General features: G+C 42.1%; 1 protein-coding gene and 1 pseudogene across 2 annotated transcripts; both read left to right on the top strand.

Annotated features, from left to right (window-relative positions):
- Window positions 1-88,718: 88,718 nt before the first annotated feature.
- On the top strand, window positions 88,719-257,077 carry LOC126253118 (membrane-bound alkaline phosphatase-like). 2 transcript variants are annotated; one of them, XM_049954239.1, is made up of 11 exons: window positions 88,719-88,848; window positions 124,760-124,831; window positions 143,338-143,558; window positions 160,691-160,864; window positions 188,618-188,815; window positions 205,521-205,719; window positions 207,966-208,097; window positions 225,824-226,015; window positions 230,480-230,584; window positions 237,816-238,090; window positions 256,938-257,077. In XM_049954239.1, the coding sequence occupies exons 1-10, from the start codon at window positions 88,779-88,781 to the stop codon at window positions 238,082-238,084; spliced, it is 1,632 nt and encodes a 543-aa protein (XP_049810196.1). In that variant the 5' UTR covers window positions 88,719-88,778; the 3' UTR covers window positions 238,085-238,090; window positions 256,938-257,077. The 2 variants fall into 2 exon arrangements, with proteins under 2 accessions (XP_049810196.1, XP_049810198.1); XM_049954241.1 differs by lacking the exon at window positions 256,938-257,077 and adding an exon at window positions 242,621-242,823.
- LOC126253997 (5S ribosomal RNA) lies at window positions 98,515-98,632 on the top strand (annotated as a pseudogene).
- Window positions 257,078-288,358: the final 31,281 nt, after the last annotated feature.

The following is a 288,358-nucleotide window of genomic DNA, read 5'->3' as shown; positions in this document are numbered from 1 at the left end:
TTCGTAGAAAGGATACTGTTCTAATAACTGAAGCAGTTTCAACTTCGGGAATTCTTTTTGATAGTTTGGCAAACACTTTTCGTTCAGAAGTTCTACAAACTGAATTTGGGATAAAGTCTTTAAATCTTCTTTCCATCTGAACAATTTGCAAATCCATTATCTCGTAAGTTAATGCCCTGAGAGGTGTCTTTTGACTGTAACAGGATGGTAAGTTGCCATTCAAACACAAGCTGCATTTAATGCATTCATCAACGAATGTTTCCGTTCTTAATTGTCACAAGTTTCTCAAAACAGTTCTCATTTCATCGTGGCAAGCAACTATACTGACAGATTTTGAATGAAGAACATTAAAGAGATGATCGACATAAACAAAGCATCCTTGGTAGAAGCAAAACAAGTAGACAAACGTAGGATCATCCATTCGTCGTTTCGTTCCCGCAGCACAGCTCAAAGATTCTGGGTCCCACTGAGAGTCAGTATCATCAATTATACAATTAAAAGTACCATATAACTGTGAGAAATGACTAGATATTGTTGAAACTGCCCTGGAACGAAAGTTTCAGTGAGTGTTGCTCGCGCATGGCAGTTTAAATCCATTCTCAGTTAGAAATACTGTTTGTTTTGATGATTTGCTGAAAAACGAATGGAATGTAGTACTATTACTTACAAACATGCGTACTTGCCACATGATTTTGGAGGCATGTACCAGTACCAAATTCAGGTGGTGTCCGTAACAATGAATAAACAGCGCATGGAGACAGAACTGCTTCACCAATTGTTGTAGTCCTCTTTCTTTGCCCTCCATTACTGAAGCGCCATCATCTGTTTCACTAACCACTTTTCCTTCCACATTCCATTCTTTCAATACTGCAGAATAATGTTTGAAATACCTTCAGCAGTTTTATCTCCAGAAACATCGTAAAATCCAACGAATCTTTCCTCAATTTTGTCTGCAATACAGTACCTGAATATTATAATCATTTGACTCTTGCAAGACGTGTCTAATGTTTGTTTCATCAGCCTGAATCGAAATGAAATTGCAGTTCTGAATTTCAGATTCTATTTTCTCATTAACTGCCAATGTTATCATTTCTATTACATCATTCTGTATATCTGGAGAATTTCCTTTAAAGGTTGAAGATGATGACAGGTGGTCTCGGACTAACTGCTCTCCTTGAGCTAGTAAATCCAACAATTCCAGATAGTTACCGTAGTTGCTAGAGGATTCGTCTTCTCGATGGACGCAAAAGGCTAGTTCTTGTTTACATATAAATACAACTGCCTGAATAAGACGAGCCAATATACTCTCCTGTTGGATGCAACTTGTTCATTTTATTTGGTTGCCGCCAGACGAGCGGCTTGAGAAAGGGCGTGCTCAATTCTAGTTTTGCCCAATAACTGAAATGAATCTTTGTTGTTGATGTGACGTTTTGATATCTGATGCTTTTGTGCTTTCCTGTCAAAGTTCTGTATTGTACAAATGCCGTCACTGCACCATTCCTGTTCACCACCGAACAGAAGACATATATAACAATATAATCTGTTATTAACTGCAGTCGCAGTCATCCAAGTACACTTTTTGTACCAGGCTGTCTGAAAAGTGCGTTTTTGTTTGGATTCACTTAAAACTACACTGAATATAGGAATAGGTCGTTTGTGCTTCAATTCGAACTTGTTTCGTTCGTTAATGTAGAAAAAGGCGTTTTTAATAAAAAATTCTGTAAGGTGTTCAGTTGCTGGCTCACTCATGTTGGCGATACAACGAAAATATACGCTAAAATCACACAAGAATGACTATGAACACAAACCGCGCAACTGTTCACTTCCGCGTTAAAAGCCAGCTTAGAAGCGGCAGAGACTAGTCTCGATACCTGCTAGCAAGTGCAGCGCACCGGCCTTCGTGGAAGAGGGGAAGTGGAGGGGGCGCAGGCGCACACAGCTAGGTAAGGGAAGGGAGGCAGAGACTGAGAGCAGCCGAGTCTCAAGCAGGCAGATACACCAATACTCAGGGTGCGGCGGCGCGGGCTACAAAGCTGGTGTCTTCGCACATTTAGTGCTCTCAGTAGAAAGTTGGTTATATTTTTGTTGTGAATTACTATTGCATCTTTAAGCAGGAATAGAGGGGAGACTAAGTATCAAAGTCTCCCCTCACGCTACGCCACTGGTAAAGGGCGTTATAAATTAAAACGAACTATATGCATCACACACACAAAATATTGCACAATATTTATCTGTAATAACCTTTGACTGCAGCCTCACTGGATTTAGATAACACATCTGGTAATGCGGGTACTGAAGGCTAGAAGATTGATGTGCCAGGTCTCAGATTTTCTTTATCGGTGATTACCGTCAAGTAATAAAATTTTATACATACCGTCGGGAAATGCATCTGATTGACTTTTTTCCGCAGTTATCTTTGTGTTAACACTAGATTTCAATGTCTCCCCCCATCATATGTCGGAACAAAGCTAAATTAGGTATCGACCAAAATGTACGTATTTCGGGAGTTACTGTTGTGACTGTCTTCTCCGTCTCCTTTGCTTCACCATTCGTCTGATCAGCAATAATTGTGGAGTAGGGGGTTAACTACGATTTTTTTTAATTTTTTTTTATGAACAGCGTCTCTGTCCTTTTCTTCTTGGTATTTCTCCATTTAGTGTACCTTCGTTGCTCCGGCACCAGATCTCAGGAGCACGTAGTTTTGATTCCCGCAATCTTAGACGTTCAAGTTTCTTACCCATACAAACAAGCCATTGTTATTTAGTTCTTTAGGAGCAATGTGCTACTAACCTTGAAACTTCCTGGCAGATTAAAACTGTGTGCCCGACCGAGACTCGAACTCGGGACCTTTGCCTTTCGCGGGCAAGTGCTCTACCATCTGAGCTACCGAAGCACGACTCACGCCCGGTCCTCACAGCTTCACTTCTGCCAGTATCTCGTCTCCTACCTTCCAAACTTTACAGAAGCTCCCCTGCGAAGTGAAGCTGTGAGGACCGGGCGTGAGTCGTGCTTCGGTAGCTCAGATGGTAGAGCACTTGCCCACGAAAGGCAAAGGTCCCGAGTTCGAGTCTCGGTCGGGCAAACAGTTTTAATCTGCCAGGAAGTTTCATATCAGCGCACACTCCGCTGCAGAGTGAAAATATCATTCTGGAAACATCCCCCAGGCTGTGGCTAAGCCATGTCTCCGCAGTATCCTTTCTTTCAGGAGTGCTAGTTCTGCAAGGTTCGCAGGAGAGCTTCTGTAATGTTTGGAAGGTAGGAGACGAGACACTGGCAGAAGTGAATCTGTGAGGACCGGGCGTGAGTCGTGCTTTGGTGGCTCAGATGGTAGAGCACTTGCCCGCGAAAGGCAAAGGTCCCGAGTTCGAGTCTCGGTCGGGCACACAGTTTTAATCTGCCAGGAAGTTTCATATCAGCGCACACTCCGCTGCAGAGTGAAAATCTCATTCTGCTACTAACCTTGTAAAAAATGCTGTTGCACTGTTCCCGCGTAGTGAAGCACCGGCACGCCGGTCGGGAACATTACAGAAGAGAGGGCTGTGAAGAACGCATCAGCCAGCTGCACACAGACTGGTCCCTCTCTAGAACGACAACCTGACGGCAGCGACCTCGGTACGAAGTGGACAGAAGTGCCGCGCCGCCTGCCTACTGCCCAGTTGAAGACCAGCAGTTCAACGACTTACAGAGCGGCATCAACAATAGGCACTTGTATAGCAGCGACTTAGGAACTGTGTTACTTCTCTTGTATTACGAACTGTATATACTGAAGAGACTTCTTATTCGTCTGCCGCCATTTGCCTGCGACACATAACTGAAAAATTCTCGAAGTTAGTTCTTGTAGCCGGCCGGTGTGGCCGTGCGGTTCTAGGCGCTTCAGTCTGTAATCGCGCGACTGCTACGGGCGCAGGTTCGAATCCTGCCTCGGGCATGGATGTGTGTGATGTCCTTAGTTTAGTTAGGTTTAAGTAGTTCTAAGTTCTAGGGTACTGATGACCACAGATGTTAAGTCCCTTAGTGCTCAGGGCCATTTCAACCATTTAGTTATTGTTATTTATTTTCTGTAAATAAAATTCATTAATCGGATTTGCTTGAATTGTTGTCTAGCCATCCGAGAAGCAGGTTTCCTAGGCACTCCATATCTGACGAGTGGGCAGGACACAACATTGGCGATGAGGTGAGCAACGAGCCCAGAGACGACAGCCACCACTGATTCTCTGCTTTGAGTTTTCGTGGGCTATTATGTTTTGCTGGCCCCTTAATACTACCTTGTCTTTTCTACGCAGGGGTGTGTTTACTTGCTTTGACAGCATGTCTTATCGTGTCTTTGCTAGTCAGTATTTTCAGATGGACGTTGCAGAAATTATCTTCGCTTTTGTATTTATTTTTACTGCTTTCCTTGTCTGTTTATCGCATTTGCTTCTCCCATGATAAGCAACCAACCTCCCCCACAACCGCTCACTTGCCATAGCTGCAGGCGTTAGATGAAAAGCAGCTAATGCAGATGTTTCAGTTTGAGAGTCAACAAATTTGAACCCTGCTACATACGGTGCAGCAGCTACTGGCCAACGCTGCTGGCCCAACAAAATAATCACCTATAGTAGCGCCAAGTCATATATCGCCTTTTCGCTAGATTCGTGAACAACAAGAGGAATTGGTTCAAATGGCTCTGAGCACTATGGGACTTAACTTCTAAGGTCATCAGTCCCCTAGAACTTAGAACTACTCAAACCTCACTAACCTAAGGACATCATACACATCCATGCCCGAGGCAGGATTCGAAGCTGCGACCGTAGCTGTCACGCGGTTCCAGATTGTAGCGCCTAGAACCGCACGGCCACCCCGGCCGGCATCACGAGGAATGGTTCGAGTGTTTTCAACAGTTTGCAGGCCACGTAATTGCTCACAATGTACCAGGTACTGTGAAATTTCCTTATTTATAGTCAACGGTAGGAAGTGCAGTGTTCAGACTGATGCACAAATTGTTCCCTAGCGCCACTGCGAGTGAACTTTCCTATGATCAGGTTATAGATTCGCTCACTGACTATTATGACCAACAAGTGAATGTGGTAGCAACTAGGTATCACCAATTCTGTAATTGCAAGAAACGGTCAGCACAAACTCATCAGCCGGCCGAAGTGGCCGTGCGGTTAAAGGCGCTGCAGTCTGGAACCGCAAGGCCGCTACGGTCGCAGGTTCGAATCCTGCCTCGGGCATGGATGTTTGTGATGTCCTTAGGTTAGTTAGGTTTAACTAGTTCTAAGTTCTAGGGGACTAATGACCTCAGCAGTTGAGTCCCATAGTGCTCAGAGCCAACAAACTCATCGCGAGTGGGTGACAGATTTGCGGGATATGACGAGGAAATGCCAATTCCAATGTGCTTGTGGTGCTTTATATTCAGATGTTATGTTGCGTGATGCGATCATGTACAATGTAACTGATGTCAAACTAAGAGAACAGATTCTGAAATAGTCCGATCCATGTAGTGCAAATAAGAGATCGGTACGATTCCGTTGCCTTGTTGGCCGATAAATCTGAGCAGCCAACGATTTGTCAGGTCGAGTTGATCACGACCAGCGCATTAGGCAGCGGCAGCTTGCGTGCGCTACGCCGTGTAAACAGTTCTCTAGCGCCAAACCGCATACATGCAGGCGGCTACATAGGCGATCAAAAAATGACTCTGAGCACTATGGGACTTTACATCTGAGGTCATCAGTCCCCTAGAACGTAGAACTACTTAAACCTAACTAACCTAATGACATCACACACATCCATGCCCGGTGTAGGATTCGAACCTGCTCCCATAGCGGTCGCGCGGTTCCAGACTGAAGCGCCTAGAACCGCTCGGTCACACCGGTTGGCACAGGCGAACAGAATTAAGTCATGTCCTCGGTGCTACTCATGGCACAAACGCCAAGTCTGCCCATCCAGACAAGCACAGTGTCACGCCTGTGGAAAGAAAGGATATGTACAATCCGCATGTTTGCAACGGAACAAACATAAGAACTCTGTCCACTCACAAAAATGTAGTCACAAGGCCCATGTGATTAATGCAGTGTATTCCAAGCCTGCTGCATGCAATAGCCAAACTATCAAGGGGAGAATTTCTTCAGTGCCGCGCCAGTCCAACAAACTTTTTGTTCATTTGCATATTGGTGGACAACTGGTGAAATTTCAGTTGGACACCGGTGCCTCTGTTACATTGCTAAAATGTTACACCTATGGATTGTTGGGCTCCTCACGCATTTCAAAAACTAGAACACACGTGACAGCTTATAATGGCCAAGACATTCCTGTTCTCGGAAAATGTACTTTGCGTGCCAAGCAGCGCTCACACACGCAAACTGTGACTTTCACTGTGCTACAATCACGCAACCGTGGGAACATATTTGGTCTTGATTCTTTTGATTTGTTTGGCTTTAAAATTCAGGACAATGTGTTGTCATTGACGGCATTCAATGCTCAAGGCAGCATTCAATGCTAGCTGAAAGAATTCCCTGAACTCTTTTCTGAACTTTTAGGCGAGGCTAACAATTTTGTTGCACATATTACTATGAAAGACAATGCTCCGCAGAAATTTTTCACGGCCAGAACTGTTCCCACTGCATCATGGGACAAAGTCATTGATCAAGTTAAGAATTTCAAGACAGCGGAGCTATTGAGCTCATACAAGCTAGTAAATGGGCAAGTCCACTGGTTTTGCTCCCCAAACCATCATGTCGCATTCGCCCCTGCGTTGACTGTCTATCGTCAACCCACACACTGTGATTGATACTTATCCATTGCCACACGCAGAGTTTCTCATGGAACTGATCGTTACTTTTCTAAAACTGATTTGCGGGATGCACATAATGAAATACCGCTAGATGAAGAATCTCAAAAAGTGTGAGTTGTGAATGCTCATTTGGGCTTCTTTAAATATTTGCGTTTGCCTTTTGGCAGTGCTTCCGCACCCGCCATTTTCCAAAGGTATTTGGAACAGCTGACTACTCTAGTACCAAACTTCAAAATATTTAGACGATACTGTCGTAGCACGTCACACGCCTGAAGAACACATTGCAAATCTCCGTACTTTTTTTCGTGTGTTGTCTTATGCAGGACTAAAATGTAGACTGGACAAGTGTCATTCTTTTGTACCTGAATTGCGGTATCTTGGGCATGTCATAAACAGTCATAGTGTACATCCTCTTCAGTCACATTTTTGAGCCATGGAGGACTCGCCAGTTCCTCGCAGTGACAAAAAATTGCAGTCAGTTTTAGGGAAAATGAACTATTATATTCAGTTCATACCGAATGCTGCACAAATCGCTGCTCCATTGCTTCGCCTGCGTCGCAAGAATGTCCCCTTCGTTTGGACAGATGAGCGCCAAGCAGCTTTTCAAAACCTTTGAAGTGCACTGATCAGTGATCGCTGCTTGGTTCACTTTGATCCTAACAAACCGGTTGTGTTTCAAGTTGACCCTTCTTATCGGAATCTGTGCAGCGCTTTCGCACAGAATTGGTGATTAAGGCAAAAATGTTCAAATGTGTGCGAAATCTTATGGGACTTAATTGCTAACGTCATCAGTCCCTAAGCTTACACACTGCTTAACCTAAATTATACTAAGGACAAGCACACACACCCATGCCCGAGGGAGGACTCGAAACTCCGCCGGGAGCAGCCACACAGTCCATGACTGCAGCGCCTGAGACCGCTCGGCTAATCCCGCGCGGCTGTGATAAAGACAGACCTATTGTTTTCGCATCTAAAGTGTTGTCCACAGCTTATTGTAACTATTCACAAATAGAGAATGCTGTCATAAAATTCAATCACTATTTGCATGGCAGAAAATTCCACTTAGTAACGGATGACAACCATTGCAGTCCTTGTTTCATCCGACGAAGCCGGTTCCTGCACGAACTGCACAAAAATTGCGAAGAAGGGTTTTGTTGTTGTCTCAATATCAACACGAAATTGTGTAACGTCCTACTGCTAATCATGGCAATGCGGACGCACTTTCACGTCTTCCGAATGGCCCTGATACAGACTTAGACGCTTCTGCTGCATCTTGTTGTCACATCGATGCTCAAGATTCTGAATTGTTTCAATCCTTTCCTCTGAACTATAGGAAAATTGCGCAGGCCACGGCAGCTGATTCAGATTTGAACATATTGCTAAAATGCATTTGCACGTCTTGACTTCGATCATTGCACAGCATAAAGAACGCTGTATTACGCTGCACATCGGCATAGCATCGCTGTACAGAAAGGAGTGATCCTTGTTCAAAATGGCAGTGGACGGTCACATGTGTACAGAATGAAATCTTCACTCTGCAGCGGAGTGTGCACTGATATGAGACTTCCTGGCAGATTAAAACTGCGTGCCGGACCGAGACTCGAACTCCGGACCTTCTTCTTTTACGCTCTACCTTTTTTCTTTTTAGAAAGGGAACAAAACCTACTACATGATATGAGCAACAAGTTGCAGGTAATGAGAAAACAAATAGAAACCTCTAGTGTATGAAAATAAAAGACGACGTTCTTCATAAAATAATATTCCTTGAAAACCTAAAATATAAGTAGGTAGGCTATATTTTCGCTACATCCATTTTTTTTTAAACGGATATGAGTGTACAGTCTCATCAGCAGCAGCAACCCAACTTTATTTTATTTTATTTTTACGGGGGAGTACAGAAGAAGGAAAGCAAATAGGCTGCAGATAGAGAGCTTGCGTGAAAAAAATAAACATGTGTAAGGAAAAAAAAAACTTAGAAGAGGAGGAGAAAAGAGAAGTGAAAGAAAGTAGGAATACTTTTCGCGCCATGCTCCACTTTGGGGCACCATCAGAGCAACGTGCATTCTGTCATTGACCATTAGAAGGGGAACGTGGGATCGTCCAGTCCTGGCTGGCACGTTTCGCTCTGAGGCGGGTTGGCGAAAATCCTATGTAAATAGTTCGCGAAAGTGGCCGATAGTGTCGACGTCGGCGAAAGGTGTGGTAATGTACTTGGAGGCGTGTCCAAAAGTCCGCCGAATCGATGTCGTTCCAGAATAGTTGATAGACATGCCACTGATCCATGTGATGGCATGCCACTTAGACGATGGAAAGCAGGTCGTGTCGAGATATATCATCATGGTAGGAAAATCAATAATGTGGTGGTACTCGGAGGTATAAAGCCACAACCTTCTGTACGAGGGTCCAGACAGCTGCTGCTGGCCCACACTGAGAACGATGTAAATTTGTATCTTCGACATTGTACTTGAGGCACAGGGGTGAGCGCGATGCGATGCAGTTTCTGTCTTTTAGTATACTTCCCGTTGACGAGAAAGTACCACGTCGCGGTGGTGTCAGTGGTATGATATGGTTGGGGGTTCGTTTTCCAAACTGTAGGCCATGAAACCTGGGGGTGACGTGTTTCGACGGGGTTTCGGGGTGGGGACTTTCGGAGTAGGCGGTAGATGTCGTGGGTGGTAGTCTTCCTGTTCCTGGGGAGTTCGGTGCATATGTATCTGAATTCCAAAAAGAAACGGCCGATATGCGACATCGGCGGTGGAGTGTGTGCCAGAGACGTCGGTGGGCGTCTAGAAACAGGTGCGAGCTCGGTGGTCAACACTCCAGTAAAACTAGCATTTTGGCTTTTCCACAACCGGAGCATAATATTGGTGTAAAGTGCCGTAGTCCTGGCTCTCACATTAACCAGATCGAGTTCATCATCCCGCTTCGCTAAGGTGAGAGTATAATACTGGAATTTGAAGATGTGTCCAGAACATATAAAATACCCGAAAGCCGCCTGTAATCTGGCTGCCATTATCGCACCATCTAAGCTACTCAAGCACGACTCACAGCACGTCCTCACAGCTTCAATTCTGCCAGTATCACGTCTCCTACCTTCCAAACTTCACAGAAGCTCTCCTGCGAACCTTGCAGAACTAGCACTCCTGGAAGAAAGAATACTGCGAAGACATGGCTTAGCCACAGCCTGGGGCGATGTTTCCAGAATGAAATTTTCACTCTGCAGCGGATTGTTCGCTAATATGAAATTTCCTGGCAGATTAAAACTGCGTGCCGGACCGAGACTGGAACTTGAGACCTTCGCCTTTCGCGGGTAAGTGCAAAGGCACTTTCCCGCGAAAGGCAAAGGAACCAAGTTCAAGTCTCAGCCCGGTAAGCAGTTTTAAACTGCCAGAAAGTTTCAGTCACATGTGTTGACCCTCAAAGCTTTGCAAGAAGAAACTAGAGGGATTGTTCAGATGAAAAAGTTAGCGCGTTGACACTGTACTTGGCAGGGTATGGACATCTAAATAGACCATATGACTTCACAGTATCTCGCATGTGTGGAAAATCAGTCCGCTCCGTCACAAAATTCTCTGCTTGGCCTAAATTGCAATCACCATGGCAACATGTGCACATAGAGGTTGCGGGACCCTTTTGGAACACTGGTTGGTTGATTGTGCTTGACTCTTATAGCAAGTTCCCCTATACTGTGCCAATTAACTCGACAATGTCACGTAGCACAATTCAGGTGTTTTCCTCTGGTTTCTTTTTTTTTTTTTTTTTTTTTTTTTTTTGCTTCAAGTGATAGTGTAGGACAAAGGACCTCAGTTCACATCAAATTATTCTGAAACATTCTGTAAATGCAATGGCATACAGTATCTAAGTAGTGCACCTTTCCATCCACAGTCAAACGGCGAAGCGAAACGTTTTTTCAGAACCTTCAAGCAGCATGTGGCCTAACTTCGCTCCGCCCGCAACAGGGATCTGTTTCTCTCCTCCTATCATTACCATTCACGAGATGGACCATCGCCGGAGGTATTGCTTCACGGACGCCGCCATCGGACACTGCTCCATCTACTCCACCCTCCTCAGCATCCAGCGCCGAAGGAAGGCCGCAAGTATAGCTTCGCGCAACGGGATATTGCGTTTTACAGGGTTTTTAGCGGCAGCAGACAGCGGGCACGAGGCAAGATCCTTCGCCATCTTGGCGCTTGCATGTATCTCATTTCAGGCCCAGACGGATTGCAGGGCCGACATCACAATCAAATTCACCGCTGTCATGTGCACGGTGATCCTTCTGTGTCTCTCCTACCAGATTCACAGATCCCGAGGACAGTGCGGCAATAGTAGCTCCCAGAGCGTGTCATCGCGACACCTCGGGACGACGCCATGGAGACGGAGCCTTCGCCTCTTCCGCCTCCTCTCGTCCTACCGAAGGAGCTGGAGCCGTCCACGCCGCAGCAGCCGACGCTTTCTACATCTCTCTATGGGTTTCAGGAGGTGGACGCATACCCTTCTGGTTGTTTACCGGGGGACGTTCCCGCCAGACCGAGGGCCGGACGAGGGGGTACGACCGGAAGCCTGACGTCCCCTACAGCCACTGCTTCTGGTCCAGCGCAGCGTCCACGATCCTGCCTCCACTCCCGTAGTCGAGCGCCCTATACGACGACAGTCCGTCGCTTCGGACAGGAGAATTGTTCCCGCATATAGTGAAGCGTCGGCACGCTGATCGGGAACGTTAGAGCAGAGAGGACTGTGAAGAAGACGTCAGCGAATTGCACGCGGACCGACCCCTCTCTAGGACGACAACCCGACGGCAGCGCCCTCGACACAAAGAAGACATGAGCACCGCGCAGCCTGGCCGCGGCCCAGTTGAAGGCTAGCTTTTCTACGACTTCCAGGCCGGCATCAAGAATTGGCACTAGTATAGAAGTGACTTAGGAACTGTGTTAGTTCTCTCGTATTACGAACTGTATATACTGAAGGGACTTCTTACTGTCTGTCGCCATTTGCTTGCGACACATCACTGTAAATTCTCGAAGTTAGGTATTGTTATTTACGATGGGTCACTCCAAAAGAAATGCACACTATTTTTGTAAAAATACAGTTCTCATTATGCATGTGTGAAAATTTTACAGTGTGTAGATACATCCTTCCCGCTTGTTTTCAAACTTAGTTCAGCCTGTTCCCATGAGTGGCGCCGTCACAACATGTCTTCAAGATGGCTGCTATACTTGACGTTCGTCAGAAGCAACGTGCTGTCATAGAATTCCTGTGCTGTGAAAACGAGACAGTGGGAAACATCCACAAGAGGTTGATAAAGGTGTGTGGAGGTGCTGCTGTCGATCGCAGAACAGTTAGTCAGTGGGCAAGCAGGTTACGAGATGAAAGCGGGCACGGCAATATTGAGGATTGTCCTCGCAGCGTCAGGCCTCGTACTGCACACACTCCAGACAATGTGCAGAGAGTTAACGAATTGGTGACTGCTGACAGACGCATCGCAGTGAAGGAAATGTGACGCTACGTTGGGACAGGGGAAGGAAGTGTTTGTAGAATACTGGAAGTGTTGGCATTAAAAACGGTTTGTGCCAGATGGGTTCCCAGGATGTTGACTGTGGCTCACAAAGTAACAAGAAAAACGAAATGCAGCGAACTTTTGGAACAGTACGAGAATGGTGGAGATGAATGTCTTTGAAGAATTGTGACAGATGATGAAACCCGGCTCCATCATTTTTCACCAGAGACGAAGAGTCAATCAATGGAGTGGAATCATGCAAATTCACCCAAGGAAAAAGAAATTCAAAACCACACCTTCTGGTGGAAAAGTTACGGCTACAGTGTTTTGCGATTCCGAAGGACTCTTGCTTGTGGACATCATGCCAAGTGGAACCACCATAAATTTTTATGCATATGTGACGATACTGAAGAAACTTCAAGCTCGACTGCGTCATGTTCGATCATATCGGCAAAAGCAGGATGTTTTGCTGTTGCACGAAAATACATGGCCATATGTCAGTCAAGAAACCATGGAAGCGATCACAAAACTCGGTTTGACAACACCGAAACACCTGCCTTGCAGTCATGACCTGGCTCCATGTGACTATCATCTCTTTGGGAAATTTAAAGTCTCTCTTCCTAGAACAAGGTTTGAAGATGATGACTCCCTTGTGCACGCTGCCAAACAGTGGCTCCAACAGGTTGGTCCAGAATTTTACCGTGCGGGTATACAGGCGCTGGTTCCAATATGGCGTAAGGCAGTTGAGAGGGAGGGAAATTGTGTGGAGAAATGAAAATATTGTTCTTAAAGGATGTATCTACACACTGTAAAACTTTCAAACATGTAGAATAAAACATGGATTTTTAAAAAAATAGTGTGCATTTCGTTTGGAGTGACCCTCGTATTTTCTGTAAATAAAATTCATTAGTTGGATCTGCTTGAATTGTTGCCTAGCGATCCGAGAAGCACGTCTCCTGGGCACCCCATATTAGACGAGTGGGCAGGGCACAACATGCACCAAATGCATAAAGACTTTAATAACGAATACATTCTCTGCTAATATAGTTATGAAAATTAATTTAGTTTTCGGCCGTCGGGCAGCTGAATCGGTAGCAGGGTTCATATCCAGTGGTCGTATTCGCTTCTAGCAATGTCCTTGTGTCCTTAAGGTATACGGCAGCGCTTAATGTCGCTGTTACGATCAAATACTGTACATCAGTAGAGTTTTAATGTTAGTAGTTAAGTGGCTCCCTCTCATGATCCCTACGGATTCGAAATTATCTCAGCGTGGTGCCCTGCTCTGTATGAACATTAGTTCTTCCTCGCCTTTTTATGCTGGGGCGGCGCTGGGGGGTAACGCGCCCAAAACCCCTATTCATTCTTTCCTCTACTAATTCCTGTTCAGCCCTCCACTACTTTTGAACCCACACTGGATATGCTTGAGAATATATGGTCCAAACCCTCCCAAAATAATATCGAACTCCAAACAGGCGTACTGCAGACAAGTATGACTGGAGGATCAAAATGTTGTACTAAGTGTCAGTCTGCCCACGTATTTTTTGTTTTGTTTTCTTTTTACTTTCTTTCCTTTTTCGAGCTGGAAGAGCTAAAATTCGACTAAACAACAAAATAAATAATATGAAAATAGCAACAAATATTGAACAACACTTTCTATGCTGCAGCAAGCAATATTCGCACCGTGAAACTGGAAGAACATCAAGCCTGTTTGGAACAAGAATTTTTGCAGCATATCGAATAGAACACCTCAAAGGCGAAGCGACTACTATCTTCAAGTCGGGCACCCACTGCTTGGAAATAACTTGAATGCATATTTGCTTATTTTCGGATTAACTTTGGTAATTCACAACAGGAGGAAATACCTTATCACCAAGACGATGTGCATATCAGATTGATTTATGTGGTCCTTGAATTCTGAGAGCAGGCTCCAAACAATTTGCGGCTACACACCTATTTCCAAACAAATCGATGAAGGGCTACGGTTGAGTCGGCGTAAGCTGATCGCTGACAGTTGCTGTGGGCGGGGCGTGGCGGCTCCATAGGGATACCTCAACCAATAACGTAACGCGATTTTGTCAACGTCTCGATGGCAACCTGTCAGTGTTGAGACAGCTCTGTAGACGGCTACTGTATTCGCCTGCAGCCGGCAGTTAGCGCTTGGCAGCTGTAAACTACCAACAATGCTGCGACCTCTCAAAGTTCTTCTCACACTGTTTTCACTGGAGAACAAGTCTATGAATGAAGGTCCGACAACAGCAAAAAATTCACAAATCGCGACATTCTCCTCAATACGTAGCTCAGACATGTCTGTCACACATCATTTCAATACAGAAAGGGACCATGGGGTAGCTAGAGCCAGGGGCTATATTACCACTCTCGTCGAAAAAAAACGTAAGATGAAAAAGAAAATTCGACCTCCGACAAAAGAACTCAAAGAGAAAAGTAAGGAGCTTAAGCAATGCTTGGACAAAAAAAAGTCTACGAACATAAAAGTTAACAGAAATGAATCTGGGTGAAATTCCAACAGAAATGACCGTCAGTAAAGAAAGTCAGTTCACTCCAAAAAGGTAAGAAAACCAAATTCAGTCTCTAAACAGAACAGCATGCGGATGGAGGGAGAAAAAATGACAAACTCACAAAAATATCGAGATCTCAAAAAACATGAATACGGCAGTCAGGAGAGATCAGAGAATGTAAACCACGCCACTGATCGAGGAAATTATCACACAGTGCGAACAAGCGAGTCCTTCGTTCCAGTCAATCAAAGGGCTAGCTGATCATCCACCAAAATTATAAACTGTTGTCGATAAGTTGTTACTGAAAGGAAAAAAAAATTGTAACAACAATCGAGGACTTTTGTCGGAAGCTGTACAGTCAGTCACTGACAAGCAGAGCCAGTATGATGAATCATGGTGCCCTATTACGAATGTAGGATTGTAGGAAATGGAACCTATCGATAAAAATGAAATGGAAACAGATCTGAAACAACTAAAGAGTTATAAGGCATCAGTAGCAGATCTGATCATCAGCGAGATGCTTCAAATTGGAGGAGCCGCACTTGAAGGAGCATAATTCTATTAAACATATCTCTTAAGGAAGGAAAAATTCCAGTTATGAAAAATGCAGAAGTTAGTCTCCTCGTCAAATAAAGTTGACAACACGAATATCGAGAATTACATGTCCATTAGTCTGTATTTATTTTTTACAAGCAGGTAACAAGAATCAACATGAACCGCCTGAGTAAGGAATTTTACCATCACCAGACAGCATAACAGGCGAGATTCAGAAGAGGTTTCAGTTTAACTGATCATATTCTGGCAGTACGGACGTTGCTAGAGAATTGTAGGGTATAACATCCTACTTCACGTGATCTTCATAGACTGCCACAAAGCGTTCGGCAGAATCTAAAGCCGTGCCGTATGGAGGGCAATGAAAACTGTTATCACTGACTAAAGATACATTTAAGACAATGTGTCACTACATGTGAAATTAAGGGAAATATTGGTCACTGGAAAGGCCACTCTACATATGAGAATAAGTGAAGACTGGATAACTGGAAAGGTTCACAGAAGAAATCAGTATAGGTGACATAACCTCATCAAAATTATTCACCTTGGCTCTGGAGAATGTTTTCAGACATCTGTTCTGGGGAAAGAAAGGTATCAGCACAGATGGAAAGCGTCTTAACCATCTTGGTTTCGCAGGTATTATAATCCTCTTTAGCAGCGTCACAAATGGCCAACAACGATACGAGAACTCAAAGAGGGTGCCCAAGCCGCAGGCCTCAGAACAAATCTTCGGAAGATTACATTCAAGAGTCATTCATTATCACGGCCTCCATCTAAAACCATATCGTACTTGCAAAAGATAACCTGACGGCGGAGGTATTACCCACAAATCGGCCACACTTTGATGGCATTCGGTAAATTTGATTACATTATCCGCAGATTGACTATCACTATTTGACTAAAGCAACCTGGCAGTAAGAACGTAAGGGCTCGAAACAATGACACTTACAAGAAGCAGCGAAAATCGGTTACGGGTCTGTCAAAGGACAATAGAGAGAGCAGTGATTGGAGTCATTGTTTGAGACAGGATGAGCAACAAATAGGTAAGTACATGAACTGGTGCCTGTGACTTTGTCTAATGGATTGCGAGACTAAAGTGGCTTTCGGCAGGACACGTGTCCTGGAACAGTTTCAAATGGGCCAAAACACTGAAAAAGCGGCGCAAGAGAGAATCAAAGAGATGTATCGGACGTCCTCTGACCAGATGGAGAGATGATATCCACTGACGTGCAGACTGCCAAACAGAGATCGTGGAAATCTTTGAAAGAGACCAATGACCAGGAGTTAATATTTAGTGGCTAAAGAAGAATGAAAGTTGCAATGTGTAGGAGTGTTTCCTCTGCTTGCGCTGCTCTTACTTTCGTACTTGTTGTAGCTTTGTAGTCCACTACGATACAGATTCCACAGGTACTAGAGCATGACCACATGTCAGCTTCCCAGCTTCACAGAGAACACCTGCATTCCATTTATCATGTCTTTCGAAACTCTTGGTTTTCTTTTCATCTCGTCCTTCGTACTGCTTTTCTCTTCATATAGTGAAGCACCTTCTGCAGCTCAGCTTCGTTTATGCCCCTTACAGCTATGAAATCTGCAAAATGTATCGCTCTGAACCATTCCCCATTAACTGTTAATTTATGAGAACAGTTAGTAGCACTTTTAATGTGCAAACCGAATGGCGTTAGACTGAAATAATTTCCTTGCCTGACTCCTTATGACGTCCTTCTCTGCGGTCCTCATCCATCTATGATGATGCTATGGTTCTTGAAGGACTGCAGAATTGCTCTTCAATTCCCGTTTGTCAGAACAGTTTTAACTTTTTATTCCAGTTAGTATTGCTGGTTTTTCTGTTTATATGCAATTAAAAATGAGTTCCTTAGCCTCAGTGATATTTCCCTGATTATAAATTGAATATCGCCTCTCGTATTCCACGGTGGCTCTGAAATCCCTGCTGCTCACTCTATAGAATTTCATCTGCTTTTCCTTTACATACGACGATAATACTGGTTAGTTCATATAAGGCTTGGTATTGATTATTCACACTTGTTAGCATGATAGCCCTCCGATTCTTGTGATAGTGCACAAGTAGCCCTCGGTTCCTATGTACAGTCGTGCTCAAAACTATCCGAACGACCTGAATTGCATTTCGCCTAATTCGCATGCAACCCACATAACGCAGCTATCTAGCAGGTCCTCTAATCGCGCCTTGGTACACTCGTTTGACTAATGAAAATTGTTCCAACAAGTCACCACTAGAAAACACTACTCTGTATCGCAATAACTCAACATGTAAAGTAACACTACGATACTACAAATATCAGGGAACACCTTATCACAGGTAAGACTGTCCTTAAGGTTTGTAAGCTCACATTTATTACAAGAAATGACATACCTGAAATGTTACCACTCTCATTATTACGTCAGGTAGGTAATGCACGTAGTAAGTTCGTCGTATTCATGATTTCCTCTTCAAAGTAACATACCGTACTTATTATTTAACACAAAATGACATTAAAAATTTAAGTTATTCACGAGCAGCTAGTTGAGAATATGTATGAACTTCAAATGACACGACGAACCGTCTCGTTCTGTATATGGATTCAAATCGAGGTCATGCAGACTAAGCAAAGATTTCGTGACTGAACTGAAACTAACAGTTATTCCTGATTAGGCATACAGAGAGTTATATACCTCGATTTTTAGACAGTATCAGTTAACAAATATCAACATTAAATTACATAACGCAAACATTTTTAACGGACGCGAATTGCTACCCAGCACCTATTGCCCCTGTTAACGAACTACGAGAGATGTTAAATATTGCTTCTTAACAAGTAACTTATTTCAAATACCGTGAGGTAAAACTTTGTGTTGGACAGGTATTCGAACCCAGAACCTAATCGGATAGATATCGAAGCACAATCAACTGTGACATATCGGATTTTCTCGGCAGTAGCTGGATGTTTTAACTGAAATGACGAGACGAAACATTAATTTTTTCCTTCCCAGGACTCCAACTCGGGACCAATCACTGATATATTCTAGAGAAAATGAACTTTAAATATGGGTTTGTTGCACCACCAGCGAAATGTGAGTATGTTTGAACTAGAAATAATATGACGAAGAGTTCAGTGCTGACTGGGAATAGAGCTCCACACATATCGTTGTTGATACACACAAAGAGACGTCAGCTACCGAATTTTTCTCCACCAGCAGCTCGGAAAAACATCTTGAACTTACAGTGATCTCGCAAATAGTTCTGTGTCTCACTGGGAGTCAAAAACGTCAAATATCGTTAGTGTTGACAACGAATGAAAATACATTGAACATCGAAATTATAATCCACCAGCAGATAGGTGTTCGCATGGTAGAGCGTGATAATACATAATGGAATCTTTAGTGCCGGGCCAGGATTCGAACCCATTCACTCGCAATATGTGGAGATGTTGAGGAATCTGCAGGTTTGAACAGCGGAGCTGTATTGTCACGAAGGGAACAGATTCCGCGTTAAGGGCGGTCTGAGTTGCATTCCCAGTTCAGAACCAATTTAATCGACGTACAGAAGCTCAGATAAAAGATGGAATAAGTGTCCTGTGAGCCTACATAGCGTTTGTTTCGTCACTAGAAATAAATAACTAGCATAAGAAAGGCTACTGGTGACAGAGTGTCTACATGTTGCCACTCCAGACTTCCTTGCGGCTCAACCTAACGTCTACTTGGTAGACAGGAAATATCATTTGTAATGTGAATTTCAGACCACAATGTCATTATATCTTCTTCACTTCGGGTAGCCAGAAGAGAATGGAATCTGTCTCACCCTACCTAAATTACTGACCAAAGTTGGAATCGAATACAGACCATAGATATATGAACCTATCATCACCCCAACAGACCACCAAATCCTCTTTTCAGTTGCTCATTTTTCTATCACAATGCCGTTGTGCCACATTGGCTAAGAATTTTGACACACAATCTCCCTGTATCAATTTGCAGCATGTTCAGTAAATTTATTTACTTGGTTGACCGAATCAACATGAACTAGCTGCCTCGGCAACCCAGTGCTTACATTCAAGTTTATTGTGTAATCACCGAAATAAAATCACGTAACTGACACCTACACAGAACTGCCAACGGTGTAGGATGAAGAAATTTAAATAGGAAGTGTTCCTTTCGACTTGAGCTACTCTATTGTGCTATCTGTTTGTTGAAAACATCGTGCAGTGCAAAAGAAAAGGTGTAACTGTTTGTCTCTCAGAATTCTAGACCCGGCTACATCCATCATCTCACAGCGCTTTGGAACGCAGAAGTTCTGGAGGAATTGTTTTTGAGTTCTCGAGCTGTTGTACCTATGTGTCAGCTGGTAGCGTAATGGTAAGTGTCGTGACCCGTAGAAAAGATGTCGTCATTTCGCGTACATTCATTGCTATATTTTTTTAACGCTATTCTACTGTCTGTTAAAGTTATCAGTCTAATGGAACTTGTAACATAATTCCCTTCACTTCTCAACCCAAAATAGTCGTATGTGGAAAAAGGGCTAACATAGAGACATTTTATTCTTTCCAGGTTAAATAGACAACCAGGCAGCAGACGTATCTCGAAACTTTTGTATTATGTATGGGTAGAGCACATCGTGCCAAAATACGTCGGAAAAGTATTTTCTACATGAGCTGTCGTCTGGTAGTGGCATGCTATTCTTCTTCAGACCTTGTTTGACAGCTTTAACGCAGAACAAGTTTTCTACATGCATGTAATCAATAAACTGCGTGTGAATTTTCAGACTGTTATAGATACCATCAGGGAATTCGCATATATCGTTGATGATTAATTTCTCTCTCATGTTTACTATTGTTTTAACAACACTCAAGGAAACCTTACGAAAATTGTGAGCAGTATTATAAGAAATGTAATAAAACTACCCACAATAACCTTACGACGAAAGTCTGTTTTAATAAAACTGATATCTGTACACAAGCGTGCCTCTATCGTCACGAATTGGTAAAATACTACTCACTTAGATTTTGAGTGGGTCTGTGTTTAAATGGTATGCTGTGTCATACTCAAGAGGTATGCAAATGTGGCATTTCATAAATAAAGTTATGTATTCCTAGAAACCCAAAATTTGCTTGTCAGCAGCGGCAAGAGGCGTTACCTGTTGTGCAGCATTGTAAGTGTTTCACCATTCCACTATGAGCCGAGAGTATTTTCTTGCGATTTCCTTATCGATATTTGATCTGACTGTTTGTAGCGTTTTCACAGAAGGGATAAAAACTCTACGCTCAGTGAGACTGGAACTCCGAACCATAACAACCGCTTTTTCAGAGGTCAGCACGTTACCACAGAGCTGGCGTAGAAGTATGTGTGTTAGCTTCCTCTTACGAGACCAATAGCGCCTAGAACTCGTAAACCGCTATTTGTAGGGCGAGATTAGTTGCAATTTCCACGTGCAACGACTTTCCTGGGCTGAAAACCGTAAATTTACAGTCTTTTGTTACACCTCAAGCGATAATAACTCAGATTATTCAATGGAAATGACAGGTAAAATCAAGTGAACATTGAGGCTTATTTCCGTGCACACCAGGAAGTAATTCGTCGATCACAGAATTGCCAAACATATATTGCCTTTTTGCCAAATCTCAGTTACAATACCAGCAGGAAGAAGACGAACCGATGTGATCTTACAGCGGGCTGGGAAGTGACCATAGCTGGTGTCTCCAAGTCGCGGCTGCAACGGCTTGAAATACGTAATGCGTCTGATTCGCATTTCTGTAACTAGGTTTAGGGACTGGAGCGTAGTTACTAATAATACTCAGAACTGACTGCAAACTAAGCATCATAAATCAGTAACTCTCATAGTTGTTTTTATATTTCTTTCGTAAGTGTACTCAAAACTAAGAAACTCATTCACAGATGTTTGCGTGCCTCGCCGATAGTCGAGCACGACAAACAAATAAAAATAAAAAAAGAATGTGTATGTGTGTGTGTGTGTGTGTGTGTGTGTGTGTGTGTGAGAGAGAGAGAGAGAGAGAGAGAGAGAGAGAGAGAGAGAGAGAGAGAGAATCAAAAAGAATGTGAGATAGAGAAAAAAAAAAAACGTTGTAAAGAAATTGAATCATGGTACGTAAAGAAATCTTTCGTTAAAATGACACGTTCCACATCATTACGAAATATCGTATTCATGATCTATGAAACAAGAATTAATCTAATGTAACTTAATCATATCATATCATATTGATGACTAGCCATGAAGTGTCATGAATTACTGAAATTTTTGCTAATACCAGTAACCAAATCTAAACTTGTAAATAAAAGACGACAGTTTTTGTAATAAACCGGGACTTCTATCAAGAGCTGTCGCCCCTGTTAACTACCCACGAAAGATGTCTTATATACCTCTATTCTGAAGTAACAAAGTGTGCATGCATTTAAAGATGAAGTGCATGATGTGTAGTTCTGTGACGGAGATACGAACCCAACAGATAATCGGATTTTTAACTAAGTAAACTCAAATGTTTCGTATCGGTTTTTTGTTTGAATCTAAAATAAGGATACAAACTTTTGTGCCTAAGCGACAATCGAACTGCACACCTACCGTGCATCCACGAATATAGCTTAAGTACCAGTTGCTTACTCACTAATAGTAAGATGTGTGCGTGTTTGACCATAAATAACACCTATTGCGATTGTTGGCAACACATGAACATACATTAAAGATGTACGTTAATTTTGCACTAACAGGACGGTGTGCACGTGATAGGGCTTTAAATGAAATTATGAATATTTTTGGACTGGATCAGGATTCGGACCCACATACTTACCTTTGGAGGAGACTTAGAGAAGACAACGGGCTTGAGAAAAGGAACGAAATGATTGAACTATACTGTTCCGAGAGATTCAGATCCTCGAAAGAGGAGATACGAATTCGAATCACAGTCCAGCACCAAAGTTTTTAACCTCTCTAGTTCAATCAAGTACAAGTAAAGTAAGAGCCCTACTTCTTTAAATGGCTATCGGTTCATCAAATAAAATAAAATTTTCTAATATAAGTAAGTTTACTGGCGACTGTAAACCGGCTCTGCCCAGTCGGTAGTGAAGGAACCTGATGTTAAATGCGGATTCTGGATTATAACGTCTTTCTCGTGATGTCACCAGGGGTAAAGTAAATCTGTTTGTGCCTCTTAAATGTAAGTGCCTGAACCCACGCATTGCACCTGTGATAGTTCGTTCCGCCAGACCATTGTGGCCACATTTCCCAGCCCCAGGAGTGTGCTGTAACAGATGATGTGTTTAGCTTACAAAATTAGTCACGGTGGAAAAAACTTGAGTCTATTAAATGGTTAAGTAGAAGCAAGCTTCTGAAGCGGAGATTATGCTATTCTCATGTCAGGAAGATGTAAAGACTCTTCTAGGCATCATAGGCTCGATGTGAAGCCATTTTGAAATTTTCGCAAATTCAGCAAATTTCTTAGTTCGAGAAATTCCACTGGGAAGTGTGAAGTTACCGGCTAATTCGATTATTATCGTCATTATTAGTATCATTTTCCTCATACCGCTGCTGGAACACTGTACTTGAAGATCATTTGATGCCTTTTGGTCACTATAGAAGTAGTTTCCCAAGAACAGGTTCTTTCCCTATTTTATGAATCCTTTTCATGTTAATATGAAACATCAGTAATTACTCGTAGATTGCATTAAGACTAAAGTAATTGATGAAGACGTTACTTGATAACAAAAACGCGCTGCCTTTCTTCATTTACTTGCGCCTAGAAATGGCTATGGAGTACTGCCAAACCAAAAGGCAAGAGATCTTAGTGCCTTCCGATATACGTCGCTGTCAGTTCTTCCATATGATTTGGTCGACATGACCTGTTTCAAGTTGTGTATGACAGACAATGTTTTAGAAAATCAATTGTCTTCCTTTGTAATAAACAGAAAGATTTTCATTCTAAGCTATCCAAATACAAAATTTTCGCAATATTAGTTCAAATTTAATATTCGCTTCTATAACGTAGGACAGTATTTCACAGTTGCAAAAGTCGCATCCGACTCATTGACCTTACGCTTAGTCGCTGACCATAAATTCTAGCTCAGAGTGACACCAGGTTAAGTAACCTAATGCAGCGAAGACTCTATAATGTTACTTAAAATCCGTCTTGATTGCAAATTTTTTTATTCATATGACCGGTTTCGGTTCATTCAGAACTGTGTCACACTACGCAGCATGCGAAAGTTGCTGGATTTGGACGGGTTACTCCTGCAACTGAAATATCAGATCTGAAGATGGTTCTGAATGAACCGAAACCGGTCATATGAATAAAAAAATTTGAAATCGTGACGGATTTTAAGTAACATTATAAAATCACTGATTGCTGTTATCCCATAAGACATTATGTCTGTTTTTGCAGTGAAGACTGTTTGACAGTGCTCTTTCTCACTGGAAAATACGCAATTCACTCATTGGGCTCCATAAGTACACTGTAACAGTAATTTCTGTGTGTATGCAATGCAGACGGATTAGAATTTAGTGGTTCTCTCTCTTCCACTTCTGTATACAATATGCCTGACCTAAACGGGCCCTTTATCGTTACAGGCCTTGGGCAGTGCGACATCTTACTGACAGCAGTAATGTGCTTATACTGACAACCTGACTGTTCGTTTTACCTGATTTTGTAATCATTTAAATAAAACAACATGACCTTCCAGTGGGAGACATTTCGTCCCCCTTTTCTTTCTGTGAAATTTGTCAGTAAGCTTTTTGCCTTCCAGCCAGCGAAATGCGGCAGAGTACGGCCGGTAAATGATTCACAAACCACGATTTAGTGCCGTTAAGACGATTTATTTAAACGTCACAAGACTGCACATAGGTCCAATCGATTTCGAGGTGCAAAGTTTTTGTTATCTCACTTTTGTGACAGGTGGGCATAAGCGATTTCCAAAGACTTTTTATTGTACTGAAATAATGCTTTGTCACAAGGTAAGTGTTTTATTCGTATATATTTTGTAGGAAACTGTAATCGTGATGGTAAGATTATAGACCTTGAAACGTCCCCTTAGAAAAATTGTACATGACTGTGCTTAAACTGACACACAGTATTTTTTTTAGCGCAACGCAATCTGACTTTCAATAATCCCTACAAAAGAATGGCCCTGACTAACATTAACCTATACCTTTCACAAATCACTTACCTCACAAAAATCTTCGTTAATCAAGCTACTGCAATACAGCGAGCGCCACTACTGCCAGCTAAATAAAAGATTCAAACTACGGAAGGCACTAACTACTGATAGGTATAGTTAGCAAATGAAAGATTTTAATAGAGAACAACAAATGTACTTACCTTAATAGTCATTAATATATAGCAGTTCATGACATCCATTCTTACAAATCTACTGTTTCTGATGGACACACCTCCAGATTATCCATTCTAAAAAATCCGCCATCTCAGTTCCCCACATCCACCACTGCTGGCGGCTCACCTCCAACTGCGCAACGCTACGCGCTGTTAACATCCAGCTGCCCAACGCTACAATGGCAGACAACAATGCAAACTATCCACGGAATGCACACAGCACAGCCAGTGATTTTCATACAGGGCGCTACGTGGCGTTACCAATAAGAAGACCTAAATAGCCTACTTACAACCTGAATGTTTGACATAACTGGTAGGAGAAAACGCTGCATATTAACCAAACCCTGCGCCTCCTCTACATACCCTCCTATGACACGAGCACAGGATTCTCCTCGCATACGGCTACAGGGCTGTTCGTAGCACAGCTGAGAATTGGCAACATCGCCACAAACGTTAGGCAACACTGTGAAAGTGCAATCACATCCGCGTACGGTACTGAACTGACTCGCTAAATTCACTTGATATTCCCTTTCCATTTGAATGACTCATGCTATATAATCCTAATGTAGACTAAGACACTGAGACAGAAAATTCAATATTTTGCCTAAAGAAATGCTATTCTTCACATAAGTGACAACTTTTATTACCTTTCACGATGCGTTATGAGGCTGAGCGACAAATACCATGATGAGAGTGGTGTACACGCAGCAGTGTGTCTGTAGCCTCGGTCTCGGGTTTCGGTTCAGAACTGCTCAATCAGTCGTCAATTCTAACCGTGGTAGGGGCCGGCATATGCGAGCTTTTTTTCTGATATATTTTATGGAGCCGCGAACTTCCAGAAAAAATTCTGTATTGAAATCGGAAGAAAACCTTTACACACCAAATCCTCTTGGTAGCTCGACTCAGTAAGTTGTGTTAATGGTCACAGATCTTGGCTTTCTGACTGCCAAGCTGCTTCGCAATACTAGCATCTCTGAAGAGATTCGAACTGACCATCAGCGATACGAATTTCAATATTGTTCTTTACGTAAGACTCACATGCCAGGGTGATAAGTATGAAGGTTCAAGTGGCTCTGAGCACTATGCGACTTAACTTCTGAGGTCATCAGTCGCCTAGAACTTAGAACTAATTAAACCTAACTAACCTAAGGACATCCCACACGTCCATGCCTGAGGCAGGATTCGGACCTGCGACCGTAGCGGGCGTTCGACTCCAGACTGTAGCGCCTAGAACAGCACGGGCACTCTGAAGTATGAAGGAAATGAACCTCTAGATTACTATAGGGCCTCTACGCTAAATTTCCACAGTAGCAATTAGGAACTCCGCGCAGACATTTTTTAACAGCGGCTCTAGCAACTTACTTTTTCTATGGGTAGCTTCAAATATGAGCAATTTTGTCGCCTTAAATCCAATTGAATATTTTAAATATCACTTGTGAACAGTGTTCACTTCTCCATTAATTTAAGTATAGACCTCAAAACAAGCAATTTTCCTGAGTAGCTATAGATCAGGTTCTGATAGGTATTGACACAATCTTTTGCATCCATTTACCATAGAGAATCAAAGAAAGAAATCAAACACATTACATTGCATTTACTCTCTGTGCCTTGACTAACAGATATGAATCCATGACAATAATAAATTATTTGAGGAACCTCCCGTGAAAGGAAAAAGAACAGAATGTGATGCTTTAACTGTAGTTTACTGGATCAGAAACAATGAAATTAATTCTGTTCCACATTGATGTATTGCATTCTAGTGTAATAAAATAATCATCAAATGAAAACGGTTTTGTGCCTCCTTTGCTATCAAGAGTGAAACACAAATCGTAGACAGATTTTATGGGTCACAACTCAATAACATTAAAGCATTTTACATCGTAGAGAGAGCGTTGTCGGCAGAAGGCGAGGCAGCGCAGTGCCTCAGTCCCCGCCGGTAGGCACTAAACGGGTCCCAGAGAACTCAGACGCATGCGGTGTTCAGAGGCAGATGGTCGGCAAAGAAATCTTTCGCTAAAACATTGTTGGACCAAACTGTTATTACCAGTGTGACAGAAAGCAAAATCTATTCTAGATTTGCTTGACTTACACTCATAGCTTCAGCACCGAGAGGAAAGGGGCGATAAAAACTTTGTCGACGTGTGCTTTTAATTACCAGACGTCGTATTAGCTAGTCTCGCGTTTTACCTCAAGACTACGGTCATAGTGAAGAATAAAGTACTAAGACTGAAGTCAAGACTTCCTCTGCAAAGTGCCGCAGTCTACAATGTTACCCGATCGAGCATATTGCCGGACATAGGATTCTGAGAGGAGCACGACTGTATTGCCCACCTTACGTGAACGACTCGGCGGTCAATTTTTTGCTCTAAGACTGTATCAACAACACATATTGCACGCTGAAGATCCAGAAGAATTAAAAAACAAAAGTAGTTTATGTGAGCAACGTTAACTATAGCGTTCGAAGTATTCATAGTATTGTATACATGTGTGTAAACGCCTTCCAATGCCCACTCAAGGAAGACAAGGATACACAGTCTAGCTTCAATATTATAAATTCGTCTCAGTTTGCGGATAAACTCAGACTTAGGTTGATAATCATTTTGAATATTTAGCAGTACTGACCGATTGGTGTTAAACTCGTTTTCAACCAATGATTCCCACAGCTACAGGAACACTACTTGTGATACCTCATAGACAAAATACTTACGCAGTGCTATCAGACCAAAAGATCAACCTGACACAAACCTTGGGAGGTTTGTTTTACAACCTTCGTACCTGGATAATGAGCTTTCTCCTATATGAGATGTCTGTGAACATTGCTGCTTGAGACGATTTAAGACGAAACTAAATGCCTTCAGCTACGACAATGTTTAAAGAAATCGTCTTAACGGCACTAAATCGTGGTTTGTGAATCGTTTACCGGCCGTACTCTGTCGCATTTCGCTGGCTGGAAGGGAAAAAGCTTACTGACAAATTTCACAGAAGGAAAAGAGGGACAAAATGTATCCCACTGGGAAGTCATGTTGTTTTACTTAAATGATTACAAAATCGGGTAAAACGATCAGTCAGGTTGTCAGTATAAGCACATTACTGTTGTCAGTATGATGTTGCACTGCCCAGGATGCGAGTTTTGCAACTGTGAAATACTTTCCTATATTATAGAAGCGAATATTAAGTTTGAACTAATATTGGTAAAAATTTTGTACTTGGATAGCTTAGAATGAAAATCTTTCTGTTTATTGCAAAGGAAAACAATTGATCTTCTAAAACATTGTCTGTCATACACAACTTGAAACAGGTCATGTCGACCAAATCATATGGAAGAACTGACAGCGACGTATATCGGAAGGCTGTAAGATCTCTTGCCTTTTGCTTTGGCAGTACTAGCTAGCCATTTCTAGGCGCAATTAAATGAAGAAAGGCAGCGCGTTTTTGTTATCAAGTAACGTCTTCATCAATTACTTTAGTTTTAATGTAATCTAAGAGTAATTGCTGATGTTTGATATTACCATGAAAAGGATTCCGTAGACAGGGCAAGAACCGTATTGGGTTCGTATCTCTGTCGCAGAACTTCACATCATGCACTTCATTTTTGAATGCATGAACACTTTGTTACTTCAAAATAGAGATATATCATACATCTTTGGTCGTTACTTAACAGCCCGCATCTCGTGGTCGTGCGGTAGCGTTCTCGCTTCCCACGCTCGGTTTCCCGGGTTCGATTCCCGGCGGGGTCAGGGATTTTCTCTGCCTCGTGATGGCTGGGTGTTGTGTGATGTCCTTAGGTTAGTTAGGTTTAAGTAATTCTAAGTTCTAGGGGACTGATGACCATAGCTGTTAAGTCCCATAGTGCTCAGAGCCATTTGAACCGTTAATTAACAGGGACGAAAGGGTCTAGACAGAAGTCCCGGTTTACTACAAAAATTGTCGTCTTTTATTTACAAGTTTAGATTTGGTTACTGGTATTGGTAAAAACGTCGGTAATTCATGACTCTTCATGGCTAGTCAGCAATATGATATGATATGATTAGATTACATTAGATTAATTGTTGTTGCATAGATCATCAATACGTTATTTCGTAATGATGTGGAAAGTGTCATTTTAATGAAAGATTTTTTTACATACCATGATTCAATTTCTTTACAACGTTTCTCTCTCTCTCTCTCTCTCTCTCTCTCTCTCCCTCTCTCTCACTCATTCTTTTTGATTTCTCTCTCTCTCACACACACACATTCTTTTTTTGTTTTTATTTGTTTGTTGTGCTCGACTATAGGCGAGGCACGAAAATATCTGTGAATGAGTTCCTTAGTTTTGAGTACACTTACGAAAAAAATATAAAAACAATCATGAGAGTTACTGATTTATTATGCTTAGTTTGTAGTCAGTTCTGAGTATTGCTAGTAACTACGCTCCAGTCCCTAAACCTAGTTACAGAAATGCGAATCAGACGCATTACATATTTCAAGCCGTTGCAGCCACGACTTGGAGACACCAGCTATGGTCACTTCCCAGCCCGCTGTAAGATCACATCGGTTCGTCTTCTTCCTGCTGGTATTGTAACTGAGATTTGGCAACAAGGCAATATATGTTTGGTAACTCTGTGATCGACGAATTACTTCCTGGTGTGCACGGAATTAAGCCTCAATGTTCACTTGATTTTACCTGTCATTTCCATTGAATAATCTGAGTTATTATCGCTTGAGGTGTAACAAAAGACTGTAAATTTACGGTTTTCAGCCCAGGAAAGTCGTTGCACGTGGAAATCGCAACTAATCTCGCCCTACAAATAGCGGTTTACGAGTTCTAGCCGCTATTGGTCTCGTAAGAGGAAGCTAACACACATACTTCTACGCCAGCTCTGTGGTAACGTGCTGACCTGTGAAAAAGCGACTGTTATGGATCGTAGTTCCAGTCTCACTGAGTATAGCGTTTTTATCCGTTCTGTGAAAAAGCTACAAACAGTCAGATCAAACATCGATAAGGAAATCGCAAGAAAATTCTCTCGGCTCATAGTGGAATGGTGAAACACTTACAATGCTGCACAACAGGTAATGCCTCTTCCCGCTGCTGACAAGCGAATTTTGGGTGTCTGGGAATACATAACTTTATTTAAGAAATGCCACATTTGCATACCACTTGAGTATGACACAGCATACCATTTAAACACAGACCCACTCAGAATCTAAGTGAGTAGTATTTTTCCAATTCGTGACGATAGAGGCACGCTTGTGTACAGATACTCATTTTCATTAAAACAGACTTTCGTCGTAAGGTTATTGTGGGTAGTTTTATTACATTTCTTATAATACTGCTCACAATTTTCGTAAGGTTTCCTTGAGTGTTGTTAAAACAATAGTAAACATGAGAGAGAAATTAATCATCAACGATATATGCGAATTCTCTAATGTTATCTATGGTCTGTGTTCGATTCCAACTTTGGTCAGTAATTTAGGTAGGGTGAGACAGATTCCATTCCCTTCTGGCTACACGAAGTGAAGAAGATATAATGACATTGTGGTCTGAAATTCACATTAAAAATGATATTCCTTCTCTACCAAGTAGACGTTAGGTTGAGCCGCAAGGAAGTCTGGAGTACCGACATGTAGAAACTCTATCACCAGTAACCTTTCTTATGCTAGTTATTTATTTCTAGTGACGAAACAAACGCTATGTAGGCTCACAGGACACTTATTCCATGTTTTATCTGAGCTTCTGCATGTCGATTAAATTGGTTCTGAACTGGGAATGCAACTCAGACCGCCCTTAACGCGGAATTTGTTCCCTTCGTGACAATACAGCTCCGCTGTTCAAACCTGCAGATTCCTCAACATCTCCACATATTGCGAGTGAATGGGTTCGAATCCTGGCCCGGTACTAAAGATTCCATTATATATAATCACGCTCTACCACGAGAACACCTATCTGCTGGTGTATAATAATTTCGATGTTTAATGTATTTTCATTCGTTGTCAACACTAACGATATTTGACGTTTTTGACTCCCAGTGAGACGAAGAACTATTTTAGAGGTCACTGTAAGTTCAAGATGTTTTTCCGAGCTGCTGGTGGAGAAAAATTCGGTAGCTGACGTCTCTTTGTGTGTAGTCAACAACGATATGTGTGGAGCTCTATTCCCAGTCAGCACTGAACGCTTCGTCATATTATTTCTAGTTCAAACATACTCACATGTCGCTGCTGGTGCAACAAACCCATATTTAAAGTTCGTTTTCTCTAGAATATAGCAGCGATATGTCCCGAGTTGGAGTCCTGGGAAGGAAAAAATTAATGTTTCGTCTCGTCATTTCAGTTAAAACATCCAGCTACTGCCGAGAAAATCCGATATGTCACAGTTGATTGTGCTGCGATATCTATCTTATTAGGTTCCGTGTTCGAATCCCTGTCCAACACAAAGCTTTACCTCACGGCATTTCAAGTAAGTTATTTGTTAAGAAGCAATATTTAACATCTCTCGTAGTTCGTTATCAGGGACAATAGGTGCTGGGTAGGAATTCGCGTCCGTTAAAAATGTTTGCGTTATGTAATTTAAAGTTGGTATTTGCTAATTGATGCTATTTAAAATCTAGGTACATCACTCACTGTATGCCTAATCAGGAATGACTGTTAGTTTCAGTTCAGTCACGAAATCTTTGCTTAGTCTGCATGACCTGGGTTTGAGTCCATATGCAGAACGAGACGGTTCGTAGTGTCTTTTGAAGTTCACATATATTCTCAACTAGCTGCTCGTGAATAATATAAAATTTTAATGTCATTTTGTGTTAAATAATACTTACTACGTGCATTACCTATCTGTCGTAATAATGAGAGTGGTAACATTTCAGGTATGTCATTTCTTGTAATAAATGTGAGCTTACAAGCCTTGAGGACAGTCTTACCTGTGATAAGGTGTTCCTTGATATTTGTAGTATCGTAGTGTTACTTTACATCTTGAGTTATTGCGATACAGAGTAGTGTTTTCCAGTGGTGACTTGTTGGAACCATTTTCAATAGTCAAACGACTGTACCAAGGAGCGATTAGAGGACCTGCTAGACAGCTGCGTTATGTGGGTTGCAAGCGAATCAGGCGAAATGCAATTCAGGTCGTTCGGATACTTTTGAGCATGACTGTACCTCACGAATCTCCATAATTGGTCCAATTTTGTATTACTTAATGATTTCTCTATTTCCATGAAGGTGATCAAACTCTAATTTGTAAGCCACAGCCAAGTGGTCCAGAGGCAAACAGCTTTCGACTGCGACCGAAAGAGATTGCAGTCCTAGGAGGCAGATTTCCGTCTGTTGCTGGTGTAGCTAGAGGCAGCGGCCGCAACCATCATGATTCTCATAAGTTGCTGAGGAGAGCCTAGGACCCTATAGGTAAAACTGCACTACAGATAGAACCCGTCATCTGAGTATAGAGTAGTTGTATAGTAGTCGACACGTCCTGAGTAATCGTTTTCAACTTAGACATTGTTAAATTTGGAATAAAAATTATCACCAATGGCATCCGTGGACCTGCTCTACCTGCAGCCTGGTCAAAAGATGGTGCAGTAGCGGAATGAGGTTCAGGGCACTCAGTTGCCCTTTTTATGGGAAACTGCTCCTGATAGGCGAAAGAATCATCACAGTTCAAAGACATGATGAAGCAGAAGGCAATCGAAACCACTGCTTTAACGGCACATAATGTGTATCCACATAACATATGGCCTTTAAATGGAAAAGTGCCTTGGTGATCTCTCCAACGGCGAGGGACTACTGATTAGTCCACCTTTCGGATCTCTGGGACTGGACGACCAAAGAGGACGTTACGAAGAGATAAAGATGGAATAATCAAACGAACTGGTAATGTTCTACGAGTAGGATCATGGAATGCCACGAGTCTGAACATACTAGGTTCAAATGGCTTTGAGCACTATGGGACTTAACATCTATGGTCATCAGTCCCCTAGAACTTAGAACTACTTAAACCTAACTAACCTAAGGACATCACACAACACCAAGTCATCACGAGGCAGAGAAAATCCCTGACCACGCCGGGAATCGAACCCGGGCGTGGGAAGCGAGAACGCTACCGCACGACCACGCGCTGCGGACGAACATACTAGGGAAGCAAGAAAATATGAGAAGTAAATGCTCAGGCTCAATATAGATACAGTGGGAGCAGTGAAGTGAAATGGAAAGAAGAAGTCAACAATTTCTGGTCCTACTCAAATAGGTAATATCAAAAGTGGAAAAAAATTATATAACTGATGTAAGAGGAGAATGTTTCTGAAATAAATCGGTTTTAGCTGTATATGAACGTTTAGAGGAAAGCGACCGGTTTCGTGATATCGTTTCACATCTTCAGATGTATATCTACAAGACAGGAAACGTATAGTCGTCAATACGATAAGAAACAGATAGATATCCTAATAATCTATGATCATGAAGACCAGTATAAATAACCGCACTTCAGTAAAACATTTAAGCGCTGATGTGGGAAGGAGGCCGATTCAACCTTCTCACTGAGTGAGATGACGCAGTGGTTAGCAGACTGGACCCGCGTTCGGGAGGACAACAGTTCGATCCCACGTCCGGCCATCCTGATTTAGGTTTTCTATGATGATCTCTAAATCGCTACAGGCAAATGTCGGCATGGTTCCTTTGAAAGGGCACGGCTGACTTTCTTCCCTAATCTGATGAGACCGATGACCTCCTGTTTGGTGTCCTCCCCCCTCCCCCCTAAACAAACCAACCCAACCCAATCTTCTCAAAATAAAATACTGTTACCCGCAGCAAGCAGGGCGTCACAGTTTCAAGCTGATCAGTTGAGAAACTGACATGTTAAAAGCGCTCTAACCTACAACGAAAAAGAGCAAAATAAGAAAAAAAGAAAATGTAAAAGCACCAGCTAGCAATACTGAAAGCCCGTTGTTAAGAGAACTCACTGCACACCAGGAAGCGGCTGACAGCAACCCTCCAACCCCATCATCGTTGAAAGCTACACTTATAGTCAATGTTCTCGTCTGTTCACGGAGGGCACTAGCGCCACGATGCACATAGTGGGGAAACTTAAAAACATATATATATATACGGAGATGGTATCTGTTCTTTCGGTCATCACCATCGGTGACCAAGCAGCTCGGTAGAATGAAATTTTAATGAAATTAATACCCTTAGATGCATGCAGGAGTTGATATAAGGAGACGGGACAGTTGAAAATGTGTGCCCCGACGGGGACTCGAAACCGGGCTCTCCTGCTTACATGGCAGACACTCTATCCATCTGAGCCACCAAGGACACAGAGGCGAGTGCACGTTATTATCTCTGGCACGCCTTTCGTCGCCGGCACGGTAGCTCAGCGTGTTCGTTCAGAGGCCGGGCGTGTCTCTGTAATAAAAAAACTGAGTGCAAAGATCAACAACGTACTTCAATGGATGGCATGTGACGTTCGCGTCGACCAAATACAACGAACAAAGTGAAAAAAAAAAAAAACCACGGATAGAGCGTCTGCCATGTAAGCAGGAGATCCCGGGTTCGAGTTCCGGTCCGGTCACACATTTTCAGCTGTCCCTGTTGACTTATATCAACGCCCATATGCAGCTAAGGGTAATCATTTCATTGTAATTTTAAACTTAAAAACATTTGACATCTTTGCACATATCCAGTCATGGGAATGATTAAGGGCCCCCTTACTCAGCATAACCATATAAAAATACTTCAGCATAAAAGTAGTAAAAACCAAGTACGCCAGACGGAATAGCATGTACCAGTAACAAGAACCTCAGGATCAATAACCAACATTGTGTTTTTGAAAGGAAGTCAGGGTTCGACTACATACTGTAATATAAAACTTTCTCGCCATTCTTATCCCGTCAATGAAATTCTCGATCACATACCTAATTCGAAAATGGTGTACTGTGAAGGCGATACAACATTTATCTAAAAGCTGGCATCTTGTACTCAGGGGTGTGATTAGAACTGCAGCGTATAACAGCATCCGTCGTTGTAGCTTTCTAAAAATATCACACACAATCCTTGTATCCTCTAAGCTAATTTTTTTACATCTAACTGAGGTAGCCATCCTCCCTCTCTACTTTCTGTGGTAAACTGAACGTTTTCCTGCGCAAAATCACAGTATTCCACCATATAACCATTTTTGAGAAAAAATATATTTTCAACGTATCTGGACTTTAGTACCATTTAGTTAGCATAGGTGGGAATCAGAGCACCAGTGTCACTTTCAAACTTACTTATAAATTTATTAGCAAAGGAGTGTGACAATGGAGAGCCAATGGTCAGGCCGTGCATCTGAATGTAGGTATTATCTCCAAACGTGAAGGAATTGTAGGTGAACACAGTACTGAGGAACTTGAGGGTATCGTCAATCTCATCTGCAGAGTGTCCACTATAAATCCTCAAGTTATGACCAATCATGTCCTGCATAGCGTCGTTTGGAATGCTGATGTACATGATTTTAACATGTAATGACTTAAAATGCGTGCCCTGCGGAATGTTCAGATCTGATAACTTACTAATTAACTGCTATCAGTTACGAATATTAAAGCTACTTATGTGGGAATAATGCTCTTTTAGATATTTTTCCAGTGCTTTCTCAGTCTGATACTCAAATGTCTCTCCCCCTACCCCCGCCACACTTCTTGCATTAACCATATGTCTCACAGGAACCCCACACTTACGAGACTTAATAGTGGCTCTCAGCCTAGGTTGTTAAGGGGTCATGGAAATTAATTTCTTAATTTTTAATTTCCCAGGTAAGACCTTAGTTTCCTTAAAGATCTTTTTTAATATATCAACATATTTAGCGGTAGTATCGCTAACACACTCTTCAGTCTGACTGTTCCTGTCTTTCTGCACATACCGACACTCTTCTGAAATGTCTTTGCTCTTATCAACCGGTACAATTACTGCTTGATTTTCTGTCAACTTATTAATTTTCCTGACAGTTCTCTCCTCAACTTATCCACAATACGTTACCCTGTCCAGCCCTTGACCATTCCTACGTACGTCCTCGATACGACTGTGGACTCCGACGGCGACTGCACTGCGTTCTGCAGTGCTGAGTTTTACACCATTCAAAACCGCGACTGTGTGTGCGATCAACTTTGTTACAAACTGCTGCGTACTGGCGCTATGTGCATTGCGAGCCGGCTCCTTTTTCAGCACAATATTTTCCTTGTCACTAAACACAATGTTTCCGTAGTTACGCATCCGAGGACAAAATTAAAGTGACATATTATACCCAAAAATTTCTCATACATCTTATCCAGAGCATTCATTCTATAGAGATTATTGAAGTGCTTCTTACGAATCCTACAGTTAAATATGTTGATGTATGAAGAACGACCATAAACGAAACTGCACTACTGGCTATTAAAATTGCTACATCACGAAAATGACATGCTAAAGACGCGAAATTTAACCGACAGGAAGAAGATACTGTGATACGCAAATGATTAGCTTCTCGGAGCATTCACACAAGGTTGGCGCCGGTGGCGACAGCTACAACGTGCTGACATGAGGAAAGTTTTCAACCGATTTGTCATACACAAACAGCAGTTGACCGGCGTTGCCTGGTGAAACGTGGTTGTGATGCCTCATGTAAGGAGGTGAAATGCGTACCATCATGTTTCCGACTTTGATAAAGGTCGAATTGTAGCCTATCGCGATTGCGGTTTATCGTATCGCGACATTGCTGCTCGCGTTGGTCGAGATCCAATGACTGTTGGCAGAATATGGAATCGGTGGATTCAGGAGAGTAATACGGAACGCCGTGCTGGATCCCAACGGCCTCGTATCACTAGCAGTCGAGATGACAGGCATATTATCAGCATAGCTGTAACGGATCGTGCAGCCACGTCTCGGTCCCTGAGTCAACAGATGGGGACGTTTGCAAGAAAACAACCATCTGCACGAACAGTTCGACGACGTTTGCAGCAGCATGGACCATCAGCTCGGAGACCATGGCTTCGGTTACCCTTGACGCTGCATCACAGACAGGAGCGCCTGCGATTGTGTACTCAACGTTGAACCTGGGTGCACGAATGGCAAAACGTCATTTTTTCGGATGAATCCAGGTTCTATTTACAGCATCATGATGGTCGCATCCGTGTTTGGCGACATACTGGCGTATCACCCGGCGTGATGGTATGGGATGCCATTGGTTACACGTCTCGGTCACCACTTGTTCGCATTGACGCCACTTTCAAGAGTGGACGCTACATTTCAGATGTGTTACGGCCCGTGGTTCTACCCTTCATTCGATCCCTGCGAAACCCTACACTTCAGAAGGATAATGACGGGCCTTTCTGGATACAGGAGTCCAGCACATTCTCCAGATTTCTCACCAATTGAAAACGTCTGGTCAATGGTGGCCGAGCAAGTGGCTCGTCACAATACGCCAGTCACTACTCTTGATGAACTGTGGATTCGTGTTGAAGCTGCATGGGCAGCTGTACCTGTACACGCCATCCAAGATCTGGTTCACTCAATGCCCAGGCCTATCAGTGCCGTTATTACGGCCAGAGGTGGTTGTTCTGGGTACTGATTTCTCAAGATCTATGCACCCAAATAATGTGAAAATGTAATCACATATCAGTTCTAGTATAATATATTTGTCCAATGAATACCTGTTTGTCATCTGCATTTCTTCTTGGTGTAAAAATTTTAATGGCCAGTAGTGTAAGTCTTACCTGTGAAGTTTAAAAGTAAGTTTACATGAACCCTAAACGACCTAGGCAGACGCCCATGGTGAAGGCACGTAAGGATGGAGCGTCTATGAGACCTATTTTTAATGTAAGAGTGGTTAATGGTGGGGGGAGGGGAGGGGGGGAATCGCACTGTGAAAGCGCTGGCAAAATATCAAAATGAGCGTTATTCCCACCCAAGTAACTTCAGAATTCGTAACAGAGGATGGTTTATTAGTTAGTATCAGATCTGAATATTCCGCAGGGCACACATATGACATCATTAGATATAAGAAACATGTACACCGGCGTTCTGGTCGATACTGTGCAGGACATGATTGGCCACAACTCAGTGTGTATTATTAAATGTATTTGTTATAATGCCGACCAACGAATCGTCGCCAATGTGAATGACTGGAGGCCAATACTAAATAGAAACATACAAATTTCTTCTTTGCATATACAGCAGGTTTGTCAGTGAAGTCGATAAGGGGCTGGGTGCATGGTCTGGGCCTACAACGACTAAAATAATTATAAGTCTTTCATCATCATCATCATCATCATTTAAGACTGATTATGCCTTTCACCGTTCAGGTTCAAATGGCTCTGAGCACTATGGGACTCAACTGCTGAGGTCATTAGTCCCCTAGAACTTAGAACTAGTTAAACCAACTAACCTAAGGACATCACAAACATCCATGCCCGAGGCAGGATTCGAACCTGCGACCGTAGTGGTCTTGCGGTTCCAGACTGCAGCGCCTTTAACCACACGGCCACTTCGGCCGGCTCAGCGTTCAGTCTGGAGCATAGTCCTCCTTATGAAATTCCTCCATGATCCCCTATTCAGTGCTAACATTGGTGCCTCTTCTGATGTTAAGCCTATTACTTCAAAATTATTCTGAACCGAATCCAGGTACCTTCTCCTTGGTCTGCCCCGACTCCTCCTACCTTCTACTGCTGAACCCATGAGTCTCTTTTGTAACCTTGCTTCTCCCATGCGTGTAACATGACCCCACCATCTAAGCCTGTTCGCCCTGACTGCTACATCTATAGAGTTCATTCCCAGTTTTTCTTTGATTTCCTCATTGTGGACACCCTCCTGCCATTGTTCCCATCTACTAGTACCTGCAATCATCCTAGCTACTTTCTTATCCGTAACCTCAACCTTGTTGATAAGGTAACCTGAATCCACCCAGCTTTCGCTCCCATACAACAAAGTTGGTCGAAAGATTGAACGGTGCACAGATAACTTAGTCTTGGTACTGACTTCCTTCTTGCAGAAGAGAGTAGATCGTAGGTGAGCGCTCACTGCATTAGCTTTGCTACACCTCGCTTCCAGTTCTATCACTATGTTGCCATCCTGTGAGAATTTGCATCCTAAGTACTTGAAACCGTCCACCTGTTCTTTGTTCCTCCTATCTGGCACTCAATCCATTTATATCTCTTTCTCACTGACGCACTGACAATACTTTCGTTTTGGAGATGCTAATCTTCATACCATAGTCCTTACATTTCTGATCTAGCTCTGAAATATTACTTTGCAAACTTTCAATCGAATCTGCCATCACAACTAAGTCATCGGCATATGCAAGACTGCTTATTTTGTGTTCACATATCTTAATCTCACCCAGCCAGTCTATGTTTTCAACATATGATACATAAATAATATGAACAACAGTGGAGACAGGTTGCAGCCTTGTCTTACCCCTGAAACTACTCTGAACCATGAACTCAATTTTCCGTCAACTCTAATTGCTGCCTGACTATCCATGTAAAGACCTTTAATTGGTTGCAAAAGTTTGTCTCCTATTCCATAATCTCGTAGAACAGACAATAATTTCCTCCTAGGAACCTGGTCATATGCCTTTTCTATATCTATAAAGCATAGATACAATTCCTGTTCCACTCATAACACTTCTCCATTACTTGCCGTAAGCTAAAGATCTGGTCCTGACAACCTCTAAGAGGCCTAAACCCACACTGATTTTCATCCAATTGGTCCTCAACTAATACTCGCACTTTCCTTTCAACAATACCTGAGAAGATTTTGCCCACAACTCTGATTAAAGAGATACCTCTGTAGTTGTTACAATCTTTTCTGTTTCCATGTTTAAAGATTGATGTGATTACTGCTTTTGTCCAGTCTGATGGAACCTGTCCCAACTCCCATGCCATTTCAATTATCCTGTGTAGCCATTTAAGACCTGACATTCCACTATATTTGATGAGTTCTGACTTAATTTCATCCACCCCAGCTGCTTTATTGCACTGCAATCTATTGACCATTTTCTCCACTTCCTCAAATGTGATCCTATTTCCATCATCATTCCTACCCCATTGTACCTCGAAATCTGAAACATTACTGATCGTATTTTCACCTACATTGAGCAATTCTTCAAAATATTCCCTCCATCTGCCCAAGGAATCCACAGGATTCACAAGCAGTTTTCCTGACCTGTCCAAAATACTTGTCATTTCCTTCTTACCTCCCTTTCGAAGACTGCTAATTACACTCCAGAATGGTTTTCCAGCAGCTTGACCCAAAGTCTCCAACCTGTTTCCAAAGTCTTCCCAAGATTTCTTCTTGGATGCTGCAATTATCTGTTTGGCTTTGTTTCTTTCTTCAACATAACTTTTTATGTCTACCTGAGTTCTAGTATGTACCCATTTTTGATACGCCTTCTTTTTCCTTTTACAGCCTGCCTTGACTGTGTCATTCCACCAAGTTGTTTTCTTCATCCTACCTTTACACACTACTGTTCCAAGACATTCTTTAGCCACTTCTAGTACTGTGTCCCTGTACCTTGTCCATTCCTTTTCCAATGACTGTAATTGACTACATTCAACTAACTGGTACCTTTCTGAGATCACTGTTATGTACTTGTGCCTGATTTCCTTATCCTGAAGTTTCTCCACTCGTATCCTCCTACATATGGACCTGACCTCCTGCACTTTCGGCCTCACAATCCCAATTTCACTGCAGATTAAATAATGATCAGTGTCATCAAAGAATCCCCTAAATACACGTGTGTCCCTCACAGCCTTCCTGAATTCCTGATCTGTTTTTATATAGTCAATGACAGATCTGGTTCCCCTGCCTTCCCAAGTATACCGGTGAATGTTCTTATGTTTAAAAAAGGAGTTTGTGATTACTAAGCCCATACTGCCACAGAAATCCAAGAGTTGTTTCCCGTTCCTGTTGGCCTCCAAATCCTCTCCAAATTTACCCATAACCTTTTCATAGCCTTCTGTTCGATTTCCAATCCTGGCATTAAAATCACCCATGAGCAGAACACTGTCCTTGTCCTTTACTCTAACAACTACATCACTGAGTGCCTCATAAAAACTATCCATTGTACTTAACTGGTGGTACGGGAGTCTTCATAGACAGGAGGGATATAACTACAAACAGAGAGCTGTAGGCGCATCACATAGGCCATACTTTAACTAAGCGCCGTGTCAGAGGTTGCTTACTATCAGCTAAGGGCTATACTACTTTCCTACTTGACGTCTCGAGCAAGAGTGGCCGAGCGTACACTAGAGACTTGTTGCAAGCCGCGGAGCGGCTCTAGTCTCGACTCGCGGGTCCAGTATTACTGGTACGGACTGCGGTCGATAACTGCAACCCCTGACAAGTGTGGTATCGAACGTTGATACCACAGTATTCTTGCTCTTTTCATTGGGTAAACGCGCATTCAGCATGTCAGTTTCTCACCTACTCAATTTGAAACTGACACCCTGCTTGTTGCGGGTAATAGTATTTTATTGTGAGAAGGCTGAGTCGCCCTTTCACGTATCAGGACTTAAACGTTTTATTGGCGTGTGAGTGTTTCGTAATGGTTGTCAGGAACTTACATTTTTATGATAGATATCTGTTTTTCATAACAATGATGATTGTACGTTTCATATCTTGATCTGAAATCACGAAACCGGTCGTATTCCTGTAAAAGCTGTTATACAGCTGGAAGAGTTTTATTTTAGAAACATGGATCATTTCAGCTGTGGTTGCTCTTGACAGATAGCTATTTATAACGGGAGTGGATTCGTTATGAATAGGAAGGTAGGGCAAAGAGTGAGTTACTGTGAACAGTTCAGTGATAGGTTTGCTATCAAAATCGACAGCAGACTAACGCCGGCGAAGGTAGCTCAGCCATGCATGTTGACATCACAAGCAGAAGATGAACAGAGAGAGTGTATGAGGACACTGAGCGTGTAATTCAGTACTTAAAGAGAAATGAGGGGACTTAAATGCGGTTTTAGTGAAAGGAATAGAAGGGAGTATTACGGGAGAATATGGTAAGGCAGCAGCAATGAGACGAGAAAGTAGTAATTGAGTTCTGCAGTAAATTTCATGTAGTAATAGCTAACAATATGTTCGAAAATCACAAATGGAGGAATTTAAGAACTTTCAGCTTTGCAGCGCGTCAGCAATCGTAAGTATCGAAATAATTATGAAAAATCCGCCTCGATTGCAAAAAACTACCTGGTGTTTACCTAGGCTTCAGCGTGGGTAACCACGCCTTCTCCAGAACAAATATAAAACAGTTTGCCTAAATAGGCATGGTCAAAGGCAAAAATCAACATCTACAGCGGCAAGGCACCATAAAAAATATACCGTGTATTTGTAAAAAATTTTTATGGTGCCTTGCCGCTGTAGGTGTTGATTTTTGCCTTTGTCTATGCCTATTTAGGCAAACTGTTTTACGTTTGTTCTGAAGAAGGCGTGGCTACCCACGCTGAAACCTAGGTAAACGCCAGGTAGTTTTTGCAATCGAGGCGGATTTTTCATAGTTATTACAAATGGAGGAGGTATTTGTGGAAAAGGCCCGGAGACACAGGTAAACTGCAGTTTCGGTTCATCACGGGCATACAGAGATTCCTAAAGCAGTTATTAGATTGTAAGGTGTACGCAGGAACACATGGAGACTCAGATCATAATTTAGTAACGATGTAGAATACACGAAGTTTAAGAGAATCATCTGGAGGAATCAGGTGGAAGGAAGTGGGATACTTAGGTATGGTACTGTGGAAGTGTAAGACGAGATTAAAGTTCCTTAATGATGTAAATATTGCGATGAGGTATACCTCAGCACACAGTTTAGTTTTAGAATGGTACTCTAAAAGGAGCAATGGCGGATTTTCGATAGACATCTGCGAGAACACCTTGGCTGACAGAGGAAATACCTCAACTGATCGACTAAAGAAAGAAAGAGACAGACGTTGTAGCATTATGTGATTGCCTTGCCATTTTAAATCATTCACTAACCAAGCAGACGCTCGTCAACAGCTACAGTTAGCAAATAACGTCCTTATTTATTTATTTATCGTATGATGTGTACATTGATTTACATTTATATACAATATTTTCAGGACTAAAATGTACAATCACAAGTTCGTACAATTTTACAGCTCTATGTCTAGTTCTTCAATCCACTTGACTGCTTCATCCGATGTACGATGAATGTCCATTAAAGTTCCTCTGAAAGTACGATGAGGGCAGTCAGCAACAATGTGATGAATCGTCTGTGAGGGGGCACCACAGTCACAATTTGCAGAGCCAACCCATCCCCATTTGTGCAGTAGATAGCCACATCTGCCTTGTCCAGTTCGAATGCGGTTAATGATCCTCCACTGACGCCTTGGAAGATCAAATCCTTGCGTCTGCTTGGAAGGGTCCTCGACTAGATGTTTATTGGCTACTGAAGACTGATCCCACTGGAGTTTCCATGAACTGTTAATGTTGAAAGCAGATCCTTCAAGGTCGAGTGCTGTGCGCCATGGTGGTTTCCTCGATTTCAAGCGTTGGTGTGTTCCTTGTACAATATCTTGATGGATGGGGAGCTGGGGGTTCTGCTGAATGTTTTTCCACGTCTTTAGGAGAGCTTCTGATCTTCTTAGGGCTGGAGGTGGGATATTGCTTAGAACCGGCAGCCACAGCGTGTTTGTGCTCCGAATACATCCTGTGATTAATCGCATTGCCTGATTGAGTTGCACGTCTATCTTCTTAGTGTGAACACTGTTGATCCAGGTTGGGCAGCAATATTCAGCAACAGAATATGACAGAGCTAATGCTGTAGATCTCAGGACGTTAGTATTGGCTCCCCATGATGTACCAACAAGCTTCTGAAGAATATTATTTCTAGTTTTAACTTTAGCAGCCACATTTGATAAATGCTGCTTGAAAGACAGAGTTCTATCTAGTGTTAATCCCAGGTACTTTGGTGTACTACAGTATGGCAACACTTGGTCTCTGAATACAACTTCTGGTTTGTAATTTGACTGTCTGTTACGTAGGTGGAATGCAGATATAACTGTTTTCTGAGGATTTAGGTGGAGGCACCATTTCTTGAAATATTTGTCTAAGGCTTCCAGATCAGTGGATAGAATAGTTTCAGCATCAGCAAAGTTGGAGCACTGAGTCACCAGACAAATATCATCAGCATATATGAATTTCCTTGAAGATGTTTCTGGTAAGTCGTGTGTATACAAATTGAAAAGGAGGGGAGCCAGAACAGACCCTTGAGGTAAGCCGTCATTTAGTTTAAACATTCTGCTCCTATCATTATCTGAGTAGATCTGAAAGTACCTATTGCTTAGCAGATTGTTGAGTAAGGCCGTGAGTTTACGACATGGGATAACACTCACAAATTTTAAAAGGAGTCCTTCTCGCCAGACAGTGTCATAGGCAGCAGATAGATCCAAAAAGGCAGCCACACTTACTGATTTCTTCTCATACCCATTTTCAATGTGCGTAGTGAGAGATAGTACCTGATCGTTACAACTTCTCCCAGGTCTAAATCCTGCTTGCTCGATAGGAATATGATGGTTGATTGTTTCACAGATTCTGTTGTAGATCAGACGCTCAAGGAGTTTATAAGTGATACTTAAGAGTGCTATTGGACGATAGTTTTCCACTTTTGTGGGATCTTTATTTGGTTTCAGTATGGCTAATATTTTTGATTTCTTCATCAGATGTGGGATGTTTCCAGTTTGCAGGATGTTTGAAAGGAAGTTGGTCAACCATTTTACTGTAGCTGGTCCACAGTGAGCCAGGAATTCTGGGTATATTCCATCATATCCAGCTGCTTTTCCAAGTTTCATACTTTTGATTGCAGCTTTAGTTTCCTCTTCTTGAAATGGAGTAGAGAATTCGGAAGACTGTAGGGCTGCTCTTTTCTTGGTGTTCAACTGTAGTTTGATATCCCTTTTGGCTTGCTTGTCCTTTATATTCTTTGTAACTGACACAAGGTGTTTAGCATAGTCATTCAAATTGATGGCATTTTTTGATCTTTTTGTTGTAGGGTTTGAAGAGTCTAATTTCCTGATGATAGACCAGGCTTTTCTGCTAGAATGGGTGTAATCTAGAGACCCCACAGTTTCATGCCAGATCTTTCTTCGATTATCATCCAGGGACTGGAGGAGGCTTGTTGCATTGTCAGAGTTAGGATGGTCTTCATATTCTTTTAGTAACTCCTCACTCTCGGAACTCCAACCAGGGATATACTCTTTACGGTACCCTCTAGGAGTACATCGTCTGGCTGCACCTTTGATAACCCCAACAAATCTGCTGTAGTTGTTGTACGTTGGTTTGATCCATCTGATATTGGAATCTGTTTGCTTTGCAAATTCAGTCCAGTTGGCTTTCTTGAAGTTCCACCTCGGTTTAGGATGTGATCGTACAACAGGTATAGACATCCCCACCTTCAATATAACAGGTCTGTGTTGACTATGTGGGAATTCCTTGAGCACAGTTCGTCGTACTTGATTTAGGGAATTATGAGACTGAGTTGTGAAGCACAGATCTGGGGTATAGCCTTGGGACCAGCGAGCTGAGTGGAAGGTAGGCAGATCTTTAGCATCGTAAATTAAATTCAGGTTTTCAGTTTCCATCCAGTCCTCAAGCGCTTCACCGTTGAGGTCATTCTCCATATATCCCCACAGGTGATGATGACTGTTGAAATCACCGAGGTATATAGTTGGATGTTGCAGAGACGGTAGAACGGGATTAGGCCAATTAGTCCCTGGGGGTTTGTACACGTTAACTATCGTTAGGTTTTCAATTTTAACAGCAGTTGTAAAAATGTTATTTTCAGAATTTTCTGACAGCAGCTGGTAGTTTGTTATGTGATTCTTGACGTAAGTTGCAAGGCCATAATTTTGATGGTGATTAGAGGCTATCAGTTTAAAGCCCGGTATTTTCCCCCTACTCTGTAGCTGTGGTTCGTCAGCTGTGTGCGTTTCTTGAAGTGCGATGATATCAACTGCATATTTCTGTGTGAGCCTGGAAAGATACTCACATTTTGCTCGACTTATCCCTTCGATATTCAGTTGACAGATGCGCAGAGATGGTCCAATTCTACGAGCTTGTGGGTCCTGAATAGGACCGCACGTGTCCTTCGTCATTCTTTGACCGAGAGGTCTTTTCAGACAGTTCGGTCTCATCTTATCGTTGTTGCTTTCTTAGCACCACCCAGGGGTCACGTGTAGGGTATTTAAAGGTTATACCTACGGACGTGAAGCAACGCAGACCCCCAAATAACGTCCTGTGACGTGTCGTGTTTATTGTGGAAGCGCCGTCAGAGGTACAGTGAGCTATTGATTTTGAAAGCCGCTGCGCGAAAGGCGGACAAAAGAAGAACATTTTTACACATTCTTTTGATGTACGAGATGTTCTCGATGAACAATTACTCATTCTTCTGTCTCTCGTAATTTGTGTCGGACACGCATGTCTTGCCACCGTATTATTATTGTTTAAGGAATATTATTTTAGTGTAATGTGAAAGTGCCATACTGCATAGCAGTAGATTAATGTGAGAAGCTATACTGTGCGACGTGTATCTGGAAATGTTAAAAGAAGTAAGTTCGTTATATATCGACAGCCATAAATTCAAAGTTAAATGGAACTTGTGTATGGACTAATTATTTAGTGTAGAACCTATGTCTCACTTCTTCATGATCATACGTATTTATTTTTCTTTTGTGTTTCTGAAAATTTTGATGGTTCACAGTCACAAATTGCTTCGATGAAATCGGACGGAAGTTGCATACGGCGAAATAATTTCTCAGCACCTTATCCTACTGGTAAATGCATGATAAACTTTGGTCCCTTAGGAAATTCATGTTGAGCTATCCAAAAACAATTATATGTTCACTAGACATTTAGCCCTGACACGTAAAGGTATTCAAAACCACTAAAATAACTAGTTATGTCTATTGGCCTAAAGTACAATATGTATTATTACGAGCTTTTCAAATATATTTCCACCGCCGACTTTAGCTGTATGTTAACGCACAAAAGTAAATATATTGTTATAAAGTTCACAGAAAGGCACGTATATAGTAATTTAAATCAATTAGGAATGAAATAAATGGGAGGTGTAGGAAAGCCAGAAAATGACTGCCGAAATAATACGGAGAAATAGAATAAAAAATTATTGTCAGAAGGACTGACTCAGCACATAGAAGAATGAAAACAATCTTCGGTGAAATTAAAAGCAAGGGCGTCAACATTGAGAGTGCACTACGAATTCCACTGTTGGTCGCAGATGAGAGAGCGCGTACATGGAAGGAGTACACTGGAGGCCTCTGTGATGGTTATGATAAAGTGACGGAAGAATAAATTGAGTCGATATGAAATAGATAGGTGATCCAGTTTTAGAATCAGAAATTAAAAAAAAAATCTTTGGTATACTTACGATAAAAAACAACCAGAAGGACAGATAAGGTACCATCAAAATTTCGAAAATCGTTGGGTGAAGTGACAACCAAATAGCAATTCAAGATGGTGTGTAGAATTTATGAGACTGGCGATATACGATTAGATTTTCGGGAAAAACTCATCCACACAATTCAAAAGATAGAAAGAGCCAACAAGTCATACAATTACCATACAATCAGCTTAACGGCTCCTGCGTCGAAGCTGCTAACAAAAATAATGTACAGAAGAATGGGGAAGGAAATTGAGGACCTGTTAGGTGACGATCAGCTTGACTTCAGAAAAGGTAAACTCACCAGAGAGGCAATTCAGACATTCCGGTTCATAGTGAAAGAGAGACTGAACGGTAACCAAGAAACTTTCAGAGGATTTGTCGACCTGGAAAAGCTATTAGATAAAAATGGTGTAAGATGTTCGAAATTCAGGAAGAAGCTGCAGCGTAAGACGATTGAAGAACGGTATGTAGAAGAAGCAATAGCGAACTATGAAAACCAAGAACAAAGTGCTCGGATTCAAAAGGTTTTAAGACAGAGATGCAGTCTTTCACACCTATTGTCCGGTCTATACGTCAATGAAGCGACGACGGAGATAAAAGAAAGAGTCAAGGATATATTAAAAATTAATGGTAATAGATTATATGTTATAATATTGGCTAACGACATTGCTGTCGCCAATAAAATTAAGAAGAGTTACATGATTTTTGAATGGAATAAACAGTGTACTGATTGATAGTAAACCGGAAAAAGGAAAAGTAATGAGAAGTAGGAGTAGTGACAACAGCGAGAAGCTCAACATCAAAATTAGTGATAGCAAATTAAAAGAAGCTAACAAGGGAAACTTCCCATCGCACGCCCCTCACATTTAGTGTTATCTGAGCCCATTGGACGGCCCGCCAAAAACTGAACACAGGTCAAGCATGAAACCAGGAAGAAGGTCTGCTGAACTGTGAAATAAAAGAAAAACAGAAACAGTGAACACTCCAAGACCAAGAAGTTCAATATAGAGTAGCATGAAAGAGCAGCGGCGTAGTGTTTAAATTCCTCTTCGAGCGCTGACCGGTAGGTTCTTGTTTATTCCACTTGCCGCAGCGTCGGTTGTGTGAAGTTGTCCTCAAATGGTTCAAATGGCTCTGAGCACTATGGGACTTAACATCTGAGGTCATCAGTCCCCTAAAACTTAAAACTACTTAAACCTAACTAACCTAAGGACATGACACACATCCATGCCCGAGGCAGCATTCGAACCTGGCACCGTAGCGGTCACGCGGTTCCAGACTGAAGCGCCTAGAATCGCTCGGCCACCACGGACGGCGAAGTTTTCTCGTTAGTGATGTTCTGTCCGCCGAGTGAGTTGTAGCGCCTCCTCTCCGCCGTAGTGTCTGTGCTTATCTAATTTCAGCGGCGTCGGCCGCTCCACTATGGCTACCATCGTTTTCACGTGCATTCCACGAAAAGGTAATCTGAGCTTCACTTTCGATAAAACAACGCGACACGTGCAGCCCGGGTCTCTAGAAATCCACGATTGGTTTGCCGATACAATTCATGTGAACTCTGATCAGGTGCACACCACTAATTTCGACGCAGACGAGTACATGTTTTACGTGAAATTAATGGATCCCCTTCACGTTGAAAGATTATTGTCACCACATGGTTCTCAATTCCGTTATTATGGTGTCACTCGCAGATGCTGAAATTGACTATACCAATGTTCAAGTGTTTCTAAACGATATATTGACTCCTTGTGGTAACGTGAAAAACGTCCGTCATGAACGTTGGTCTACTCAACACAGATCACAGTGTTATAGTGGAATTCGTTCCGTGGAAATGCAAGTCAAACGCAGTATTCCATTATATTTACTAGTGTGTGGTTATCGCTTTCGTGTCGTGTATACCGGTCAAGAGGGAACCTGCTTCCTATGTAATGAAAGTGGACACGTTCGGTCAACTGCCCGCGGAAGGTTTTTGTATTACAGCTGTCATTAATGCAGCGTCACAAATTAGCGGTTGCTGATCTTGTTTCTTTCACTGCCAACGTCGGACCTACTTCTGCTTCAGATCATAATGAACAAAAAGTCACTTCTGATAATCGTGTAACTGAATTTTCACTTTTACCTCCGCGACCGGTTCAGAATCCTATTGTCCCCAGGATACAACCTGTGGCAGTGGCAAACAAGCGACGTCGCACTCAAGATGGTGATGGTGAGGATTTGGCTGTGCTTTCTGCCCCATCCTCCCCCGCATCGATTGTATCCCCTGCTACTCTCGATGCTACGATACCTCCCCTCCCTCCTGCTCGCGAAGTGGCTCCTGCTGAGCTTCCTGTGTGCGGAGAGGGAGCGGAGTCCCCCACTTCGTCTTTGTGTCCTCCGTTACATTCTGAGACAACGCAATGTCCTCCTGCTCCTTCGTCTTCGGACGCCGACGGTTTCCCGAATTTGCCGCCTACAACCACTCCTGACTAGAATAAAATTAGCGACCAAATAGTGTATTAGTAGTTCCACAGAATGCTTCCGCCTTAGTGACGGGACCTGCAATACATGACACTTGTTCTGAAGGGCAGGAGGCTGTGCCTTACCGCCCCCACGGCTTCTCCTACAGAGGCCACCGTGCCACATAGCCAACAGAAACAGCATATACAAACTGACCGTGTGGTGGCAGGTAACAAATCTAAAAAAAAAAGGTTATGACGATGGGGGTACTGGTCCCCCGATGTCTGATTCATCTGTGGACTCCGCAATGGACCTTGACGCTCAGCTGTCTATGTAATTCTGCTCAATACGTTCCGTACATCCCTGTATAACTGTGATCAATGATCCAAGCCTAAACTTTCCTTTCCTTAAATGTTAATAGTGTGGAATCAAAACTGCGATTGGCTTTGCTGCGTCAGTTCATTTATGATTCATGTGTGGTCATCGTCTTCCTACAGGAGGTGTTATTTAGTAATTTCTCCTTAGCTGGTTTTCATATGATCTTTAATGTAGCACCAGAATATTCTACGTGGACCGCCTTTATCTTTCGCGAAGATATTCCTATTGCTGAGGTGAACATATTGGATTCAGGCAAGGGCATAGGTTGTCAACTTTTTAATCTTACCTTGGTTCTTTTATATGCCCGTTCTGGCACTGGTCGCACAGTGGATCATTCGTGTTTTTATAAATAGGATATTGTTTATCTGTTGCGCAAGAGTCCTCCGTATATTCTGTTGGGTGGTGATTTTTACTGTGTATTGCGTAGTGCAGATCAATCTCCAAATTTTAATTTCTCTCATGCATTACATGAATTGGTCCGCTTCTTACGCCTAAAAGCCGTCTGGATATGTAAATCCCCGACGTTAAAGTACTGCGACTTCTAGTAGCAGTTAAGATAGGTTTTACTTATCAGAATGCCTAAGCGATAGTATTCTTAAGGTTGAAGCCATCCCAGCTTCCTTTACGGATCACCGTGCTGTGACCACAGCTTTCACTCTCCATGGATGTGAAACGTCACTCACCTAGCTGACCCCTCTCTCGATGGCGTGATGCTAGTCGTGTCTGAGCGCACTCTACGGTCCAGCGGGAAATACACTTCCACCCATGACGGGTGGACACAGGTAGCAAAACCGAGGCTCAGGCAAACTTTGATACTTTTCTGTGCTGCCAAAGCGAAAGACATTCGGAGAACTTGTGAATGTTACTATTCCATCCTGCGTGAACTTCATGCTGCTTCGGATAACGCTCCTCTGCGAATTGTGGATGTTAGGCATGTAAAGGCAAAATTGTTGACCTTGAAGAAAATACAAATGAAATATTTGAAAATCTGATCGAAGCCGCGTTCATTAGCGAAGGAAGAACTGACTTCCTTACACCACTTGCTTCGGCATTAGACGCGTCGCCGACGCGCTTGTATTCATTCTCTCACGACGAATGATGCACGTATCGCAAAGGCACAAGCTGATACAGTGCGTATCTTACACCAGTACTACGTAGACATCTAAGACGTCGATGAGTCCAATGAAACCTTTTACAAGCCAGTTGTCATCATCTCGGATACGACTATTACACCTGAACGTAATGTGACGTTAGGTTAGCCTGAGGAAGTTCACAAACGTATTGTGGGATCGCGTTCTCAAAAGTCCCCAGGTCCAGATGGACTTCCCAAGGAATTTTACCTGCGCTTTTGGCCGTTGTTGGTTGCAACCTTTGCCTCCCTTTTGAATGAAGCGTTACAGGGTAGAGGTAGTGCCGACCTCGTTCAAACTGGGAAAAATGGTTTTAATCCCGAAACGCACTGGACGGGCTGCCCTGATAGCTTTCGCCCACTTACACTGTTGAACTTTGATTACAAGACTGTGCCAAGGACAGTTAATAGTAGGATGTCGGATCTGATGGAGACGATTGTTCCAAAACATCCAAGCTGCGTACCTGGTCGCGCCATTCTTACCCCTGTAGTCGAGTGTCGTGACGTGGTTTCGGTTGCTGCTGTAACGTTCGTTCCTTGTGCCCTTGCTTTTCAATACTTCGATAAGGCATTTCATCGTGTTAACCACTACTTCTTGCTTCGGATTCGGAAGGCACTTGGTTTCACTTTTGACACACGGCAGGTGCTCTCAAATTTGTTTACAGGATTTTCGGCTTGGGTGGTTTTTAATGGCCAACTGACGGCCCCAACTAATATCCGTGGGGGAGTGCTTCAAGGAAGCCCGCTGTCAATGACTTTGTTCCTGTTGTCTCTGGGGGCCCTACTTCGGATGGTAGTATCTCAGCTGACAGGTTGGACGCTTTCCGGCGGGACTATAGCTTTTCGAGCATACGCGGATGACGTGAAGGTTCTACTTCGCAATCCTGCTGAGATACCTCGACTGAAGAATTTAATCGATGATTTTTGTGGGCGTTCGGGTGCAAAACTTAATGAAGGTAAATGCAAGCTTCTTCCCTTGCGAGGTTCAGATGACGCCGTTGTTCCATGGGCTACTGCGGTGCATCGGCATACGTCTCTCGGTGTCATCAATGATTGTTGAACACTCAAAATGGTGGCGCTCAACTGGAAGTCCGTTACGAAAAAAATTCAGGGAGCGATACTAGACCACGAAAGACGTTCTCTTACTCTGCTCCAGACAGTCCGAATAATGGATACATATATTTAATGCAAAGCTTATTACGTGGCTCAAGTTTATCCACTTCCCTCGGTGATGTCGGTAGAAACTACAGCAACTGTCTGGTCGTTTCTTATGGAAAAGACATATCTTTCGCTTACGGTATGAGGTGAAGCCTCGTTTCTTCGGGGGGCTGGGCCTGTCTGACATATCAAGGAAGACGCAGATGCTCTATGTGCGACGTACTGTTTTGATGATAACTCAAAAAACTGACACACTCACGTCTCGTTTATTTCTCTGTGTCTGTCCTGCTAGTCTTGAACCCCCTATTGATGCTGGTCGCATAAATTATAAGTTAAAGCGTATTCGCGACTTCTATCTTGCGGTGAGCTATTTAGGGGCTGACATCTTATGGAGACCTGTCCTCACCATGAAATTCCTAAAGACCCGTTGGGAAGCAGTCCCTTGCCCGAAGCTAGTTGAAAGAGAATAGCCGCAAACACCCTGAACGGCACTTTGGTTAAATATTAGCCTTCCGATTTTGCCAATACGGGTAGCGTCCTCAATAAAAAAAAAAAATAAAAAAAAATGTGTGTGAAATCTTATGGGACTTAACTGCTAAGGTCATCAGTCCGTAAGCTTGCACACAACTTAAATTATCCTAAGGACAAACACACACTCCGGCTGGAGTGGCCGAGCGGTTCTAGCTACAGTCTGGAACTGCGCGACCGCTACGGTCGCAGGTTCGAATCCTGCCTCAGGCATGGATGTGTGTGATGTTCTTAGGTTAGTTAGGTTTAAGTAGTTCTAAGTTCTAGGGGACTGATGACCTCAGAAGTTAAGTACCATAGTGCTCAGAGACATTTTTAACAAACACACACACCCATGCCCGAGGGAGGACTCGAACCTCCGCCGGGACTAGCCGCACAGTCCATGACAGCAGCGCCCTAGACCGCTCGGCTAATCTCACGTGGCTGGTAGCGTTCTCGTGGTAAAAAAATTAATGTCGTTTGACTAGGGCCTCTCGTCGGGTTGACCGTTCGCCGGGTGCAAGTCTTTCGATTTGACGCCACTTCGGCGACTTGCGCGTCGATGGGGATGAGATGATGATGATGATTATGACACCACAACATCCAGTCCCTGAGCGGAGAAAGTCTCCGACCCAGCCGGGAATCGAACCCGGGCCGTTACGATTGACATTCTGTGACGCTGACCACTCAGCTACCGGGGGCGGACGTCCTCGTGGTATAAGGAAGTAAATAACTTGATTCCTAACATCGAGTGACTATTCCGTATCGGGCTTAGTGACACGGATTTTGTAGTCGTTGTACGCCTCCAGATACGACACGACATCGCTTTACTTGTGCAGGTCATATGGCAAACTGGTCTTGGATCAGGACACAACTGGCCTACCTTACTCGATCTTCTCAGACTGCATTCACTACGGACACCATATTGCGCCCAGATTCTTCTTTCTTTCCACGGTCGAAAGCCCATAGCGATATGTGGTTTATGGGACATTTCATTCATTACGATGTAGACGGCGAGGAGGATCACATGAACTTCATGCAGTGCTTGATCACTGCCTATTGGATATGCTTGCGAATGCCTCAATATCGAGGCCTCATCGCCAACATGCTGAATCTTGTTTTCCATCAGCAAGCTGTTGGTTAATTTAATTGGTTTTCTTTGTTATGTATGTTCCCATTTGATTTGCTTCAGCTTGTTCTCTCCTGGTTTCCCGGTTCGTTTTGTTTTGTGTTTTGACGCAGCATCGCTCCAGTTCTATTGTAAAAGGTGTATAGATGAAGTATAGATACAAATCTGCGTCTACAGTCCTTACAATCAAATTGTGATTTTTCTTGGTTTGCTATTTAGAATGCAATCTCGCTTCGTTTTCGTTCTACTTTTAGATTCTATTACAAAGTATAAAAATATATAAAAAACACAAAACAAAAAAATTAAAAAATTCTAAAAAGCATATAAAATTATTGTTTATATATATATATATATATATATATATATATATATATATATATATATATATATATATATATATATATATATATATATATATCATACCTCAAACAATTTACAATAAATTGAGATATTATAGGATAATTTGTCCTCTACAAAATTTACAATATTACAATTCTAATTTATAAAGTAAAGTACATGGAACGTTATATTATGCAGTATAATAAAATATTATACAGTCTTTGCTTCATATCTTATTCTTCCAGAAGTCCACATATGACCCGCTTTTTCGCTGCACGCCATCAGGTCTTGGGCTGTGCACGCTCTTGGATGGTTTACTAGAGGACATTGAAGCAGGTGGTTCATGGTCTGGATGTTCCCACACGGACAAAAATTACTTTCACTAATTCCCCACTTGTGCAGACTTTTGTTACATCTGCCCAATCATGAACGCAGCGCGTTCAGGTTTCTCCATCTCTCCCGCTCAAGTTGCGCACCTGGTGGCAGCACTTCCTCCGAATCGTGGGCAGATTCTTGCTGTTCCTGCCACAGTCTTTTTCTAGGTGGATCTGCGAGGGGTTCGGTTGAGTGGAGAAAACTACTTCTTGACTTAAGGCGTTTTGGTACCATTTGGTGCCCATGTAGCGGATGACATGGATCTTGAACCTATTTTGTTCGTTCAATTCTACTCTGTATTGAGCGTCGGAGCAATTCCTGATATGGAGTATAGGTGTTCTACTCTTGTTGGCTTAAGACATCCAGTAATATGTCTACACGTCTGGTTCAGGACAGTGTCCAGTTTGTGTGCCATGACCGCTCCCAGACAGGCCTTGCAAACTCAGCAGCAGAGTAACAGAGTGCCATTGCGGCGGTGCGTAAAGCTTTTGGATTAGCTCCCCATTTTGAAGTTGTTAGCTTGCCAAGTAACTTATTCCGTGATTGGACTTTTGCCCTGGTCTTCTCAATGTGCCGCTTAAATGACACTGTCCTGTCAGGAGTAACTCGCACGTACACTGGGAAAGGGCAGTGTGTTAATCTTGTGTCATTCCACCAAACATTCAGTTCTCGCTTCGCCTCTGTTATTAAGCTGAAATAGGCAAGTCTGGGTGTTACTTGGGTGGATTTCAGCTGATATTTCTTGTAGTAGTTGGTGAAATTTTCCAGGCTCTCAGCTAGTATTTCCTGAATATCCTTGTAGTTTGATGCCTGAACTCCTATTGCCCTATCATCAGCATAAATGAAAGCTCTTGACCGGGGACTAATAGACTGCTCATTTGCATAGATATTGAATAACACGGGGGAAAGAGCACTGCCCTGGGGAGGCCCATTTTTTTATGGTCGCCATCTGCTCTTGTTACCCTGGAACTCAACAAAATATCTTCTGTTAAATAGAACTGATTTGAGTACAGCAGTGAGTTGAGGGCTTTTTGTTGTTTTTCGCACTTTCGCAATGAGATTTCTGAGGTTGATGGTATCATATACTGCCGTCAAATCTATAAACACTACCCCTGTAGCTAGGTTTTTCTCAAACCCATCTTCAATATACTGGCTTAGACTGAGAGCTTGAGACAAGATTTGCCAGGCCGAAATCGTGCTAACTCTTTTATTAGGATGACCTCGATCAGCAGTTTGAATCTGTTTAGTATCAGTCTTTCAAACAGTTTGTATGTTGTACCAGAGAGATCGGCCGATAACTCTTAGGATCTTCTGGGTCCTTACCAGGCTTAAGAATTGCAAATATTTTTGCCTGCCTCCAGATTTTAGGGATTCGTCCAGTTTGCCCAACAGCAGCTCATAAACTCCAACAGCCACAATTAAAGAGCGAACACCAAGATGTATGAGCTGTTCATTTTTAATATCACCTACGCCTGCGGCCTTCCCAATCTTTAAACTTTTGATCTGTTCGTTCAGTTCTGAGAATGTAAATGTGTGATCGAGTGTTTCATTATTTTCTTCCTGGGGAGCATTTAATTTTCTCGTATGCCCTTTCTTCAGTCTGTGTTCCGCTTTACCGTTTTTCAGCAACTGAGAGGCTATTTGATTTGCTGTAAAGCCAACAATGCCTGGTGTAACAAATCATTGATGATAGATATCATATGAACTTTGTGGTGCTTTGTCGGATACGTTCTCAGTTTTTTTTTTCTTTCTCCTTTTATTTATTATTCTGTTATCATAATAAATTTTTGTCCCATTTGCAGCTTATATTACATGATGATTTGACTATGGTCTTGTGAAGTGTCATGATAGTACCAACTCATTCTGATGAATAAGAAAAAATAGGTCACAGTGTTGGATTTCCAAGCGGGCGATTAGCATTCAAACCTCCTTCATGTCATTTCTAATTCCGCTGTTTGTAGTATTGAATTTTGTGTCTGTGTCATTGTGTAACGTCCGTTTGCAGCATTGAGGTGTCAGGAAACGACCTATTATGCCAACAACTGTATTAGCAGCAGAAAGGGAGTGACTCTTGAATGTGAACCGCAAACATTTGATAACAAGGCGACAAGTCTACCGAATCCTCCACCGGAGAACATGTTTGGTGTGTCATGCAGGGGGGGATTAGTGACAGTAAGTGTGTCATATCGACACACCTAATTTGTACGCCTGGTAAGTGAGCGATATATGTCTCCCTACCCGATTTAGGTGTTCCAAAAAATGGTTCTGAGCACTATGGGACTTAACATCTCTGGTCATCAGTCCCCTAGAATTTAGAACTGCGTAAACCTAACTAACCTAAGGACATCACACACATCCATTCCCGAGGCAGGATTCGAACCTGCGACCGTAGCAGTCGCGCGGTTCCGGACTGCGCGCCTAGAAACGCTAGATTTAGGTGTTCATATTAACGTGAGTGTGATCACTTCCAAGGAAATAATGAAAAGAAATAGTTTGTCGCATAAGCTGCAACAAATGAACACAGTTCCTCTGTGCTGTGTCAAAACATGTGCTTTAAGGTTTTTGAAGCTGCGTTCGGTTCTGAGTGTTTTTACTGTTTAATTCGCATTGTTGTGATATGGTCCAACCCATTTATTTGTTGTTTTCACTTCTGTGAGACTTCTGGGTGATATCTCGCTTGCTCTCACTATTCATCACGTTTTCTCGCAACAGTAACATATTATTTTGTTGTTTTCATTTCTGTGAGACTTCTGGGTGATATCTCGCTTGCTCTCACTATTCATCCCGTTTTCTCCCAACAGCAACGTATTCGTTTGTTATTTTCATTTCTGTGAGACTTCTGGGTGATATCTCGCTTGCTCTCACTATTCATCACGTTCTCTCGCAACAGTAACGTATTCTTACATGACTCATATTTTACAACCAATGTATATTATGATGACGGGCAAGACCACAGAAAGAGAACGAACATTTCAATGACCGGATGGACAGTTCACAATGCTGTTAAAAAAATAATTCATGAAAATAAATGGCACGAGGGAGTCTCAGACAGGGTAGCCGCGACGCTGCAACAGTTGAGCTTTGCTCAATATTGAACCGTTCGCTGTTTTTATTTTGCTTTCTTTCGCAGTTCATTTCACCATCTTCTTATTTTAATGCTTGATGTGTGTTTAATTTTTGATGGGCAACCCACTGGGACATCTGATCATAAAATCTGATGGAGGGGGGGGGGGGGGGTGCGATGGGGAGTTTACCTAGTAAGTAATGCCGGAGCCTTCAAAACAAAGTAACCTGCGCCATACGAAGTGAGGAGGACGTAAAAAAGAAACCATCACAGGCAAAGAAGCCATTACTGAGTAAGGGAAGTCTGCTGGTATCAAACATAATTATTAATTTCAGGAAGACATTTCTGACAATGTACATTTGGAGCCCAGAGCTGTATGTAGTTAATCAGGCACTGAGGGAAAACCGGGACAGAAGAAAATCCAGGTATCTGAGATGGCGCCTGAATCTTAGATAGGCTGATAAGGTACTGAATAAGCTGGCTCTCTAAAGTATCGGAGAAGAAAGTAACGTTTTGAAAGTAAGAAAGGAATCTTGAATGTGTCGGTATTTCATGCTGGGATGGGTATGAGGACAAAGTACCGTAATGCTTAGTCACGCAGAGCTCATTGCACGAAGTTAAGACCGAAAGAAATGTGAACATATTAAGTTACGAGGCATATACGAATATAAGTGTTTTTACAACCACTGCAGGACTACTTTTTCAGTGTGCGGAGTGTTCACTGCATGCCATTTTAGCTTCAGAGAGAGTTGTTGTTGTTGTGGTCTTCAGTCCAGAGACTGGTTTGATGCAGCTTTCAATACTACCCTATCCTAAGCAAGCTGCTTCATCTCCCAGTACCCACTGCAACCTATATCCTTCTGAATCTGTTAAGTGTATTCATCTCTTGGTCTCCCTCTACGATTTTTACCCTCCACGCTGCCCTCCAATACTAAATTGGTGATCCCTTGATGCCTCAGAATATGTCCTACCAAGCGATCCCTTTTGCCAGTCGAGTTGTGCCACAAATTTCTCTTCTCCCCAATTCTATTCAATACCTCTCCATTAGTTATGTGATCTACCCATCTAATCTTCAGCATTCTTCTGTAGCACCACATTTCGAAAGCTTCTATTTTCTTCTCGTCCTAACTATTTATCGTCCTTGTTCCACTTCCATACATGGCTACACTCCATACAAATACTTTCAGAAACGACTTCCTGACACTTAACTCTATACTCGATATTAACAAATTTCCTTCTTCAGAAACGCTTTCCTTGCCATAGCCTGTCTACATTTTATATTCTCTCTACTTCAACCATCAGGTGTTATTTTGCTCCCAAAGTAACAAAACTCATTGACTACTTAAAGCGTCTCATTTGCTAATCTAATTCCCTCATCAACAAACGATTTAATTCGACTACATTTCATTATCCTCGTTTTGCTTTTGTCGCTGTCCATCTTATATCCTCCTTTCAAGGCACTGTCCATTCCGATCAACTGCTCTTCCAAGTCCTTTGCTGTCTCTGATAGAATTACAATGTCATCGGCGAACCTCAAAGTTTTTATTTCTTCTCCATGGATTTTAATTTCTTTACTGCTTGCTCAATATACAGATTGAAAAACATCGGGGATAGGCTACAACCCTGTCTCACTCCCTTCCCAACCACTGCTTCCCTTTCATGCCCCTCGACTCTTATAACTACCATCTGGTTTATGTACAAATTGTAAACAGCCTTTCGCTCCCTGTGTTTTACCCCTGCCACCTTCACAATTTGAAAGAGAGTATTCCGATCAACATTGTCAAAAGTTTTCTCTAAGTCTACAAATGCTGGAAACGTGGGTTTGCCTTTCCTTAATCTATTTTCTAAGATAAGTTCTAGGGTCAGTATTGCCTCACGTGTTCCAACATTTCTACGGAATCCAACGAGGTTGGCTTCTACCAGTTTTTCCATTCGTCTGTATAGAATTCGTGTTAGTATTTTGCAGCCGTGGTTTATTAAACTAATAGTTAGGTAATTTTCACATCTGTCAACACCTGCTTTGTTTGGGATTGAAATTATTATATTCTTCTTGAAATCTGAGGGTATTTCGCCTGTCTCATACATCTGAGAGAGAGTAATAATAACAAACTTTAATGGTTTTTAAATTTAAAAAAATTTATCCTTAATCCTGTTCAAGTGTTAGGTGACTACACTTTATTTCATCGTAATGAGGTGACTTCGCGTTTCTAAAATTTAAATACTGCCACTGCGTCCTGAATCTAAAGCTGTACACCCAACTTCAATTACAGTAAATGGTTTTCTAGAATTGTAAAAAAATTAGATATCTTTGACACAAGGTACAAAATCCATTCGGGACACATTTCTCATGTGTGACTGATTAGCAGCTAACAACTAGCGGACTTGAGCATATACTAAAGCCAACCACAGAGAAAATGCAATAAATAGCGATTCTCGGCCTCTCATATTTCTAGCGACCAACTCTTAGGGAACGCATGAAAGTAGATTGGTCTTACGAATACGCCCCGTTAAGAAGAACGTGTACATTACTATACGCTCTGAAGTACTAAATCCAACCTCGTTGTTCGTCCAATATTCCGTGAGCTCCTATTTTGGTGATTAGTCACCTGTGGAGAAGACCATAAAATATCTCCCGGAAGTCACGATATACCTCATCCTGGGTGTCTCTCTATATTCCCTTCTACATCTCATACGGTGAGATCTCCGCTTCACAGCATTGCTGTGTGCCGAATCTACGTTGAATCCTGTAGATGAAATTTTTCGGAATATCTAGTTTCCCAGTCTAACGAGCTACTGAGAAATGGTTATGTCTTGCCTACGTGCCGTTATAAAATCACGGGGAATCACACTGTATTCGCAGAAGAATGTTTTGGTCTGTCAGCGATAAAGAGAATTCATTGTCACTCATTTCTGTGGTATTTTCATAATTATCTTGTTTGTTGAGTAGCGGTGACAGTGTGACAAACTGATTGCACCTTAAGCTGTGTACGACTTCACTCAATACAAAATTAATTTTCATTCGTGACAAATATTCATTAACATAAACAGGAAGGTAAACAATTTATGTAAATATATAATGATTCACATGTTATCTGCAAGCTGTGATGTAGCTCCTCTCTAAATACCTCGCAGGCATATGATACTTTTGTACGTGGGATAGTCTAAAGTTAATACGCAGAACAGCCCGTACAACACGTTACGTTCCCTTATCATTGCTCTGCTGTGTTAGTCTGCTTACCTGAGCTTCAAAATATCTGCAACAGTAATCCCTGTAACTACTCTCTCGCCGCCACATTTTCTGTGATCAAACAACAGTCAAATGTAACTATAAATTACTCATTTACAACATGATATGTTTTTACCTTTTGCCGTGCATTAGGTCGTGAGAAGTCAGCATTTTGTTCGCAGCACATTACACATCGCCTTTCTCTCTGGACGAAGACACTTAGTTTTGCCTTGTTTGATCGCAAGTCATCAACAATTTGTTAAAAACCGGCTCTAATACTGGATTCCTTATGTCTTTAGTTAGTTTTCCTTGCAGACGCCCTCAACGTACTCTTTTCATCTTTCTGCTGTCTCATCTGCCTTTAAAAGTGTAATTCATTTTCCAGTCTTAATGCTAATGCCATACTGGTAACCGGCCGTGGTGGCCGAGCGGTTCTAGACGCTTCAGTCTGGAACCGCGTGACCGCTACGATCGCAGGTTCGAATCCTGCCTCGGGCATGGATGTGTGTGATGTCCTTAGGTTAGTTAGGTTTAGATAGTTCTAAGTTCTCGGGGACTGATGACCTCAGATGTTAAGTACCATAGTGCTCAGAGCCATTTGAACCATACTGTTAATTTCACCGAAAGCTTTCTGTATCTCGAATCTGTTCTACCAACGACCTCCTTTTCTTCTTTTTTTTAGATTTCTTCGTACTTCCCTGCATCAATTTCGCGTTAGATTCCCTGCACTTCCCACTGATCTCATACCTAAGCGACGTATATATCACTGCAGTCTTATTTTCATGAACATGATTTCCTTCTTTCGTCGATGAACTGAAGTATTTCTTCTGTTAACCAAGGCTTCCTAGTAGTTGTCTCCCATTATAGGTACATTAATGTGTCCCAATTCCGTGACTGCAAAAAGTGTTACTTAGCAATACAACAGTGTTCAGATGTATTAGACTAACAGCTAATATTAACTAAGCCCATCGGACACTAAAATATAAACTGACCAATGTAGTGAGCTTGTTTGCGTTCTGGACTTGGGTGAATTGAACGTAAAAATAACACCCAGTGATAACGTTTCAGGTTTTCTGGTCTTTCCCTGAACCATTTCAGATTAATATCAATTCACGTTAACTGGCCCCACACCCCGTCCCCGATTAGTCATGGGTTTTTAATACTAGCACAGAACAACGTTTTTCAGTTCTGAGTTTCGTTCCGAAGATTGCATTAGGCAAACGGCGTAATACATAAATGTATTAAGCGCTATAGACAGTTTAATCCACATAATTTTCACAGTTGTTTTCGGACTCTTCCAAGAAATTTAATTCCTATTTTTATAAGAACTTCGATCCCTTGCCATTCGTTGACAACTCAGATCGCGTTCTCTGCCTTTAATGACCTAGTCATCGACCGCCCACTAAGCTATATATTTCATTGTTTCACATTCGCCAGCTAGAGCCAGTAACAGTGTGCACTTAGTAACAAAAGACAAGGCGACTTTTCAGTACAGTTTATCACGGGAGTGATTGATATCTATGGCTATAATTTCAATATTGGCCCAGAATACTTTTCCACCAGTATTAAAGGTGTGGAGGGATTGACTGAGCTTGGTTCATATGCTTTCTAAAATACGTTTATTGACACTTTTATTACATTTAACATCAACCAACTTCAACATACAAAAGCCTACTCGCATGATCACAGAGCTCAAGGCAATATGAATTTAAGAACAATCCAGAACTACTTAAAAGATAAAAATTCACGAATATGAACCAGCTAAGGAAATATCTCATGAAGGTAGCTTAAGCCAAAATGTCTTTCTCCGAAGAAGGAATTAGTGTTTGAGGTATTAACAAGCTGACAAGTAACACTTGACTGTGTCCTTGAGGAATGTTATACTTTAGTTAAGACAGGTCGGCAAGTGCGGCTTAATTGTAAAAGATTAAATTGAAACCCCGGCAATACCCACATACAACCATACCTGCCAAAGGAAACTACGGATCATATTGTTATCTTCAGCATATTATTACGCAAAAATAGGAATGAATGTGGTTAGAGACTGTTACAGCAATCATTAGGAAAACTATCTTCAGCACATCCGACTAACATTAGAAAACGCTTTCATAACAGATAGAGTAAATTCATGATAATACAAACCACGTTAACTTCCTTTGTTCACTGCGTGCTGCAACGGCGTCGCTCTCCTTCCTACATGCGGCAGACATTTAGTGCATCGATTCTTTCAAGTAATAATTCCAATTGGAATCAAACCTGCTAAAGACTATAGTTACTAGCCAGTAGTCACTGTTTTTAACATCAAGGCAGTTCAACAGTTCTTCCATCCACTTAAACTGCTGGCCCGTGTAAAAATCGGTACAGATCTCAGCAACTAGTAGTTCATCACGTGAGCGGAAGTCGGATTCAGAAAATAGCAAGCAGCAATGGCAGCGTCCAAAGCAACATTCCGTGTGTTTCTACATTTCACTGCCTTCGAAGACGTAACTCAGCAAATATGACTGCACCTTTTAGCACGAAGAGTAAGCGTAGCCCAGGTTCGCTACAGACACCACAAATATATACTGGTACCCTTCCATAGTAGAGACCCATGTACAGTCTTTCAAAGGATAGGTATACGGAGACACGCAAATCCAGCTTCTAAGTTCTGTGTACGAGGAAAGTCCTCACAACTGTCCTCTTTCTCCTCTCACTCCGTACTGTCACTCTGCGCTTCCTCCTTGTAGGCTCACAGATAAACCCTCTCTCGTAGCGGTCTCGTCGGTCGCAGTGGGTGGAACTATTATCAACTTAGGTCATACGCTGGAACAGTGCCATCTACGGTACATACTACCCCGCCTTGGTTTCGGCGATCAGCCGAAGAAACCCACTTAACCTTTAACACCTGGTTTAATTTGAGTCAGGTAAGGTTTGTTCGTTACTCGTTCGTAAGTCACTTAATAGCACCATATTTGAAACTGGGTAAAAATTCCCTAGTAACTTCAGAGGCTTTACTGGCACTCTAAAAGTTGTCAATGTAGATCTCGCATCCAACTTGTTAAGAACTTGGCTGGTGGTCTTTATGATATCGCATTGTTTGCTTCCTTTGAGCCTCTGTAATACTTTTCATTCCTAATTTCCACTCAGCAATCACGTGATCCGTATCCTGGCCTTCAGGAAAAATGTCCTCTATTGATTATAAATTGCAAAGTGGACTGGTCACCTGATACGAAACGGGTAACTATGCCGGCGTCGATTGATGAGTCTTATGGCAAGCGCTGTTTAAAGCCATGGTCAACCAGGGAAGCGAACAGTCCAAGCCATCCTGCTCCTTATTGTGATAAGAAATTACGGCTAATTTGTTCGGCATAGAAGGGATTGAGGTAATACGGGGCACTTAAAGGAAGTACTTGCACGGTTGCGAAAGGCCGGCTTCACAGCAAGTCCCCAAAAACTTACCTTTGCCTTCACCTCAATCAAGGTGGGCAGCAACCATACGAACCTAGTGAATGTATCGACACTAACTAAAATGTACTTCCATGTCTGCGTCGTGTCATTTCAGACATGTACGATAGAACAGACACCAAGCATTCATGTAACTGATTCGCCTCGATGGACAATGAATCGCAATCTTCAGTATAGTTGCAATTTTCATTCCACCTCCAGCGGGAATCTAAAATTAGTGAGCGTGGAAGACATTGAACTGGACTGCAGATACGTACCGCTAGGTGGAAATATGAATCGGACGACGAGCGTGCCGAGATTGTGCACGCACTTTACGATAAACGTTCTATCCGGATGGCGCAGTGGTTAATGCAAGTGCCTCGTGAGTAGGACATCCCTGATTCGAGTCACGGTCCAGAACACATTTTCTCCTGTCGCCGCTGATTCCGCATAAAGCCCCGATGCCGCTGACGTCATAATTCTTTCCCTTTCCTTTCCTTTCCTTTCTCCCTCTTCCACTCAATAAAATATATTCGTTGCCTGCTTTTGATCCTGGCAATGGAATTACAGAGTAATGATACATACCTTAGAACGGTCTATCGACAGTACCATATGCTGCCATTCTGAGCAGGTTTGCTAATAGCACAAACCTCAAGCTCTTGCGAATTTCAGTATCCTTTTTTGGCCATGAAAATTGTTTTAGGATTTTCCTGCGAGCCTCGCAGACACCCAAATGGCCTCGCACAGGAGACTCGTGCAAATACCGAAATGGCAATGGGGTAAGTCGATCTGATGTTACTATCTCAGGCTGCTCCCGCTCACGTGGTACACAGGGCACCACTTAATCTGTTAAAATATATGGTAATACCACTTCACCTTTCTGAAGTCACTGTTTGATGTTAACGCTTTGGTCACGATTTTAGAACTCTCTAAGATTTCGGAACAAACATATTCTCCCATTAATGAATTCTCAGTCTCTCGTCATTCTGCTCGAACATGCGGCTTTAGCCATCCTGTAGCAGATTTTGAGAGCCCCTACAGTTCAATATGACAAACTGTAAAGTAAGAATCCTTGTTGCCCACTTAGCAATGCTCTCTGTTTTCTCGGGGCTTTATTATTAGTTTGGGGTGGAAAAGTAGACTGCCTCCAAGTGGTACACCCCGGGCAATGCCGAAAGGTAGCTAAAAGGCTACCTACTATCGTGGTGCTGCACTATGAGTGTGAACTCATCTCACGGCTTAAAAGTGCAAATGGAATCAAACAATAAAATGAATGGGTCTTCTCAAAACCCAATGACAAGAGACCTCGGCCCATCAGTCCGAGTACTGCAAATTAACGTAGAATGTATAAGTAAGACTAAATGTGATATCCTCTCAAGACTAGCACGGTATAATAATATAAATGTCATACTGGTACAAGAAACACATGTAAACCACGAGGCAGATCTCATGAAAAAGATCTCATAAGTGGATACACCATTGCTGGAGCTATTCACCATGAAAACTATGAATCTGCTACATACGTGCGTAGTGACATTGATAACTGGGCTCCAATAAAAATAAGTTCTTCGGATAACATATTTTTAATAGAAACACTAGTAAGCAACCTCACAATAGTCAATGTATATAAGCCTCCTAACATCCAATGGCCAAAAGAAGCACTCCCTGAAACAAAATACCCTACCCTCTTAATGGGCGATTTCAATAGCCACCACAGTTTATGGGGCTTTAGTGAAAACGACGATAATGGTCAAGCCCTACATGAGTGGGCAGATATTGAAGACCTGCAACTAATATATGATGCTAAAGAGAGACACACCTTCTGGTCAGCTAGATGGCAACGCGGTTTCAACCCAGATCTGTGCTTTGTTAGTAGAGACCACAAGGGTAAAGATTACCCATCAAGCAGGAAAGTATTAACTAACTTCCCACACAGCCAGAATAGACCTGTCATTGACCACATTGGAATACAAGTCCCTCTTATAAAATCAGCTCCAAAAACAAGACGGAATTTTGAAAAGGTTGATTGGGAGTCATACGCAAAACGTGTCGATGCCACTGTACGGTGGATAAAGCCAATCATTAATAACTATGAACGATTTAGCAAAGCTCTTATTGCATCAGCTAAGAAAACTATACCACGCGGTTTCAGGAAAGAATATGCACCTGCCTGGAATGAAACAACTGAACGCCTCTATAACGAGTTCAAAGAATCGGGAGACAGGGAAGTGGCAGAGGAACTTATCGAGTCACTTGACAGCGCCCGAAGAGAAAAGTGGAAAAAAAAAAACGTGGAACGTATAGAGTTCAGAAAGTCCAGTCGAAAAGCGTGGACCCTACTCAGGAAACTAGGATCTGGTGCATACAATCCCTGTGAAAGACCAAAAACCACTCCCAATGCAATTGCAGGCCGTATAACCAATATGTCCAGGGCACCTCTTGACAAAGAAACCGCCAGAAACATTAAGAAACTAACTAACTAACTAACGGTAGAGACAAGCTACTGAAAGATCACATCCAGCAGCACCTTTTACAGTGGAAGAACTGAAAACGGCTATCTCGAACATCAAAACTAGGAAGGCAGCTGGGCCAGATGAGTTATACCCAGAATTCATTAAGTATAATGGGAAAAATGTTATCAACTGGCTCGTGAATTACTATAATAACATCCTTGAAGAAGGCAGAGTGACTAAGATATTCAAAAGATCTAAAGTATTGCCAATATTAAAACCTGGGAAAACACCCGGCAAGCCTGAACATTTTAGACCAATCTCTCTCCTGAGCACCTGCTTCAAACTCTTGGAGAGACGTATAATCGTATTGGGACGACTTTGAATGAAAGAATCCCCATCGAGCAGGCTGGTTTTCGATCACAACGTAACTGTTGCGACCACGTACTGGCTTTAACAACACGTATTGAGAGCGGTTATGAACGGAAACCTAAAACAGCTGTTGCATTTGTAGATTTAACCGCTGCATACGATACTGTGTGGAGGCATGGTCTTCTTAGCAAGATACTTGAGATTATCCCTTGCCAGACCTTGTACAAATTACTAAGTGATATGCTCAGCAATAGAACCCTTGAAGTTCGTCTAGAAGGAAAGAAGAGTCGAACCATTGTTTCAAACAACGGCTTACCACAAGGTTCTGTATTGGCACCATTACTTTTCAATGTGTACATAAGCGACATACCAACAACAAATGCGTGGAAGTTCTGTTACGCAGATGACGTGGCCCTGGCTGTGCAACGTGGAAGTTTTGAACAGTGTGAAAACTCCCTTAACCAAGACCGGAGTAATGGGTAAATATTTCAGATCTTGGAGATTAATTCCTAACCCAATAAAGTAGAAGTTACAGTGTTTCATTTAAACAACCAACAGGCAACCCGATCCCTTGACGTTACCTTTGCTGGTGGAAAGTTAAAGCATAGCACAAACCCAAAATATCTTGGTATTAAATTGGATGGATCGCTTACATTCAAACCACGCCTAATAGATACTGCTGCTAAGATACGTACAAGAAATAATATTATTCAAAAGCTCGCCAATACTAGCTGGGGAGCTGATGTACACACTCTGAAGATTTCTTCTGTAGCGCTGGTATACTCTGTTGCGGAATATTGCAGCCCTGTTTGGCTTAACAGCAGCCACACGTCTAAACTGGATACTCAACTAAACAATACCATGAGAACCATAACTGGGACTATTAAATCCACCCCACTACCTTGGCTTCCTGTTCTCTGCAGTATAGCTCCACCACATCTTAGGCGGCAAACCGCCTTAGTTAGTGAATGGCGTAAAATCTCCTCCAATATCAACCTTCCAATCCATCAGGATATTGCTCCAAATCTTTCCCGACTAAGATCTAGAAGACCACCATGGAGAACAGCTCAAAACCTTATGGCTACATTTTACGATGCTATGGAGTCATGGAAAAATGAATGGTCTCAGACTGGACTATCCAAGAACTGCAATGAAATATCACCTGGTGGAAACCTACCTGGTACAGACCTGCCAAGAAGAACTTGGGTTACACTCAATAGACTTAGAACTGGTCATGGCAGAAGTGGCGAGATGCTCTGTAGATAGGGCACACGAGACTCACCACAGTGCGATTGTGGACATCCAGAGCAAACGATCCAGCACATCATTCAGGAATGCCCTAAACGTGCGTTTAAAGGATCCATTCGAGAACTTTATGCAGCCTCCCCTGCAGCCGTCGAGTGGATGGAAAACCTAGACATAGAACCTTAAAGAGACTCTATAGATTCCATATTTGTGATTGCTGAATGACCTTATAGCAACAATTTCTATATGATAATTTTATCTTATCTATGACAAGATACCTTATTGTAACAACCTGTGTATGCCTACTTTATCCTTAATTGAATGTCCATAAGACGAGACATTATTTATATGTTATAATGTATGTTGATTTTATCTTTATCTGTCTGTATGTATTTAAACATGAAACCATTTGTACTTGAAAACCACATGGGCTAAATAAATAATAATTATCAGTTTCTAAATTAAACTTTCTGTATTGAGTATAATACCTGAACTTTTTCATTCCAAAAAATACATGAAAAGCTACTTGCAAAGTGAAATATTACCTCTCCAATTCATTCAACCCTCTGGAGCTGTAGCCAATGCCCTTCCTATTGCCCTCTTTCAATACAACCGCTCCTGTTCCTTGGGATGATGCGTCCGTTTGACGGATAAGCTCATTGTAGACATAACACATGGCTATCCCTGGCGCTGACTACAGTGTTCGTTAAACTACCTGAAGCGCAGCTTTCTTAGAAGGACCCCAACTGAATTTGCATCGTTTATGGCGTAGTTGGTTGAGCTCCTCGATGAATTTTCTAAACAAAAATTTCCATGCTTACGAAATTGTCAGTCTGAAATTACGTGATTGTGGAAGCGGGTTAATACCCTCAATTCTATTAGGATCAATGCAGATTCATTCCGCAGAGACTTTGTCCTAACAGTTTCATTGAGGTGAAGGCAAAGATAAGTTTTTGGGGACCTACTGTGAAGCCAGCCTTTCGAGACCGGTCAGTACTTCCTTTAAGTGCAACAGATACTCGTCAATAGAACTGTAAGACGTGTATATTTCTATTGTCTACTGTCAAACCACAATTTATGAAAGATATTTATATTTTATTAATAGGATTGAGTAGGAATAATTAACATTTGTCATGTTGGAAATAACTGTGGTAGCAGGGAATGTCTTCACCAAAGGATTGTTGGCAGGAGAGACCGCTTATTATTAAAAAGGGCGGGAGAGACAGCGTATGGATACATTTTAATAAAAGAGCGGGAAAGACCTCGCATTGATACATTTTGTAATGGTAGCAGGGACTGTCTGCACCAGAAAGCATTATTGGCAGCAAAGACCGCACTTTAGCCTTCGTAGGAAGTCAGTAGTAACCGAGATGTGAAGCGAGTCGGTAGCAGGTCTGAAGCGAGAGGTTGAGAGGAGCGGTGTGCCTGCCAGCCACTAGCTATGATTTACAAGAGATTATAAACGGATGTACAGAGACATCAGCTAACTAATATCATAAGGGCAACTAATATTATTCAATAAATTTTTTTTGGGAAACTCAAGACTACTGAGGGTATGTTTGCGCATTGCTAGTTGTAAGATTATTGTAAAAAGTAAGTCCCGTTTGAACGTTTGTAAAATCATTTCATTCAGAATATAATTAATTTTGTGCCAGAAATAATGCATTACTGATTATAATCCATCTCAAAAACCGTCAACGTAAAACTTTGCAAAATTTTATTGTTCTCAAGAAAAAGTTTAACTATGAATTACGTAACTTCAGTCAAATTAATTAAAGAATAACGTCAGCTTAGCTATTAAAGAATACCGTCAGCTTTAGTAATAAATACAGCCAATTATTATGACAGCCCACCAGCAGCTAATAGAGTATAGTAAAACAGAGTAAGTACGAGGGTTATCCACAAAGTACATTAGGTTTTGGAATAAAAAATAAATAAAGTATTGGAAACATTTTTTATTATATACAGATGAAAGCCACACTTAAATATTAGTTTTCTACATAGTTGCCATTTAAATTAAGGCACTTATCGTAGCGATGGACGAGCTTGGAAATTCCTTCGTCGTAAAATTCGGCCGCCTGCGCCTCCAACCACGTGGTTACCTCTTCTTGAAGCTGTGCGTCGTCATCAAAACGCTGCATAGCCAACCACTTCTTCATTGCTGGGAATAAGTGGAAGTCGCTCGGTGCCAGGTCGGGACTGTACGGCGGATGAGGAAACAACTCCCACTTAAAAGATTCGAGAACTTCACGAGTGGCATTTGCTGTGTGGGCCCGGGCGTTGTCGTGAATCAGCAGGATCTTTGAACCCAACTTTCCCCTGCGCTTGTTTTGTATTGCTCTTCTGAGGTTGTGCAGAGTTTGGCAATACCTTTGAGAGTTTATTGTAGTGCCTCATTCTAGGAAATACAGAAAAATCACACCTTTTCTGTCCCAAAAGACAGTCGCCATCACCTTCCTTGCTGACATTGTCTGCATGCATTTCTTGGGTTTTGGGGGGGAATTTGTGTGCCCCCAATGCATTGACTGCAATTTTGTCTCGCAGTTCACATGATTAACCCATGCTTCATCACCAGTAACGATGCGATCGAGTAATGAGTCGCCATCTTTCTCGTAAGCGTCCAAAACCGTTAACGCTGCAGCCATTCGCAGATTTTTGCGAATCTCTGTCAAGATTTTTGGTATCCATCTTGCACAAAACTTGTGGTAACCAAGCTTTTCGGTAATGATTTCGTGCAACAAACTTCGTGAAATTTGTGGAAAACTCATAGAGAGTTCCGCTATTGTGATATTACGGTTTTCACGGACCGCGGCATCGACTTTTTCGACAAGTTCGGCAGTCACTATGCTGGGTCTTCCACTTCGCTCTTCGTCGTGAACGTTAGTTCGGCCATTTTTAAATTTTATGACCCATTAACGCACTCCACCTTGAGTGATTATGTTGTCCCCATACACTTCACAAAGCTGCCGATAGATTTCTATCGGTGTACCGTTTTTACAGTCAGAAACCTTATTACAGCACGCACTTCTCACTTCCCGGCATTTTCAAGTAACGCTGACATTTCAAACTGTCACAGTAACTCAACGGAGTACAGCACGAACCTCTCACTAGAACGGCAGGATGACGACTGAGCGGCGGAACGCCATGACACCAAGATGGCCGCGCTAGCCCCGCCCCCAAAGGACACAAACGGAAACGTAATGTACTTTGTGGATAGCCCCCGTATATTCATGTTGCAGTTCGATGTAGCAGTCAGATGGCGATCCAGCAACAGTAAAAAAGGTAAGGAACTGTTTTCGGTTATTGCAGGTAACGACTGAGGGCCACGTCGACGACACATTCTATGTTTCGTCGAAATAATCAGAAAATCACTTTTAATAAGCAGGAATTAAATTTGTATGCGAAGATAGAGAAAGAGAATAAATTTCAAAGGGAAGATTTCATTTGTTATTATTAAGCAAGAGATAGAAATCCTAAGAAATGGTTACATAGTTTGTTGTATAAGGGAAGGTTATCAATAATACAAGAGGTAAAGAGGAGACGGGAAGGTTTCAGAACTGCTACATATTGCGAAATAATCGAAGTAATCATAAACAGATCTAAACACTGCATAGGTAAATACTGCAGTCATCAACTGGCACAAAACTGCATCAACTGTTGGTAGCTCAAAGGAAACCTTGTTCAATTCAAATAAATTTTAATCAGCAGCAAAAATGCGGTGACCCTCCGCTAATGTTATTTGGTTATAAGCCTGATTAAGGTACAAGGTGGTAAACACTGACACTCGTCTAAAAACCGAAATGTATGTCCCGCTCTGGCACTAGTCTTAACACAACCTTCTCATTCAGCTCGCGGTAATCCACTACTACCAACTGAAAACACAAAGAATGCTTGTTTTGATGTATTCAGAAACACAGTAGTTTTAGCAGCCTGTCGTCGCGTGCGCTGTACGCCACCTTCTTCTACAACAACCGCCACAGGAAAACGAGAAGTTCTTGCAGAGAAGCCACGAGGCGGCGCCATGGAGATCCCACTCCTGATGAGTTCTCGACTGTTGACTTTTTTATTAATAGTAACTGTTTCGTAAATTATCTTACACTTACAGTATTGGTTTAGTTGATTTGTCAAGCTGGAAGGTTTTGATTTATAGGTGTGATTTTACTTTTAAACTCTTACACAATTGTGTGTTTCACTTCGCCAAGCTACGAGCTTCCCATTGTTAGTATCTGCACCTTTAATGTGGATTTTAAATGTGCATCTAATTCCACATATTGTATGTCACTACATGTTTTGTTATCAGACGCTCATTTTTCCATGTGATGCAGTTCTAATTACTGATTCCGCGTACTGCATTTTAACTATTAAATTTACGATAATTGTTACTCATGTACCCTAGCTACAGTGCCCTCTGCCGGTCTTGGTTATTTGTATAAATACCACACGCATCCACGTTATCGCCAGCACTTACTATGTACCTACATGTATAATTTTTACTTTGATACCTACACCAGAACATTTTTTTTTTTTTTTTTTTGCTTCTCTTGTGTATCACCAGGCCTCTTATAGAGTTTGCTTCAGCTAATTGAACTTAGTTGGTTAGAACACTGTTTCGGTTTCTAACAGATCTGAAGAAGGCAGTAATGAACTGTAAAAATTGGTTTGATCAAGACGGACCTTTACGCACAAATCCACAACTAGATGAATATCAGAGCCGCGTAAGGTGATTTCAACTGTCGAATATCCCCTTGTTCTAACATTTTTTTCTGTTTTCCCATAATACCTTCATTGTGGGTGGGGATTACATGTATGGTACCTCCTTAACACACTCCAAAGTATGAGTAACCTCATGTTTCTTATGGAAGACATCAGGAAACACTGCGCAGAGGACCTCAACCTTATTCTTCACAAATGTATCGAATTGCGCTAATTGATGATCTAACGTACTTCACTTCCTCTCCCTTTATACCCTTTCGTATGGTTCACGCTACGTACCTCCATGAAACCTTCTCGCCTATGATGACAAAACCTAAACAACGTTTGCGTCTTAAATTTAATCTTCCATGAAAAACTGCTCAACGTCGCCTTCACTGGGAAGCTCTAGTTTACAATCAATCTAGATTTGTCTACAGTCATTTTCCATCAGAAACCTTTCTCATTTACAAATTCCCTGATCTTTCAAAAACCGATTATGATCAATAGCCGAATTGCTACTACCTAAATCGACATTCTGTGGAGCACAGACAAAAGGTAATTGCATATTTGATCCATCCTTAATGCCACTGATGAGTTTGTCCTGTCCTTGTAATAACTGTCGTAACGTACGTTCAGTCTTCATGTGTCCCTTTTTTTTTTTTGCCAAACTCCGACACCTCAGTTTTGAGACTCCTTTTGCCAGCTGGCCTCACTTCTCACCACTTCCTGACTGCGTCACTTCGTCTTTTTATTATTCGCGGCTAAATTTCTGATCTCGTGGCTCTCCGTGTGGTAACTGAGAAGTTCTCTTTGATGAACTTGTCTTATTACTTCATCCATCTGCGTATGTATCGTGGTACCTAAGAAATGTAGCTTTTCTACTTTCCGGATTCAGTCCTTCCAATAAATGGGTTATTAATTGTTCTTAAGTATAATTAATTATTAGTACTACTATTCCATTTTTAATTCGTGTTACATACTCCACCAAAGGTTCCACGAGACCTTGCTCCTTTTCGCTTTGATAAAAAAATGGAATGAGCCTATACATCATAACCCTACGTATCTGCCATCTATCCTTTTGCTGAATAGCCTACAAAATTTCTTTCCGGGGCTTGTTCACTGTTACCACAATGAAGGCTCTACTTACCGGCCCGATATTTGTCCATGTTCGTAGAAGCCACGCAGTTTTTATTGTGTTCAGAACTTTATATCTTGGAAAATATCGAACATACAAGTACAAAATTAAAACTGTTTCAAACCCAATTTGTCTTTATTAATATGCAACTATGAACAAAGTTCTGTCTGTGCAACGTGGAAAAATTATATTATCATATATGAAATTGTTTTCGTAAAATTATTGTAAAAAAAGTCACCCATTCGTATAAATATAGTAGATGAGCTCATAAGTATATAATGATGAGTGCTGAATATAGTATTTAAATAGTATTTCACTTTCTACGTGGATTTACTCTACATTTTCGTGTGAAATACTGTAAAACAGGGTTCCATAGACAACGCCACACAGCACAGTTGACACTAACAACGTGTTTCTTTCGGAGATGTTTCCCACTTTCTTTCTCTGATTTTGAAGAGCAAACATACCATACACGGGAGGCACCAGCCACGGTGGCCGAGCGGTTCTAGGCGCTTCAGTCCGGAACCACGCGACTGCTACGGTCACAGGTTCGAATCTTGCCTCGGGCATGGATGTGTGTGATGTCCTTAGGTTAGTTAGGTTTAAGTAGTTCTAAGTTCTAGGGGACTGATGACCTCAGAAGTTAAGTCCCATAGTGCTCAGAGCCATTTGAACACGGGAGGCATATTTATCGCTTATGGGTGATAAGTGTGGCAGGAAATGTATCCGTGTCAGTCAACCTACAGGTCCGTTTTGGTTATTTGTAGCTGTTGGCAATATTGGTAATGAAATCAGTTATTGCTATTTTCTTGGTCTGAAATTAACTGTGACAGCAAACAGCGTACGATACTTCTAGCAAGAGCAAATATACCATTTTACAGTTCTGAGCTTGAACGGATTTATAGCAGTCGCCTTCAAAGACATCTGTGTTGTCCAAATCGTCTTCACTATCTAGAGCATGGACAGTGAAATTCTGCAAATCGGAAATATCTCCACCAGTTACAACTACGGCACTGTTACACAGAATACCAATAATGTTTCCTACCCGCAGGCGAAAACAAAGACTCATAATGAATGAAATACAGCGAAACAAGACGGGCATTCCCGCCATCTATCCACGCAAGTAATGCGTAACGGTGTAAACACCGTAAATAGTCAAAGGTGTGAAAACAACTCGTAGAGCTTTTTTTCAACAAAATACGCTGGTCCGTAGAATCAATGGGTTTGGCGCTGAGAAAGTTAACTTCAATGCGTCTGAATCAGATATTCCTATGATGTGAGCTCTTTCTTGAAATTCTGCAGCAAAATACGAAAGTTCACTATATGATCCACTGAATCTAATGAAATTCTAAAACACTGATTCAGAATTTCTTGTAGAAGATTATGTAACTTGGGAAATTTGATATACAGAACTGTTCGCTTTCCACAGCGATTTTGCGTTATCAAATTACTTTCAGTGGACGACGCCAGTAATCTATCACTGTTCTAAGGGTGCTCACTAATGGATTACTATAATCCTGTTGCTTATCGACACCGACCAAGTGGATTGCTCGTAAGACGGACCGCAGAGGATGTGGTTGTCTGTAATAAAATAGCAACGCCAGAAGACAGGACGAATTTGCAGAATGACCTGCAGAGGACTGATGAATGGTTAGGCTTTGGCAGCTGTCCTAGAACATGAATGAATGTAACATACTGCGCACACATAGACAAAGAAATCCACTACTGTACAACAATGTTATTGGTGAGAAACTGCTGGAAACAGTACCTACTGTAAAATTTTAGGAGCAACTGCCAGAGAGAGCTTAAGTGGAATTACCACCACTACCACCACCGCCACAAGTGGCAGACAGAGTTGTTCAGCAGTATGGGATACTTACCAAGTAGGACTGACAGAAGAAATGGAGAAGTTCCAAAGAAGAGCGGCGCGTTTCCTCACAGGATTGTTTAGTCAGCGTGACAGCATTAGAGAGATGTTCAACAAACTGCAGTGGCAGATTTTACAAGAGAGGCATTGTGCGTCACGGAGAGCTTGATTAATGAAATTTCGATGAGTCGGGGAGTATATTACTACGTTTCACATACACGTAGCGAAATGATCGCGACTTCAAAATTCGAGAAAGTCTAGCTGATACAGAGGCTCACCGACAATCAGTTCAAAATGGTTCAAATGGCTCTGAGCACTATGGGACTTAACATCTATGGTCATCAGTCCCCTAGAACTTAGAACTACTTAAACCTAACTAACCTAAGGACATCACACACATCCATGCCCGAGGCAGGATTCGAACCAGCGACCGTAGCGGTCACGCGGTTCCAGACTGAAGCGCCTAGAACCGCACGGCCACTCCGGCCGGCCGACAATCAGTCTTCGCTCGTGCCATTCGCGAGTGGAACAGAGTAGGGGGGGGGGGGTCACTTAGTGGCAACAGAAGTACCCTCCACCACACATCGCTAGTTGGCTTGAGGAGTATGATGTAGATGTAGACGTTCCTTGTATTCCTACTTTGACTAGATATGCACGAAAATAGAATGTGTGGAACAGATGTAGAACGGTAACTAACTTATGACCAACTAAATCACTTTAACAGTTCATTGTAAATCGTAGAGACACATGTGTTCTTAAGCCCCAAATAAATCTCAGTAGCCATGACAGTAGATCATGTGTCCTTGTCACCGAGGTAGTGCAGTCTATATCTTATTATTTTGATGAAATTGATAAGGAAATGTCAGCATTCCTTCACAGTGATTAGCACGTTGAGATTAAATGCGTGATTTTATTCACTTATCACACATATCTTCTTACAAATGTTCCAGGAAGACACGTTGATCTGCATCACAGTATCTGACTGATGAGCTATTTTTCGTTATTCACTCGTATACCACTTCGTAAATTGCGAACCACATGTATTACACATAATCTTTAATTTTGTAACAACTAATAATTGAAGGATATGTATTTATTTGTTTTTCCTAGTACGTATATGTTTCGGTTTTTAAATATCTATATTGTTTTGTAATAGATTATGTTACCTTCCTTGGAATTAACTTTTCCTTGCTGTAAGTAAACCACGTATCATACAGAGGAATGGAAATTTAAGTGCGATAATCAACAATTATTTTTATAAAGTGTGTTATAGTATGTAAAGTATGCTTACAAATAACTTACACCTAAGCCTAGGCTACTATGTAGACAGCCGTTAATACCTGAGCCTCAATTCCATGATGATCATTTAGACTTAGTACGGTTAAGTGCGACAAGAAATATTGTAGCGTTAACTATCACGATACACCATGTATTTACTCGTCTGCGACACTATTTATGTGAAATTGGGCCGTTTCATGGCAGAACGGCAGTTTCAAAGCTGTTTTGAGTTACGTGCACGGATACGCAATAACGTGTCCAGGTGGGGTGACAAAGATATTTTCTGAGCAGTTCTTCGTAAAATTGAGAGTTGCTTTCTGAGGTTCCCCACATTCATCAGTAGAGCAGTGGCCATGGTTTACACTTCAAGGAAGCACCAAAAACGTAGCTTTCGCAAGACATTCTGTTCAGTAACAATGGTGTCAGTCAGCATAATAAAAATAGAAGGCATGAAAATAATCTAACAAATCCGTTAAGATGAAGGGATTAAAAATGTTGGAAGTATTCTACACTGCATCAATGTTGTGTAAAAGATGTTTTAAAGTTCTTAATTCTACATTATGAGAGCATAATTGATAAGTGGCATATTGCGTTCATCGGTTTTGTTGATATCCAGGAATACTTTCTGTGTCATTTTAAACTTTTTTCGATTTTCGAGTACTTTCAGTCCATTCTACCATTATGTGAATAAAAATGTTTTTTTGCGAGTATTTTCTAGCTTTATTAGCTTGCGTTATATATTTGATTTAACTGTATGAGGATGTACTTCCAGAAATACTGGCATCGATAAACATGTTAATATACTCTCAGAATGTCGTACTTCGTGTGTTTTAATAAAATAGGCTTAGTTCTTAAGTATCAAAGAATTTCGCGTGAATTACTATCAGTCGTTAAGCATGCAGAAAGTTTAGGACTCAGAGACTGTAGTGTAGTTCTTCTCGAAGTTAAATGTGAAACATCGACATCCCTTCAAATTCTTCGTGTGAGCCGTATAGAATGGAAATTTTATAATTTGCCCTCTCGCAGACAAATTTCTTTGGGGACCAATGCTGGCAGAAGGCACAGTGTGACATAACTTTTGTATATCTTCTTGTGTGAAAGTACTCTTCATATATGATTGGTTTCAAGGTAACATTATCATTTAACAAAAGTAAGGTTAATAAAATTGTGTTTGTTTCGGAACTGGTGTGATAACTGTGAAGTTTGATAGCATCGATGAAAATAGCATAAAAAACTGATTCATAATAAGATGCTGTATTAATCAGGAGAATATCCTTTAGATATATAATATGTGCAGGTGTTGCTAGACAGGTTTGATGGAGGATGAAATCCGCACCGTACAGTACACCACTGAGATACTTTATTGTTATTACAGACGATCGATTTTGGTGATCAGTTTCACTATTTTCAGATTTTCAGTACGAAAGGAAAATAACAAAACAATATGTGTATGCAATTATTATCCAAAGTACCTTGTGACACATTATTCTCATCGATACAAAAATTACGTGCAAAATGTCACATACGTCACCACATTGTACTTACAAGAAGGTATAACTATACATCACACAAATTCAGTGTCCACTGAAACTTTTAAAATGTTCTTTCTCAGGTCAGCTGCCTAAGAGGGACAGTAATGTCTTATACAACTGGACCTGTCGTAATCTCTTACCTGATCTGTGTTGCCCAAAGAACTTGCGACAGAGCCTCAAGATAATCCATAGATACAGGGCTATCGATGGATTCACTCTACCATCTTGTCAAAGCAAGCCATCTGGTACATTGTATGAACTGGGCACTACATCGTTGATTTCTTCATTATTGAGCATTGTGCAATGAGGTGGTTGTATTAAAAATGTGACACGTACTTTGAAGGACTCTGGCATCTTCGTTTGGCATACAGTGTGCTTGAATGACTTTGAGGCATTTGTTAGCCTATAGCTACACGTCTTTGGTTTCAGCACAGTACATGTTAACTCGCTTTATGTCAAACCCGTAAAAATGGTGTGACACTCTTTGATTATATACTGCTATGCTTTTGACGTCTTTTGACTGTGTGGGGGTGCAGACACAGTCTCTTTATTTTAGCCTGCTTCAAAAAGGTAAATTTGAAAAAGTGGTAATTTTGGAATTTTAATTGTTTTATTACATGTAAGTGTATGCCCACAGGAATATTTGGATGTGTGGGTGACGATGGAAAAATAGCTCAAAGCATTAGACCTAGAACTACGTAAACCTAACTAACCTAAGGCCATCACACACATCCATGCCCGAGACAGGATTCGAACCTGCGGCCGTAGCAGCAGCACGGTTCCGGACTGAAACGCCTAGAAATGATCGGCCACAGCGGCCGGCGGGTGAGGATGGACAGAGAATCTCTTTACACTGAACTGTTTAATGCGAGCAGATCAAATACTGACATGTTTGAAGCATTTCTTTGACTGTAAATGAAGCATGTCGGTGTTCATACACACCCAATTTATTTTAACTCCTTAACAATGTAGTTACCCAATGTGATAAAACACTTAGGTGCATTTTTCACTTGTAATGGTTTGAAAGTCAGTGACAGAACTTAAAAAAAAAGAAATGTAGGAAAGTTTATGTGATAAATACATTAGCATTTTTTGGTATCAGACTTCGGCAGAATTTGTGATTGAACACTGAGATTAATTAGGTGACTTGTAATGATGAGACACTAAATTCAGTACAGTATATGTGCACCCACTTTATTTTACATTTGTAGGAATGGAGCTACGCAGCAGCACTAAATTCGTTGGTACATTTGTTATAAGATGACTGCGTGGAGGAACATACAGTTTATTTATTTTAAACTGCTTAAGAAAAAGTAAATTTGGGGTAAAGAGTAACAAACGTCTTGATCTTATTTGGCTTCAGAGGTAGGCATAAAGTGTTATTAAATGTTTTAACACATTTGTTAGCCTGTAATTGTGCAACATTGCCTTCAGTATACTTGATTTTAACTCATTAGCAATGTAGGTATTTATACAGTGTTGTTATATACCTTGATGCAACACTTATCCTCAAACTGCAGAACATAGATTTCATTCTGTACAAAGTTATGATGTTTAGCATACGAAATTTTAATGATACAGGCCATACTGTAACAACTTTTGTGTTTCTTGTTTTTCGACAGCAACTTATTATTCAACTTCAGTCAGCACTTTGTAGTTTGGCAATAAGGTGAAAGTGGCTTTTGTAATCCACATGTCTCTCCACATGGTCTTCTTAATATTTTGACTTCATTGGTGTGTGTTATTATTAATGGTCGGTATTCACACTTGAAAAGTTTAAATATTTTTCTTGATTGTAATGCAATAGGTTAATTACTACATAACCAAAAAAAAAGTTTATCACAACGTCTTTGACATGTTGGTAGGCTGAATCCAACGATTACCATATACCTGTGGAGTGTCTTGAGTCTATGTGACAAACGTTTTGGACCTCAGTTCGGAACAAGATAATAGGGTAAGCACACTAGTGTTTTATGTTTGTAAGACATCACTGTAACAGATACTCAACTGATACAAGAAAGGGATGTTCGAATAGCTTGACTGGACATGGAATGAGTGGACTGCATAGCTGAATAACCTTTTGTAAGTATTACATAGTAGAAGTATGTAACACTTCGCGTGCAATGTTTGTACACATGAAAAATATTGATTCGTAATGCACTCCATACAGTAATTGCGTACGCCTGTCATTTTAATATTCTCGTTTGGTGAAGAGGACACTAAGATTGTGAGATTCGTGATCGAAATATATAATTCTTAATAATAATTCATTCGTAATATAGACAATAATACAATGCAATTTAGATGCTTCTTCTTTGTTTGTGTAGTTTCAGTATACTGATGGATTTACCTTTTTGTGATAGAAACAGATGCAATAGGTAGCAAATCGACTGGAAGTTTTCACTACAATATATCATACTTAATAATAATTCATTGGTAGTGAAATCCATTATGCAATGCAATTTAGATGGTTCATCTTTGTCTGTGTAGTTTCGGTATACTTATGGATTTACCATTTTTGTGATAGAAATAGATGCAATAGGTAGCGAACCGACTGGAAGATTTCACTACAACAGGAACGAAAAGATGTAAAATCTGTTGCAGTATTCTGAACGTAATGGCTGTCTAAATTTAAATAATTATTTTTGTGCAAACTTCTACACTGGTCAGTTGAAGCGAGTCAGTAAGGGGTAGGAAGCGTGCATACCGCAACGCTGCACCGTTCACATTTTGCAGTCTGCATTGACGCTTGGTGGAGCTGGAAATTATCTGAGACAGGCAGTAGGATGTTTTCGTGCAGGTCGTTCTGCAGTTCAAATTGGAAATTTTTGCGAGTAATCGCTTCTTGAACTATGAAATTTCAGGAAGTGGTCTTTATGAATGCTACGTTGTAGAACGTTGTGCTCGATGTTGTATGTAAAAGGGTTACTCATTCACATTCACAGATAGTGCACGAATAATGAACTTCACGTCTTGCGATATTTAAACATCTCCCAAGGCCTTCTGACTTTCCCGTTAACGTTGGTATGGCTTGTTAGATGCTAGCAGACTTTCCCGTTAACGTTGGTATGGCTTGTTAGATGCTAGCAAGCTGTACTATGTGCACGCTTGTGTGGGTAAACTTGTACGACACAGTACAGTAACATAGTATATGGCTAAACAAGAAACTTTATGCAGTTCTATAAAAATCTATGTTTCCTATGTTTTTCACAATCAGGTTTTGCAGTCGAACTTACTATACTCCTGCCAAACTTCTATTACAGAACTTGTAGCTGGATGCAATCAATAACTTTTACTTGGTATCCACTTTTGGAAAATGCAGACCCAATGAATCAATTACATTACACAGTCAAATGTTTTACGCTTGCCGTCTGGACTTAAAAGTTGTACTCAACTGATATAGTGAAAAAAATACGTTAATTTGCAGACTGATCATATCAAATGCCAAGAAGAGGGATAATGACATCAGTGACAATCACTCGCTATTTGATTAAATAGCCAACTCGAAACTAAACTCTTCAGAAACCTGTTAACAAACGAACAAACCATTTTCCGTTAAACAATTATTTCATAATTTACAAAAGAATATGCCTGAAACCAAAACTATTTCAGATCAGAGCCCAGCTCTTAGCCAGCTTATTGCTAAGGTAAAATAATATCTCATAACTATCGTGAGGAGCTCCACTTACATTCTAAAACACCAAGGTAATGAATATGAAATAACTTAAAGAGCGAACTAGTAACCAATACAAGAAACTTTCTAAAATGCACATAAAGCTTTATATCACAGTCCCTGGCCGCCATTACAGTCCAGAACGTTATATCAGTTTAATACAGCAAGTACCAGAGTAAAACTTATCTCAAGGTACCTTCTTGCTGTTGAGTCGTACAAAATTTACGCCCAAAAACCCATTGGTAACAACTTCATAACGTAAGCCCCAATGCGCAGCTAGATCAGTCAGTAAAAGCGACTAGCAAACCGGAGATTACACGACCAAGCTCTGAGCAGATTCCCTTAAGACGAAACACACGAGTTGGCAAACGATAACTCACAGCAGCCAGTAAAAAACACTAGATTTTGGAGACGTTGAGGTCGAATAGAATTAAAAAGTCTCTTTATTTAACAGGAGAAACGTACCCTTACATTTCACATTTCTTGGAATGCCTAATTTCCAATCACAAAAGTTGCCGTTATCCTGAAAGTTAAACTGTACTCGTATAATATCCCAAGGCGCCATAGAGAATTAAAATTTATATAGTGCTTGGCGCTACTCTGGATTCCAGTGCAAATGCTGCCCAACAACACCATCCAGAAAAGTTGGCCAAGAGCCAAACTAATCAGACGGAAAACTACCGGTGGCTCCGCCAGCTAACCGCGGCCGGCAGATTACAAATACTCCGGTATGTTCCTGGTCATAAGCCCGCAACAGAATCACCGACCTCTCAGCGCCCGGTAATTTTCACAGGAACCGCTCTCAAACTGTGCCACCGCATGGGGTCAAAGATACACATGACAACTAGAATGTGTCGCCAAACGGCACTCTACATTAATTATAAAAATAATATCTATATTGAATTCATCACTTTTCTTCTCAAGGACAAGGAGGATGAAGACGAGGAGGAGGAAGAGAAGAAAGAGGCGAAAGTGAGACAGTATTAGACAGATCTTTGATTTTAATGGTGATAAATCGTTCACAACATGTGTACCTTGAATATTATGTTTTGTTAAGGAGAATGTTTGGATTTAGTTCCGATGCTAATTAAACTTTGCCGGCCGGAGAGGCTGAGCGGTTCTAGGCGCTTCAGTCTGGAACCGCGCGACCGCTACGGTCGCAGGATCGAATCCTGTCTCGGGCATGGGTGTGTATGATGTCCTTAGGTTAGTTAGGTTTAAGTAGTTCTAAGTTCTAGGGGACTGATGACCTCAGCAGTTAAGTCCCATGATGCTCAGAGCCATTTGAACCATAAACTTTGATCACCAGCAGAAAAAATCTCAAATGATTTCTCTCTAAATCTTTAATACAATAAGTGCTGAATGTTGTTTCTTCAAAAAATAAAGCTTAAGTTCACCTTGTGTAGAAGAAACTTTTACACCCCAATAAAGCAGCTGATTTCTATAGGATGACGATGATACCAAAAGCCAGCTAACGGTAAGTTACTGCGACTTGAAACTTCAAGAAAAACATTCGCAACATGAAAGACCGAGAAAAAGAAAGAATAATAATAATGACGGGGTAGGAGAAGAGACCGGAAGAAGCTCAGCCGGAATTTCTGCGAAGAACCTTACGATGTTACGAAAGGATATCCTAAACGCGGTTGGCGGTGGTGTGTTTGTTGCTGTTAGAAGTAGTTTATTTTGTTCCAAAATTGAAGTGGATAGTTCCTGTGAGATATTTTGGGCAGAGGGCATTGTTCGCAACAGGAATAAAATAATAAGTGGATCCTTTTACCAACCTCCCAATTCAGATGGTACAGAACCAAAGAAAACTTGAGTTTTGTTTCAAACATGTACCCGACTCACACGATTATAGTTGGTGGTGACATTAAATTACCAACGGTATGTTGGCGAAAATACATGTTTAATACCGGAGGTACGCATCAAACATCATCCGAAATTATCCTAACGCATTCTCTGAAAATTATTTCGAGCAGTTAGTTTATCAGCCCACGCGAATAGTAAACGGTTGTGAAAACACACTTGACATCTTAGCAACAAAATATCCTGAGTTAATAAGGAGCATCAGAACCGATATAGGGATACGGGACCACAGGGTTGTCATAGCGATATTGAATATTGTAACCTCAAAGTCCTCCAAAAATAAACGAAAAATATACCTATTCAAAAAAGCAGATAAAAATTCACTTGAAGCCTTCCTGAGAGACGATCTCCACTCCTTCCACATTTATGATATAATTGTAGACCGTATGTGGCTTGAATTCAGAAAAATAGTATCGGCAACAATTGAGAGATTTATACCAAATAAATTAACAAACGACGCAGCTGATCCTCCTTGGTACACAAAACGGGTCACAACACTGTTGCAGAAACAACGAAACAAACACGCCAAATTTAAACAGACGCAAAATTCCCAAGACTGGCGATCATTTACAGAAGCTCGAAATTTAGCGCGGACTTAAATGCGAGTGCTTATAACAGTTTGCACAACGAAACATTGTCTCGAAACTTGGCAGAAAGTCCAAAGATATTCTAGTCGTATGTGAAGTATGTTAACGGAAAGAAACAATCAATGCCTTCTCTGTGCGATAGCAATGGAGTACTATCGAAGACAGTGCTGCCAAAGCAGAGTTACTGAACAAAGCCTTCCGAAATGCCATCAGAAAAGAAGACGAAGTAAATATTCCATAATTCGAATAAAGAACAGCAGCCAACATGAGTAACGTAGAAGTAAATATCCTCGGAGTAGTGAAGCAACTTAAATCATTTAATAACAGCAAGTCTTCTGGTGCAGAATATATACCACTTAGGTTCCTTTCAGAGTATGCTGATGCATTAGTTCCATGCTTGACAATCATATACAGACGTTCGCTCGACGAAAGATCCGTACCCAAAGACTGGAAATTTGCACCGGTCTCACCAGTATCCAAGAAAGGTAATCGGAGTAATCCACTAAATTACAGGCACATATCGTTAACGTCGATATGCAAGAGGATTCTTGTACATACGAGTATATTGTGTTCGAACATTATGAATTACCTCGAAGAAAACGGTCTACTGACACGCAGTCAACATGGGTTTAGGACACGTCGTTCTTGTGAAGCACAACTAGCTCTTTATTCGCATGAAGTGTAGAGTGCTATTGACAAGGGATTTCACATCGATTCTGTATTTCTGGATTTCCAGAAGGCTTTTAACACTGTACCGCACAAGAGGCTTATAGTGAAATTGCTTGCTGATGGAATATCGTCACAGTTATGTGACTGGATTTGTGTCTTCCTGTCAGAGAGGTCATAGTTCGTAGTATCTAACGGAAAGTCATCGAGTAAAACGGAAGTGATTTCTGGCGTTCCCCAAGGTAGTGCTATAGGATCTTTGCTGTTTCTTATCTGTATAAACGATTTGGGAGACAATCTGAACAGCCGTGTTAGGTTGTTTGCAGATAACACTGTCGTTTATCGACCAATAAAGTCATCAGAACATCAAAACAGATTTCAAATAGATTTAGAAAGATATCTGAATGGTGCGAAAATTGACAATTGACCCTAAATAACGAGAAGTGTGAGGTCATCCATTTGAGTGCTAAAAGGAATGCGTTAAACTTACGAACTACTTAAATTGGAAAGAACACACAGAAAATGTTGTGCGGAAGCTAACCAAGGACTGCGTTTCATTGGCAGGACAATTAGAAAATGTAACTGATCTACTAAGGAGACTTTCTACACTGCGCTTGTCCGTCCTCTTTTAGAATACTGCAGCAGATAGGACTGAAGAAGTACATTGATAAAGTTCAGAGAAGGGAAGCACCTTTTGTATCATCGCGAAATATAGGAGAGATTGTCACATAAGTGACACAGGATTTGGGCTGGACATCATTAAAAGAAAGGCATTTTTCGTTGCGACGGAATATTCTTACGGAATTCCAATCACCAACTTTCTCCTTCGAATGCGAAAATATTTCGTTGACAGCGACCTACATAGGGAGAAACGGTCACCACGATAAAATAAGGAAAATCAGAGCTCGTACGGAAAGATATAGGTGTTCGTTTCGTCCGCGCGCTGTAAGAGATTGGAATAATCGGGAATTGTGAAGGTGGTTCGATGAACCCTCTGCCAGGCACTTAAATGTGATTATCTGAGTATCCGTGTAGATGTAGAAGAAGTAGTGACGTCACTGCATTGACAGTCGGAAACCTGAAAGCTTAGTATTTAAAAAACAATGCTAATGAAACGAATAAAGAAAATAACTTGACAGGGAAGAAGTATTACATTGTTTACAGCATCATATTAAATCTGAGAAGTGGTTGAATGATTGTGAATTTAGCAGCACATATTGAGGGAGGCGATTTCATAACATGTGTAAGATATCGCAGGGAAATTACATAACCTATTCTCTCAAATTAAATCTACAGAGAAGTAACACATTTTCTTCACAATTACGCCAAAGTTGCCACTGTGAAAGAAACGCTTGTTAACAAATACTAGGTACTGCTCCTATAAGCCTATAAATCATAATACAAGGTGACACATTACCCATGTCATACAACAGTTCTTTATAATACTATAGTCTCATTGTACGAAACCATCATCACAGCAGGCTCATGGTTGGGGCAAAAGGGGAAGTAAGGATACTGCAGTGGGGATAACGACGATAGTGATGACAGCGACGGCAACAATGAAGAAACAATTAGCAGTGAAATACATGGTAATGAGCGAAGAAATAACAAGAATCAGTGAATGTTCATTACATGCAATGAAGAAATACAGGTGTGCTGGTCCCTCTATTAGTTGCCCTGCTCACCTCAAAGTCAGCTGACAAGTCTCGCTACAGTGAAATTATCTCTGATCGAGAAGAGCTTCCATATACTGATGTTACTGTTGTTGCTTATTGTGTCACAGATATTGTCAGTATAAACACATATTCTATTGTTAAACCAGATTCTCTCTTTTTCTCGTGTTTTATGTTGATCCTATCCAGGACTACCTATGGAAATTATTATATAAATTTTTTCTTCTTCACAACGCCCACTTATGGTATGGTTTGTTCTAGTTGAACCTGTCATGTTAATAAACCTACACTGACGCAATCTCAGAATAGCCGTATTTGAAGGTCTACACTCTTCATAGAGTTCTTACTGCTCAAGGGCGCCCATACCCGATAGCAATTATTGGGGAGGTGGGGAGGGGTCGCCCTCTGCCCTTGATCTCAGGGGAAAGAAAAATATGGTGCAATTAGGTGTTTTTCTTTCAGTGAAAAATTTAAAAGTCGCTATTACGCTCATTTTTACGGTACATTTTTATGGCTACTTGCTAGTTGTCATTAGTCTTTCAAAATATTATAAATACTCCATACCCTCAGATCCAGGCACCCCCCACCCTCCACCCCCCACCTCTCTATCGTATGAGAGCCCTTGCCTATTGCTTAACACGAAAACTGCGGAGAAGTACAAGAATGAATTCCGTAGCGCTTGTAGAAAGCAATTTACACGAAATGATCAAGAGGATACATATGGGAAATTCCCATAGGTGACGTTGCCGCTAGAAAACTAAACATCTGTAGTTTGTCACTGCATATCTTGGCAGGAGAACAGGGTAGTTGAAACACGAAAGAACGGGACATTTATGATTCTTAATGTCATGGTTCTGCATAACTCAGATGGTGAGCACCTATTGGAGGATGTGGATGATACGGTGACAATGGCGTATATTTTTGTTGACACTTGCGCATTTCTACTTAGATGTACGGAAACAATGGAAAAATGTAATATACACGCGCTTTGTATGTTGTTAAATGGGCGGTTGCCGTAATTGTATAAATTTCCTCACTTCTTGAACGCCTAACCTTCTTAATTACATTGGGCTTTGCATTTCCCGACTAGAAAAGTATTTAGATATAGTTGCTGAAGAATTCACTTGAATGCTGCAAAAATGGATCTTCATTACTTTTCACCTCGTCAGACTATTTTTGGATGCTTTCTTTTGCGTATAATAGCCTTCTTCGAAAACATGTACTTAGTAAATAACACTTTAAAATTTTCAAATAGCGTTCGTTATCTGGCACCACGCTAACGAGTTTGTGAAGCACCAATGGGAAACTTTACTGAGGCAGACAAAGCAAGACGGTTTCAAAGCTGTAAAGTTGTCAGTCGCAGATAATGATCGTTTCTTATCTTCGCATGTGATGACCGTCAGAGACTGCGGAGGCGTAGGGACAAGAGGTTTTTGATGGATATATAGGAAGGCGAGCATCCATCTGCAAAAGTTGTGTGTCAGAGAAGGTGCGATCGAGCGGCTCCAACATGAGGAGGGCTTTCGTCTGCCTGGCTGTCTCGCTACTGACGGCTCCGCTAATCGCCGTCCAAGCTATCGGTACGTAACGTCCAGCCTACCTACACAGCAGCAGCTCTTAGATCGTAGGGCTGAGGACCGAAGTCTTATAACAAATAGTACCGAAAGAAATAGACTTGCGTAGATGGAAGAAATCCTGCAACTTGAGTGTGATTGCGCTTCCGTGGAGGAAGTGATGCTGTTAATGATTCTTCACATCACGCTGCATCCCTAGCAGCGCTATTTGCATTAAAGTTGAAGTAAAACACTTATCCGCTCCAGTCACTCCTTTTTTTCATCCCACGACTCGTTTCGAGAGTTTACATTCTCACCTTCAGGTGCATCAATGACATTGCGTTACAAATTTGCTCGCAGGACGCTGCCAGTTGTTTTTTTGCTGTTTCATTTTGAATCTGTTCCATTGCTCACATCCCACGATTCGTCATAAATATAAATTTGTAACTTAATTTTTCTCACAGAATGCGAACCAGTAACATTATGTTCGTGTGTATTTACGATGAACCGCAGTGTTCCGTGCACTGGAACAGATTCAGAATGAAACTACAACAAACAACTGGATGCATACAGCTAATAAATACATAACACAATATCACTGTTCCACCCGAAGATGAGAGTGTGAACCCTCGTAACGCGTCGTGGGATGAAATAAAAAGAATGACTGACGCATATAACTATTGTATTTGAACTTCTTTTATCACAAACAGTCGCATTTCTTTACAATAGTCCAACATGGACGACGTGAGGTTGTAATTCGCATCACCTATATTAAATGTGATGCACGCTAGTGTCCAAAATTAAAGCAACAAACGGAAATTTTGTAAGGTTGAGTTTATTTTGCCACAAAACAGGATGAACAGATGAGAGTAAAGTAGAAACAATGTAAAGAATACTAATCGTGAACAACTGCAGCATGTGTAACGGTAGACAAAAAGTCCTTCGATGTTTCCAGTTTAACGGATTTGCACACACATTCAGACAACTGGTTAATGTGTTCAGTACGGTGTGTGGCCACCTCTGGCAGCAATACAGGGCTGACAATGACTGGACATGCTAGGACTGATGTAACCAGTAACCAATCTCATGTCGAGGCAATAACGCCAATTATTCCTACAGAGCTGCTCGCAGTCTTGGAAAGCGTTTGCTGGATGCCGACGTAATGGAAGCCTACTGCATTCCAGGAATCCTCTACGAGATTCAAATCGGGAGACCGAGCAGGCCACGCCATCTGTGCCGTATTTTCCGTTTTTAGGGAAAAAAAAACCACCCGTGCTCTATGAAGTCGAGCATCTTCCATAAATACGAAGTCTGGGCCGACAGAACCTCGAAATAACCGCAAATGAGGTCCGAAGATCTCTTCACGATACTTGACAGCAGTTAAACCTTACCGATTCACCCATACAATTTCATGAAGCGTTGTTAGAGGCCATTGCTTTTCACAATATATATGAATGACCTAGTAGATAGTGTCGGAAGTTCCATGCGGCTTTTCTCGGATGATGCTGTAGTATACAGAGAAGATGCAGCATTAGAAAATTATAGTGAAATGCAGGAAGATCTGCAGCGGATGCGCACTTGGTGCAGGGAGTGGCAACTGACACTTAACATAGACAAATGTAATGTATTGCGAATACATAGAAAGAAAGATCCTTTATTGTATGATTATACGATAGCGGAACAAACACTGGTAGCAGTTACTTCTGTAAAATATCTGGGAGTATGCGTGGGGAACGATTTGAAGTGGAATGATCATATAAAATTAATTGTTGGTAAGGCGGGTACCAGGTTGAGATTCATTGGGAGAGTCCTTAGAAAATGTAGTCCATCAACAAAGGAGGTGGCTTACAAAACACTCGTTCGACCTATACTTGAGTACTGCTCAACAGTGTGGGATCCGTACCAGATCGGGTTGACGGAGGAGACAGAGAAGATCCTAAGAAGGGCGGCGCGTTTCGTCACAGGGTTATTTGGTAACCGTGATAGCGTTACGGAGATGTTTAATAAACTCAAGTGGCAGACTCTGCAAGAGAGGCACTCTGCATCGCGGTGTAGCTTGCTCGCCAGGTTTCGAGAGGGTGCGTTTCTGGATGAGGTGTCGAATATATTGCTTCCCCCTAGTTATACCTCCCGAGGAGATCACGAATGTAAAATTAGAGAGATTAGAGAGCGCACGGAGGCTTTCAGACAGTCGTTCTTCCCGCGAACCATACGCGACTGGAACAGGAAAGGGAGGTAATGACAGTGGCACGTAAGGTGCCCTCCGCCACACACCGTTGGGTGGCTTGCGGAGTATAAATGTAGATGTAACCTGTGAGTAGCTCCTCAGCTGGGATCTCCATGCTGATTGCTCCCCACAGCAATCTTCCTACCAATGAATAATCGCTGGCAGTACCAGGAATCAACCCTGGTTATCCGCACTGCAGTGAGCCCCGCTGATCATTCATCTAAGGAGACGAACATTTTTGTATAGTATCCGAACTAAAATATTACTGACGAAATAAATCTCGGGTGAACAGCCTCGTATGAGTGTGCATAGGACACAATATTTCGGCAATCGACCACGTTGCCATCACCAGGTGCGCTGATGTACTGACCGGCGCCGGCCTACCGCCGGTCAGTACATCAGCGCACCTGATGATGGCAACGTGGTCGATTGCAGAAATATTGTGTCGTATGCACACTCATACCAGGCCATCCCGAGATTTATTTCGTCATAAAATACTCCTGGAGAAATTGAAGGGTCACATAAAACATTACTTACTTTTATTGATACCTCGTTAAGTTGTTACCTGTCGGAAACTACAGTATCACCATATATTCAAGCCGCAACACACCCTCTACTGTTCTGTTGGTCATACCACGAAACAGAGCTACTCAGTTGTTGCTTATAACTAAGACCTGACAATCAAAGCCCCCGACAAAATTCTGGAGTATAACATGAACAATTTCTCCTTCTGAATGATTCCCTTTCCCAAGAATTTACATTCTCATACCTACACTGAACTGCAACAGATGCGTTCATCTTACACTACAGACACACAAAAGGAGCTAGATCAGAGCTGTAGGTTTCATGTTTGTCCTTACATAACCCAAAGCTCATATGAATTCAATCCGGAAACTTTACTATACAGAAAATACCTCTTCTGTTTCTACCTGATTTAGGCCGACAACCATATCTGAATTAGAAATGCTGCAGCTGCTTTAATGAATAAGAAACAGTGATATGTGGTGATGTGAACTTACACAAACAAAATGAACTGAGGAATCGGTGAGTCAATGAGCAAACAACAGCCTGTTCCAGTGCTCAAGCCGTATTATTTGGAACTTCTCAGGTCACAAATAATCTCTAATACTTTCGCACATTGGGAAATCTACAGACGTACCTTCCATGGCCATTCATTATCTCGTGAGAAACGTCTCGGTGTGGTATGTTATCTAATCACCTGATCTGTACCTTATAATTAATTAGATGATTATCAGTACGCTAGGATGAAGGTACAGCGTCCATTGTTTAAGTAATCCTACATACATACTATCAGAAAGACAATGGGCCGGGTTGCACCTATAAATGAAATGGCATTTATTAAAATGTGTTTGTTTATGACGAAATATTTTAGAATTTATTTCTTATTCATTTTTATTTGATTTTGTTCGGTAAGTGGGAAAGGTTAAAGCAGAACAACTAATATAACCTAAAACGGAACTGTAACGGTGAAAATGTCTCGCAACTAATTTCGCATTTTAGATCTAGATATGTATTGGCACTTTATTTCTCCTACTGTAAAATGCTACAAGCAAGCAAATTATTAAAATCTGTCAGTCACGTTTTTTCAGTTTTTCGGAACCTACAATTAATTTTAAGGTATTGTATAGAAATGGTTTCTGTTGTTCATCTGTCTCGGGTTCCACGCTATGATGTAGGTGACTGCTGATGTTCCTATAGCTGAAACGATTTTTTGTAGAAGAGCTTGCAGATGAACTGGCAATATGTTTGCACAATTTCCCCACTACCTTGGCACTATCAGGTTCGTCCAAAATGAGATCGACTGCGCTTCATGCACTAGTTATTCATTACGTTGCTTATCTTGCAGAGGAACGCCAGTTTTCTCAGCTTAGAGCTTTGGCGGGTTGGTCCATTTCATCCAACAGTCATATGCTTTGGAATATAAGAAAAATATCTTATGAGAACACAGTGGTCGTGCTATACATTACAACTTTTTTATGTCATCTCGTAAACTGATTATTTACGGTAGGGGCTAAGCAAATATATTATACAAAAATGTAAGAAAGTACGATTGTGTTGCTATGTAAAAAACGTAAAGAAAGTGAAAACTTCCAAGCTTTGAGTTCTGAAGCCCCAGACTGTGTCAGAACCGACTCTTGACTGAGACCACTTTGGGTATCAAATTACAAGTAACCACTGTAATTCCATTTTCTAATCGCTCAGTACTTATGTACACATGATAATTCAAGTTTAGCAGTGCTGACGATACCAGTAATTTGAACGCGTCCTCATATGGGATGATGTAAGGAGCACATAATTTAATAAACATCGAAAAATTTCTATAAATATGAGTCACTGCATACATTTCCCTTTTTCCTGCCGGATTAACAATGATATTTTTCTGCATATTTCGATGACTGCAGCAGTCGTTCAGATATTGTTCAATTAAAACTACAATCGCTAGCTTATCTAGGCACAATATTCACAACCAGCGACTTCATGTTAATCTCGGGGATTTGCTTTTACATGCGCCACAGCAACCTGTCTTGTTATGACATTTATAAAGTAGTTTTTATAGTTTTATGACAGCAGCTACTGAAAACCCATAAACACATGTACAGGTGGTAGTTTTATTGCTATAAGTCTACTTATTAACAATATCTATACACTAATTGGTATAACACTGATTTTGACAATGTATACTGAACTATCACGACGTGTTTATCTTAGTACGTATATCAAACAGTGGTCTTCTCTTGAATTACAATCACAAAAGAATGTTGTTGAAAATGAATGCTTCATTTACACAAAGGAATGAGACTTCTCAGAAGTAATTAATGTTTTCGATATTTCCAGAAACTCCTTCCTAAAACATACATATCTTTATCTGTTCCCGCTTACTTCATACTTCAGTTGCGGCGATAACATAAATTTTTGTCATTCTCACTATATAATGAGTCCCACGAAACGCCCTGTGTGCTACTTTGTGTAAAAATTTTCTACTTTTCCCTTGCTAGACAAAATCACTGATAAACTTGAAAGAAGAAGACAAAATTCTGCAATAACGATTGCAAATCCGATTAAAAGCAGTTCATTTGTAGTACTGAATCTTCACAATTAATGATACTGCGAGTAAGTATGATATTAGCCTGTTCGGTTAGCCGATCGGTCTAACGCACAGCTTTCCGGAGTGGGAAGGAGCGCGTGGTTCCCGGCACGAATCCACCCGGCAGCCTTGTGTCGAAGTCCGGTGAGCTGGTAAGTCTGTGGATGGTTTTTAGGCGGTTTTCCATCTGCCTCGGCGAATGCAGGCTGGTTCCCCTTATTCTGCCACAGCTACACTATGTCGGCGATTTGCTGCGCAAACAAGTTCTCCAGTACGCGTACACCACCATTACTCTACCATGCAAACATAGGGGTTACACTCCTCTGGTCTGAGACGTTCCCTGGGTGGGGGAGGGGGTGAGGGGGGGCAGGGGGGGCACCTCGGCCCGAACCACACAATAACCCTGGTTTCGGTGTGGGGCGGCGGAGGGGTGAAGTGGACTGCGGTATGCGGCAGTGGCGGGGACGGAGCCTCTCCGACGTTCCTACGTCGCCGGTTAACATACAATACAAAATACGATATTTGGTGAGAGAAACGAAAACCTAAGACCCTAAGAACGGCTGAAATCAGCTGGAAAATATAGAAAGAGTATAGTCCAAAATCAAAAAATACGAGGAATAACTTACCTAGAGACGTTACGTCGATTGCTGCTGCCAAGACGTAAGCAGAATGTAAAGGTTAGTAATTCTAAAATTGACATTCAGCTCTAGGACATGGTGAGAAGTGTTTGGAAAAACTATAATGTTGCATTAACAGTTATCGTCTTACGAAAATGTCACACGAAAAACAGCTGTAATTTTCCACTGGTAATATTCTTCTAAGCGTGGAAGTACTTATCCATTCTACTAACACGCTAAGTTTTAGGCTCTACAGTACTAAACTCTGTAGTACTAGTGTAGCACTTCTATAGTATTAGTTTCTTTTAAGACAACAGTGCACTACCCACAGTTCACAAGAACAGTGCTACTGGATGCACACGTCAGAATAAACATGACAATCTATTAGGCACATACAAACGACATGCATGGAGTTTAGGAAAACTTTCCCCCAACTACACACGGCTCTGTGCAGCATATACCATCATTTTAACGTTTTCATTGCCTCGTGCCTCAAGACTGGAGCCTTGAAGTTATCACGTTCATTGTTACATCTTTCTGCATATGTTCAGCGCTCATAGAAACAAATGAAATAAATACCCTGTCGTTGTTAAAACTATTCTCCAAGCAAAGACTTGGATTCTTCAAAACGCATTTCCGCAGACAACCGAATATTTTTCAGGCCATCCATAATTAAGCACCTAGAAGGGCCGGAAACATCACAGCTAAATTGATTTGGGAGATAAGACGTTGTACAAAGATCACATGAGTTTTCCCGCCATTGCTGGCTATAACTGCTACTGCATACCACGGCATTGAATCAAAGACGTCTGGATGTGTTGTTGGGATATAGGACTCCACGCTGCCTCCACATATTGCCAAAGTTGATTTTGTGTAGCAGCCGGTGGTGTACCGCGGGTCAGTCATTCCGCAGTCATCTACCAGACGATTTCAATCAGAAGAGGAATGCCAAGGCAGCAATACAATCCGATGGCGACGAAGAAGGCTTGAACATTGCGTGCCATGTGTGATCATGGATTATCCTGTTCCAAAGTGGTCATCGGCAAGCTCCTAAGGTATGGGAGGACAACAGGCTCAAACACTTCATAGATGTACCTCTGACTGGTCAGTGTACCAGTGGTGCCTACTGGAAGGGTGCGGGAGTGGAATCCAAAACCACTCCGAATCACAATACAGCGTGCAGAACCAGTATGGTGATGGATCATTCAACAACCAGCAGTCCCTGACCACGATGACTCCGGACTCTATTCCGACCACCGCGATGGTGCAGGCAGAATCGGGATTCGTCGGTAAAAACAATGTCGTTCCATCAGTTATCCCATGTCATTCGTTCATCGCACCATTGCCGGCCCAAACGCCTGTGTTAAACGCACCATTGAATGCCTCGCGGCCAGTCCACTCTGCTGCAAACGACGTCGAATGTTACGCACGGATATTACTTGTTGCGCAACAGACCGAATTTTTTGTGAGATGATTCGTCATGTGGCAGAGTGATCCACTGCCACTCACACAATATGCCTGTCATCACGTGTGGTGGCGCAACGAGGTGGGTGGAGTCGGTCCCGTAGGTCCGACGTTCCCTCTTGCATCCGTCGCTTACGGATCCGCATCGCAGTTGCCCGGTTCCGTCCAACAAAATGGTTCAAATGGCTCTGAGCACTATGGGACTGAACATCTGAGGTCATCAGTCCCCTACAACTTAGAACTACTTAAACCTAACTAACCTAAGGACGTCACACACATCCATGCCCGAGGCAGGGTTCGAACCTGCGACCGTAGCGGTCGCGCGGTTCCAGACTGTAGCGCGTAGAACCGCTCGGCCATTCTGGCCGGCCTCCGTCCAGCACGACGACCGATCTGCTGAAGGACAATTCCTGTAGACAACTATCCTTCCTTGGCCGAACTACAAAACGTGCTCATAAGCCGCTGGCTGTCGTCTAACAGGCATCCTAAAGCAAAAAAACCGCACGATAGAACAATTCCATTAGATCCGTACGACTGTGTGTTCCCACTTCATATAGCGCTTCCAGGTGGCGTTACTGGTGCCTGAGATGAGCGCCTGCGCTGAGATACCAATCATGTGAATCTCTCGTCGCCGCAAATGCATGCTACAAATTTCAAGTGGGTTGAATGCTTCTTTATGGTGTTGAATTTTGGGTGTCGGAATGCCGACACCAGGAGTTTGCTACAGACAAAGCTATTGACAACAAATATAGTGTACTTAGTGTTACTTGCGCTTTGTTGATAAATCTGAGTCAGCTATCTTCAGCAAGTACACGTACATGACTTCTCGGCAATTTACAATGAAGTGCGTGACACAGAGTTCATCGAACCAAATCCAAGATATTTCTCTACCGTTCCACTCTCGGACAGCGCGTGGGAAAAGCGAACACTTAAATCTTTTCGTGCGAGTTCTGATTTCTCTTATTTTTTTATGAGGACTTGCAGAAAAGTAATGGCTCCGATTTTTTATGCGAAAACTCTTAAAGCTTTTTAAATAAAACAAACTTTATTGACATTCTGCATCTTTATTCTTCAAGTGTACATGTTTATTTCTCAACATATTGTCACTAGCGACGAACACATTTATCCCAACGGCAGACTGATTTGTCTGATACCGACACATTAGAATTTTTGTCTTCGTTGACAGTGCCATCACCCCACTGTTGGTAGAACCGCTTCATCACGATCAAATTGAGTTTCTCGAACGTGTTCTTCAAGTTTAAGAAGAAGATGAAAATCGGATAGGGACAAGTCGTGACTGTTTGGAGAACGATCGATGACAGTGATCGGAAGGCGTCGGATCGTTGCAGAGGTCACAGCGCTGGCGTGTGGTGTGGTCCGGCGTTGTCATGCTGAAGGAGAGCATACTCCATGTGCGAACAAACTCTTCGAATTCGGAACTCGTTTACAGGACGCTGTTGTCACGTACTGATACAGTTATGTTACACAACGCCATGTTACACGTTACAATTCGGAGTCCTGTAGGGCGAGACGGCTGCAGATACGAGTAATTACATATGAAGAACAAAAAACTGAAATACAGTAGAGCGTCGATTATTCGAACGTCGGTCAACCGAACGACCGCTTAACCGAACTACTCGCTCGCACCTGTTACTCTCCCACCCTACCTTCCATCATTCCCCTTACTCCCAAACCAAGTTTCCCACAGTAGTCGCCGGACTGGGCCACCGCTGGCGGAACATTGCTTCTAATTGGGCCTCTCGGCTTGGCACTGGCAGTAGAAGTTGCGGCAGTATCAAAGCTTTTCACAGCAACAGCTGCGCCAGCTTAGAATTGAGGCGTGCCGCTCTGCGCAGTTTGAAGGATTGCGCGCCCCCAAGAAGAGCTTCTCACGGTGCAGTCACCTTCTGTTCTCTGATACGACCGCTTGTGCGCTGCTGCGTGAAGAAGTGAAATTGACGATACAAAATGTTTAACGTAAACGTGATGTCCTTTCTATGAGGGACAAGTACCAGATTATTACTATATATTCCTACTGAAGTTGCCTTTGTATGTTACTTTGTAATACTAAAAGAGATGCCTGTTTTTATGAATAAATTTGCGGTACAGTACTTCTTTTTGGCAAATAAACATGTACAGTTCGATTATCCGAACAAACCAGTTTTCCGAACACCCGTGTCCCCCAATTACTTCGGATAATCGACGCTCTACTGTATTAACAACGTTTGTATTATTTACAAAGTTTAATGAATTTTCAGACAAAAATATTCTGAGGCATGGGCAACGGCCTTGCCGCAGTGGATATACCGGTTCCCGTCAGATCACCGAAGTTCAGCGCTGTCGGGCGTGGGCGGCACTTGTATGGGTGACCATCTGGGCCGCCATGTGCTGTTGCCATTTTTCGGTGTGCACTCAGCCTCGTTATGCCAATTGAGGAGCTACTAGACCGAATAGTAGCGGCTCCGGTCAAAGAAATCCATCGCAACGACCGGGAGAGCGGTGTGCTGACCACACGCCCCTCCTATCCGCATCCTCAGCTGAGGATGACACGGCGGTCGGATGGTCCCGATGGACTACTTGTGGCCTGATGACGTAGTGCAATTCTCCCTATGTAGATGGGTGTCAACAAAATACTTTCGCGTTCTGACGAAAAAGTTAGAGATTAAAATTGCATAAAAACATGCTGCCGCACCGAAAAACGCCTTTGTTTTAATGATCGCCTCCGCCAATCCTGTCTGATGCAGAGCCCATGCCGCACAGCAATATTCCAGATGAGCACGGGAAAGCATAGTGTAGGCAGTCTCTTCCGTAGACTTGTTGCGTCTTCTAAGTGATTTGGCAATAAAACGCAATCTTTAGTTAGAGTTCCCCATATTATTATATATGTGATGGTTTCGATTTAAGTTATTCGTAATTATAATTCCTAAGTAATTAGTTGCATTAATAACCATTAGATGTGTGTGATTTATCGTGTAATCGACGATTAGCAGATTCTTCCTGGCTTAATTATTTAGCTTCAATTGCCACTTTTCGCAACGTTCTGTTATCTTGCCTAAATCATTTCGCAATTTTTCATGTTCTGATTACTTTACTCGACGTAATATGACACTACCATCTGAAAAGTCTGTCCAACGCTACATGCGATGGGATGGTCTTTCCATCCATTTCTTACCCAATTTCACCCCTTCTTTTGATGCTTCGACGATGGTGGCCAGAACCGCCCAGCATTGAAATCAGGCGTTTTTCTTATGGGTTGCGGAGGAAAACATTTCAGAGACATTTCCGCTCAAAGTCTATACGAAAAGATCTCAGAGAGTGGCATAAATGGTGTTAATGACATCACCTCTTTTCTTGTAGCCCTGCTTCCCACACAGTTCGCGACTGAAAACGACAGTTCGCAGTGCGGTATGCAACACCACGACGTTTGGGACATCCTTTGACACTGCTGACACCTCGTCGACGATGCCTCACTTCTCTAATGACGTCGTGGGGCTGGCATCGCATTGAGCGTCATCTGCTCCTTTGCAGTACATCGCGATCGGAATTTTTGCTCTGGTAATTAGCGTGGAACTATTAGATACCATTCAAACCCATTTGAAGAAATGTAAATACGATACGAAGCTGCACAGGGAGTTTGTGATTTTTCAGCCCTTTGTCTCGTGCCCTTCTGTAACATGATAGTGTAAGGGTGCAACGTTGATAAGTGTGAGAATAAAGCGGCAAATGGTCCTAAGGCATCCACTAATTGTGAAATGCATTCGGTGCCACCCGTGTAACTTTGCTCAGCACTTTAAAAATGTGTATCTACAAAGACACCCATTCAGTTGATTGAGGCTCTGCCGCTGCCCTAGCGCCTGATCTGCGGATAGGCGGAAACTAACTGGTGTCGAAACGGCAAAGTCCCCTCAGGCACTAGAGCAACAGCGGGGTGCTACTTAAATGAATGGGTGTCAATGTCTCTGTAGATGCACATTTTTAAACTGCTCAACAGACATGCACCGATGGAAAGAGAGTGTTGTCAAACTGGTAGTGGTGGTGGTTGAGAGCCACTCTTTGTCGTTTGATTCACGCACTTGTCAATGTCACACCTTACATTTATCACGCCACAGGTGTGTTAAACAGAAGGATTGAAAATACACAAAAACGATTTACTGTTTCGGATCACTTACCAATTTCATCGAATCTTTATGGATGGTCCTTAACGGTTCCACTTGTACACCAGAGCAAAAACAGTGATCGCGCAAGGCTCTATAGGGGTCAGATCAGGGTCAATACTGTGGCCGCCTTATCAAGTTCAATTTTGTGGCAGCCCTACGATGTACTTAGAGAAGGGTGGAATCACCTGCGGGTTGGCGGCAGTGTCGATGGTTCCCACGAACGTCGTTTTCATACACAGTGCACTACGAACTGTTGGTTTCGAGACGCGAAATATGTGACAGTCAAAGCATTAAGAGAAGGGCTGGTTACATTGACGACCCTTACGCAATCCCCTAACGGCTTTCCGTTCCCATCCTGAGTGTTAGTGCGACTCAAACGGTATCCTCGTCAACCCGTAACAAAACTGTGTGAGTTCAATGCTGGACTTCGCGGTTCTGACCTCTTACCGCAGAGGCATCGAAAGAAGCTGCAAATGGGGGTAAGTCGGGTGTGACGACGTTCCCACTGGGTGACACGACCATGGTGGTGTTAAAATTTGGCGCCAGAGTGATATCGTTAAACCCATCTTATAGGCCTCATAAACTTTTGAGCTCTGGACTTGTTTTGGAACGTGCCAACACCTTGCTTTTTGAAATGTCGCCGAGACCGACGCTGACTTCGCAGGGCGCCACGCGTTTGTTCTATAGCAGGGGAAATTTGTCGGCACCTTTGCGCCAAATTTTAAACATCTGCGTCATAATGGGAAACAACTTCATGGTCTCAAGGATCTGATCCTTTAACTGTTTTGTGTAGTATAGATTCGCAACAGCACAGGGCCTATACAACTTCCTTTGGGAAATGCAGATAGCCCTTCTGTTTTACTTACTACGAATTGTCATCTTTCTGATAGGAAATCAAGGGTCCAGTTGTCCGAGTGAGACGATAATCCATATGTGCCGGCTGATTAGAAGACACTTGAGAGCAAGAGTGTCAGAAGTCTTCTGGAAATCAAGAAATATGGAAGCAATTGGTCGATAGCACTCTTAATTTCGTATGAATAAACAGCTGGGTGTGTTCCAAAAAAACGATATTTTCTGAATCTATGCTGGCTTTTTGTCAATAGATAGTTTCGTTCCTGGTAATTCGTAACATTCTAACACAGTATGTGGTCCAGAATCCTACTGAAAATCGTAGTTAATGATGTGGCCTGTAATTCAGCGGATTACTCCTATTTCCTCTCTACAATATTGGTGTGCCTTGTTCAACTTTCCTCTCTTTAGGTATGGATCTTTTTTCGAGAGAGTTGATTTAAGCTGCTTCGCTAGACCGAGGATATCTACTTCTAAGTTACTAACGTTGGCAGCTGTTCTTGAATCGAAATTTAGAACATTTATTTCGTCGGTTGTAGTTGCTGTAATATCAGCCTGCTCTGAAAGGAATTTAACTGGTTTAAACTCTGTACCTCAGGACTGGCCTTTATCAATTGATTTAAGCTGCTTCGATAGACCGAGGATATCTACTTCTAAGTTACTAATGTTGGCAGCTGTTCTTGAATCGAATTCTAGAACATTTACTACGTCACTAAAGTGACGAAATTACGAAAAACTGTGTTTCGTAAGTACTCTTTAGTAGCACTTCCATCGTAATATTATCACTGATATCCAGCAGTGAAGGTACTGATTGTGTGTTGCTGCTGGCACACTTTAGATGCGGCCAGAATCTCTACGCGTTTTCAGTCATAATTCGAGACGTAGTTTCGTTGTGGACTACATTAAAAGCATCTTGCTTAGAAGTTCGCACCAAATTTCGAGCTTCAGTAAAGTACCGCCAATCCAGTTTGCATGACGTTTTCGCTGTTTATGCGTCACTGTTCCGACCTGTTTGGTGAGACATGTTGGGTCAGTACCATCTATTACTATTTTATCTGGTATATATCTTTCAACTGACGTCGATACTACTTCTTTGAATTGAAGCCACATCTGCTCGCTTCTATAGTGCCGAAGGAGTGTAGACTATGTCTTAGGAGAGAGTGAAGCGAATTTCTAATTGCTTTTTAAAATAGAAATATTTTGCGCTTGTATTCGTCGCTAACTTCCAAGTTCCAATTAGTGTTGAGGTGGAGCTAAGGTAAGTCGCAAAAAATACAGAAACACTTCCTCATATTGAATTCCAGTATCAGCGGAATTTATCAGTAATTTGATGCGAAGGAGAAACTCGTTTGAGTTGAAAAGGTTTGCACAGGAGACGAATTCGTGACGGGCAGCAACAAACCTGTCAAAAGACTGATAGGCAAAAAAAGAAGTCCGGTTCTGAATGATTGGTTGTCCCGAGGTCAAGGATAATTTATATCAAGATATAAAATAACCCAGATACATCTCCGAAATTTTGTGGTACTGTTCGGGATCACCCTGTGCAAAGTGTCTTAATCAAATCCATACTTGGGGTTACAGACCATGGAATGACGGGTGGAGCAAAACCAGTCTCAGAAGCGTTGATATAATTCTTCAGTTAATATCTCTAGATTTTTCACTCAGATTTATCATGGGCGGCGTAGCTATATAATCTGCCAGTGCTGATCTTGGTGCTGCAACAGTCGTCTGTCGTACATTAATGGAGTGGCGGTAGTCTTGAAGAGAGACTTAAGAGCGCTAAAATCGAAGTATGTCACAATGTGGCAACTAATGATATAAATAATGGGCAGCTGCATTGAGTTGGATTCCTGTCTACATGAAGTCATTAATAAAGAAACACTTCTCAAATCGGTCCAGCTTCCGGATCAGCTGTTCAGGGAGATGTACCCTTATCAATTGCACTTTGTCCGACCAGTCGTCGCCTTTTCAAGTGGTTGGAGTGTGATAAACTGGCCAAGGTGCCTGCACTCCAGGACATATGGAAGCCACGTGTTTGGTATTGCGAAATGGCCGGTCTCATTGCTGAGATAGCCGATTTCGTTATATTCAGGTTTGCGCTACTTCCTTGACGAAATTCTCAATTCACAATTTAGTTCTTTTGATTTCTTCTTCACTAGTAAGGATGATCCCGGTGTGTTTCCTTCTTTCAGAGCTAGCTTCAGGCGAACTAAAGCGATATGCGAACGTCTTAGATGTTCCACAATACACTCGGTGTCTTCGGGATCGTGATCGCAATTGTTGTAATGAATAAACAAACACCGTCTCGTTCACATTTAATTTCATTAACGATTATACACTCCTGGAAATGAAAAAAAGAACACATTGACACCGGTGTGTCAGACCCACCATACTTGCTCCGGACACTGCGAGAGGGCTGTACAAGCAACGATCACACGCACGGCACAGCGGACACACCAGGAACCGCGGTGTTGGCCGTCGAATGGCGCTAGCTGCGCAGCATTTGTCCACCGCCGCCGTCAGTGTCAGCCAGTTTGCCGTGGCATACGGAGCTCCATCGCAGTCTTTAACACTGGTAGCATGCCGCGACAGCGTGGACGTGAACCGTATGTGCAGTTGACGGACTTTGAGCGAGGGCGTATAGTGGGCATGCGGGAGGCCGGGTGGACGTACCGCCGAATTGCTCAACACGTGGGGCGTGAGGTCTCCACAGTACATCGATGTTGTCGCCAGTGGTCGGCGGAAGGTGCACGTGCCCGTCGACCTGGGACCGGACCGCAGCGACGCACGGATGCACGCCAAGACCGTAGGATCCTACGCAGTGCCGTAGGGGACCGCACCGCCACTTCCCAGCAAATTAGGGACACTGTTGCTCCTGGGGTATCGGCGAGGACCATTCGCAACCGTCTCCATGAAGCTGGGCTACGGTCCCGCACACCGTTAGGCCGTCTTCCGCTCACACCCCAACATCGTGCAGCCCGCCTCCAGTGGTGTCGCGACAGGCGTGAATGGAGGGACGAATGGAGACGTGTCGTCTTCAGCGATGAGAGTCGCTTCTGCCTTGGTGCCAATGATGGTCGTATGCGTGTTTGGCGCCGTGCAGGTGAGCGCCACAATCAGGACTGCATACGACCGAGGCACACAGGGCCAACACCCGTCATCATGGTGTGGGGTGCGATCTCCTACACTGGCCGTACACCACTGGTGATCGTCGAGGGGACACTGAATAGTGCACGGTACATCCAAACCGTCATCGAACCCATCGTTCTACCATTCCTAGACCGGCAAGGGAACTTGCTGTTCCAACAGGACAATGCACGTCCGCATGTATCCCGTGCCACCCAACGTGCTCTAGAAGGTGTAAGTCAACTACCCTGGCCAGCAAGATCTCCGGATCTGTCCCCCATTGAGCATGCTTGGGACTGGATGAAGCGTCGTCTCACGCGGTCTGCACGTCCAGCACGAACGCTGGTCCAACTGAGGCGCCAGGTGGAAATGGCATGGCAAGCCGTTCCACAGGACTACATCCAGCATCTCTACGATCGTCTCCATGGGAGAATAGCAGCCTGCATTGCTGCGAAAGGTGGATATACACTGTACTAGTGCCGACATTGTGTATGCTCTGTTGCCTGTGTCTATGTGCCTGTGGTTCTGTCAGTGTGATCATGTGATGTATCTGACCCCAGGAATGTGTCAATAAAGTTTCACCTTCCTGGAACAATGAATTCACGGTGTTCTTATTTCAATTTCCAGGAGTGTATTTCTCGTTACGTCCAGCAGAGGAGCTTCAGATCTGGCGCTGTAAGGAGGCGTTCGCAACAGTGATACGTTATTCATACCGATGTTGAGAATGTGCAGTTTGCAGTGGCAAATCCGAAGCTGATCTGCTGCTTTAATCGAAATCTGTTATCATGACTGAAAGAAATACCAATACAAACGGTGTTAATTCAAAGAAATGGTTCAAATGGCTGTAAGCACTATGCGACTTAACTTCTGAGGTCATCACTCGCCTAGAACTTAGAACTAATTAAACCTAACTAACCTAAGGACACCACACACATCCATGGCCGAGGCAGGATTCGAACCTGCGACCGTAGCGGTCGCTCGGCTCCAGACTGTAGCGCCTAGAACCGCACGGCCACTCCGGCAGGTGGTGTTCATTCACTCATTATTGTCTCTGATGTTGCTCTTGCGCAGTAGTGTACAACATTTGTGACGAGCCGCCTCACATTGTTCAAGTGTTTAAGAAATATTATGAAACGCGTTGTAATCTAAATCTGTAAGCCTCAAACCACTTTACGGTGTAGGACGGAAGTAACTTTTGTACCATTGTCACGTCCTCTTTCTTCTGCTGCAGTTCCGAACGGTTTGGGGGAAGAAAGATTGCTGCTAAATCTCTGTTTGGCTCGAATCTCTCTCATTTTATCATCGGGGCACTCTTGAGACATGTCTGACTCTTCTAGTAGTTTCGTTGTGGACTACATTAAAAGCATCTTGCTTAGAAGTTCGCACCAAATTTCGAGCCTCAGTAAAGTACCGCCAATCCAGTTTGCATGATGTTTTCGCTGTTTATGCGTCAATGTTGCGACCTATTTGGGGAGACATGTTGGATCAGTACCATCTATTACTATTTTATCTGGTATATATCTCTCAACTGACGTCGATACTACTTCTTTGAATTGAAGCCACATCTGCTCGCTTCTATAGTGCCGAAGGAGTGTAGACTATGTCTTAGGAGAGAGTGAAGCGAATTTCTAATTGCTTTTTAAAATAGAATATTTTGCGCTTGGATTACTTTCATTTACATGTTACGTAATGCAGTCTTGCTACAACGACGTTGTGGTCATCAATCCCTGTATCTGTCATGATTCCTCCTATTTGCTTAGGATGGCTTGTTGCTAAGAGAACAAGTATGTTTTCGCAGCCACCTACATTTCGAGTGGCGTCCTGAAACAATAGTTCACACTATTTCCAGGCAAGGCACTCAGTACGATTTCGGAAGGCGTTTTACGCATACCGCCGTCTTTAAACATGTGTTTTCGCCAAAACGTCAAGTGTAGATTAAAATCACCACCAACTGTAATTGTGTGAGTGGAATACCTATTTGAACTGAAACTCAAGTTTTCTTCGAACTGTTCAGCAACTGTATCGTCTGGGTATGGGCTCAGTAACATTTATCAGTTTCTTCCCTTTGTCAAGTATAGCCTCTACCCACGTTACAGGAACTCTGTTTGAATTACAGAGTATGCTGTACATCCCCGAACGTAAGTGGTCAGCGCAACTGACAAACATCTGGGGGAGCCAGGTTAGATTCCCGGTATTGGTGGTGTTTTTCCTTCGTATGAGAATTTTTGTTGGGTGCACTCAGCCTATTGGGACCGACTGAGGCGGTACTCGATCGATTAGTAGCGGGTCCAGAGTCAAGGAAGCCGACAGCGATTTTCATTGTGCTCACCACAGATCCCTCCATGTCGCATCCGATGACGGCATTGGCAGCGCGTGACAAAGCTGTCCGTAAGGGCCGAATGGCTCTTACGTGGAACTTTATTTACTTTTCAACTACAATTTAAACTACCTCTAACAGTAATAAGCACTCCACCACCAACCAGATTTAATTTTTGCTTTCTAATCACCATTACATGCTTTGTAAAATTTCGGCAGAACTAATCTCCAGCTTTAGCCAGTGTCCAGTACCTTTACCGATTTCAGCTTCATGGCTTTCTATTACCGCTTGAAACTCAGGTTCTTTCCCAACACAGTCATGTCAGTTTACAACTACAATACCAATTGTTGCCAGGCCTGCTCTCGTCCTGCATATCCCCTGCACTCTTAGAGACTGAAAGCCTTTCTGCAATTTCACAAACCCCGTAACTTAAAAGAGCGTGCAGTCCACTTCACATAGCCCCCGCTACCCGTGTAGTCATTACTTGTGAGTAATGGACTTATAACCAACTAAGCAGAACCCAAAAAATAACCACACAATGTCGCAAGTCCAGAAATGGGGCAACTTTTTTTTTTTTTTTTTTTATGCGACCCACCGTGTTTTCCGAACCTGTGTCAACCTCTCGAACTCAGAGTAGCACATGCAACCTACATCCTCAATTATTTGACGCATATATTCCAATATCTGCGTTCCTCTACAGTTCTGCCCTCTTCAGCTCCCTCTAGTACCACTGAAGTCATCCCCCGATGCCATAACAGATGTCCTGTCATCCCCTCCTTTCTTCTTGTTAGTGTTTTCCACATTCTCCTTTCCTCCCAGATTTTGCGCAAAATCTCCAAATTCCTTACCTTATCAGTCCACCTTATTTTCAATATTCGTCTATAGCACCACATCTCAAGTGCTTCGTTTATCTTCTACTCTGCTTTTCCCATAGTCCATATTTCACTACCATACAGTGCTATGCTCCAAACGTACATTCTCAAAAATTTCTTCCCCAAATTGGGATCTATGTTTGATACTAGTAGACTTATCTTGGTCAGGAATGCTCTTTTTGTCAGTGCTTTTCTGCTTTTAATGTCTTTGTTGTTCCGTCCGTCACTGATTATTTTGCTGCATAGGTAGCAGTATTCCTTAACTTCACCTACTTCGTGACCATCAACCCTGATGTGAAGTTTCTCTCTGTTTTCATTTCTGCTACTTCTCATTACTTTCGTCATTCTTTGACTTGCTCTCAATCCATATCTGTTCTCATTAAACTGTCCATTTCGTTCAGCAGATCATGTAATTCTTCTTCACTTTCATTCAGGACAGCAGTTACATAAACGAATCGTATAACTGATATTCTTTCACTTGAATTTTAGTTCCCCTCCTGAACCATTCTTTTATATCCATCATTGCTTCTTCGATGTGCAGATTGAACAGTAGGGGGCGAAAGACTACATACCTGACTTACAGGCTTTTAAATTCCAGCACTTCGTTCTTCGTCGTCCACTCCTAGTACTCCCTCTAGTTTGTTGCACTTATTGTAAATTACCCGTCTCTCCCTATAGCTTACGGCTATTCTCAGAATTTTGAACATCTTGCAGCATTTTACATTGTCGAAATCTTTCTTCAGGTTGACAGATCCATTGAACGTGTTTCGTTTTTCTTTAGTGTTGCTTCCATCATCAAACCCAGCGACAGAATTGCTTCTCTGGTGCTTTACCCCCTCCTAAAGCCAAGCAGATCGTCATCTAACAAATCGTCAGCTTTCTTTTCCATTGTTCTGTATATTATTCTTGTCAACAACTAGGATGCACGAGCTTTTAAACTGATAGTGCGATAATTCTCGCACTAGTCAGCTCTTGCAATCTTCTGAATAGTCTGGATGATATTTTTTCGAAAGTCAGACGGTATGTCGCCAGACTCACACATTCTACACACCAACATGAATAGCGGTTTTGTTGCCACTTCCACCAATGATTTTACAAATTCTTATGGAATGTTTTCTATCCTTTCTGCGTTATTTGATCACAGGTCCTCCAAACCTCTCTTAAATTCTGATTCTAGTACTGGTTTCTATATCTCTTCTAAATCGATTCATTTTTCTTCTTCTATCATATCAGACAAATATTCTCCCTCATAGAGGTCGTCAATGTACTCTTTCCACCTGTCATCTCTCTCCTCTCTATTTAATAGTGGAATTCCCGTCGTTGTTACCATCCTCGCTTTTAATTTCACCGAATGTTGTTTTGACTTTCCTATCTGCTGAGTCAGTCCTTCCGCCAATCATTTCTTTTTCGATTTCTTCACGTTTCTCATGCAGCCATTTCGTCTTAGCTTATCTGCACATCCTATTTATTTCATTCCTCAGCGACTTATATTTCTGTATTCCTGAATTACCCGGAACATTTTTGTACTTACTTCTTTCATCGATATACTGAAGTATCTATGGTTTCTTCCCAACTACCTTCTTTGTACCTCTGGTTTTCTATCCAACTTCTGTAGTTGCCCTTTCTAGAGATTTCCGCCGTGCCTATTGAGCTGTTCCTTATTGCTGTATCTTTGGAGGCCTTCAAGCGTATGTAGTCATTCCTTAGTAATTCCGTATCCCACTTCTTTACGTATTGACTCTTCTTGACTATGCTCTAAACTTCAGCCCACGCTTCATCACTACTGCATTGTGATCTAAATCTATATATGCTCCTGGGTACGCCTTACAACCCTGTATCTAATTTCAGAATCTCTACGGCACCATGATTTAATCTAACTGAAATCTTTCCGTATCACCCAGCCTCGTCGAAGTATACTTCCAACTTGTGATTCTTGAACAGGGTATTCGCTGTTACTAAGTGAAATTTATTACAGAACTCAAATACTCCTTCTCCTCTCTCAATCCTTGTCCCAAGCCCATGTTCTCCAGCAGTCTTTTCTTCTGCTCCTTTCCCTACAACTGCATTCCAGTGGCGCATGCATATAAGATTTTCATCTTCCTTTACGTACTGCATTACCGTTTCAATATCCTCATATTCTTTCTCTATGTCTTCATCTTCAGCTTGCGACATCGGCATTTATACCCGGACTATCGTTGTTTGTTGTTTGCCATCGATTCTGATAAAAAAAAAGCTGTCACTGAACTGTTCATAGTAACACATTCTCTGTCCTTTCTTCCCATTCATAACGAATCCTATTCCCGCCATACCATTTTTTTTAAGCTGTTGATATTACCCAATGCTCATCTGACCAAAAATCCTTGTCTTCTTTCCACTTCACTTCACTTCACTGACCACTACTATATCTAGATTGAGGCTTTGCATTTGCATTTTCTGGTTATCTAGTTTCCCTACCACGTTCAAGCTCCTTACATTCCACGCCCCGACTCGTAGAACGTTATCCTTCCGCTGATTATTCAATCTTTTTCTCATGGTTACCTCCCGCTTGGCGTTCCCCTCCCGGAGATCCGACTGTGGGACTATTTTGGAATCTTTTGCCAATGGAGAGATCAACATGACGCTTTTCGAATACAGTTCACAAGTCCTGTGGATACAAGTTATGTGTATTTAATGTAGTCGTTTCCATCGCCTTCTGCATCCTCATGCCGTTGATCATTGTTGATTCTTCCGATTCTTCAGCCTTTAGGGACAGTTTCCCACCCGTAGGACAACAGAGTTCCCTGAACCTCTGTTCGTTCCCCCGCCCTCTTTGACAAAGCCGTAGGCAGAATGAAGGTAACTTCTCATGCAGGAATTTCGGTCGCCAATGCTTATTATTGATCAAAATGTAAGCGGTGGTGAGTTTCGAACCCAGGACAAAGAACTTTTTGAATACTAATCAAAGACGCTAGCCCTAGACCTCGGATAAATCGACGTGGCCATAAAACCATATGATCCTCTACTTGAGACCCTCCAACCGACTATGTATCAAAGGTCCCATCTACGATGCTGCAGATGGTGAGCTATACCTCCAAATCACAAGCAAGTCTAAACAGGACGCTAATCTGATGTGATAAAAAAAGCCAATAGTTCCGCTGTTGCAAAGTAATAAGTGCCCCATGACAGAGAAAAGAAGTAATAATCATTATCGTAAAATGTAGGACCATACTGAACTCTTACTAGATTCGTCGCTAACTTCCAAGTTCCACTTAGTGTTGAGGTGGAGCTAAGGTAAGTCGCAAAAAATACAGAAACACTTCCTGATATTGAATTCCAGTATCAGAGGAATTTATCAGTAATTTGATGCGAAGGAGAAACTTGTTTGAGTTGAAAAGGTTTGCACGGGCAACAACAAACCTGTCAAAAGACTGATAGGCAAAAAAAGAAGTCCGGTTCTGAATGATTGGTTGTCCCGAGGTCAAGGATAATTTATATCAAAACATAAAATAACCCAGATACATCTCCGAAATTTTGTGGTACTGTTCGGGATCACCCTGTACTAAGCGTCTTAATCAAATCCATACTTGGGGTTGCAGACCATGGAATGATGGGTGGAGCAAAACCAGTCTCAGAAGCGTTGATATAATCCTTCAGTTAATATCTCTAGATTTTTCACTCAGATTTATCATGGGCGGCGTAGCTATATAATCTACCAGTGCTGATCTTGGTGCTGCAACAGTCGTCTGTCGTACATTAATGGAGTGGCGGTAGTCTTGAAGAGGGCCTTAAGAGCGCTAAAAATCGAAGTATGTCACAATGTGGCAACTAATGATATAAATGATGGGCAGCTGCAGTGAGTTGGATTCCTGTCTACATGAAGTCATTAATAAAGAAACACTTCTCAAATCGGTCCAGCTTCCGGATCAGCTGTTCAGGGAGATGTACCCTTATCAATTGCACTTTGTCCGACCAGTCGTCGCCTTTTCAAGTGGTTGGAGTGTGATAAACAGGCCAAGGTGCCTGCACTCCAGGACATATGGAAGCCACGTGTTTGGTATTGCGAAATGGCCGGTCTCATTGCTGAGATAGCCGATTTCGTTATATTCAGGTTTGCGCTACTTCCTTGACGAAATTCTCAATTCACAGTTTAGTTGTTTTGATTTCTTCTTCACTAGTAAGGATGATCCCGGTGTGTTTCCTTCTTCTTTCAGAGCTAGCTTCAGGCGAACTAAAGCGATATGCGAACGTCTTAGATGTTCCATAATACACTCGGTGTCTTCGGGATCGTGATCGCAATTGTTGTAATGAATAAACAAACACCGTCTCGTTCACATTTTCTTTCATTGACGATTATATTTCTCGTTACGTCCAGCAGAGGAGGTTCAGACCTGGCGCTGTAAGGAGGTGTTCGCGATAGTGATATGTTATTCATACCGATGTTGAGAATCTGCAGTTTGCAGTGCCAAATCCGAAGCTGATCTGCTGCTTTAATCGAAATCTGTTATCATCACTGAAAGAAATACTAATCCAAACGGTGTTCATTCAAAAAAAATGGTTCAAATGGCTCTAAGCACTATGCGACTAAACTTCTGAAGTCATCAGTCGCCTAGAACTTAGAACTAATTAAACCTAACTAACCTAAGGACACCACACACATCCATGGCCGAGGCAGGATTCGAACCTGCGACCGTAGCGGTCGCTCGGCTCCAGACTGTAGCGCCTAGAACCGCACGGCCACTCGGGCAGGTGGTGTTCATTCACTCATTATTGTCTCTGATGTTGCTCTTACGCAGTAGCGTACAACATTTGTGACGAGCCGCCTCACACTGTTCAAGCGTTTATGAAATATTATGAAACGCGTTGTAATCTACATCTGTAAGCCTCAAACCACATTACGGTGTAGGACGGAAGTAACTTTTGTACCGTTGTCACGTCCTCTTTCTTCTGCTGCAGTTCCGAACGGTTTGGGGGAAGAAAGATTGCTGCTAAATCTCTGTTTGGCTCGAATCTCTCTCATTTTATCATCGGGGCACTTTTGAGACATGTCTGACTCTTCTAGTAACGTACGTTCTCTGGACTTAACTGTAAACCACACCGCGATGCAGAACGCCTTTCTTGCAGTGGCTGCCACTTAAGTGGGCTGAACATCTCGATGACGCTTTCGTGCTTCCTGATTGAATCTGTAACGATACGTGCTTCTCTGTTTCCTCTATCAACCATACCTGGTACGCCTCTTGGACTGAAGAGCAATATTTACGTACTTGTAGGGTAGACTTCCTCTTTTGCTGACAGACTACATTTTCGAAGGATTCTTCCATTGAATCTCAGTCTGGCATCTGCATTACCACAATGAATCGTTCCATACGCATACGCCAAGACATTTAATTGTAGTAACTGCTTGCAGTGTTTGTTTCTTAATCGTGTAATCATACAGTACCTAGTCTTTCTGTCTAAGTATACGCAATACATTACACATGTCTAAATTGAGGGTCAGTTTGCACTCGATGCTCCTCTCGTCGATACCCTGCAGGTCCTAATGCATTTTCTCGGGCTGCGTTTTCTCTGTATGCAAAATCATCATCCGTGAAAAACCTCATGGAATTTTGAACGTTGTCTTGTATGTAATTTGCTCATATTTTGAGAAGTGTTTGTCTTGTAACACTCCCCTGGGGCACGCCCGAAGCTATTTTTATATGTAAGGACTTCTCGTCGTTCATAATTAAGTGCTGTGTTCTGTTTGCTGGAAACTCTTCAGTTCAATCATGATATGTGTTCGGCAAGCTCCTATATTGTTCATTAGGTGGCAGTGCGGAACTGTATCGAATGCGTTCTGGATGTCAGCGAACACGGCATCCGTACGAGCACATGTGATTATTGCTTTCTGCGTCTCATGGGTGAACAGAGCGAGATGGGTTTCACACAGTCCTTGCTTTCGGAACACGTATTGATTCCTCCACAGAGGAGAAATGAAGTAATCCGCGAGCACAAAGTATGTTCCAAAATTCTACAACAGGCCGACGTCAGAGATATTGACCTATAGTTCCATGTGTCTGTTCCTTCTTGGAAACAGGGATGGCCTGTGCGTTTTTCTAGCAATTAGGAAAGCGTCACTCCTCCAGAGACCTAAGATACATTGCTGAAGCAAGAAGATCAAGTTCTTTTGCGTATTCTATGTAGATTTGCCATTGGTATCATTTCACATTCATTTACCTTTCTTCTCATGAGCAGTTCCAGTTGCTTTTTTATCCCAAGGTCACTTATTTCGATACCCGTCATTATGTGGTTCGTGTGACGATTTATATGCTGAAGAGTCAAAGAAACTGATACACCTAACTAATACAGTGTAGGGCCCCCGCGAGCACGCAGAAGTGCGGCAAAACCACGTGGCGTGGACTCCACTAACGTCTGAAGGAGTGCTGGAGGGAACTGACACCATGAATCCTGCAGGGCTGTCCATACATCCGTAATAGTACGAGGAGATGGAGACTCTTCTGATCAGCATGTTGTAAGGCATCCCAGCTATGCTCATTAATGTTCATGTCTGGGGAGTTTGGTGGCCAGCGGAAGTGTGTTGCTGGAGCTACTGTGTAGCAATTCTGGACGTGTTGGGTGTGGCATTGTCCTGCTGGAATTAACCAAGTCCGTCGGAATGGACAATGGACATAAATGGATGTAGCTCATCAGACAGGTTGTTTACGTACGTGTCACCTGTCACATGCATCAGTGGTGTCATATCATTCCAACTCCAGACGCCCCACACCATTAAAGAGCCTCCTCCAGCTTGAACAGTCTCCTACTGACATTCAGGGTCCATGGATTCATGAGGTTATCTCCATACCCGTACTAGTCCATCAGCTCCATATAACGAGAATCATCTAACGAGGCAACATGTTTCCGGTAATCAATAGTCCAACGTTCCTGTTGACGGGCCCAGACGAAGCATAAGGCTTTGTGTCGTGCAGTCGTCAACGGTACACTAGTGGGCCTTCTTTTCTGAAAGCCCATATCGATGTTGTTCCGTCGAATGGTACGCACGCTGACACTTGTTGACGACCTAGCATTGAAATCTGCACCAAGTTGCGGAAGGATTGCATTCTGTCACATTGAGCGATTCTCTTCAGTTGTCATTGGTCCCGTTCTTACAGGATATCTTTCCGGCCGCAGAGACGTCGGAGATTTGATGTTTTACCGGATTCCTGATATTCACGGCACACTCATGAAATGGTAGTACGGGAAAATCCCCACTTCATCACTACGTCGAAGTTGCTGTGTCCCATCGCTCGTGCACCGTCTATAACTCCACGTTCAAACGCGCTTAAATCTTGATAAACTGCCATTGTAGGAGCAGTAACCGATCTAACAACTGCGCCAGACATTTGTTGCCTTATATAGGCGCTTCCGAACGTAGCGCCGTATTTTGACTGTTTACATATCTCTGTATTTGAGTACGCATGCATATACTAGTTTCTTTGGCGCTTCAGTGTAGGAGGAAATTCAGTACGGTCTCCGCTCACTTCGCTCGTCGGTATCAGTACAGCGCAAGTGATAAATGAAAATATTACTTCTGCTACAGAAATTTTAATAGTGGACAACTTTGTCATAATGGTCTTAAGAGAGGTAGACTAGTAGTAAAAGTTTTATCAAATTTAATACTAGTGCTACAGAGCTATCTCCATCGTACTGGTGTGTCTTTTTTACATGCTTTAATATAAGAAAATAAAATATTCACGGAGGAAGGTTGCATCACATTGACGATAACATGGGAATAACGAAAATAAATACAATCATAAACTTTAGAATTAATAAACAGAAAGCATCGAAAATTCTTCTGCTGTGTGTATCACTTTCAGTTAATTAAATATCTGTTCTCTTTGGAAGCTTAATTACGAGGCTCAGAAGTCATTGCTGGAAAGTGAGAAGCTTGGTAACACAGAATAGTATTCATAGATATCAATGCAAATAAATAATTTACACGATAATGGTAATAACTATTGGACTTTGTTGAAAACGTGGATTACGAGCTTGATTTGTAAATCTTTATACGTGAATACAATTGTGTGCTAATGGCGGGAGCTCTCCGTCACCAAACCGATCACTTACAACCAGTTTAGCAGGCTGCTACATACCAAAAATACACTCCTGGAAATGGAAAAAAGAACACCTTGACACCGGTGTGTCAGACCCACCATACTTGCTCCGGACACTGCGAGAGGGATGTACAAGCAATGATCACACGCACGGCACAGCGGACACACCAGGAACCGCGGTGTTGGCTGTCGAATGGCGCTAGCTGCGCAGCATTTGTGCACCGCCGCCGTCAGTGTCAGCCAGTTTGCCGTGGCATACGGAGCTCCATCGCAGTCTTTAACACTGGTAGCATGCCGCGACAGCGTGGACGTGAACCGAATGTGCGGTTGACGGACTTTGAGCGAGGGCGTATAGTGGGCATGCGGGAGGCCGGATGGACGTACCGCCGAATTGCTCAACACGTGGGGCGTGAGGTCTCCACAGTACATCGATGTTGTCGCCAGTGGTCGGCGGAAGGTGCACGTGCCCGTCGACCTGGGACCGGACTGCAGCGACGCACGGATGCACGCCAAGACCGTAGGATCCTACGCAGTGCCGTAGGGGACCGCACCGCCACTTCCCAGCAAATTAGGGACACTGTTGCTCCTGGGGTTTAGAATCAGAATTTGCAAGATCTCTGAAATACTTCAGATCAAACGAGACGGATTGGAGACATAACATTCCATCGAAATTTCTAAAACCATGGGAGGGAGTTCTATGGCAACGGCTATTATAGATGGTGTCTAGAATTTATAAGACTATATACGAACGATCAGACTATCGGAAAAATATCATCAACGAAATTTCGATGACAGCAAGGGCAGGTAAGTGCGCACAATGAGCTTAACATCACATGCATTCAACATGATGACAAGAATAATGTACAGCATAATGGGAAAAAATGAGGATTTGACAAATGAGCGAGTTGGTTGTAGAGAGGTAAAGGCAGCAGAGAGGCAGTTGAGATAATGCGCTTGATAATGACAGCATGCCTGAAGAAAAATCAGGATACATTCATAGGATCTATCGACCTAGAAAAAGCATTCGACAAAGGAAAACGTTGCCAAAAAATTAGAAGTAAACTACAGGGATAAGCAAATAATTTGCGAGAACCAAGAAGAAAACTGAGATTTGAACACCAAGAACGAGGTGCTCGGATTAAAAAGAGCATAAGACAGATATGCTGTTTGTCGTCGCTAGTGTTCTATCTGAACTTGGAAGCAGCAATGAGGGGAATGAAAGAAAGGTTGAAAAATGGGATTCGCTCATGACACTGCTATCCTCATTGAAAGTGAAGAACAATTACACAATCTCCTAACTGGAACGAGCACCCTATTTAGTACAGTATAGGGATTAATAGCAACCGGGGAAAGAGAAAAGTAATGAGAAGTAGTAGAAATGAGAATAGTGAGAAACCGAACACCAAAAAAAAGTAGACGTACTTAAGGATTCTGCTTCCTTGGAATCAAAGTAACGCATGACGGACGAAGCAAAGAGAACATAAAAAAGCAAACTAGCACAGGCGAAGAGAGCATTACTGGCCAAGATAAGTCTACTGGTATCAAACATAGGCCTCAGAATGAAGAAGAAGTTTCTGAGAACGTAAGTTTGGAGCGTTGCGTTGTATGGTAATGAGACGTGGATAATAGGAAAACCGGAACAGAAGAGAATCCAACCATTTAAGATATAATGCTACAGAACAATGATGAAAATTAGTTAATCTGATATGATAAGCAATCAGGTCAGCCGCAGAATCGACGTAGAAAGAAATATACGAGAAACACTGGCAAGAAGACGGGACAGCATGATAGGACGTGTCTTCAGACGTCAGGGAAATATCCACTATATTTGAGGGGACTGTAAAGCGTAAAAACTCCGGAGGAAGATAGAGACTGAAGTGTTGTTCTTGTGGCGGTCTTCAGTCCAAAAACTGGTTTGGTGCAGCTCTCCATACTCCTCTGGCCTGTGCAAGCCTCTTCACCTACGAGTAACTACTGGAGCCTAAATCCTTCTGAATCTGCTTACTTAATTCCTATCTTGGTCTCCCTCAACGTTTTTTATCGGCCCAATTCTATTCGTTACCTCCTTTCTTGTTATGTGATCTACCCATCTAATCTTCGGCATTCTTCTGTAGCACCACATTTCGAAAGCTTCTATTCCCTTCCTGTCTAAACTCATTATCGTCCATGTTTCACTTCTATACATGGCTACACTCCATACAAATACTTCCAGCAAATATTTCTTACACTTAAATCTACATTCGATGTTAACAAATTTCTCTTCTTCAGAAACATTTTCCTTGCCATTGCCATCTTTATTTTATATCCTCTCTACTTCGACCGTCATCAGTTATTTTGCTGCCCAATTATCAAAACTCATCTACTACTTTACGTGTCTCATTTCCTAACCTAATTATCTCAGGATTGCCTGGTTTAATTCGGCTACATTCCACTATCCTCGATTTGCTTTTGTTGTTGTTCACCTTATATACTCTTTTCAATACACTGTCCACTCCATTCAATTTACTGCCTGTGACAGAATTACTGTGTCATCGGCAAACCTCAGAGATTTTATTCCTTCTCCCTGGACATTAATTCCTACTCCTAATTTTTCGTTGTTTCCATTACTGCTTGCACAATATACAAACAACTTTAATAGCGTCGGGGATAGTCTCACTCCCTTCTCCATCCGTGCCACTCGACTCTATACCAATTGTAAATAACCTTTCGCTTATTGTATTTTACCCCTGTCAACGTTATCAGAAGCTTCCTCAAAAACTACAAATCCTAGGAACTTCGGTTTGTCTTTTCTTAACCTATCGTCTATGAGTAGTCGTATGGTCAGTATTGCTTCACTTGTTCCTACATTTCTCCAGAATCCATCCTGCTCTTCCCCGAGGTCGGCTTCTGCAGGTTTTTCCATTCTACTGTAAAGAATTCGTGTTAGTATTTTGTAACCGTGACTTATTAAACTGACAGTTCGGTATTTTCACACCCGTCAGCACCTAATTTCTTTGGAATTCGAATTATTATATTCTTTTTGACGTATGCGGATATTTCGGCTGTCTCGTGCATCTTGTTCACCAAATGGAAGGGTTTTGTCATGGCTGGCCCTCCCAAGTCTATCAGTAGCTCTAAGGGAACGTTGCCTACACCTGGGGCCTTGTTTTGACTTAGGTCTTTCAGCGATGTTTCAAATTCTTCAAGTGATATCATATCTCCCATCTCATCTTCATCCACGTCTTCTTTCATTTCCATAATATTTCCCTCAAGTAGATCTCCCTTGTATAGACCCTCTAAATACTGTTTCCACCTTTCTGATTTCCCTTCTTTGCTGAAGATGGTTTCCCATCTGAGCTCTTGATATTCATGTAGGTAGTTCTCCTTTCTCCAAAAGTCTCATTAATTTTCCTGTAGGCGGCATCTACCTTACCCGTACTGATATATGTTTCTACATAGTTATAGTTGTCGTCTAGCCATTACTACTTGGCCGTTTTGATCTCATATTTTAGTCGTTTGTATTACGCTTCACCTGTTCCATTTATTGCAGTTTTATATTTTTTTCCATTCATCAATGAAATTCAGTATCTCTTGTATTACCCAAGGATTTCCAGCAGCGCTCGTGTTTTTACCTGCTTGATGCTCTGCTGCTCGTCGGAGGTTCCAATCCCCCATCAAGCATGGGTGTGTGTGTTGTCCTTAGCGTAAGTTAGTTTAAGGTAGTGTGTAAGCCTAGGGACAGATGATCTCAGCAGTTTTTCCCCATAGTCCTTACCACAATTTTCTAATTTTCTCTGCTGCTTTCTCTATTTCACCTCTGAAAGCTACCCATTCTTCTTCTACTGTATTCCTTTCTCCTGTTCTTCTCAAACATTCATTAATTCTCTCTCTAAAATTCTAAAATTCTCTGGAACCCATCGTTGTTTCAGTTTATCCAGGTTCCATATCCTTAAATTGCCACCTTTTAACAGTTTCTTCCGTTTTGATCTACTGTTAATGGCCGATAAATTGTGATCAGACTTCACATCTGACCTTGGAAATTTCTTAAAATTTAAAACCTGGTTCCGAAATCTCTGTCTTACCATCAATCTCAAACCTTCCGGTGTCTCCAGGTCTCTTCCACGTAAACAGCCTTCTTTTAAGGTTCTTGAATCAAGTGTTAGCGATACTTAAATTATGCTTTGTGGAAAAATTCTACCAGGTGGCTTCCTCTTTCATCCCTTTCCCCTAAGTCAATATACACCTACTACTTTTCCGTTTCTTCCTTTTCCTGCTATGGAATTCCAGTCCCCAATGACTATTAAGTTTTCGTCTCCCTTAACTATCTGATTAATTTCCTTTATCTCATCATACAGTGCTTCAATCTCTTCATCATCTGTGAAGCTAGTGATCTGTACTGGAATACATGAAAGAAATATGGATGTAGGGAGCAGGTGATACTCTGACATAAAGAAGTTAACGCCGGAGGAGAATTCGTAACGAGCCGCATCAAACGAGTCAGTGATAACGAAAAAAAAGAAAGACGTACGCTAGCCTGGAAAAACCGTTCTCAGAGTCAAAGGCGTAATGAACAGTTTGATGTTTGCTACACAACCATAACTACTCATTATTAGGGCAAGTCTGACAGCGTACAGCAGCAAACAAGAATAACTAAAAGCACAGTAACTTGACACGTGTCATGAAACAACTTTCTGAACAATAAACTACTGTCTTGTCTACTCCACATGTTCGGTCACGGAACATTAACAATAAACCTTAATAGGCAATGTAACACTGTGCAAAACGAGGATACGTAATGTCTCATCTATAAGCAGCTCTATCATTAATAATCGACAGTTAACAAAATTCTTTTAAAAGCCAAATGATAGACATATGGAGTTAGTTGCACTACTCTTCTGTAACACTGATGAGAATGTTAAAATCCTCCATATTTAATTGTTATTTCAGTGAGCGTGAAATGATCAAACTTCAGAAAGAGTAACCATACCTGTTCCTTTCAGCTTATTTTCTTTCAGTCATAATTTTTTGTCCTTCCTTTTACATTTCAGCTACTCGCAGTATTTAGTTTCAAACGTACGCTGAAAAAACTTCATCTTACTATCAAAAACAACAGATAGTTCAATTTCCTTGGTGCATTAAAAAAAGAAAAAAGTTTCTTCTCTACTAATATTTATTACGACTCCTCAAAGTATGTTCTTGATAAAAGATTTTCGTTTCCTTTCATTGTTAAACCACTGTTGCACATTAGATACGTCTAACCACTAATCCTTCAGCGAAATCATGCACATACAATTCAGAGTTCACATCTCTCACAGAAAACTGGATCTCCAATCTCTAAAAACATCTTAAAGTATCTTGAAACTTCTTCGAGCAAATGCAGTGTGTTTTCTCCTCGAAAAACCTGAGTCCCTAGTTCTTTATACTCTGTTGGACCCGCAAGCTTGTTCTACAGGCGACCTTCCCATGAAATTATGGAGAACAAATTGTCTTTGAAGTTCTACCGCTCGTAATATATATTCCTCCAGAAGGAATAAAATTTACAAATGTACAGACATATTATAATACATGATTTACAGATTAAACGTACGAAATTAACATCTTTAAAAAGTCGATCCTGAGATATAACATCACTAGATCGAAAACATTTGCAGCTACTAGCACCCCATGACTATCACCAATGAATCAAGCGTATTCGTTGTGCTACACAAAGAAGAGATGGCGTCCGGCGTCCATGTATACCTCTTGTCAGTAGCAACTCACAGATGCAGACGAGATACATTGATACGTTATGAGTCCTTCCAACGATAACTTATTTTTCGAAATTTTTACAGTTTTCCTGCACCCATTTCGCCTTGGCTTCTCTGTAGGTCCCATTTATTTCATTCCTGAGTGATATGTATTGCTGTTTTCCTGTCTTTTCCTTAAAATAACTGCACTTCCTTCTTTCGTCGATCAATTGAAGAAATTCTTCTGTCAACCAAGACTTCTTCCTTGTACTTGTTTGTATCTTATTGGACAACTTCTTATGATAGCCCTTTTTAGCGGTTCATTCTTCATCAACTAAACTGCCAAACCTAAGAGAACTTAACACCTTTCTCGTCGTTAGTTAGTACTTCAATATTCCACTTCCTTCCACAATGGTCCTTCCGAACTGTTCTCTTAAACTTCAGTCTACTCTTCATCATTACTAAATTGTTATCTGAATCGATATATGGTCCATGGTACATCTTACGGTTTAATACCTGTTTTGGGAAATCACTGTCTGACCATGATTCAATATAGAAGACACTGGAATCTTTTCCATCTATATCTCCTCCTCTGCTGATTTTAGAACATCGTATTTGCTGTTATTAACTGAAACGTATTGTAAATCTCGATTAGTTTTTCTCCCCTTTATTTCTACTACCAAGCTCAAATTATCCCATAACTCGGTCACTGCCGCTTCTCCTACTACTGCATTCCAATCACCCGTGATTTTTAGACTTTCATGATCGTTTACATACTCAATTACCCATTCAGTACATATATATATATATATATATATATATATATATATATATATATATATATATATATATACTCTCTACCTCTTCCTCTTCTGCTTGTGATGTGACCTGTATAACGATGTAAATACTGTCTCTATCTTTTCCTTTCCTGCTTGTGATGTCGACCTGTATACCGTAACTATTGTTGTTGGTTTTCTGTCTATTCCGATGAGAACAACCTTTTCACTATTCACATCGGCTCACTCTCCACCCTACCGTCCTATCCGTAACGCATTTTGCTTCCTTTATACCAATTTCTGCTGCTACTGCTATTAATCTCATCAGAAATCCTTACCTTCTTTCCATTACCCTTCACTGATTCTCACTATAACTCGAGTGAATCTTTCCAATCTTTATCTTCTTTCCATTATACTTCACGGATTCTCACTATAACTCGTGTGAACCCACGCATTACTTATTTCATATTTTCTAGCTTACCAGCCTTGTACAAATTAATAACATTCCACGCTACGACTTGTAGAGTGTGAAACCTTCCCGTCTCCTCTATACCTCTTTTGTTACGCAACCTTCACTTCTACAATAACCTATGAAACCTTCCCTTAGGATTCCTATCTCTTGCTTAATATCAAATGAAATTTTCCCTTTGAAATTCTCTTTCTCAATCTTCGCATACAAATTTAAATGCTGCTTATTAAAAGTCATTTTCTGATTATTTCGACGAAACATACAGTGTGTCGTCATCGTGGCACTCAGTCGTTACCTGCAATAACCCAAAACTGTTTCTAACCTTTTTTACTGTTACTAAATCGCCATCTGACTGCTACATCGAACTGAGACATGAATATACTTACTCTGTTTTACTATACTCTATTAGCTGCTGGTGGACTGTCATAATAAGTGGCTGTATTTATTACCAAAGCTGACGTTATTCTTTAATAGCAAAGCTGACGTTATTATTTTATTAATTTGACTGAAGTTAGGTAATTCATAGTTAAACTCCTTCTTGACAACAATAAAATTTTGCAAAGTTTCACATTGATGGTTTTTGGGATGGATTATGATCAGTAATGCAATATTGCTGGCAAAAATCAATTATATTCTGAATGAAACGACTTTACAAACGTTCACAGGGGATTTACTTTTTTACAATTATCTTACAACTAGCATTGCGCCAACATACCTACAGTAGCCTTGCGTTTCTCAAAAAAAAAAAAAAAAAAAAAAAAAAATTCAATAATATTAGTTCCTCTTATGATAATAGTTAGCTGATGTCTCTGTACATCCGTTTATAATCTCTTGTAAATCATAGCTGGTGACTGGCAGGCACACCGCTCCTCTCAACCACTCGCTTCAGACCTACTACCGACTCGCTTCACATCTCGCTTACTACTGACTTCCTACTAACGCTATAAAGTGCGGTCTCTCCCGCCAACAATGTTTTCTGGTGCTGACAATCCCAGCTACCATTAAAAAATGTATCAATGCGAGGTCTTTCGCGCTCTTTTCTTAAAATGTATCCATACGCGGTAAGTCCCGCCCTTTAAAAAATTGTATCAATGTGCGGTCTCTCCTGCCAACAATACTTTGGTGCAGACATTCCCTGCTGCCACAATTATTTCCAACATGACAAATATTAATTATTCCTACTTAATCCTATTAATAAAATATAAACATCTTTCATAAATTGTGATTTGACAATAGAAATATACACATCTTACAAGTGTTACCTTTTCATTGGTGATTCAATTTTTCTTCACACTCACCTCCGCGTTGGCAGTCTCGTCCCGTATCTCTGAAAGAGTAATTAATCCGAAATATTTTGTAAATATAGAGACGATACTGAGACTTGTTTGAATTACATACCAACGTGTAGATACACATTGTGTGTCTTTAATGCAGTGGCTTCCATTGCCTCTGTGACTCGTGGGGTTAACAGCTGCTGATTCTTGTGCCTTTTAGGGAAAATCAACAATCCATAGGGCGAACGTTGCCCAGAAACTTCGTCCGCTCATCCGCCTTCTTTGGCTAGGTTGTTGGCAGCATAAGCGTTACTCCTTGTAGCGTAATCCATCAGCCCCATTGCTGTCGGCCTTACTTAAAAATTTAACTAGTGGCAGTGTTCGATCCCGCGAACACGAATGTTTTGATTACTAGTCAGAGGCGCTATCATAAGTGTAAAATGTCTCCACAGAAACGTCAATTTATCCTATTTTCCAATCGTAGTCGTTTCATTTAATGTGCGCTTCAATTTTAACCATGAAACCTCTGTCACTGGACGCCGTAACATTCTTTCTAGCCAACGTGATAAAACTCTACGCTGGTCTTAGAATTTTTTTGTCACCTCTCTCGATCCAGTCTCTAGAGTTCATCAACTTTAACATGTAAGAATCGCCCAGAAAAGAGTTTTTTAGGCCGCTCTTACGTTGATTTCCTTAAGATTCTTGCATTGAATCTCAGTCAGGGACCTACTTTCTTACAACTAGCCTTATGTGCTCGTTCCATTTTCGGTTTCTCTTGACGGATACTGGAACATAATTTTTGCACCATCAGTTGTGTGAAAGCGGATATCGTTTTCTAGACATTAAGGAAAGAACTGAAAATTTGTGTAAGAGCATGATTTACGTAATATGACTTTGTGTTTTCACGTTACAGATGAGCTGCATCCTCGTCACCCATCGCCTTCATCGCGATACCGAATTGGAACCGTGGATGAGGACGAAAAAGGTGAGCACGCATCACTCTTAAGTTCAGTTCTCAAACAATATTAAGATCGTATAGACGTAGTTGCTGAGAGTTAGTAACTAACGGGTCTCCAGCAAATGCCGAAGTGGAGTGGTCAATTAATTCCATGCCTTATTTTACGTATTAATGGGAATGAAAGCAAGAGACGAGGAGGACCTCAATGTTCCGTCCTCTTGTGAATACTCGAGACGCATCCAACACGTTGATAGTCTAGGGCAACAGTAAACGATGACCGAGACTGCAACAGTTTGACTGTATAATAACAATCTTGAATCTGACAGGTTTAGATTACGCCATTGGCATTATGGCTGGAGATCGCTCTAAATATCTCAGGGGAATTATAGACAGGTATTATTCAGTTTCTTTCACCAAGCCCGACACAGATTTGTATAGCTGCAGAGGACACTATAATATCCATTACACAGTTGTGACAGATCATAATATGGCTGTGGAAAATTAGCTAAAACTATAAATCGGTGGAAGTGTAATGTGTGAGAGAAAAGCTATCGAAAGAGTAATACGTCCGGAACAGAGAAAGCCTTGGCTGATGTATATGCTGAGGTGACAAAAGGCCTAGGATAGCGATATGGACAGTTACAGATGGCGTCAGTATCGCGTATACAAGCTATAAAAGGACAACGCGTTGGCGCAGCTGTCAATTGTCCTCAGGTGATTCATGTGAAAAGGTTCTGCGACGCGATTGTGGCTGCTAGACGGGAAATAACAGGCTTTGAACGCTGAATGGTAGTTGAAGCTAGCACATTGGGCATTCCATTTCGTAAATACTTAGGGAATTCAGTATTACGTGATCCACAGTGTGAAGAATGAGTCGAGAACAGCACATTTCAGGCATTACCGCTCATCACGGAAAACGCAGTGGCCGACAGCCTTCACTGAACGACCGAGGGCAGCGGCTTTTGCGTAGGGTTGTCAGAGCTAAGAGGCAAGCAACACCGTGAGAAATAACTGCAGCTATCGAATTGGGACGTACGACGAACGTAACCGTTAGAATTGTGTGGCGAAATTAGGCGTTACTGGGCTATGGTGGCATACAACCTAAGCAAATGCCTTTGCACACAGCACAACGTCCCTTACAGCGCCTCTCCTGGGCCCGTGACCACATCGGTTGGCCCATACACGACTGGAAAACCGTGGCCTGGTAAGATGAGTCGCAATTTCAGTTGGTAAGGGCTGATGGTAGGGTTCGAGTGTGGCGCAGACTCCACGAAGCCACGAACAAAAGTTGTCAACAAGCCACTGTGCAAGCAGGTGGTGGCTACGTTTACATGAAATGGACGGGGTAATCTGACGCTACTGAACTAATCACTGACTGGAAATGGTTATGCAGCTATATGGAGACAATTTCCTTACATTCATGGACTTCATGTTCCCAAACGATGATGGGATTTTTATGGATGACAATGCACCATCTCACCGGGTCACTAGTGTGGTCTGAAGACCATTCTGGACAGTTCGAGCGAATGATTTTGCCATCCATCGAACATTTATGGGACGTAACCGGGAGAGCAGTTCGTGCACAAAGTCTTGCAATTTTTGAAGTTATGGGTGTAGAGGTTTCATGGCTCAGTGTTTCTGTATGCGACTTCCAAAGACTCTTTGGGTCAATGCCACGTCGAGTTTCTGCACTAAACCGGACAGAAGAAGGTCCGACACGATATTATGAGGTATCCCGTGGCCTTTGTTATTTGTTGATGTGGTGAGGAGGCGTCTTCGTGATCATTATATAGGTTCCGCAACATGGTGAGACGAGTCCCAGCGTGGTCGGTCGGACTCCACCACTCATGCCATGTGGATGTCTCTCAGCTGGAAGCAATCGCAGTTTAGTGTGGCCAAAAATGGTTCAAATGGCTCTGAGCACTATGGGACTTAACTGCTGAGATCATCAGTCCCCTAGAACTTAGAACAACTGAAACCTAACTACCCTAAGGACAGCACACACATCCAAGCCCGAGGCAGGATTCGAACCTCCGACCGTAGCGGTCGTGCGGTTCCAGACTGTAGATGGTGTGGCCAGTAACGGGGCACAGGTATGACTTAGATGGTAGACACTATCCAAGTTAATGAGGCAAGTTGTGCTCAGCTTCTAAACATACATCTTTCTGTCCCAGATAAACGTAAATGGCCTGCTGCAAGAAGTGTTGCTGAACGCAGTGTTGTCTGCCTGACTTAAAATAGTTCATACTCACACTGCAAGCTGAAGACACCACACGTCTGCAGTTCCACTAAATCCTTATTTCAGGCAACTATATCCCTAATCTTCTGCGTGGTAGTAGACTTTCTCTAACATCATACACTCCTGGAAATTGAAATAAGAACACCGTGAATTCATTGTCCCAGGAAGGGGAAACTTTATTGACACATTCCTGGGGTCAGATACATCACATGATCACACTGATAGAACCACAGGCACATAGACACAGGCAACAGAGCATGCACAATGTCGGCACTAGTACAGTGTATATCCACCTTTCGCAGCAATGCAGGCTGCTATTCTCCCATGGAGACGATCGTAGAGATGCTGGATGTAGTCCTGTGGAACGGCTTGCCATGCCATTTCCACCTGGCGCCTCAGTTGGACCAGCGTTCGTGCTGGACGTGCAGACCGCGTGAGACGACGCTTCATCCAGTCCCAAACATGCTCAATGGGGGACAGATCCGGAGATCTTGCTGGCCAGGGTAGTTGACTTACACCTTCTAGAGCACGTTGGGTGGCACGGGATACATGCGGACGTGCATTGTCCTGTTGGAACAGCAAGTTCCCTTGCCGGTCTAGGAATGGTAGAACGATGGGGTCGATGACGGTTTGGATGTACCGTGCACTATTCAGTGTCCCCTCGACGATCACCAGTGGTGTACGGCCAGTGTAGGAGATCGCTCCCCACACCATGATGCCGGGTGTTGGCCCTGTGTGCCTCGGTCGTATGCAGTCCTGATTGTGGCGCTCACCTGCACGGCGCCAAACACGCATACGACCATCATTGGCACCAAGGCAGAAGCGACTCTCATCGCTGAAGACGACACGCCTCCATTCGTCCCTCCATTCACGCCTGTCGCGACACCACTGGAGGCGGGCTGCACGATGTTGGGGCGTGAGCGGAAGACGGCCTAACGGTGTGCGGGACCGTAGCCCAGCTTCATGGAGACGGTTGCGAATGGTCCTCGCCGATACCCCAGGAGCAACAGTGTCCCTAATTTGCTGGGAAGTGGCGGTGCGGTCCCCTACGGCACTGTGTAGGATCCTACGGTCTTGGCGTGCATCCGTGCGTCGCTGCGGTCCGGTCCCAGGTCGACGGGCACGTGCACCTTCCGCCGACCACTGGCGACAACATCGATGTACTGTGGAGACCTCCCGCCCCACGTGTTGAGCAATTCGGCGGTACGTCCACCCGGCCTCCCGCATGCCCACTATACGCCCTCGCTCAAAGTCCGTCAGCTGCACATACGGTTCACGTCCACGCTGTCACGGCATGCTACCAGTGTTAAAGACTGCGATGGAGCTCCGTATGCCACGGCAAACTGGCTGACACTGACGGCGGCGGTGCACAAATGCTGCGCAGCTAGCGCCATTCGACGGCCAACACCGCGGTTCCTGGTGTGTCCGCTGTGCCGTGCGTGTGATCGTTGCTTGTACAGCCCTCTCGCAGTGTCCGGAGCAAGTATGGTGGGTCTGACACACCGGTGTCAATGTGTTCTTTTTTCCATTTCCAGGAGTGTATTTCTTAAGGATCATTGCAACTTTAACAATTAGTAGTCGTAACTATGTCAGAAACGGATAACCAAGACACTGTCTCGACACTTCGCTGGAAGATGAAAGGAATGATACTTAATCCAATATCACACGATTTATACAAATTAAATGCGCATGTAATCCATATGTTAGTTCAACTCGGCAACAAAGACAACGAAGTCTTACTTGGAATGTTTTGTGTTATTAATGTGAACTTCTGGAGGTACAAAAGATAAATCCTCTGAGGTACGTATTACTTCTGCATTCACCTCAAAGTTGTGTTCGACATCTGCTGCTGAGAAGAGTCCAATGCACATAATTAATGGAAAGCATATATTGTACATATTTTTCCGTCATATCCATGTATCGGAGAAAATTCTAGACATCCTTAGTAAATGTCAAATCGTAATTTGTCCTCTAAACTGGGAAAGACCCGTTTACGAAAGTAGAAAGCATAACCCCCACTATGTATGGAAGTGAAACATGGACGATAAATAGTTTGGACAAGAAGAGAATAGAAGCTTTCGAAATGTGGTGCTACAGAAGAATGCTGAAGATTAGATGGGTAGATCACATAACTAATGAGGAGGTATTGAATAGAATTGGGGGGAAGAGGAGTTTGTGGGACAACTTGACAAGAAGAAGGGACCGGTTGGTAGGACATGTTCTGAGGCATCAAGGGATCACAAATTTAGCATTGGAGAGCAGCGTGGAGGGTAAAAATCCTAGAGGGAGACCAAGAGTTGAATACACTAAGCAGATTCAGAAGGATGTCGGTTGCAGAAAGTACTGTGAGATGAAGAAGCTTGCACAGGATAGAGTAGCATGGAGAGCTGCATCAAACCAGTCTCAGGACTGAAGACCACAACAACAACAATAAGAGTTGTAAGAGCTAGGAAAAGGATGTTAAAATGCGCTGAAGGGTTTGTAACGATAATGGAATTGTCGCAACAGTAATCCAGCTGGTACATTATGACGGCCATGTTAATCATGCTACGGAGGGTTAAGGAAACATGTGGAGTTAAGAAAACTAGCATACATGTCTAGAAGTTTAGTAAATTATATAAGCAAGCCAAGGTGTCATTTTTCTCACTAGTTATAAGCATCTACTTCATTCGAGGGTAATGCAGCGATAAGGAAAAGAAATTAACAGACAAAAAGGGAGACTTTAGCGTACTGGAATAATTAGTACCTCAGAGAAGTCATTTCGGTTGAACCACTCGAATAGCGGCTAACGATAGCGAGTAAGTTTCGGGATTCAGGGTGGTGCGCCGGTCGCGGATGGAATCGGCACCGCGGATGCATGTGAGTTTTAGACGGTTTTCCGCACCCGAATCCGTGAATACTAGGCTTGTACCCCAACATTCCGTCCTCACAAATGACCTCGATGAGGAAGAGATGTTAAACTCCCAATTTACGTTAATTACTTTCCCAAGTCCCGACTCAGTTACACGATGCATAAACACTTCGAAAAGGCTCTCAGACTGTCACAAGAACAACTGTAGACCCAGACAGATGGGGTACACAATTTTCGTCGCAGAAAGGACGAAAAGGGTTTTGGGTCGCCCAATACCTCCAACAATGCCAAATCCAGAACAATATGACTACTCCTCGTTACTCTACAGGGTGACAGTTATTGAATTACATGAAAAAAACGGAAATTACTTACAAACATGTAAACGTCAAAAATGTTTCAAAAGGCTCTGAGCACTATGGGACTTAACAATCTTAGGTCATCAGTAGACCGCGGATTTTAGGTGAAAACCTATTTTGTTCCTGAGTTCCTATTTGCATAAAAATTTGTACTTATGCGTTTCATGACTATTTACACTTAATAGCGTTAATTCTATAGGACCTAGAAAAGCCTATTTCGACGTTAGTGCCTATTATTGCCTATTTCGGCTTCAATATCCTAAAAAGTGCCTATTTCATCATATAAGACAGTGGCTCCAAGTTTTTCCGCACTATACGACAGATGGAAAAAAATATTTCCTGCCCAGCGTGCAGCAAGGTGGCTAGTTGATATGCGCTCATGATTCGTATTTGCCTACACTTCGGTCTTTTTTTTTATTTTTTTATATCGCTATCCCTATTAATACCAAATACTCTTTATAGGTGTTTTGTTATTCATATGTAAAAAATAGATCACGGATCTTTAGGTTAAAACCTATTTTTTTCCTAAGCTCCAATTTGCATGTAAGTTGGTACTTTTGCGTTTCATGACTAACTAAACTGAGTACCGTTAGTTCTATAGGACCTAAAATTGCGTATTTCGACGTTGACGCCTAATTTTGCCTATTTTGGCATCAAAATCCTAAAAAGTACGTACCAATTTCGTTAATCTGACATAGAGTTCTTGTGTTTTCAATGATTAGAAAAAGGAAGTAAACTTAGGGCTTTACGTCTCGTCGAAGGCGAAGGCCGTTAGAGACTATTTACACTTCCTTTGCTTGCCTTACTACCAACAGCACTCGGCACGGTTGAATGGTCATCCATCCAAGTACGCGCCGAGCGCGACATTGCTTAACTTCGGTCAGCGAATGGGAACCGGTCAAAGATTTGAGTTACACCTTAGAATCGAACGTGGGACTACTAAATGTTATATTTGAAAACATTTCGTTCGTAGGATTCTGGCCAGCTGTGTATTTTCGCAAAGAAACGGTTTCATAGGCCTTAAGCTGAGCACGGATTAAAAAATCACCATGTTAATCGTAGACACCCTCTATAGCTAAATTACTGCCCTTCGCGCATTTTCTCGCTGCTGTCTACAGGCAGTTCTATCAGACTACTCTGTTTAGTGAAAGGTATTATACGTGAATTTTCCGGTTCGAAAAATAATTTGCCAGTAGTGAGATGTTTTCATCTGAAGCACCGGTAGATTCCATTCGCTTGTTCAGAAGGGGCGGTCATCTTCAGGTGCCACATGTCCAGCAACGAGTACGGTACTTCCCCTACGCTGCCATGCACCGCAGTAAAAAAAAAGAAACTAAAATCGTTCACTTTTTCCGAACGAAAAAAAATCAGTACATTGTGTAGCGACCGACGTGTTAAGTGTTACTGACGTTCTAAGTGCAAAATAAATTCTAGTTTCTGTGAGAATACTACGCCATGCCGAAAGCAGCTAGTTCAAAGTCTACTCAAATAAGGCAGTGGCTGCAAGATTTTCCGCATAATACAACAGATGCGAAAATTATTTTCTGCCAAGCAAGCAAAAAGGAGGTTAGTTGCTGTTTTTCTTAGACTTCTTATTTTCCTGTCACTTAGTATTCTTTTTTATCGCTATCCTTTAGTAATACGAAATACTCTTTATATGCGATTCTAAACTGCATTTCCCTTTTCTCTCGTATTAGATTTCGAGTCTTAAGAAATCTCACTTAACTCAGCATGCAGATGGAATCGCACAAAAAGCTAATGTTGAACGAAAGTAAAAATTGAAGCAAACTCTTTTAACCAATAAATCTGGTGAATCCTCCGAAAAAAACAAGTTCTGCAGTGATTTGTGTCATGCACTTGTCGCAGCAAACATCCCCTTACGGAAACCAGAAAACCCTATTTTCAGAGGTTTTCTTGAGAAGTACTGCCATCAGTCAATTCCTACAGAGTCAACTTTACGTAAGAATTATGTGGATTCAGCTTACAATGCTGCATTGCACAGAATCCGAAAAGATGTTGGAGAATCTTGTATATGGATTTCTGTGGACGAAACTACTGACAGTCTTAGCCGTTACATTGCAAACCTGATTATTGCCAAGGTAGATCCAGATGCTCCATCCAGGGCTCATTTGATTTACTCAAAACAGCTTGCAAAAACGAACCCACAAACAATAGCACAGTTTGTGAACAATGGGCTTAAGGTGCTATACCCAAACGGATTGGATGAGAATAAGGTGCTTCTGGCCGTCACTGATGCTGCTGCATATATGATAGCAGCGTTTCAACTATTAAAAGTATTCTACCCATTGATGCTGCACGTAATTTGTGTAGTGCATGGGATCAACCGCATAGCAGAGCAAGTAAGGCTACAATTTCCTAAGGTAAATAAAGTAATATCTATGGTGAAGAAAATTTTTGTTAAGGCACCATCAAGAATACAGGCATTCAAAGAACAGCTTCCAGATGTCCCATTGGAGCCAGAGCATGTTGTCACCCGCTGGGGCACGTGGCTGACAGCAACAGAATACTATAGTACGCATCTCTCAGCTGTCCAGAAGGTGGTTGAAAATATACCGGAGGTAACAGCAGCAATGGAGTTACTCAAAGATTCTTCTTTAAAACGGGACTTACCTTACATTAGGGCCCACTTCTCATTTATGGCAAGAATAATTTCACAATTAGAAGGCTCAGGGAAACCTATCTACGACAATATTTCTTTGCTTGAAGAAGTCAAAATGAAAATTAATGAAGAGTCAGGTGAAGTAGGGGGAAAAGTACGGGCAAAAATGCAAACGGTTTTGCAGAAGAACACTGGCCTGAAGAAGTTGTGTGCAGCTGACGACATACTTAGTGGAAAATCCAGCACTCCTGACTGCAGCATTCCTGTCCAACATGTACCGTAAATGAAGTACGCCCCTGTCACATCTGTTGATGTAGAACATTCTTTTTCAGCGTATAATTTGATTATGACTGACAAGCGCCACAGTTTTTCACTAGAAAACCCAGAAAAGATTTTGGTTATTTATTGTGAAGCCAACTATGGTCAGAATATGTGAAACTACGAATGTATTAATTAAACGATTGCCACACCTTTTTTTACGGAGATCTTTTTCTTGCAGGAACTCAAAAATATTTGGAGTTATGTTCAACATTAATGTTGTAGATTGCTGTGCTCTGTAACTGTGTAGATATTCATTCTCCTTGTTTTAATGACTAATAAGATGTTCATATTGTCAACACTGTGTATTTTAATTTATTTCTATTTTCTCTGCATCATTTTTATTAGAGCCTATTTTAGGTTTTATATAGCCTAAATGAACTACTGAAGGAGCCTATTTTAGGTGCCTAAAACACAATTTTTTACGACCTAAAAATCCGTGGTCTAGTCATCAGTCCCCTAGAACTTAGAACTACTTAAACCTAACTAACCTAAGGACATCACACACATCCATGCCCGAGGCAGGATTCGAACCTGCGACCGTAGCGGTCGTGCGGTTCCAGACTAAAGCGCCTAGAACCGCTCGGCCACACCGGCCGCCATGTAAATGTCAACACTCATATTCGTTATTAGGTTATGACATGTTCGATTTTCGTGTCATCATTGGTGATGGTGTGGTACAGACGAATAGCGAAATTGTGCATGACCCGCTGAAGTGTCACTACATCGATGCTGTCGATGACCTCCTGCATGGCTGTTTTCTACTCAGCACTTGGTTTTGCGGTTATTGCTGTACTCATTGTCTTTAATACAGGCCCACAAAAGAGTCCCATGCGTTCAGGTCAAGAGAATACAGCGGCCAATCGATGCCTGTGCCAGTGGCGTCTGGGCACTCCAGAGCCAGTATACGGTGCCTAAAATGCTCTTCCAGGACATCAAACACTCTCCTGCTTCGAACGGGTCTAGCTCCGTATTGCTTAAACCACATCTTGTCGAAATCGGGGTCACTTTGGATTATGGGGATGAAGTAATCTTTCAAAACATTCAAGTAGCGTTCGGTAGTCACCGTGCCATCAAAGAATATGGCACCGATTATTCCGAGACTGGACATTGCACTACACACAATCACCCGTTGAGGTTAAAGGGACATCTCGATCGCGACATGCAGATTCTCAATCACCGAAATGCGCCAGTCTTGCTTATTGGCGAACCCATCCGAATGAAAGTGAGCCATGTCGCTAAACTAAACCATGCATAAACATACTAATTACCATCATGCCCCGAGGTCAACCGTGTAGTCTGAACAAGCTAACTCAAACCCTTCAGAAGTTAAGACGATTTTGTTTCATATAGTTCAATAACTGTCATCCTGTAGGATAAATCTCAAAGAAAAAGAAGTTATATGTGTTGGTAATTTCGATGTTGACTCGGGAACGCACTGAAGCGATATTCCTTTGATTACGTATATCATGTGGATTAGTGGTAATATTGGAAGGAAAAAGGAAGGAACATTGGGCTTTAACGTCCTGTCGACATCGCGATCATTACAGATGCAAGCGCTGATGGTGCCAAGGATGGGGAAAAAATCGAAAGTGCCCTTTCAAAGGAAACACCCCGGCATTTCCCTAAAGCTATGTAGGGAAATCACGCAAAATTTAAGTCTGGATAGCCGCATGTGGGTTAACAGCCGTCGTCTCGAATGCGAGTCTAGTGTGCTAACCACTGCGCCACCCTCGCTCGCTTGCAGAACTGGCGTTCTCGTAGTTTTTCCGCTAGTAAAGACACTTTCTACAAGAATTTTTTAATCGATAAGAATTGTACAAAAATTCAGTTACGTCTCGCCAAATATGCACCCACTGCAAATGTCTCAACCCGGCACTTTTAATACAGAATTGGAAAGCTCAGCACTTGATGAAATGTAAAAAAGCAGCAACCCTTCCTCGCAATAGGAGATAGATAAGTTATTCTGTTCTAGAGCCAAACTTCTCTAAACCGTCCCTGTTTCCGAGAAGATATACGTTTGCATTTTCGTGCCCTTAACATTTTTAGCACCTATTTAATTTTTTAAATTTTTGTAAGTTTCAAAATCTAAATTTTATAAATCAATTTATTGCTAAACACAAAGACATATATTTCATATTGTTATGTACCTGATGTCACCTGTTATGAAATAGGCCTTGGTAGCTGCGCAGTTTCCTTGGACCACCACCTGAAAGTTCTGTTGTAGGATTTTTCCTTAAAATGAATTTTAAGTTTATAAATATTTAATTACGTCCTCAAGAACCTAACTATTAGTGTTTGAACACAGTTTGTTAGTACAGACATTTGTGTAAGTTCGTAGTTAGCTCTGCAGAATTAAAAGAACATACAGAATAGAGGAAGTGATCATAATTAGTTTGAACCGCAATTAACAAGAAAACAAAGTCACAGGACTGTTACTATACAGGTAGTCACAAGTATTATTACACTAAAGCAAAACACTTATTTTGGTGTCTGTTTCTCATGAATATAAAATTTGTTTTCTTATCTTGAATTAACCGAACGCAGAGGCAACACAAATGGATCCCGAGGCTGGACTAAAGTACAAGATTGAAGTTGTACCACATGAAGACTAGGAGCACAATGAACAGAATAGAATGAACAGACTGACTGAAATTACGCCGGGTTTGGCCTTATAAAGACTCGCTCCAGGATATCCTTCAATTTTTTAAATTTGTAATAGTTTATAAACTCCATAGGAATGAATTTTTGCCTTTCTTTGGCTGACAAGATTGTTATTATATTTTGTTTATATATTATTTGGTATGACCGGCAGCTAATAAAGGAAGTAGCACTAATCTGTGCCCGCGTCTCGTGGTCGTGCGGTAGCGTTCTCGCTTCTCACGCCCGGGTTCCCGGGTTCGATTCCCGGCGGGGTCAGGGATTTTCTCTGCCTCGTGATGGCTGGGTGTTGTGTGATGTCCTTAGGTTAGTTAGGTTTAAGTAGTTCTAAGTTCTAGGGGACTGATGACCATAGATGTTAAGTCCCATAGTGCTCAGAGCCATTTGAACCATTTGAACTAATCTGTGACTATGCAACACGAATACCAGATTTAAGAAATGGAATCCATTCCGGAATGCTAAAATTTAATTATGGAAATTGTAGTAATTTTTAATTAGGGTCTTGTGCTCATCAAATTGAGTGTCAATGAATTTATAAAAATCAGCCAATCGCAATTATGTCAAAACATCCCGGAAATTTACTGTGGTTTGGCTATAATTGGCACTGAATGTTTGAACCATGTGAAATCTTTAATCAACAATACCTTCTGAACTATTTAAGTTTGGTTTAAGGTAAACATGGTGCTGATAAGAGGAAAAGCAGCTCTTTAATTTGAAAGTGGTCTTTACTTCCGAATTCTCCTATTAGCTCATCAGACTTCCCTATGGCCCGATGTACGAAATTTTATAAGTGCAATAATTGTTGATTACCATAATTCCTGAAGAAAGTAATTAGCTCGTTGCAACCAGAACAACAAGCTTAATGACCTGAGTAACAAACTTTTATGGAGGGAATTTCTTCCAAACATTTCCAGTAGTTGCATACTATGAGCCTGATGCGGGAAATTTAAAATGAGAATTTTGAAAAGAAAGTTAGCATAAATTTCATATATACCGTAATACATGAAGCAGGGGTGCATACAAAATAAGACAGTGGGAACCAATCGGCTTTGTCACATGGTCCTGCAGATCCATCCTTGGATGCACCGATTTCAGTTCGTGCCAATATGATCACAACGTCTTCCCTCCTATTTACGCATAGCTTCGTAAATAACAGAATCATGCATTTATAAAATAACTGATCTTCCTACTACCATATCACTCCTGTATTTTTATCTCTTGTTCTAGTTACGTCTTTAGTAGTCAACTAGGTGAGTTATTTTTTTGCTCTAAGTTTCATTTACATTCAGTTAGAAGCGCTTTAAAATACCGGAAAATTAGTGACTACACCTCTGAAATTAGTTCATCTCAAAATATTGCACTTCCGTTATAAAGAATGCACATATTAATGTAGCATTCACCCACTGTTGGAATATTGTAATCTGCGGAGTTGTTAGTACAAAAATCAAATATATACAAGAATGCTGATCTGAGACGTGTAATTTGACTAGTTTAAATGTGCATTTTCCGCGAATTTCAAGTCCCATACTGCTCAGAGCCATTGGAACCATTTGAAGACATGCAAATGAAATTCCCCTTATTCTCTACACTTATGACCGAATCATATTCTTATATAATATTCTATTTGAGACACAAGAAGCTTTGTCAAAAAATAAAACGCCTACAGCCATCCTTATGATTTTACATATTATGTTGCTACCAGTTACGGCACTTCGGTGTGCCATCATCAGGCTTTAGTTGATGCTGGATGGGTTGTTACGATCCCTGTATACATGGCATCGGTGGTCAGCATAACTGGATACGCCAATACTCTAAAAATTTAGGTGTCAATACTCTAACCACCTAATGCAGTGGGCAGTTGATTGCTGCAACAAAATAAATGAAATCTTAAAGATGGCTGTAGGCGTTTTATTTTCTGACAAAAGCAAACGGCTTCGTCCCTAGCAACTCCTGCCGAAAGTATGGACATACAGAAAGAAGAAGTTTAATTTGGTTTAACGTTCAGATCGTTGAAAAAACTGTTTAGTGTTCAGTTACAATGATTTCCTGTTCAGCGCCAAAAAACCGCAGTATTCGTATTACAGAAGCCAAAATATAGAAATTTAGACCATACTACATGAATAGAAAAGATTGTGTCCTGATTTGAGCCATATGGGGAAGCGTCTGTCACATAAAGAAGTAGTGAAATCCACTAGGTGAAACAATGTCTCGAGCGCCTTTAACAACGTCCAAAAACGTGTCCTGTCACGGTCGCCATTTTAACGAGAATAATAAGTTGTCGTCTCTTCCACTATGAATAGATGATGAATGCAGCTAGCCGCTAACTTTGTGTAATGTCTTGTCTGTATAGACGTGTATCTGTTGCCTTTAAGACCCTTTCACCTTCACACATAAATCTATACAGTAATGTAAGGGCCTCCCATGTCTTGGCTGATCCGTCATAAGACAGGCGAAAAGTTAGACTAATGGAGGATTATTAGTATTATCTCTATTTTCATTCGCTCTTTCTCTTTCTCTCCTTTATCTATGTACAGTTTTTAATATAATATTTCATTACGTGAAATCAGCCAAATAGGATCTTTGGTGGAGTCCTTCATCTTGGTAATCAGCGGCTGGCTTGCTGTAAGAGATCTTTACATTTATTATTACTGTTAAACACTGTATTCAGTCGGGAGAATCAATCGTGTGGACAATTTGTTCCTTTTACGAAAGATTGCAAATTCCAGATGTGTAGGAAGCCTTTTTGGACGATTTAACACTGACTCAGTGATTGCAGGCTCTCTTCGACACAGCTGAAACTTCCCCACTAATTACAGGGCCAGCGTGATCATCAAATGGTTCAGAAAAAAACTCATTCGTTCATTCACTCCGGAACAAAAAGTCACAAACCTTATTTATGAAGGAAATTGTGTATTAAATCCATCTCCATTACATGTCCAGATCTCCGGTGATTCCACGTCTTAATTATTTTTCTTTTACAGTCTCTCTCTCTTCAAACAAACCGCTAGTGGCACAAATGTTAAGTGGCTCGATTTAGCGAGAAGAAAATCAGAATATGTATCTCTCAGAAACACGTCAATCCCTCAATCCATACTCTAGAAGCTGTCCTCGTTACCTCTCTAACAACCATGGAGAATGCATATATGCATCTCTGTTATTTCAAAGAATAAACGTACTAGAAAATACTTTGGCGTCGACGAGCTGTCGCCGCATATATTACGAGAAAATCAGATCAGATACTTTTCCAAAGTGATTGAATGTGGATGGTTTGATTGACAATGATTAATTGGTGCGTGGTAGAGGGTATCTTCTGTGGGGACATTACACGCCACTGAGTCAAAGCAGTTTTGTTACATTACTCACTATTGCAACTGCAGCCGAGTTGCAATGTAATGTATGGGTTTACCCTCTTTTCACCGTAAATTAAACCACTCATTTACATCTTTCATCTACATCATACTCCGCAAGTCATTTAATGGTGTGTGGTGGAAGGTACTTTCGGGACCACTATCTGATCCCTCCAACCCTGTTCCACTCGCGAATAGTGCGTGGGAAGAATGATTGTCGGTAAGCCTCTGTATTGGCTCTAATTCCTCGAATTTTCTCCTCGTGGTCAACACGCGAGATATATGTGGGAGGAAGTAATATGTTGTCTGACTCCTCCTGGAAAGTGCTTTCCCGAAATTTCAATAGTAAATCTCTACGATATGCGCAACGTCTCTCTTGTAACATCTGCCAGTGGAGGTTATTTAGCATCTCCGTAACATTCTCTCGCTAGCTGAACTATCCCGTGAGAAAAAGCGCCGCTCTTCGTTGGCTCTACTCAGTTTCCTCTATCAGTTCTACCTGATATTCATCCCAGACAGATGAACAATACTCAGGAATCGGGCAAACAAGCGCCTTCTAAGCCACTTCTTTCGTGGATGAGTTGCATTTCCTTAAGATTCTTCCGCTGAATCTTAGTCTTCTGTCTCCTTTTCCCACTATCTGTTTTATATGGTCATTCCACTCAAGGTCACTCTGGATAGTTATACCTAGTTATTTTACGGCAGACGCTGTCTCCAGACTTTTGCCATCAATAGTGTAGCTGTACAGTAGTGTATTGCTTTTCCTATGCATGCACAATATGTTACACTTATTTACGTTCAGGGTCAACTGCCAGAGTCTGCACCATTCATCACATCTCTGCAGGTCGTTCTGCAAATTCTTACTATCTTCTGGCGTTGCTACTTTGGTATAAACATCTGCATCATCTTCGAACATCCTTAAAAAGCATCCGACGCTTTTCACTATATCATTTATATATTTAGTGAATAGCAACGGTCCTATCACACTTCTCTGGGACTCCGGATATTACCTTTACATCTGTCGATTTAGTTCTGTTAAGAGCGACATGTTGAGTTCTGCCTGCGAGAAAGTCTTGAATCCAATCGCAGGTCTGCTCCGATACTCCGTAAGCTCGCATTCTTTTCATTAAACGGCAATGTGGAACGGTGTCAAATGCCTTATACTGAAGTCAAGGAACACAGCATCAACCTGAGCGCCGTTGTCCACTGCGCTGTGGATCTCATAGAAGAGCTGTTTATCTTCCAAAAACGTCATAATTCTTAGGCATACAACATGCTCCATAATTGTACAACAGGTTATCTCAATATCTGCCATTTCGACGTTCGTACGACGATTGAAAGGAGTGACAATGTTAGATCTTTCGCGGTGAAACAACTTCGGAAGACAGAATTCAGTATTTCGGCCGTCTCTCTGTTGTCTTCCGTTTCGGTGCCGGTATGATCGCTGGGAGAATGAATACATGATTTTGACCCACTAACTGATTTTACATACGACCAGAATCCGTTAGGGTTTCTACTCAGGTCGGTTGACAATGTCTTACTTTCGAAATCGTTGAATGCTTCTCTCATTGCTCTCCTTGCGCTCTTTTTCGCTTCGTTCAACTTTTGTTTGACAGCTAGGTTTTTACTTCTCTTGAATCTGAGATGAAGTGCTCTTTGTTTACGTAGCGCTTTTCTAACACTGCTATTAAACCGTGGTGGATCTTTCCCATCCCTTAAAACCATACTCGGAAACATATTTGTCTAGGGCACATTGAACGATGCCTTCGAATTTTTTTTCATTTGTTCTCCGCATCTTCGTCCTCATCACCGAATATTTGATGCTGACTACTGAGATATTCTGAACTTTGTATCTTGTCACCACTGCTGAGCAAATATATCTTCCTACCTTTCTTAACATTCCTTGGAGGCCGAGCCGGCCGGTGTGGCCGAGTCGTTCTAGGCGCTTCACTCTGGAGCCGCGCGACTGCAACGGTCGCAGGTTCGAATCCTGCCTCGGGCATGGATGTGTGTGATGTCCTTAGGTTAGTTAGGTTTAAGTAGTTCTAAGTTTTAGTGGACTGATGACCTCAGATATTAAGTCCCATAGTGCTCAGAGCCATTCTTTTTAACCTTCTAGGTCCCATCGTCATAGATGCTGCCACAGCCTTGTGATCACTGATACCTCCCTTACGATAACTGATTCGATAAATTCAGGTCTGTCTGTGGCCAAGAGGTCTAAGCGTTACCTTCACCAGTTGGTTGTCTATCTGCTTAAGGTAATTTTCGGACGAGACATCCAGAACAATGCCGCATGATTCGCTGTCTCTGGCACCAGTTTTGATGGCATAACACTTCCAAACTATACCTGTCTAGTTGTAATCACCCCCCGTTACAACGGCATGATCAGGAAAATTACTAATGATATCCTGCAAGCTCTGTCTGAAGCGCTCTACGACTTCAGATCCTGACCCAGGTTGTGTATAAAAGCATCCTATCACAATTTTTAACCGTTCATTGATACCCAGTTTCACCCAGATTAATTCACATTCGGAATCCGTGCTAACCTCGCTAGATTTTATCGAATTTCTTACTGCAATAAACACGCCGCCACCATCGGCGACTAACCTGAAAATGGTTCAGGTGGGTCTGAGCACTATGGGACTTAACATCTAAGATCATGTGTCCCCTAGAACGTAGAACTACTTAAACCTAACTAACCTGAGGACATCACACACATCAATGCCCGAGGCAGGATTCGAACCTGCGACCGTAGCGGTCTTGCGGTTCCAGACTGTAGCCCGTAGCCGGCCGGAGTGACCGAGCGGTTTTAGGCGCTACAGTCTGGAGCCGCGAGACCGCTACAGTCGCAAGTTCGAATCCTGCCTCGGGCATGGATGCGTGTGATGTCCTTAGGTTAGTTAGGTTTAGGTAGTTCTAAGTCCCTTAGTGCTCAGAGCCATTCTTTTTTTACAAATAGGCAGCTTAGCCTGCACACCGTGTACGTTGCTTGTTACCTACCCCAAATCAGCCAGCCGCCGAAAGGATCCGAGGATGACCTGAGAACCCAAGCGGCAGGCGTCATTCGATCCGACATGTGCGAGTACATGCAGCCGATTGCACTCAGTGCGCTCGATAGCCGCCAGCACGGCCTTTTCCACATCACGGATAAGACCTCCCGGCAAACATACCGAATCCAGACTGGAATTCTTTCTCGCCTTGCCTGCTGTCTCCCTGAGGGGCTCCATCACCGACCTAACATTGGAGCTCCAAACGATTAGCATACACACAGTCGGTACTTGCTCGTTCTGAGCAGAAAAACTCGACTGCTGGCCCAACAGGAGAGGCATCCCGTGGTGGCTCAGAGTTATCATGAACAGAGGGAAGCACATCGCACCTCTTCCTAAGGCGTAGGGAGCCAGCCGCACGGCCTGCTCCGTCTTTCGCCTTCCGCCCAGTGACACACGAACCCACCAACTGTCTATCACCCACCCTGGAGTGAGGACGGACCGGTCAGATGTTGCGTATCGGAAGCCGCAGTGACGTTCAGGCCACAAGGGGGTTCCAGCGACACCAAAGGTGTCGCAGGTCTCATCACTGGCGCCCCGACGTCATCGCAACTATGAGCATTAGCTAGAAGCTTGTCGACGGCAGCCAACACAGTTTCCAGGTATTTACGGATAGCAGACAACGCTCCTTGTGTCTGCTCACAATAAGCACAGTCCCTTGTCATATCGTACTTTGTATAAAATAGATATAAGGTCTGAAATAGCGATACTGAGTTTGAAAATATATCAAAGGAGGATAAAGTAAGTTGGTGTGCAGATTTGTCACTGAAATCTGAGACCGCAAGCTGTTAAACAGAAATAATGTTCTCTACAAGGAAAACTAACAACAGGAAGCCGCGCTACACAAGGATGTTCATAAGACTCACGCAAAAACAAAAACTACGATTAATTTCTAACCACTAGTCTACACAGTAAAATACACACGTACAGTTCACTTCTTTGCAGAAGCACGTGAACGAAAATGAAAGCTAAGTTGATTTACGGTTTATCACACAAGTGCTGCTAATGCTCTGCTGCGCGTCCTTTCGGCTCGGCGGCTACCGCTATACTTAAGTAATGAGACTTCTGTACATTTCGGTATTACTGTCTTATAGATGCGGCCCATTGGCACAACCAAGCGCAGGCGACGCTTTTAGACACACTGCGCCAGCAGCGGCTTACGGGGCACGCCAAGAACGTCATCATGTTCCTGGGCGACGGCATGTCCATCCCCACTATGACTGCGGCGAGGATCCTGCTGGGACAGCGCTCCAACACCACAGGGGAGCAGGCACAGCTCAGCTTCGAGAAGTTCCCCTACACCGGACTATCAAAGGTGAGCAGGGCCAAGTAACGGAGCGCTGTCAGTTACCACTCGATTCATCTCGGTAGTAGATTGCATGATGAAGATCACTTGCTGTTGTGCCAAATCACATGTGAATTTTCTGATAACGGACTCTGGCAACGGTTAAGATACAGATGGTTTTTTTACACGGTTTTTAATTAATTGCCCTCTTTTGTTTAATCGCGTCCACAGTCTATAGAAAATGACTGCAATTCCTGATAGAATTATTTTGTACTTATTATGCAAATATTACCTTCAACGTTCATGGGAGCATAGTGTTTCCACCTCACGTCATATGAAGTTCGTCCAGTATTGTCGAACACGATCGTTGTGCTCGTCGAGGCGTTATGGTGTGGTCAAATATTATGCTGGATGGGCACAGCGGACGCATTGCTCCACCTTATAGTGACACCATACTCCTTTGCCTTGTGCCGCTTTCCAGGAGTGAATTCGGCCCTGATTTCATTTTCATGGAAGACAGTGCGCGACCGCATCGAACAGCGCAGGTGGAGTACGTCTTGGAACGAGAGGATACAGAGCAAATTGACTGGTCTGCTTTCTCCCGACCGAAATCCCATCGAGCACCTGTGTAATGCATTGGGGAAGGTACCGCGGTACGTCTACTTGCATCAGTGACCATAAGCAGCTGTGAACCGCGCTAGTGAAAAAATGGTCAGCCCTGCCACAACAACGCCTTACCAACCTTGCGGCCAGCATGCGAGCACGTTCCAGAGAACTGCTGCGTAGACTGGGACGAATGTTGTTGTTGTTGTGGTCTTCAGTCCTGAGACTGGTTTGATGCAGCTCTCCATGCTACCCTATCCTGTGCAAGCTTCTTCATCTCCCAGTACTTACTGCAACCTACATCCTTCTGAATCTGCTTGGTGTATTCATCTCTTGGTCTCCCTCTACGATTTTTACCCTCTATCCTGCCCTCCAATGCTAAATTTGTGAACCCTTGATGCCTCAGAACATGTCCTACTAACCGGTCCCTTCTTTTTGTCAAGTTGTGCCACATACTCCTCTTCTCCCCAATTCTATTCAATACTTCATCATTAGTTATGTGATCTACCCATCTAATCTTCAGCATTCTTCTGTAGCACCACATTTCGAAAGCTTCTATTCTCTTCTTGTCCAAACTACTTATCGTCCATATTTCACTTCCATACATGGCTACACTCCATACAAATACTTTCAGAAACGACTTCCTGACACTTAAATCTATACTCGATGTTACCAAATTTCTCTTCCTCAGAAACGCTTTCCTTGCCATTGCCAGTCTACATTTTATATCCTCTCTACTTCGATCATCATCAGTTATTTTGCTCCCCAAATAGCAAAACTCCTTTACTATTTTAAGTGTCTCATTTCCTAATCTAATTCCCTCAGCATCACCCGACTTAATTCGACTACATTCCATTATCCTCGTTTTGCTTTTCTTGATGTTCCTCTTATATCCTCCTTTCAGGACACTGTCCATTCCGATCAACTGCTCTTCTAAGTCCTTTGCTGTCTCTGAAAGAATTACAAAGTCATCGGCGAACCTCAAAGTTTTTATTTCTTCTCCATGGATTTTAATACCTACTCTGAATTTTTCTTTTGTTTCCTTTACTGCTTGCTCAATATACAGATTGAATAACATCGGGGAGCGGCTACAACCCTGTCTCACTCCCTTCCCTACCACTGCTTCCCTTTCATGCCCCTCAAATCTTATAACTGCCATCTGGTTTCTGTACAAATTGTAAATAGCCTTTCGCTCCCTGTATTTTACCCCTGCCACCTTTAGAATTTGAAAGATAGTATTCCAGTCAAAATTGTCAAAAGCTTTCTCTAAGTCTACAAATGCTAGAAACGTAGGTTTGCCTTTCCTTAATCTTTCTTCTAAGATAAGTCGTAGGGTCAGTATTGCCTCACGTGTTCCAATATTTCTACGGAATCCAAACTGATCTTTCCCGAGGTCGGCTTCTACCAGTTTTTCCATTCGTCTGTAAAGAATTTGCGTTAGTATTTTGCAGCTGTGACTTATTAAACCGATTGTTCGGTAATTTTCACATCTGTCAACACCTGCTTTCTTTGGGATTGGAATTATTATATTCTTCTTGAAGTCTGAGGGTATTTCCCCTGTCTGATACATCATGCTCACCAGATGGTAGAGTTTTGTCAGGACTGGCTCTCCCAAGGCCATCAGTAGTTCTAATGGAATGTTGTCTACTCCCGGGGCCTTGTTTCGACTCACGTCTTTCAGTGCTCTGTCAAACTCTTCACGCAGTATCGTATCTCCCATTTCATCTTCATCTACATCCTCTTCCATTTCCATAATATTGTCCTCAAGTACATCGCCCCTGTATAGACCCTCTATATACTCCTTCCATCTTTCTGCTTTCCCTTCTTTGCTTGGAACTGGGTTTCCATCTGAGCACTTGATATTCATCGAAGTGGTTCTCTTTTCCCCAAAGGTCTCTTTAATTTTCCTGTAGGCAGTATACATCTTACCCCTAGTGAGATAAGCATCCCTGCTTAGCCATTTTGCACTTCCTGTCGATCTCCTTTTTGAGACGTCTGTATTCCCTTTTGCCTGCTTCATTTACTGCATTTTTATACACTCCTGGAAATGGAAAAAAGAACACATTGACACCGGTGTGTCAGACCCACCATACTTGCTCCGGACACTGCGAGAGGGCTGTACAAGCAATGATCACACGCACGGCACAGCGGACACACCAGGACCCGCGGTGTTGGCCGTCGAATGGCGCTAGCTGCGCAGCATTTGTGCACCGCCGCCGTCAGTGTCAGCCAGTTTGCCGTGGCATACGGAGCTCCATCGCAGTCTTTAACACTGGTAGCATGCCGCGACAGCGTGGACGTGAACCGTATGTGCAGTTGACGGACTTTGAGCGAGGGCGTATAGTGGGCATGCGGGAGGCCGGGTGGACGTACCGCCGAATTGCTCAACACGTGGGGCGTGAGGTCTCCACAGTACATCGATGTTGTCGCCAGTGGTCGGCGGAAGGTGCACGTGCCCGTCGACCTGGGACCGGACCGCAGCGACGCACGGATGCACGCCAAGACCGTAGGATCCTACGCAGTGCCGTAGGGGACCGCACCGCCACTTCCCAGCAAATTAGGGACACTGTTGCTCCTGGGGTATCGGCGAGGACCATTCGCAACCGTCTCCATGAAACTGGGCTACGGTCCCGCACACCGTTAGGCCGTCTTCCGCTCACGCCCCAACATCGTGCAGCCCGCCTCCAGTGGTGTCGCGACAGGCGTGAATGGAGGGACGAATGGAGACGTGTCGTCTTCAGCGATGAGAGTCGCTTCTGCCTTGGTGCCAATGATGGTCGTATGCGTGTTTGGCGCCGTGCAGGTGAGCGCCATAATCAGGACTGCATACGACCGAGGCACACAGGGCCAACACCCGGCATCATGGTGTGGGGAGCGATCTCCTACACTGGCCGTACACCACTGGTGATCGTCGAGGGGACACTGAATAGTGCACGGTACATCCAAACCGTCATCGAACCCATCGTTCTACCGTTCCTAGACCGGCAAGGGAACTTGCTGTTCCAACAGGACAATGCACGTCCGCATGTATCCCGTGCCACCCAACGTGCTCTAGAAGGTGTAAGTCAACTACCCTGGCCAGCAAGATCTCCGGATCTGTCCCCCATTGAGCATGTTTGGGACTGGATGAAGCGTCGTCTCACGCGGTCTGCACGTCCAGCACGAACGCTGGTCCAACTGAGGCGCCAGGTGGAAATGGCATGGCAAGCCGTTCCACAGGACTACATCCAGCATCTCTACGATCGTCTCCATGGGAGAATAGCAGCCTGCATTGCTGCGAAAGGTGGATATACACTGTACTAGTGCCGACATTGTGCATGCTCTGTTGCCTGTGTCTATGTGCCTGTGGTTCTGTCAGTGTGATCATGTGATGTATCTGACCCCAGGAATGTGTCAATAAAGTTTCCCCTTCCTGGGACAATGAATTCACGGTGTTCTTATTTCAATTTCCAGGAGTGTATTTTCTCCTTTCGTCAATTAAGTTCAATATTTCTTCTGTTACCCAAGGAGTTCTACTAGCCTTCGTCTTTCTACCTACTTGATCCTCTGCTGCCTTCACTACTTCATCCCTCAGAGCTATCCATTGTTCTTCTACTGTACTTCATTCCACCATTCCTGTCAATTGTTCCCTTATGCTCTCCCTGAAACTCTGTACAACCTCTGGTTTAGTCAGTTTATCCAGGTCCCATTTTCTTAAATTCCCACCTTTTTGCAGTTTCTTCAGTTTTAATATAATCTGGGACGAAATTAAATGTAAATTATCCAAGGATTAAATCAAATCACTGAGGATTGTGATAACGAAGGGGACAGCCATAGTTCTAGTGAAACTCTCACAAGATGCGACTCTAAATGATTGCTGAGAAAAATAAATATACGTGTACAAGGGATTAACCAGGATTAACAGTGCTACAGGTTGCTCACAAGTGTTCTGTATACCTTGCCAAAACGAAATGCGACTGAAGCTAACCCAAAAATGACGAGACAGGTTTGTTAAGAGACTGAGAAAACGATGACCATCGGATAAACGATACGGTGTAGAAGAAGATAGACAGTAACTTTGGATAAATAAGAGTGTATACTTTATCATATAGGGCACATAAATGGCAAGACCATTTGAAAAATCTGTACAGTGAGAAACAGCAGTTCAGAATTTTGATATAGCAGAGGAGGACACTGTAGCGAAATAAATAGGTGCTGCATTATTTCACAATAGAAAAATGAAACTAATAATAATCGTTAAGTCTCGCGTTGGACGTAATACAGAGGTTGGACATAAATATAGAAACCCGGCGACAAGATAACAGAACGCAGCATGTCATTCTCAATAGAGAGAAGTCTTCCGAAGTAAGGGTGATTTCAGGTGTGCCGCTGGGGAGTGTCGTAGGACCTTTGCTATATATATATATATATATATATATATATATATATATATATATGACCTTGTGGATAAGAACACACTGAGGGTATTTGCGGATGATGCTGTAGTATATCGAGAGGTTGTAACAATGGAAAATTGTACTGAAATGGACGAGGATCTGCAACGAATTGACGCATGGTGCAGGGAATGGCAATTGAATCTCAGTGTAAACAAGTGTAATGTGCTGCGAATACATAGAAAGACAGATACTTTATTATTTAGCTAGAATATAGCAGGTCAGCAACTGGAAGCAGCTAATTCCATAAATTATCTGGCAGTAGGCATTAGGAATGATTTAAAATGGAATGACCATATAAAATTAATCGTCAGTAAAGCAGATGCCAGACTGAGATTCATTGGAAGAATCCTAGGGAAATGCAGTCCGGAAACAAAGGAAGTAGGTTACAGTACACTTGTTCGCACAGTGCTTGAGTACTGCTCACCGGTGTGGGATCCGTACCAGATAGGGTTGATCGAAGAGATGGAGAAGATCCAACGTAGAGCAGCGCGCTTCGTTAAAGGATCATTTAGTAATCGCGAAAGCGTTACGGAGATGATAGATAAACTCCAGTGGAAGACTCTGCAAGAGAGACGCTCAGTAGCTCGGTACGGGCTTTTGTTGAAGTTTCGAGAACATACCTTCACCTAGGACTCAAGCAGTATATTGCTCCCTCCTACGTATACCTCGCAAAGAGACCCTGAGGATAAAATCAGAGAGATTAGAGCCCATACAGAGGCATACCGATAATCTTTCTTTCCACGAACAATACGAGACTGGAATAAAAGGGAAAACCTATAGAGGTACTCAAGGTACCCTCCGCCACACACCGTCAGGTGGCTTGTGGAGTATGGATGTAGATGTAGATGTAGACAAGAGCATGCATGAACATAAATTCAGACGCTAGCCAGTGCTGCCATTCGCACTATTGTATTTCACCATGAACGGCACCTGTACATCGTCCTCAACATGTTGCAAGTGTTACTCGTGGTCATAACTGTGTTCTGTTTAGTTGTGAGTGCATCATGTCGAAGCGAAGTGAAATCGAACATGAGAAAATTGCTGGTGCTCGTGTGATGGGTAATTCCTTAACCAAATTATCCGAGGTTCTAAGTGGTTCAAGAGGCATAGACAAGAAAAACGGGGAATCATCACGCTCTAAGTCACAATGCCGATGGAAGTGTGTGTTGTGTGACTGTGAGGCACTGTCAGTGAAGAGGATTGAGACTAGAAGTGAGAGTTCGACACGTGAAAACATTAGTGCTGAACTTACCTCTGTCAGCACAAAGTACAATACGAATCGAGCTGCATAAAGAAGAAATTGCAGAGCGAGTTTGAATTCCGGAACCACTCATCAGTGATGCAAATGCACGTAACACGAGAACTTGGTGCCGGAGCCCTAAAATCTGGACTGTGGAGCAATTGAAGAAAGTGATTTGATCGGATGTGTCTTATTTCACACTGTTTAAAACTTCTGATGGAGTTTGCGACCCAAGAGTGAAATATGGCGAGACTTCGGTGACGATCTGGGCAGCCATATCGAGATAATCCATAGGCGCCAAGGTTACTCTGCAAGGTCGTATTACTACCAAAGATTATTTGGTCATATAGGCTAATCAGGTCCATTCAGTGGTGGAATGTTTGTCCCAGAATGGTGATGCTGTGTTTGAAGACGACAGAACACCTGTTCGCACAGCTTTTGCCGTCCGCAGTTGGTTTTGTAAGCATGAGGATGAATAGGTCGCATCTTCCCTGACCATCATGGTCACCTGATCGCAACATTATTCAGCCTTTGTTGTCTTCTTTGGACAGAAGGCTGCGTGATGGCTGTTCACCTCTTCATCGTTACGGGTACTTGTGACTATTTTGCAGATATCCTAGAAAACCATAGAGGACCTGCATTTATCCATTCCACGATGACTGGAAGCTATTTTGAATCCCAACAGTTTTCCTACACCATATTAGGCAAAGTAATGTGTTGTGTTTTTGGTATTTCCAAATTTTTAACACCATCTTACTTCGACCTGAAACTAACTAAGTCTTCGAACTAGGGAGCACATTTGTCAAAGAGTTTTAATCGTTAACGTAGATGCGATGAGATAAGGATGAATGGCGAAGCAGTATTTGCATTCAAAGATTTTTCCTTTTGATGAAGTAAATGCAGAGAATTGTATGGGGAAAAATGGAGAAAATATTTGCTGATGGTATGTTAATACCAAGCTTTGCTGAAAAATGGAAAATAAAAGTCTTGTCTGTCCCGAATAAGGTGGAAAGTCACCATTAATTAGTAAACAAAGCTTGGGAAGAGTTTCTCATTTGTTAACATCTATTCTTAATTCTCTTCCTCCTGAATTTAGGGCCCCATCTCTAATCTGAAAACGGACTTTCACGATAGCTGAAGATCCTCTCTGAAAAGAGTAACGTTATCGGTGATTGTTATGATAAGGGCAGTTAGCGTTATTTCAAAGCTTCCTGGGTAATTAAAATTTTGTGCCGAACTGAGACTCGAATCAGGAGCCTTTACCTGAGGCGGCAAAGTGCTCTACCGACTGAGCCATTCACGCGCGATGCACGATTCACCCACACACCTTTGCTTGCACCAGTACCTTACCCATGACCTTCCAAACTTCAGATAATTTTTCCTGCATAGCTTGCAAGATGAGCACTCTTGGAAGAAATATGAGGTTATACTGTAGCATGGCGAACAGTTTATCTACATTTACATGGGTACTCTCCGTATCAAACGTAAGTGACTGGCAGAGGCTTCATCGAACCACCATCATAATAAATCTCTATTATTCCACTCTGGAAGAGCGCACGGAAAAACTGAGAACATACGGCCGCAAGAAACGCCTTTATTTCAATATTGTCCATCCCAAATCCCGTCTCATCTCCGTAACATACTTTACCCTATTTCTCGATAGTAAAACCGCGCAGTCCTTCTATCAGTTTTCTCGATGTGCTCCGTTATCCCTATCTGGAAACGTTCCCAGACTGCGCAGCCGTGCATAGTGTAGTCAGTCTCTTCAGTAGATCTGTGGCATCTTCTAAGTGTTCTGCCTCAATAAAACGCAGTCTTCGGTTCGCCTTCCCCACAACATTTTAAATCGTTCGTAATTGTAAATCCCATATATTTAGTTGACTAAGGCCTTTAGATTAGACTGATTTGTCGCATAACTGAAGTTTAATGGATTCCTTTTAGCACTCATGTGGATGACCTCACACTTTTCATTATTTAGGGTCAACTGCCAATTTTCATACCATACCGATATATATTCTGAATTGTTTGATCTTCTAATGACTTTTCAAGGCGATAAACGACAGCACCGTCCGCAAACAAACCTAAGACTACAGCTCAGATTTTGTCCTAAACCGTTTATATAGACACGAAGCAGCAGAGGATCTATAGCACTATGTTGGGAAACAATTGAAATCAATTACGTTTCACTCGATGACTTTCCATCAATTGCTACGAACTGTGACCTATCTGACGGGAAATCTCGAATCCAGTCAAATAACTGAGACGATATTCATTAAGCAACAATCCGAGTACAAGCCACTTGTAAGGTACGGTGTCAAGATAACTCTAGAAATGGAGACATACGGAATCAGTTCGAAATCCATTGTCGACAGCACCCAACACTTAGTGCGAGTAATGGCCGAGCGGTTCTAGGCGCTTCAGTCCGGTTCAGTCAGGTTCGAATCCTGCCTCGGGCATGGATGTGTGTGATGTCCTTAGGTTAGTTAGGTTCAAGTAGTTCCAAGTCTAAGGGACTGGTAACCTCAGTGCTCAGAGCCATTTGAACCATTTTTAGGGTGAGTAAAGGCCTAGTTTTGTTTCACAAGGATGATGTTTTTTAAATCCGTTTTGACTGTGTGTCAATAGACCGTTCTCTACGAGGTAATTGACAATGTTCAAACACAATGTATTTTCAATAATCCCGCTGCATGTCGACGTTAACGATATGTGTAATTTAGTGGATTACTCCTATTGGCTTTGTTGAATATTGGTGTGGCATGTGCAACTTTCCAGTCTTCGGGTCAGCGACTTACGTAGAGCGAGCGGTTGTATATGATTGTTAAGTATGGAGCTGCTGCATCCGCATACTCTGAATGGAACGCAACTGGTATACAGTCTGTACCGGAAAACTTGCTTCTGTTAAGTGAAATAAGTTGCTTCACTTCTCCGAAAACATTTACTTCTACGTTACTCAGGTTGACAGCTGTTATTGATATGAATTGTAGAATAATTCCTTCGTCTTCTTTTGTGAAGGAATTTGGGAAGGCTTTGTTTTGTAACTCTGCTCTAGCACCATTTCCATCAAAAGTATTTTCATTTATATCGTGTAGAGAAGGTATTTATTGTGTCTTGCAACTGGCATAGTTTTCTGCCAGGTTTCGAGACAAAGTATCGTTGTGGAAATTATTATAAGCATCTCGCATTGAAGTCCGCGCTAAATTTCTGTAAAAGATCGCCAATCTAGGAGATTTTGCGTGCGTTTAAATTTGGCACGTTTTTTTCGTTGTTTGTGCAACAGTGTTCCGACCCCTTTTGTGTACCCCGCTACCCGTGGGTTGCCTCAGTACCAGAGGTTCGCAATCGGTTCCGTCGATTATGCTTCAAATGGCGAGCTGTGCTTTCATCTCACAAAGAAGACAGGCAGCCGTTATAACTTCTGATAGCAGCTCGAAAGCAGAGAGACTCTCTTCCGACACCAAGCGACACACATCATTCGTACCGACGTGAGCCACCCCCTATATCCTGTGTTCTTCGTTGCACCCTGAAGGAACCGTTATGGTGTGACTCCACCCGGTGTGCACACGGAGTGCGTTCCTCCCTTCCTTGGCAGTCGTGTCCTTAAGGGGCAACGTAACGCATGAACTACCAATAATTCCACCCCTTGTGAACCGAGCGAGGTGGCGCAGTGGTTAGACACTGGACTCGCATTCGGGAGGACGACGGTTCAATCCCGCGTCCGGCCATCCTGATTTAGGTTTTCCGTGATTTCCCTACATCACTCCAGGCACATGCCGGGATGGTTCCTCTGAAAGGGCACGGCCGACTTCCTTCCCCATCCTTCCCTAATCCGATGAGACCGATGACCACGCTGTCTGGTCTCCTTCCCCAAGCAACCAACCAACCACCCCTTGTGACTGTCCGGATCTTTCCCTGTTCTGCTTGCAAACCCTGCAAGAGGTAAATGATAGTCTGTGTGCATCTGTAAACACTATAATTTTCCTTACTTGTCCATTACCGTCCTTAAATGAGACAAACGTTGGAGAACTGGAATCGTTCTTCAGTCTGTCGTTAATGCAGGGTCACTAAATGTCCCCGTTAGTGTTTCGGTGAAAGATTGTCTTCTTTCCTCCATGAACTGGAGTTTAAACATACGGTGCACTTCAGTAATAATACTGTGTTGATCGAAAGGATCGGTAAAAAAAACCGAGCAGCATTCCTGTGAATTTCTATTATGTGTTGCTTCATTCTGACTTTACGTGGGGCTACAGGTGTTCTAAAGCGCCCCAGAGTTTTCCCTGTGGCTGATCGCACTCACTCCCTCCATTTCACGTCGTTTTGCAGGATCTGAAAGAACGTTCCTGGATGTCCAATTCCTAAAGCATGTAATCTCGAAACCGTGACGACCGAGACAGCAACAAAGTTGCTGCTTATCGTAAAGATCTTCCAATTGCGAAGTCGTAGGCTATTTTAATTAAATTCTTTATTCATTATGAAATGCAAATTTTAATGAGACTGTATTGAATAATTTCCTTTAGTAAAATAGATCTATGTATTTTAATTAATAATCGCATACAGTTAAGTAAAATATTGTGTAGATATGCGATATGACTTACTGATAAACAGAAAAATTTTGTACATTGATAATACTGTTCAATGTCTAGAACAGTGTTTCTAGACCATTACCCTGAGTGCAAACAGACATTAGCTAGTATCCTCCTCCCCCCACTCCCCACTCGCCAACCGTCGCTCTCCTCCACCACCTTATCACCAACTTCAGCACCTAACTAACATGCAAAATGAAAGACTTTTCTTGAAGCACTTTTCTTTTTAAAATGATTAAGGATAAATGATGTTTAGTTTATTTGTGTGTGTGTGTGTGTGTGTGTCTGTGTGTGCGAATCGGTTAGAATGAATGATGATGGAATTCGAGGTGCATCACAAGTGCTACCCACAACTCCTCAGAAAAGAAAGCCAAGTAACCACAGTTGTTACAAAACATGCTTCCCCTGCATAACTCCTCGCCATTGTGGCACTTATTTTAACTGCACTCTGCAGCCCCATTTACAATCAAACAAGTTCAGATGTGTGCACTGTACTTACTGTTCATATATCACTTCAATTCTGTACTCCTTACTTCTGAACTGGCAGAAATAGGATAACTTCCGGCTTTTAATACTTTGTGGCTCACCGCCCTTACAGTAATAATAGCAATAACAAATCTGTGTACAACGCTGTAGTAGCCCTTATGTACTTACTGCTGTGTTTTGCTGTCAATTAATTCATTTATCTGTTTCGAAGCGAGTAATAAAGATATTTCTGGATTGCTGCAAGGTATCATCTACAGCTTGGACAAGTAATTTTCTTGAGATATTTAACATTTGTTACGTACATATCTCACTTTTATCATCAGCGATGTACGAGACAAAGGACAACACACTTGTGTAGCGGGTGGACTACGTAAGGAACTCCTACGTCCACTGCATTGATTCTACTAACTGAGAAAAAGTAATTATAGATAACGTATATAACCAATATTAGAGTCTCACAAAACTATGATGACTGTAATTATCTTTTGTAGATTATTTAGTTTCTGGACTGATACAATCGAATCGTTTAGTTTTTACTCCACAGAAGATTTCATTTTTCCTCTGAGGGCGTAATTACGTCCTGGTTTGAAACCACTGCTATGCAAATATAAAAGTTTTCATATTCTATTTCATTTTTAGAATTTCTTACAAAGTATTGTTGTATTCTGAATACTCATAGTTTCATGCAATTAGTAATTAGATAAAAAGAAGTTATTGTTTTGACAAAATTTGGGTTCAGTATTTCTTAAAAATCAGTTCCATTTGAAAATAAATAAATAATTTGAATAAAAAGTTCCAACCAACGATAATCGGACCAGTGACATTACGGTTACTTATACTTGCATGCTACACACTTTATTAAAGGTAGCTTTAGGTAACAAGCTATATGTATTTTTCAAGACTTAAATTTCGATATTAAAATTATTCACCTTCGTTCCATTGACCATTTAAATGATAGTGTAAGAAAAATACTTTTAGCACTTGTGAACAGTGTCACAGTGAGGATTATGAATTTAGGAAGTTACTGATTTCAGTAACTACACAACATATTGAATGAGTATCTGTGGGAAATACAAAAGCTAAACATATAAAACACGGCCACATTCCATTAAAACAGGTATTTTCAGTCTGATAGTGGTAGCAAAGTTGTTATTATCTTTCTGATTACTAATAAAAATCCATCACACTAATGTGATAGAAGCTGGTAAGGCTCAGTTGCCTATTAATTACTTAGCACCAACTGAATCCTTCATCCAATCAACAAAGATTTTTTTATTCTTCTTGAGAACTAAAAACTAACTCAACACAATAAATGCCTTAATGAAATCCGAGTTTCTCAAATATGTCACATAAGACTCCACCGATTCCTGCTAAGTCATGAACGAGATTTATATACTTCTTTGAAGTACTCGAAATGATAACCTGTCTTTTTGACGCACTTCTCAAAACACACATCTGTTAGGAATATTGTTGTCGAAGATACTCGGATCTCAGCTACCAGAGACATTGCCAATACACACTAAATGCTTGTACTTAACAGAACAGGAAAATTTAGAAATTTTTTTCGTTTTGGTATTGCGTCGTATTGTTAGGACACTAATGTCGGGGCACCGCCCATGTAATCCAATAGGTATGGAGAAAACCTTAGGGGGCAGAGCAGTCTTTAATTAATATCCGTGACTCAGTTCCTAATACTGTATACGAATGTTTCTTCTGCTTGTCCGCATTAACTTACATTTTTTATCCACAATTACAGCAAGATGTTGTCCATCATACCGAACTGACAGTCTGCCCCAAGAATGACACGAAATTCAATTGACATATAGATCCTTATCACGTATCTGTATGTCTTTTATTCTCCAAGAGAATCTGTCCGTTTCCCAACAGATGCTTCTTTATCACTTTAGACCATTGTTCCCAAACTTTTTTCCTCTGGTCCCCCTCCCCTTTTCACGAAAAAAATAGTATCAGCCCTCCAGCCCATATTATTAATGAAATAACCTGATTTTATATTTTGATTGCCTGATGCTCTGGTTTACGAACGTGAATTTAGATGGACTTCTACTCAATAGAAATCAAGATTGAATGAGTTATTATAGAGATAATACGGAAAGTTCATTATATTTATCTTATGTTCATTTATTCATAAGGTCTGAGATGAACGACAGGTACAGTTCAGAAAACAAGGATTACAAGGGCATTAAAATTTTATATTACAAAGTTCATTGTGATGAATGAGACTGCTTTTGAGAAGAAAGTTTCTATGGACGTGGTGTAACAGTAGAAATAGCCACTAGAAATTCTTTCCTTACATTTAGGTTTGTACGATAATTTGGCTTTGCAACTTTCACATCTATGAAATCTGTCTCTGAAAGCTATGTTGTTGCAAAAGGATTCAGGATCTTCACTGCATTTTGGCTCAGTGATAGAAATTGTTGATAATAAGTCGCCAAAAATTTAAAAAAAAATAAAAAAAATCGTTACATTTATTCTTCAGTGAAGTGTCACAAGTAATATTAACTAACTTTTATTGCTGTTTTGTATTTCGACATGACAGTCTAGCCGCAAAGTTGAATTAATTTTTAATAAAATTCAGTTCATAAAATCCGATGCTTAAATATATTTCGAAGTGAACTTTAGGTCTTAAAGGATTAAGAAGAAGGCAGACTTTTATCTCCATTGGTAGTATCGGAATAGCTTTTACCTCTGACTTTGACACTAGGATAGGGAATAAATCTAGCATGTCACTTTCCATTCCGTTTCGCAACAGCTCTGATTTCTATAAGGACACCTTCACTTTTTTTATTTAAAGATAGTTCAGTTGCCTGGTTATCTTGAAGTGTTAAGACTACTTCATTTGTCAAAACTGACGATGAGATGAGCCATTTTCAATAGAAAATTTCCGTTGCTGAAACAATCTGCCAGAGTGTGACTTTTCTCCTTTAAGAAACAGAATACCTTATTTCTCAGATCGAACTTTCGTTTCAGTACTTCAGCCTTTTAAAGCCATCGAGTATTACTAAGAAAAGAGAAGTTGAGTGTGATAAGAACCCATCTCCTCACATAGCACTTGAAAAAACCTTGAATTTACGAATTTTTAGATTAATAATATTAACTGTTTCTTTAACTTTTGCAATACTTCGTGAACAAATGGGCTAAGTTATTTTAGCTGTCAGAGCCTCTCGGTGTACCATACAGTAAGTCCATACTGTATCAGTTTCTTCATCTTTAATAAGAGACTCTAAAAGCCTAAGCGCCCAAAGTACAGACAAGAAGTTTTCAGAAAAACAGTTGAAACTTACTGGCAGATTAAAACCGTGTGCCGAACTGAGACTCGAACTCGGAACCTTTGCCTTTAGCGGGCAAGTTCTCAAGAGCAAAGGTCCCGAGTTCGAGTCTCTGTCCGGCAAACAGTTTTAATCTGCCAGGAAGTTTCCTATCAGCGCACACTCCCTTGCAGAGTGAAAGTTTCGTTCTAGAAAAACAGTCTCATAGGTCTGACTTGTTTCTTTTTAGCCAAGTCGGAGCATCCTCTTTATTTCTTATAAAAATTATGAAATTTTAATTAACATTCTCGATTATTTTTATGACGCTAATCCAAAAATTCTCATATATAGTCTAGTTGCAAAATGGTATTTTGACTGTTGTGTAGCTTATAAATAATGCGAAACAATAAACAGAACTTAAAGAACACATACTAAATGCAACATACCCATAATTATGACCTATTCCAACACTTCATGTTCCTCGTTATCATCGTCTATATTAAGCAAATTATCAGGCTTGAGATTCAGATAAAACCGTTTGTTCACTTCGGGCATGATATTTAAGAGTTTTGTTAAGTCTGCGTGTTTCAAGCTTGTTTTTCTAAACCAAAGGTCAAGTTTTTCTAAGCCTCCATGTTTCAAGGTTGATTTTTGCCAGCTCTTATGAATAAACCGGATTCAGTGCAGCCAGTGAGCGTTCCTTTAGCAATGAAAATTTATACTTTGGGCCCATGTGTAAGTTGATGCAATTTATAGGTTAACTGCTAGAGTAAATTGTCAGATCTGCATAAAGTTGTTCTACCCGATGTATCAGGAGAGATAAGAATCCTTTTCAATTGTGGAGCAAATGAGTCATCAGACATTGTTGATTCTGTATTCATCGCTGATGCTAAAACCTGAATTTCTGCAAGCGTGTGTGGTTTCTGGCATTTAGCAGTCCTATGCGAACTCTGGTAAGAGGCTGAACGGCCACAGAAGTCACATTGGTCGATTCACAAAACTCTTCTAGGTACAGTACACAATAAATTATTTCGTTTCCCTATATAAAAATTCCTTCTGTTTTCTCATTACTTGAAAACATTCCATTTGTAGTTGTATCTTTAACATCTTAGGCTTCAACCAGCAAGTAAAACGGTTAAATAGCTTACACACTGCAGACATTCTACACCATTGATTTAGTTTTCACGAAGCCTAGCTATAAGTAGTTCTCGTCGTATCTTCTCGTTTTCGCCTTTGACGTATCTTCCTGCCCTCCGCCAGCCGATGTACCTCGGGTGTCTTAATGTCTGTCACCTCCCAGGAATCGTTCCGTACTGCAGTCAAGTCTTAATAGCGAAGTCTGACAGACTGTACGGAGGCGTCGAGATAGAGGAGGCAAAGCTTGCTCTGAGCGCGATACTGTTAGAGATACGGTCACAGCGCAGTTGATAACGGGGGATTCCATCGACGGCCGACATCGCTCACATCGTTTCAAACAATGCTAAAAATATGACCGTGGTTTCTTTCATTGTTTTTAACATACCTAGCCCACCTTGCACGCTACTCACCTTCCAAACCCCCCCCCCCCCACCCACCCTACAACTCTCAGTCCTGTGGTCGGAACCACAACTGAAGAACCACTGTTTTACAACAGAAACTGATATGCTTTATGCATGATGTTAGGAATAACTCGGCTCACAGCTGGAAAAAACTGTCCTAGGCATATCCATCGCTCCTAGTCTAAAATTACTATTGAGAGTATATCGTCAATACTATGACGAGCGAAAGGTAAAGAAGTGCCCCATTCTTTAAAATTTGCCTGCATCATGACAAAAGGGCAGCTCAGTGCATGGCAAGGCCAAAGCGGCCCGTACGAACGACAGATAAAAAACAACTTTACGGGCTGTGAGCGGAGTTCTTCTTTATTATGCCTTTCAACGTAAGCCGTTGCTCGGAATATAAAATACATTGTGATATGCTAGCGTTCCAGTCCGAATAGGTGTAAACACTGCACACGTAACTCCTGTAGAACACAATAAAAGGTATCATGGAGCTACGAAGGGCTTATGTGTCAAATTTCATGCGAAGAGTTTCTGCGTTTCACTAGGCCTTCTCCAGGGCCCCAACCAACGTATAGGAGGAATCGAACCTCGTGTATAGTCGAAATATCTGCCAGCATTAAGTAACTGGTATCCGTAGTCTCCTAGTTTCGACAAAACGTGATCCCTTCGTTCATCAAATGAAGACTGCTTGCAGAAACTGTCGCATAAATAAATAACACTCAAAATACATGCGGCTGAGGTGTTCCTAATGTTACAGTTTATATAGGTCTAGATCCACACTTACGCCCGCATCTGAGATCGATTCCGTCACCACTCGATTAAGAGCAACACGATTTGGCGAATGTGGCTAGCAGTGGCACATATATATATATATATATATATATATATATATATATATATATATATATAACATAATCATTCCGCCTAATTGATATAGTAAGGCAACCAATGACGTATGGTAAGTGAACTCGGAATCCCAGTGTAACAACAGTTCTGTTGTCTGTGCACAGACGTACTGCGTCGATGCTCAGACGGCTGACTCGGCGTGCACAGCGACCGCCTACCTGGGCGGAGTGAAGACCAACATGGGTGCCATCGGCGTGTCGGCGGCCGTCCCAGTCGGAGACTGCTTAGCGCAGAACAACACGGAGTACCACACCACCTCCATCGCCCGCTGGGCCCAGGTGAGCTTAGCGACGAGCACACCGTGTAACACCGTCTTTTCTTCTTATTATTATTTTTAATCGCATTTAGTATTAAATCACACCATGCGCATTATCAGTGGCACAATAAAACTACGCTCAATGTATGGCTGCCAACCCTGAGCCACATACCACCCTCAGAAATGCGGTGAAAAATCGCTCTTCTCAGTGAATTCAACAAGATAACTACGCTCATGCTCCTAAATTAAAGATAATTGCAGCATGTGGTGCCACACAACGTAGCACTACACAAAACTGGAGCAAATAGCATAGGCACATAGGGAACACACACGACGCAGATCATTAAGTCCACGGTATTGGTGATAAGTTGAGAAAACCGTCCAGAAACACGCCACTGTTTCCTGCGCATGTACCCCGACATCAATATGGGATATGATCACCATGCACACGCACGCAGGCCGCAAAACGAGTTGGCATACTCTGGATCAGGTGGTGGAGCAGCTGCTCGGGTATAGCATCCCATTTTTGCACCAGTGCCTGTCGGAGCTCCTGAAGTGTCGTAGGAGTTTGAAGACGTGCGGCGATACATCGACCGAGAGCATCCCAGACGTGCCGTTGGGGTTTAGGTCTGGAGAACAGGCAGGCCACTCCTTTCGCCTGATATCTTCTGTTTCAATGTACTCCTCCACGATGGCAGCTCGGTGGGGCCAGGTGTTATCATCCATCAGGAGGAAGGTGGGACACACTGAACCCATGAAAAGGCGGACATACTGGTGCAAAATGACATCCCGATACACCTGATCTGTTACAGTTCCTCGGTCAAAGACATGCAGGGATGTACGTACATCAATCATAATCCCACCCAACACCATCAAACCACGACCCCCACACAGGTCGCTTTCAAGGACATTAAGGGGTTGGTATCTGGTTCCTGGTTAACGCCAGATGAAAACCCGGCGAGAATCACAGTTCAGACTATACCTGGTCTCGTCCGAGAACATAACCTGGGACCACTGTTCCAACGACCATTTATTGTGTTCTTGACACAAGGCTTTACGGGCTCTCCTGTGACTAGGGGTCAGTGCAATTCACCTTGCAGGTCTCCGGGTGAACAATCCATGTCTGTTCAGTCGTCTGTAGACTGTGTGTCAGGGGACAACCGTTCCAGTGTCTGGTATGATTTTTTTTTAGTAATTTAATTGAAAGCTTTGTTGCTTTGGTAAAAATAAAATTGGTTCTTTTTGTCGTGACAGAATAAATTACTATTAATCACACAAGATTTGTCGGAGAACAGCAGCAACATGTGTAATTGATCCAGCGTTAAGAAATTCTATTACCTTTTAGCGGAAAATTCGTGCGGTACTCTCCGACGTTAAAAAAGTCGTGGTGTTCCGTTCGGAGCAGGAGGCGGCTGTCTTTTCTCATTCGCGATATCGAAAATTACTAAAAAAAATGAACAGAAATTTTTTTTCGGAGGAAGATCGCGCGGAGAGAACAGACGGAAGTTATATGAAAGAAACCTAAGGGACCAACTAATTGGATTTGTACGAACATATAAACGGAACTGAAAGAACGTGGAATAAATACTATAACGATGTCGTCACGACAGCCTCCTATTCCGACAGAACACACGCTGGATCATAAGCTGCATAAATCTTTTAAACAGGAAAGATTATCACAAGTATAATTAATGAAAATAAGGTTGAGAGATTTTTTGTGAAATTAAATAAACTTCAAGAAAACGGAAACTTACATTAACATGGCCACCCATTGTGGCGGTGGAGCGAATTTTCATGATATACATTCTCACTTGTTTGTGGCTACATATATTTTTAATCACTTAAACTCTTAAATTTACAATAAAATGATTATATCAGTATGGAGCACAATACTTTTGCGTCCGACTCGCAACACATTCACAGAACGGCTAGAGAGCGGCGCGGCTCCCTGCAGAAGTAAAAAAAATTGGCAATTGTTATTTTTAAACATAGGTGCATCTTTTTTTTTTTTTTTTTTTTTTACTGATCGATAGCAGCGTATAACAGTTTATAGCTATCGTGATATTCTGCGCTTTTCAGGAGCGCGGCAAAGATATCTGGTTACAACATTCATTGGTATATGTTAAAAGTTCGCACATACTGACGCGAATACAGAAAAAAAACTTTTACATGTTAAAAATCGCAGTGATAAAGGCTGTAATGTCACAATGCCTCCCATGTGAGGCATGATGATTCCGGAAGGATCATCAGGACTCACATGTAGTTTGAAGACATTACTGTGTTTTATCATCTGTTTACTTTCGTTCTAACATAAAATTGGAATGAGTTTGTCATCTAGTTATTTTATGCTTCCAGTACAGTTATGAAAACAAATAGTCTTTCAGTCTCTTTTGTGCACTTTGGCACTTCTCTCAGTTCATTGTAAGGTGTCCTTGCACTGTTATCTTAATTGCTGTTACTGTGAAACAAAATATGACAAAAAACAATCTCAAGTCTAACACACACAGAGATAAATGAATAATACTCTATATAGAAAACAAAACATGTCAGTAGACAAACATGCACAGATACATTGAAATAATTACTTAAACAGTCCTCTAAAATTGTCTGTGACCTGTTTGGTCTCGTAATGTTTTTTATCCGTTTCATTAGATTCTTTTAGAATGTCGTTGTTAATCAGGACGTTTCACTTGACACTACACTGTACACTTTTATTTGTCACGCGCTCACTTAAGCGGAGTCTGCAACGTCTATTCTCGTTCGGTGAGAGGCGTCGTCCGAGAGGTCACGACCCTGGGTAGCGTCTTTTTTGTGTTCGCTCGTGTTTCCTCTCTAGTGTCTCGCATCAAGCGTCATGTCGTTTACATGCAAATAAACAGAAAGAAACCTGTGTTAGGTTCGTGCTATAATGTAGACTTACAGGTAAAGGTTTTATAGGATTCTGGACAGGATTGATAACCTTCCCTTACAGTTAACGTTTCAGTGCTCAGTAATGCCTTGTCTTTATTTAACTATCTATCGCAAAATATCCGACGTGACTGATTAAATGGAAATTAATTTGAAGCTAAGACTTCTCTTTTTACAGAATAAATAAAGTTCATAATTAAGTTTCACTGTGATAGCTTTAGCAATGTCTCTTGCGTAGTTGTGAGACGGAAAACATTCTAAGGTCAATGACACGCCTCCACAGCGCGCGCGTCGGTTGTGTTTCAAATGTTAATTGTTGAGTCCAATTGCAAGCAGCTGCGCGCTGTTGCCGGTTACTAGTCCAGTGCAACACGCCCTCGTGTATGCTCGTATGAAGTTTAACGTGTCACTCGCGCTCTGCTAAAATGAGAACACGCGGAAAACACACGTCTAGTGTCCTTTCTCCATCGTCGATCGGCGTATCGAAAACTTGGGTAGAAAATACCACCGTCTGTTTCGAGGATTTCACACGACAGTCCCTGCGACCTGCCATGCTGCTCACACACAGGTAAGTGAAGCCAACGTTTTACATATAGTTTGCAAAGTGCTTTGCTGTGATCGCTGTCACTACCTGCACTTGCGTGTACACATGTCACTGCACACGTATTTTGTACACTTTACGACTCGCATTTTGTTTAGAACGTCTTAGAGTGTCTGCAAATTCACATCTCCCATCTCACATTGTGATTTCAAAGTTCACAGTTCAAGTTACTCACAGGTAAATACATTACAAGATTAAACAATGTCCATAAATTACATACATACATACATACATTTCTTAAGTTTGCTTACAGTCACAAAATTCTGTTAACCTTTTCAGTCACGCCACGCCGGATTAGCGTATTGAATACCACTACTTGTGCATCAAGGCACGATTATTTCGGTTATTCTCTCTCCCTTTTACAAAGGTAATTTTTTTAAAAACAAATCTTTTAAGCAGCTTGTTATTTCGTTTCTCTTCAAAATTTAATGTCACTGTTTATGTAGAGCACATATTGAACAAATTCTGTCTCTACTGGTCGAGCATACTCATGCATTTCTCTCCGGAAGATTCATGCTTCATAAAGTTACTGGCTGCAAGTACTACTCGCGGAATGTATTATAATCTCTCAACATTGCTACTCGCGATACGCGATTAGAACAAAACTTTCGCTAACGGATCTCTCCCACAAATTTCGTTTCCACTTCAACCGTCTAAAGAGCACTCAGATGAGCCTGTCAAATTCTAATCCTCACTTTTTTTTAATGGGATAGGATGGGGAAGTGGAAGAGGAGAGGATCAAATATGAACATAAATACACTATATACATATACAAATTCTAGCACAACTACACTAGGATATTTTTTGTGACCTTAGATGCATGACATGCGTCACGTGTGCCTTCAAGTGGCTATTCTTTAATCTAATATCAGATCTTAGTTTTATTATTATAATGTAAGTCATATCTGGTGACAGCTTTCTAGTTTCTCACGCTTCCTTCTGGGCGATTGTCGGGCTTGGCTGTGAAATAGGTAATTACTTTAGTGCATCTTACATGTTTAAAGAAGAAACGTTTACCATCAGGAATACTTCAGACTTGTCAGTACGACGTATATGTTTCCATGTAGTGGCACTCTCGACTACATGACCTAACAGCTGTTCTAAAACAATAAAGGAAATGCTTTGCTGCTTAGCTATTAAATCTTTATGAGGCTTACTGTTCGTAGATGATACTTTGAATCTGAGATTGAATCTCCTGAAAACTATCAAATACTACGTGATACTCTCTCTCTCTGTTATTAACTGCTTTTGACAGTTCAAACACTTGGCTACACAAATCTGTTTAATTCTGAAGATCGCGCTAACAAAAGGTATAGTTCATGGCGGTGTTACAATAACGCACAGTTTACACGCAATAGGCTGTACTCTGTACACTTAAAGACTAACATTCCATCTTGAGGGCTGAAAAAGAAATTGCTTAACCTAATATTTAACATACATATATATTCATTGGAGTTGGAAGGTGGCAATCTGCTACTTCCTTCCGTATCTCCTTTCACCAATAACGGCATTTCTCAATGCCAACAGCCAACTTGGACTGCTTACACCTATGACTAACTTAAAACTAACTGAGAATCTGTCCTCTCAAATGGAATGTGCTTTCTTTTTCGTACGCCATAATAAATCGAATCTTCAATTACCTCCATAGTTTTTCGCCAAAGTGTGAGTACTCGTATTGGTGTGTTTGAATACCGAAGTGTTTCACAGGTTAAACCTTAGGCTAATTTTCCTTTGCTTGTTACTTTGCCTCGTTATACTTCTTGAGATCCTGGTGGTGATACAATCCTTTAATTCTGCCAGATGCTGGATCCGCTATTAAATAACATCCTGTATGTGGTTTTCTAATTACTACAAATGGTCCGTCGTACAATAGCCTCCATTTCCGATTTCTTTTCAACAACTTCGATGGCTTAAAATGTGTCCGTAAAAGCACCTTTTCATTAATATCATATGTAAGAGCTTTAGATACTTTCTTGTCATAAGACTTCTTGTGTAGATTCGCCTGTACAGCTAAGGATACCAATGCTTGCCTAAGTTTTGCATCTAAATCTAATTCTGGTTCTACAATTTTAGGTATGGGATCTAACCATTCATTTCTTTCCCGATGACTCGTCATTAATTCCGCAGGTGTAAATCCAGTTGAAAAGTGTGGAAAATTGTTGACAATCTGCTCGAATGAAGATACAAAGTCAATCCAACGGGTTTGTCGATTAGGTATGTAGGTTCGAATGAATCTATTGAACTCTTTGAAGATACGTTCGGTGGGATTAGATTGCGGTCTGAAACGAGATATAAGTATTTGTTTGATGCCATGTCTGGCAAGAAAATTGCGCCATTGTCTGCCAGTGAAATTCGATGCATTATCTGATAGAATGGCCTCCGGCTTGCCAAATCGAGGAAAATAGTCTTGTTCGATTCGACGGATGATCGGAAGTGCACTGGATGATTTCACTGCATAAAGTCTCACATGTTTTGTGAAAAGATCCATCAATGCGAATAGGTATTTCACCCCTCCCCTCCCTTGCGGCAGGGGGCCGGCGAGATCAAGGGCCAGAACTTGATTTGGTCTCTCAGTAATAATTGGATTCAGAGGAATTAGGTTCGAATGGTTGAAGGATTTTGCCTTCTGGCAGATAAGACATGTACTTAACAACTTGTGGATTCGATGATGCAAGTTTGGTACATAACAATACGCAGAAATCTTTCGTTTGCATTTTTCAGGTCCATAATGACCCCAGGAAAGATGTGTGTACCAGATAAGGTGTTCAACGTATGCGTGTGGTATACACACACACCATCTACCAGAGAGGAGAGAAGTTCGATGGAATAAAACATCGTTGTGTAGTTTATAAAATTTGGACAAGTGGTGATCGGGTTTTGTTAGAAGAAGTTGTTTGACCTTACGCCATTTGGAATCTGTTTCTTGGAGTATACGCATCTGCTTGCAGAGCTGAAGGAAATACTTTCTATGTAGTGGGTCTTCCATTAGAAGAATTCGGTAGTTAGACATCTGCTCGATAAGTTCACTGGACTCGGGAAGTCCTTGCGGCATGCGTGACAAAGCATCCGCGATAATGTTGTTTTTACCCTTGATGTATACTGTTTCGAAATCATACTCTTGCAAGAAGAGACTCCATCGTGTAAGACGAGGATGAAGAAGTTTACACGAGAGCAAGAAACTAAGAGCTTGGTGATCAGAAAAGACCTTAATTTTCCGACCATGGATGTAGTAATTGAACCTTTTAAACGACCATACAATGGCCAGAGCCTCCAACTCTGTCACCGAGTATGACCTCTCACATTCTGTGAGAACCATACTTGCAAAGCTGATAACTCTTATCTCTTCTTTTCCATCAATTACTTCTATTTGAAACAAACAAGAACCAAGCCCCTGAAATGAAGCATCTGACGAAATACAGAATTCTTTATCCATGTCTGGATGGAACAAAATATTGCTGTTACGAAGTGCTTGTTTAGTGCGATCAAAATCTGCCTGACACTCTGGCGTCCAATGCCAGTGAGTATTTTTCTTTAGAAGATCATGCAAGGCTTGACTGTTCATCGACTGGTCCGAAATAAACTTTCTGAAAAAGGAAGTCATTCCAAGGAAGCCTTTCAACCGGCGTTTAGAAGAGGGCACAGGAAAGTTTTTAATAGCTGCTAGTTTGTCTGGATCTGGGGTAATTCCCTGTGATGATACAAGATGTCCTAAAAATTTAATCTCGCTTTTACCAAATTTAGACTTATGTAGATTAGCTGTGACTCCATAGTCAACAAACCTCTGGAAAACTTTGCTTATTATGTCTAAATGTTCTTCCCAAGATTTCGTAGCAATCAGTAAGTCATCAACATACACTGTTACTCGATCCAACAGTTCAGGTCCTAATACATGATCAAGAGCAGCTATGAATACGCCTGAACTCACATTCAAACCAAATGGAACTACTTTGAATTGGTATGATCTACCTGCAAATGTAAACGCTGTATATTTTCGAGACTGTGATGTCATCTTGACCTGCCAGTAGCTCGATCTCAAGTCTACCGATGTGAGGAATTTTACTCCATGAAACCTTTGTAATTGTTCATCCATAGCCTCAGGTCGAGTTCTTACTGGAATAATTATTTTATTTATGTTTCTTGCATCCAAAACTATACGTACACTACCATCCTGCTTCAAAACTGGCAATAATGGACTACTGTAAGGTGAGTCTGACGGTTCAATGATCTCCCACTTAAGCATTTTACATATTTCATTTTTCACAGCCTCGCGCCTTGCATACGGGACAGAGTACGTTGTCTTCCAAAAAGTAGAATGGGGAGCGACCTTCATGTCATATTCGTAGTCACGTATTACTCCAGGTTTCGAAGAAAAGACATGAAGATACCTCATAAGTAAGTGCAGTAAATCTTGCCTTTGTATGTAATCAAGTTCACTTGATTCACTTACTTTATTCAAAATCTCTTCTCTAGTCGGAAGTCCGTCATCAGTATCAAAATCCGTCCAACTGTTACCCTGTCTTGTCATGTGTGCTTAGTTCAAAAACATTCGCTGTACCAGTCTGCGTACCTTAACTATGTGCCCAGTGTTGACTCTTTTGACCTTGCCGCGCAACAGTTGCAGCGTTACCTCCTGTTCACCTACTCTGATTGTACAGATACCCTTTTCTATATCAATCACAGCCTTATTCTTCCTCAGGAACTCCATTCCTAATAAGCATGACACTGACATTCTTAACTACTAGAAATACGCACATGAAAGAAGTAGAATTAATCCTTATCGGTACCTGAGCTTGCAAATTGACTCGCTGTGATAAAGATCCTACCGCTCCTGTTACTTAACAACCTTGTACTGGTAACGTTAAAATTTTCATCCCTGCAGAAACTTTCTTAAACATACATAGTGATAAAGCATTTACGTTTGCACCAGTATCAATAATAGCATCTATTGGTGTATTGGCTATGTAAATTTTAGTCATTGCTTGTACTTCGTCTTCCCATACGTCATTCAAGTCTGTCTCAATATTTTCCTGCAACAAATCGTCTCTCAAGTCAGTGTCGCGATCATAACGTATTACGTTAAGTCGTTCAAGGTCGAGTTTGCCCCCATTATGTCCCGCAGCATCCCCAAGGAGGCGAAAAGGTGCTGCCTTTAGTTTTCCGCTTTCTTGTGATGCGACTGATTTGATTCTTCTGTCACATCACTTGACCATTCTCGCTGGTTTTTTACCCATTGTGTGTTGATTTGTATCAAACCCTTGTTGGTACTGCACTTGGTTACCAGGCTGAAAAATCGGTACATTACTTGCCTGCGTAAAATATATCGGTGGATTGTATTGTTTTCTTGGTTTGTTGTTATTGTATCTAAAGTCCTGTTGTGGTGGCGTGTACTGTTGTTGTTGCATGAATGGTTGTTGCTGAGGCGTGTATTGCTGTTGTTGCTGGTGTTGTGGCTGCCCATAGGGTTGTGGTGGAGGTAGCTGACCTCCGCAATTTTGATTGTTGCAACGTTTACCCTTGTATTTGTTCCCATTCTGGTAGAAGTTACTACCGTTATTGTTTGATTGGTATGGGGCATTCCCGTAATACTGTTGTTGCATGTTGTATATTGGATTGTACCGTTGGTTGCCGTAATGCTTGTTTTTGTGTTAACCATTACGGTAACCATTGTTTCGGCCTCTATTGCGGTTATTGTTCTGTTTGTTTCCGTATTGTGTTTCGTGTGAACCATTTCCATGACTACCGTTTCCATTCGAATACGTGCCTGCGTTGTTGTTCTTACGGTTAGCATTCGCACGCGCGTCTTCGTGTATAAGATCGAGAGAATCAAGGACGGATAAAAATGCGTCCTGATCTTCCTCTGACACGTTCACTAATTTTTCGCGTATGGAAATGGGTAGTTTTGACTTAAGAATCATAATAACATCTTTTGTCGTTATGGGAGTGTCCCAATATTGTATCTTTCTCAAGTACTTTTCAAAGTACCGGCGAAGTCCGCCACTGTTCGAATGGAAACGTTCGGCGTTGGAGACCTCTTTGCGTAGGCGTTGCTGAACACCTGCGCTCCAAAATTTGCTTAAAAAGTTCTTCTCAAACTTGCTAAATGTTTTGCACTTATCAACCATCTCGGTTCCCCATATAGCACTTTCTCCTTGTATGTATCCGGTAATGATTTGTATTCTCTGTTTGTCATTCCAGGCAGCTGGAAAGACTCCTGAAAAGTTCTTTAGGGAAACGACTGGATGAATATTTCGCTTTTCCGGTTGGAATGGTTGAAAAACTCTGTGTTTCAATACACTCTCCTCTTTCATGAGGGTTGTGAGTGTCAATTGTTCAGTGTTGTTGTTGTGTGAATCGTTAAATTCATTTTTCGGTCGCGGAATGTACTGTGGTGTGTTGTGTTGTCTGGTATTGATGTTCATCTGGCTCAGAAGGTAGTGAGTGTTTCCCGTCACTCTGGTTATCATACTGTAGTGTTTGAATTTGCTGTTTCAGGTCGGATATCTCATCTGTTACTTGCTTCCGCCATTCCGGCAAATCCCGGGTAAACACTCGTCTAATTTGGCCTAGTTCAGTACAAACAGTGTCTCCTGAACTGCCGGGTGCAGATAATATGTCTAAGGCTGCGAATTTAACAACATCTTTCAAGTCACGTGTAACCTTCTCCTCAACAAGCTTCTCTTGTACATCAATCCATTCTTTGTAATGTTCGGTAAGTGCTTTAGTGTGCGAAGCAACACTACTGTTAACTCTTTCCTCAATAGTTCGGTCCGAAATGTCATTCGCCATTGCACTTACTTTTGATTCTACAGTGGCTACCGCTGTCGCTAACTCGTCTACCTGTCGTGCAACTGTTTTATACGCAAGTTTTACCGAATCGGTTTCTTTGCGACACGCTTCGATTTGAGTTGTGAGATTCTGACCAATGTTATCAATTTTGTTATTCAGAGTGCTTATCTGTGTTGTCAAAGTGGTTACTTGCGCCGTGACGTCACCCTTAACCGAATCTATCTGTGCTGTGAGAGAGCCTACTTGCGTAGTGAGGGTACCTACTTTCGCATCAATGGTGGTATTTACGTCATTCCTAACTGAGTCAATCTGTGTTGTCATATCCGTTTTCAACTCTGATAAAAACTTGTCTCTGTCTTTCTCACGTTGTTCGCGATCACGTTCGCGCTGTTCCCTCTCCTGTCTGTCTAGTATCAATTCCTGTAACATTTTGACAATGTCAATTGATACCGTTATCGGGGAGGTGGGTGTTTCCTGCTGAGTGTCGTCCACGTTAACTACCTCTTGTCTGTCGTCTGTCCTGGCCGTCGTTCCGCGTGAGCGGAGTCGGTAATGTTTGTTAATAGTGCCGTCGCTTTCGTCTGCAGAGTTCGCGCTCGATTGTCCGTCCGCCATAATGAAATTCAACTATTGCCAACTTAAAATGGGTACTGCCAACTGAAATTCTGATTGTCAATTATTCTTGCCGCGCAATTTAAAGTCGCGGCGCGTTCGTCAAATGTCTAATGTTACGTAGGTAATAACTGACACACGTCTGTAGCAAAAAGACAAGATGGAGTCAACGCCGTTGAAACAATTGATTGCCAACGCTATTACACAGAGAAGACTGAAATGGCATCCATCTTGAACTTACACGAGAATACTAACTACAGTATAAAACAAATAGTCAAGCAAAAGATTACAGAAAATGTTTAAATATTTACGTAGAAAAAAAAGTGGTTTTTTACGTTAAGCTACAGAAAGGATAGAGTGAGGTCGAATTTGAAGGTCAAATGAGCTGCTCTTTAGACAGAACTATGGCAAACGAAAATTTGGTACTCACTCGGCGTTGTCTTCAAAACTGCAAATCTGCGTCTTATTAAATCCCAAGATATTTGTGTAAATACCGCGTCCTTCAATATTGCGTATATTTACTGCTCATCCGTAATTTTATGCAGCATTGGGTTCCAAAGAGCGATACATGAAATAAGACAATCATATATTAGTACCGTGACACTTTCAATATTTTAGTCAGGTCCCTGTTCGGGCGCCAGATCTGGTATGATTTTTTTTTTAGTAATTTAATTGAAAGCTTTGTGGCTTTGGTAAAAATAAAATTGGTTCTTTTTGTCGTGACAGAATAAATTACTATTAATCACACAAGATTTGTCGGAGAACAGCAGCAACATGTGTAATTGATCCAGCTTTAAGAAATTCTATTACCTTTTAGCGGAAAATTCGTGCGGTACTCTCCGATGTTAGAAAAGTCGTGGTGTTCCGTTCGGAGCAGGAGGCGGCTGTCTTTTCTCATTCGCGATATCGAAAATTACTAAAAAAAATGAACAGAAATTTTTTGTCGGAGGAAGATCGCGCGGAGAAAACAGACGGAAGTTACATGAAAGAAATCTAAGGGACCAACTAATTGGATTTGTACGAACATATAAACGGAACTGAAAGAACGTGGAATAAATACTATAACGATGTCGTAACGACAGCCTCCTATTCCGACAGAACACACGCTGGATCATAAGCTGCATAAATCTTTTAAACAGGAAAGATTATCACAAGTATAATTAATGAAAATAAGGTTGAGAGATTTTTTGTGAAATTAAATAAACTTCAAGGCTTCAAGTATTATATTATGAAACGGAAACTTACATTAACATGGCCACCCATTGTGGCGGTGGAGCGAATTTTCATGATATACATTCTCACTTGTTTGTGGCTACATATATTTTTAACCTCTTAAACTCTTAAATTTACAATAAAATGATTATATCAGTATGGAGCACAATACTTTTGCGTCCGATTTGCAACACATTCACAGAATAGCTAGAGAGCGTAGCGGCTCCCTGCAGAAGTAAAAAAAATTGGCAACTGTTATTTTTAAACATAGGTGCATGGTTTTTTTTTTTTTTTTTTTTTTTTTTTTTTTTTTTTTTTTTTTACTGATCGATAGCAGCGTATAACAGTTTATATCTATCGTGATATTCTGCGCTTTTCAGGAGCGCGGCAAAGATATCTGGTTACAACATTCATTGGTATATGTTAAAAGTTCGCACATACTGACGCGAATACAGAAAAAAAACTTTTACATGTTAAAAATCGCAGTGATAAAGGCTGTAATGTCACAAGTGGCTGCGGTAAGGTCTCGAGCAAGGCTACCTTCAGTATTCCGTGGCCGTCTGCGGCCACTGATAGTGAGATATCGGTCTTCTTGTGGTATTGTTCACTGTCGACGTCCAGTACTGTAGCGCCTGGACACGTTTCCTGTCTGTTGGAATCGTTGCCATACTCTTGAGATCACACTTTGTGGCACACGGAGGGCCCGTGATACGACCTGCTGTGTTTGACCAGCCTTCAGTCCATCTAATATTCTACCCCTCATAACGTCATCAATATGTGTTCTTTGAGCCATTTTCAACACACAGTCACCATTAGCACGTCCGGAAACGTCTGCACACTTACTCGCTGCACCGTACTCTGACATACACGAACACACTTTTGCGTGTGTCGACTGCTGAAAGCGCCAGCGTGCGACGAAAGCAGGACAAATGCACCGCATGGTCATACCCTGAGGTGATTTAAACCCGCAAACCGCCCACTAGAGCGTTGTTTCACCATGTATTAACATTATCTTTAATTTATGATCATGAGTGTAATAACCCACAGCTGTCCATACTTGGAGTGCAGAAGACTTAAATCGAATACCAGCATTACTCTCTGCTAAAGAGATGACGAACTCCAACTTTGATGTCGACTATCTGTGGAAACAACACTGGCAAGAACACTGTCCACCAAAATGCTAAAGTGACATGACATCTGAGAAACCGCCTGGGTCCAACCAGTCACGCAAAGTGTGGACAACTCTAAACCGCATGCGTACTAGCCACGGAAGATGTGCTGACGCCCTCTACAAATGGGGAACGAAACCAACACCAAATTGCGATTGAAAAACAAACAGTCCAACACATAGTGGTTCGAGCCTACAAGGGAACCTTCAACGATTTCCTCGCTGCAACAGAGGAGGTAACCGATTGCATTAAATGTCTAGATGTCGATCTGCAATCATTCTATGTATAAAATGTGTAGGGATTGTGATGTATGCCATACGATAAACAAAATAAATAAATTTTAATCGCATTCGCAATGGAAGAAAGTGATCCACGCACGCTATATTTCGCTATGTTTTAGACATCTTTAAATATAATTACAATCATTAATAGTATCAAATGTATGACTGCAAATTTCGGAATCTACCAGGTATTTGGGGCATTTGCCACTTCGTTTTCGTCTTTCACTCGTGATACTTGTATCTGAATGAGGACTTTTTCATCTGTTGGGTCATAGGGCTGTCTTTCATTAATCAAGCTTACTTTAACAGAAACTACTATATCACTTATTACTTAGTAGAACAAAGCAGGGTACATAAGACGTGCTTGGGACAAGTATATTGCATCAGTGTTTAGAAAGTAAGAAACGATTTCTAAAAGTATGCTAAGGAATTGTCAGCTTAAGTCAGTATGGAAAATGGCCTCTTCGGAACACTGCCCGATACAAGGAGTTTTTAATTAGTAGTTATTTGCCATCTTCACTTCATATTGAAGATAATTACATCACCTTCCACGCTCTAGAAACTTACGGAAATTTCACTCATAGAAGATACGTTTTGGGTAGTTATAATTAAAGTACAACTACTCACAGAGATCTAGTGCAGGCTGTGATTATGGCATGGCAGAAGAACTTGGTGGATGTTCTAATTCGTTAACACAGAACTGATTTACGCTGGAAAAAAATTAGTTACGATTTTGACCACCAGGTTCATATGTGGCTTTGTGAATGCAAGAGAGACGTTTGTAAATTTTTCCATATGTAATGGATTAGGAAAAGGACATTGGAGAAAAAGTAAAAAAGTGAGAAACGCATTGTGTCTGCTATATTATTAACGACGGCTTACACAGTTCGTTCAATATGGGCACCGAAGACGTCGAAGAGTCGATGTACAGTGCCAGATTTGTTCCCGGTGGACGAAATAGGAAACAACTATCTTCCAGCGCAGATCGTTTCTTCATTAACGCGTTAGCGTATCTACAACCTTTCTCTGTCACTAGGTAATTAATAGCCACACTGGACCTCCGTGAATAGCTACGCTTTAATTATAAGCACCCAGTAAGAGGGCGGCTCAACGAGTAATGAAACACTTTCTTAAGTAGTTCTAAGTTCTAGGGGACTGAGACCATAGCAGTTAAGTCCCATAGTGCTCAGAGCCATTTGAACCATTTTCAAACACTTTCTTTTCTGAATGCATGTTGATTTTATTCAGAACGCCCCACTTTTGGCTACAAACCCTGTCTTTCAACATAATATCCATTCAGTTCGCTCTCATTACGTCGTCTTACTGGGAGAGCCTGTCTGCGCGCATGGTACCACTCTACTGGTCGAAGCCGGAGCAAACGTCTTGATGCATCAGTTCAAATGGCTCTCAGCACTATGGGACTTAATTTCTTAGGTCATCAGTCCCCTAGAACTTAGAACTACTTAAACCTAACTAATCTAAGGACATCACACACATCCATGCCCGAGGCAGGATTCGAACCTGCGACTGTAGCGGTCGCGCAGTTCCAGACTGTAACGCCTAGAACCGTTCGGCCACACCGGACGGTGATGCATCAGTAACTTCATAATCATCCACATACTGGCTCCCGCAAAGTGCATCCTTCATTTGGCCAAACAGATGGAAGTCGGATGGTGCGAGATCCAATCTGCTGAGTGATTGGGAAGAGTAGTCCAATGAAGATTTGTGAGGTCCTCCAGGGAGCGCGGACATGTGTGAAGCCTTGCGTTGTCATGCTGAAGTTAGTTCGCATTTTTGTTGCTACCAACACACTGAAGTCGTTTCTTAAATTTACTGAGGGTAGGACAATATGCTTCAGAGTTCATCATTGGGCCAAGAGGGAGGACACCAAACAGACTAATCACTCAGTCCTTACCGACTGAGGATATGGCTTTGATCTTTTTCTTCGGAGGAGATTTGTTGTGGTTCCACTACATGGATTGCTGTTTTGTTTCCGGTTCGAAGTGATGAACCCATGTTTCACCACCAACAGAGACTTCCAGTTGAGATGTCAGATGTTTGACTGAGATCCGCAGGTTCCAGGATTGAAAGAGTCACAGCAGTTTGTAGCCAGCTGGCACGAGGGAGATCGGACAGGTTTGCGCGACCTTGTTGCGATGATGACAGACGTCTCGCCCAAAAATTCATCGTGCTCTTGTTCACTACCCCGTCCGTAGACATTCTGCAAGCGTCTACAAATATCTTCGATGGTCTCGTTTTCCGCTCTGCTTGCAACTACCCCAGTTCCAGACTCCATTTTGAAGTCTGCGTACAGCGCCGATACCTATAGGAACGTCATGAAACTACAGGGGCTAAAGAAGGGATATCCAGTGACGTCCTTCAAGAAATTTCACTTTTTTTTCAACGATAAGTGGCCGAGGAAGAAAGCGTCGTATTAATTATTGAACGCTCCTCTTACGTTCCTTGTCAAAAAAGTGGAAAACCAGAAAGGACTGGAGAAAACGAATCTAAATTTCATGGTCTGGTAGGGTATATGGTGTCGTTTCAGTGATTAACGTACCGAGTCAAATTTACAAAGAATTTGGCAATATGGCCCCACTTTAAGCACAAAGTAGCACTCGCTGTGGCCTGGATTCAGGAACTAATTCAGTTGGGATGTGTCACATAAAGCTTTCGCATCCTCTCGTGAGGCAAAATCCGAAGAGAAGACAATTTATACCATCCGAAATAATAATATATAGATTATTATGATATATTGGAGGCGTTCAATTTCACTTTTGATATCCAGAAGTCTTGTCTCCCAACTGTTGCAACTAGTTCTTGATATTGTGGGTACTTTCACTGGGACGAGGTAGACATCAGAGTTGATCGCACACATGTTCTATCGGGAACAGATCTGGGGGCTTGCGTGCCACAGAAGTACCTAAGCTTCACGCACGGAACTAATAAAGACATGTGCCACTTGGGATAAGCATTATCCTATTGAAAAACGGCACCGCAACGCTGTCAGTTGAGAGGTAACACGATGCAGAGCGTTCGGAAGCACAGTTATGCCGTCAGAGAACTCTCAACCATCACCAATTGTGACATGAAGTCATATTCGATTATACCACTCACCATGCCGCCCGGAGAAGCACTGCTATGCTTCTCCAGAACAGTGGAACAACGGGACCTCTCTCCAAGCTACCCCCGTGCTCGCCGAGGACGGCTCTCCGAGGTAACGCACAACCACGATTCATCGCTGAACACAGTACGACGCCATTCATCAGCCATCCATACATCAAAGTCATGACATCACTTAAAACGCAGCCATATGCGTGTTTTAGTGTTAACAACAACCTACACGCGGGGTGGTAAGTCTATAGTCCAGCTGCTGCTGGTCTCAGACCGATGGTGCGGGATGGCACAGAATGTTTCAGGCATTCCACTACTTGTTCTCGGATGGGAGGCGCGGATGTGAAGAGCCTACGATGCGCTACAACGATCCTACTTAGCGGTGGTCAGACGTGAGAGACCGGAACCTTAACGAGAAATGCCTGTCCTCACGTTCTTATGCAGTAAAACATCCTGCCACTGTCACATCCAACTGCACAAAAAATCTGGATATTGCACAATTCGTCCAACATGCCTACATGCAGATCCACAATGAGGCCACTTTCACACACCACTTAATATCCTACGATGCCTGATAACATTAAACACGAACAATAGTAGTGCAATCAGGTGGCCGTTCTATCTGTCCTGAGAACCGTAACTGTAATAATTTGTAGACCTGCCAATGGTACGTACATCTACAAAGTTTCATTGACATCCGACCATTTCGTTTGGATGTCTCTCTTTTTCGTTAGTAAATGTGTATGTCACAGGCAGATGTTCTGTATAAATTGTTTCATAAAATACAATTTTATCGTAATATGGGAAGTGATACGTTAACCCAGTAAATATCGAATTTAGCTACACGGCTTTAGATTCAAGTATAATTATTAGAATTTACTTTTATACTTAAGTGTGAAACCTTTTGAAACGTAAAAGCTTAGATCCATGTTGATTTCAGTGTAGTTCATACATCACAATATATGTGATGTTATCAATTAGCACAGTTCCTTTTAGGTTAAATGAGGCTTGGACCCTAAACTTTTCGGTTCATCTCCAGTTCTAATTGTTTTTTACCCTTCTAAAACCGGGCGTAATAAAAAGAATTGTTAGGTATAGGTGGTGTTTGTTCTTTCGGACATGTGCGAAAGAACAGACACAGCCTATATATAATAGAGGCGAGAACGGCCGGTGATCTCTTCAATGCGAATGCACACAAGGCCAGATCGAACTCTGATTGGAATCGGCGAAATGGCGCGAGTAATGACAATAATGGGCAAGGAGCACTAAATTCGTAGTGTTTGACAGAATGAGCATTTGTGTCTGACAGGAGGTGTGCCAGGGTAGTCCGTGCAGCTACGATGCCTACTGCTTCCGGATAGCGCAGTGGTCAGCGCATTCTCCTAATGAGCAGGAGAACTGGGTTCGAATCTGGTCCGGCACAAGTCTTCAACATTTCCCGTTGATTTAAATCAATACCCACTTACAGCGAATGCCTGTAATTCCTTTGTGTCACAACTGCTGGAGATAGAAATAAATATTCAAAAATTTTGTTAGGATACGAATTACAGGCACTAAACGTGGGTGAGAACCACACAGCAGCGACGTATTTTACCCAGAGATGTTATTCCGGCTGCTGCGTCCAGTTGTTTCTAAATCAACAAGATGAAAATGCACCAGAAGACGCATTTCGGAGCATTACCCAGTGGCTTCAAAGATGACAGGTTATTCGATCACCTGCTGAACTTACATTTCTGTGCACAATTTTTCGTGAGTTTCCTGTGAAATGAAATAACCAAAGATAGGTACGGTGTTTGGACCGTCAATTCATTTTAAAAATATCATTGTGCTTACTTCCTATTTTGAAGTTGGTTTTGACTCACCTTCCTGTAGTGCTCCCACTGTGTCACATATGGACATACTACCAACTTACTAAGATATCGATAAAAATCTATACAGTTTCTTACACATCCAGTGAACTAAACACAATTCGCATACAAATTCTTAGTAATAAAATTAATTACAACTTAATCATAAGCTTAAGTCTTAATATAAATGAACCACAGAATTCTCAGAAATATTAATTGTCAATATTAATAGCAATACATACCGCGACGTTTAATTCTTGGCATGCACTATCACTAGCCACACGGATTCTAATGTAACTTTCTATTAGATTCTATGCATCACTGAAGCAGCCCAGCTACCGTAAGTAAATTTTAAATGCGATTTGTAAAGTACTCTGTTCATTACATCTTTATCTACAGCTCCTTTAACAACTATTGAATTACGATCGTTACTTCTGCTGCACTGTCTAGGAAATTTAATATAGTACCTTCACTGTCTAGACACTTGGACAATTATAGAGTGATCAAAGATTTGAATCGCTGCTTCAGACGCTTTGCAGGAGCTACACGGAAGATTTTTTTCACCAGTCTTCTGACTGGTTTGAAGTGGCCCGCCACGGATTCCTCTCCTGCTCCAGCTTCTTCATCTCAGAGCAGCACTTGCAAACTACGTCCTCCATTATTTGCTGGACGTATTCCAATCTGTGTCTTCCCCTACAGTTTTTGTATCGTACAGCTCTCTCTAGTACAATGGGAGCTATTCCCTGATGTGTCAGCAGACGTCCTACCATCGTGTCCCTTTCTCTGTTCATTATTTTCCATATATTGCTTTCGTCGCCTATTCTGCGCAGAACCTCGTCATTTCGTACCTGAACAGTCCACCTAACTTTCAACATGCATCTACAGCACCACAACTCAATTTTTTTGATTCTCTTCTGTTCAGGTTTACCCACAGTCCATGTTTCACTACCATAAAATGCGGATTGGAATCAAGTTTATTTCCTTTACCAGTAAGCTGCATTACGCTCCCTAGAGAGTTTTGACAAAAATATGTGTTTTGAGGGGCGTGAACTGAAACACTGAGAAATTTTCTATGTCTTCTATTACACTAGACATAACTACAGTTCTGAATCAGATACTGATACGTTCTGTAATGAATAATAACTTCTTCTTGAAATGAAATTTAAACTCACATGCTCACTGCTGATTATCGACTCATCTATCGGTTTCCATAAAACGTAACACGTCCTTTCGTACGTATCTACATCTGCTCCCATTTCTCAACTCACCTTCAGTTAGGGCTGTGGCACTAATGCCAGCAAACATCGCCTGAAATTAGTGTGATGTGAGCTTCTAATGTGATGCGTAAGGAAACATTAAATTCCATACTTCACTAACCCATGCCTCAAAATCTCGAAACGTATTTCAAACTTTGATATTTAATAACTGAAGTAAAAAGGAAAGGCATGCAGTCAGTTTCAATACTTCGAAAATGATAAACTCCATACCGGTACTTGAATAATGGACATGACTATTAAGGATAACTAACGTAGCCGAACTCTATATTCTGGATAAAACTGATATATTCAACGCGTGTTGCATACAGTTTAGACACATAAATTTTTCAAGAAGCTTTTCATATAGAACATGAATCATATATACATATGTTAGCTACGCAAACCTGATGCCACCTGGGGGGGGGGGGGGGGGGGTAGGGATGCATATTTAGTTACTGACATATAGCGCCAGTGTTACAGTAACATTAATTTCCAGCGACTCCCACATGTGCAACACGACTGTACGAAGAGTGAGGGAAACACCATCTACTGATCATGGAACACAAAAACTCGGCTATCAGGAACTCCCTTCACCCTAAATACAATTCGGAGCAGATACTGACAGCATTCATATATTACGGAGGTGGAAGACCATGCCCATGGATTCTTGGCATAGGCCACACGAACCCACACAAAGAAACTCATAAAGAAACTCCAACTTCATATATCATCGTATATCGTAAAATCATTCGACCACTGACTATAAAATTGGTAGCACATATAAAATCTCGAGAGAGCTCGAAACATAATTAGCACGTGAGGCTTAGAGGGAAAATCACATTTATAGTTGGCTTATACTTTTACTATTATAAGCTATATTTAAAACAATGTACATGAGCTTTCCTTACCGAAAAACGTATAAAACTGAACTTGAAACTCATCTTCGGTTCAAGTAAAGCAACTTTGGCACAATCACACCACATCATGATGATCTGCGTTCCCTGCGTACCAGCTGAACCAGGCGGCGTCACGTGTACAAATTATGAACTGGAGTTTTAAACGTGCTAAGGACCGAAAGTAATATTTTGAGATATAACAAAAAACAATACTGTATGACATGCAAAACAAGCACGTATGTTTTTAAACTACTAAACATTTACTGTCCTCCAGGAATTATATATTATACAGGAAGTTCCAAGAAAATTGAGCACAGTTGTCCAGAAAAAGGAAATTAAAATCGAGAGAGCAGAACGTGTATTGCACGTTAACTTATCTGGGCTAATTGGACGAAGTCCAACGAAGATATCATGCTACAACTACTGACAAAACGCGACCTAATATAAATGGCTTAAAACTTGTGCACAATACGAAACAATAATCGTCAGTGGGCAGTATCATTACTCATTAGGAAAAACTGATGATGATAATGTTGTATAAAGGGTACTATAGAAAGCAATTCCCATTTTTAGCGTACTATCGTGGAATATTTTCTACTACTGCAATCTGTATGTGAATTAAATCATCAACAGTTTCGCCTTTCTTTAGGATGTTTACACCTTCCCATCGTTCCGTGTCACTGAATGTCCCTTTGATGCCGACTATTCCAGGTGACGTAATTTTAATTTGTGCAGCAGAACTGATGTATAGTTTTGTTGTGGTGATGACTTCATCAGCAGCAGCCCGGAAGTCAATAAATTCCTTTTCCTTCATTCTGTTGAATGGTAAAGGAGGACGTGTTCGAGTAATTTCTTCTTGTAAATCATCATGTACCCAGCGCTTGATTACCTTCTTGCACTTTTCTATTAAGACAAAATGTCAAATCACAAGATAAAAAACTGTGACCTGAAATCAGATACTTACGACCTGTACAATTAAACAGGCCACAAGACATTACGACCGTGTACGTATATAAAAGTACACGGTTTTTGTTTTGTGCACAAAAGCTGTCAAACCCAACCATAAGTTTACTTTTGCTGCTAGCTACATTAAAAGTACTCTATGTGCAATTCAGGACATGGAATAGGCATGAAGCAATATTACTAGCTCCATGAAATCCTTCACCCTCACGTTAGAAACAGATTACTGCATCAGTGCTGTCATAAGAGTGAACACAAAAATCGTAAATGAAAGCTGGCGTATGTAGACCACGCCAAATGTGTAAGTGATGAAAGAAACAATGCATGTAGCATTGCAACCTTAAGCTTCGGAGGCCACTGTCACAGTCATAAAAATTTTTTTCGGTCTGCTAATGTACAGGTGTTGTTTCCAGGCATAGCTGAAGAGGTCGTATCATTCTTTATGTTTTTCGTTGCACTTTCTTGTTTCCTGTGATGCAGTTACAGTGTTTTTATGACCTTTTCTGTTGTCTGGTGCGTGTCCTTTCACCTCAAGGTGCAAAGACTCACATTTCTTACAAGTATCTGATTTTGATCTTTCAAATGACAGATTTAAGAAGAATTTAAAAACTATCATTCTATACTGAATTTCTTTAACTATGGTCTGTGGAAATTATACGTAAATTGTTTTGAATAAGCGACAAATATTAAGTACACAGCTGAGGTATTCTGTAGAAGACTTACTTCTACTGTAATGACTCTCTTCCCTTGGTGCAGGCATTATAAGTTGCGATGCCAGTAGAATATAGTCCTCAGAATTTCTGCAGTTGTTTGAAACACCTCTATTATCATGGCACGGCACTTGACACACCTTCGGTTTATTGATTAATGTTAGAATTTTCTTTCCTTGAAACACAAAATACGTTTATCAATGTCTGTGGAATGACTACCACTTCCATCAGGAATCATATATTACACCTGACTGACGAAGGCTGTCCTCAGGTTCGTCATATTTATTACTGTGCCGCCTTGACACTAGCAGTAATTCCATTAAACCCATAAGAAATGTGCCTTGAATAGTTTTATTTTGCATAGAGAAGTCTCAAATAAATTTGTTCTTAATTCGGGACCTGCAGTTAAGTTGAAATGGGAAAGGTTATTACTTTAGTTTCGATATGTTTAGAAAGAGTTTCTTGTTACGCTAGGTACAGCTCCATTGCAAGTGCTTTAATGCTTTAATACGTACATTCTACGTTGTTTCCCGGTCGTGTCAGAATCAAACCTATTCCCGACAAAATTGTAACCTGACAGTATATAAATAACATTCCTACCTGTATCTTTTCAGATTTTTCTGGAACTATTTTCCCACAGCTCGTAGTACATTCTGCCCCTTTAACTCGAGCATTATGAAATATAACTTACACAGATAAGCAACGTTGAGACATAACTAGTATCATTTTGTTTTTTCCGTAGGGGAAGCGTGCCCACAATAGAACAATACGGAAAATGTTAAGTTCGCACTTAAACTGGTGTAATTTCAACGCTGATTGTCAAGCACTTTTGGAATGAAAGAGCATAGGAGCTAACACCAACGCCGTCTGTTGATCACTGTTACATGATAAGGCGCTTGTAGTGTAATATTCTGGCATGGATGTAGGGCCATTAGAGGGACTAAAATTAATTTGGAAGGAAATGGTACGTATAGAATGTTGGGTGTTCAAATGTGCTCTGCGACTGCATACCACATGGCCAAAAAGCATGTTCCCGGACACCCTTTTAGTTCAAATCCCAACGAGCCAAAAAAACTGGTGCAAATCTTATACAACACTCCACGCTAATAACACGTCACTCTACCACGAGGTCTCACTGTAGGTTGGACTTCTTTGTGGCCACAGCCGGTTACGTCAGACAAGCGTCGGACGCGGTGTGAATTCAAACTGAATCTGGTGAGAATGTAAACTAGGTTACAGGAATGTCATCCATTATTTACCCAATTGGATGCTGATCCTTTATTCTTTTCTGGTCAAGGAGATATACAAACATGATTAAATGTCACTAGCGGATCACTTACGTGTGGGACCATTTCCATGTAACTTTCGCATCGAGTATTCAGCCTACAGTCTTCTTAATAATACAAATTGGGTGAAATGTGTCAGTATCATGATTGGAAACATTTGATTGTTCACAAAGACATAGAAAGGTACTGACAGAATAGGATTGAAAACATTTGATCACCCTCTATGACCCTGAAAGGTACATGTTAGAACAGGGCAGTTCAATGTTTCTCTGCGTTGACTCTGCGTGGTATAAGCACAAAAAGTCAGCGGGACGTGTTGGGCACTATAGATATGTAAGTCGGAGTAACTGCGTACCAAATAACAGTAAGAGAGAAGTGTGATTATACAACATAATGATTAACGATGATTCGGTTAACGCTATTGTACTTCTTCGCCTCCATGACACCATACTGTTTACAGAAACAAGTGATGGAAACAAATACAAAACCTAGTGTAACAACCCTCTTACAGTACACTACTGTTTGAAACAGCTGTTATTACTATTATCGTTATTAAGCTGTGAAATCCATGAAGGCTTTCCTCCGAGGAGACTACAGTACTGAACAAATTTAGTAAATACTCATAAATTCCCGTCTCTATGGTGTTTCAATAGTCCTAGTTCACACTGGAACATTATTATGATATCGTTTAGGTGGATATCCAGATCATCTTTCAGTGGTCAGCCCTACCAGTCTATTAATGGTCCTGATTAGTGATGCTCTAATTACCAGATCTATCAATTACAATGTTTTGACCATAATTTTTGCTGCTGTACTGTTTCATTAATAAACTAATTGTGTAGTATTCTATAGGCATTAGTATAGCTGTACCGTATGGATCGAAACAATTTCCTTAAACTATAGCGCTTAGATAAGAATTATGTACTGTCCTCGTTTTTGTGAAACCCACAATTCATATCTGTTGTAGACAACAGGAACAAATAATGTTTTGGATATATGCTATGTGGGTGACATAGACAATAATTTCATTTTGAATCCTGACGTGGATTTTAGGAGGTTCAAAAAATTTAATTTTATAAACTGCTTTCGCGAAATTTTCTGTATGATTTGGAAGGAGGAGCAGACCCCAAATGATTGGAAAGATTTTCCTTTACATCCTGTATACGAACGGTTGCCATGAAAAACTGTTCAAAATGTGAAGGACTTGTTTATGAAGTAAAACTAACAAATTGTTGGCAAAGATACTTTTAGTAAGGCTAAGTCTTCTTAGTGAAGATTCCCAGATGGCAACCAGTGTGAATTTATATCAGACATATACACTATTAATAACAGACAGTGTGTGCAGGATAGAGGTATAGAAAACAGTACCTATTAAGGATTATTTGCTCAACATTTTACACAGGAGCTCAAACGTTTTTATGCATGTTGGTACAATTCTGTGTGGGGGTACTATTTGTATCTCGACAGATATCAGAACGGTATTCTGTTTCTCGACACATATTCAGGTCTTACAGCCTCTAATGCGGCTTAGATCCGCTGTCTCAAAACTCTCCAACCATCTATTGTCAGTTGATGGTTGGAGAGACATCACAGTTACAGGTAGCCTGCGGGAACCAGTCGTTGACCTGAAGAAGGTGCGCTGGAGCGCCGAAATTAGTAGCTACACAATAACAACATAAGTATGGCTGTAGGTGTTTCATTTTCTTATAAATTATTCAGATATGTCAGTATTCAAACATTTTCTAGAACATCCTACTATCTGATGTAAGTGTTCTAACAGAGAACGAAAAGGGAAATCAATTACTCCTCCTACAAATCATGAAATATCAGCCCTCTGATATCTGACTGCCAATTTTAAAATATTCTCTAACGTCTCCTAACAATTATACTGCAGTGCTCCTTCACGCGACAGACAACTTACCTCGTCTTGTCGCTGCAACTGAACGTCCAGCAACAATCTAAAATTATTCAAAAGATATACTGCGAGCCATGCAGAATGCAATGCATGGTTACAACTGCTGATGCAACTACTCCTATGTTTTTTTTATATAGAAATTGAATGATCAGGAGTGGTCTGCTCAACAATTCTTCAGTGGTGTAAAATTGAAAGGAATCAATAAAAATCATTTAGTTTATTATATTCTGAAAATGAACATTCATTCATTGACAAACTTTACTTAGACCTTTCTTTTCCGTGGACAGTTTGAAAAATTTAAATATTCCACAATTTCTGTAATCACTGATCACGTATCTGGCCACTGCAAAAGTACGAATATTAGTCTCAGTGTTATTAGTCTCAGGGTATGCATACACACATTTGACAAAATCCCTCCAGTACGCAAGCAAGCAACAACTACGTGCAGCGAAAAGGCAAATTACCAGAAATCTTTGATTAATACCAAAAATCTCTGCTGGCGTCAATTACACGGTCAGGGCAGGCTGCGACCTTCCCTAACGCGCGGCTTCTCTTCACGCCAGGCTGCGTCACACTACTCTCAACAATTGTTCGCTCGCTACATAATATCTCAGACTCAAGAGTTCGTGTATGCATGCCACATTAGAATCAGTGGCCACCATCCAAGGAAATATTAACGTCCAGCTTTCTGCGTAACTCAAACTTTATGCTTATCCGTTAGTTTAACATGTTGCCATGTATAGCAGCTGATACCACAAGTTCAGAAATCAGCGCCAGGGAGCAACGGTCCCATGGACAAGTTGGAGCTAATGACCGTATGCGTACCTTTGCCCGAAAACGTTTGTCTTTTCTTTGTCCGGTTTTAATACTGAACGTGTAGGTTTATTTAACGTATTTAATTTATAGCTTGCTATTTCACAAAGATTGATTCAAAATTAATAAAACTTGTTCAGCTTCGTGTTACAGAAGGTACAAGGAAAAACGTCTTCCACGACATTGTCTTCTAAAACGTTAGAGAGCAAAGAAGCAAAGAGAAAACGGATCTCTCATTATAAATGCAGCAAAAAGGCTGGACTATAATAAACCTAGATTACATGAAAGACTTAAAGCAGACCACTACTCAAGCAAGCAACAGCTACGTTCAGCAAAAAGGCAAATTACCAAAAATCTTCGATTAATACCCAAAATCTCTACTGGCGTGACTAGCACGGTTATGGAGCGCTTCAAGAGTGTACTTCCTGAGATACGGGAGACTGAGTTGGCGGAACACTGTATCATTCTCGATTGTTCTGTGACATTACGTTTAAAAACTTCCACATTTTTATATATCAGTGTGCCGAAAGATGCCGCAAACCACCCATATACAAAATAAACCCCTAGTATCTGGTGAATACGTCGCTCAGTCATCGTTCGTCGTGACTTAAGTTTGATGCAACCGATATCGCTCCGGGTTCAGTAAAGCACAAATGGTACTTTCTTCATTATCTCCGAAACTTTGCAGTCTAAATAGAGGTTTTCGCTCCATCGAGCCTATAATAAAGATGAAACAGGAATACAGACCTTACAGGGAAAACTGCGGAAAACTGCGGCAAGAGAAGGCCAAATAATAATAATAATAATAATACCATGTGTTTCTTTGACTTACAACGTTTTGTACTTAAATTAGTGATCTGTTGGCGTCATGATTTGATCTTTAATACGCCCACGAAGATGGAGGCATTGCTGTTGAAGATGATTGCGATTATTTATGCAGTAAAAATTGTACAAGTTAATAATGGGAGCACCTGTAATTCTCCTGGAGTCTGTTATAATTGTAACAATGTTTTTGGTTGAATTTTGCCCTAGAACAACAGGATGTTTATCCTAGGCCTTGGACAAAGATTCATTTTCTTCATTTATAACACTTTTTTTAATAAATGTTTAATATTTCATACGAGCACTCTTGAAATAATTTAGTATGTAAAGTATGATCCTAGTTGTATTGTGTACAATTTGCCTTGCCATGTAACAAGAAAAACAGAAGGGAAACATAGAAAACTCTTTAAGTGCGCACCTTTGCCCCCTCCTACCCTACAGGAAAGTCCAACGCCAAGTGGATTATTCTCTGCAGCTTTTGCAATGTTTGTGGATTCTGCTTCACACAGGCACCGTGGCATCATGTAACCACATGTCCGTACTGTGTTTTTATACGTAACTGACGACGTCGTCATATGTGGCCCTCAGGACACGGGTAAGGCCACGGGCGTGGTGACTACCGCGCGCATCACACACGCGTCACCGGCTGGAGCGTACGCGCACATCGCAGATAGGGACTGGGAGTGCGACGCCGACATCCTGGACTCCGGAGCGACTGACGACACCGAGGTGTGCCCAGACATCGCCCTCCAGCTGGTCACCTGGGAGACGGGACGCAATTTCAAGGTACGCTACGGAAACATCTCCCCAGTTCCTGTCCCACTATGAATGTCGAGGTCGAAGAGAAGATTTCAGAATTTCACAATAAAACACTGGATTTTAAAGTCTAGAATGCCTTTATTATTCGATGATTACCCTTCTGAGGTAAATTCGTGTTACCCCATATGTTACCAATCACCTGTTTCCGCTCCTGCAGTAGACTTCAGAAATATAACAAACGGCCCTCTTAACTTAACTGAAACTTTGTTTTAGGTCACAAATTTCTTTAATTTTGAGAAATTGGAGCATTGAGAGGATACCCCCTGGTGAATACGAAATTTCTTAGTTAATATCACTTATATCACCTACGTGGTTTGTGTAATATCATGTTAAAAGGTGACATTTTGAGGGTTTCATGCGTCAGTTCGTACAAACAGAAGCTTTAGAGAAACGGTCGTCCGAATGTTGTCTTTGTGTCTGTCCGACTGTTAAAAACCCTTTTCCGCAGCATCGGGTAGATGAATGAAGCCGACATTTGTGACACGTGTTAAGGTCTACCGTCCCTGGGCGGTGTAAAATATGGAAGCTTCTAAGTGAATGCGACAAGAAGTTACGGCCATTTATGTCATATATTTCGATAATCACAAATAACTCATCGAAATCTATAGGGGACTTCTCATTGACATAGAATCATAAAGTTTGGCAATAAGGAAGTTTGGATAGTACAAGTAAAAGACAAAATTCGAAAATTGTTGATCTCTCATAATATCAAACCAAAATGAAATTTCTTAGTCATTTCTTATCCTCCTGTCTGTCTGTCTGTCTGTCTGTCCGTCCGTCCTTCTGTTAAGATCCCCTTTCCTCAAGAACGGATAGACTAATCAAGTTCATATTTATCTCCCATGTTATGATCAACGGTCCCTTGGCGGTGTAAAATAGTTAAGCAGTCAAAAGATACGGCCATGTATGTCACATATTTTGATGCTCATATAGTAACTCATCAAAATTTATAGGGTACTTCCCTTTGACATAGAAAGATGAAATTTGGCAAGAAGCAAGCAAGGTGTCGCAGTAAAAGAAAAGAAAAAATAATCCGAAAATTGGTAATCTGTATTTACATCGTATCAAACTCCTTTTGTTTCAGGGGCCGATATCTTGCAACCATAGATATCGAGATTCTCGATTTCCCGCAAGAATGAAGTATCTACATAGGCATTTAAATTTTTGCAGAACTTATAGAGCGCCAATCCTACTTCCACTTGGCCGATTTTTTAAAATATTCTGTGTCAGTTAAAGCCAAAGTTTTCTCGATGCTGGTCCATAAGAGTTGCGCAGTAAGAATCAATTATTATTTTAATGCTTATATCAGAATCACACAAACAAATCAATTGGGTAATCTAGTTCTACGTTTTCTTTACTGCTCGAACACTGCCGAGAATTACATTTCGTATTTGCTTTTGAAATGTGTCTCATAGATTTCTCATAGTTAGGTTTTTGAATAAAGAATACTGTACTCTTTCTCTGTTATTCAAGGTTAAATTCATTCTGATATACGTATGATATTGGTCACATATAACAAACACAATTTCTAAACGCTCTCTCCTGAGGTCGTGGTCTGGGAGTTTCATAACTTGGATCATCTACAAAAAAAGCACGTGCTATTCTGAAACCAGCGTCCGATTTATTGGCTGTTAAGAAGCATGGACAAGATTGTTGGCAAAACTGCACATGTCTTGAACGAACTTCATTTAAGGTGACAAAGCGTTTCAGATATGAAATTTTATGACGCGATTGTTTCATCTGTACCATTTTAATCGAAATACCCACAAAATAATTAGTTTGAAATAACATCAAAACCTACTGCAGGGACTAAAATGACTACTGGCTTGCTTTATTAGGAAAATCTGCCAGGAGAAAGGTGGTAGTTCTTACTTTGACTATTTTACTATCTCTTTCCTATATTCTGTCGTATCTTGGGGTTAAAATTTATAATCTGACCTAATGTACTCCATAGAGTCAAGAAATATTAACTGCCTGAAATTCATGATATATTTAAACTAACGTATTGTTCAACAGAGTGAGTACTTATTTCATGAATTTGCAGTATCAGCTCGCAATATAATCATGGAACGAAATTGGAAGAGGCCAGTATCGTGTTGGAAGTGCAGAGTTTCTAGGACAGCGTAATTAAGGAATCTATCGAAAAAATGATGCCGGAAAAACTAATAAACGGGGTTGTAGGTTTGGTAAAGTTGCACTTACGATGTCCACGTCCTTTCCTGTGCGTGCTACTGTTGCTAACGGTTTGTGTGATGAGTGATGGGAAGTGAACACGACCGATCACGAGTCGGATATATGAAGCCAGTCCCACTGCTCGTTCATAATGAAGTGAGCTGCAGTTAAAGTCTAGCTATTAGATCCCACTTCTGAAATCGCTATGTATTAGGGTAAAATGGTGCGTATTATAAAAACGACTGAAATTTCTTATAAGGTAAAAACTGGAATACCGGGCTTTTGCCTTTCGCGGGAAAGTACTCTGCCAACTGAGCTACCCAAGCACGAAGCAGTGCCCCTCCTCACAGGTGCACTTCCGTCAGTACCTCGTCTCCTGTCTATGTAACTTCACAATCTCCTGCGCCGGCCGGTGTGGCCGTGTGGTTCTAGGCGCTTCAATCTGGAACCGCGTGACCGCTACGGTCGCAGGTTCGAATCCTGCCTCGGGCATGGTGTGTGATATCCTTAGGTTAGTTAGATTTAAGTAGTTCTAAGTTCTAGGCGACTGATGACCTCAGTAGGTCGCATAGTGCTCAGAGCCATTTGAACCAGTTCTCCTGCGAAACTTGCGGGACTGCCACTCCTGGAAGAAAAGATATAACCGAGACATTATGGAGAAAACGACTGTAAACATCTTTGCTGCTCGTTTCACACTCAGCTATTTAAGCTGTGCTCTGAGGTCCCATCCTAACCACCACCTTTAGCTCGCGAAACATTCTGAAAAACAAATATTTGTGACAACGATTAAGGACGAGCGAGTCTCATTGCCTGTATCCCGATTGTCTACGGTCAATAGTAACGAACTGCCGATAGCACACGCAATGGAAGAGCAGCGAAAGTCACTTTTGCAGAGGTTTCGATCTAAACAAAGCTCAGGATTCGGCTCTCTGTTTATTAAGATCTCTCAGTGTAGTACCTTCCGCCGCGGAAGTCGAACACGCGGCAGAACAAATGGACGTGGTCAGCCCATTCCGCGCAGCGAGGGCGCCACCGCTAAGCCACGTGCAGACAGCGGCCAATAGCCACTCCCTCCGGTTTCGTATATAGGGACCCGCTCTGCCCTAGTCCAGGACCTCCAAAATGCCTATGACCGTGTATGGCATCCCGGTCTCCTCTTTAAACACGCCCTGCCTATCAATTTTGTCCGTCTGGTCGCTTCCTTCCTCTCGCACCGTCCTTCCTATGTACCCTCCACAACACCAACTCCCGTATCTTTTATCCCACGGCTGGCGTCCCCCAGGGTTCTGTCCTCTCCCCTCTCCTTTATCTCTTGTATACAGCTGATATGCCCAAGCCACCCCCACCAGTCCACCTTCTCCAGTATGCTGATGACACCGCCTTCCTGGCTCTCTATCCTACCCTTCAACGGTCTCAACGTACCCTCCAAACCCACCTTAACCAGTTCACCACTTGGCGTAACCAGTGGTTCCTCTGTCTCAACCCCTCCAAAACCCAGGCAATCATTATAGGCCGCACCACTCGCTCCTTTCGCCTCCATGATTTCTACCTTACCCTTTATGGTCGCCCTATCCAGCTCACCCCCACCCTGAAATACCTTCGCCTCACCCTCGACCGACACCTCAGCTGGACCCTCATCTCCAGACTGTCCAGCAGAAAGCCCATTCCCGCCTCCGCCTTCTGAAACTCCTGTCTGGCCGGACATGGGGATTGCATCCTTGTACCATCGTCCACACCTACAAATCCCTCATCCGTCCTATCCTCTGTTATGCCAGCATTGCCTGGATCTCCGCCCCCACCCACTTTTACAAGGCCTTCCAAATCCTTGAACGCCATGCACTCTGCCTTGCCTTCCGTATCCGCCTTCCTTCCCCCACACGGCTCCTGTATGAACTGATCCCCATCCCCCACCTCCTCCTGTTCCTCCAACATCTCCGCATCCTTTACATTGTCCGCAGGCTTGATCCCCCCCACCCTCTGGTTTCCTCCTTCCTCTCCACCCCCCGCCCGTTGCCGCGCCTCTATCGCTGTATCCCTCCCTCTCACCACCTCCACACCCTCCATCTCCTTCATCAGGGCAATTTCCAGCGCCTCCCCCTCCCAGATGACGAACTTCGCCGTGACATCTACCCTTCCTTCCAACTATAACCTGGCCTTGTTCCCCCCCCCTCCACAGGGCCCCCTTTTTCCTCTTCCCTCCTTCTCCCAGAGCGGATTTTCCTCCATCTCCCCCTCCCCTGTGACCCTGCACCCCATACTTGCCTCTTTCCTTCCTTTCCTACCTGGCCCTCTTCAGCGCGCCCCCCACTCATCTCCCCCATCTCTTCCCCTCCCTCCCTTCTTCAGGTCTCCCTCATCTCCTAGTGCCTGGCAGATCCTCTGTATTGATCATCATCAGTGTGCCACATCAGTGTTGTGTTTAGTGCTGTTTCTCCTGTGCGTCGAGAGGTGTGATTTTGTGTACTGCCTTGAGGTTCGCCGTCAGTGTTACATTATGTGCTATGCCATCCATTGATACCTTTATGCTCCAGTCATACTGTGCCTTGTGTTCTTTTCATCGTCACAGTGTGTGGCTTTTTGTGTGTGCTACTTTTAAAACAGTTTTTTTAATCTCCTTTTAACAGTCACCCCGTTTTTTGTCTATTGCCTTCCATGATGTTCCCCCTTTTTTATATCTATGTTCACCTTATTCTCGCCTTTGCTATTTTTAAATGTCTTCTATTGTTTTGTTCTATGTCTTTCGGCTGAAGAGCAGCGCATATGCTGCTGCCAGCCCGCCCCGATGGGGAATTGAAATACAATGAAGAAAAAAAAAACCTAGTCCAGCCAGTCTGGTACTCGCTCTGGATTTCGTTTCTATCTCGGCGGTACTGCGTTCTAGTCGTTGCTCGTTGTTGACATTTGAATGGCTCTGGTTCCGAGTGGATTTACGTTTGGTGTTTGGTGTCGTGGTTTCCACAAGCCTCCGTTGTTTATCTCTTCCTTGTTGTGTCGCTCAGAGTCGGTCGTGGTCGGTTGTTGTCAGTTGTCGGTGGTCTGTCGTCCGACTCGTCCTGTGTTTACCCGGTGGTGTGTACTCCACCGCCGGCGGCTTCCCCGCCTGGCGGCTCTGATCTGCAGCCCAAGGCGTTCCCGCTGTTTGTTGTGGTTACTACTCTCAGGTCACTACATCAGCCAGAGCAGGAGAATGCAGGGGGAATGTGCGTTTCACGGATTATCAGTCGTGGCTTTGAAAACAGAAGAGCATCAAAGGCCGTAGTGGACATCGGGAGCCAAACTCGGCTATGAACAGCGATGCAAGACCAGCAGTACTCCACCGTCTGGTCCAGGGGGGGGGGGGGCTCTGAGCACTATGGGACTTAACATATGAGGTAAATCAGTCCCCTAGACTTAGAACTACTTAAAACTAACTAACCTAAGGACATCACACACCATGCCCGAGGCAGGATTCGAACCTGCGACCGCAGCAGCAGCAGCGCGGTTCAGGACTGAGGCGCCTAGAACGGCTCGGCCACAGCGGCCGGCTTCTGATTGAAGATCAGGCAGTGAGTACACGTAGCAGATCATCTCACAGCACCAGAAGAAGAAGCGTGTGTCGCCCGTCGAAATATTCTACATAAAATGGAAACAACAGTTCGGCAAAACACCAGCAAGCACAGCATTAACCACCACACAGCACTTGATACTATATTTTAATGTAGTTACTTCCAAATGCGGGTACAAAATAGCGTTTTCTTTGAGTAACAGATTCTTTTTAATAAAGTGACCTCAACTGAAAAACTATTTATGACTTCCCGGGTAATCGTAAATCCGAAGAATCTAATACACAATTACATGGCCGTTTCTGAACTACATTAATACTGTTTGTGTTCCCAATTTAACTATTTCATGTTCCAGCTTGATACTTTCATACTTTACAGTGCAGTTCGTACGACTGAGAAAGGGGCTAGTGTGCCCCATCTTGAGATTTTCCACCTGTAATCCTGTTATGTTTAAAATCCGTCAGCAATCAATATTGCACAATATTTGTTTCCTGCTTTAACCAACTGATAATCAGTATTTTCTGTCTTGAAATCTGGTCAAAAATGAATCAAACGGCAGTACCACATCTTTACATTTGTACCAGACATTTTTGCACATTCTAACAAACTGTCACAATATGTCCAAAATTGCTACGCAAACATTTATTGAACCGGTAGCAGATTTGACTAGCGGATTCAGTAGAACAGTACTGCTTCTTGTGACAATGGAAATTAAGTGCCAAACTAAAATTGCATAACTTAAGCCCTTAGTCACATGATCATGGTGAACATGACACTGCAAATATATCTCCAAAATAGCTTCTTCTTAAACGCACCACTTAATACTATCAGACATGAAACAAGGAAGGATTATGTAAGCTATCTAGATTACAATAACTGGGGGGGGGGGGGGGGGGGACGCAAAGCAGTATAAGTACACTTCTTGTAATTTCGAGAAAACCGGTTTCAGAATTATCTTGAGACTAAGACATTGAATTTCAAACTTTTGTTTGTATTAGACATAAAAATACTTAGTAACACTTTCTGTTCGGATGTTGGATAACGAGTTAACATAAATGATCACTTTTAGAACACAATTCATTAAAGTCTGCTTGCACTTGTATTCCTTTGCTGCCAGAACATTGTGAACTAAGAACAATATGATGTTTGTTTTCCTTGTAATGCTTAATTATTGGTCGTTATTAGTTCATACTTTATAGTGCAGTTCGTACGATTGAGAAAGGGATTAGCGTGCCCCATCTCGAGAATTTCCACCTGTAATTCTGTTATCATAAAATTGCTGTTTGCAGCAAGAACAAATATATATTTATGTAATGCTACTTGAAAACCATGATTTTTGAGGCTTAGAATTCTGAAACAAAATAAGAAAGAACAGAGTTTAATTCATTATTCCTTTGTTGAAAATAGTGTCAGTCCTCTACTCTCATGTGCCATCAAAAAGTTTATTCAGACACACGAACGTAGCTATTTCGTGAGAAGTTGTAACGAGCTTTCTTTTCGTTCTCCATGGTGCAACACAGAGTGGAATTTTACATGTATCCCTTTTTCAAAACAATTTTGCATCCCTTACCATGTTGTAGATGCAGTTATCTCTTTGTAAATGATAATTAATTGAAACCATCAGCTGCTGACAGCTGTTGTTGATATACCTCGATGAGGACAGCTGAAAATGTGTGCCCGACCGGGATTCGAACGCGGTATCTCCTGCTTACGTGGCAGACGCTCTATCCATCTGAGCCATCGAGGACACAGATGAATAGCGTGACTGCAGGGACTTATCACTTGCACGCTCCCGTGAGACCCACATTCTCAACTGTCCACAATCTACATACGTAATGTACCTGATAGATATTTGCCCACCCACTCATTACTCATTCCATAAGAGTTCGGGCAACATGTGCGCATTCGCACAGACGAAGGTCAATGCCCCGGTTGCCTTTAACTATATATATATATGAGGATAGTAACCGCTCTCGAAAGAACAGATACCACTGATGGCCCTGCAGCAGCTCAAGAATAAATGATCTGTTAGGTATAATATCAGACTAGCTTACACAATGAGGAGTAATGGAAATGGTAGAAGAGCATCTCAAACTTTTTTTTTCCATCAGGGATATGTTGCCATCTATAAGATTTGAAAAGAACACACAACTACTTCTTGATAGCCTTAGTCAAATGAGTGTAGTTTCTATCGAGAAAACAGTAGAAGAGATTATGGTGCGCAAGAAGGTGACACTGACATTGTTGCAGCCTTAGATTAACCATGGCAGAAGACTGGTCACTTATCGTTGAATGGAATACTACACAACTGGAAATTAAAATTGCTACACCAAGAAGAAATGCAGATGATAAACGGGTATTCAGTGGATAAATATATTATACTAGAACTGACATGATTACATTTTCACGCAATTTGGATGCATAGATCCTGAGAAATCAGTACCCAGAACAACCACCTCAGGCCGTAATAACGGCCTTGATACGCCTGGCCATTGAGTCAAACAGAGCTCGGATCACGTGTACAGGTACAGCTGAACATGCAGCTTCAACACGATACCACGGTTCAACAAGTGTAGTGACTGGCGTATGGTGACGAGCCAGTTTTCAATTGGTGTGAGATCTGGAGAGTGTGCCCGGCCAGAGCAGCAATCGAACATTTTCTGTATCCAGAAAGGCCCGTACAGGACCTGCAACATGCGGTCGTGCATTATCCTGCTGAAATGTAGGGTTTCGCAGGGATGGAATGAAGGGTAGAGCCACGTGTCGTAACACATCTGAAATGTAACGTCCACTGTTCAAAGTGTCGTCAATGGGATCAAGAGGTGACCGAGACATGTAACCAATTGCATCATCACGCCGGGTGATACGCCAGTATGGCGATGACGAATACACGCTTCCAACGTGCGTTCACCGCGACGACGCCAAACACGGATGCTATCATCATGATGCTTTAAACAGAAAAAAATGACGTTTTGCCATTCGTGCACCTAGGTTCGTCGTAGAGTACACCATCGCAGGCGCTCCTGTCTGTGAAGCAGCGTCAAGGGTAACCGCAGCCATGGTATCCGAGCTGATAGTCCATGCTGCTACAAAGGTCGTCGAACTTTTCGTGTAGATGGTTGTTGTCTTGCAAACGTTCCCATCTGTTGACTCAGGGATCGAGACGTGGCTGCATGATCCGTTACAGCAATGCGGATAAGATACCTGTCATCTAGTGATACGAGGCCGTTGGGATCCAGCACAGCGTTCCGTATTACCCTCCTGAACCCACCGATTCCATATTCTGCTAACAGTCATTGGATCTCGAACAACGCGAGCAGCAATGTCGCGATACGGTAATCCGCAATCGCGATAGGCTACAATCCGACCTTTATCAAAGTCGAAAACGTGGTGGTACGCATTTCTCCTCCTTACACGAGGCATCACAACAACGTTTCACCAGGCAACGCCGGTCAACTGCTCTTTGTGTATGAGAAATCAGTTGGAAACTTTCCTCATGTCAGCACGTTGTAGGTGTCACCACCGGCGCCAACCTTGTGTGAATGCTCTGAAAAGCTAATCATTTGCATATCACAGCATCTTCTTCCTGTCGGTAAAATTTCGCGCCTCCAGCAAGTCATCTTCGTGGTGTAGCAATTTTAATGGCAAGTAGTGTATGTTGCATTTCCTGTGTTATTTCGATTTGCGATGGCAAGTTCCTTTGGACTCGTATGTGTATACACAATGGATATACGACTGCAGCTTGTAGACAAATGGTTGACGACATATCAAAGTTTGGCTCTTGCCTTCAGTCGTGCACGAATAGCCAAATGGTAAGGTAACCATTAGCGGTAAGTGGGAAATTCGGGTTATAGTCCCGGTTCGGAATGAATTTCATTCTCGTCATTCCATTATACAGCTGATGGTTGTACATATTCGCAACTGCGAATAAATTTTATGTGTCTAATAATGGGAACTTGATGGACATATAATGGCTCTGAGCACTATGGGACTTAACATCTGAAGTCATCAGTCCCCTAGAAGTTGGAACTACTTAAACCTAACTAACCTAAGGACATCACACACATCCAAGCCCGAGGCAGAATTCGAACCTGCGACCGTAGCGGTCGGGCGGTTCCAGACTGAAGTGCCTAGAACCGCTCGGTCACAACGGCCAGCGATGGACATATAATGTTTGATAAATTACAGCCATAGCTGAAAATGAAGAACCAGAGTCATGCTTCCTCTCACTTTTTTTTTTTTTTTTTTTTTTTTTTTTTGGTACAAGGGTGGTATGGAATGAGAGAGATTGTCAGAATCTTCCGAAGGTCAAAAGAGAATTATGGTGTACATTATGTGATGTATCTTGCAGATAGGGATTCGAAATGTGTTGGAAAATATGACATACGAAATTTCCGTCAAAATTTAAAACTAGATTGTTTGCGATACATACGAATGTAGCTGGGCACACGTACACATAAACTATTAAAGGGGAAAGACCATCGATGGCATACCTCTGGGTAGTCGTGGTCGTCTCACTAAGGAGAAGAAGGATAAACAGCAGTTCTATTATGGTTTAGGCATAAGAAGGAAACAGGGTGACACAGAGGCCACGAGGAAGGCAGTTTGGGGCTACCTTCTTCCAGAAATCTTCTACTGATTACAGTCGACAGCAAGGGATTTGTCACAGTACATCTACATCTACATTTCTACATTTATACATCTACTCCGCAAGCCACCCAACGGTGTGTGGCGGAGGGCACTTTACGTGCCACTGTCATTACCTCCCTGTTCTGTTCCAGTCGCGTATGGTTCGCGGAAAGAACGACTGTCTGAAAGCCTCCGTGCGCACTCGAATCTCTATAATTTTACATTCGTGATCTCCTCGCGAGGTATAAGTAGGGGGAAGCAATATATTAGATACCTCATCCAGAAACGCACCCTCTCGAAACCTGTCGAGCAAGCTACACCGCGATGCAGAGCGCCTCTCTTGCAGAGTCTGCCACTTGAGTTAGCTAAACATCTCCGTAACGCTATCACGGTTACCAAATAACCCTGTGACGAAACGCGCCGCTCTTCTTTGGATCTTCTCTGTCTCCTCCGTCAACCCGATCTGGTACGGATCCCACACTGTTGAGCAGTACTCAAGTATAGGTCGAACGAGTGTTTTGTAAGCCACCTCCTTTGTTGATGGACTACATTTTCTAAGCACTCTCCCAATGAATCTCAACCTGATACCCGCCTTACCAACAATTAATTTTATATGATCATTCCACTTCAAATCGTTCCCCACGCATACTCCCAGTATTTTACAGAAGTAACTGCTACCAGTGTTTGTTCCGCTATCGTATAATCATACAATAAAGGATCCTTCTTTCTATGTATTCGCAATACATTACATTTGTCTATGTTAAGGGTCAGTTGCCACTCCCTGCACCAAGTGCGCATCCGCTGCAGATCTTCTTGCATTTCGAGACAATTTTCTAATGCTGCATCTTCTCTGTATACTACAGCATCATCCGAGAAAAGCCGCATGGAACTTCCGACACTATCTACTAGGTCATTTATATATATTGTGAAAAGCAATGGTCCCAGAACACTCTCCTGTGGCACGGCAGAGGTTACTTTAACGTCTGTAGACGTCTCTCCATTGATAACAACATGCTGTGTTCTGTTTGCTAAAAACTCTTCAATCCAGCCACACAGCTGGTCTGATATTCCGTAGGCTCTTACTTTGTTTATCAGGCGACAGTTCCAGCCTTCCGGATGTCAAGGAAAATAGCATCTACCTGGGAGCCTGTATCTAATATTTTCTGGGTCTCATGAACAAATAAAGCGAGTTGGGTCTCACACGATCGCTGTGTCCGGAATCCATGTTGATTCCTACAGAGTAGATTCTGGGTTTCCAAAAACGACATGATACTCGAGGAAAAAACATGTTCTAAAATTCTACAACAGATCGACGTCAGAGATGTCTGTCTATAGTTTTTGCTCGACAACCCTTCTTGAAGACTGGGACTACCTATGCTCTTTTCCTATCATTTGGAACCTTCCGTTCCTCTAGAGACTTGCGGTACACGGCTGTCAGAAGGAGGGCAAGTTCTTTCGCGTACTCTGTGTAGAAACGAATTGGTATCCCGTCAGGTCCAGTGGACTTTCCTCTGTTGAGTGATTCCAGTTGCTTTTCTATTCCTTGGACACTTATTTCGATGTCAGCCATTTTTTCGTTTGTGCGAGGATTTAGAGAAGGAACTGCAGTGCGGTCTTCCTCTGTGAAACAGCTCTGGAAAAAGGTGTTTAGTATTCCAGCTTTACGCGTGTCATCCTCTGTTTCAATGCCATCATCATCCCGGAGTGTCTGGATATGCTGTTTTGAGCCACTTACTGATTTAACGTAAGACCAGAACTTCCTAGGATTTTCTATTAAGTCGGTACATAGAATTTTACTTTCGAAATCACTGAACGCTTCACGCATAGCCCTCCTTACGCTAACTTTGACATCGTTTAGCTTCTGTTTGTCTGAGAGGTTTTGGCTGCGTTTAAACTTGGAGTGAAGCTTTCTTTGCTTTCGCAGTAGCTTCCCAACTTTGTTGTTGAACCACGGTGGGTTTCTCCCGTCCCTCACAGTTTTACTCGGCACGTACCTGTCTAAAACGCATTTTAGAATTGCCTTAAACTTTTTCCATAAACACTCAACATTGTCAGTGTCGGAACAGAAATTTTCGTTTTGATCTGTTAAGTAGTCTGAAATCTGCCTTCTATTACTCTTGCAAAACAGATAAACCTTCCTCCCTTCTTTATATTCCTATTAACTTCCATATTCAGGGATGCTGCAACGGCCTTATGATCACTGATTCCCTGTTCTGCACTTACAGAGTCGAAAAGTTCGGGTCTGTTTGTTATCAGTAGGTCCAAGATGTTATCTCCGCGAGTCGGTTCTCTGTTTAATTGCTCGAGGTAATTTTCGGGTAGTGCACTCAGTATAATGTCACTCGATGCTCTGTCCCTACCACCCGTCCTAAACATCTGAGTGTCCCAGTCTATATCTGGTAAATTGAAATCTCCACCTAAGACTATAATATGCTGAGAAAATTTATGTGCAATGTATTCCAAATTTTCTCTCAGTAGTTCTGCAACTAATGCTGCTGAGTCGGGAGGTCGGTAAACGGAGCCAATTATTCACATAGCTCGGTTGTTGAGTGTAACCTCCACCCATAATATTTCACAGGAACTATCCACTTCTACTACACTACAGGATAAACTACTACTAACAGCGACAAACACGCCAGCACCGGTTGCATGCAATCTATCCTTTCTAAACACCGTCTGTGCCTTTGTAAAAATTTCAGCTGAATTTATCTCTGGCTTCTGCGAGCTTTCTGTACTTATAACGATTTCAGCTTCGGTGCTTTCTATCAGCGCTTGAAGTTCCGGTACTTTACCAATGCAGCTTCGACAGTTTACAATTACAATACCGATTGCTGCTTGGTCTCCGCATGTTCTGACTTTGCCCCGCACCCTCTGAGGCTGTTGCCCTTTCTGTACTTGCCCGAGGCCATCTAACCTAAAAAACCGCCCAGTCCACGCCACACAACCCCTGCTACCCGTGTAGCCGCTTGCTGCGTGTAGTGGACTCCTGACCTATCCAGCGGATAAAGTAGATTCATAGTGTAGATAAAGATAAGCACTTGCAATTGGTGAAGTTCATGTTTAGCATCAGTCCCTGCCATTTATAGTGTTAGAAGCCTATACACAGAGACCTAAGTCACTGTAAACTATTGTCACTGTGCTCCCAAGGGAAGACACATAATATAAATGGATGTTTCGGTCACCTGATACGGAAACTACTATCGTAAACATTGTTTCTTGGTTTCTAAACTATGAGGTTACGTGTGTTAGATGCTGTCATTTGTTGAAAATGGTTCTGAGCTCTATGGGGCTTAACTGCTGCGGTCATCAGTCACCTAGAACTTAGAACTACTGAAACCTAACTAACCTAAGGACATCACACACAACCATGCACGAGGCAGGATTCGAACCTGCGACCGTAGCGGTCGCGCGGTTCCAGACTGTAGCGCCTAGAACCGCTCGGCCACTCCGGCCGGCCAAAATATTGTGGATGATGGATTTATCGAGGGCGCTGAGTAGCTGAGGTGTTTAAAGACTGGGCTCAAAATTAGAACACAGAGTTCGCTCTCAAGACGTTGTAATTACAAGGTAATTAATTTACTGGCGTTTATTTAAAACAAGAACATGCAACACTTGGGCTAACTTTTTAACGAAAATTCTAGTTTACTTCTTACAAAATACAGTGCGTCCGTAATTAAAGTTCCAGATTCATAACATTGTAGAAAACCACCATTGCTCAGAATGACTTCACATTTGAGCAGCATATTATTGATTCAGGGGGGAAACGTCATGGACAAAAAATGGAACGACTATTTCACCAATAAAGGCGCTTTAAGCATCTTTTGTTACATGACATTTCCCCCTGAATCAATAATATGCTGCTCAAATGTGAAGTCATTCTGAGTAATGGTTGTTTTTCTACAGTGTTTTGAAACTGGAAATTTAATTGTGGACGCACTATATTTCGTAAGAAGTAAACTAGAATTTTCTTACCATACATGAGGTCGCTTAGAAATGATAGATGAATCGCAAAACGACGGCTACGGTTTGAGTTGCACATTACACCGTCCGTACTTTTCAATATGCATGACTACTCTAGTTAGGCTATCATCAGTTGGAATACTATTAGCAAGGTAAGTTGGTTTTTAATTGTCCTGTGGCCTAAAACTGCATAAAAAGCAAAATGACATCGATATTTAATTGTGCTGGGGCCAAAAACCGCGATAAAAATGACATCGGTTTCTAACTGTTGTGATGCTGGCGCAAGACATTTTCCAGTATGCTGCCCAAGTTTTCTGCCACAAGCTGAAACCGAGAAACAGCATGTTCGACAACAGATCGAAGTGTTTCGGGGGCCACGTACATAATGCATTGCATAATGCTTTCCTTCAGTTCAGCTAAATTCGTAATTTAAGCACTGAACACAGCATCTTTCAGATAATCCCAAAGCCAGAAGTCAGAAGGGTTAAGATCAGCTGATCTGAGCGGTCATGCTGCAGGGAAATGACAGCTGATACTTCTATCACTTCCAAAATGCCTCTGCAACAGACGCGCCACACTACATAAAAATGATCCTAGCGATACATCGGCGCTATTGAACGAGTGATAAGACGCCGGTGCGCAAAAGTCTCTCATAGCGTTTGCCAGTGACGTTACAGGAGACAGAACTAGCAGGACTCCTTACAAAATACGACCCTACCATAAACGATGCCGTCAATCCGCACCACAGTCACGTTTGTAGAATAAAGTGGTAGCGGTTCATGTGCATGCGGATTTTCTGTCACCCATATTCTGCAATTCTGCATATTAACATGTTCTTGGAAATGAGTTTCCTCTAGCCACAGAATGTTCCATGGCCATTCATTGCCATATTCCACAAGAGCAAGATATTCCAGAGCGAACGTTTGTCTCGCTAACAGGAAGCAGCTCCGAACATGGACGATTTTGTACGGATAGCAATGCAGGACGTTATACAACGTGCTCTCAGGCGTGTCCAACGTTCGGGCAATTCCCCGTGCTCTGCATGTCTGCACACACCGCTTGACCCCTGCAGCAGTGGTGTGGCCATATCGTCGACAGACGTCGAATCCGCTGCCCTCTCCCTCTGCCACATTGCACTTCAATTGAAACTCTTCTCTCGAGTTCTCCAGTCATTTTCTCCACACAATGGGCAGCCATCAGACCAGTACCTTTCTTTATACCCTTGAGTGTCCGGAACTTCTGCAGGGCTACTGGAGCACAGTCACCGTTTTCATAGCTGAGTTTACCGGCAACGCGAGATCCTTCACAGAGACAGTCAAGTTGGGCATTTCGGACACAAACCGAAAAACAACCGTGCCCCGCGCATATTGTGACGCTTACAGCACCATCTATTGAACAAATTTTCGTTAAATTTGGTTTTTGTTCCGTAAAGTTTCCTCGAGTGTCAATAATATGCTGTTGGACAAAATTCTGAGCAGTGGTGCTGTTTTTCTAAAGAAATCTCAAAATGGTGCTTTAATTATGGACACCTGTACCTACGGACTCACCTTAATTCAAAGCATGTAACATTCGTCCTTTATACGAGTCCTCATTGCACTTCAATTGAAACTGTCCTCTCGAGTTCTCTAGTCATTTTCACCAGACCATTGGCAGCCATCAGTCCGCAGCTCGTGGTCTCGCATTGGCGTTCTCGCTCCCCGAGCACGGGGTCCCGCTTTCGATTCCCGGCGGGGTCAGGGATTTTCTCTGTCTCGTGATGACTGGGTGTTGCGTGATGTCCTTAGGTTAGTTAGGTTTAAGTAGTTCAAAGTTCTAGGGGACTGATGACCATAGCTTTTAAGTCCCATAGTGTTCAGAGCCATTTGAACCATTTGAACCAAGCAGCCATCAGACCAGTACCTTTCAATTTACCCTTGACTATCCGGAACTTCTGCAGGGCTACTGGACCACAATCACCTTTTTCATAGCAGAGTTTACTGACAGCCCGCGATCCTTCACGGAGACAGTCAAGTTGTGTATTTCGGACACAAACTGAAAAACAACCGTGCCCCCGCGCGTCTGTTGATGCGCATATTGTGACGCTTACAGCACCATCTATTGACCAATTTTTTGTTAAATTTGCTTTTTGTTCCGTAACGTTTCCTCTAGTGTCAATAATATGCTGTTGGACAAAATTCTGAGCAGTGGTGCTGTTTTTCTACAGAAATCTCAAAATGGTACTTTAATTATGGACACCTGTACCTACGGACGTACCTTAACTCAAAGCACGTAACTTTCGTCCTTTATACGCGTATAATGTTCAAATGGTACACATCATTCCCTCCAGTGCTTTACTTAGCGTCTTTGCTGTACTTTCATGATTATTACAGGTGCTGTTGGGCGGAGGTCGCAGCAAATTCATTGGCAATGAAACGTCCGACGTCGCCGGCACTAAGGGCAGCAGACAAGACGGCAGGGACCTGATATCAGAGTGGCTGGATGACCACCAGCAGTGGGGCAATGCCAGCTACGTCTCGAACCTGGAGCAGCTCAGCAGAGTAGACATCGAACAGACCGACTACTTGCTGGGTAAGACGACCCTCTGATGTGTTATCTGAGATCCCTATGCCTATATTACATGGGTGATAAAGTGTCGTATAGTCAGAAGCAATCACACTTGCCATGATATCAAATCGCATTGCTGCTACGTCATTTTATGCTTGTTTCATTACATCACTCTGTGAATTCAAAGTAGCGCTTTTCCGATGCTTGCAGAAATGTTCGTAAGAACAGACTCCACGCGAAATCTACAGCAATGACACAAACTATGTAGATTGAAAAAGGAGGGGGGACAAATGAAAGGAAGGGGATGGTATTGTTTATGTCAGCTGCTTAGGGACTTTACGCGAAATCAGCGGCGACAAGTGAAAATGTATGCCGGATTGGGATTCGAATTTGGGGTCTCCTGCTTATTAGCCAGTTGCGTTAACCACTGCATCATCCGGACATGTCCGAAAGAGCAGACATCATGCATTCATATAACTGATTAAGCTCGATGGGCAATGAACCGCCCACCTTCAATGCGGATGCACTTTTAAGTCCGATTTCCTGCGGGAACCTCAAAGTACGAGGATGGACGACAAGGACAAGGACTGCGGATATATGGCGCTAGGCAGGAATATGGGCCGCCAGCGAGGCGTGCCGAGACAGCCCACGTAATTTCAATAAACACTGTGTCCGGGTGGCGCAGTGGTTAACGCAACTGCCTAATAATCAGAAAATCACATGTTCGAATCCCAGTCAGACAAGCATTTTCACTTTCCATCGCTGATTCAGCATAAAGTCCCGATGCAGCTGGCATTAGTAGTCCCTTTCCCTTTCTATGTCGGCCTTCCACCTTCAATTTTTGCGACAGATTTCCATATATACGGTGAAATAATGTCAAAATGAAGTAAACATTTGGATTTATGACTGAACTTCGCTAGTCAGTGTTCGATGTATGACGAAAGATATGTTACTTGCTGGGTATCTCAGTATTTTCACAGTTGGTAGAAACGCAGGCTCCTTATGATCAAGATTTTTGCTTTTGTTTGTACGTTTTACAAAGCGACATACAATGACCAGTCTCATTAATGTGACCACCTATCAAAAGCCTGAATAATCAGCTGTTGCAGCGCGGGTCGCTGCGAGACGTACAAGAAAGAGTGAAACAGGTTCTAAATGGCTCTGAGCACTATGAGACTTAACATCCGAGGTCATCAGTCCCCTAGAACTTAGAACTGCTTAAACGTAACTAAGGACATCACGCACATCCATGCCCGAGGCAGGATTCGAACCTGCCACCGTAGCAGTCGCGCGGCTCCGGACTGAAGCGCCTAGAACCGCATGGCCACCGCGGCCGCCTCAAACAGGTTCTGAAAGGTACTCACACTGATGTGGATGTGGAGCCATTTCGTCTTAATAATTTAGCAGTATACAGTTCTGCACAACATACCAAGCGTTCAGCATGTGCCGTCCTCGCATATAACACTGATGGTGAATTGACAAACAACTTGTGTAAGTAATAAGGATACCTAACGCAAAAGCTAAGTGTCGGGTGCTAATAATTATAGTCGAGTTGCTCAAGATGTTCACTACGGGCGGTATTTATCATAAGGCAGGAAAACTTGGTAGACGTGCTAATGCAATAATGTGGAACAGATTAAAGCTGGGCAAAAAATTTAGTTCCAATTTTCGCCGCCAGGTGCAAAACTGGTGCTGTACAGCATCTCGTCGATGTCTCTTGTTCTGATATGGAACAAATTGTGTAAGCGGCGATTAACAATAAAATCAACTTTGTGCCTTTCTCACTTCTTTGACCTTTCCTGCCCAGGTCCTTTTCCCAATCCACTGTTTATGGGATCACTTCTATACGCATTTATTGCACTCACTGAGCTAGATTTACATCTGGCGGCGGAATTTGGATCCAATTTTTTTCCAGCGTAAATCGGCTCCACGTTAATACATTGGAATATCTATTACAGACCACAACGGACCTCTGTGTGTAGTTGACTGTAACCATAACAAACCGGTAGCTCAGACGCTCCGCAGCACCGAAACGACACACCCCCAGACAGTTGTGTCCCCTCTTTAAAAATGGCCGTCTTGCACTACGTAGTGAACGTTCTCGGAAATTTTTCTATGATCACTTTGAGTCATTAGGAATTATCGACTGTTCCTCTTGTCAAGTGTGCACATCAACTATGGCTTCAAATTACTACTTTGCCTAAATTTCATTGTACCACTCATCTTGCCAATCAACTGTTTGTAAACGCTGGTTTCTTCTAATGTTGCAGGCCTCTTTGCAGACAGCCATATGGAGTACAACCTGGAGGCCCCGGACACACAGCCGAGACTCGTGGACATGACGAGGGCGGCTATAGAAATTTTGCAGAAGGACCCCAATGGATATTTCTTATTCGTTGAAGGTTGTATCTCTGTCTATTTTTCCACGTCTGTAGTTAAAAATTCCGCATTACAGACGTTCCTCGTAATCTCACCCGGCGAAACATTCAAGTGCATATATGTTATATACTCAAACATAATGTGAAAATGGGGTTGCCGCATGTTCCACACACTCACGATAAACGCTAAGATTTGAAAGTATCTTTAGTTCAGAAACTATGTATTGTTAGTTTGAAGTGGTTTATGGCTATGTGCTTGCAAATTTAAGTGAATGTAACTGGTTATTGACTTCTGTTTTGTACACAAATTAGCGCTAGAATTAAAGACACCTACCTACTGTGAGTGTCAAACCGTTACAGCAGGTAGTAGGACGTACTGTACTATACAAACGAAGCATTGAAAGACCATTCAACTCCATGTTCGCTTAATCGCCATACGTAAAAAACGGAATGGGAAAGAACTGTGTAAATTTCACGTACAGTTTGCTGAATGACGTCCGAGCTACGTTTCAGCAGTGTGGAGCTCTCGTAAGGTTGGTGAGGGAGTCGAAGGGGTGTGTTGTATTGGTTGCCTGAAAAGTGACGTAAGTGAACAAATGGAAAGTGCAATTGAAGATTAGTGTTTAACGTCCCGTCGACGTTGACATCATTACAGATGGATTGGGGAAATAAGTCGGCTCTTTCGAAGGAACAATCCCGGCAGTTGACTTGAAGTTCTTGTTCGGATTCAGCAGCTTTTGTTCCACACTCTAACGGGCTTTCCCTTCCCCCTTTTGTCTCAGTCTCCTCTTGGTGAGATCTTGTGTTTGTTCAGTGTGGAGATCCCTCAATCTGAGGTCTGTATGGATGCTTTCTGGCCAACGTTTCCTCGATCTCACAGCCACTTTGACTTTCAACAAACACTCGCAAATTATCATCGTTTCGTAATCTACCTGAAGTAGATATCCATAGCGTTGTACATGGCTTTCCGTATCTTCTCAAAGAGAGGGGACAATTCGAACCACCTGTGAATCTCTCATGAGGTGTTACACCGGATATCCACTGAAGCATTTTGTTTTTCATTACACCACATCTTTGCTGTGCTGCTTTCGTCGCTAGCTACAACAATACCAACTATCCGCCATTTCAGACATGTGTTGATAGTGCAGTTTGTGATTTCGGAAGCGAATGAGCCGTTGACAGTGATTTATGTGTCAGTGGACGTGAAGAAATTTGTCTTCTGGTACATTTATACCGTCGGTCTTCATAGTGTCCGAATTATTTACATATGTTCGTAGGTATTCAGTCTTCTTTATATAGAGGCATTGTCCGGACAGTTCAAGGAGGTTCTTCTACGCTTCGACTTCATGCTAGAGATCGATCTTTTCTTCAGCAGCCATTAGAACATCATCATCATGCAGATGTGACCGCAGTGCTAATTGCTGAAGATCTCTAGCGATTCCGTATATTTTTATGATTAAGAGAAGGGTAGAGAGAGTAAATCCCTGATGGACTCCCTGCTGGAATAGGAAAGGCACCTGGTATCCCAGCAGAAGACAGTACTCGACTTTAAAAACTATTTTGGGGAGGCCACACGCATTAAGTTAGTTCTTCAGGTACCTCACGCTTTCGGAGAGCAAACCACATGAGACCACATGGTATTTGGTCAATGACGTTAAAGATTTCAAGTAAAGCAAAGTGGAAATGCTTATACTTGGTCCAGTGTTTCTCAACAAGACAAGCGATCTAGGGAAACATGTATTCGCTAAGTCTGGACGACTGGGTGGGAATTTTAACCGCCACCGTCCACAGAAAGAGCTATAGCGACTCCAAAACGGTGTAACGAACCATGAAAATTGCTGACATCACGTGATAAAGGTTATTGCCTTCCTTAACTATGGTGTCATTCACAATCGGAGATGCCACATCTCATTTCTTGGAATAGTAATGGCCATTACAGCGAAACAGTCACTCACATCCCAGTATCTACCCGGCCGTTAAAACGGAAAAGCCAGTCACACTGTAGCCACAGAAATGCCATATTGGTCATGTTCTAAAGTATCCAAGAAATGCATATTATCTGTCACGTTCAAAATTATCTATATAAACATTAAGTGAAGGCCTGCTTACATTCCTGGACCACTCCTTGTGTAAGGTACAATTAAATATGTTTACACAAAAAATATGTGTGTCATTAGCAAAGTACCAAAGTCCCAAAGTAAAAAATGTTATTCCTATGTCAAAATAGTCTCTGCTGTTTGTCGACAAATCATATTCCAGCTAAAACTGATAACAAGGTCAGAGGAACATTATGGTCATCCTTAGGCTAGGGTATTCTATTAATCTCTCAGTACAACAGTTGGTCAGTATCTGCTATCACAGTGAAAACTGCATGACTTTTCGGTAAAGTATCATACTCAACAACAATAATACACATTCTTATAGTTAAGAAAGAATGGTTTCAAAGCTTTCGGCTACCCACTTTCAAAGTTCCCTAGCCATTAACGTGACTCAATGCTGGGCTATTATTAACAGTCTCATAGTACGAAATGTTTGTTATCTCTTACTGATAATGCTACTTTATGCTACTGAACAGTAGAGACAACAAGGAACTCACCCTCCATACATCGTCATTTCACACTAAAATTGCAGCAGATTGCTCCATTCAATTAAAAGTTACAACAACACTGTAACGTATAGTTCTATATGTTCCCATGTTACAGCAGTATTGTACAAAATTACGTAATACATCGACCTGTTACAGCAAAACTGTAACAAATTTTTGCCATGTGTTACAGCAAACGTGTTGTAACAAATTGACCTATACATCGACATGATGCAGCAACATTTTAACTGATGACTGTATACATTGTCATGTAACAGCAATATTCTAATGTGTGCCCCATATTTCGAAATGCTATAACCAAGTCATAACTAATTGTCCTGTATATCCATATGTTACAATGAAACTATAACAAATATCCCTATGTGTGTCAGTGTAAACTGAAACTAGTTGGCCCATACAACGTCATATTTCGGTAAAATCGTAACAAATTGCCCATACATAGCCAATTTATGGCATAGTTGTAAAAAATTGCCCCATGCTTCAGCATGGTTACACAAAATTATGTGTTGTGACACCATGGACAGGGTACTGAAATAAGTCACAAAATAAGTGTTTTGCTTGATGGAATAATTTGTAGTTGATTGGAACAAATGACATATTGTGTAGTCAGTGACGAGTGGGATAACCTGTTACAATTCTGATGTGGAATTTTGTTGCAATTTTTCCTGTAACGTGATTATGTTTGGAGCAATTTATTACAGATTTGCTGTACATGTTGAGGTATGGGGCTATCTGTTACAATTTCGTTTGACGATTATCTGTTAACGAATTAAAAGTAGGGATATCCACTAGCTGACAACGACTATCAAGTTACAGTCTGCCAGTTTATTGTGACAAATAATATTTATGATTCAGTAACTGATACCCGTTCGCTCTTAGGTTATGTTACATTTATAGTCACTATACATTCAGGGTAATGGTAGTTACTGTATTCGCTGACCATTATTGCCTAACACATTAGTATCTGGAGCAATGTCAGTCACTATATCAACTAAACATTATTGCTCCAACAGCATACAGGGTAAATAAAGACAGCGACCATATGTAAACTAACCGTTATTGATCCAACCAGTTCTATCCAGAGTAATGGTAGTCACCATATAAACTTATCAACCTTGTCTGCAGCAGTATTTTCCATGCATTAGTGATGTTTGGAGCAAATCGTTGCAGTGTAATATAAAAATTGTAATGTATCAGGCAGTTTGTTACCATTTTACTCTAACATGCATAAGGCAATTTGTAACAATTTTGCTGTAACGTAACAATGTATATGTTAATTTGGTACAATATACACTGTAAAGTTGGCTAATCAGTCACAATATCACTGTAGCATTAAGCACTTTGTAACAACTTTGTAGTAGCATGATGATGTATTGGGCAATTTTTACCAATTTTACTGTAACATGATGATGTTTGAATAAGTTTGTTACAATTTTTGCTGTAACATGGGGCCATTTGTTACAATTTTATTGCCTCATTTTAATGGCAAGCAATAGTGGAACGTGAAGTAGAAATTCATTTTAATGGTGGACCCAGTTCCAAGGAATGAAATGTGGTTCGTTTCAGTGTGGGAGACGTAGTATTATTGGAATGTGGCTTGTCGGGTCATGATAGTGACATCATAGACAAGATGGTGTGGCTAGTGATGTCATCAGTAGTGAACGGACGTACGTAGTGTGACGTCACAAGCCTTCAAGGTCAGTCAAAGTGTTCTGGGGTCGCTGTAGCCCTATTGCTAGATTTCAGTGCCTCACCACTACGCCACCTCACTCGGTAAGAAACAGATGTATATGATAAGCAGTAGGTTCCTGTGGCATTCAGAGGTGATGGATAGTAGCACTGGTAAATTACTTCAATTCAGCCCACGTAAATTCTTCATACTAGAATACATCGATATTAATGTTTGAATAGCAGCTCAGGTCGATTTTGTCATGCTATACCCAGTCACCAACTTGTACTAATGTATCACGTAACACATTATGCCAGGTTACCTCACCCTTCCTTCATGTATCCATTCTCGGTTTTCCTTCACATATGTGACAAGCAGTGAGCACAGCTACATCTGCTTGGCGGTGACGTTCGTACCATATCGTGATAATCTACTTCCTGCAGTTGTGTTGTCCAACTTTGCAATGCTGAGAGATATTCTGTAGCATGCCACGTCTATCCCCTGTTACAATGTGCAATAGTTGACAGTAAACCTTGTTATCTCTTTGTTGTTGTTCAACTGTGAATGATGTTTCTGGGTACAGTTTACCCCAAAATGATATTTACTCACACCACACGTTTGATATACTGCACGCAAACTGCCCAGTGCCTGATGGACTAGAAAATGGAGTGTTGTACGCTTCACTCACCCAGGACCTGGCTTCTGTCACATTTTTTTTTATATGGGGAGTCATCCCCATCCTGTAATTGACTGTCACTTCAACTGCCAGTTCAATATCCGGCTTCGTTTCAGTCACGTAATACGGCGAACTTTTCCATTTGCTATAGCGCAAGGAACGCCCTGTGTTCAACACGGCAGCAGTTTCTATTACAGGAATTAGGTGATTGGAATAATCAAGAATCATTAGTTTGCTTCCGACATTTTCCAGTGCTCAAATGTACTTTGCTACCTACGATCTCTCGGAACTATGCTCTTTGTTGACATAAATCTTTGAAGAAATATACAAAAAAACTTTTGCGTCTAATATTATATTTGTCGACGTCAACGCTACTTTTAAAAATTTACGAACTTGCTTTGAGGGTGAAGGAAATATTCTGGAGGCCTATGATTCTAATCCCCAACTGGCTTCACAATTTGAATTGGTTTCCCGAAATCTTCTAAGGAAAAATCCCACGATGGTTTCCTTGAACAGAACACGGCCGATTTCCTGTTTCATTCTTCCCAGTATCATTTGGTGGCTTCATCTCTATTGTTCTCCTCCTCGAAAGGGATATAAAACTCTTCCATGCCTTCCTTCCAGCAGGGAATTGTTGATAACCGTAATGTTTAACACAGTGCATAAAGTACGTTCAAGAGTGAAAACTTATTGTGTAAGGATAGAGCTACCTCCTCGCATTACACTGAACGCCTTATACTAAAAAGACACTATCATCCTCTCAGATGTAGTGTTCTCCTTACTTTCGTATTCAAGACAGTCTGTGAAACAGTGTGACCTAGCTAAGATTTTGGCTGTCTTCCGGAGCGCCTAATTTCAGTCTTGTGAACCAAAGAACGTTATTAACATTTTTAACATTAAATTATTTTATCGGATAATCCTTTGCTTAAATTTGATCGTCTGTTTACGTGACTGAATTTTAATTTGGTCCTCCCTTTTTTTTCTGAAGAATTTAATAGATAAAATTTTGGGTATTGTGCATGGCAACGAATTATTAATTACGCTCCACTGCTTACACTAAGTTATTGTTTTTGTAATTTATGTTCTTCTCTAAACATACTGACAGCATTTACTGCTGGAAAATGAAATATGCATAAACTCTTTTTGAGAACTTCTCACTGAAATTTAACCAGACTATTTACTATTTCGGTCGTCATGTACCGATGGAACGAGGTTTCAGAATATAAATTCGTTCAATCAACTTCAAAGACGCATTTAAATTGTATTTTAAGGAAATTGAAGATTGCTTATTAGAACCAGAATTGACAGAAAAAGTGTAAGATCAAAAACATGAAGCCACACGAAGGAATTATCCGAATTGGACGGGAACTGGTAGACGTGATGTACATGTACAGACAAACAAGTGGTTAGAATTTCAAAAAAATTGCATTTATTCGAGGGAAAGAACTTCACAAATTTAGCAAATAAGCACGGTTTTGCTCCACCTCCGGCCCTTATGCAGGCAGTAATTCGACTTGACATTGATCGAAAGAGTTGTTGGATGTCGAGAGACACCGTGCCAAATTCTGTCCAACTGGTGCATCAGATCGTCAAAATCACGAACTGGTCGGAGAGCCTTGTCTATAATGCTCCAAACGTTTCAAACTGGAAAGATGTCTGGCGACCTTGCTGGGCAAGGTAGGGTTTCGCAAACACTAAGACAAGCAGGAGAGATTTTCGCCTTGAGCGGATAGGCACTATCTTGCTGAAATGTAAGTCCAGGATGGGTTGCCATGAAAGGCAACAAAAAAGGGGCCTGCCTTTGAAAAGAAATGGCACGCTGGATCTTCACTCCTGGTTGTTGGGCCGTATGGCGGGCTACAGGCAGAGTGTTTGGGGCATCTCCAGACATATCTTCGCTCTGGAATCACATTGACTGGAATAGTCTTCAGTGATGAGTCTCGCTTCGAATTAAGGCCCGATCAACATTGAAGGTGTGTTTGGGGCGCCCCAGATAGTGGTGGGATACCAACGTGACAGTCGCCCGCTATAAGGCCCAAAAACCTCGAGTGATAGTCTGAAATGACATTGTTTTCGTACTAGGACCCCTTTGGTTGTCATCCGCGACACTTACAGCATAGCGGTACGTCGACGAAATTCGACACTCCCTTTTATTGCCCAGCCTGGGCTTATGTTTCACGAAGACACTGCACGGCCACACACGGCGGCTTTTCTATTGCTCTTCTTCGTGTTTGTGAAACCCCACCTTGGCCACCAAGGGCGCTGGATCTCTCCCCAATTGAGAACGTTTGGAGTGTTTGGGGCAGTACCGTCCAACCACCTAGAGTTTTGACGATGTGACGCATCAATTGGACTGAAGTTACCACAGAATTTCTCAGGAGGGCATCCAGCGACACTGTCAATCAATCGAAAGTCGAATAACTGTTTCCCTAAGGACCAGTGGTACATCAACCCATTACTGACTTGTTCAATTTGTGAAGCTATTTCTCTTGAATGAATCATCCTATTTTTCTTAAATGTTAATCATTTGTTTGTCTGTATCTGTACATCACCTTTACCGACTTCCGTCCCATTCGGATAATTCCATGTGGTGTGTCGTTTTATTTTATTTTATTTTTTCTTCCTGTCATTACTTTATAGCTTTTCAAGAGACCTTTAAAGTTAACAGTCGTCACTTCAATGGAGAGAATTGACTTTTGAAACTTTAAGCGCACGATTTGAAGAAAATGTATTTAATGCAAACAAATTTTACTCCAATACTGCAACAAAGCGACCCATCAAAAATGTCTAATACTTTGCCTCATTAAACTGAATCATAACAACGCAATTATCGTTGTTGTTTTTGTTACATGTAGCAATGACCACTTTTAAAATTGGGAGTAAGTAAAATGAACAGGTACTTGAAATTAAACAGTAACGAACTTTTGATATACATGTCTCTGTACTGACCGAAATACATACTTGCTCACAGTACACATTGAAATAAGTCTAGCTCTCCTTTTACGAGAATAACAAAGAAATAGTCTGTACTTTGCCTTATCAGTCGCACACGCAGTTGTAAACGTGATGCCAGAAACACTTCTGCAGATTCTTCATGTCACTGATTAAAATGACAGACCAAAGGTGTCGTAATGTCTTCCCTTCGTATATCTGCTTGAAGCAAACTGGTTCAATCTTCGTAACATCATAATTTGGCCTTGTAAGTCTTGCAAACATGGTAAATCCTTACATGCCGAAAGTTCTCAGTGCAGAAGTGTTAATAAATGTATTTCATCCAATAATACCAAAATTAAAAATCTTGCTGATTTCACCTAAACACAACATCCCACTATTCCTACTGGTTGGTCACTGTCCACCACTTAATCTGTCTGCGGTAAACATTTTTCCACATAAAAAGTGTTCTCCAAAATGGAACGCGACAAGGCCAGCAGTTACCTTGCCCCTACCACTACGCTCCGCGCAGGGTCCACCTACGAAGCCTTTTCCCTTGTAGAAAAGGCAATCAAACAGAACGACAAGGACATAAGCTTTGCGATTCTCAGGCCTAATGGTTTCTTTCGTTCTTCGACTGAATGTATGCACTGCGTAATAATAAATAATATTAAGTTAAGAAATAACTCAGAGCATGCGTAAATGATTTGATGTATTAATTACAGAACAATAAAGTAATTGTACCTTTTCCGCTGCAAAAAAAAAAAAAAAAAAAAAAAAAATTACAGAATCTTAGTGATTGTGTTAAAATTGTGTTACAGCGGGTAAAGCACAATTATTTTATTGTAAGATTTCGACAACAATGTACTTGCACGGAAATTAATACTATTCCGTTATACCACGTACAGCTACGTACAGGGTGAACATTAAAAGAACGGACAAACCGCATGGACGGTTTCCTGAGTGGGGGTACCCTACGAACATACGTCCGGAAAAGGGTGGTGTGCTGCATGTAAAGGCTACAAATCTTCCCAGAGCGATGGCCTCCATGGTGATAGGGATAGTAGCGGTTGTCATGCAGGATACACACGATCGTACTTTGGTTACACTATGTTGGCGGGCCACATATTTGCAGCTTGTAATAGGGTTTCTCACAATGCCTTGTAGAACCTGGTACCCCAAATCTGGTGTACACACAGTCCGCTGCCCCACTTTATGTTCGTCTGTCTGAAAGGATCCATGGTGTCGGAAACGCCCAAAAAAGGGCTTGATGTGTTGGGCTTGATATGTTGTGTGATGTGGTCGGTGTCTGTGAGGTTACTTGTTTTGGTATAGCGGTGCTACCTCTCGGCCGTTTCCTTCTGCTTCGCCGAACACAAACACCACCTTGTCTTATTCCCGACATGAATACCGGGCCATTCTGCTGCTTACAGTACGTTGCGCCAATCACACAGCCTGCAACACAAAGGAAACACACGATACGTTGTCAGATCTCTTCCGTCAGTGTGATCTGCCTAGGCAACGATGGAGTTCCAGACAGGTGTTCATAGGACATTTTTCCTCCATTTCCAGTCAGTTGTCTGTCCCTGCAGTTTGTCGGTTTCATTAACGTTTACCATGTTTAATTCTTATCAAAATCTACATCTACGTGACTACTCTGAAATCCACGCTTATGTGCCTGGGAGAGGGTTCAAAGAACCATTAGCATACTATTTATGTACCGCTCCCCTTTCGGACAACGTACAGGAAAAATGAACACTTACATCTTTTCGTGCTTGATGTGATTGCTGCGATCGTGTCTCCCTTTGAAGGTAGGCGTCAACAGAATATTCTCGCATTCGCAAGAGAATGTTGCTGATTGCAGTATCAAAAAATATCTCATCACAATGCTAAACACCTTTATTCTAATGACTGCCACCCCAACATCCGTATCACATCCGTGACACCATTTCTTCTGTTTCACAGTAGTACAGAATGAGATGTCCTTCTTTGAACTTTTTGGACGTCCTCTGTCAATGCCATCTGATAAGTACCCCATATCATACAGCAATATTCTTGCAGAGAACAGAAAAACATATTGTTGCCAGTCTCTTTGATGGATTTGTTGCATCTTCTAACTCTTCTGCCAATAAAACGCATAACATTATCTATGTGGTCATTGCAATTTAACCTGTTCGTAAGAGTAATCCCTAAATATTACGTTGCAGTGACAACTTTTAGGTTCCTGCAATTTATCGTGTAACCGTCGTTTAACGTATTCCCTTCATTACTGATGTGGATAACCTCACACTTTTCATAACTTGTGTCAGCTGCCACGTTTAGAATCGTACCCATACTTGCCTAATTCAATCTGGAACTGAATTCCATCATCCGATGGATTTCCTAGACTGAAAATGGCAGAATCATCTACAAACAATCTAAGGCCGATTACTTGTGCCTAATTAATGATCATTATTCTCTTGACAGCAGAACCTCTTCGCCCTTGATTTGAGGAGTTCTACAAACAGAATGTTTTACAGTTTGAATTTTCGGAAGTCGATATGTCCAGAAACTTCAAAATATCTGCCATGTGAACAAACTCCCGTTAACATATTTCTTGGTGGTACTACATTTCGTTTGAGTGCCCAGCGGAATAATATGCCTATGTCTGAAATCCAGAGCGTTTCCTGATCCTGAAGACATTTAAAATCCCCGTCTTAAACCTTTTTAATGTTTGTATTGTTCTTACTTCTTAATGCATGAGAACTAATTGTAGTATTAGAAAAATAGTTAGCTTCCATCACCTGCTTCTACTAGGAAAAGTCGTATTTCTTCCACTGAAATGAAGTCTCGTTCACTCAAATGACAGACAGCCACAAGACATACTAAACGATGATAATAATAATAATAATAATAATAATAATAATAATAATTTTAATATTAGTAATGATAATAGTAATAATAATAATAATAACAATAATAAAACCCGTGGAGGCCCGGGAAAAGAATAGGCCTCCCGTATGTTCTGTCAGTCGTAAAAGGCGACGAAAAGAACAAACCAATAATAGGGCTAACGCCCCTTTCAGTGTGATTAGTTGGTTCAGGACAGAACTAACGAACCCTCGGACAAGCACTCTCATGGTCGGGGACGACGCTTGAACCATAAGCCCGTCCACAATGGTCACGACACTGCCAGCCAAACGGAAAATGATTTAAATCCAAATATAAGTGTTTTGCAGGACGCTAGAAGGAAAACAAAGACAGAGGATGAGATGGTCAGATGAAGTAAACCGACACCTCATGTTCTGTTATAACCAAGCAACAAACTAAGGAACCAACAGAACTGGATACAGATCACAATTATACACAACATTTTTTACGACATACCCAGAATTAAAATTTTTAACAGAACAACGACTAGCTGATCAGATCCGTGTAGTAATAAAAAATAACAGGATACCCCAGTCAGAATTAGAAAACATCAAACAACAAGTACAACAAATACTGGAACAAAATAATGTGCAATCAGAAGAAGGAGAAAATACAGAAATGGACTCAAACATCCCAGAGCAAACAAACAAAGAACAACACGCATCGATTAAACATTCTGAGGAAAACGAAATCTTAAGACAGCCACCAGAACAAGCACAAATCGAACATGAAGTGACACACGTGTTAGACAGAGAAGAAAAATTTCAGCTGACATATATAGAATACAAAGACACAAATACAGACATTAGACCATTCTTGCATAGACCACCAGATAACCCAGAAATCGAAACAACAATAACAATTATCACTGTCCGACATGGGTTCTATTTCTGATATTAAAGTATGTGCTTCTAGACCAACATTACCGTGGGAATTTCAAATATGTAAACAAAATATCGTTGTCAGGGATACTTTTCATGTAATATATATATATATATATATATATATATATATATATTCACAATTCATGGTTAACACAGAGACGTTATAGAGAAATACAGGTATGTTGCCGCATCCAGTAGTGATAGAACGTGATAATTTCTTGTGCAACAGCAGGTGGGAAGAATCAGACATCATTAGGTTATCCCCCGCCACACCTATGTCATTAAGACCACCTGAAACATCTCATTAACTCGAACGGCGACAGCCGGTCGCTGCCTCGGCAGTAAAGCTTCACGCCTCCTAAGGGCAGGTGGATCGAGTTTACAACAGTGGTGTTAGCCGCAATTTGTGTCAGTCTTAACGAGTGGGTGTTTTAGCTGACAAGTAACTGTCTGTCATATTTCCGAGCACGGTTGAATTTTTTAGTTCCTGTGTGTAAACTGATAGAGCCTGGTGCTGAAGGTAAAACGACTGCTTGTTTTTACACATCAGCGTTCCTCTAGTTCCCTACTATTAATTTAATACAGGTGTATTACCAAAGTGGTATTTTTAAATTTGCAGAAACGCCACGTCGTCGTGGCTGTCGATATAAGCCGGACAACTTCTGCTACATCTGTGGGAAGTTCACTTTTGCCAGAAATAGGAAGAAAATTTCTTCAGTCATAAAGAAAGCATACAAACGTTACTTTGGAGTAGAGATAGGAGACCAAGATAAAGAATGGGCACCACATTTCTGTTGTGCTACATGTTACTGCAAACTAATTCAGTGGTGGAAAGGTAAAGAGAATGTGGCGTTGTTTGCTGTTCCCATGGTGTGGAGGGAGCCTAAGGACCATGTTACTGATTGTTATTTCTGTCTAACAAAAATTCAGGGTTCTACAAACAAAAAGTTGAAGAGGCATATTGTTTACCCAGATCTGCCTTCAGCGAGAATGCCAGTGCAGCTTTCCGACAACCTTCCAGTACCTTCAAGAGCTCGAGGTCAAATTCCGAGTGACAGTGAAATAAGTAGTACTGAAGAAATCACAGATGATGATTCTTTATATCACTGCACAAGTGAGTCATCGCCACATTTGTTAACACAGGCAGATTTAAATGATTTAGTACGTCATCTAGGACTAAGTAAACAAAAGGCGCAGCTGCTTGGTTCAAGATTACAAGAGTATAATCTACTGCACCAGAGTACTAAAATCAGTGTGTTCAGGCACAGAGAACATGCCTTTACTTCTTATTTTTCAACTGACCAAGCACTGACATTTTGCAATGACGTTGCTGGCCTGATGAAAGTGTTGAACTTCACTTATATTTCACAGGAGTGGAGACATTTCATAGATGCATCGAAAACAAGTCTGAAGGGTGTTTTGCTCCATAACGGAGATAAAATACCCTCTGTTCCAGTAGCTTACGCTAGTTTGACAAAAGATAATTACGAATTCGTACAAAGGATGCTAAATTCATTAAAATACAATGAACGCAAATGGAAAATATGTGCAGATTTCAAGGTAATTGCTATGGTACTGGGAATGCAAGAAGGCTACACAAGGTATGCCTGTTTTCTTTGCGAGTGGGATAGTGGAGACCGAAATTCTCACTACGTGAAAAAGAAATGGCCTAGGCGAAGATGGAAAGTTGGCGAAAAGAATGTACAACGTGAAAGTCTGGTAGCTGCTGAATATATACTACTTCCACCGCTTCACATCAAACCTGGCCTGATGAAACAATTCGTGAAGGCCATGGATCCAACAGGCTGCGGGTTTGCATATCTAGCTACCAAATTCCCCCGTCTTTCAGCTGCAAAAATAAAGGAAGGTGTATTTGTGGGCCCACAAATCAGGGAGCTGCAGAAAGATGCAAATTTTGAAGCATGTTTAACTGATAAAGGAAAAACCGCATGGGACTGTTTCAAGATGGTGTCGGAAAACTTCCTCGAAAGAAGAAGAGCTACTAACTACAAAGCAATGGTGAAGGATATGATCAAAGCATATCACGATTTTGTGTGCAATATGTCTTTGAAGGTACATATGATGGACTCTCATCTGGACTACTTCACAGAGAGTTGTAGTGACGTATCGGATGAACATGGGGAAAGATTCCATTAAGACATTTCTACCATAGAAAGACGTTATGAAGGGAAGTGGGTACCTTTGCTGGAATATCATTCGAGAGAAGAAAGATTCACAATACAAGAGAAAAAAGTGATGTGCATTACAAGGCAGTGGCTCATTGTTTGTCAATTTTCTGAAATTTCTCATGTCAAATAAATGCTTCAAAGTTTATATACAAAGGTTACTGTGTTATATGTTACAGCCAACCCTCCATTAATGTGATGAACTTATATCATCATAAAGATGAGCATTTGTTTGTCGAATTTCACCACACGTTTGCTGCACTATATCAGAAACTGTAAAGAGAAATAAAATTGCGATTACTCATAAACTATCCCTGATAGAAAAAAAAACCAAAAACCGTTTCCAATTCAGCACTCAAAATACAACTAGGATCACAATATTTTTTATCAGAAATAGAAAAAAAGGTTTTTTTGTAGAACATTGTTATCAACACACTCATACACAACAAAATAAATGAAAATACAACTATGAAAGAGTTACAACTACTGGTTTACATAGGAGCACTCTCTACACTAAATATACACACTAGGCATAGATCAGAACCAACCAACACACAGAAGAAACCCACAAAACCAGCATGGTAACACAGGCTACAGATCAGAATAGAAAAACTGAGAAAAGACATTGGACAGCTAACACAATTTATAAGAAATGAAATATCAGGCAAAAAAAGGAAAGGTTTAGCTAAAATCTCACAACAAGAAGGGATAGAGCAATTAGATGAAAAGAAGCAGAAATTACAACCATTGGCCAAACGACTTAGAAGATACAAAAAAAGTGAAAATAGAAGGAAATAGGTAACACACACATTAAAATAGACAATCCATCAACATAACAGACATGGAACACTTCTGGAGCAACATATGGTCAAACCCGGTACAACATAACAGACATGCACGGTGGATACAAGTAGAAACAGACACATACATGATGATATCACAAATGCCTGAAGTGATAATTTTGCAACATGAAGTCACCCCAGCAATTAATTCTATGCACAATTGGAAAGCCCCTGGAAAAGATAAAATAGCAAATTTCTGGCTAAAGAAGTTCACCTCAACACATTCACATCTAACTAAATTATTTTACAGTTACATTGCAGACCCATACCCAGTCCCTGAGGAATAACTCATCTGAACCTAAAGATCAAGCAGACACAGCAACCCAGCAAAATATCGCCCCATAACATGCCTACCAACAATATACAAAATATTAACTTCAGTCATTACACAGAAGTTAATGACACATACAACACAGAACAAAATTATACATGAAGAACAAAAAAGCTGCTGCAAAGGAGCACGAGAATGTAAAGAGCAACTGATGATAGACGCAGAGGTGACATATCAAGCTAAAACTAAACAAAGGTCGCTACACTACGCATACATTGGTTACCAAAAAGCTTTTGATAGTGTACCCCACTCATGGTTACTACAAATATTGGAAATATACAAAGTAGATCCTAAATTGATACAGTTCCTAAACATACTAATGAAAAAATGGAAAACCACACTTAATATTCAAATAAATTCAAATAATATCACATCACAGCCAATACAGATTAAGTGTGGAATATACCAAGAGGACTCATTAAGTCCTTTCTGGTTCAGCTTTGCTCCAAACCCACTATCCAACATGCTAAATAATACAAATTATGGATATAATATTACTGGAACATACCAACACAAAATCACACATTTGCTATACATGGATGATAAAAAACTACTGACAGCAACAACTCAACCAATTACTAAAGATAACAGAAGGATTCATCAATGATATAAATATGGCTTTAGGAACAGACAATTGTAAGAAAAATAGCATAGCCAAGGGAAAACACACTAAACAAGAAGATTACATATTGGATAACCACAGCGACTGCATAGAAGTGATGGAAAAAACAGATGCCTATAAATATCTAGGATACAGACAAAAAATAGGAATAGATAATACAAATATTAAAGATAAACTAAAAGAAAAATATAGACAAAGACTAACAAAAATACTGAAAACAGAATTGACAGCAAGAAACAAGACAAAAGCTATAAATACTTATCCTATACCAATATTGACCAACTCATTTGGAGTAGTGAAATGGAGTAACACAGACCTAGAAGCACTCAATACACTTACACGATCACAATGCCACAAATATAGAATACATCACATACATTCAGCAACAGAAAGATTCACATTAAGCAGAAAGGAAGGAGGAAGGGGATTTATCGAGCAGAAACTAGCAAAATACACAAAGCAATCACCCATATAAATACATTGGCGACACCAATGCAATTTCATAACCACTTCTACAACCCTTCAGATAACATAACATAAACAGGTACGAAGAAAGTAAATTGGAAAAAGAAAACACTACATGGCAAGCACCCGTATCATCTAACACAGCCACACATCGATCAAGACGCATCTAACACAAGGCTACGAAAAGGCAATATATACAGTGAGACAGATGGATTAACGTTTGCAATACAGGATCAAACATTAAACACCAGATATTACAGCAAGCATATTATTAAAGATCCGAATACCACAACAGATAAATGCAGACTTTGCAAACAACAGATAGAAATAGTAGATCACATCACAAGCGGATGTGCAATGCTTGCAAATACAGAATACACCAGAAGACATGACAATGTATCAAAAATAATATATCAACAGTTTGCCATACAACATAAAATAATAGAACAATACGTCCCCACATACAAGTATGCACCACAAAATGTACTGGAGAATGATGAATACAAATTATACTGGACCAGAACCATTATAATAGATAAAACAACACCACATAAAAAAATCTGACATCATACTCACTAATAAAAAGAAGAAATTAACACAACTAATAGAAATGTCCATACCCAATACAACAAATATTCAGAAGATAACAGGAGAAAAAATTGAAAAATACATCCAACTGGTTGAGGAAGTCAAGGACATGTGGCATCAGGATAAAGTTGACACTATACCATTTATACTATCAGCTATAGGATTCATACCACACAATATCCACCAGTACATCAACGCAATACAGCTACATCCAAACGTATATATACAACTAAGAAATCTGTAATTATTGATACATGTTCAGTTACCCGAAAGTTACTAAATGCAATTTAACATATACCGTACAGTTAAAAGGAAGTCACGCTTGATCAAGGTCCGCGTCACTTTCCATTTTTAACCAGACATAACGTCTGAGAAAGAAAAGAAATAATAATACTAATAATATTTCCTCATCCTATAATCGTTTTGTGCAATGATATGGACACATGACTTCTAAAGAGTTATACGGTGGACTGAATGTCGATAAAAGAACGTGGAAACAAATTGATGACTTAATTGTGTACCAAAACAATGAAAATCTAATGATCTCTCTCTCACGCAAGCACACACTCACACACAGACACACGCACACACTCACACACACACATACAAACACACACACACACACACACACACACACGCACACGCACGCAGCTAACATCAAATAGTTATTCATTCAAGTCAAAAAACTGTTATAGCTCTTCGAGAAACTCACGTATTGGGAACCAGATTGCCTGAAGCGATCAAAACGAAGAATCAGTATCAGTGTCTTTTCCTATTTCAAAGACTTGATAAAACGCACCATGTATATTCTTCAACACTTCCTATGTTGGTAATTCATGGAGAGATGTTAGCTCTTCGTTAACTTTTCTGAAGTATGCTGATATTCTTTATCCACCGGGCAATGTGATGACAATTATTTTAGGTTTACGGAGGACACTTTTCAGACATTTCCTCTTGTTGCCTCCTGCTATCTACAGTACTTCTCTGCTGAAACTGTGATGGGGAGACCCGCGACGCTATGCTAGCTGTGATTGCCTGCAGGTGCGCGTATCGACATGGGGCACCACAATAACTGGGTGCACAAGGCGCTGGACGAGACCATCGAGATGTCCGAGGCGGTCCAGCTGGCGGTCGACATGACCAACGAGGCCGACACGCTCATCGTGGTGACGGCCGACCACGCCCACACGATGAGCGTCAGCGGATACCCAGCGCGTGGCAACGACATCCTCGGTAAAGCTTCCATCACTGCCCGTGCCCATAAGCACTCACATACCTTTCTGTTTGTGTTTCTATCGGTTTCTCTCATATGTTTCCAACTGTCTTACATCAATGACTGAAGTAGCAGTTCCAATTTCATTTTAAAGTTTAGTACCTACAGAGTTTTGTTTGTGTTGTCGTTTTGGTCTCCAATCCGAAAAGTAGCCTAATGCAGCTATCCACACTAATCTACCGTGTGCAAGCGTCTTTCTCTTAGCATGGCTACGGCAAACTACATCCCTCTGAACCTGCTTACTCTATTCAAGTCTCCCTCTACAATTAGTATCCCCATCTCCCTCCTAAACACTTTACTGAGTTATCCAGTGTGATTCATTAATGTCTCACCATTTGTCCAATCAAATTGTGCCATAAAATTCTTTCTTCTCAAATTTGATTCAGTACCTTCTTTTCCATTATCTGAACTGATTATTCATTACTCACAATGGAACGTCCCCATCGCACCCCCCTCAGATTTAGTTATACGTTGGCACAGTGGATAGTCCTTAAAAAACTGATCACATATCAATCGAGAAAGCAGGAAGAAGTTGTGTGGAACTATGAAAAAGTAAGCAAAATTTACAAACTAAGTAGTCCATTTGCAAGATAGGTCACATCTGAACACAGATCAATCGAGAAAACAGGAAGAAGCTGTGTGGAACTATGAAAAAAATATGCAAAATATACACACTGAGTAGTCCATGCGCAAGATAGGCAACATCAAGGGTAATGTGAGCGCAGGAGCGCCGTGGTCCCGTGGTTAATGTGAGCAGCCGCGGAACGAGAGGTCCTTGGTTCAAGTCTTCCCTCGAGTAAAAAGTTTAAATTTTTATTTTCAGACAATTATTATCTGTCCGTCCATCGGTCCGATGCGAGATAACTGCCCCGTATTTTGGGGACGCTACACCTAAACGGAAAAATTTAAAACGTTAAAAACATAAGTTTTGTCAGAGTACAGGAAAAACTGTGCGACTGTGAAACTGTTGTATTCATTTGTTGCAGTTTATGTGACAAACTCTTATGTTTTCATCACTTTTTTGGGAGTGATTATCACATCCACAAGAAAACCTAAATCGGGCAAGGTAGAAGAATCTTTTTCCTCATTCGCCAAGTGTACAAGTTAGGTGTGTCGACAACACATTCCTGTCATGTGACGCACATGCCGTCACCAATGTCGTATAGAATATATCAGACGTATTTTCCTGTGGAGGAATCGGTTGACCTATGACCTTGCGTTCAAATGTTCCCATTGGAGAGGCACGTCCTTCCGTCTACTAATCGCACGGTTTTGCGGTGCGGTCGTTAAACACACACGCTAAACTTATTACAGTGAACAGAGACGTCAATGGACGAACGGACAGATAATAACTTTGCGAAAATGAATAAAGTAAACTTTTTACTCGAGGTAAGACTTGAACCAAGGACTTTTCGTTCCGCAGCTGCTCACGCTAACCACGAGACCACGGCGCTCCTGAGCTCATCTTATCCTTGATGTGACCTATCTTGCAAATGGACTACTTAGTTTGTAAATTTTGCTTACTTTTTCATAGTTCCACACAACTTCTTCCTGCTTTCTCGATTGATATGTGTTCAGTTTTTCAAGGACTATCCACTGTGCCAACTTACAATCAAATCTGAGGGGGGTGCGATGGGGGAGGTTCCCTTGTCAGCTTCCTCCGATAGCACCTCATATGAAATGTACTGTTCTCCTCTTCTCTGAACTGTTTATCATCCATGTTTCACTTCCCTATGTGACTACATATTACACTTTAATATTAGAAAATACTTCCTAACAACTGAATTATTATATATTACTGGACTCTCACTATAAAATGTCATGGTTGCAAGGTACTGACATGAATGGTTTACAGAAGAATGGAGAAGCAGGGAGAAGTCTACCTTAATCAATCACTTTAGTCTTTAGAGAAATGTGGGAAAGTATCAGACAACATTAATCCTACGACCAGAACAGGCATTTCCAGCTCTATGGGGAGAAAATTATTTATACCGACAGACCGTGGGAGGTTACACGGGGCAACAAAAAAAATTTTCTCCGATGTCAAAATTATTTTTTAACCGCTCTCAGCAGTCGTGCAAGTGCGCATAACCTGGAACGAATCAGCATGTGCTCGATCTGGAAACAGATGGTTATCCACTAAGAGCAAAGTATTTGCAGTGGTACTTGAAACAGTGTCAAATGCATCAACGACTCCTTCCTCTGCGCTGCTTCTACATGAAGCTACGTTCACGTAAGATGGGATCAAGATCCACAATTCGTTTGTTTTGTGTGGCGTTGATGCGCATGCTATGTTTCCTCGGTCATTAGTAGCGGGTCTACTTGAATGTGTGGGCTGATGTTAATAGCTTTACCTGATGCTTATCTGCTACCTACACCATTAAATGAGAGGCATAAATAGAATTTTCTCGTCAGAGCACTGCTACAGTTACTGGATGAAGTACCATTCGCTACAAGACAATGCACGCTGTTCCTGCATGTCAAGGCACTGGCACATTTCAATTGTTGATTGGCAGCGCTGGTCCTGCACCATGACCCATTCGTTTCACTGATTTGACCCCTCTGGACGAGAAACGTGCAACCTTGTTTACAAAACCCCTGTTGAATCAGAAGAGGATCTAATTGCCTAGTAGTGACAGCAGCAGTAGGAATTAATGAAACTTCTCCAGCCTTTGACCGTGTTAGACGGAACATGACCCAACAGCGTGACCTCTTTTTACAAGCCAGTGGAGGCATTTTTTAACTTTTACTTTAACTGAAGGAACTTATTTTTCATGGTGAACCTTCAGCTCTCCTTTATTTTGCACAATTCGCTTCGCTAGTAGTTTCGTTCAAATGGCCATTACGAAGCTTAAGCTGGCATGAACGGCTGGAAAGTTATAGCATAATGAAATTTGCTCTTTTAAGCCCACCATAGTAGTAAAAATACTTTTTCGCTAGTGTGTGACTATCTGTCGTTGTGAACTTTCCTTCTTCGAAAACTGTTGTGCACAGCTATTATTGCACATTTTTTGGGTTGTCTTTTTCAATAATTTTAACCCTGTATAGAAGGAGTCACAAACGGTGACCGTCGAGTTTACGCTTCTTCTGCGCGCTTACGTCATGCATTCTCTGACAACCAGTGAGCATCCAGTGGTGCTTTCAGCACTCCGCTGCGGTAGCGTAGCCAGGGTGCGCTTTATGAGTGACCGTAGCGTCCTGTTCAGCGAATTTTTATTCCATTTGTTCAAAAATGTGTGTTAAATATTATGGGACTTAACTGCTAAGGTCATCAGCCCCTATTTCCATTTGTTACGAGCAGTCATCGATGACGGTGGTGATAAGCGACAAATTCTACACAAGCGTGCGAGAAACACAATTTGAAGAATACACAGCTTCTTCAAGCACAAACACGTGTCGCTGGTAACCAGCAACACTGCAGTCTCCGCCTGTGCCTCGACCTGTGGGAATCGCCATCGTTCTACCCATCGGCAGTCAGGCAGCTGGCATGTGTATATACACGATACCGCCCTGGCTCTTCGCCTGTGGGCGGGGATACCCAAGTGATACGTGCATGTGGAGACCACGTGTAATTGTCAATCTCAAGAGTAGCCTGTACTACCTTTGCCTACCGATGAGCGAAGAAGGATAGGTTGACGAATGACAAACCTACGATTGTGATATTTGTAGGTGAAGTGAAAGATATTGACGTGTATGGTGTGCTACTCTCTTTGATATTCTGAAGGAAGTATCTATAAAATCCAGAGAGCGAAAAGGTTTTCATAATTTACACAAAATCAACCCCGTCATTCTAGGAGTCGGGGGACACGAAAGGAAAGCAGAAGTTAATAGGGGCATGCGACAGCGTTGTAGCCTATCCCCGATGTTATTAATCTGTACTATGAGCATGTTCTAAGGACATTCATGAAGATATCTGGAAAGAGAATTGAAGTTCAGAGTACAGAAATTAAACCTTTCCTGATGAAATTATAATTCTGTCAGAAGCGACAAGGGACTTGGAAGAGCAATCGAATGGAATGAACAGTGCGTTGAAAAGAGTCTTTTGACACGGAAATTTTGGTTCCATGACAACACTGGAGTTAGGATTACCTCAGATGATTAAATGATTTTATTTGTTACAACAGATTATGGAACTGCAATTGTTCAAAAAACTGTTGTGTACCCAATAAAAGATCGTGGATCAAACAACCGTCTTACGGTTCTCTTCATTTTTCAAAAGTAACCTGCAAATCTGAAGATATAGAAAAGATTTTGAGGGAAGCTTTCATGTTGACTGGTAACATGAAGAGCTTTAGGGGAACAACAGATAGCACAAACCGTAAAAATTCTCTGGATGTTACGTAACAAAAGATTAATTATGTTATAGACTATAGTTATACCCATAAATATCGGTTTGCATTTTGATCCGCATTTTCGTGTTGCAGGTATTGTGGATCTGGACAATAACAAAATTACCCGCATGACTGTCAACTACGCAAACGGCCCAAGCTACGAAGAGGGCCGGAATATTACTGAGAAAGACAACACCAGTAAGTATCTACAGAAGGGTAGGAAGAAAAATGGCCTATTAGAACTACAGCCTCACAAATAAGGAAACATACAGAATATCTTGAATGCACAATGCCACATACATTGTGAGGACGTATGCTGAAGTATACTCTTCTGTTATACGTCTAGTAACCCACATACCTAACCATCTATTTAGCGCACATAGAACCTGATTTACGTAAGTTACACTTGACAAGCCTTCAAATATTTTAGGAAACTGATACTTTTAAATATCATTTATTATATAGTTAAGGACGCCCTTTCACGATTATTGTTGTTGTTGTTGTGGTCTTCAGTCCTGAGACTGGTTTGATGCAGCTCTCCATGCTACTCTATCCTGTGCAAGCTTCTTCATCTCCCAGTACCTACTGCAACCAACATCCTTCAGAATCTGCTTAGTGTATTCATCTCTTGGTCTCCCTCTACGATTTTTACCCTCCACGCTGCCCTCCAATGCTAAATTTGTGATCCCTTGATGCCTCAAAACATGTCCTACCAACCGATCCCTTCTTCTAGTCAAGTTGTGCCACAAACTTCTCTTCTCCCCAATCCTATTCAATACCGCCTCATTAGTTACGTGATCTACCCATCTTATCTTCAGCATTCTTCTGTAGCACCACATTTCGAAAGCTTCTATTCTCTTCTTGTCCAAACTAGTTATCGTCCATGTTTCACTTCCATACATGGCTACACTCCATACAAATACTTTCAGAAATGACTTCCTGACACTTAAATCTATACTTGATGTTAACAAATTTCTCTTCTTGAGAAACGCTTTCCTTGCCATTGCCAGTCTACATTTTATATCCTCTCTACTTCGACCATCATTAGTTATTTTACTCCCTAAATAGCAAAACTCCTTTACTACTTTAAGTGTCTCATTTCCTAGTTTAATCCCCTCAGCATCACCCGATTTAATTTGACTACATTCCATTATCCTCGTTTTGCTTTTGTTGATGTTCATCTTATATCCCCCTTTCAAGACACTGTCCATTCCGTTCAACTGCTCTTCCAAGTCCTTTGCTGTCTCTGACAGAATTACAATGTCATCGGCGAACCTCAAAGTTTTTACTTCTTCTCCATGAATTTTAATACCTACTCCGAATTTTTCTTTTGTTTCCTTTACTGCTTGCTCAATATACAGATTGAATAACATCGGGGAGAGGCTACAACCCTGTCTCACTCCTTTCCCAACCACTGCTTCCCTTTCATGCCCCTCGACTCTTATAACTGCCATCTGGTTTCTGTACAAATTGTAAATAGCCTTTCGCTCCCTGTATTTTACCCCTGCCACCTTCAGAATTTGAAAGAGAGTATTCCAGTTAACGTTGTCAAAAGCTTTCTCTAAGTCTACAAATGCTAGAAACGTAGGTTTGCCTTTTCTTAATCTTTCTTCTAAGATAAGTCGTAAGGTTAGTATTGCCTCACGTGTTCCAACATTTCTACGGAATCCAAACTGATCTTCCCCGAGGTCCGCTTCTACCAGTTTTTCCATTCGTCTGTAAAGAATTCGCGTTAGTATTTTGCAGCTGTGACTTATTAAACTGATAGTTCGGTAATTTTCACATCTGTCAACGCCTCCTTTATTTGGGATTGGAATTATTATATTCTTCTTGAAGTCTGAGGGTATTTCGCCTGTCTCGTACATCTTTCTCACCAGATGGTAGAGTTTTGTCAGGACTGGCTCTCCCAGGGCTGTCAGTAGTTCTAATGGAATGTTGTCTACTCCCGGGGCGTGCCACTTGCATGGATAGGAATCCATCTGTTAATGGGTTACGATCCGTTTAGTACACAGAGGCGACCCCAACGCTAGCCTTAATGCGAAATGTGTTTATTTTGCACATTGAATACGTAAGGGACGTTCCCAGGTAGAAACGGCAAATATAATATTCTTTAATTTTTGTTTAACTTTCGTCCTATGTTAATAAATCTCAGCTTTCCATTCGCTTTATTCTTTGCTAGATTGGTTCATCTTGTTCGCTCCTACTGCAGCATTAGTGAGTGGTATCCGAGATCTGATAGGCTTGACACTGAGTATGAAACAAACATAGTCGTCACCAAAAGGTTATACCAAGTTTGCCCGTTTTCCTTGATCAGGATAAGTTTGGGCGTATCTCACTTTAACATGAGGGCATAGATGGTTCATGAGTGAAATAGAAGTCGGCATATCCATTGAACTTGTGGTGAACGAATGATCAAGCTTAAAAAGAAAGAACGTTTGGCGGTAGTAACATATAAGAAGCACGAAAGCGTGAAGTCATCCACTGGAGCAGTAAAATAAGTCCTCTACATTTCGGTTACACGATAAATCACACAAATCTAAAGACTGCAAAACTCAACTAAACACTTCGTGATTAAAATATGAATAACTTAATTTGGAACGATCTCACAGAAAGTGTTGTGGGGAAAGCAAAGCAAAGACTGCAATTAATTGGACAAATACTAAGAAAGTGCCACATGTATACAATAGATACTGTTTACACCACGTTTGCCCACTCTTTTCTGGAGTACTGCTGTGCGATGTGTGGTCCGCATCAGACGGCACTGTCGGAGGACACTGAGAAAGTTGAAAGAAGGGCAGCTCGTTTGTATTATCGAGGAATAGAGGAGAGAGTGCCACGGACATGATACATGGTCTGGGGTTCCAATCATTGAAGCGAGGCGATTTTCGTTGCGGCTCGATCTTTTCATGAAATTTCAATCACCAACTGTCTTCTTTGATTGGAAAAATATTTCGTTCGCGTCAATCTACATAGGGAGAAATATCATCATAATAACATAAGAGATCTGAGCTCGCATTGTGAGATTTAAGTGCTTGTTATTCCGCCATTATAGAGTTCCTTGACTGTGGTTCCATAAACCCTCTGCCACAACCTGAACTGTGAATTTGCAGAGGAACGGTCTGGATGTAGATGTAGATATCGATAGTGGAGAAATCAATATATCAATTTATACTACTTGGTACGAGCTTTCTGTTCACCAGAGTTCCTGTTTTATGTGAAGTAGTGATCTGTTGCGGGCGATGCGTATTGTGGTCTCGGCTGGTCCGTTACGGATTCTCTTACGAAGACATGAAATATCGGGACTATGTACAGCTCATGGTTGAAGTTATATGTGTGTAAACTAGAACTAACAAATTCCCATCGTAGTTATTCAAACCTTATATTGTGATTTCTGGATTATAATTGAAGATATAGGACGCGATCAGGAGTTTACGTTTGGGGATGTTGCTGCAGCGTATATACAACCCATCGTGACTCCGATGAGGCTACATAAGCGTCGACATTTAGGCAATGGTCAATAAAGTTTTTCTGGGCTGTTGACGGCATTGTCAGCGTAAAAAATTGTCCGACGTTTCGGCCAGTAATGCAAGTGACCTTCCTCAGCGCTGTGCTGAGCTCAGACAAGGGGTTAGTATAGCTCTCGAAAAGAAACATTTTGATTCATCCTAATACTAATAAAAGACTACACTGGCTTATGTGAACCTAAACCTGTATTACAGTGCCCGTGTGGATATTTTGAGATTGGAAGATGAAGTGTTTGTCGGTAAGGATAAAAAGTTTGTGGCACTGTTCACATTGGCAGGTAATTGTGCGGCTATATCGAGAGCATGCCGTTGGGGACGAGTTAAATCGCATTTTTCCTGCTAACTATACCGAAATTCCATGATTGCCAACCGTTAACTGTACAATCGAGCGAGCATTACACCATGCAACACGCTCCAATACTTACCTCCCACTAAAAGGAACTTAATTTGGGTTAAAGAACAGGTAGGTGCTCCTTACACCGACCCATTTTCATAATTAGCAACTAATATTAAAGACATTTAATAGGTCCTCCCTCTCCTCTAAAGCCGGCCGCGGTGGTCTCGCGGTTCTAGGCGCGCAGTCCGGAACCGTGCGACTGCTACGGTCGCAGGTTCGAATCCTGCCTCGGGCATGGATGTTTGTGATGTCCTTAGGTTAGTTAGGTTTAAGTAGTTCTAAGTTCTAGGGGACTAATGACCACAGCAGTTGAGTCCCATAGTGCTCAGAGCCATTTGAACCATTTGAACCTCTCCTCTAAACCGAGTTATTACGTTTCACAGTGTCCTTCTCATTCGCCTTAGCGGAAATACAGCACACACCAAGCCATGAAGACCATTGCAAAGAACACTGAAAAGCCAGGCAATTTTTTTTCGTGCACAGGATTAGTAACTTAAAGTGTAAGGTAAAAATTTTAATTGGCAATTGTTATTGTAAAATACACTAGTGGCGATTAAAATTGCTACACCACGAAGATGTGCTACAGACGCGAAATTTAACAGACAGGAAGATGATGTTGTGATATGCAAATGATTAGCTTTTCAGAGCATTCACACAATGTTGGCGCCGGTGGCGACACCTACAACGTGCTGACATGAGGAAAGTTTCCAACCGATTTCTCATACACAAAGAGCAGTTGACCGGCGTTGCCTGGTGAAACGTTGTTGTGATGCCTCGTGTGAGGAGGAGAAATGCGTACCTTCACGTTTCCGACTTTGATAAAGGTCGAATTGTAGCCTATCGCGATTGCGGTTTATCGTATCGCGACATTGTTGCTCTCGTTGGTCGAGATCCAATGACTATTAGCAGCATATGGAATCGGTGGGTTCAGGAGGGCAATACGGAACGCCGTGCTGGATCCCAACGGCCTCGTATCACTAGCAGTTGAGATGACGCATCTTATCGGCATGGCTGTAACGGATTGTGCAGCCACGTCTCGATCCCTGAGTCACCTGATGGGACCGTTTGCAAGACAACAACCATCTGCACTAACAGTTCGACGACGTTTGCAGCAGCATGGACTATCAGGTCGGAGACCATGGCTGCATCACAGACAGGAGCGCCTGCGATGGTGTATTAAACGACGAACCTGGGTGCACGAATGGCAAAACGTAATTTTTTCGGATGAATCCAGGTTCTGTTTACAGCATCATGATGGTCGCATCCGTGTTTGGCGACATCGCGGTGAACTTACACTGGAAGCGTGTAATCGTCATCGCCTGGGTGCACGAATGGGAAAACGTCATTTTTTCGGATGAATCCAGGTTTTGTTTGGAGCATCATGATGGTCGCATCCGTGTATCACCCGGCGTGATGGTATGGGGTGCCATTGGTTACACGTCTCGGTCACCTCTTGTTTATTTCAGATGTGTTACGACACGTGGCCCTACCCTTCATTCGATCCCAGCGAAGCCCTACATTTCAGCAGGATAATGCACGACCGCATATTGCAGGTCCTGTACGGGCATTTCTGGATACAGAAAATGTTCGACTGCTGCCCTGTTCAGCACATTCCCCAGATCTCTCACCAACTGAAAACGTCTGGTCAGTGGTGGCCGAGCAACTGGCTCGTCACAATACGCCAGCTACTACTCTTGATGAACAGTGGTATCGTGTTGAAGCTGCATGGGCAGCTGTACCTGTACACGCCTTCCAAGCTCTATTTGAATCAATGCCCAGGCGTATCACGGCTGTTATTACGGCCGAAAGTGGTTGTTCTTGGTACTGATTTCTCAGGATCTATGCACCCAAATTGCGTGAAAATGTAATCACATGTCAGTTCTAGTATATTTGTTTAATGAATACCCGTTTATCATCTGCATTTCTTCTTGGTGTAGCAACTACACTCCTGGAAATGGAAAAAAGAACACATTGACACCGGTGTGTCAGACGCACCATACTTGCTCCGGACACTGCGAGAGGGCTGTACAAGCAATGATCACACGCACGGCACAGCGGACACACCAGGAACCGCGGTGTTGGCCGTCGAATGGCGCTAGCTGCGCAGCATTTGTTCACCGCCGCCGTCAGTGTCAGCCAGTTTGCCGTGGCATACGGAGCTCCATCGCAGTCTTTAACACTGGTAGCATGCCGCGACAGCGTGGACGTGAACCGTATGTGCAGTTGACGGACTTTGAGCGAGGGCGTATAGTGGGCATGCGGGAGGCCGGGTGGACGTACCGCCGAATTGCTCAACACGTGGGGCGTGAGGTCTCCACAGTACATCGATGTTGTCGCCAGTGGTCGGCGGAAGGTGCACGTGCCCGTCGACCTGGGACCGGACCGCAGCGACGCACGGATGCACGCCAAGACCGTAGGATCCTACGCAGTGCCGTAGGGGACCGCACCGCCACTTCCCAGCAAATTAGGGACACTGTTGCTCCTGGGGTATCGGCGAGGACCATTCGCAACCGTCTCCATGAAGCTGGGCTACGGTCCCGCACACCGTTAGGCCGTCTTCCGCTCACGCCCCAACATCGTGCAGCCCGCCTCCAGTGGTGTCGCGACAGGCGTGAATGGAGGGACGAATGGAGACGTGTCGTCTTCAGCGATGAGAGTCGCTTCTGCCTTGGTGCCAATGATGGTCGTATGCGTGTTTGGCGCCGTGCAGGTGAGCGCCACAATCAGGACTGCATACGACCGAGGCACACAGGGCCAACACCCGGCATCATGGTGTGGGGAGCGATCTCCTACACTGGCCGTACACCACTGGTGATCGTCGAGGGGACACTGAATAGTGCACGGTACATCCAAACCGTCATCGAACCCATCGTTCTACCATTCCTAGACCGGCAAGGGAACTTGCTGTTCCAACAGGACAATGCACGTCCGCATGTATCCCGTGCCACCCAACGTGCTCTAGAAGGTGTAAGTCAACTACCCTGGCCAGCAAGATCTCCGGATCTGTCCCCCATTGAGCATGTTTGGGACTGGATGAAGCGTCGTCTCACGCGGTCTGCACGTCCAGCACGAACGCTGGTCCAACTGAGGCGCCAGGTGGAAATGGCATGGCAAGCCGTTCCACAGGACTACATCCAGCATCTCTACGATCGTCTCCATGGGAGAATAGCAGCCTGCATTGCTGCGAAAGGTGGATATACACTGTACTAGTGCCGACATTGTGCATGCTCTGTTGCCTGTGTCTATGTGCCTGTGGTTCTGTCAGTGTGATCATGTGATGTATCTGACCCCAGGAAAGTGTCAATAAAGCTTCCCCTTCCTGGGACAATGAATTCACGGTGTTCTTATTTCAATTTCCAGGAGTGTATAATTACCAGTAGTATACTTAGCAATAATCCTGTACAGTAAGGCGACATTCATCTAAGACTATTTTCGCTGAAACACGGGCAGCACCAGTGGAACAATCAGTAGTGAGGGTGTTTACGCTCTGCCCCGCCTCTGCCTGCAGGCGCCCCCGACTTCCAGCACCCTTCGGCGCAGCCGGTGTTTTCCGAGACGCACGGAGGGGACGACGTGGCGGTGTTGGCGCGCGGGCCCTGGGGACACCTGTTCGTGGGCGTCTACGAGCAGAACTACATCCCGCACGCGATGGCGTTCGCGCTCTGTGTCGGCGACGGACCCAAGGCCTGCGACAGCAGCGACTCAGCAGTCCATCGTGCCACCGTCTTCTCTGTTGTTGTCTCGGCTGTCGTCGCCTACCTGATCGGGAGACGCTAGGGAGAGGTATGCACTCTTACATCTAGGCGTATACCTAAAGTCTACAACAGAATTAAGAAATATACTTCGTGTGTCCTACGGTATGGTGCCGCAGGTCAGCACAAGATGGTTGATTTGAACTACAGGGTGGGTCTTAAGTGTTCTTAAAGTTAGCATTATTCAGTTTGCAAAAAAACACAGAACTTACAAATTTGTGGTTTGTCACAAGTAAAAAATAGATCACCAATATTTGTTAAGTTGTCAATAAACCTCAACATTTGCGCCGTTTATTGCTCGAACAAGATCTAATCGATATTCGATTTCACGCCTCACATTTGACAATATTCCTTGAACACTAGCAGCATCAGAATCTGTTATTATTCTTCTTCCTGTGTCCAGATCATGTAGTCGTGTATAGTATACATTATGCTTCACGCTGCCCCAGCCAAAGAAATCTAAAGCTCCTACGTCGTGGAATCTTGCAATCCAAGCAGTGAGACCATAACGCCCAATCCACCTGTCAGAAAATGTTTCTTTATGAAACTTTCTAACATTAAATACCGAATGCGGTAACGCATCGTCTTGTTAAATCACATCAGGCTGCAAGTCTCTCAGTTGCAGTTCCGCAAACTGCTGCTGCATATCCTAATAGCTGTTAGCGGTTACTGAAATTTTCAGCAAAAAATAAAAGACGTATCTATGACCCCGTTGTGCATTAAGCCACACCACACATTCATGTTAGGAGATCCCTAACGTGATCTAAGGCACAGTGCGGACTTTCTGAAACCCATATCCTCACGTTATGCTTTTTAACTTTACCTGCTACGTGGAAACCAGCCTCAGCTGAAAAACAAATTCGTTGAAGGTACTCGCTGCTAATTCCTATCCGCGCCAACATCCCACTCGCAAAAGCTGCTCGACAAGTTCCATAATCTGGCTCTAACGCGTGTTTAATCTGGACCTTACATGCATATTCAAATGTTCAAATCTGTGTGGATTCCTAAGGTACCAAACCGCAGAGATCATCGGGCCCTAGGCTTACACACAACTTAAACTAACTTATGCTAAGAACAACACACACACCCATGCCCGAGGGAGGACTCGAACCTCCGGCAGGAGGGGCCGCGCATTACGTGCATGTAGGTGCACTGTGTTGTGAAGAATATTTCGCGCTGTAGTCTAATGAATACGTAAGTCACCAGATGCGCATCGCGTGCATTTGGAAGGGCTTGGTAATAAAGAACACCTTTTGCACAGCTCCGGCGTTTTGTTCACTCGCCGAAGGCCGTCCTGTCTGCAACAGACCCTTACACACGGTCGATCTATTTAAATTTTATGCACCACGCAGCAATACTCCTTCTATCAGGTATTTCCCTTCCGTATTGTCTTCAAAAGTATCGTTGCACAGTAATTGCAAATTTTTTATCGGGATACCACAAAACACACTACGCCTTCTCCTCGCGTGGCGCCATTTTACTACGAGTACAACTTTCTCAGCTTCTCTCGGCTTCTACCTGCGACAGTGGTATGCAAACAGACTTGATGATTTCCTCCTTCAGTTTTCACAAACCGAAAATCTGTAAGCTCTATAAGTTTTGTAGGATAATATTGATAACTGAAGACAGCTTTAGGCCCATCCCGTACTTACCACCAGATGAAACATACGCAACGCGTACAGCTATTGAACCAGTTATGAAAAGCCACCTAATTTTGTGCAAGGTTAAATTTATGAGACAAAATCTTCTTAGTTTGAAGTTTTTCATCCTGATAAAAGAGAAAGCCAATCATGCAACATTCACCAAAGTAAAAAAGAGAGCAGTAGGATCAACCACACCACCATCACCGTCACCCAACTGACATAAGAACTTCCTCTACACGTTTTCATCCATTACAGTCGTCACCTATTTACATGTATGTCTCTCCTGCATGTATTGTAACTTCATCCATCACTTCCCATTAGATGGTAGTCCCGTCCTTGTGTGAGATCATTGATTAGTTGTTTATTCATCAATACATCATATATAGAATAATGTCTGACATGTCATCTTAACTGAATGGGATTTTTAAAACATTAACTATTTCATACTCTGTGGAGTGTGGGGTTGATCTGAGATTCTGTTATTCTGCGCAACGGATTAATCTGAGATGTACCCTTTACCCTGTGGCTCCTGCAAGATGCAATTTCCACCCCCACACTACTACAGAAGTCAGACAGACGCTCCTAACGTTCTGAAGAGAAATGCCTGAGAAACTTTCAGCAATAAATATCTTCTGGAGTCTCCGCTGTAAGTAAATGACATAAAAATTCACAAAATTTCTTACGAACTAGCAGGATACTTGGGTACTGGAGTAGTGCTAGTTTGTCTAAGAAAAACATGAAACTAACGAAAGTTATTATTTATTTTGCAAAAATTATGAGAAATCACAATAGTACTTTTAGTTACGAATTGAACAACTTATATCCTGGTTCTTTTCGGAATGTGAAGTTACCTCTCAAGGATGGGATTCGCTAATGAAATTTCTATACAAAGTTTAAGATGGTTGTTGACTTGGCAGAATGGCTGAGAGGCGCACCTACTCAACTTGAATAATTACCCTTTAGAATGTTGCTAGGTACAGTCGAGGCTGTATCATGTGAAATGCAGTGAAGTGTACTGTTGTGGAGGAAATATGGGGCTCACAATAGCTGCAGCACACAATACCGTAAGCTGCGATGACTACTATCTGCGCCGCTCGCTGCTGACACATAAGATAACTCTCGTTCTATCTGGATTGACCTTCGCCTTGATGAAGTCAAGGATTCCTGTTCGCCCCTGGTCTAACTACTGGCGTGGTACACTGGACGGATAACCAGTCCACTGCGATGCCACTCAAAAATTCGCTCGCAGGCGTTTAACTATAACTCTGTCCGTTCACGCCGCACAATAAGTGTGTCAGCCAACACAGTGAACAACGCTTAATTGCAAGGACTCAATATAGAGTCGCACTTCGATTCGCTCTCGACAGAGGTACTCTCCCAGTGAAGTACTGAGGAGAGACTTGTTCCTCACTCCAAGAACGACAACGGAACGGCGCCTCTCCACGCCAGACGTGAAGGGGTATATCTTTCGGTCTCTTCCATTACTCCTTCAGCTCAAGGTTTCAGAAATATCGTCTGCCAATGAGCATTGCTCTTCTAAAACGGGAGAATGACGTTTCGTTTAAGGTGACCAATCCGGAAATCTGTAGTATCGGCGTTTGCTGTCTCCCTGTGAAAATCTCTGAAACTGCGTGCTATGTGTAAAGAATGCGTAGGCTGGCCGCTCCCACACAATGTAGCGGAATTTGCTTTTAAGCAGAACACAGGGTCGTTCCTCCTTTCCCTCGGGCGAACACTGTCAGCTCCACGGGCGGCCACCGGCCGACGTAGATGGTTTGGGACTGGCCTCCTGGCGTGCGGTTGCCTCTCTCGAACTAAAAGCTCCTGTGACCGTCGTGTCTGGAATGTATGTTTGTATGCCAGCCTAGAGTACTTCCACCACAGTGCGCACTTGCGATTTATTACTTATTTGCATATCGTTTACATGAATTCATACAACATTGACTTTATCTTATCGAGTTTGGGTTCGAATGAAGCGTCTTGATGTGCAGAATATGATTGTGAGGGCGTAATATGTAAGCAATGAAGGTCAGGAAATCACAACGTCTTACAATACGTGCAGTATAATTATACTTTATCCTGTTTATCTGTATCACATCATTAGCCACCGCCCAAACTAAAAACACACACACAAACACACACACACACACACACACACACACACACACACACATGCACACACACACGCATACACACTCACACACACACAGTCAACTGGCATCAGCATCTAAACGATATTTCCGTCCTATTATTTAGTTCCTCGAATTGTCCCATGGTCTATCTGAAAATGCTGAGACAGTACCTCGCTAAAATGAATGACATGTTGAGGTGAAGAAAATGGAAATAGGTCAGAACTATTCATCACAGATCCTGGGCAAAGAGTAAGACTGATTAAAAGATATCAGTGTACTGCAGAATTACAAATGTTTATTATTAAGTAATGTTGACTTTACCCTCCCTACTCTGTTTCACCTAAATAATCCTTTAATTTGTAGTATGACGTATATAAGAAATATGCTTTAACTCAATTTTTTAATGTTTAAATTTCGTATTCTCCTTAATCAACTCGGCCAATTTGCTATACAATTTTATTCCTTTTGGAAAACTCTGTATCGTGTTTTCCTTTGTTTACTCTTGGTAAGTGTAAGGTTAGTCTGGCTCATGTTCCTCAATCATAAAAACTGCTGTTTGTGTAATAAGTCCTGGTTTTGTACTTGCATTCAGGAAAGTGATTCCTTTGACCTCTCATTCACGTGGCTACATCTCTCGCCCATTCGCACTGGTCCATTTATTAGTTTCCCTGTCTTATCTACCTACTCTCAACATTCATCACTTCATTGGTTACTAAGAAAGTCTTGTGTCTCTGTGTCTTAAGTGAAAACCGGTTACAGGAACTCATTCAAATCTTTCCTTTTCAGAAGCTTCGGAAATTTGTTTGGCAAACGCAGACATTATGTATAAAACTTGAAAAAACCAATTTCATGACGCCATACTCGATTTGCTATTGAATTTTGGAAGACATCGTCAGTTGCACGTAGACGGACGTAACCTGATATTTAACAATGAAATATTACACGCATCTGAACAAGGAAGAACAACAAAAGCTAATAATGAAAAGCAATACAACTATTCCCCTATATTTATTTGCTTTCTTGTTCTACTGCCTACAATAAATACAAGAATAAACGACTGGTTGAATTATTTCTTTGTAATTTAATGCTACTTTCTTTTCACTGTGTGCATTGTATGTTTTTTATCCATACTCAAATTGATTTTAGGCCTACTTTCAAACTTACTTTACTATTTTGTAGTACTCATAGTTGAATTTTGTCCACACTTGAGGGAGAAACTTCAATAACATCGTAAAGCGAATGGAGTTCAGACATAATTTATTTCTTTTTTTTTTGTCTGAGGTTCTAAAACTAACTCTAGGATTGCTAAAAATGCTTTAGGTTATACGGAATCTCTTTGTGTGACTCCTGTTTCACACTGCGCTCCTGACAACTAATCCCGCATGTATTCTTCAGTTAACTTACGTAGGAGGTGCCAGTGACTTGCTCCCAATGGCTCTTAGGTGAAATATAGTTGCAGCTGAATCAAACGTTTTCTCGAAAGCTATTGCTACCAGGCATGCGATGCTCATGTTCATTGCTCTGTTCTATAAATTTGTCTAAAACATTCATGGGGGTCTCTGTGCTGTATCTGTTTCTATAATTGGGTTGTTCCTTTGCTTATACATTCCAATCTTTTTTCGTCTGATTCGTCATATATTTTGTGAATATGTTGTACATTACGAAGACACTGCCGATGGCCCTATAGGATATTAGCATTTTGACAAGTTTCTTGCATTACTTTCCTTTCAGTTTTAATCGTTTAACTGAAACACCATCATCCCAGAAAAAATTTAGTTTCTTCACAATTTGAGTAAGATTAAAGGGGACTCAGTGGCATCCAGATGTGTTCATTAAGATCCGCATAAAATCCCCTTATTCAAGATGTCCTCATTACTAAACGATAGAATTTTTTATCGTTCAATAATCTGAAGAGGGTACTGTATACCGAAATCGGTAGCCAGTTGGTAAAATAAACTGAGACTGTAGACTAAAACGTAAACTTTTTTCAGCTGAATAAAGCCCAAAAGATAATATTACTAACTAGTTTAACTGCCATTTAGGTACGATTCGACACACAGACAAACATAAGTAACCCAATGTATCTTTCACACCAGGTTTTATTTACTATCAACTGAGCAGTTTTCTCATCAGCGAATTTAAACTAGCATCCCGTAACCATAACTCTGCGTTTAATAGGCAAGCCATGTGCCATACCTAAATCCCATAACGTTCTGTAACCCCTCACTGGTCCTAACGGATAATACAGTGTTCTTATGAAACACTGTATCAGTAAGGCGAATGACAGCTGGTCAGGAGTTCTTCTGACAAACGTACCTTCTGGAATCGGAAAACAAGTTATTAAACTGATAGTTATCATTGCTGGCAGTACACTTCATGAGAAGTAGCTATCATCGGTGTAATGAGTGGGCTGAAGGCATAAAATCGTCTCACTATTTCTATGCAAGTCATTAGTACAAAGCCTCGACGTTACTTAATGTTACCATTGTGAAAGATTACAGTTCATGTAAATACAAGGTGTACGACTTTGCTTCTGCCGTTTGCCAAGAGGTGGCAACAACGGTAAGTAGAGGTCGAAAGAAATAGATCGCAGACGTCACGCAGTTAGCTTGGACCTCGGTCAACATAACCTCATTCAAATATTACTCGATTTGTGTCTGCATCATAAAGTTGTTCTTGATTGAAAATGTCAGTTTTCGAGCTTAATTCTCGTCATTTACGGGAAGTGTTACTGTTTTGTTTCAATATGAAGAAAACAGCAGCTAAGTCTCATAGAATGCTCACAGGTACGTATGGTAAGGACGCTATTAGTGAAAGAAAGTGTCTTGAGTGGTTTCAACGCTTCAAGAATGGTGATTTTCTCGTCATAGACCGGCATAGTGGTGGAAGAGAGAATGTTTCCGAAGATGCAGAATTGGAGACATTGCTGATTGAAGACTTGCGTCAAACTCAAGAAGAATTGGCACGATTAGTGGAAGCGACACAGCAAACCATTTAAAAAAGTCTCAAGGCTATAGGCATGATTCAGAAAGAAGGAACTTGGTTCCCGTGTGAGCTGAAACAAAGAGACGATGAACGGCGTTTGTGTGTTTGGGAACAGTTGCTTCAGAGGCAAAAACGGAAGTGATTTCTGCATCGCATTGTGACCGGGGACGAATAATGGGTCCACTACGATAACCCTAACCGCAAAAAATCATGAGACTATCCCGGCCATGCTTTCACGTCGACGGCCAAACCGAGTACTCACGGCTCCATGATCCTGCTCTACATTTGGTGGGAATAGTTCTGCGTCGTGTACTATGAGGTGTTAAAACCAAGTGAAACAATCTCAGGTGCTCGTTATCGAACGCAATAATGAGTTTGAGCAGAGCATTAAAAGACAAACAGCCGCATTACAGCGAGAGACACGATAATATGACTTTGCAGTACGACAACGCTCGACCCACGTTGCAAAAGTGCTCAAAACGTACTTGGAAACGTTCTAATGCGAAGTCCTACCCCACCCGCCGTACGCTCCAGACATTGCTCCCTCTGACTATCACCTGCTTAGATCAATGGCGCATGGTCTGGCTGACCAACACATCCGATCTCATGAAGAAGTCACAGATTGGATCGATTCGTGGATCGCTTCAAAAGATGAACAATTTTTTCAATGCAGAATTCGCACACTGCCTGAAAGATGGGAGAAAGTAGTGGCCAGCGATGGAAAATACTTTGAATGATACATGTGTATCCGTTTTTTTTTTTTTTCATTAAAGCCTCAAATGTTGGGGAAAAATATGTGGAAGCAAACTTGTACACTTTCTAAATTAATAAAGGGAACGAGATAGAAATAAAAATATCAACTTTTGTATCAACTTGTGATTATTAGTTTCCCATGAAAACAAGTATTTTTACACAGCACAGTAAGAATCATATCACAAGAACCACGTGGTATACATCACTAAAGCAAAAAGGTAAGATTATGAATAGTGGTTAATTAAACATGTACAGATATATTTTGAAGAATGAAATATTGACTCCAGAACTCAACCTCAAACCAATACAGCATGTAAACCTCACGGAAGCTGTCTCACGTTAGTGGTAATAACGACTACCATTCCGCTATTCAATCTGCTATAGTAACCATAGGGCACTACTTTTCCAGTGAGGCTCCCTAAGTCGTAAAATATGGAAACAAATTACACTACTGGCCATTAAACTGCTACACCATGAAGATGAAGTGCTACAGACGCGAAATTTAACCGAGAGGTGCACGAATGGCAAAACGTCATTTTTTCGGATGAATCCGGGTTCTGTTTACAGCATCATGACGGTCGCATCCGTGTTTGGCGACATCGCGGTGAACGCACATTGGAAGCGTGTATTCGTCTTCGCCATACTGGCGTATCACCCGACGTGATGGTATGGAGTGCCGTTGATTACACGTCTCGGTCACCTCTTGTTCGCATTGACGGCACTTTGAACAGTGGACGCTACATTTCAGATGTGTTACGACCCGTGGCTCTACCCTTCATTCGATCCCTGCGAAACCCTACATTTCAGCAGGACAATGCACGACCGCATGTTGCAGATCCTGTACGGGCCTTTCTGGATACAGAAAACGTTCGACTGCTGCCCTGGCTAGCACATTCTCCAGACCTCTCACCTACTGAAAACGTCTGGTCAATGGTGGCCGAGCAACTGGCTCGTCACAATACGCCAGTCACTACTCTTGATGAATTGTGATATCTTGTTGAAGCTGCATGGGTGGCTGTACCTGTACACGCGATCTAAGCTCTGTTTGACTGAATGCCCAGGCATATCAAGACCGTTATTACGGCCAGAAGTGGCTATTCTGGGTACTAATTTCTCAAGATCTATGCACTCAAAGTGCGTGGAAATGTAATGACATATCAGCTCTAGTATAATATATTTGTCCAATGAATATCCGTTTATCATCTGCATTTCTTCTTGGTGTAGCTGTTTTAATGTCCAGTACTGTAACTTGTATTCTGCTGTCGACATATAGAAAAATATTACGTCCTCTTCTCAAAATCGCGTCATGAGTACTGAAACCTCCCTTAGAAAAATTTTTCAGTTACTGTACTGGTTAACCTCTGACGCTATTTGCTTTTCAAACAGCTGAGCAGAACTGAACGCACTCAGACATTTCTCTCTTTAATTATTCTGATCAACACTAAACTGACACACAATATTTTTAGCGCAACGCAATCTGACTTTCAATAATCCCGACAAAAAATGGCCCCTTCATGAATCACTTACAAAAATCTTCTTTACTCGAACCACTGCAATACAGCGAGCGCCAATACTGCCAGCTGAATAAAAGACTCTAACTACTGAAGGCACTAACTATTGATAGGCATGGTTAGCAAATGAAAGATTTTGATAGAGAACAAAAAATTTATTTACCTTAATAATGTTAAAAAGTAATCATATATTACAAATTTACTTTTTCTGGTGGACACACGATCAGATCGTCCGCTCTCAAAATTGTGCCATCTCTCTCCCCACATCCACCACTGCTGGCGGCTCACCTCCAACTGCGCAACGCTACGCACTGTTCACATCCAACTGCCCAACACTACAATAGCAAATATTGCAGCAATGCAAACCAGCCACAGACTTCATACAGCACAGTCAGTGATTTTCATATAGAGCGCTACGTGGCGTTACCAACATTAAAACTAAACAGCCTACTTACAGTACAAAGCACAAACTGCTTTTAAATACCGCCCTCCAATCCGTCTCAGTATGATTCAATACAGCGTCGCGCAAAACCACACCATCTCACTCACAACCAAAAACCCACCTTCATTCTAGAACAGCACAAACGGAACGTATATGAAGAAACAAGTTTTGTCTTCCTTCAAAAACTATGCAAGCCCGATGGTGTCTCAATGCCTTCAATGCTCATTGGCCGAGGCTTCTGTCTGACCTTATACAAGGTAGCCCAGCGTATAGATGAAGCATAGAGTACTCGAAACACCGACCATTGGGCGCAGATGAGTAACAACCATTGCTCGAGAGCAGTAGAAACATAAAATGTCGAATATGGAATGTTTCAACTCACAACAGAGAATTTTCATCTTGCAGTATCAGCTTGAACCACCTAGTGCAAACACAGCTGACACTGAAAGTGAGATGTCCTCTTTATTATTTACGCCCTCTTTTGTCAACGTCGCTAACGCGAGGCAGGACATTGAAGCTAGCCAGTTCCAAGCCAGAGGCAAAAGAATGTTTCAGCAACAATTTTGGCATAGTGTACGTGAACACCAGTGATGTTGGATAAATCCCTGCCCTCTTTACAATGTTTCACAGTAGGAAAATGTGGCGCAGTTGAGCATGATGTATACGCCAGATCACATTAAGCTCAGCAGCGCCCACCCTGTCATATATCAAAGGAGTAAGGTACGTGTCGACATCAGATTCCACTATCTGTCGTTATTAACAACGTAAACACGGCTGTTACTTCACGGTGGGGAAGATGGGACGGGGTGGTTGATAAAGTGGGAAAGGTTGCCGTAAGAATTCTAATATTCTGATTATGTATTCAACAAAGGCTGCCACTATGATACATCCAGAACGAGAATACCCTCTGAAAATCACGTTGTATTTTTTACTCTGTTGCTCATTAGTTAGATATTACAAGAAGTCACAATGACGAATTATCTTGCATGGTGTCAAACATATTCTAGTCATGAAGGTTGTAAGCCATGAAGAACTACCAGGAGAGGTCTGCCATCAGATTTGTAAAAACCAGCCTCTTCTTGGGAAGAAATCAGAATCAAAATTTTTTCTGTTACTTCCAAGCTTGAGACGCACAAGGTGTTTATTCTGATTTCGACTGGCCAGCTAGTGCTTATAACACAATTAGTCAAATTATATATTAGAAATGTACGTTAATCGTAGGTATCGTTCTGTAATCTGGTACTACACAGACTCACTCGCGAAAATTGGTTGCCTCAAAAAGTATTAAAAAATAACGATTAATTTAACTTGTATCTCTCGCAATGTCAGTTTGGTCGCAGAGATACAAGTCCCATAGCGTTACAAAGTGGTTCAGTTGCTGGAAGGTGTTCTGGTGGATCCACTGTACCCTCTCAGTCAGTTAATGATAAGCTACACGTATCAGGTACCTCTCACAATTGCAATGGAGCTCTTTAGTTGCTCCTGTGACGCACTGTCTGGTACCACGCGATTACTCTTCTAGCCTTCACGCTCTTCCCTTTTAGAGAGTGGTCAGAGATAGTCTGAAAAACTTGTAACGGTATTCATGGTAGGTTGTTCCAAGAAAAAATTCTTTACGTGGCGCTGTATTTTGCCAGTCAGGTCGCCTTGCGCGCACATTCAAGCAACCTGCCAGAGGTAGTGTTGCCAAATAAGTTCTTCGTTTTGTTTCCTCAGACTGAACAAACTTAACTTTTTCTCACCTTGTGTAAATTTGCCACTTCCGGAGAAGACACCTTTTAACTGGTAATGAGCATTTCGGCAAGTGACAACTCATGCACCCAAGCTGTCTGTAAACTACCACATTTTAGTGGTTGCAGCTGCTTGAATTTGCGCGTGCAACGACCTGACTGACTGACTAACTTCACTGATAAAAAAGTCGCAAGTGACGCTACGTGAGGGCCACCGATGTAAGTTACGAGTGTTATTTATACCGCCAAGAGTGAAAGGGGGTTTAACAGTAAATAGTATTCATCGGATTTCAGTCGTCCTTCTCGAAGGAGCTGAATCTGCTGTAAATGGAAGTGATAGAGGCCGTACATACGTAATGTCCGCCATATTCTTATATGTGGAGCGCCAAAGATGAAGAAATTCTGTGTCTGTTTGTTGAAGGACTACGCTCTACCAGCTGTATAATGCTTCCCATGTCACGTACATTGTTCATTTGAACGTTCAGACGAGATACGGCAGATAGTCACTGCACCAGTATTGTGCGGTTTACTGAAAACAACATTAAACAGTCTTGAGTCGGGTACTATGTGGTCAAAAAATGATGGCACATATTCTTTATGAGCTGCAGTAGCCTTTCGTGTGGAAAACACGAACACAAATATCATAGCAGTATACTTAGTTTTTGTAAATACGTATCGAAATACTCAGCTTTCGTAACAACCTGTAGAAATACCCATCTTTTGTAAATACGTGAGGCTTTATTAAGCTGTAGCACTATAGAGTAAACTCATCACGATGACAATCACTGTCAAAACATTCATTTCCCTTGACTCAAGCAGAAATTCACAACTCTACTTCCAAACAAAAATAAGAATCGATAAATAAACTTAGAGCAACTGGAGAACCGATTCGCGAACAGAAAACTGATGTCCGTGATCAACTACATTCCTGTATCCAGTAAAAGCTGCATATATGTTATATGGAGTGTTTTATTCTAATTAGTCTAGATTACCAGCTCCTAAAATATTTGCTACTGTCTGACAAATTCGGCATTTCATGGGTATTCATTTTGTTATTTTTCTGCTAGAAACGAAAATGAAAATGAAATATGTTTGTATGTTATGTCGAAAAAAATATCATTTTCAACTACTCGGGAAAACATCTTCGAAATTACGAAGCAGTTTCTGTACTCTGGGTCCAGCTGATCCGCGTGTCTACGGCGCGATTTCTTAAACGTCTCTATGGCAATGCCCCTTCATAGCTCTACAGTCATTGTTTCCGTCTAGAACCGTCTGAGCTTCGCATTTGAAAGATGTCAAATGGGTGCCATGTGTCAGGTGTTTCCTTTTAAGTTCACTTGACACTTCATGCGTCAAGTGGCATTGTTTCACGTATCTCAATGTTTTTGATATCATATCTCTTGAACTATGTGTCGTACAATGGTTTACTTGTGTAGGTACATTCTGCGGCATACATCGGTACTCTCAGTGAAAATATGTTACAAATAGACTTAAGTGCAAAGAGACAGTTAATTCAAAGATCGAGGATGATTCAAATGGTTTTTCACACTTCTAAGCGTTTGTGACATATCTCCTGATATGTGTGTCATACAGTGATATCATTATATAGGTACATTCAGCGCCTTATGTGGATGCTGTATGCAAAATGCGTTGCGAATAGAGTTAGTAGCAAAAAAGTAATAAATTTAAACATCATGCACTATGTGCAAGTTTTCACGCAACTGAGTGTTTGTGACATCCTATCTATAGAACTCTGTATGGTACCATGACATAATTTTTAGGGGCATTTAATGTGTATGTGGATACCGTCTGCGATATGTAAAGCGCATATAGGAACACAGAAGTAATGAATTTAAACGTAATACATGATGCGGCAGTTTTTCATACACCTCATTGATAGTCACGACGTATCTCCTGAACTGTGACTCGTATATATGGTTCTAATTCTCACAGCAATTGTTGCCTGACAGCAAGGGATGAGTGCACCAATTTTTTTTTGAAATGGGTCCAGTGGTTTAGAGAGGAGATATGGAACACACGTACATACAAACGTACACACTTACATCTATGTTTATAATATATACGAATTCCTCTTGAAACAACCTGTGTTTTAAACGCTAAAAGCGAAAGAAAAGTTCCTCGACACCACTCAAGTACATAAGATTACATAAGTTTATTTTTAGTCAGTTAGGCAGTTCCGCAAGAGCTCCATCATATTAATATCAATGCAGTTGAAAATTACACAACTTTTAGCTTGGCATGTCTTTAACATGTACTGACAATAAACAAACGTCTCACTTAACAGATAAAGTCTTATATTCTCCATTTGCAAAAAAGGGCGAAATCTTATCCGTTTGAAAGCCTTTGAGGTCAAATAAAATCACACACAGAGCTCACACAAAATTTTAATCGTACTCAACTTACTATTTCTTCTCTCGTGATCATCACATAATCCTCAAGACACCCTACAGCTCCCAGTGTGTTACTCATCCATGTCATTCATGTTATTTTCTATTTATTTTATTCCCATTTTCAGTGTATTCTAAACTCTTTCATGGTCTATTGTGTTACTTTAACATCGTACAGGAGGAACTGTAAATATTCAGGTATGTGAAGGAATTGTAAATATTCAGGGATTTGACAGGAACGATCATTCATAGCAAAATAGATTTAGTAAGCATGGGTTCTAAACTGTAGATTGAGCGAGGTGGTGCAGTGGTTAGCACACTGGACCGCATTCTACATCTACATCTACATCTACATTTATATTCCCCAAGCCACCCAACGGTGTGTGGCGGAGGGCACTTTACGTGCCATTGTCACGACCTCCCTTTCCTGTTCCAGTCGCGTATGGTTCGCGGGAAGAACGACTGCCGGAAAGCCTCCGTGTGCGCTCGCATCTCTCTAATTTTACATTCGTGATCTCTTCGGGAGATATAGTAGGAGGAATCAATATATTCGATACCTCATCCAGAAACGCACCATCTTGAAACTTGGACAGCAAGCTGCACCGCAATGCACAGCGCCTCTCTTGCAGAGTCTGCCACATGATTTTGCTAAACATCTCCGTAACGCTATCACGCCTACCACATAACCCTGTGACGAAACGCGCCACTCTTCTTTGAATGTTCTCTATCTCCTCTGTCAATCCGACCTGGTACGGATCCCACACTGATGAGCAATACTCAAGTATAGGTCGAACGAGTGTTTTGTAAGCCACCTCCTGTGTTGATGGACTACGTTTTCTAAGGACTCTCCCAATGAATCTCAACCTGGTACCCGCCTTACCAACAATTCAAATCGTTCCGTACGCATACTCCCAGATATTTTACAGAAGTAACTGCTGCCAGTGTTTGTTCCGCTATCATATAATCATACAATAAAGGATCCTTCTTTCTATGTATTCGCAATACAATAAATTTGTCTATGTTAAGGGTCACTTGCCACTCCCTGCACCAAGTGCCTAACCGCTACAGATCTTCCTGCATTTCGATGCAATTTTCCAATGCTGCAACTTCTCTGTATACTACAGCATGATCCGAGAAATGCCGCATGGAACCTCCGACCCTATCTACTAGGTCATTTATATATATTGTGAAAAGCAATGGTCCCATAACACTCCCCTGGGGCATGCCACAGGTTACTTTACCGTCTGTAGACGCCCCTCCATTGATAACAAGATGTTGTGTTCTGTTTGCTAAAAACTCTTCAATCCAGCCACACAGCTGGTCTGATATTCCGTAGGCTCTTACTTTGTTTATCAGGCGACAGTTCGGAACTGTATCGAACGCCTTCCGGAAGTCAAGGAAAATGGCATCTACGTGCGAGCCTGTATCTAATATTTTCTGGGTCCCATGAACAAATAAAGCGAGTTGCCTCTCACACGATCGCTGTTTCCGGAATCCATGTTGATTCCTACAGAGTAGATTCTGGGTTTCCAGAAATGACAGGATACGCGAGCAAAAACCATGTTCTAAAGTTCTACAACAGGTCGATGTCAGAGATATAGGCCTATAGTTTTGCACATCTGCTCGACGACCCTTCTTGAAAACTGGAACGTCCTGTGCTCTTTTCCAATCATTTGGAACCTTCCGTTCCTCTACAGACTTGCGGTACACGGCTGTTAGAAGGGGGGCAATTTCTTTCGCGTACTCTACGTGGAATCGAATTGGTATCTCGTCAGGTCCAGTGGACTTTCCTCTGTTGAGTGATTTCAGTTGCTTTTCTATTCCTTGGACACTTATTTCGACGCCAGCCATTTTTTCGTCCGTGCGAGGATTTAGAGAAGGAACTGCAGTGCGGTCTTCTTCTGTGAAACAGATTTGGAAAAAGGTGTTTAGTATTTCAGCTTTAAGCGTGTCATCGTCTGTTTCAATGCCATTACCATATCAGAGTGTCTGGATATGCTGTTTCGAGCCGCTTACTGTTTTAACGTAAGACCAGAACTTCCTGGGATATACTGTCAAGTCGGTACACAGAATTTTACTTTCGAATTCACTGAACGCTTCACGCATAGCCCTCCTTACGCTACCTTTGACATCGTTTAGCTTCTGTTTGTCTGAGAGGTTTTGGCTGCGTTTAAATTTGCAGTGAAGCTCTGTTTGCTTTCGCAGTAGTTTCCTAACTTTGTTGTTGAACCACGGTGGGTTTTCCCCGTCCCTCACAGTTTTATTCGGCACGTACCTGTCTAAAACGCATTTTACGATTGCCTTGAACTTTTTCCATAAACACTCAACATTGTCAGTGTCGGAACAGAAATTTTCGTTTTGATCTGTTAGGTAGTCTGAAATCTGCCTCCTATTACTCTTGCTAAACAGATAAAACTTCCTCCCTTTTTTATATTCCTATTTACTTCCATATTCAGCGATGCTGCAGTCACCTTATGATCACTGATTCCCTGTTACAGAGTCGAAAATTTCGCGTCTGTTTGTTATCAGTAGGTCCAAGATGTTATCTCCACGAGTCGGTTCTGTGTTTAATTGCTCGAGGTAATTTTCGGATAGTGCACTCAGTATAATGTCACTCGAGGCTCTGTCCCTACCACCCGTCCTAAACATCTGTGTGTCCCAGTCTATATCTACTAAATTGAAGTCTCCGCCTAAGACTATAACATGCTGAGGAAATTTATGTGAAATTTATTCTAGGTTTTCTCTCAGTTGTTCTGCCACTAATGCTGCTGAGTCTGGAGGTCGGTAAAAGGAGCCAATTATTAACCTAGCTCGGTTGTTGAGTATAACCTCCACCCATAATAATTCACAGGAATTATCCACTTCTATTTCAGTACAGGATATATTACTACTAACAGCGACAAACACATCACCACCAGTTGCATGCAATCTATCCTTTCTAAACACTGTCTGTGCCTATAACGATTTCAGCTTCGGTACTTTCTATCAGCGCTTGATGTCCCGTTACTTTACCAACGCAGCTTCGACAGTTTACAATTACAATACCGATTGCTTCTTGATCCCCGCATGTCCTGACTTTGTCCGCACCCTTTGAGGCTGTTGCCATTTCTGTACTTGCCGAAGGCCATCTAACCTAAAAAAACCACCCAGTCCACGCCACACAGCCCCTGCTACCCGTATAGCCGCCTGCTGTGTGTAGTGGACTCCTGACCTATCCAGCGGAACCCGAAACTCCACCACCCTATGGCATTCGGGAGGACGCGTCCGGCCATCATGATTTAGGTTTTCCAGGATTTCCCTAAATCACCCCAGGCAAATGCTGGGGTGGTTCCTTCGAAAGGGCACGGCCGACTTCCTTCCTCGTCTTTCACTAATCTGATGAGAACGATAACCTCACTGTTTCGTCTCCTTCCCCAAACAACCCAATCCAACCCCTCTAAACTGTATACCTTAAGAGCCCTCTGCACTTGTTGATTTTCGCTAATGTGAAACACCTCTCTTCTACTCAACCCTACAATTTATGAATTACTTATAACACCTAGGCAATAGCTTGGTTAGAAGTTTAAGTTTGCCTGTTAATTAACTGATACTTCATTCCACTTCATCTCACCTTTAGTTTTAACGTTTCCTGTTACGCCACTACTGCCTGCCACAGATATTTCCTGAGATTTGCCACACATCGTTAATACTTCATGTCGCCCCAAAGTAGTTCAGCGGCTTCTTAACTTATAGCAGGACGCTAGGCCAAATCGAGTTCGCAAAATAGGTAACCGTTGTATAAAATGCACAGTTTGTGCCTGCGCGTAACATTTAACGTAGAATTTTGGTACTGTATAAATTACTTGTAACTCTTAATTTAAAATCTTATTTTTATTTGAAAAAATGTTGACGAATGATAAGCGGAATTATTACACTGGGTTCCATTAGGAAACACTGCGTATAATGCTCTCGGAAATTAAGTAATCGGAACAATGATGCTAGGTATAACGTCGAACTGACCTCAGAGCCACCTCGCGCCTTAGGAAGAAGACCGCCAAAGAGTGGTGTCTGTTCAAAGTCTGCCCTAATGTTGTGCCTCGTTTGTTAAATTGATCAGTCTTAACAAGAATGTTTTGCTCAGTTTGGATGAACTTTTATCGCAGTGGGATGGTAACATACATTAAAAAAACAAAATAGTAACTACAGGTAACATAACTAAGCAACCAGTGTTGTGAAACCTTTTTACTTCCACGAAAGCTTTCTTCGTATAAATGCAGGTAGAAGCTGTCACATCGTCAACTGAAATCCACAAACGAGTCGGTGATCATATTTATCACTGGCTCATCACTTGATGGAAAATCATTGGAACTGATTTATTGTTCTGTCGCTTACCTAAATTATTCATACAGTCTTGTGCCGTGATCTGCAGCACCCACGTTATCCTGGACTTTCAATTTATTCAAATGTCAAATGTGTGTGAAACGTTATGGGACGTATCTGCTAAGGTGATCAGTCCCTAAGCTTACACACTACTTAACCTAAATTATCCTAAGGTCAAACACACACACCCATGGGGAGGACTCGAACCTCCGCCGGGACCAGCCGCGCGGCTCAATTTATCCCCAAGGTGGTGCACAATAATCTTAGTTCCCGTAGGCACCTTTCCGTTCTTATTGTGATGTCAAGTTTCCACGAAATTCTGCACAAGTTTCGTACCTAAATTACCTCTAGAACTGACTCTAAGTTGCGACAAGTGAAATAATTAATTGTACTACGCAGTTAGTGAACAGTTTATCACGAACATCCAAAGTAAATAGCACAAAAAGTTCCTGAAACTGTTTCAGCTCTGTGGTGGTCTGTCGTCTTCTCATTTCGTTGCACTGAATAAGGCTTCACTTTCACTGCTACACCAACCATTGGGAGATTAATCATAGAGAGAGTACGGTGTTCATGGAGTTGCTGTTGATATACGCAATACACTACGGCCATGAGCGTCAGACCAGATGACAGTTTGACGAAATTACAAAAGCTACTTTAAGAGATATCGCACCGCACGAAGGAAAAGTGGAAAACAGTTTCCTGCACGAAACAGAAATCGGAATGATCATCATAATACACATGCCAAATATACTGAATAATTATTTATCATTGATTTTTCTAACATGAAATGTTCAATAGAATAGACACTAAGGTGTTGTGTAAAGAAGTGAGTAACATTTACCCATCAACTTTTAATAACCACAAATAGCTATAAGTAAAAACATATAAACTAGTACGGAATATTTTCTGTTTCAGGAGGTCAATACTCTTCCCACAGGAGTCTACAGGGATGCACACAGGAAATTTGCAGAAGAGAATTATCAGGTGTAACAAAATAAAAAGAATTGTAAATCATAGTAAAGCAATAAATTATATTATTTGACTGGCAGAGACAATTTTTCTTGAAAACATTTGTTTCTACATAGATATTTTTCTTGACAGTTAACATCTTGTAGCATGTATGTGCAACTGGCGTGTATCATGCTCTCTTTCACGCAAAAACTTTAGGACGACCGAATAGTTATGGTTAAATTTTATGCTGAAAATTCATCTACACAGTAGGACTATTGCAACAAAGAAGTGAATAACCAGATAATTCATGATTAGCAACCGACCGTTTATACAGTTTCTCCTAATAGTAAAAAATCTATAGATGCCGACAAGTGATCTCGTGGATAAAACAAGCGGCGATCCAAATATTTAACAAGACCAAATCTGATGTAATGACTGTTTCTAAGTTCTGTGGAGGCCATTGATTACTGGTAGCCGTTTGTCAGGCTTAGGCTCACGTAGAAATGGAATACGCTACACTTAAAATTGGTTTGGATTTGATGGTGTGAAAAACCTTGCCTGAAATACCGTCGCAGAGTCAAGCGCAAGCGCAGTGCTGAATATACAGGTGAGTCACCAACTATTTCCATCAAGAAAACTCCTATAGTATGATAGGAGCTGAAACGTTTGTCGGTCAAAAGTTGCATGGGGCAACAGGGGCCATAATATGACGTTGGTTTTTTGTTGTCAGGTGGGGTCGTTTCAGAGATATAAAGGTCAACTTTATTTTTTTTAATGGGATGCTATAGTTTGGTATTTATGTATTTTCTGATAGAGGCTATCGAAACGAATCCAATAAAATGTAACAGTAAGGTCTCTGGAGGTCAACGAAGATCGCAAAGGTGGCATGACTGTCCATTTACAGAAGGTGTTCGAAGTGATGACCATCGGCATCAATGCAGTGCTACAACCTTCTTATCATGGATTGAGTGGTATTCCTTGTCACATCGGCACTTACCGAAGCACATGCTCTGACATTTCTCTCTCGCATATCTTCAGGTGCAGTTGGAACGTCCTCATAAACAACGTCTTTTACGAATCCCCACAAGAAAAAATCCAGAGGCGTCAAGTCTGGCGAACGAGCTGGCCACCACAAATCTCCTCGTCCAATCCAACGATTTGGAAATTGTCTCTGCAACTCATTTTTAGCCATCAGCGAAAAATGTGCCGTACATTCATCGTGTTGGTACCACTTTCTATTCCTTGTTCCTAAAGGTATTTTTCCAATAACAGACTTAATGTTTCTCGCAGGAATGTGGTGTACTTCCTACCAATAAGATTTCCTTCGATGAAATAGGAGCCTATAATTCTGTGCTCCAAAATCCCACATCATACATTCACCGACTGTGATTTTCGGTGTGCAACTCCCCGCGGCCAACACGGGTTTTCAGTTGCCCAGTAATGCATATTATGCAAATTAACATTTCTATGGTTCGTGAAAGTAGCCTCGTCAGAAAATAAAGTCAAATTAATAAATGTGTCCTCCCTCTGAATCTGAAGTTGAACCCTTCGACAGAATTCCGTGCGACGCTACAATCCGTACCAGTTAATTCTTGGTGGAGACCGGTATGGTAAGGATTTTATTTATGGCCGGCCGTTGTGGCCGAGTGGTTGTAGGCGCTTGAGTCCAAAACCGCGCTGCTGCTACGGTCGCAGGCTCGAATCCTGCCTCGGGCATGGATGTGTGTGATGTCCTTAGGTTAGTTAGGTTAAGTAGTTCTACGTCTAAGGGCTGATGACCTCAGATGTTAAGTCCCATAGTGCTCAGAACCATTTTAGCCGTTTATGGCGATGCAGAACACGAACAACACTACTCTGTCTCATGCCAGTTTCCCTTGCGATTTGAAGCGAAGTGACACAAGGATCTGGAACCACAGTGGCGAGAGTAAATATTTCCATTTCCTCCTTAGTAACTTTCCTTTGCAGGATATGTTTCCGAAGCTTTAAAGATCCAGTTGTTCTCAATTTATCATACACATATTTAAATGTACGACGTGCAAGCTGAGTACGTTGAGGATATCTATCAGCTAACACGTCTCTAGCTCTCACTGAATTTCTCTGACATTCTATGTAAACGAGAAGCCTATCGACTTGTTCTTCGGAACAATACATCATTCACTTTGGCTTCATTCGACGATACTAGTCTTACCGTTCCTATTAGTGTTGTATTACGAAACCGTCGAATAGTGTTTACATGTCAATCTTATGTCAGGCTTCTATTTACTATTTGCACGATATACGAGAATGAATTGTCAGAGCATGTTCGTCGATAAGTGCCGAAGTGATAAGAATACCACTCAATTCACGATGAAAATATTGCAGCACTGCATTGATACCAATGGTCATCCCTTAGAACATCTTCTGTAAATGGACGTTCATGCACCTTTTCGACATTTGCTGACCTACAAAGACCTTACTATTACACATCATTGGTTTCGTCTCGTTAGCCGCTATCAAAAAATAAGTACCAAACTATAGCATCCCATTTAAGAAAAAAAAAAGTTGACCTTCACATCTCCGACGCGACCCCACCTAGTAACAAAAAACCAACGTCATATTATAGTCCCCGTTGTCACAAGCAACTTTTGTCCCACAAACTTTTCAGCTCCTATCATACTTTCGGAGTTATTCTAGGTGGCGATAGCTAGTGACTCACCCTGTATAGGATTTCTAGAGTGTTAAGCTAGTGTCAGGCACTCAATTCCGGAATGGATGAGCTCATCAGCAAAGGAGTGTTCCCACAAGTAAACAACTGGGGTGTAAGCCCCCAGGCACACAACGGAAAGTAAGCTTGAATAAGAGAGCCTGTGGAGAACAGAACGTTGCAAGAAATATGCTTCCAATTTCTCTAAGTCAGGGCTACGTTTAACCTTCAGCGATTGGAGGGCGTCATTCAAAAAACCGGGACTCCTGTAGTTGCATGAGACAGTACATTCCTGTGAACTGTTATTCCGCCACTGCGTAGCTATAACACCACATTTTGTCACTAAAATGCAATAACCCGGAAGGAGGTAAATTCTGTGACGTCCTGGAGGTGAAGGTACATTGATTGATACTTCAGAGCTCTTCAGGAAAGTCTGTAATACTTCTGCTGTATTTAACGTTATTAAGTAAGAGACAGTCCAAAATGAGAAACTAATTTTATAGTCAAGCAGGTACTGCTGCTTTCTTACAGAAATTGTAAAACAAGAAAGCGACGACATAAACTCATGGTTCAGAAGAACACACTCAACACAGGGTTGTATAAAGTAGACGTATGGCAGTCTGATCATTGCAGTCATAAATAGTGATTAGTTGTTGCAGGAATTGTTGTATCTAGTCAGTCACTGTTGTGTATTAATCGGCAATGGTTCACATGTTTCCAGAGATACGGGAGTCTACATTAGGTACAGCACGTATCACGACTTTGAGATTAGAGATTTTGTTAACTGTATTCCTTCCGTCTGTTGTGCGAAACGGCTGTGCACACTTATAGTGAATCTGGTAACTAGCACCTGCTGACTGATGTAGCAACACTGCCAATTCCCAGGTGCACTCAAGAAATACAAAACCTTAGCATACAAAGCGTAGCTTCTTAAAGCGCTTCAACCAACGTTAACTTAGGAAAATTTTATCACATGCTGTAAGTATTAGATTCGCAGTATATTACTACAGCTCTTTCTCAGCATAAAGGGGAGAATAGAATACATTTACTCGTAAGTACGTAGGCCTGCTGCGCTAACCAAATGGACTCCGACAGCATGCAAGAAAATACACTACTGGCCATAAAAATTGCTACACCACGAAGATGACGTGCTAGAGACGCGAAATTTAACCGACAGGAAGAAGATGCTGTGATATGCCAATGATTAGCTTTTCAGAGCATTCACACAAGGTTGGCGCCGGTGGCGATACCTACAACGCACTGACACGGGGACAGTTTCCAATCGATGTCTCATATAAAAAACAGCAGTTGACCGACGTTGCATGGTGAAACGTTGTTGTGAGGCCTCATGTAAGGAGGCGAAATGCGTACCATCATGTTTCCGACTTTGATAAAGGTCAGATTGAAGCCTATCGCGATTGCGGTTTATCGTATCGCGACATTGCTGCTGGCGTTGGTCGAGATCCAATGACTGTTAGCAGAATATGGAATAGGTGGGTTCAGGAGGGTAATACAGAACGCCGTGCTGGAGCCCAACGGCCTCGTATTACTAGCAGTAGAGATGACAGGCATCTTATTCGCATGGCTGTAACGGATCGTGCAGCCACTTCTCGACCCCTGAGTCAACTGGTGGGGACGTTTGCAAGACAACAACCATCTGCACGAACAGTTCGACGACGTTTGCAGCAGCATGGACTATCAGCTCTGAGACCATGGCTGCGGTTACCCTTGACGCTGCATTACAGACAGGAGCACCTACGATGGTGTACTCAACGACGAACCTAGGTGCACGAATGGCAAAACGTAACTTTTTCGGATGAATCCAGGTTCTGTTTACAGCATCATGATGGTCGCATCCGTGTTTGGCGACATAATATCCGGCGTGATGGTTTGGGGTTCCATTGGTTACACGTCTCGGTCACCTATTGTTCGCACTGACGGCACTTTGAACAATGGACGTTACATTTCAGATGTGTTACGACCCGTGGCCCTACCCTTTATTCGATCCGTGCGAAACCCTACATTTCAGCAGGATAATGCACGACCGCATGTTGCAGGTCCTTTACGGGCCTTTCTGGATACAGAAAATGTTCAACTGCTGCCCTGGCCAGCACATTCTCCAGATCTCTCACCAATTGAAAACGTCTGGTCAATGGTGGCCGAGCAACTGGCTCGTCACAATGCGCCAGTCCTACACTTGATGAACTGTGGTATCGTGTTGAAGCTGCATGTGCAGCTGTACCTGTACACGCCATCCAAGCTCTTTTTGACTCAATGCCCAGGCGTATCAAGGCCGTTATTACGGCCAGAGGTGGTTGTTCTGGGTACTGATTTCCCTCCAGGATCTATGCACCCAAATTGCGTGAAAATGTAATCACATGTCAGTTCTAGTATAATATATTTGTCCATTTAATACCCGTTTATCATCTGCATTTCTTCTTGATGTAGCAATTTTAATGGCCAGTAGTGTAATTTCAGGATATGGAAACTGTCAGCTTATGTAGCGCCAGCTCTGATTATCCACTCTCAGTTCGCCTGTTTATTGCTATACTAGTGCACCACCAAACCCTGCACTATCGAAAGTGGAATGTCGCAAAGAGCAAGCATAACTCGTTACAGAATTTTACTCGTGGTGCCAAACACTCGTTCAACGAAACAATTTATCCCAAAGAAATTAATGTAAAATACGATAATGCGTTCCATGCAGAAAAAATACCGAAAGTTTTATCTCATTCGTGGTATTTTTCAAAGAAAATTATACGTGCAGTGTTATGTACTTTATTATTCACGATACACAATAACTAATTCTTTTTCACTAGGAAGCTATCCATAGTTTGCCGACGTTTCAACACTTGGCGAAGAGGTGACACAGCATTATCATTACATAAAAATGTAGCGCGCGTAGCCACTGTCGTATTTGGGTAACCATTTTCGATGTAAGATGCAACCGATTCCCATTCATTCTGCATTTCTCTTATTTTAGCAAAGATTGTTGTTTTGCTGTTACCACCACCACCTCCTCCTCCCCCTACTCCTTCTCCTCCGAAGAACTCCTCCACAACTTCCTGCTATGAAACACACCGCAACTCCATAAGCTCTTCGGTGGTCATTTATTGAGTGCGATCTTCTGCAAGCTCATCGACATCAATGTTATGAACTTGTCGTTCCATGCTCTTGGCCAAAAACGCAATTTAGTTGACTACAGGCTCCAAAGGTACTGATTCAAATGCCTCAGAATCACTTTCGATAACGCTCTCCGTCCAGAACTTCTTCCAAGCAGAAGTGAGAGTTGTCTTGGTAACCCCTTCCCACACCTTTTCGGTCATGTTGACGCAGGCAACGACGTTGAAGTGATATTTCAAAAACTCTCTGAAAGTGAGCTTGTAGCCTCAGTCAACTCAAAGCAATGTGCAAGAGTGCTTTAGTGCAGAGCTTCTTAAAGCTAGAAGTAATCTGCTGGTCCATAGACCTGAGCAATGGATCGGTGCTGGGAGGCAGAAATCGGATATTGATTAACTGAAATTCTTCAAGGAGGGGTCTTGAAGGCCTGGAGAATGGACAGTATAGCTGTCCATAACAAGCAAGACGTGGAGTAGCAGATATATCTCAAGTAAATATTTTTTCACTGAAGGGCCAAACACTTCATTGCTCCAGTCAGAAAACAGATCACGTGTCACTCATGCCTTGCTGTTGGACCTCCACTTCACATTTAATCTGCTATTTTGAATTTTAACATTCTTGAAGGCTCATAGGCTTTCTGAACGGTTTAATTTTCAAATCGCCGCGTGCATTGGTACAGGATAACAGCGTGAAACGGTCTTTCAGTGGCTTGTGACCGGGAAATGCCGTCTCCTCTGCTGTTTTAAAGTTACACTTCGGCTTCTTGTTTTCCAGAATACACGTGTCTCGTCACAATTATAAACCTTTGGTAGCAGATAACCCTCAAAATTCTATGGGCAGCTAGAAGTTGCTGATGAAGTTCCCTGCTGCCTTTGTGTCGGAGCTGGCTGCTTCGCCGTGCCTCAGAACGCTGTGGATGCCGGTACTTCTCGAACAGCCCACGGCTTCTCTTAAACACTTCTTCGGCCGCTGATGCTCCTGACATCTTCTTAATGAGGTTCTCGTTAACGGTGCCGCCTTGCAATTGCTTTTCTTTATCCATATAAGGAGCAACCTTTCGATAACGTCCCTTTGAAGTATCTGTCTCCTCATTCTCGTCCTTGTTCTTGACGTTAGTGCAAACAGTTGATGTAAACCTATTGTACGTGGTTGCTAAATCAGGAACGCTCACACCACATTCGCGTTTTTCAGGATCTTACGTTTCATTGCTAAGGTCATTTTCTTTCTATTATGGTCGTCTCCTTGTGGCTTTGTCGTCGGGGACGTTTCTGGGAAGGTTATTAAAATTTACACACAAAAAACCACTGTGTAATCACCAGTTTAGAAAAATATGTGATCACAAGCTTCACTGAGATGGTAGCAGAAAGAATGCTAAACCCAGACTGCCGTACGTACTAAATATATTGTTCGCATGCCGCTGCCGACAGTGAAAGGAGTTCATATTATTGAACATTCTGCCTGTCTCGCGCAAACGAATGGTTACGTCACATTGAATCGATGTCACTTATTATGCAAAACATCGCTCGTTAAGCAAGACTTTTTTTTCAATTTGTTTTGCTCGTTAAGAGAATTGTGCGTTACGGGAGGTACTCGTTAAGTGAAGTTCCGCTGTGGTGGAAATACTATTGGTATACAGCACAAATTTTGGAACATTAATTCTTCTAAGCCTGAAGACTCTCTTTCTCAGATCATTCCTACTCGCTAATACGACGTAAAGAAAAACGCACCTAAGCCCTTCCTATATATCTTCTTCAAAAACAATCATGCTCAATGTACACTATTACAATTGCGTTTCGGTTGTTTTTATCCTCTTCGTCTTGGTTTTGCATCAAGGATATCCCTCGTCAGATCAGTCCCGTCTGTGCCCCTTTAAGTTCCTGATTTACGAAATCTCTCTTGACTACCAATAGTAGTGGATTGTGGGAACGTACCCGTATATGATTAGCCTCTGGTTGTAGGTTGGTTTCACACACACATGGCTCTGAGCACTATGGGACTCAACTGCTGTGGTTATCAGTCCCCTAGAACTTAGAACTACTTAAACCTAGCTAACCTAAGGACATCACACACATCCATGCCCGAGGCAGGATTCGAACCTGCGACCGTAGCAGTCGCACGGTTCCGGACTGCGCGCCTAGAACCGCGAGACCACCGCGGCCGGCTAGGTTGGTTTTGTTACCTTTTTGTATTACACGATCGATCCCGGCAATTCCATTCCCCTCTTCAGATGCACCTCAAGAAAACATCTAGTAGATATTAGGCATTATTTTCGAGATCACAGCTGCCTGTCGATCAAATGGCAAGGGTGCAGGCCCCATGGTTAAGACACGAGAGTGTGAGATTTCATTTTGCTGTCGTGTAGTGGACGGGAGCTTGTACGCTTACAATTCGATTGACAGCCGGCTGTGATCAGGAAAATAATATCTAATATCGATTATGTGTGTAGCTTAGGTGCACCAGAAAGTCCCTAACTCGATTGTGAAATTTAAAAACAAGTTCAGCCAGAGGCTGTCCACATTCCATTTGCACGCCAGTTGTGCGTCTTGAGTCTGGTTCTGCATCCCAACGTTATACAGTCTTCTAGCCACTGCAAAGTTCATGGTGGAGGGTACTTCATACTTATAGCAGACATTCTCTTTCCTATTCCATTCTCATATTGTGTGAGGGAAAACCTGACTCGCTGTACGCCTCTTTACCCGCCCTAATCTGTCAGATCACATTCCATGATCTCATAATAGTAGATTAGAATTGTCGGAGAGGCATCCACAAACACTGTTTCTCTAAATTTACTCAAAAGGGTTTAGGTGGAATTACGGCGCTCTCCTTGCAAGGATTCACGTGCAAGTTCCTCCGGCGTTCAGTTTCACTTTGTTTTCAATTTGGCTACATAGTTCTGGTTCAAATGGTCACATGGCTCTGAGTACTATGGGACTTAACATCTGAGGTCATCAATCCCCTGCAACTCAGAACTACTTAAACCTAACTAAAATAAGGGCATCACAGATATCCATGCCCGAGGTAGGATTCGAACCTGCGACCGTAGCGGTCGAGCGGTTCCAGACTGAAGCGCCTAGAACGGCTCGGCCACAGTGGCCGGCCATTGTCCTGGTGTCATCGTACATTGCTTCTCTGAATTTGTTCGCTGTCTATTGTCTTGCTTGTTTCCTAAGTACTGAAAGCGAAGCAAAAATATTCTGACTGGCTCAGTAACCGACATTTTCCGCATATGAATTTCTTTCAGCTCTGTTAGCCCTTCTAACCCTTCCACCTCTCTTTGTTCATTTTTCCCTGCCTTTCAGCTACAACCCCTTCACTCCGTCTATTTGCTCTTCCCCATTCTCTTAGTCCTTCTACTCCTCCTCCCTCTATCCTTTGGCTCCGTCCCTCTCTGCCCATCTCCTCCACCACCACAATCCCCTCTATCTCCTTCTGCCGCTCTATTAATTCCTAATGCCCTTCATCTCCACCTCCACTTTCTCTCTGTCGATCTACTCCTCTCCCTCTCCCGATTCAACTAGTTTTCACCCTCTCTTTGTGAAACCCCTCCTCCCCTCTCTCTGTCCATCTCCTATTCCCACCTCTCTCTGTACATCTCTCCTGTTTTTTCCTTTGTTCATCTCCTCTTCTCTGTCTGTCCATGACTCCTTATCTCTCCCTTTCATTCCTTGTCTTACAGCTCCCTTCTCTCTCCACATTATCACCTCCACCTTAATAGAAGATCGCTAGTTCTTACCCCACACTATTTCTTTCCACGTGTACCACGTTTGATAGAAATCGGTCCTGGTTTTACCAGAGGAAGGACATGTATCGTATAGTTCACATATTTTAAACATATTTCACACTTATTTGCACACATATGTCCGTAGCGACGTTCGTCCTGCAGTTTCGATTTCAATCTGTATGACGTTACGTCTCCTGAATAATATGTCGCACAATGATATAATTTTGCATATACGTTCTTCATATGTAAATACAGTCTGAAAAAACTGACTTGCATACAGATATCAGTAAAGAAGTAATAAACTAACACATCATGCCTGACGCAGCAGATTCACAGCATGTAAAACGAAAATCTGGTAAGACACATTTTTTTTTTGCTTTCAGTGGTGGTTGTCAGGCCTTCAGCCGTGTTTATTTAAAATTCTTGTTGCTCTGTATTAAGTCCTTAAGCCGCGTTTGTTTCAGAATCTGTGGCTTTAATATGTAAATCCTTGTCTGTAAGGTTTCTCTTTAACTATCTTGAATTCGTGAAACGGCCTTCAGCTGTGTTCTGTAAATGTTTATCTTAAGGTTGTATTTAATTATTCTTGAGTAATTGTTTGGACCTTTAGCAGACAAGATGCTTCAAGTTTTCTTAAGATATTTTTTTCTGTTTTACTGTGTACAAGCTTATCTTTCAAGTCTCTCTTTTTTATGTAAAGAAATCTTTTAATTGGGCTTTCAGCAGAAGAATTAACTTGAATTATCCTTAATATGGACTTAGCCGGAATCAGTAAATGCTTAGCCTTCAAAGAATTTTCTTAGCTGATCTGAAACATTATTTAGGCCATTAGCTTAGAAGATATTGTAATTTTACTTAAGTAAGGCCTTTATCCGTTACTTTTCTTCTTTTTTTTTTAAAGAGGTGGAGCCCCTCCACGCCCACACCGGCATGATGGCCAACACAAAAGGTCTACTGTCATCTCTGCATAAGGGTTAGTATTCACTAAAGTCAGGTGTCGCAGGATGTGGGTACTGCGATGTTTGCGTACGTCTGGTTAAGATTAACCATTAATACGCGCTCATCTGGTGATAGATTGTTCGAAATCTGACGAAGGGTAGCGGTTTTAAGGGCAGAGGAAAAAAAGTGCCAAGGCAAGAGCCAAGGGAAAAAAACCTCTGCGATAGTTAGGTCGGGTGGTAAGAGCAGTAGCGGTTGTCTTGCTGCCTGCGATAGGTTGTGCAAGGATAGGCTTTGTTAGTAGTGGGTATCATGCATGTCGATACCTTGACGTTGTGCGTTTGTGCTGCTCGGCGGCTGGCGCTGGGTGCTGGTACAGAGTCCTCGTTCAGCGTCAGCCACCTGCAACAGTTAGGTTTGTCATCGATCTTGTGTCCGATAGGTCATATACCGGAAGCACAGTGTGAGGGAATGTTGGCAGATTGTTTGTGCGTCTGTGGGCGAGCTCGTCGGTGTCCCTGCTGTGGCCTGTTGGTCGGCTCTAATAGCAGCTGGTAGTTGCCAGTCAGTGTTGCTGATATGCAGGGGCTTACCGACGTTTGTCGCTGTTTGCGTATGTTAGTTTACCATAGGTGGCTATGCCCTAGCTAGCCGTTACTCTAAATCCTGGTGTTTTAAAAGCAATCATTTAAACTTATTCTTGTGGAAGTTATTTGGGCCCTCAGCTGTGAATTGAACTTTGTTGTTTTAAAGAGAAAACCGTACAGTGGTTTGAGGAATAAAGTTGTGTGTGTTCTTGTATAACTAACAGTAATTGACCTTGACCCCTTTCCAGAGCCTGATCCAGCTCTGAAACCAGATTTCAGCACCTTCTCTCCATAGCTCCAGGAAAAGACTGAGCGGCTGGCCTCCGCTTTGCGCAGGCACTGCGACAGCGCCATGTGCTTGATCGCGGTCGACCTCTACCCAATGGTGTATCGGTGTCTTGCACATGCGCGTTCACCTGCCGTGTCGTCATTCTCCCATATCACACAACTCTGCCCACAGTCGACAAGGGAAACTTATTTTGCAACTCCCCTTCGTATATTTGTACAGTATATATATTTATAACATGAAGATTGTGTCTCTCCTAATGTTCGTTGGAGTATCGTGAAAAAATTTCAAGTAAACTGGTCATTAACTTTTCGAGCTGTTTGCTAACAACGTTTCCCCTTTGAGTCAAATGCATTTAAAAACACGTATCCTGTGCCGTCCAAACATTTATGAGAGTATAGTGTACAGTTTTAAGTAATTCCATCAAGAAATTATCGAAAAATTTGCTGACAACAGTTCTCTTTTATATAGTACATATACAAATAAACACACCAAAAAAAGTTTTGCATCACCTCGGTTCCGTGCGTTCCGGAACCTGTACAGAAAATTGCAGTAGCGATCAATATTTCCGCCCTTTTTATTGCTCATGAAAACCACACGTTGCATGTTGTACCACTATAAAGTGAGACCTTCAGAGGTGGTGGTCCAGAATGCTGTAGACATCAGTACATCTAATACCCGGTAAAACGTCCTCTTGCATTGATACATAGTTGTATTCGTCGTGGCATATTATCCACAAGTTCACCAAGGCACTGTTGGTCCTGACTGTCCCACTCTTCAACGGCGATTCTGCGTAGATCCCTCAGAGTGGTTGGAGGCTTACGTCGCACTTTTCAATCTATCCCATGCATTTCTAATAGGGTTCATATCCGAAGAACATGCTAGCCACTCTAGTCGTGCGATGTAGTTATCCCGAAGGAAGTCATTCACAAGATGTGCACGATGGGGACGCAAATTGTCGTCCTTGAAGATGAATGCCTCACCAATATGCTGCCGCATGGTTGCACTATCGGTCAGAGGATGGCATTCACTTATCGTACAGCCGCTACGGTGCCTTCCATGACCTAGGGCGGCGGCGTACGTCGGCCCCACATAATGCCACTTCAAAACAGCAGGTAACCTCCACCTTGTTGCTCTCGCTGGACAGTGTGTCTAATTCTTTCAGATTGGCCGGGTGGCCTCCAGACACGTCTCCGACGATTGTCTGGTTGAAGGTATGTGCGACACTCATCGGTGAAAAGAACGTGATGCCAATCCTGAGTGGTCCAATCGACATGTTGTTGCGCCCATCTGTACCACGCTGCATGGTGTCGTGGTTGCAAAGATGGACCTCGCCATAGACATCGGGAGTGAAGTTGCGCATCATGCAACTTATTGCGCACAGTTTGAGTAGTAACACGACGTCCTGTGGCTGCTCGAAAAGAGTTATTCAACACGGTGGCGTTGCTGTCAGGGTTCGTCCGAGCCATAATCCACTGCAGTAGTAGCCCTTGGTCGGCCTGAGTGAGAGATGTCATCGACAGTTCCTGTCTCTCTGTATCTCCTCCATGTCCGAACAACATCGCTTTGGTTCATTGGGGGACGCCTGGACACTTCCCTTCCTGAGAGCCCTTCCTGTCCGATCGAACCGTCATATTGACCGTCTAGGCATGGTAGAACTACAGACAACACGAGCCGTGTACCTCCTTCCTGGTGGAATGACTGGAACTGATCGGCGGTCGGACCCCCTACGTCTAATAGGCGCTGCTCATGCATGGTTGCTTACACCTTTGGGCGGGTTTAGTGACATTTCTGAACAGTCAAAGGGAATGTGTCTGTTATAGAATATCCACAGTCAACGTTTGTCTTCAGCATTTATGGGATCCGAGGTGATGCAAAACTTTCTTATGTTTGTGTTTCTACACCGTATGTATTAAAAACATGTAGCGTATGTCCGTTTGTAAGTTTGTCAGAGTATCGTGTAAAAATCTGACATTAATAAGTCAAGAATGTTTCGAGATTTTCGCTAGCAACCTTCCCCATTTATTTATTGTGTGTATATTTATATACCATTTATATTAAAAACTTGTAGCCTTTGTCTGCTCGAACGAGTATTTTAGTATCGTGTAAAAATCTTAAGTAAATCCATCAGGAACTTTTAGAGATTTTTGGTAACAACAGTAAACTGCTACTTGTCTTCATTGAGAAGCATGTTTTCAACATTATTATAGTATTGATGCTCTGCTGTTACATATAGCCTCAAAACTAAAATGAATCAACCGAAGCAGTTGGAAACTTATTATGGAATGAAGTTAATGATATTCAGTTTACAATTTCATCATGTTAATCAGGTTGAAGAACAGAGCATCTCTTACATATGTATTTCCCTCTAACAGCCCCTGCTTTAAAATCTAATGAATATAACGTAAAGCAGTAACATTAATAATTGAATAGCATTACGCTACTTCTTTAATGGGACACTATCTCCATACATTCGCTTACACTGCCATATATGAATCGCATGATAAACACGATAAAAACAAAGAGACCGCAGGCGCCAGCTACGGGTTAGAAACAACGCACTTTGATGCAATGAACAAAGCATGTTACCAACGTAAAAACACTATTTCACAAACTTCTTACTCCCTCTACTGTACAGTACTTCGCACTCGGGTACTGAAGAGTGTCACTGGGGCGAAGAGACTGACAAACAAAGAGTGACAAACAACTGGTGCGCACGTAGGTTTAGATACTGTACTTTCAGGAGTTCATAACTGCTTTCTGCAGGATTATAGCCCAAATCTTCGAGAGTGGTCGATTACTGAGGCTGGCAGTGTGCTTTTTCTTGTTAAAATCTGAGATCAGGTTCGTGATGTTTCGTTGTTAGTATCATCACCTATATTTACACCAAGTGATGCACTCAGAATCTACAGATGTTATTTGGCTCCTTTTTCAGAGCCATTAACCTGCTCTTACCGACATTAACAGAGAGTGGTTATTCATTACAGAGAGCGATTTTTTTACAAATCTTCTTACATTTCCTTATGATCGTCCAACGACATTTCTTTCCGGCAGAAAACGACATCGGCATTGAACAGTCTGATAAGTGGGGCCTCAGTTGGTAAACCGTTTGTACATGTGAAAGGTTCAAAATGGTTCAAATGGCTCTGAGCACTATGGGACTCAACTGCTGAGGTCATTAGTCCCCTAGAACTTAGAACTAGTTAAACCTAACTAACCTAAGGACATCACAAACATCCATGCCCGAGGCAGGATTCGAACCTGCGACCGTAGCGGTCTTGCGGTTCCAGACTGCAGCGCCTTTAACCGCACGGCCACTTCGGCCGGCCACATGTGAAAGAATTTCAGATCCTATTACGCCTCTTTGGAGTGCACTGCCGACGTTACTTTCGTTTTTGTAGTTGGCTGTTCATTTTAAAGTAGTCCGCCCTATTACTCACATATTCATTAAATGTATCACATATTTGTAAAGATACTTCACGCGTTCGTATCTTTTTTACCAGTCAGCTATGAGCTCCAGTGTACAACGCATTTTGGGTACCTATGAAGACGGTATCTGAGTGTTTAGCTATATTGACAATTTGCAATAAATTGTTTATGAATTAAGCACTGCTGTATTTGCCAAGAGTGGCTTTCCATCAGCCCATGCTGTGTGAGAGGAATTTGCTTTTTCCCAGTAATGTCATAATCATTGAGCTTAGTATGCAGAATAACACCATGCAACACGCGCATATTACCGATATTGGCCTGAATTCTGCCTGTTCGATCTTTTGCCGCGTTTAAGAGTAACCTTCAGAGTGAACCTTCACTGTTTTATAGTCAGGCAAGATTATTTGCTGCGCAGGGAGTCTCGATACATATACCAGTGTGCAAAGCGTAAGGATAAAAGTAACTTTCGCATTATGTGTCACTACCGAGAACGCAGCTTGGAGAAACTTGGAACATACATAGGAAGAACTCCTATAGCACAGTACAGAAAATAACTGAAAGAAATACAAGGCGCTACAATAAAGTAATGAGACTGATTTTCTTTGCAAGATGTGGCAACCCTGCAAGCTGGCGTAGGCACAATATCTTTGACCTTGGTCTATAAGCTGCTTCTAATCCATGTGGCACATCGATGCAACTGCTCAGTCGTGAATTGTGCTGTAATAAGTTAACACGTGTTTGTGTCTCACGTCATGGAAATGGAACCGCATAATATTGCGCAACGTTATGCCATTTATTTTTGCGTTGAATTGGGTGAAAACGCGACGACAACTTATGCTAAGCTTCAAAAGGCTTTTAGAGAGAAGGTTATGTCAAGAGCTCAAGTTTTTCGTTGGCATAAAATGTTTAGTGAAGGCAGAACGAATGCTGAAGATGAAGGCCACAGTGGACGACCATCAACCTCGCGGACGGATGTCAACTTGGCTAGGGTGGGTGAACTCGTACGATCTGATCAAAGATTACCCGTGAAAATGATTGCAGAAGAACTTAACATCAATCAAGAAACGGTTCGTCCTATAACTGAAGATCTTGGTATGAGAAAGATTTGTGCAAAAATGGTCCCCAAAAATCTCACACCACAACAGTGAGAAACACGGAAAAATGTGGCAGCCGATCTGTTAGAGCGAACGGAAGTCAATCCAGAATTGTTGAGCCATGTTATCACTGGTGATGAAAGTTGGTTTTTCCAGTACGATCCAGAGACAGAACGCCAAAGTCGCAATGGTGCTCAAAGGGAACACACAGACCAAAAAAAGCTCGCATGTCAAAGTCAAAAGTGAAACGCATGCTTGTGTGCTTCTTTGATTCCAAGGGGTGCCACCTGGACAAACAGTTAATTAATATTACTACAAAGAAATTGTACAAAGACTTCGTAAAAGAGTTCCTCGTGTCCGTGCCTACATTGCTGATAATTGGTTTCTTCATCACGATAATGCGCCATCCCGTACTGCTCTGCCAGTACAGCAATTTTTAACCTAAAAACAAATTTCAGTATTACCACAGCCACAATATTCACCAGATATCGCTCCGTGTGACTTTTCTCTATTTCCAAGAGTCAAAACGGCCGTCACAATACACCATTTTCAAACAACACAAGATGTCCAAAACGCTGTGACGAGGGTCTTGGAGGATATTACAGAAGATGTGTTTCAGAAATGCTACCATCAATGGTAGAAGCGCTGGAAAAAGTATTTGCAATCACAAGGGAACTACTTTGAAGGAGACAAGACTAAACTCCACTAAAACGGTAAGGAATTTTTTTTTCACATCAGTCTCATTACTTTACTGTCGCACCTCGTACACAATAAGACAAATAAAAATGACACTTTTATCAAAGAAAACAATTACGCTAAAGTTTCCTTAGATATGGTTCTACTTGTTCTACTGGGAGTGCCATCACCTCGGATGGCAATACATGCTCTGCAACACGCTCCCATTCTCGCCACTAGGACTACGTATGAAGGGCGCCGTTGGCAACTGCTGGACGGTCGCAGGCGTATGAGAACACGCTGCAGTGCGTGTCCTCTACTCTCGTCGAGATTTAAATCGGGGGAACGGATAGACCATTCGCCCAATATCCTCTCGTTCCAAGAGCTTCACCAACTGCTACTTTGTATTCGCTAGCGCATTGTCATCAATAAACGTGATGTCAGGGCCGACTTTATCTCTAAAAAAATCGCTGGTGGGGAAGAAGTACAATTTCACAGTAACGTGACCGTGACGTTTGGCTACAACGCGAGCTGTCCGAGAAACCGCCTAGCTCCACTACTACTGGGATCAGTGGATTCAGGGTAATAATTAAATGTTTGTAAACGAAACTCGTCTAGCTTGAAGGGGGAAACAAGATGACGCTCTGGTTGTCCCGCTAGATGGCGCTGCTAGACGGATATCAACAGCGTTTTTTTTTTTTAAATAGGAACCCCCATTTTTATTGCATATTCTTGTAGTACGTAAAGAAATATGAATGTTTTAGTTGGACCACTTTTTTCGCTTTGTGGTAGATGGTGCTGTAATAGTCACAAAAATATGGCTCACGATTTTAGACGAACAGTTGGTTACAGGTAAAAAACGAAGCGTAGGTACGTTTGAACATTTTATTTCGGTTGTTCCAATGTGATGCGTGTACCTTTGTGAACTTATCATTTCTGAGAACGCATGCTGATACAGCGTGATTACCTGTAAATACCACATTAATGCAATAAATACGCAAAATAATGTCCGTCAACCTCAATGCATTTGGCAATACGTGTAACGACATTCCTCTCAACAGCGAGTAGTTCGCCTCCCGTAATGTTCGCACATGCGTTGCCAATGCGCTGACGCATGTTGTCAGGCGTTGTCGAGAGTCACGATAGCAAATATCGTTCACCTTTCCACACAGAAAGAAATCTGGGGACGTCAGATCCGGTGAACGTGCGGGCCATGGTATGGTGCTTCGACAACCAATCCACCTGTCATGAAATATGCAATTCAATGCCGCTTCAAACGCACGCTGCCTATGTGCCGGACATGCATAATGTTGGAAGTACGTCGCCACTCTCTCATGCAGTGAAACATCTTGTAGTAACATCGGTAGAACATTACGTAGGAAATCGGCATACATTGCTCCATTTAGATTGCCATCGATAAAATGGGGCCCAATTATCCTTCCTCCCACAATGCCACACAATACATTATCCCTCCAAGGTCGCTGATGTTCCACTTGTCGCAGCCATCGTGGATTTTCCGTTGCCCAGTAGTGCATATTATGCCGGTTTACGTTACCGCTGTTGGTGAATGACGCTTCGTCGCTAAACAGAACGAGTGCAAAAAATGTGTCATCGTCCCGTAATTTCTCTTGTGCCCAGTGGCAGAACTGTACACGATGTTCAAAGTCGTCGCCATGCAATTCCTGGTGCATAGAAATATGGTAGGGGTGCAATAGATGTTGAGGTAGCATTCTCAACACCGACGTTTTTGAGATTCCCGATTCTCGCTTAATTTGTCTGCTACTGATGTGTGGATTAGCCACGACGGCAGCTAAAACACCTACTTGGGCATCATCATTTGTTGAAGGTCGTGGTTGACATTTCAGATGTGCCTCAACACTTCTTGTTTCCTTAAATAACGTAACTATCCGGCAAACGGTCCGGACACTTTGATGATGTCGTCCAGGATACCGAGCAGCATACATATCACACGCCCGCTGGGCATTTTGATGACAATAGCCATACATCAACATGATATTGACCTTTTCCGCAATTGGTTAACGGTCCATTTTAACACGGGTAATGTATCACGAAGCAAATACCGTCCGCAGTGGCGAAATGTTACGTGATACCACGTACTTATACGTTTGTGACTATTACAGCACCATCTATCACAAAGCGAAAAACGTGGTCCAACTAAAACATTCATATTTCTTTACCTACTACATGAATATGTAATAAAAATGGGGGTTCCTATTTTAAAAAACGCCGTTGATATCCGTTTGACATATGGCAGCGCCATCTAGCGGGCCAACCATAGCGCCATCTGGTTTCCCCTTCAAGCTAGACAAGTTTCGATCTTCGTAGTTTTTTTCATTTGACGCTTATTTCGTGAGATACTGGCCCCGTCACGATCAATGTGTAGTGTTTGTTCTTTAGGACATGTCCTAAAGAGCAGACACCACACACTCATATAATTTATTCACCTGTACAGACAATGGATCCACGACATTACGTCCGACATCATGCGGGAATCCCAATCGAGTGTGGAGTACATGGACGAGGACTGCGGATATGCGGCACTAGGTGAGAATGTGGGCCAGCTAGGAGATGTGCTGACATAGTATGTAATAAACTCTGTGTCCGGGTGGCGCAGTGGTTAACACAACTGTCGAGTAAGTAGGAGAGCCTGGATTCGAATCACAGTTCCGCACCCATTCCCAGTCGCTACCGCCGATGGCGCACACTTTTCTAATGCAGGTGCTATCAATAATCCCTTTTCTTTCCTTTCACCTGCCACCTCCCTCCTCCTCCAGTTTAATAACATTATTGAATAACCTTAACTAGATAGCACGGAAATACTGCGAGCATTCGGTACTGGTAGGTGATGACTTCAACCTGTGCAGTTTCGACTGGAAAAACTACGCATTCAGTATCGGAGCTAAGGAGAATCGTTTTACTGTGCAATTCTGAATACGTTTTATGACAGCTGGCCCGAAGGACTGAACCGTCATCCTACGCGCGTAAGCAATGTATCAGATCTCTTGGCTATGTAAAGCTGAGGAGTGACGACTATGGAGCTATTACAAAAACGCTGATTGCCAAATGCAAAATAGTCATCACGAAACCTGCAAGTCGCGCGTCGTGGCTGCGCGGTTCGAGGCGCCAATAATTGTTCAAATGGCTCTGAGCACTATGGAACATCTGAGGTCATCACTCCCCTAGAACTCAGAACTACTTAAACTTAACTAACCTAAGGACATCACACACATCCTTGCCCGAGGAAGGATTCGAACCCGCGACCGTAGCGGTCGCGCGGTTCCAGACTGAACTGCTCGGTCACTCAGGTCGGCTTGAGCCAACACTTCACGCGTTGCGCGTTCCCTCCCGCCGGAAGTTCGAGTCCTCCCTCGGTCATGTGTGTGTGTGTGTGTGTGTGTGTGTGTGTGTTCTTAGTATAAGTTAGTTTAAGTGGTGTGTAACTCTAGGGACCGATGATCTCAGTAGTTTCGTCCTTTGGGAATTCACACACATTTAAACATTTTTGAAACCTACAAGAATAATTCTATTTGGTCGAAACTATAGTCACTATCGACTTACTTCACGGACAAACTGAGAACATTTCTCTCAGATGCAACAAACATAGAACACAGTGACTGAAGCTGAAGACGCTACAATCCGCGGTTTACATAAATGTGAATCAAGTGAACTAGTGACAGATGGAAATGAAGGCCGCGTAAACAGATTATCATAGTCTCAAAAGAAAAGAGACTGCAAGAAATCGGATTGAGAAAATGAAATAGCATATTGTGCATTTATAAGAAGGGTCGCTCGTGAAGCTTCCGGTTTTCGAGTCAAATGCTAGAGAAAGATCGTCAAATAATCCAAGGAATTTTAAATTACATGTAAAGTCAGCTGCAGTGTGTCGTAGCAGGTCAATATTTACTTCTAGAGTAGATCGAGTGGCTACTACAACATACAGAAAATACTGGATGACTTTCTTATAATTTGAACGATCTAACATACTTGGAAACAATCCATGTCCAAGGGGATGTCACTGTGTATTTGCTAGTGTCGCTGAAAATAATGTCATCATTTGGTACAATACAGATGTGCAATTGATTATAAACTTTGGTACACGATTCTGACAAATAGTTCTGATCTATGACGATGGTTACTGAGTGGGCTGAGCGGCGTTGCGCAGTGTCGTAAGCAAGCTTCCGGCATCGGCGGCGTATGGAACCTGTTGACGGCGTGTCTGTGCCGTCTCTCATACCTTTCTGCGTCTGGCAACGAATGTCTTTCGCTTATGGTGTCTTCATGAGGTACCACCTGTGCCATGGGACTCCTATTCGGACGACACCGCATCAGCAAACATATGTTAACATTCCAGTCAATCCGTCGTGGATCCTTCAGGTGTTTAAAATAGCGGAAGTAGAGAGAAGGAAAATAAAATTCTGCTTTTAAAGATACGTGAGTCTCACCGCCACGAAGACTCACAGTTGAGCGATACCGATATTAGAACGCCAGATTATACCAGGTATACAAAACGATACCGACAACCTTTAATGGGTTTTAGAGTGTGCCATGACAAAAAATTGAGAACCGGAATCCGTGACCGGAAACGTCATCCAAGGATGCTACAGAGCATCAGCGCCTGCCACTACGGCCACCCTTTCGGCACCAAACCCGTCTTTCGCACGCTGATGGACCATAGGCGGAAAGTCTCTTACAAGGGGAAGGCCTCAGACACAGCCAACCGATTCGGCTCAAATTAGGCACGTGGTTTATGTACAATCTAAAACGAAGGACTCGAAGATATTTTGTGTCAACACCCCCGCGTTTTTGAGAAAATCACCCCTAAAGTTTATGATGAGCAATCGACTCAAAATTGGAGGGATCGATAGATAATTGTAAATAGAGCATTTTTCATCATCAGGTACGGGGTCCGCAAACGCAAACTTTTCCAGATATCGAGGAAAGAAACTTCTGTACCCACATGGTAAACGCTTTTCGCCGACTCTTCGGAAGGAACAGTGTAGCTGTCGAAAGATTGCATTCACTAGATGTTCTTGGTGCCGTGAGTATATTTGTTTCGAATATTTATATGACAATATTTGTTTCGAATATTTATATGACAAGTACCATCAATCTAGTTGTTCGAAGAAAAGTGAAGACACGTAACAGTCACTGGAAGAGCCATTGTAAAGTGACAAAAAAAATGGTTCAAATGGCTCTGAGCACTATGGGACTCAACTGCTGTGGTCATAAGTCCCCTAGAACTTAGAACTACTTAAACCTAACTAACCTAAGGACAGCACACAACACCCAGCCATCACGAGGCAGAGAAAATCCCTGACCCCGCCGGGAATCGAACCCGGGAACCCGGGCGTGGGAAGCGAGAACGCTACCGCACGACCACGAGATGCGGGCTGTAAAGTGACCTCGAGTAACATTTTAGTTGTTGACTATCCCAAGAGGATTGAGAAATTTATTTGCCTACCTTATTGTTATCATTCCTTATTGATTTACATTGATTTACTTACCTCATTAATCCTCCTATCCCTAACAATTGATATATGAAAAATACAAACGAAAAGAAGAACGTCCGCTAGGTTTCTTCGAGATTCGAGCGGGCGTTCTCCGATTCCCCGCCATTTACCTTGGCCGTTGCCCTATCTTTTTTTTTTTTATCACATTTTGTTCGCTTTCGTTCGTTGTATCTGCTCGGGGCGGACGTCATAAGACATCCGTTTAAGTTCGTTGTTGATCGATTAACTCAGTTCTTTTTTTTATTTCAGAGGGCAGCTAATCCTCTGACCGAACACGCTGAGGTACCATACCGGCGATATTGAACCTGGCGGCGAGAAGTGTTTACGATGTGGTTACAGAACGGCAGTTATAAAAGTTTCTTACCTCGATTTCTCGAAAAGTATGCGTTTTCGGACCCCATATCTGGTGATGAAAAATGCTCTATTTACAATTACCTATTGATCCCGCCAATTTTCTCAAAATTGCGGGGGTGTTGACCTAAAATATCTTAGGGTCCTTCGTTTTAGGTTGTGCACAAGCCACCTGAGAAATTCGAGCCGAATCGGTTGACTGTGTCTGTGGCCTTCCCCTTATCACTACTGCTTGTTACTCAGTGATTGCGACTGATTGCCACGGTCAGCAGTGGAGAAGATTAAACTAGGTGCCGCGTAGACAGGCCTTCTCCCCTACGCGTGTGATCCTATGTTGCCACAGTGGAAGACCACTCTAGACACAGGTTTTTATCTGCAGTTAATTTTGATCATGAGACCCTCTGAAATCTCCAATGTTTTCCGGTATGCAGGAGAAAAATAAAGCTCTCGAAATCCGTGTCTGAAACCGTCATCTACCGAGGCAACAGAGCATCGCATTCTTAGGAGACGAGGGCTGTCTACGCAGTAGCTAGCACTTCTTCTACACTGGTGGTCGCGACACAACAAACAACGTTGCGAGACCTTCCGCGTCCCGTCTGTCAGCATACAAAGTTAAGTTCACTGCCGGAGGTCAGGCATAGCGGCAAGCGCTGGGGCCTGTATCTACTACGCTTTGTAGCATCTTTGAATATTTCCCGACATGTGTTCGCATCCTCAGATTGTTCCACACGATACCCTCTACAAACCCTCAAATTTTGTTCATATCGTTTTGTGACACCTTTTGTATTCAAGGTGTACAACTTTGCTTCCGCCGTTTGCCGATAGGTGGCGACAGCAGTAAGTAGCAGTAGAAAGAAACAGATCGCAGACGTCAGGCAGTTAGCTTGGCCCTCGGTCAACATAAATTCATTCAAACATTAGTCGATTTGTGTCTGCATCATAAAGTTGTTCTTGACTGAAAATGCCAGTTTACGAGCCTAATTCTAGTCATTTCTACATCTACATCTACATCTACATTTATACTCCGCAAGCCACCCAACTGTGTGTGGCGGAGGGCACTTTACGTGCCACTGTCATTACCTCCCTTTTCTGTTCCAGTCGCGTATGGTTCGCCGGAAGAACGACTGTCGGAAAGCCTCCGTGCGCGCTCGAATCTCTCTAATTTTACATTCGTGATCTCCGCGGGAGGTATAAGTAGGGGGAAGCAATATATTCGATACCTCATCCAGAAACGCACCCTCTCGAAACCTGGCGAGCAAGCTACACCGCGATGCAGAGCGCCTCTCTTGCAGAGTCTGCCACTAGAGTTTGCTAAACATCTCCGTAACGCTATCACGCTTACCAAATAACCCTGTGACGAAACGCGCCGCTCTTCTTTGGATTTTCTCTATCTCCTCCGTCAACCCGACCTGGTACGGATCCCACACTGATGAGCAATACTCAAGTATCGGTCAAACAAGTGTTTTGTAAGCCACCTCCTTTGTTGATGGACTACATTTTCTAAGGACTCTCGCAATGAATCTCAACCTGGTACCCGCCTTACCAACAACTGATTTTATGTGAGCATTCCACTTCAAATTGTTCCGTACGCATACTTCCAGATATTTTATAGAAGTAACTGCTACCAGTTTTTATTCCGCTATCATATAATCATACAATAAAGGATCCTTCTTTCTATGTATTCGCAATACATAACATTTGTCTATGTTAAGGGTCAGTTGCCACTCCCTGCACCAAGTGCCTATCTGCTGCAGATCTTCCTGCATTTCGCTACAATTTTCTAATGCTGCAACTTCTCTGTATACTACAGCATCATCCGCGGAAAGCCGCATGGAACTTCCGACACTATATACTAGGTCATTTATATATATTGTGAAAAACAATGGTCCCATAACACTCCCCTGTGGCACGCCAGAGGTTACTTTAACGTCTGTAGACGTCTCTCCATTGATAACAACATGCTGTGTTCTGTTTGCTAAAAACTCTTCAATCCAGCCACACAGCTGGTCTGATATTCCGTAGGCTCTTACTTTGTTTATAAGGCGACAGTTCGGAACTGTATCGAACGCCTTCCGGAAGTCAGGGCGCGGAAGGTTTTGCTATATTGTTTCAATATGAAGAAAACAGCGGCTCAGTCTCATCGAATGCTCTGAAGTACGTATGGTAACGACGCTAATAGTGAAAGAACGTGTCATGAGTGGTTTCAACGCTTCGATAACGGTGATTTTAACGTCGTGGACCGGCATAGTGGTGGAAGAGGAAATGTTTTCGAAGATGCAGAATTGGAGACATTGCGTCAGACTCGAGAAGAATTGGCATGATTAGTGGAAGTGACACAGTAAGCCATTTCAAAACGTCTCAAGGCTGTGGGCATGATTCAGAAAGAAGCAACTTGGGTCCATTGTGAGCTGAAACAAAGAGACGTTGAACGGCGTTTGTGCGTTTGTGAACAGCTGCTTCAGAGGCAAAAAAAAAAAAAAAAACAGAAGTAATTTCTGCATCGCATTGTGACCGGAGACAAACAGTGGGTTCATTACGATAACGCTAACCGCAAAAAATCATGGAGATATCCCGGGCATGCTTCCACGTCGATTGCCAAACCGAATATTCACAGCTCCAATATCATTCTCTGCATTTGGTGGGACCTGCTCGGCATCGTGTACTATGAGGTGTTAAAACCAAGTGAAACAATCACAGGTGTTTGTAATTGAACGCAATTAATGTGTCTGAGCAGAGCATTAAAAGACAAACGTCCGCATTACAGCCAGAGGCACAATAAAGTGATTTTGCAGCACGACAACGCTCGACCCACGTTGCAAAAGAGGTCAAAATGTACTAGGAAACTTTGAAATGGGAAGTACTACCCCACCCGCCGTATTCTTCAGACATTGCTCCCTCTGACTATCACCTGTTTAGATCAATGGCGCACTGCCTGGCTGACCTACACTTCTCACAAAGAAGTCACAAATTGGATCGATTCGTGGATCGCTTCAAAAGATAAACAACTTTTTCGTCGCGGGATTCATGCACTGCCCGAAAGATGGGAGAAAGTAGTGGCCAGCAATGGAAAATACTTTGAATGATACATGTGTAACCACTTTGTTTCATTAAAACCTCAAATGTTGGGGAAAAACACCGAAAGCAAAGTTGTACATCTTGTAACTTAAAGAGAACAGGAGGCACAACTTTAAAATTAATATTCTGCGTTATTCCTAGATAATAATGGCGTGAAAACCCTAAGGACGAAAGTAAATTTCGCTTTATCACATTATGTGTCACTGCAGAGAAACACACGATGAAACCTGAACCATACGTATACTCCTACAACATAGTACAGAGGGTAACTGAAAGAAATACGCGATAAGTCGAACAAAAGTGACACTTTTATTCAAAGTCCGTAACTAAACTGTAGTCAACGCGATTCATTATATTCCTCTAGAAATAATAAAATTTGAGACAAAAATGGTTCACATGGCTCTGAGCAAAAAAATGGTTCAAATGGCTCTGAGCACTATGGGACTCAACTGCTGAGGTCATTAGTCCCCTAGAACTTAGAACTAGTTAAACCTAACTAACCTAAGGACATCACAAACATCCATGCCCGAGGCAGGATTCGAACCTGCGACCGTAGCGGTCTTGCGGTTCCAGACTGCAGCGCCTTTAACCGCACGGCCACTTCGGCCGGCGGCTCTGAGCACTATGGGACTTAACATCCATGGTCATCAGTCCCCTAGAACTTAGAACTACTTAAACCTAACTAACCTAAGGACATCACACACCAACCAGTCTTCACGAGGCAGAGACAATCCCGGATGCCGCCGGGAATCGAACCCGGGAACCCGGGCGCCGTAAGCGAGAACGCTACCGCACGACCACGAGCTGCGGACAAATTTGAGACATTGTTCTATTGGAAATGTAATCACCACTGACGACAACGCATACTCTGCATCGTCCTCCGATGCTGAACACAAAGTCGGAAAGGATTTCTTGTGGCAATGCGTTCCATTCCTCCATCACTGATGTTGACCGCTGCTGTACCGCAGTTACTCTGGCTACCTGATATCTGCCACTTTTTGGCTTATCAGTGAAAGGTGTCTACTGGGGCACATTTGTATGTGGCACCCGAATATTATGAACGATTTATATCTCTGACAGGCTTTATAAACCCTATCGCTGACTGTGCACGGCTGCAGAGTCCAAGATATTGCTTCTGGTCTGAGATTGTAGTGTTGGAGTAGAAGAGCGTTTGGAGCACAGTTGTAGGTAGCTGTTTGTGAGCAAAAGAGGATGGAATAGGCACTTTTTGTGGTGTGCTCTGTGAAGTCACCAAGTGTTAGATTAACGTAGGAGTTACTAGAACATGTAGGCAAAAGTCTTCATACAAGCAAGGCAAAGATGTTAAATAATTATGATTTTCGTTTTGCAGCACGTTAGTATAGGTGAGTTGGCTCTAATTGCGAATTGTTAAGTAACCGCAGAATGTACGTAAACTGTATAATTTCATGATTTGTATATATGAGGAGAGTAACTGTTCTCGAAAGAGCAGATACCATTGATGACCGTGCGGCTTCTCTAGAATAAATGATAATTAATTGAAACCCTCAGCTGCCGACTTATGTACATTGTGGGCAGTTGGGAATGTGGGTCTCACGGGAGGCGTGCAAGGGATAAGTCCCTGCAGTCGCGCTATTCATCTGTGTCCTCGGTGGCTCAAATATAAAGAAAAAAAGGAAGAAAGTTGGTTAGGGTGAAACTGGCGGTGGCACTAGATTTTTTATTTTTTATTTTTCGGTTAGATATGATTTTGGGGGTGGTAAAAAAAAATTTGATAGAGCGTCTGCCATGTAAACAGGAGGTCCCGGGTTCGAGACCCGGTCGGGGCACACATTTTCAGCTCTCCCCATCGAGGTATATCAGCAACACCTGTCGGCAACTGAGGGTTTCCATTAATTATCGTTTATTGATGATTTGTATTTATGCTGGTTTAGTGAGGTTACGTAATACTTTCTCTATAAATCTCATTGTTCGTGAATCAATTAGTAAATATGATCTATTATTGTGACCAACTTCAATTGTCAAATGTTTTGAACGGACAAACTTAACTTAGAATATAATTTTGCTACATAAAATCAGTTTTAGTAATTTACCAGAATCAACACCCCCTCCCTCTCCAGGTCATTAGTTTTTCTAAGAAGTTGGAGTTATCTCAAATGTTTTCATTTATCAGCCAAAAGAATTTTGTGTACATTTCTAATTATTAAGGCCAGCATTGCACACCGCTGAGCCTGTAACTAGCTATTGTTTTCATGAGAGAGCATAATATATCGCGTTCCGACGTTGCTGCTGTAGATGTAAGACAATTTAATTTATCTGTTACGTGCACAGGGACAAAAGTTATCAGTTTTGAACATGGCCAGAGGATTCATTGCCTAAGATGCTGAATGTATTTTGCAGTCACTGTATTTCTTTATTGGTATCAATGCGTATAAAGTTTTTGCTAACAATCGCACAGAGTGAGCACACCTCTTTCACTTACAACACGCTACACGATAATTCGAGTTTAGTATCCGTTCCACAGTTCAGACATTCATTACAGATAGTCAGAAGAAACATTATTTTAAACAACGTTATTTTATTAAAAGAAAGTTACACTTGGCGACAGCTCTGCGAGTCGTTCGCTTTGTGAAAACTTCGATATTAAAATGGTCAGGCATATATATTCTGTCCTCTCAAACACACTCTAGCGATAACAGTAGTTAAATTTTTAGGCGCAACCCAATTAACTAACTTGTGCAAAATATTTTTACACAGTTTATCAGCATTCTTATGCTCCGCATTGTTTTTCTTCATTGATTTGATTGTTGAATTTCTGTCTTTGGATTTATACTCCGTATTTGATGCCGCGCAGAAGTGTCAAGGTCTCGACGCGTAACGCGTAATCTTACTATTAAGGATACTGACATGGACAATTTTACGATTATGAACAACAATGTTGAGAATGATAGTAACAATTCTGTGGTGCAACTGTTGAAAAGCCCCACAGAAAACGTGAGTTACGTTGTCCAGAATAATGCACAGTTTCCTGACAGTATGATTTCATCTAATTTACCATCTGCTCAGACTGTCGATTCTGGTAAAGCGGAAGACACCGAGGTAGATATTGCTAACACGCAGATGCGAGAACACGATTCTTTACCGAATCTGGTCAACGAACTTCCCAGTTCTAGTACAGTCAATCTGAATGCCTGTAGTAGTGCCAAGAACTCAGTCTGTTTTTAAAAATCCGTCTCATTTCATAAACGACAAGTATGCAGATAATGCAACAAGCGAGACGTCCATGATTGAAGATGATGTTTCCACACCACAAAACACAACACAGCTGACACCCGACGCACCAGCTGAAAAGATTACGGAAGCGATGATTCAAATTCTCATGTAAGTTGTGGTTAAACACAATAACAAAACTGATCAGTTCAATAAACATTTGGCTCAGTTCAATGAACGATTTAATACAAATGATGAACAATTTTCCAACTTACGACAATCAGATGCCAATGAAACACAAGTCTCTATACTACTAGCAACCTAAAATACGAGACATCGCTGTCCTGAACTCATCGCCATCAATTACTAGGTAGTTGGCGTAGGTTTCTTAGGTGGAATCTGAAAGATTCAAAGCGGCTTTAGGTGTTAGCTGAAAAAAGGTAAATATATTAAATGCATTGTAGACTGATACTTCCCGATGTTTAGTCATTTTGTAGCAGCTAGAGTACCAGACACATAAACTAGACTATAAAAATGAAGTAATATCTGGAACAGCTATGCTGTAATTTGGGGGAACAGAGATAAATTCATTTAAGTAATGAAATTCTGCAACGAACGTTAATGCTTGTGCTGCAGACTACCGCCAGGAATTGTGTTGTGAGTTCTTTTGATGGGGGGTTCAAATGGTTCAAATGGCTCTGAGCACTATGGGACTCAACGTCTGAGGTCATTAGTCCCTAGAACTTAGAACTAGTTAAACCTAACTAACCTAGGGACATCACACACATCCATGCCCGAGGCAGGATTCGAGCCTGCGACCGTAGTGGTCTCGCAGTTCCAGACTGCAGTGCCTAGAACCGCACGGCCACTTCGGCCGGCCTTGATGGGGGGATTTCAAGATTTCTCTGTTAATCACATTGCCGTCAGGGAGACGCCACCCGCTGATTGGAGCTCGTCGCCGCTGTCATTCGATGGTCGAACGTCAATGTAGCTTCGGACTCATACACATGATCGGCGTGTGCGCAAATGATTAGAGATGGAATTCTCTATGACTGATTCAACGGCCAGCAGAGTGTATTAGTTTTGTTCTAGATTAGCGTTATTGCCAGCCTCAGAAGCTATACGAGGGGAGTGAACAGAATCAGATGTTAACTAATTACTGTGAAGGATACAGAGATGCCGCATACTTGTTTGAGACGGCCTTACGAGCATCTGAAAGAGTTTGAGAAGAGGCCTTTTTGTGAGTTTCCATTCGGCCGACTGTTAGAATCGTGCAGTTCCCAGATTTATGTGACACTTGCGTGTATAAGTGGCCGGATGTTGTAATGCATGTGAGGGCGGGCACACGCGTCGTCGTGGTTCCGGTTGATCACGTCCGACAACAAGTGAGGTTCGAAATGTATTTGCAGCTGCGAATATGGACAACCATCGGTTGTATAATGGAATAACGACAGTGAAAATTTGTGCCCGACCGGGTCTCGAACCCGGATCACGAGCGGCCGCCGTACCATATGGCTACCCAAGCACGACTCACGGTCAGACCCAAACTCCCATATGTCATCAACCATGTGTCTACAACATTTACTCGTACACCCATTACCTATATACCCGTACAGAGGAGACATTTTACTTGAAAGTCGCTTGCCCGTTGTCGGTAGATATTGCAGTGCCAGTGTTATTCAGAATTACGAATTCGGAAAAACACGGCCTCTTGAATATCGAAAGGGAAGATCACGGTGTTGTGCACGGAGCACATCGTAGCTCCGTATCATTTGCACCTACCAACGGTCCACAAGTAATGGACTCCCTCATACATTCTGTGTCATCCCGCACAGTTGGTCGGATACTAGCAGTAGCTGCATTAGGGGAATAACATCTCATGCCTGCTGCTACAGCACAAATGGCTGCATATTGAACGGTTCCTGACCAGGAAGCAAAGATTGGTTGGTTGGTCGATTTAAAAGAGGGGGGAAGGGACCAAACTACGAGGTCATAGGTACCTTGGAGGCAAAGACTACTAATGAATGGCGTTATTGTGTTCAGAGATGAATCATGGATCTGCAGTCCTCTGATGACCGTGGTAGGTGAGTATGGAGGTGATTTTTGGAAAGGTCCCATCCTTCTCGTATTTTCGAGAGACTTAACGCTCATTGTGTGGGAAGTCATCAAATACCTATGTGACCTCAGGTCGCATCTAGTTGTCACTGAGGTGGCATAACAGCATAACATGGACATCCAGCGTTCTCTTGTCTTTCCTCTGTGCAACGAAATTTTGGTGTCATATTTCAAAAGGACAATTTTCGTGTACACAGGGCGTGTTCCTCTATGAACGGTCATGTTGAGGTACAACGGTGATGTTGAGGATGTGAGCAGCAATTTCCCAGATCGTAATGGGTCTATCTCGGATGACAATTCCGTCCAAGTGCAAATATTCTGGATAACAATGATCAGTTATAACAATTGTGAGCCACTTTGCCTTAGGCGACGATATATTGCTTATTGATATTGTTCCCAAGCGGATCAGTGCTCGCGTTCAGGCGAGAGAGGGTGTAACTGATAAGAGTTCTGATACTGCCAAGTCCTTTGTTAATTTGACCCGATTTTTAATCACTGAAATACCGTGATGAACACTCATAATCCAACAAGTTTCACTTAATTTCCTACTCCCTGTCTGAGTGCTTCACTTTTTTTCTGTAAGGCAAATC

The sequence above is a fragment of the Schistocerca nitens genome, chromosome 4 (assembly GCF_023898315.1).
Source record: "Schistocerca nitens isolate TAMUIC-IGC-003100 chromosome 4, iqSchNite1.1, whole genome shotgun sequence".
NCBI classification, from domain to species: domain Eukaryota; kingdom Metazoa; phylum Arthropoda; class Insecta; order Orthoptera; family Acrididae; genus Schistocerca; species Schistocerca nitens.
The sequence above is the reverse complement of the archived record's forward strand: the minus strand, read 5'-3'. Positions and strand labels throughout refer to the sequence as shown.

What these genes read in the sequence shown, in the direction of transcription:
- LOC126253118 (XM_049954239.1), top strand. Translation starts at nt 88,779, where the DNA reads ATGAGGAGGGCTTTCGTCTGCCTGGCTGTCTCGCTACTGACGGCTCCG. An exon ending in CCTACACCGGACTATCAAAG is followed by an intron (nt 143,559 to 160,690) that starts GTGAGCAGGGCC and finishes GTCTGTGCACAG; the next exon opens with ACGTACTGCGTCGATGCTCA. An exon ending in GCGTGGCAACGACATCCTCG is followed by an intron (nt 226,016 to 230,479) that starts GTAAAGCTTCCA and finishes TTCGTGTTGCAG; the next exon opens with GTATTGTGGATCTGGACAAT.